The 256,271-nt window shown below is 42.4% G+C and overlaps 11 protein-coding genes, 2 long non-coding RNA genes and 1 pseudogene across 23 annotated transcripts; 9 read left to right on the forward strand and 5 right to left on the reverse strand.

Annotated features, from left to right (window-relative positions):
- Positions 1–4,695: 4,695 nt before the first annotated feature.
- LOC115145897 (cyclin-dependent kinase inhibitor 1C-like) lies at positions 4,696–6,767 on the reverse strand. The gene is made up of 2 exons (XM_029687535.2): positions 6,678–6,767; positions 4,696–5,297 (listed from the first exon to the last, which is right to left on the reverse strand). The coding sequence occupies exons 1-2, from the start codon at positions 6,678–6,680 to the stop codon at positions 4,833–4,835; spliced, it is 468 nt and encodes a 155-aa protein (XP_029543395.2). The 5' UTR covers positions 6,681–6,767; the 3' UTR covers positions 4,696–4,832.
- A 10,868-nt stretch (positions 6,768–17,635) lies between these two features.
- LOC115139502 (serine/arginine-rich splicing factor 3) lies at positions 17,636–22,963 on the reverse strand. Of its 2 annotated transcripts, XM_029676992.2 has the most exons (7): positions 22,856–22,963; positions 21,944–22,009; positions 21,444–21,654; positions 20,853–20,993; positions 19,015–19,053; positions 18,669–18,755; positions 17,636–18,481 (listed from the first exon to the last, which is right to left on the reverse strand). In XM_029676992.2, the coding sequence occupies exons 2-7, from the start codon at positions 21,948–21,950 to the stop codon at positions 18,454–18,456; spliced, it is 513 nt and encodes a 170-aa protein (XP_029532852.1). In that variant the 5' UTR covers positions 21,951–22,009; positions 22,856–22,963; the 3' UTR covers positions 17,636–18,453. The 2 variants fall into 2 exon arrangements, with proteins under 2 accessions (XP_029532852.1, XP_029532859.1); XM_029676999.2 differs by lacking the exon at positions 21,944–22,009 and having other exon boundaries at positions 22,856–22,962.
- An 8,818-nt stretch (positions 22,964–31,781) lies between these two features.
- On the forward strand, positions 31,782–41,266 carry LOC115139518 (nuclear transcription factor Y subunit alpha-like). Of its 6 annotated transcripts, XM_029677046.2 has the most exons (10): positions 31,782–32,029; positions 33,017–33,135; positions 37,069–37,215; positions 37,350–37,481; positions 37,681–37,789; positions 37,991–38,133; positions 38,218–38,394; positions 38,595–38,702; positions 39,523–39,552; positions 40,433–41,266. In XM_029677046.2, the coding sequence occupies exons 2-9, from the start codon at positions 33,055–33,057 to the stop codon at positions 39,532–39,534; spliced, it is 909 nt and encodes a 302-aa protein (XP_029532906.1). In that variant the 5' UTR covers positions 31,782–32,029; positions 33,017–33,054; the 3' UTR covers positions 39,535–39,552; positions 40,433–41,266. The 6 variants fall into 6 exon arrangements, 5 of the variants coding, with proteins under 5 accessions (XP_029532906.1, XP_029532897.1, XP_029532884.1 ...); XM_029677037.2 differs by lacking the exon at positions 40,433–41,266 and having other exon boundaries at positions 39,523–40,062; XR_003865119.2 differs by having other exon boundaries at positions 31,783–32,029; positions 38,595–39,552.
- Positions 41,267–41,442: 176 nt separating this feature from the next.
- Positions 41,443–106,553, forward strand: LOC115139547 (S-adenosylhomocysteine hydrolase-like protein 1). 3 transcript variants are annotated; one of them, XM_029677059.2, is made up of 17 exons: positions 41,444–41,986; positions 74,985–75,096; positions 75,192–75,335; positions 79,128–79,228; positions 85,594–85,696; positions 87,583–87,677; positions 87,811–87,917; positions 88,009–88,125; positions 94,666–94,729; positions 95,501–95,589; positions 95,676–95,746; positions 96,240–96,334; positions 96,536–96,634; positions 96,720–96,788; positions 100,559–100,637; positions 103,143–103,263; positions 103,459–106,553. In XM_029677059.2, exons 1-17 carry the CDS (start codon positions 41,798–41,800, stop codon positions 103,463–103,465), a joined length of 1,662 nt encoding a protein of 553 aa, XP_029532919.1. In that variant the 5' UTR covers positions 41,444–41,797; the 3' UTR covers positions 103,466–106,553. The 3 variants fall into 3 exon arrangements, with proteins under 3 accessions (XP_029532929.1, XP_029532919.1, XP_029532939.1); XM_029677079.2 differs by lacking the exon at positions 41,444–41,986 and adding an exon at positions 58,244–58,510; XM_029677069.2 differs by lacking the exon at positions 103,459–106,553 and having other exon boundaries at positions 41,443–41,986; positions 103,143–103,267.
- A 4,717-nt stretch (positions 106,554–111,270) lies between these two features.
- LOC115139559 (striatin-interacting protein 1 homolog) lies at positions 111,271–120,387 on the forward strand. 2 transcript variants are annotated; one of them, XM_029677091.2, is made up of 21 exons: positions 111,271–111,480; positions 112,165–112,234; positions 112,342–112,416; positions 112,516–112,650; positions 112,799–112,919; positions 113,057–113,125; positions 113,209–113,315; positions 113,407–113,534; positions 113,638–113,820; positions 113,948–114,168; positions 114,320–114,385; positions 115,104–115,167; positions 116,741–116,812; positions 116,932–117,006; positions 117,113–117,210; positions 117,294–117,420; positions 117,600–117,700; positions 117,809–117,875; positions 118,070–118,174; positions 118,292–118,496; positions 118,713–120,387. In XM_029677091.2, exons 1-21 carry the CDS (start codon positions 111,370–111,372, stop codon positions 118,961–118,963), a joined length of 2,451 nt encoding a protein of 816 aa, XP_029532951.1. In that variant the 5' UTR covers positions 111,271–111,369; the 3' UTR covers positions 118,964–120,387. The 2 variants fall into 2 exon arrangements, with proteins under 2 accessions (XP_029532951.1, XP_029532959.1); XM_029677099.2 differs by having other exon boundaries at positions 111,324–111,480; positions 118,716–120,387.
- Positions 120,388–125,176: 4,789 nt separating this feature from the next.
- On the forward strand, positions 125,177–136,003 carry LOC115139571 (tripartite motif-containing protein 16-like protein). Of its 2 annotated transcripts, XM_029677112.2 has the most exons (7): positions 125,177–125,747; positions 125,944–126,039; positions 126,288–126,524; positions 134,226–134,385; positions 134,579–134,629; positions 134,777–134,830; positions 135,023–136,003. In XM_029677112.2, the coding sequence occupies exons 1-7, from the start codon at positions 125,211–125,213 to the stop codon at positions 135,571–135,573; spliced, it is 1,686 nt and encodes a 561-aa protein (XP_029532972.2). In that variant the 5' UTR covers positions 125,177–125,210; the 3' UTR covers positions 135,574–136,003. The 2 variants fall into 2 exon arrangements, with proteins under 2 accessions (XP_029532972.2, XP_029532982.2); XM_029677122.2 differs by lacking the exon at positions 134,579–134,629.
- A 997-nt stretch (positions 136,004–137,000) lies between these two features.
- Positions 137,001–143,144, forward strand: LOC115139582 (potassium voltage-gated channel subfamily C member 2-like). The gene is made up of 3 exons (XM_029677135.2): positions 137,001–137,760; positions 139,706–140,582; positions 140,681–143,144. The coding sequence occupies exons 1-2, from the start codon at positions 137,170–137,172 to the stop codon at positions 140,549–140,551; spliced, it is 1,437 nt and encodes a 478-aa protein (XP_029532995.1). The 5' UTR covers positions 137,001–137,169; the 3' UTR covers positions 140,552–140,582; positions 140,681–143,144.
- LOC115139587 (sodium-dependent neutral amino acid transporter SLC6A17-like) lies at positions 142,788–152,546 on the reverse strand (annotated as a pseudogene).
- On the forward strand, positions 151,515–167,946 carry LOC135560170 (uncharacterized). The gene is made up of 3 exons (XR_010458734.1): positions 151,515–151,824; positions 162,446–162,533; positions 162,776–167,946. It is a non-coding gene; the product is annotated as an uncharacterized LOC135560170 (long non-coding RNA).
- Positions 167,947–186,011: 18,065 nt separating this feature from the next.
- Positions 186,012–193,672, forward strand: LOC115139612 (pepsin A-like). The gene is made up of 9 exons (XM_029677194.2): positions 186,012–188,368; positions 188,629–188,779; positions 188,914–189,034; positions 189,207–189,325; positions 191,943–192,142; positions 192,256–192,372; positions 192,563–192,698; positions 192,869–192,967; positions 193,187–193,672. The coding sequence occupies exons 1-9, from the start codon at positions 188,313–188,315 to the stop codon at positions 193,337–193,339; spliced, it is 1,152 nt and encodes a 383-aa protein (XP_029533054.1). The 5' UTR covers positions 186,012–188,312; the 3' UTR covers positions 193,340–193,672.
- Positions 193,673–194,209: 537 nt separating this feature from the next.
- LOC115139607 (amphoterin-induced protein 1-like) lies at positions 194,210–199,885 on the reverse strand. The gene is made up of 2 exons (XM_029677180.2): positions 199,445–199,885; positions 194,210–198,833 (listed from the first exon to the last, which is right to left on the reverse strand). Exon 2 carries the CDS (start codon positions 198,803–198,805, stop codon positions 197,165–197,167), a length of 1,641 nt encoding a protein of 546 aa, XP_029533040.2. The 5' UTR covers positions 198,806–198,833; positions 199,445–199,885; the 3' UTR covers positions 194,210–197,164.
- A 22,626-nt stretch (positions 199,886–222,511) lies between these two features.
- On the forward strand, positions 222,512–227,779 carry LOC115145905 (G-protein coupled receptor 61-like). Its single transcript, XM_029687548.2, has 2 exons — positions 222,512–222,866; positions 224,414–227,779. Exon 2 carries the CDS (start codon positions 224,615–224,617, stop codon positions 225,992–225,994), a length of 1,380 nt encoding a protein of 459 aa, XP_029543408.1. The 5' UTR covers positions 222,512–222,866; positions 224,414–224,614; the 3' UTR covers positions 225,995–227,779.
- Positions 227,780–233,216: 5,437 nt separating this feature from the next.
- Positions 233,217–239,173, forward strand: LOC115139615 (guanine nucleotide-binding protein G(i) subunit alpha-3-like). The gene is made up of 8 exons (XM_029677208.2): positions 233,217–234,030; positions 234,359–234,401; positions 234,573–234,714; positions 235,061–235,218; positions 236,313–236,441; positions 236,671–236,800; positions 237,640–237,793; positions 238,070–239,173. Exons 1-8 carry the CDS (start codon positions 233,913–233,915, stop codon positions 238,258–238,260), a joined length of 1,065 nt encoding a protein of 354 aa, XP_029533068.1. The 5' UTR covers positions 233,217–233,912; the 3' UTR covers positions 238,261–239,173.
- Positions 239,174–239,263: 90 nt separating this feature from the next.
- On the reverse strand, positions 239,264–245,148 carry LOC135560173 (uncharacterized). Its single transcript, XR_010458737.1, has 2 exons — positions 239,903–245,148; positions 239,264–239,789 (listed from the first exon to the last, which is right to left on the reverse strand). It is a non-coding gene; the product is annotated as an uncharacterized LOC135560173 (long non-coding RNA).
- Positions 245,149–256,271: the final 11,123 nt, after the last annotated feature.

Consider the following 256,271-nt stretch of genomic DNA (forward strand, 5'->3'; position numbering starts at 1 on the left):
TTGGTTTATCACAGTCCATCACACACTTCAACGGTGGTGGCCCGAGCTTGGTTTATCACAGTCCATCACACACTTCAACGGTGGTGGCCCGAGCTTGGTTTGTCACAGTCCATCACACACTTCAACGGTGGTGGCCCGAGCTTGGTTTGTCACAGTCCATCACACACTTCAACGGTGGTGGCCCAAGCTTGGTTTATCACAGTTCATCACACACTTCAACGGTGGTGGCCCAAGCTTGGTTTATCCATCACACACTTCAACGGTGGTGGCCCGAGCTTGGTTCATCACACACTTCAACGGTGGTGGCCCAAGCTTGGTTTGTCACAGTCCATCACACACTTCAACGGTGGTGGCCCGAGCTTGGTTTATTACAGTCCATCACACACTTCAACGATGGTGGCCCAAGCTTGGTTTATCACAGCCATTGACCGCTCTATACGAGCAATTTCTTGAAAATATGATTATTGTGGATGTGATAACCATCCTAAAGCTTTTGAACTTATCACAGAATAGAATTGTTGATGATTGATTTCACCCAATCTAGATACACCTGGGTTCCGTAGAGGTCTTTGTCTACATTGCCATTCCTAGTTGCAAGTTCATCATTGATCAGAAGTGAGGCGCAGAGCAGAGGCATAAGTGCACCTCACACAACAAGAAAATACATTTTGAGACACAACATTAGAACCATGAGCAACACTAAGCAGGAGGTCATTGCTCTTGCAGCTCCTGCAAACACAACGGATGAAAAGAACAGCTGCCCCCCCCCAACATCTGGACTGAACTCCTGGCTGTCAGAGACATGGTAGTGGAGCAACGCTTGGAGCTGAGAAACACAGATGCCAAGTTGAGAGCCACCAAGGGTGTGGTGGAGAAACTCACCATAGTTAATGAAGGTACAGTAAGAGATCAACTCAACTACTGTCTTTGGTTGGTTTTATTTAATAAATATCCTTCAACATTATTTCTGTCATTATAGCCATGGAGGCCAGGCTGAAAGTCAGTGAGGGCTTGGTAGCGGGGCTGAAGAAAGAAATGTCCGGTACTGTAATGCATAAAGCAACATTTTGATAATCATTCCCTTTTGGTACTTTTTGGTAAGGGTCCCTGCCCTGTGTCCACAGAGAGGTCAGCGGTGGTGTTCTCTTCTGCACTGGGGAGCACCATAGGGCCTTATAACAATCACACCACTGTGGTCTTCAAACGAGTCTACACCAACATCGGTGGGGCACATTATGATATTTTCACACCTCATTCCTTTATCTTTGTTTAAAGTTAATCGTTTTTGGGTTATAATAAAGAACCTTTTTGATTGGCCTATACCTGTTGTTCGGGTCCCCTCATTTTTGCCACGAGCCGGCCTGTGACACATCTGACTGCACAATCCAATGTCTCATCAACTAAATCACTAATATCTTAATGCTTATATTTAGGTGTGTTCACTGCAAAGGTTAAAGGAGTCTACCACTTTGCGATTACTGGATTTGGCCGTGGAACACATCCTATGATTTTAAGCATGTACAAGAACTCCCAGAAGGTCATCTCTGCGTTCCACAACTCATCTAATGATTATTACATCAACATGTCCAACTCAGTCTCCCTGCAACAAAAGGTTGGGGAGAATGTGTATGTTCAACTCAGGGGTGGAGCAGTTGCCCTTGATGATCACGATGTTGTCACTACTTTCAGTGGTCATCTTCTGTTTCCAAGGTGAAAAAGGGGCACAGGAGTGGAGGAGTGACCAAGGTGAGGCCTCTGACAACCACAATGGGCTCTGTCAACTATTAATAGCGGTAACATAATTACAAATCCTATTTTTATTTGAGCTCTCGACATGATGATAGTATTCATAATCATTATTCTATAAATACAAAAATACTAGGGATTTAGTTTTTAATCTTCGTTTATGCAAATAATTTATATTTGATGAGCTAACTTTCACAGTTTTCGGAATATGATGAGCATGATTAAAACGAGTTCATGATGTGGTAATGGTGTATAATGTGTAGAGGTACTTAGAAATGTAATCAAACGTACGCTTGGCCCCGTCTTCATCCTTTATGAAGATTTTCCTGAGTTGCAGTTCCTATAAGGAAATCAGTCATTTGAAATAAATTCATTAGGCCCTAATCTATGGCTTTCACATGACTGGGAATGCAGATATGGATCTGTTGGTCACAGATACTTTAAAAAAAGATTACACTTCTCCATTGTGCCAGTGGTCATCGAAGGTGAGCATTTTCCCACTGAAGTCGGTTACGATGCCGAACTGCAGTCAGGTCAAGAGCCTGGTGATGACGATGAGCATGCAGATAAGCTTCCATGAGACGGTTTCTGACAGTTTATGTAGAACTTCTTCGGTTCTGCAAACCCACAGTTTCATCAGCTGTCTGGGTTGCTGGTCTCAGATGATCACAAAAATGAAGAAGCCGGATGTGGAGGTCCTGAGCTAGCATGGTTACTCGTGGTCTGCAGTTTTGAGGCCGGTTGGACGTACTGCCAAACAACGTTGGAGGTGGATTATGGTAGAGAAATGAACATTAAATTCTCTGGCAACAGCTCTGGTGGACTTTCCTGCAGTAGTCAGCATGACAATTGCATGCTCCCTCAAAACTTGAGACATCTGTGGCATTGTGTTGTGTGACAAAACTGCACCTTTTAGAGTGTTCTTTTATTGTCCCCAGCACAAGGCTCACCTGTGTAATGATCATGCTGTTTAATCAGCTTCTTGATATGCCACACCTATCAGGTGGATGGATTATCTTGACAAAGGAGAAATGCTCACTAGCAGGGATCTAAACACATTTGTGCACAAAATCTGAGAGAAATACGGAGATCTTTTATTTCAGCTCATGAAACATGGAACCAGCACTTTTACATGTTGCATTGATATTTTTGTTCAGTATAAATATGGTTCCATAGAACTACGATCTGTATTATTTCAGAATCGTTGCCTGACTGAGGTGGAGAGAAACATTTTTATAAATATTGTTTACTTATCTTCAGGTCAAAAGATTTTCATGACACCCAAAGGTGAAACAATAAATGTACTTCAGGATAATATATACATACTGTATTTATTTAAAAAATCTAATAACCAATTACACATATCTACCTTATTTCACAATAAATAATATTTTAGTTGTAGCTTTGAACATAAACCCTATGTAGGACTTGTGCACCAACATCTATAAACACAAATGCATTTTTTGGTGTAATGCAGAATATCAGGGTCTGTGAAGCTATTAGTTTAGAAGAATTGTCATGACAGATACGTGTCTAACCCCCATTCAAATGACCAATAGCAGAAGGATCAGCCATCATAACAAAAAATAACCGTGGTCCGTGATGGACCTTAGTTTGAGGCAGATAAAAACACTTAATGTGTATTTTACTGCACTTACACTTGGCTGTAGCTTACTCTAAAGTATCTATGTGTTTTTGAGCAATCAATTTCCCTGTTTAGATTAAAATACCATACATGCACTTGACTAATTTGAGTCCCTTGATGCACCTGCTGTGGGCAAAATTAAAAATATTGAGCAATACTGAAAGAAAACATAGATCTCTGATACTATTCAAAGGAAACTTTCATGTCTGGCCTTGTGTTCAGAAAAGCATGAAAGAGCATTGGGGAGGTACCCATCAACAAATTCCCAGGAGTATTATAGCAAAATGCCCCAGTTAGATAGAAGGTGGGGGACATTGGTGACATTTCCTATATAGGAATTTGCATTATAAGCATAACAGTCTTATTCATTACGGTACTCTTCCACTAGTTTCCTATAAGTACATGTTGAGATTTCACAAATTTACACAATATGTACAAAAATACATACTTTGGGCAGGAATTGCTTGCAAAAGACAGACAATAACACAATTCTGGCGCTCTTCACAAGAAATACAGCATAATGAAAAAACATGAAATAAAATAACATCAATCAATACATTTGGACATATGAACCACAAATACTTTGTAAAAAGCTATTGTGTTGTTGGGGTCATTTTTCAATGAGTCCTCTCAATGTGACAGTATATTGTAGTAGATTCAACCTCTACCATAAACAGTATGTTTTCATATTTTCAAGATGTCATCAAGACAAGAGGGGTTAAGGGTAGACCCAGAGGCAGGGCTTTGATTGGTCCATTTCAGTGCTGTGGAATGTCAGACAGGAACTTACCTGTCCAGACAGTGAGCTCTTATAGCAAAAGTCCCCTTTACACCAAAAGGTCATAGGGTTTTAGAGGATGTCCTTACATGACTCACAAATGAACATGGATGCATCATTTGTACCGCTTGAATGTCCCTCCCTTACCACAGGAAGAACACAAGCCCCCTTACATTGAACTCATTAGTACATCGGTTAACCATACATGGAACTAATTTATGTATTTTTACAGTATGCATTGGTAATGGATGCAACAAAAGAGGTTGTTTAATTTCCCCCTGCATTTGTCTAGAGTATTGGTTATGTATTCCTCCAGGTAAGTATCCACTCTATGTGTCCAGTGTCTGTGCAGTGTGTGGGTTCCTGCGAGAAGTAGTGTTTGCTGTGGTTCTGTCCTGACTGTTGGCTCCCTGGCAGCTGTGACTGTATGCCCTGAAATCACTGGCCTGACTTACACTGCGTACCCACCACTCTCTTCTTGGCTTGGTAGAAATCTGCAGAGACAGAAACCAATAGAGGCCTTGTCAGCATTGGACTTCTTATTCAAAATGGAATTTTAAAGTAAACCAGCAGTTCAACCCTACCAACATATAACCCATCCCCAAAAACCAACCCCTACATCCACACACGACACCAACACTCCTGCCTGTAAGGTTGGTCTGTTTAGTCTTCGGTCTGTTTCGTCATCAGTCTGTTTTCGTTGTGGTTCGTGTTCTCCTTCTTGTCTGGTGTTTTCTCCAGATTCTGGTGGTTGGCTACGCACTTCTCAGGGGTGCAAGGGATATTCTCCTTGCCACGGTGCAATGGCCCTGCCCTGACCCTCCCTGTGATGGCCACCAGGCCTCCCTCCCTCTGTGCCTCCCCCTGAGCCAAAAGGCAGGGTTGGTAGAGGAGAGGCAGCTTGGTGCATAGAACCCCCTCCCACTGGAAGTCTCCCCCAGCCAGAGGCTTCTCTGACAGGAAATCAAAGCCCCAGCGGTGGCAGGCGTCCTCCAGGTCTCTGCGCAAGGCATTCTGGTACTCCTGCTGCAGCTGCTCATGGTCCACTGGGCCAAACAGGTTCCGTCTGGCAGGACCTTTCCCCAGGGAGCTCAGAATCCACTTGTCCATGGTTGTTCTGGTTCTACACTGCAGGGGACAAAGGGAGAGAACAGCATGGTTATTTAAGTATACAGATATCTACTTTTATTACCTTTATTTAACTAGGCAAGTCAGTTAAGAACAAATTCTTATTTTTAATGACAGCCTAGGAACAGTGGGTTAACTGCCTGTTCAGGAGCAGAACAACAGCTTTGTACCTTGTCAGCTCGGGGGTTTGAACTTGCAACCTTCCGGTTACTAGTCCAACACTCTAACCACTAGGCTTCCCTGTTACAGAGCACAGCTAGAGCAAACAGTAATGTCATCAATAAGATCATGTAAAAAGATCTCATGTCAAATGTAGACACCTGATCTACACTACATGACCATTATTTACACTATATTTACACTACATGGCCAAAAGCTCGTCCAACATCTCATTCCCCCCTCCCCATCTTTGCTGCTATAACAGCCTCAACTCTTCTGGGAAGGCTTTCCACAAGATGTTGGAGCACTGCTGCAGGGACTTGCTTCCATTCAGCCACAAGAGCATTAGTGAGGTCGGGCACTGATGTTGGGCGATTAGGCCTGGCTCACAGTCAGTGTTCCAATTCATCACAAAGGTGTTCGATGAGGTTGAGGCTCTGTGCTTCAGCACTTGGCGGTCCCGTTCTGTGAGCTTGTTTGGCCTACCACTTTGCGGCTGAGTCTTGTTACTTCCACCTTTCCGTTTCCACTTCACAATAACACTACTAGCAGGGCAGAAATTTTACAAACTGACTTGTTGGAAAGGTGGCATCCTATGACGATGCCACATTGAAGGTCAGGGAGCCCCTACAGTAAGGCCATTCCACTGCCAGTCTTTGTCTATGGAGATTGCATGGCTGTGTGCTCGATTTTATACACCTGTCAGAAACGGGTGTGGCTAAAATAGCCGAATCCACTAATTTGAAGGGGTGTCCATATACTTTTGTAAATATAGTGTACATTGTCTGAGTTGATAGTTTGTTGAAATATCCTTAATATGTGACACAAGTCCATTTCTTGTGTCTTCTACTCTATAGAATAGCTAATCTAATCTAATCTAATCTTAAATTAGATTTTTTTTTTAAATGTTTCACTTCAATCAGATGCCTCTGAACTTGTGAACAAAGGTAAATATGATAGATTATTGCTATGTAAGACCAAGACTGTTTCTCTCAGATTTAAATATCAACAACTAAGGTAGTAACCCAAATAAATGATTTTAAATCGGCCTATCATATCACCAACAATCAAACTGAAACAAATATTAGTAAATGGCATCAATAAATCAGATATTCCAATAACAACCAAATATCACACCATAATCACTGAAACACTACTAGCTAATGCAACAAGATGTAAGAAGTTGTATAGCTAGCCTACCCCAACCAATAAAGAACTTACCATTTATGCACAAGTAAATCTCTCTCAAAATCCCAACTGTACACTTCATCAGTGTAAAGGAGGAACTGGACTGTGTGTTCAGGATGCTGCAGTTCTATTTAACTGCTTGCCATCAGACTATGATTAATAAAGCCCTCCTACTGTCCTGATCTAGTACAGTACATGCCTGGGCAAACCTCTACAGCGACATGTAAAGACAAGTCCTGGACGTCAACTCTTGTGGCTGTAGTACTACATATAACCACTAGGTGCCAGTGTTAACCCATAACTTTCGTTTTTGACAAACAAAATACAGAGATCCACAAGCACTTTTTGAATGTGCAAAATGCACATTCCACAGTTGTAAATGTTTCTGAACATTTGCTTACACATCGTTCTAATACATATACAGATCAAGGTTGAATTAGTGAAATATTTTTACACATTTACAGATCCTATTTTATTTACTAAATATATTCATAGATCATAGTTTCATTTGTGAATCATGTTGAATATACGCACAGATAATGATAGACATTTACAGATTAAAGAAAATAAATCTCACTCCAAACTAGCTTCGTGAAAACTTGTCTGGTGTCAGGCAACAATATAAACAGAGTTAACTACAGTAAATGAATAGAGGCTGAAATTGGGTAAATCTATGTCACGTGTCAAACTCATTCCACAGAGGACCGAGCGTCTTCGGGTTGTCGCTCCTCCCCTGTACTTGACTGATGAATTAAGGTCACTAATTAATAAGGAACTCCCCTCCCCTGGTTGTCTAGGTCGAAAGATCATCGGTTGAGAAGATGGTTGGAAACTGAGGTTTTGTTTGAAACTGCTAGTGAGTCGGGTGAAGCTAATAATACAGAAAGTGAGAATACTGGGTTACAGTGGCGAAGAAAAAGGGAAACAAGTAAAGCAGTATTGGAAAATAGGTAGTATTTAATCGGATTGAGGGTTTTGGATCAATACTATTTAGGAAATCCATGTAACGTCTCCAGGAAAATCTGGAAAGTGTGGAGTCGGTGAGTCACAAGAAGTGATCTTAGATTGTTTCTGTCTGCGGAGGAGAAGAAGCGTATTTTAAGACCCAAAATATATTGTTGCGGAATGTTTCCTGTGTGGATTTTCGTAGCAGGGTGCTATCTAGGGGTGATTTCTAGGGTGGCGCAAGAAATAAAGGCAGGGAATATAACTGAAGACATCGATGGTGTGGTTGGTGCAAATCGACTGACGTGTATGGAGAAAATAAATTCAATTCATCCATGCTACTGTTTTTTGATGAGTCTCTCCCTTCTCATACGAAGTTAGGATTCATGAGTTACCCTGTAAGAGCTTTTGTGCACAAACCCCTTCAAGTGTCATAAATGTAAAATATTTGGTAATGTGTCAAGTGTGTGCAGAAGGGAAGAGTATCTTATGCCAGATGAATGCTGCAACTGTGGAGGTGATCATGCACCTGCATTTCTGGAGTGCCCTGTTAGGGTGGAGGAGAATGAGGTGGCAAGGGTAAGGAGTGTCCAGTGCGTCTCCCATGTGGAGGCGGTGAGAAAATTGGAAGCTATGGAAGGAACGAGTAGCGGGGAAGAAACAACGGCAGTAGAGCCACCAAGACCAGTGAAGGTTTCTCATCAACCGAAGGATAGAGAAATGCTGCATGTTAAAAAGGTGGACTTGGTATTATTTATTGCAATGGTCATAAACTGTACAGCACAAGCGGAGAACAAGTCTAATCAAACTGGTATTGTGAATGCTGCTGGATGTTTTTGGGGTCTATGTGATTTCACAGCCGAGGCCATGCAAGAAATCCTGACGTGAATGTACCGCCATGGCAGGCCCCTGAGCCTGTGTAGGGGTGTATTGTAGAGTGGACTGGGATTGAAGAAGTGGGATGGGTTTTCTTAGTTAACATGTTTTATTTTAATATGATGAAGTTTTCCCCCCTTTTCTGCACTGTTCTTTTAGTTTCTTATTCAATATCCCGTCCAGCTGGTGGTGGTAATGCAACGTTCTCGCTTTGTCGCCAACAGCCGTTAACCCCATCGAAGACGAAGAAAAGATGGCTGTCGGTTTTAATTGAACGGAAAACCCAAAAACTCCAGAGACATCAATAGAGGAACCTGGATGCAGCAAGGACACGTGCAGAGAGAAGTTGCACCGCATTCCTATGAGATCCAAACGGCGCATGGATCACAACTTCGAGGAAACCGAGTGGCTCTAAGACTTCAGACGTTTACTCAAGGGACTGAGGATCATCAGGAGGACACTACTTAAGTGTCAAATGCCTTCAGCATTGGACAAAAGTCAGAACACCCTGACTGACAATGAATGCTGTTCAACTGCTTCAATAAGTGCTTCAGCAGAACCAAAAAGGACTGCCAAAGCCTCAAAGGCTAATTGAGAATGACAACAAAACAAATAACCTGGACTGAATGTTTGTGGAAACAAAGAGCCACAATAGAGTATTGTTGGACAGAGACTGTATTTATTTGGGAAAAACAAATTCACTCAATATGTTTGCCTCCTTAAGTGCTGAGTGAGTCAAGCAGACCACCATAGTCCCTGGGCCCAAGAACACCATGTTAACCTACCTAAATGACTACCGATCTGTAGCACTCACGTCTGTAGCTGGTCATGTATGGCGTGGAGAGGTTGGACCCAGGTGCAGAGAAGAGACCAGATGAGGAATTAGTGGATAAGGATAAACATTAATACTTTACTGAGAAGCAGTAGAAGCAGGATCACAGTACACTAGAAAAATAACAAATACTAAGCCTCAAACTCACTCAGGAAACGAACGCACACGGTAAACAAGTCAAGCTTCTACAAAGGACCACAGAAAACTTACCTTTTTCAACAGGGACACAATCATGAACTAATAAGACACACCTGAGTCCAATAAAAGTCTCTAGGGCGGTTTCTGCCGCCAGGAGGAACCATGACATCATGGCTCATATCAACACTGTCATCCCAGAAAACCTAGACCCTAGACCCATTCCAACCTACGTGAGAATGCTGTTCATTGACTACAGCTCAGCGTTCAACACCATAGTGCCCTCAAAGCTCCTCACTAAGCTAAGGACCCTGGGACTAAACACATCCCTCAGCAACTGGATCCTGGACTTCCTGATGGGCCGCCCCCAGGTGGTGAGAGTAGGTAGCAACACATCTGCCACACTGACCCTCAACAATGGAGCCCCTCAGGGGTGCTCAGTCCCCTCCTGTACTCCCTGTTTACCCACAACTGTGTGACCAGGTACGACTCCAACACCATCATTAAGTTTGCAGACGACACAACAGTGGTAGGCCTGATCACCAACAACAACGAGACAGCCTATAGGGAGGAGGTCAGAGACCTGGCCGGGTGGTTCTAGAAATACAACCTATCCCTCAACGTAACCAAGACTAAGGAGATGATTGTGGACTACAGGAAAAGGAGGACCGAGCAAGCCCCCATTCTCATCGACAGGGCTGTAGTGGAGCAGGTTGAGAGCTTCAAGTTCCTTGGTGTCCACATCACCAACAAACCTGAATGGTCCAAACACACCAAGATAGTCGTGAAGAGGGCACGACAAAGCCTATTCCCCTTCAGGAAACTAAAAAGGTTTGACATGGGTCCTGAGATCCTCAAAAGGTTCTACAGCTGCAGCATCGAGAGCATCCTGACTGGTTGCATCACTGCCTGGTATGGCAACTGCTCGGCCTCCCACCGCAAGGCACTACAGAGGGTAGTGCAAATGGCCCAGTACATCACTGGGGCAAAGCTGCCTGCCATCCAGGACCTCTACACCAGGCGGTATCAGATGAAGGCCCTACAAATTGTCAAAGACCCCACCCACCCCAGTCTTAGACTGTTCTCTCTACTACCGCATGGCAAGTGGTACCGGAGCACCAAGTCTAGGACCAAAAGGCTTCTCACCTGTTCAGGAGTCTGGGGGTAAAAGCTGTTAACTATTTGCATTGTGTGTGTGTGCCCCTCCCCAACCCCTCTTTTACGCTGCTGCTACTCTCTGTTTATCATATATGCAGTCACTTTAACTATACATTCATGTACCAACTACCTCAATTAGCCCAACTAACCGGTGCTCCCGCACATTGGCTACCCGGACTATCTGCATTGTGTCCCGCCTCCCGCCAACCCCTCTTTTACACTACTGCTACTCTCTGTTTATCATATATGCATAGTCACTTTAACCATATCTACATGTACATACTACCTCAATTAGCCCGACTAACCGGTGCCTGTATATAGCCTCGCTACTGTTATTCACAGTTTTTTTTACTGTTGTTTTTTATTTCCTTACTTTATCTATTGTTCACCTAATACCTATTTTTCTACTTAGAAATTGCACTGTTGGTTAGGGCCTGTAAGTAAGCATTTCACTGTAAGGTCTACTACACCTGTTGGTTAGGGCCTGTAAGTAAGCATTTCACTGTAAGGTCTACTACACCTGTTGTATTCAGCATTTCACTGTAAGGTCTACACCTGTTGTATTCAGCATTTCACTGTAAGGTCTACTACACCTGTTGTATTCAGCATTTCACTGTAAGGTCTACACCTGTTGTATTCAGCATTTCACTGTAAGGTCTACACCTGTTGTATTCAGCATTTCACTGTAAGGTCTACACCTGTTGTATTCGACACACGTGACAAACTTTGATTTGATAATGATTCAACCTTTCCTTTGTTCAGTTGTATGAAATAACACATTTCCATAAGCCTATAGCCTGACGAGGCTTTTCTGAGTTACCGTTATTTCAATTTACATAAAAAGTAGCATGCATAGATATTTGAAGATTATACATACATTGAAACTGCAATCCAAACATCAGGAAAAGTTCCCTTTCTCGGTTTCAGGTTACTCTTTGAAAATAAAATGAATGAAATTACCGTTTACTTTAAGTAAACTTTTGCTTTGAATATCAGTTTTCTAAAAACTATGTTTCACTAAATGCCTGAGGCACAACTAAAGCAACTCAAGCTCTCACTGATGTCTTCTCTTTGCTTGATACTTTCTCAAAGTGTACTGTTCTGGCAGAGTGGCGGTTAAGCAGAAGCCGACTTCCATAAACTCTGGGGGGCGTGATGAATTTTCTCTGGTGCAAAGGCTGAGTTAAGCATGTGTATTTCGTCCAGTAAACAACCATGTGTACACACATTCAAACTCTCCCAAGTTTTTCCGGTATGAGTCAATTCCAGACCAATTTCTTCACTTGGCTTAGACTTCTTGTAGGTTGGCCTGATTATTCGAGTGACGTTCCAGGGAGTAGACTTCTCCCACCCACAGTTCACACAGTTGTGCCCTTTCTATTTTGGGCTACATGCCTACATTGTAATATGTCTCTGGATTATGCTATTTCTTTTACTCACATATGGTATTTAGGCCTATGTACAATACTGTAATAGTTGTTTGTATTAGTGACTTCCCTGGACCTTGAATAAAAGTCTGTGTAGGCCTATATATTTTTTATTTTATTTATTTTATTTCACCTTTATTTAACCAGGTAGGCAAGTTGAGAACAAGTTCTCATTTACAATTGCGACCTGGCCAAGATAAAGCAAAGCAGTTCGACAGATACAACGACACAGAGTTACACATGGAGTAAAACAAACATACAGTCAATAATACAGTATAAACAAGTCTATATACGATGTGAACAAATGAGGTGAGATAAGGGAGGTAAAGGCAAAAAAGACCATGGTGGCAAAGTAAATACAATATAGCAAGTAAAACACTGGATTGGTAGTTTTGCAATGGAAGAATGTGCAAAGTAGAAATAAAAATAATGGGGTGCAAAGGAGCAAAATAAATAAATATATTAAATACAGTTGGGAAAGAGGTAGTTGTTTGGGCTAAATTATAGGTGGGCTATGTACAGGTGCAGTAATCTGTGAGCTGCTCTGACAGTTGGTGCTTAAAGCTAGTGAGGGAGATAAGTGTTTCCAGTTTCGGAGATTTTTGTAGTTCGTTCCAGTCATTGGCAGCAGAGAACTGGAAGGAGAGGCGGCCAAAGAAAGAATTGGTTTTGAGGGTGACTAGAGAGATATACCTGCTGGAGCGTGTGCTACAGGTGGGAGATGCTATGGTGACCAGCGAGCTGAGATAAGGGGGGACTTTACCTAGCAGGGTCTTGTAGATGACATGGAGCCAGTGGGTTTGGCGACGAGTATGAAGCGAGGGCCAGCCAACGAGAGCGTACAGGTCGCAATGGTGGGTAGTATATGGGGCTTTGGTGACAAAACGGATTGCACTGTGATAGACTGCATCCAATTTGTTGAGTAGGGTATTGGAGGCTATTTTGTAAATGACATCGCCAAAGTCGAGTATATATTATATAGGATTATAAATCGAGGATTATATATGTCATGAAGTGAGTTGCAGAGGCACTTGAGTCGCTCTGGTGTAAAAACAAAAGAATTACAGAATACCAAACAATAGAATACCAGAAGCACATGTTCAGGGCCGCAGGTCAAAGGCCTATGTCTACTGTAGTGTATTTAAAGGGATAATCCTTAGTTGAAACAACAACAAAGAGGGCACCCTGCTTCAGTTTTGGTAAAAAGCTGAGGGATGGGCCTGAGTTCTTTTCATTTTTATGACCTTTACCTGATGCTTTTATCCAAAGCGACTTACAGCCAATGCGTGTATAAAATGCAACCACTCTGAAATGTATAGACTGTGCTATGCAACGACAAACTGACCATCCAAGATATTACATTTAGTTTTAAGAATGTTTTGAGGCTATACAGTGTTTTGGGGGTTTGACAGTTGAACTAAGCTTATGAGGCATTTATACATTATATACCCATTGATTCTTTTAAGAATATAGCATTAATTTATTTGTCAAAAAATTGATGTAGCAACTACAGATGGACCCTTTTAAGGACCCACAACTCCACATGGTGTGGATCAATCTTGTGCCGAAATTTGAGCTAGCTCCAACTGATCTACCTGTTCTCGAAGTCAGGCTTGCTTGTGTCAGCCAAAACATCAGGCTGCCACACTATCTCCATTCTATTCCACAGATCGCCCCAGCCAACCTCATTCCTGCTGGCATCCTGCCCGGTTTCTTCCCACTGCAGCCGCAAATAAAAGACCCCTGACAGTTGACCTACTCTCATGAAAGAGTGTTAAATGACCAGAAACTCAGCCTCATGGGACAGTAACCCATTTGTTTAGCAATGCAGGAGGTTAACAGGGGCTCTTGGTTCCTTTGCAAGTTATGACATTTTAAAGGAGAAGGTACACTCCCCTTCAGATAAATTTGGACAGTGAATCTGCAATCTAAATTTGCCTCTATACTCCACTATTTTGGATTTGAGATTAAATGTTTTATATGAGAAGACAGTACAGTGTCACCTTTTATTTGAGGGTATTACAGTCAGGTCCCAAATTAGTGCGGCTCCCCTGACAAAGATAAGCAAAAAAGACTGTATAAAACAAATAATGCACATACTGAACTAAATTGTATTCTCACAAAAATGGGAAAATTATATTATTTTATACTAATACAATTGCTCAGAGATAGAGGTTTAGTCAAACAAGTAATTTTAAAAAAACATTAAAAAAGATAGGGATCAAAATGATTAATACTCTAGAAGCCTCCCCTTGAAAGGATAATGACACTGAGCCTTCCTCTAAAATGTTTTATGAGATTAGAGTACACATTGGGAGGAATCTTAGACCATTCCTCCATACAGAATCGTCCCAGGTCCTTGGTAATCCTGCCTCTGCGCTTATGGATTGGCCTCTTCAATTCAAACAGATTTTCAACGAGGTCAATTCCTTTACCAGGCCATGATGCAACTGGTCAGGATGCTCTCGATGGTGCAGCAGTAGTATTTGGAGAGGACCGGGGTGACATGCTGAATTTCTTCAGCCGCCTTAGAAAGTAGAAACGCTGTTGCACCCTCTTGACAAGAGTGGTGGTGTTGTCGGTCTATGTTAGGATGTCCAGGATCCAGTTGCAGAGGGTGGTGTCCAGACGCAGAGATTTCACAGACACCCAGAAAGACTGGAATATACTTTTGTAAAATGGAGGGAATTCAACAGGGAACTTTGACAGTCACCACCCTTTTAAAATGTAAGTTATGTAAAGTTGTCTTGTGACATTACAATTAAATTGAACTTTTTATAGTACTTTCATGAGGACGAGGGGCTCCCGAGTGGCGCAGCGGTCTAAGGCACTGCATTAGGGAGGCAGTGTAGCCTAGTGGTTAGAGCGTTGGACTAGTAACCAAAAGGTTGCAAGTTCAAATCCCTGAGCTGACAAGTTACAAATCTGTCATTCTGCCCCTGAACAGGCACTGTTTCTAGGCCATCATTGAAAATAAGAATTTGTTCTTAACTGACTTGCCTAGTTAAATAAAGGTTTTAAAAAATTGCAGCGCAAGAGGTGTCACTACAGCCCCTGGTTCAAATCCAGGCTGTATCACATCTGGCTGTGATTGGTAGTCCCATAGGGAAGTGCACAATTGGCCCAGCGTGGTCTGGGTTTTGCCGGGGTAGGCCGTCATTGTAACTTACCTAGTTAAACAAAAATTATTTTCAATCACTAATTTACGAATTGGTCAACATCCCTCTTATCCACCAGTTGTAGTCAATTATAGGATTTTGTTTACTATTTTAGAATTGTGATGTCCAGGTTTGACTTTTTAAAACTATTGTCATTGGTACATTTACACCTATGATATGCCATACATTTGATAAATGTAACACCTTACCCTATTATGAGCTGAGGGCATTCAGATGGAGGCCATTCATATGATCATAGGAGATGAGTTTAAGTTTATGAATATGAAGCCGAAGACAAAGCTATTTTGACAGTAAAGTTTGTTTTGTGATATTATTGAAACTAAATTGTCATTCAGTCACAGACTGAAGGGATATTAGATGTGGATCATAGCACCTAATGTATAACTGACCCCGTCTCTCCTTTTTGGAACCTAATGGCAGAACTAACTTACAGTAGCGGTGAGTGAGTAAAATCCCTGGGGAAGCCAGAAAAAATGTACATATTACAACTTATGTGTTGTGATAATTGCATTGTTTGCTCTATAACCTGTTAGTTCATATACCTTGACACCGTGATCTATACGCCTAAGGTCGAGACAATAAGATGTAGTGGCAGAATAAATTCCACCACACCTTTGTTTCATTACTAAACTGGAGAACAACCTCTGTCCGGTGAAGTCCAAAAAGCATATTGCAAGTTGCAAAGAAAACAGGAGCTGCCTCCACTATTCCAGCACCATTTCAACATCGACTAAAAGATACCAAAAACAATCAACGTAAGGTAAATATGTGGCTGTCTGTGGTTCTGATTTGTGTGTGTGTGCGTGCAAGTATAAAAAAACATATTGACTCACCCTACTTGTGGAGAGACGCCAATACCATCCCCCTTTCTTTCATGATGACGAAACAGTCTATGGCTGTCATACAGTACAATCTTTTATTTTAATCTGGCTAAAATTATTGCTTGCTAGTCTAACTTCCTTTTATAGGCAACGTTAGCTAGTTAACATTATTCTTCTACATCTAGCTACATGTTGAACTTCCATCCTCTTGAGTCCAATGTATAAATGTATGGTTGGATCAGAATCGCCATTATAATCATTGGCCAGTACAGAGAATAAAGTAAAACCACAAGTCCAAATCCCTATCTCCATCCATGGCTAATTTAGGAAAGGGACCATTTTAGCGAGCTAGCCAGCCACAAGAGGGCAACAGCACAATGAAATGCAACAATTCAAGTTGTTTCTGTCAATGATGTATTTCTCTTGAGGTAATAGGAATGAAGCCAAATCCAAACAAGCTTTTTTTGGTGCTCCAGGGCAATTCACAGTTCAGCTCACTCAGTTTAGTTCAACGCTCATTGAGGCCAATTGCTCGCTGGCTTCCCTTGCATTCAATGCTATGGGAGGCAACAATGTCATACTCTTTATGACCAGACAGAATCAGATAATGGCCTACAAATACACAGGGGCGCTGTTTCGCTCGCTTGGATGCTTTCTTCGGTGAGATACATTCAGCCTCTTACGAATTGAAGGACAATGATACTGAACAAAAATATAAACACAACATGCAACAATTACAAAAACTTTTCTGTTACAGTTCATATAAGGAAATCAGTCAATTTAAATAAAGTAGGCCTTAATCTATGGATTTCACATGGGCAGGGGTGCAGCCATGGGTTGGTCTTGGAGGGCATAGGCCCACCCACTTGGGAGCCAGGCCCAGCCAATCACAGTGCCAATTGTTTGTAATCAATGGTTGTGCAAATATACTGAACAAAAATATCAACTTAACATGCAACAATTTATTGATTTTACTGACAGTTCATATGAAGAAATCAGTCAATTTAAATTAATGAATTAGGCCCACCCACTTGGGAGCCTGGCCCAGCCAATCAGAATGAGTTTTCCCCCACAAAAGGGTTTCAATACAGACAGAAATACTCCTCAGCAGCATTCCCACTCTAAAATGACATTGGAGGCAGCTTATGGTAAAGGAATGAACATCCAATTATCTGGCAACAGCTCTGATGGACATTCCTGCAGTAAGCATGCCAATTGCACACTCCCTCAAAACTTCACATCTGTGGCATTGTGACAAAACTGCACATTGTAGTGGCATTTTGTCCCCAGCACCAGGTGCATCTGTGTAATGATCATGCCATTTAATCAGCTACATCTTGTGGTGAATCTGAAGACAAACAAAACAGTATCGAGTGCACCAATTTGAAAAATAAAGAGCAAACATGTTCTGACCTATTAAAAGTGTTTGCTCAAATCAAAGCAATACATTTTCCAACCCCTTGTTGGAAATCTGCTGTGTGCCTCAATACCAAAAACAGAAATATATGCATTGTTTGTCATCATGAAGCCAAGCACTTCCCTGTTGATTTATGATGGAAGCATAGTTGGATCGTTTCTAGTTCCATATTGATGATTCTACATCCAAAGCAAGAACATCTGAGGTCTGTAGACAGTTTAATATTTTATATCTCCCCACAAAATGGTAACAGAAGACTTTTCTACAACCAGTTTTTAATTCAGAGAACATTACAAATAGTACAAAGGAAAAGAAAATGGAATATTGTAGAGCCAAAATTGAGATAATTGTATTCAGTACTTTGCATCTTTTTTTCTCAAATCGATTCCAACATTATTCCCATTGACAAATATTTACCAACAGGAAATGGAAGAACAGCGAAAATCCTATTGATCAACTAGACAACAAGATACATATATTAATCAACATAGAATAGATGACCATAGCCTTTTACCACCTCCAGACAAATCTTGCTGACACGGAAACATGATGTGAGCACTAGACTATTTAAAACAGGGCCTTTCCTTGACCTGGTACTTTTAGACATACAGAGACTCAAACACTCAAGTCATGCCGAAATCTTGTACACAAATCTCACAGGTCTGTTTTGGACGATACGGACTATATATGTACCTACTTGCATTTTTATTGTCAATTTTGGCACTGGAATAAATGTTTGACTAACATCGATGTCTTATATGCTATTTTGAATGAGAAGTTGGTTCTCAAGTTCAGCCCTTTCAGTAACGTATTACACCTGCATACCCACTTATTTACAAAATACAGAGGAAATAGATACCTTGAAAGTCACAAAGAAGCAAATACTAAACATTTGATTGTTCAAAATAAAAATTAAAATAGTGACAAAAATGACCAGAGGTCATTTAAAGTCCATCACATGAAACAACTCGCTAGAGGGATGGCTGTATTTGTTCATCCATCGATTGCCGTGAATCTTCTTACTTTCTCTCAGTAGATCTGGAGCGGCTGTGAGAAGGGGAAAAACAGTTAAGCAAGAACGTTAATTAAAACTTTACCCGGAGCATTCATGCACTCTCAGAACAATGTTACAGCCATGGTCTGTTATAAGTTACATACTAACACAAGAGGTTTCATTGTTATATTAAGACGAGATATAAGATCCTTGCTGTCTCATAAAACCTCTCCTGCTTACCTCCTTGATCGAGAGAATGATCTTGAGGGTTTATGGTTTCTGTCCCGGGACAGAGATCTCTCCCTCTTCCTGTCTCTGGAGAGAGACCTGCATACAGAAGGAACCACAGAATTAACCAAAGCAACCTGCATCTTACTGAGGCCTCTGTTGACAAGAGGATGTCATCATTGACAAGTTTGTCAGTTACCCTCTGGAAAGCGGTGTTAAAAAAATAATACATATATATTTTATGATTCAAAATTGAGTCCTTAAGTCCATGCTTCCATGACCAATAATCTGTTTTGATCTCAGTTGCCCACAGTATAGCTGTTCAATTTTACAATAACGCTTATAGTTGTCAACATACCTGCTTCGGCTGCGGCTGAAGCTCCTCCTTCGTGGAGATCTGGTGGTGGGGGGAGGGGGTGACAGGGTGTCAAAAGCAGAGCACAATACATTGGTGACCCATTGATACCAAACCCATCCGACCCACAAATTACCTGTACTCCCTTGAAGTAAACCCTACGGTTCCCACTGAAAACTGACCCTCAGTGGGCACAAAGTTATAGGCTACACCCCTCCTAAGGGATGAGAATGGGTGACCTCTGATAAGGCATTTGTAATCCGAAATTCAGTCATCACCTCCCCTAAAAGGTCATGGTTAGTTAATACTGCCAGCTGAGAGAATGGCAAAAAAGTGCATTTATGCCAAATGGGGAGGGGTAAGAAAATGAAGGGTTGTGACATAACTAATGGTAAAACATTGGGTTTTAACATTGGCCTCTTAAAGCTGCAGTAAAATCAAGGTTACATATTATGCACAACGACAAAGTACACACAAGATAGGGCCACTGCGACCTAAACCAGGGAGGGACCTACACTTTGGAAGGGGAAGCACTGATCAGAATAGCTCCTTTGAACATTTAGAAAGTCACAATTTAATAATTCACATCTCAAAATGTCAGGGTCCTAGCTAGACTCACTGGATGCAGAGCCATGCCCCAACGGATTACAGTAATGAGTGAGAAATACCAACGCTATTTGATTCAAATAAGGAGAACCTTTTTTTAAAAGCAGCTTTCTCTTCACTTTTAAATTTGTAATCAGCAGTGTACTGTATGAAGCAGGAAAAACTTACTAGTCTTTTGGTTTTCAACAAGCTAGAAATGACGAAGGGGAGGCAGACTGTCGGCCGGGTAGGCAGATTTGGCTGAAAAGGACTGGCCAGATGCTGCGAGGTGATTAGTTGGCTGGCGGATGGGGGCTGGCTGTGGATTTTTCCTGCTTTTATTGGTTAGCCGAAGGCTGTTGCTGGTAGGTTGTAGTAGTGTAGACATTTGGGGACGTAAAACGCTGATTGGTCGGGAATGTGAGGTGGGCCGCTGCCGATTTGGTTAAGGTTGGAGGAGGCTGAGAACTGCATGCGCAGGAACCAATGGGCTGGTGCAACCTGACGACTGGCCATGCCTGGGTCATGTGACACGACACCAGCCAAGCTGATTGGTGCACGCTGGTCAGAGGTCACATGCTGCTGAAAGAGGACTAGTTGACTGACTCAGAGGGTGGTGAGAAGAGGCATGGTGATGACTCTGTAACGGGGGTTCATTTTTATTAATATAAATGGTAAATAAAAAGGCAACCTCAATTTGTAACAAAAACAACCAATCTAGCATCATTAGGCTTCCCTCCCACCCCACCGGGATCATAGATAAGTACTGCTTTGTAATACGAATCACCTACTTAAAAAGCTAGCTGCAATTTTTACACTTTGTCAAATCTTAAAATAATCTTGCATGTGCACGCATACGGTATAGAACAGTTCCAAAACACACTCAGTGCTTTAGGCAACAGTGAAAAGCTTGCAATCCAAATTTAGAGAAAATGTGGCAGCAGTAAATGCAAATGTACCTAACTTGGCATAAAAAGCAGCACCCCCTGGATCTAAAGTTCCCTGGAACTCGTTAAATTGATCAATGATAATGATGAAAACAGCACGTTTTCAGCACCACATCACAGTAACCACTGTAGACTACCATGGAAGCAAGGGTTATCAAACAGAGCTGAACTATCAACATGGTGCAGAGAAACAGGAGACGCATTTTGGAAAGACACAGGAACAAACAAAAAAAGTTTAAATAGGAAAAGGAAGGGATGTGTAGTCTGTTGGGCATCGCTATCATAAAGCCCTGTAGGGAGACGGGTTACCTGCGCCTGGCGGGCGGGCTACCACGACGCCCGCGATGTTCATCTCGAGGACGTCTGCTCCATGAGGGAGGAGGACCCCGGTTGCGGGTGCGTTTCTCACCATTGGACAGCTCCACTCGCACACGAGAACCACTTAGTGTCCTGTGTAGATCAATAAGGATGTTACCATGAGTATACTGTTTAACGGTCACCAAAACATTATGGTATACATTGACTTGTTTCGCCACCTGTCGGGTAGTTAAATGGAGGCCAGTGGCAACTGAAATGAATATGTAGTCCTTCCAAATATCAGAGTAAGTGCATTGCTTGGAAACAAGGATCTCCAAGCAAACTAGGCTCTGTCATATAGTTATCTTATAAAGTGAAAAGCACACGGAGAAAATGTGCATTCATATAGCAAAAACAGAAATGCTACTTCAAACAGTTCTGGAATGCCTCTAATTTCTTTGGTCAAACAGTAAATCTGTAAAGTATATTGGCATGCAAGGAACAAAAACTTTAGTGATTGCCTCTCATTTCAACAGTCATCAATTTCCTGATTCTATCATTCAGTTATTTTATTTATACCAGAAACTTGTTCTTAGGCTTTACCTTCCATCAAGCTCCCTCACTGCGTCTGTTGCGTCCCTTGGATCTTCAAATTCCACAAAAGCAAAGCCTGGGGGGTTCCTTGCTACCCAGACACTGCGAAGTGGCCCATAATAGCCAAAGGACCTCTCCAGCTCTGTCTTGTTGCCATTATTTCCCAGGTTTCCCACATAGACCTTGCAGTCAAGAGGGCAATCTCGGTGCATGGCTGGATCTGTAAAAATATTAAGCAAAATGAATAGAATTCATCAGGTTCCACTCACTCTTTGGTATTAGAGTTGATGGTTCACAGTATCTGACTAGTTTTGCTTTCTAGGAATCATGCTTCAAAAGGCATCAGAATGGCCAATGTACAAAGTGAACTATATATATATGAACCAGAAAAGCTACATCAAGCAGTTCTGGAACACACACACAACTCTAATTATTTGAAATTCTTGTGTCAAACAGTCAATCTGTCAAGTGTACACTGGCATGCAAGGAACGAAAACTTTTGTAATTACCTGCCATTTCAACAGGTCTCAATTTTCAAAACAAAAATTGATACTCCCGCAAACGTGAATGAGAAACTGAAAGAAGAATTGTCCATTTAGATTTTCACGTAGTACACATTTTCCACACAATTTATATTCAACTAGGACTGTACTATAGTCTATGTTCATAACACGCAGATTTACAAATTTCCCTACACATACAATTTACAAAGCCACATTCAAACAGCCAGGTGTGTTTATAACACGCAATCAGATGTTTTGCGTCGTTCTGGCTGAATTTGAGGTAGGCAACAAAGTGCCAGAAATTAATACAGGGCATAAAGCAAGTGGTGTGGAAATGCATAGCACATGGAAATGCATTGCGGTAATTCTTCTAATATATAATTGCCGTGAAAGATTAACAGGTTCTGCCATTACAGCAACAAAGTAAGTAATACGTTTGTTAGAACAAGCTTGTTTTCTGATCCAACGTTGGTCAAAATCGCCCACAGCCCCTTTGCATCGTTCACTAAGGTTACTAACTACCTGCCCGTATGTAGTTATGCAAAATGGCAGAAGCCCGGGCTGGGGCCTTGACGAGATAGAACCCTCACGACATTTGCTTGGCTTGCTCCCTCCTAGTTCACTTTTTTGTTTACGTGCCATGGGCTACGTGTGAGGCCAGAGTATAGCTGCAAATTCACTTAAACATTTGTCAATACAATTACATGATGTAGTACCGTTGGTTTAACCATTTCAGTTAACTTCACTAACTAACTGCGAAAATACTGAAAATGGATAACGTTACTAGCTAGCTCTTCGGTGGGCTAACTAACGTTAGCTAGATAGTATAAATGAAAGAGTCAGTAAATATAAAATAAACATGAATTGAAAAATGAAATACATATCACACTTTGCATTATTTAGGTATGTGTTATTTACCGTATTGTAAAACCAACACTAATATTCGATCCGTTTGCAGTCTTCCGTCGAAACGCCTGTCTGTAGCTGCGACATGAGCTGCTAGCTATAATAAAATGGAGACCGGAAATCTTCTTCTGTGGGTTTTATATGGCGGTTGGCAACCAACTTTAAGCTGCATTACCGCCACCAACTGGACTGGAGTGTGGACCAGAGACAGTGAAGGTCGAAATCTTACCCAACATTCTCCTCTCCCTAAGGAAACGAAATACATAATTAAATACTACATCCCCTGAAGATTTCCCCAGCAGTTCACTTAATCCTGGCTGTTCAACCCCATTGCTCCTCAAATCTAATAACAATCACTCCCTTTCCTCCCATATTTCTGGCACTAAAATAGAACATGTCCGAGCTGGTCACGGGTGCACCTCAGCCACGCTCAAGGTACTAAACAGTATCATAACCGCCATCGATAAAAGACAGTACTGTGCAGCCGTCTTCATCGACCTGGCCAAGGCTTTCGACTCTGTCAATCACCGTATTCTTATTGGCAGACTCAATAGCCTTGTTTTCTCAAATTACTGCCTCGCCTGGTTCACCAACTACTTCTCAGATAGAGTTCAGTGTGTCAAATCGGAGGGCCTGTTGTCCGGACATCTGGCGGTCTCTATGGGGGTACCACAGGGTTAAATTCTCGGGCCGACGCTTTTTTCTGTATATATCTATGATGTCGCTCTTGCTGCTGTTGATTCTCTGATCCACCTCTACGCAAACGACACCATTCTGTAGGTCGCAATTGTAAATGAGAACTTGTTCTCAACTTGCCTACCTGGTTAAATAAAGGTGAAATAAATAAATAAAATAAAAATACAGGTGTGCAAAAGGGCAGAAAAGTAAATAAAAACAATATGGGGATGAGGTAGGTAGATTGGGTGGGCTATTTACAGATGGACTATGTACAGCTGCAGCGATCGGTAAGCTACTCAGATAGCTGATGTTTAAAGTTAGTGAGGGAAATATAAGTCTCCAGCTTCAGCAATTTTTGCAATTCGTTCCAGTCACTGGCAGGAGAGAACTGGAAGGAAAGGCGGCCAAAGAGGTGTTGGCTTTGGGGATGACCAGTGAGATATACTGTACCCGCTGGAGCGCGTGCTATGGGTGGGTGTTGTTATCGTGACCAGTGAACTGAGGCGGAGCTTTACATAGCATAGACTTATAGATAACCTGGAGCCAGTGTGTCTGGCGACGAATATGTAGCGAGGGCCAGCCGACTAGAGCATACAGGTCGCAGTGGTGGGTGGTATAAGGGGCTTTGGTAACAAAATGGATGGCACTGTGATAGACTGCATCCAGTTTGCTGAGTAGAGTATTGGAAGCTATTTTGTAGATGACATCGCCGAAGTTGAGCATCGGTAGGATAGTCAGTTTTACGAGGCTATGTTTGGCAGCATGAGTGAAGGAGGCTTTGTTGCGAAATAGGAAGCCAATTCTCGATTTAACTTTGGATTGGAGATGTTTGATGTGAGTCTGGAAGGAGAGTTTACAGTCTAGCCAGACACCTAGGTATTTGTAGTTGTCCACATATTCTAAGTCAGAACCGTCCAGAGTAGTGATGCTGGGCGGGCGGGCAGGTGCAGGCAGTGATCGGTTGAAGAGCATGCATTTAGTTTTACTAGCATTTAAGAGCAGTTGGAGGCCACGGAAGGAGTGTTGTATGACATTGAAGCTCGTTTGGAGGTTTGTTAACACAGTGTCTATTTACTCAATATTTCATGGTTAGCTGTTGTCTTCTTAACGTTAACGGCATTTCTCCCAACTCTACCTGCATCCTGCCACCAGGGAGGTCCTGAGTACTCCACAACATATTTTTAGGGCTTGGGACTGGACTACATCCAGCTTTTTAAAGATGTCTGAGCAGCTGATCTATATGCTACAATTCTATAATCCAATGATGACCTTAACAGCGTTAGATATAGAATGGCATTGAAAATACTATCTGCCACCCACTCCGTTAAAATTTGATTTCTATGTTTTTAATTTTACCTTTATTTAACTAGGCAAGTCATTCCTGACAAGCAATGCATCACATTCAATATATTCTTTTTTTGACAACTACTCTGTTAATATGCGCCGCCAATGTAATTTGAGTGTCAAACCATACTTTTATTTTATATTTTATTTAACCTTCATTTAAACCATACCAGATCCCCAGGAACCTAAACCCTCCTACCCTTTCGAGATTTCTTCCAAACAACTTCAAGTATATTTCCTCACCAACCTTCCTTCTCGAAAAAAACAGCCTGTGTTTTATCAACTGAAAACTTGAAGCCCTACCTGAGGGACCATTGCTCAACTTCACTAATCGCTTCTTGAACTCTTCTGGCTGTATGGGTAATATTTCTCCCTCTCTTCCACAGTACCCCATCATCTGCAAACAATGACCTCCCAGGGAGAATACATTGTCAATCATAATGGAGAAAAACAGAGCTCCCCACCCTCACTTATTGATTGCCCAAAAATAAAATCCTTTATCCAGTTAACACCTTCCCTCCAACCCCCATGTTATCCAGCCTTCCTTCCACATCATAAGCCTTCTCTACATCAAAGAAAAGCGGCTACCACCACCTCCTTATCTGCCTGTGACTTCCGTATGACTGACTCAAGGAAAAATACAGGATCCATTGTTCCCCTGCCTTTGCTGAACCCACTTTGATCTGGTGACATTAGTCCTCTTCTCTCCAGAAAGTAAGTCAGCCTTTCCGTTATCATCCTTTCCATACATGAGATGTCAACGCTATCGGCCTATCGCTTGAAGGACATGTAGGGTCTTTCCCAGGTTCCCGTATCGGCGCCACTACAGCCTGCTTCCAACTTCCAGGCAGTTTCCCTTCCTGCCACACCTTATTGTAAAGACCCAATACTTTCCCCATTGCAGTGTCACTGAGATGAGCCATCATGATGTAACTCATCTCATCATTCCCAGGAGATGTTACTCCAACGTTTGTGTAACAGTATAGCTTCTGTCCCTCTCCTCGCCCCTACCTGGGCTCGAACCAGGGACCCTCTGCATACATCAACAACTGCTTCCCACGAAGCATCGTTACCGATCGCACCACAAAAGCAGAGCAAGGGGAACAACTACAACTACTTCAAGGTCTTAGAGCGAGTGACGTCACCGATTGACATCACCGATTGAAACGCTATTAGCGCGCACCCCGCTAACTAGCTAGCCATTTCACTTCGGTTACATTAGCTAATGCTCTCTTCATCTCAGCCAACATAAAAGGGGCATTACATCTATCCCCACCATCTCTCTCTGATACAGGACCCCGTATGCTCTCAATCCTACAGTACACATGATAGAATAGTGATAGCTACCTCTTGTAGATTTCTCCAAAACCTCCCAACTTCATCTGCCTGCCACTGAACTTGAGATCTAAGTAAGATCCAGAGCAGATTAATTTCCAGTTACTGGGTCAGTCCTGGTTTCCCGGCCATCATTAAGACCCACAAGCCCTTTCTCATCCAGTAGTTACTCCAACACTTGTTCATTTACATCAGTCTATAACCTTCCCCAGAGCATACTATGTGCATGAAAATCCCCACTCATGACCAGTTTCCTATCTTGACCTTCTACATTCCCAAGGGTAATCTCTTTTACATTCCCAACTCTAGTCTCTTACACAGGTTGTAATAGTTCACTAATACGTTAACCCCCCCTCCCAACCACACATCTACCACTACATACTCCTGTTCAACTCCCTCTCCCACACACCTATATGGATCACCCTCTTTATAAAGGTTGCACAACCTCCTCCTCCCCCTGCCACCCTATCACTACAGACTGCAACATAACCTTGTAATACTAAATCTAGAGTAGGTTTAAGCCATGTCTCCTGGAGACATATCACATCAGGTTTGGCTGGTAACTCCTCAATAAACTGTTTGAACTCTTGTCCATTAGCCATCAAACTTCTGGCATTCCATTGAAGGATTAACACCATTATGAAAATTAACCAATACATGATTCCTGGCTGGACTGATTCTCAATCTTATTGAGGTCATCCTGTACATTTACCCATGTCAGTCCTGTGATCCCAAGACACCTCACTGCTCGCTCCACTATGATCTGTATCTTCCTAGTCTTTGATTGTAATTCTTCTGTGAAACTGATTGCTGCTGTCACAAACGTAACAACCTATATCATGTCTACTACCATTCTTGTGCTCTCCCCCATTCTGCTCCATACATCACACTCAACCTGCATCCCAATCTGCCCGGGAATTCTAGGTCATAATCAAATCAAATTTTATTGGTCACATACACATATTTAGCAGATGTTATTGCTTGGTTTTCCTAGCTCCAATCGTGCAGTAGAATCAAACAATTCACAACAATACACACAAATATACAAGTAAAAGAACAGAATTAAGAAATATATAAATAGTAGGATGGGCAATGTCGGAGTGGCATTGATAAAATACAGTATTTACATATGAATTAGCAAAGCAGTATGTAAACATGATTAAAGTGACCAGTGATTCCATGTCTATGTTCATAGGGCAGCAGCCTCTGAGGTGCAGGGTTGAGTAACCGGGTGGTAGCCAGCTAGTGATGGCTATTTAACAGTCTGATGGCCTTGAGATAAAAGCTGTTTTTCAGTCTCTTGGTCCCAGCTTATATGCACCTGTTCTGACCATGCCTTATGGATGATAGCGGGCTGAACAGTCCATGGCTCGGGTGGTTGATGTCCTTGATCTTTTTTGCCTTACTGTGACATCCAGTGCTGTAAGTGTCCTGTGGGACCCTGTGTTGCGGATCAGCATAGTGGAGGTGTTGCTTCCTACCTTCACCAACTGGTGGCGGCCCATCAGAAAGTCCAGGACCCAGTTGCACAGGGCGGGATTAGACCCAGGGCCCCGAGCTTAATGATGAGCTTGGGGGTACTATGATGTTGAAGGCTGAGCTATAATCAATGAACAGCATTCTTACGTAGGTATTCCTCTTGTCCAGATGGGATAGGGCAGTGTGATGGCGATTGCATGGTCTGTGGATCTATTGGGGTGGTATGCAAATTGAAGTGTGTCTCGGGTGTCAGGTGAGGTGGAGCTGATATGATCTTCCACCTGTCTTTTCATAACTGAACAACCCCCACACGCCACACTATGGACCGGAAATCCTTAAGGAGTGTGTGACGTATGTACAGAGAGACGAGAGGAGGGAGGCTTTGTGCTGCGATTAAAAGCAGAAGGAGCCGTTATTAGATCTAGGAAAAAATGGATTGAGGAGGGAGAACAGAATTCATCCTATTTCTTTAGATTTGAGAAATTTCACTCTACAAATAACACTATCCATAAGTTAAACATTGGTGTTATTACAGATGACCAAAAATATATCGCTACATACTGTAGAAATTTTTACAGAAAGCTCTAAGTAATGTCAGGAATCCACAGATATGTTTTTTGACTCACTGAATAATGTTCACTCTATGAGTGATATAGAATCTAAACAGTGAGATGAACCCATCAAAATTGAAGAGATTATAGTCTGTTAAACATCTAAAGAACAATAAATCACCAGTTGTTGATGGAATTACATCAGAGTTGTACAAATTATTTTCTGAACAAGTAGCTCCCTTCCTATTTGAAGTATTTTTTAGAGAGTATTAAAAACAATGTTCTCCCTCCTACAATGAGTCAGGGGTTAATAACACTGATACCTAAGCCTAAAAAATAAGTGCTGCTCATCGATAACCAGCGTCCAATTTGTCTTCTTAATAATGACTATAAGATATTAGCCTTACTACTTGCAAAAATAATTAAAGAAGTCCTGGATGCAATCATTGATGAAACACAGTCGGGCTTTATGAGGAACAGACATATTTCTAACAATATCAGACTAGTATTAGACATGCTTGACTACTCAGACCTAATAACCGAGGATAGCTTCATATTATTTTTAGATTTTTATAAAGCATTTGACACAGTAGAGCATCCGTTCCTCTTCCACTCCCTTGAGAGACTTGGCTTTGGGGATTATTTCTGTAAGGCTATTAAGCTTTTTGTGACTCCTCTCTTTGGCTGGGATAATGGCTGTGTTTTTCTGTGGCTTGGTGGTGACCTAACATAATCGTTTGTGGTGCTTTCGCCGTAAATCCTTTTTGAAATCGGACACTGTGGTGGGATTAACAACAAGGAATTTTAATTATGAGATTTCTGTTGTTTTGAATTTGGCGCCCTGCACTTTCACTGGCTGTTGTCATATCATCCCGTTAACGGGATTGCAGCCCAAAGACGTTTTAAGACTCTCTATACAAATGGTAACAGCTCTATCAAATTGACATATGGCACCTCACCGAGATTTGAGTTAAAGAGAGGAATTAGGCAAGGATGTCCTATCTCTCCATACCTGTTTTTAGTAATCACCCAACTTCTTACAAATTCTTTAAATAATAGTCCTGTACAAGGTATTTCCATAGCTGGTGAAGAAATTATTATTAGCCAGCTGGCTGGCACTTTTTCTGAAAGACGCTAACCAAATTCCCATATCGATCAATGTGATACAATCCTTTTCCAAAGCATCATCTATATCTTAACATTAATAAATTTGAACTCATGGCTGTCAAAGATTTTGTGACACCTTCATATTATGATATTCCAGTAAAAGAAGAACTTACATATTTAGGCATAACCATTACAAAGGATCAGAAGTCTAGAGGCTTACTAAATTTTAACCCTCTTATTAAAAAACCCCAGAAGAAGCTAAATCAATGGCTACAGAGGGACTTATCTTTAAAAGGTAGAGTCCTAATAACCAAGGCTGAAGGTATCTCTAGACTAACATATGGCGCTCTACCTTTATATCGTGACGGTAAAATAAGCAAGGAGATAGACCAGATGCTTTTCAACTTTCTATGGAGAAACTGTACCCATTACATTAGGAAAACTGTTGCAATGAACACTTATGAGAATGGTGGGCTGAATCTTCTGGACTTTACTACCTTAAATAATACTTTTAAGATCAATTGAATAAAATAATTCCTAAGAAGACCCACTTCTATGTGGAATTCTATTCCTCATGTCTTCTCTACTTTTGGTGGCCTTAACTTCATATTGGTTTGCAATTATAATATTGACAAAGTTCCAGTGACACTTTCTGCTTTTCATCGGCAGGTTTTCTTGTCATGGACCTTAATTTATAAGCCTAATTTTTCTCCACACAGATATTGTATATGGAATAATTGGGATATATTGTATAAAAATACTTCTTTGTTTTTAGAATATTGGTTCCGAAATAATATTCTATTGGTGAGCCAACTGGTAAATGCAGAGGGTCTTTTACTTAGTTATAAGGAATTCTTATCACTTTACAAGGTCCCTGTAACACCTAAAGATTTTGCAATTGTTTAAGATGCCATTCCCTCAGGTGTTGCTTTATTATTCAGGAACGTGTCAAGACCTGACCCTCAGAACTTACCTTCCATTGACACTGTTGACTCATCAGTTGGAAAGATTTGTTTCACTTTTGGTCCATTCAACAACAGAGCGATACAAACCTTGTTTCAGCAGGATGTTGTATCTATATATACCTTATGTCATTTCTTATTGGGGTGTATTTATTGATAATATCAGTTGGAAAAGTTTGGATGTTGCCACACACATACCTACTTGTTAACAAAATGAAGGAAGTTTCCTTTAAAATTATTCATAAATATTATCCTGCCAACCACTATATGAAGAAGTTTAAAGAAAACATCAACTCAAATTGTTCCTTTTGTAAGGACCACCCAGAAACAGTGTTGTATCTTGTTTGGCATTGTATTGATGTAAGAAAACTATGTCAAAACATCAGTAGATTTATAATTGAACACATTTATGAAGATCTTACACTATTGTGGAGATGTACTGCTTGGATTCTTTACCTACGATAGAAATAAGCTGAAACATTTTTATGTAATTGATTTAATTATTATTTTGGCCAAATTTCGTATTCACAAAAGTACATTTACAAACAAAACATCACATTTTCTAACCTTAAAAAAGGCTTTGTGCTGCGTTCACCCACATTTTCTAACCTTATAAAAGGCTTTGTGCTGCGTTCATGTACTAGTCGGAACTAGGAAACAAATTTCCGAAATGCTAACTAGTTGAACACGGCACGTGTATAACTACAACCAATTATCAAGTCGGACATTTCGGAGTTGCCTAGTTCCGACTGGTAGACAAACGCGGCAATTGACTCGCGCCAATAGTATTACCAAAGACATGAAGATAGGCTAAAACTGCTTCTCCAATATAAATCCCTGATCACGCTTGTAGGCGATGTCATGGCGACGTTGGTTCGCTAAGCTCATGCGCAGAGACACGTCATCGGGTGTAAGGGTCGTCTTGCGCCGAAATGCGCACGCCGTCAAATCAAAGTAATAACATGTTCAACAACTTAAGAAATCGTCTCGAATCGAAGCCTTTAGATTTCGAGAAAATGAAAAACTCAGGAAGAATGTTTTAAATGGTTCACTTCTCAACCCAAAACCCTGGCCTGGTTTGTCGCGCGCGTTCCCGGAAATCTCGCGATGTTGCGCCTTTTTATTATTTTTTATTATTCATAATACAAAAATCAATTTACATTGCTACATCAAAAATGTCTAGCAAACCAAACACAGGTATTAACAATGCTCAAACATACAAAAAATATAAATAAAATACAAAAAATAAACTATTTAAGTGCAATTATATTCACTCTGAAAATATCTTATTATAATGATTCATGGCGATGTTGCGCCTCCGGGTTTAGAAACGTGTTCTTCGGACGTCATTGAACACGTGATAATGTTACATACGTGCTTTGAATATTGCATCGGAGCTTCAATATCAAACATCCCATCACTAAAAATGTACAGTTGTCCCTCCCTTATGAAAAATCACCAGTGTCCGGATGCGACAACTGTGGTGCTGTAGGCTACTCCATAAAGCCATCAGTTCCCGAAACCTTGGCCAAAACTTTCAGCTTCACCTCCCTCTCGCTTTATACTACACAACGCGCATGTGCATATATCGTGGGTTGGAGAAGAAGACGCTTGTTGTTGGTGGTAGTTTTTCATACAAGTGCCATTTTGTCTACATGTCGAGAGCGCCGTGATTGGATTTTGTGTGTGGGTATTGGAGCCAATCAGAGAAACCGGGCGGCGGACAAACGGTGAGAGGTTGCACGGCTGAGGAGGAATGTGATCCGGTAGCAGGGGATTGGTGTGTCATTGACCAACCAAAATACTAACTCCACTAGTTAAATGCAAGAATTAAAAGCTAGCTACTTAGCTAAAATATAACTAAACCTTAACTCACTAACCACCATGGCTCATTGTTAGCTGCCTGGCTAGCTAGCTCTGTAAGATAACTAACGTTAACTAGTTATGTGTGGTGGCACAGTGACAAATGCCTGGTTGGGTGAGAGACAACAATGACCAATGTCTCATAATATAGCTAGCTAGAATGCCACATGAAAAGATAAAACAATATTCGAGGAGGTGCGTGACTCGTGAGCTAGCTAACGTTACTTAACTGGTCTACTGACTATTGGGCTGCTGCATACTCAGTTGAAAAATTTTACTAAAACCGTCAGTCACTACACTAGCCTGTGATCAAAGTTGACATACCAGTTGTCTAGGACAATATTGTGATTTGGCATATATTTTCGTAATTTGTCTTAAAGTAGCAAGAAGAGTAGCCTATTTCTTGACCACCAAACAAACCATGTCCCTGGGCTCTGTCCAACTTATCTGCACTGATCTGAAAGAGCTGACCAGGTGAAAGCCTGCCTAATGATGAGATGTTTTTCCTGTCAACAAGTATTTCCAGATCAAGGGAAGGAGAGGACAGATTTTTTGACAATTGAAAATGAGTCCAAGAGAGTCATTTTTGAAGGCAGTCATATTCATCATGGTACTTACATGTGATTGTAGTATTTATTGGCACTATGATTATGAGCCTTAGCGAATATACCCTTACAAATTATAATAATTTGATAAGATATGACGTCCTGTTACATTTGTTCCACCACCATACTGTAAATGTGTTAACCTGTTGCTGAAATGCCTCATCATTTCACCTTCTTAAGTAAGAATGTATCTTACTATCTAATCGAGGATAGTCATCTCATGCAGTTATGTGCCCCTCACATCTGTAGCAGTAGACTGAATTGAGGACATTCAGAGTTCATTGACCATGGAGCAGTACACTACCGCCACCACATCTACTGGGGAACAGATAGTGGTTCAGACTGCCGCTGGGCAGATCCAACAACAGGTAAGAAGGAAGAGTTTGTTCATATCTGTTATGTATGGTGTGTTTGTGTATTGGAAGGGGGTTAGGAGAAATGTACCTACGGAAGAATGTTAATGCCATGAGTTTGGGCTAGGTTGTGGCTTTACTCATTGTGTGGTGAAAGTTCCTGGGCATTGGCCACAGTAGCTGTGTGTTAACCCATTCATAGAAGCTAACTACCTTTAGCGCCTATTGTATCAACGTCAACAAAATAAAGGAGATGATTGTGGACTTCAAGAAACAGCAGAGGGAGCACCCCCCTATCCACATCGACGGGACAGTAGTGGAGAGGGTAGTAAGTTTTAAGTTCCTCGGCGTACACATCACGGACAAACTGAATTGGTCCACCCACACAGACAGCGTTGTGAAGAAGGCGCAGCAGCGAGGCTGAAGAAATTCTGCTTGTCACCAAAAGCACTCACAAACTTTTACAGATGCACAATCGAGAGCATCCTGTCGGGCATCCTATCAACGCCTGGTACGGCAACTGCTCCACCCACAACCGGAAGGCTCTCCAGAGGGTAGTGAGGTCTGCACAACGCATCACCGGGGGGCAAACTACCTGCCCTCCAGGACACCCACACCACCCGATGTCACAGGAAGGCCATAAAGATCATCAAGGGCAAGAACCACCCGAGCCACTGCCTGTTCACCCCACTATCATCCAGAAGGCGAGGTCAGTACAGGTGCATCAAAGCAGGGACCGAGAGACTGAAAAACAGCTTCTATCTCAAGGCCATCAGACTGTTAAACAGCCACCACTAACATTGAGTGGCTGCTGCCAACATACTGACTCAACTCCAGCCACTTTAATAATGGAAATTGATGTAAAAAAAAATGTATCACTAGCCACTTTAAACAATGCCACTTAATGTTTACATACTCATCTCATATGTATATACTGTACTCGATACCATCTACTAAATCTTGCCTATGCCGTTCTGTACCATCATTCATTCATATACCTTTATGTACATATTCTTTATCCCTTTACACTTGTGTGTGTATAAGGTAGCAGTTGTGGAATTGTTAGGTTAAATTACTCGTTGGTTACTACTGCATTGTCGGAACTAGAAGCACAAGCATTTCGCTACACTCGCATTAACATCTGCTAACCATGTGTATGTGACAAATAACATTTCATTTGATTTATTGAAGATTGTAATCTTCTGGCCAGGGGAGTTTTGTTAAGAGCCCCGACGACGCTCGTTCTGAATGTTAAAACGCATCGCTTGCAGTATGGTTTTGGAAACATAAGGAACGTTTCTTCCATATCAGCAAGAAGAAAAAAATTGTTAAATTAGTACACACCTTTTATAGGTTTAGTGTTCCCACGTGGCCATATCTACATGTTACAGCTCTTGTTTACGGAATACAGACAGAAGACAGGAGACCTGTTCGTATTAGCTATCGAGCGTGCTCCGAACACCTGTGTGTAAGCGGTTCGTCAATTTGAGGCACACACAGCATATGAATCTGTGTAAAACTGTTACAGTAAGTATATATTTTTTATTTGAAAGAATATTTATTGCTGATATGAAAGATAATGGGCACATCATAATGTTTCGAAAACCGTTTCCCAAGCTATGATTATTGACATTTTTAAACGGTGTCGGAATTGTTGTTCACACGCAGACAACCGTGGGCGAAGCTAACTGCTGAAAACCATACGGAGAACACCGATCTCTGGCACAGTGACTGCGGTTCAGTTGCAAGCTAGGCCCCAGGCAGCCACCGGCTGAGGCCAACATGTTCAGACACTCCTATTAGTGTTGGGACCGCCGAGGTCCTACCATGTCTCTACCCCATTTACCCAGTTTGTCTCCCTGCTGGCAATGCTTTGAGTCATAATCCACAGTCCCCGCGGTTATATCCGCAAGATGAGTGGGTTTAGGGTCAGGTTGAATAAAGAGAAAACACCTTAAATGTATAATTATTGTGCAATGTATTATGTATAGGCTACATTGAGGTTTTTCATTCATTATTTTAGGTTATCTGTTATTAGTGTGTATGCCTAGGCCCTAAAGCGTAACTGTAAGCGAGCCAAATAGCCTATAGGCCAGTTGCCAAATGCTTTTGGGAAAGGGCAGAAAAAGTTAACAACAATCCACAAAGGCATAAATGACACTGAGTTTAATTCAATTAGATAAAAGCTGCAAAATGGTGACTTTAAAATAAAGAGAAGGGAGGGACAGAAAAGTAATGTTTGGGAAAGATTTGGTGAAGTGGTAAAAAAGGATGATAGCAGTGCCATCTATGTTATGTTTGATGATAGGATATACAAATTCGACAGTCACAAGACAGAACTTCAAATAGGCCTATGGCATATCAATGAAACTGTAGCCTACTGTTCGGATGGGTTAAATGAAAACTGAAATCTGGATACTGACTGTAGGTCTATAACTTCTCACAGCCTTACTATTAACTCTAGCATAATTAAGTATTTCTTGCAGTAAAATTATACACCAAATGTAGGCTACATTTCGACATGGGAACATGAGTGGCGAAATATTATTTAATTCTTTCAGCATCTTGAGAGAATGCGATTGTGCAGTTAGATACTGTCTGTGGAGTGCTATCTTTATCAGCATCATAAAAGCTGATATTATTTCAACCACATAAAATATGCATCCAAGCCAAACTGAAATATATTTCCTTACAACAGGTCAAACTGGTGTCATTTGGACATTTTGTACAGAAAATCTTTTCAGTTGAAAAAAAAATAAAAAATCATTTTCTCTCCGGTCCGTCTTTGCTCCACGAAAGAAGCAGATATGACAGAGAACTTTACCGATTGAAGCATACATTCTATCGATTTATGACAGTATTCTGGTGAGCAAGGGTCTTCTAGGGCAACTCATAATGACAGAAGAAAAGCTGCATTATAATTATAAACAAGATGACTAACAAATAGCCTACCAAAATGTCAGAAATTAAAATCAGAAATATATCTAAATCAGGCAACAACAAAAAATCCTGAACCCCCATCAAAAAAATAGTTCTGCAGTTTCTGACTGTAGCCTACAGAGCATTTTTTTTATTCGTGAGTTAAGGTCTGGTGCGAACTGCAGATTTTCACCTTATCACATATAGTTGGGCGAATTGGTTATTCGCCAAATGCGAGCGAGTGTGGGTGAATAAACCGCGTAACACTGCTCCCTACATGTCGCCTCATCATATCCTCTGGGCCTCACTGCTACACTGTTGTGTACAGATGCATGTCAACATTTCTGACACTACAGCCGCCTGTGATCGTAGTGTTGCCATGAGTTGCTGTCAGCCAGGCTGAAGAACTACATGCATGTCCCTCTCCAATATCAATCTTGCTATCTGTATTTTCTTCAGTCTGAGATTGTCAATTGTGTTATTCTCACATTGTCCAACAGGTGGTACAGTTATACCACAATCAAGTCATGAATCTATAGATATATGTGTATTTTGTAACCTACAACAATATTCTGAGTGGCATAAAATGCTCTCCTTGCTGAGTTTAAGATTGACCAGACTCCTACATTGCCTTTTCAAATCTCAAGTAAATATCCCGGTGAATATAGCATACACTGAAATTACAGTACACTCGGACCCTATTATGATTCCCTTCTTGTCATTTGTGTTTTCGTGTGCGCTCATTCAGCATCTTGTGGAGATCAAACTAACTCAAAGAAAAGGTGCATTGACTATCACAGCACCATGTTTATCTGTTTGCTGCCCTCTGGCCTGTTTTGTTCTGTTTTGTCTGTCTGTGGTCAACATGTGCTGCATGGAAGCTCTGCTGTGATGTAGAATGGTTGTTATGCATGGTTGCAGTTCCATTAGAGATATCTTGAATTAACCTCTCTCCTTTCCTTTCCATGTCTCTTTTACAATCTCCCACCTTTTTTCTCTTTCACTCCTTCCTTCCCCTCTCTCTCCTAGGTGCAGGGGCAGCCTCTGATGGTGCAGGTCAGCGGTGGTCAGCTCATCACCTCGTCGGGCCAGCCCATTATGGTCATGGGGGGGCAGGGAGGGCAGGGGCAGACCATCATGCAGGTGCCCATGTCTGGAGCTCAGGGGCTCCAACAGGTGACTGAACTGTTGTACAACTGTACACCACACCTATCTGAAACCTAGCAAACATGTCTCTCTAACAAGATATTAGTGAACGAGATATGATAAAGCAGACTGGCTGATTAAGATTGTCCTGCTCTCTGCTGTAGATCCAGCTGGTGCAGCCAGGTCAGATCCAGCTCCAGGGGGGACAGACTCTACAGGTACAGGGTCAGCAAGGCCAGACCCAGCAGTTCATCATTCAGCAGCCCCAAACTGCTGTGACCGCAGGACAAAACCAGGTATAGACACTCACACACTCTTTATACAATATTTTGGTCTGTAATAGAACACATACTCATAGTTTCCATTGTTCAGAAGAGGCCCACATTTTTATGTAAATAGCTGTAATGCATAAAACATATTATGGACACCATAGAAACCCACCACATTGTGTGGTGTATAACTGGGTGGTAATGATTGTTGATGTTTGTTTCTCAGGGCCAGCAGCAGATTACATTACAGCCGGGGCAGCAAGTGGCTCAGACTGCAGACGGCCAGACCATTGTGTACCAGCCAGTCAATGCTGATGGGTCCATTCTACAGCAAGGTAACACGTTCACACTCATAGCTGGGATCCCTACTGTGTGTTGATGGATGCTTAGTGTGCTGGCTATTGTCCCCTTCTTTTGATTATCAGCTGATTTAGAACTGAATCAGTGGCTGTATGCAAAGTGGTTCACACTCCACACTTCTGGATCACTAATGAATGATAGCTGATATTAACTTAACCCTTTTGCGGTTCCCCCAGGTATGATTACCATCCCTGCCTCTAGTCTGGCTGGTGCTCAGATCGTTCAGGCAGGCAACAGCACCAACACAACAAACAGTAGTCAGGGTACAGTGACCGTCACACTGCCTGGCAACATGGTCAACGCAGGTGGCATGGTCATGGTAAGGTCCTTAATGACATTAATACAGACTTGTTGGCATGTGTGTATGCTATGCATCAGTTTGACCAGTGTGTGTATGTGTTAGATGGTTCCGGGTGGCGGTGGCAGTGTTCCCACCATGCAGCGTATCCCCCTGCCGGGGGCGGAGATGCTGGAGGAGGAGCCTCTGTATGTCAACGCTAAGCAGTACCACCGCATCCTGAAGAGACGGCAGGCCCGCGCCAAGCTGGAGGCAGAGGGAAAGATCCCCAAGGAGAGGAGGGTGAGTGTCTGTGACATGAGCAGATGTATATATGTGTGGTTGTTGTTTTTATGAAGACAGAGAACTGCTGGGAGTGTTTTTAGACACAATATTTGTCTATAAGATTTAATGTGAGTTTGAGAGGGAATATTCCAGGATGACAGTTTTAGGATGAGGAAATTGTGTGGGCAGTAAAGGATGTGGTTTTACTTGTCCCTCAGAAATACCTGCACGAGTCTCGTCACAAGCACGCCATGGCGAGGAAGAGGGGTGATGGCGGACGCTTTTTCTCGCCGAAGGAGAGGGAGGAGATGGCTCTGGCCATGCAGGTGAGGAGGGCTCAGGGTGCCCTCAAACAAGAGGACGTGTTTGGAGGTGTTGAACTCAACTCTAATTGGCAACCTACTTCTGTTGCCTCCCTCAGCTAACCAACAAGTAGCAGCCATTTCCACCCCTCACTCTGTCACATGTCCACCGCAGCCACTCATTTCCCTTGCACTCTTAAAATGGTCATCATTGCTATCTTTGTATGTTTTTATTATATTGGTTACCTTGTAGTTTTGTATCAAAGAATAGTATAGTTTTTTACAAATTATGTTTTTTTGTACTTGCTTGTTTTTTGAGTATATAGACGGGGGTGCTTTTAGATGCGGGCATATTTTTTTGTGTACCTTCTGTTGTTCTTTTGATGTATTCTAGCCACTTGATCCCTAACCATGTCTCTGGCAAACCACACTGAGTTCAAAAGCTCGTTCTTTCACATAGAGCTGTACATACTGACCACAGGAGGCTGCTGAGGGGAGAACACCTCATAATAATGTCCAGAACAGAAACGGAGCAGATGGAATGGCATCAAACACCTGGAAACCATGTGTTTTGATGTATTTGTTACCATTCCAATTATTCTGCTCCGGTCATTATCACGAGCCCATCCGCCCCATTTAATGTGCCACCAACCTCCTTTGATACTGACTCAGTAAAATGTTCTCCAATGTCGTTTGAAATGTGTCTTGGCTTCGTTTGAGCTCTTGTTGCAAGCTGAAGAATGTTGGAATGTTAATGTTGCTTCCTTGCTGTTGTGTTTCCTTGTTAAACTTGTACCATGTTGTAGTGTAAACATCTCTGCTAACACCTGTGTTCATTTAACAGCTGCAGGGCTAGGATGGGAGTGGTGTAAAGGTACTGTATGAATTTAACACAAGATCACTATAAAACAAATGTTTACTTTCCTAACCTTTGTCAATGCTGTTTCATATTATGAATGTCTTGGGTCAGACCCACCCCTCAATGTAGGTTGATTTATCCTAATTTTAAATATTAAACATGGTGCTATACATCCAACCATCCTTGGAGAACGAGCAATAAACACCAATGCTGAACATACAGTAATTATACACACATTAAGCCTGAATTTGCAGCAGTTTTATTTATGCCCACGCAAGGTTTATTGAGAAGTTGGTAATGGTGAACCACATGTAACAGATTAAGAATGAGGCTGTGTGTGTTTTCTGTGTATAATGTTTGTGTATGATTTCTGTTTTCTATTAGTTTTTATGATTGCTGACATTTTTCTGCGACTGCCACCTGTCTCATTGCCCATCATTCACATTTGTGACGTGTGTGTATACAAATAAACATGTCTCTTTCTGTTGGTATTGTTTTTAATATGAATAAAGACTTGGCTTTCAAGCTTTTCTAATTTTTTTTTTACATGATGAAAAATCTGTCCACTAAACTAAAAATACTATTCAAAACAATTATCAATAAAATATTTACCAGTTTCTTGGAACGGCACATAAATGAATTCCTATCTAATACATTCAGCTGTGTAGCTCCTTTTGGTATGATGGAAAAATGCATTTTGACCAATAACATAGTATCACCTCCCAGACCAAATCCTAACAAAAACATTAGTGAGCATTTAGATTAAGGTATAGTCTGATTGAAATCTAACCCCCAGACTTATACTTTCACACTTTAGCTGCGTATACCTGGGAGAGATTCATGTTGTTGTGGCATGGTCATTACGCAGGCTGACCAACCGCTCCTCTTCCTCCAGGTACAGGCGGCCCAACCACATGCTAGAGAAGAGGCAGTCGGGCAGGTGATCTGTGTGTCATAACCTCTAGAAGACCTGTGAGGTGTGTGTGTGCTCATGTGTTTGTCTCTGTGAGAATGGTTGCGGAGGAGTTGAGATCAGATGTCCCAAACATCAATCAACCAGTGCTTTCCAACCAGTCCCAAGCTGCCCAAGTCCCCTGTCTGGTAGAGAGCAGGACAGACTGGGTGAAGAGATTGCTAGCACACAGAGATACTGCACATACAGATATACTGTAACCATGGTAACACTGGAGAACAATTGGGCCTTCAGGAGGGAATGTCTTTTAAGAAACAGCACAAGTTCTACAAGAAAGTTTCTTCCAAAGCAACCTTGACTTGTTTCATGTCAGTTACTTTTATCTCTGGATGTGCCACAAGAACTTGATCAATAAACACACCATCCTATAGGCCACAAGTCCAAAGTGGTTGTTATGATAGCCCTCTTCCTTTCCTGATGCTCTTCAGAAATATGAAATACTTTTTCTTTTGTACAGATAAGTTGTGTCCTCTGGTTCATGATAATATGTAACTATCATCACTTATTTTAAGGCTTTCAGACTTTAAAAAAATGATTTCCTGGTTATTCTATTTGAAAGGAGCAATAATCAAATGCCTAATTACCTGCATCAGTTTTTTATATTGTATTGTAACAGTCTTGTAAGAGTGTAGATACTTTTTAAAAGCGTTTTAGCAATTTATTTATTGCATAAATAAAAGGAAACATTATCAAATGTTCTGTATGTGTTTAGAATGCCTCTGAAAATACAATGAATACATTTTCCAACTTCCAACATATTTTGTTTTGGAATTAATATTGCCAGAACTGTACTGTACACATACTGTATGTACACTGCATGATTTGACCAAATGCCCATGTCGCCTATACCTAAATCCGCCACTGGGGAGTAGGCTGGGAAGCTGATTCTCAATCAATGTTTTTAGAGCAACCTCAACAACGAGATGCTTGAGCAAACGAAGGCAGAGGAGGCTCGCATCCCCCGCCCACAATTTCAGGTGACAGCTAGGCAAAACAGGCCGTTCACAACTTGCTGCACGCCAAGGAACTGCGCAGGCAACGAACCGTTTTATGACAGCAATTACTACACTGTAGTTTGTAAATATAGAATTACCAACTGATACACCAAACGGCTGTTAATTAATTGTTTCTAAATCGTGTGAATTGCAGTCTTCAGCTGCACAAAACAATCCCTCTTCCGCAATATACCGAACAGTGGGGAGAAACTCGAATCCTGTAGCTAACTTAACTAACGTTAGCTATACCACGGGCTAACTAATTTGTTGTACGTTTTAATTATTTATCGAAATGTCGGACATTCCGGGGGACGGAAAGTTGGAGCTGAAACAAGCCAGCAAAGAAGTAAAGGAGAGCGAGAATGTGGCTGAAAAATACTCAGCCATGACCGTGAGCAAGAACAGCGAAATTACCATGGGTGAACTGTCAGTGTCGTCTGCTGCGTTCAGTGCGGTCCCTATTCACAAACCCGTTAAAAAGGTAAGACACATTCATTACGTAGCTAGCTAGTGAACAACTTGCTACTTATGAGTTGATTTGGTTTCTTTTATTGTCTGGGTGGTCATCACATCATGTCCCATTTCAGGATGTCCCTTCTAAGCCTAACGTAATTCACACATGTTCACTTCGTTAGCAGCTTCTGAAGTCCAACCATTCATTTTCAATGCATTTACTATTTATTGTATGTGAACGCTGTTGGTGCAGTACATCATCCACCCCCATATACCCAGAGTAGGGCACCGTGTTAGATTCATTAGATTTGTTGGTCACAGGTTGTCAGCTACAGTTAGGCCTAGTATGCATTTAAAGTGAGGAAACTAAACACAAACAAACACATCTGCACACTTAATTCAACTTCAGGATCCCATTGAGAAGGCAGTGCTTATTAGCAGTCTGGGGGCGATTCATCAAGAAAGTAGAGCAAAAAAGGAACGTGACTTTTTTTGGGATTGTCACAATGTAATTAATAAAATGGTCCTTTGGAGGAATGCGTATTGACATATATTTGACATTTATATTTTAAAGCATATTGAGAAATAATGAATCAAAGTTGGCCTATTTAAGACAATTTGACCCTACCCAGGAGCATTGCAAGACACCATTACTGTTGAACTTAATGTTGTCATTTGAAACATCAATATGTTCTAAAATCAGTAATACATTTCATTATGCAAGATCTAAATGTACATTTTATTATATGGTTTTGAAAATGATGTACATTTATATCACATTTATATTCAATGTAATTGTATTTAGTTGTTTTTTGGGGTACTTTTTACCCCTTTTTCTCCACAATTTTGTGATATTCAATTGGTAGTTAGTAGATGTCGACCGATTTATGATTTTTCAAAGCCGATACCGATTATTGTAGGACCAAAAAAAGCTAATACCAATTAATCGGCCATTTAAAAAATTTAAAAAAGGGTTTGTAATAATGACAATTACAACAATACTGAATTAACACTTGTTTTAACTTAATATAATACATCAATAAAATCCATTTAGTCTCAAATAAATAATGAAACATGTTCAATTTGGTTGAAATAATGCAAAAACAAAGTGTTGGAGAAGAACGTGAAAGTGCAAAATGTGCCATGTAAGAAAGCTAACGTTTAAGTTCCTTGCTCATGACATGAGAACATATGAAAGCTGGTGGTTCCTTTTAACATGAGTCTTCAATATTCCCAGGTAAGAAGTTTTAGGTTGTAGTTATTATATGACTATTTCTCTATACCATTTGTATTTCATTAACCTTAGACTATTGGATGTTTTTATAGGCACTTTAGTATTGTCAGTGTAACAGTATAGCTTCCGTCCCTCTCCTCGCTCCTTGGGCTCGAACCAGGAACACATCGACAACAGCCACCCTCGAAGCAGCGTTACCCATGCAGAGCAAGGGGAACAACTACTCCAAGTCTCAGAGCGAGTGACGTTTGAACCGCTATTAGCGCGCACCCCGCTAACTAGCTAGCCATTTCACATCGGTTACACCAGCCTAATCTCGGGAGTTGATAGGCTTGAAGTCATAAACAGCGCTGTGCTTACGAAGAGCTGCTGGCAAAACGCACGAAAGTGCTGCCGACCACCGCTCAGTCAGACTGCTCCATCAAATCATAGACTTAATTATAACATAATAACACACAGAAATACGAGCCTTAGGTCATTAATATGGTCGAATCCGGAAACTATAATCTCGAAAACAAGACGTTTATTCTTTCACTGAAATATGGAACCGTTCCGTATTTTATCTAACGGGTGGCATCCATAAGTCTAAATATTCCTGTTACATTTCCCAACCTTCAATGTTATGTCATAATTAATTAATTAATTCTGGCAAATTAGGTGGCCCAAACGGTTGAATATACACTGACTCTGCGTGTAATGAACGCAACGGAAGTGACACAATTTCACCTGGTTAATATTGCCTGCTACCTGGATTTCTTTTAGCTAAATATTCAGGTTTAAAAATATATACTTCTGTGTATTGATTTTAAGAAAGGCATTGATGTTTATGGTTAGGTATACATTGGAGCAACGATACGCACCACATCGATTATATGCAACGCAGGACACGCTAGATAAACTAGTAATATCATCAACCATGTGTAGTTAACTAGTGATTATGATTGATTGTTTGTTATAAGTTTAATGCTAGCTAGCAACTTACCTTGGCTTCCACTGCATTCACGTAACAGGCAGGCTCCTCGTGGAGTGCAATGAGAGGCAGGTGGTTAGCGCGTTGGACTAGTTAACTGTAAGGTTGCAAGATTGAATCCCCGAGCTGACAAGGTGAAAATCTGTTGTTCTGCCCCTGAACAAGGCAGTTAACCCACCGCTCCTAGGTCGTTATTGAAAATAAGAATGTGTTCTTAACTGACTTGCCTATCTAAATAAGTGTAAAAAAACACTGACTTCCGATTGTTATGAAAACTTGAAATCGGCCCTAATTAATCGGTCGACCTCTTGTACAGGTGCATCAAAGCGGGGACCGAGAGACTGAAAAACAGCTTCTATCTCAAGGCCAACAGACTGTTAAACAGCCATAACTAACATTGAGAGGCTGCTGCCAACATACTGACTCATCTCTAGCCACTTTATGAATACATTGTGTTGATGAAGCTCTTAATTTGGCTTTGGGGAAAAACACGAGATTAACTGTTACAAAAAAGACCCGCTAAAGCTAAAGAACACTCCGTAATGTTCACAACCACATATACTTTAAAATCGCGAAAAGTGGGAGGTGTCGTCAAACACTGGCATATTTTATCATCGGACCCAGCTTTGCCGGCTGAATTTAAAAATCCACCACTTATTGTGTATAGGAGAGGTCGCAATTTACGCGATAAATTGGTTCATGCCATCTTCCAGCCGCAAAAGAAAATCAATCGGGCTCTTTTACGCCCTCTGCCAAATGGTAGCTATAAATGCAGAGGATGTGCACAGTGCAACAATATGATGAAGTGTGAATATTTCTGCCACCCACACACAGGAAAACGGTTCCAAATCAATTACATTATTACGTGTTCCACTACCCATGTTATTTACATTATTAAATGTCCATGTGGGCTCTGTCAGTAAAACCTCCCGCTCTCTCAAACAGATAATTAGTGAACATAAAAGAAAGAAACGACAGGGATTATCCAGTCGCAGTACATTTTAATGACCTAAAGTATGACATTTCTAACTTTTTAAAAAGATTTTGTGGCACGGAGAAAGTTAAGATATCAGACAGGGGAGGTGATATTAATAAAACTCTTGAGTAAAAGAGAATGTTTTGGGATTTTCACCCTCCAGACATGATTTCCTAAAGGACTTAACCTCCTGGAACTACCCATCCCGGATCCGGGAGAATTGTCATCAACTACACTAATTAGCATAACAGTCAAAAAATATTACTAGAAAATATTAATATTCATGAAATCACAAGTGAAATATAGTGAAACACAGCTTAGCCTTTTGTTAATCACCCTGTCATCTCAGATTTTGAAATTATGCTTTACAGCCAAAGCAAGACAAGCGTTTGTGTAAGTTTATCGATAGCCTAGCATAGCATTATGTCCAGCTAGCAGCAGGAAGCTTGGTCACGAAAATCAGAAAAGCAATCAAATTAACCATTTACCTTTGATGATCTTCGGATGTTTTCACTGACGAGACTCCCAGTTCGACAGCAAATGTTCCTTTTGTTCCATAAAGATTATTTTTATACCCAAAATACCTCCGTTTGATTGTTATGTTGAGAAATCCACCGGAAATAGCGGTCACGACAACGGCGGGAAAAAAAATCCAAATTATATCCATAATATCGACAAACATGGCAAACTTTTTTAATACTCAATCCTCAAGGTGTTTTTCAAATATCTATTAGATAATATATCAACTGGGACAATTGGCTTTTCAGTAGGAGAGAGAGGAAAAATGACTACCTCTGTCTTTTACGCAAGAATCACTCTGAGAGCCCTCAGCTGGCCACTTACGCAATGTAGTCGTTTACGCTCATTCTTCAACATAAAGGCGTAGACACACAGGGAATACGTAGAAAAAGGAATCTGGTTGATATCCCTTTCAATGGCCAACAGGGGTGCATAGAAACAGAACGGTTTCAAAATAAGAGGCACTTCCTGATTGGATTTTCCTCAGGGTTTCGCCTGCAATATCAGTTCTGTTATACTCGCAGACAATATTTTGACAGTTTTAGAAACTTTTTAGAGTGTTTTCTATCATAAGCTGTCAATTATATGCACATTCAAGCATCTGGTCCTGAGAAATAGGCGGATTACTTTGGGAACGTTATTTTTCCAAAAATGAAAATAGTGCCCCCTAGTTTCAAGAGGTTGATGAAATGCTTATTTATGTTATGTTGTGAATTTGAACATGAATTATGTGCCTATTTAAGATTACTCTGTTTTTATACACTTTTGTAATATTTATGAAATGTATATTGTTATACTGTATTTGGCAGCACTTGTTTTTCCTTTGCGTCCAACCCCTTTTGATGTGTGGAACGGATGTGGGTGGGGCTAGGTCAACATAAGGGTGCACATTTGTTTTTAAATTCACAAAAGCTCTGACGAAGGCAGTGAGGCCGATACGTAAGCTTATTAAATATCAGTGATAATATCAAGAGCAGTGTGCGGTTTCCTTTTTCCTTCATCTTGTTCAACTGTTGCCATGCAAAAAAGATTGCTAAGATGTGGGAGTGCCTTTTGAATTTTGCTACACTCGCATTAACATCTGCTGACTATGTGTATGTGACAAATAAAATTTGATTTTATGCTTGGGGTCATAGTCCATTTGGAGGACCCATTTGCGACCAAGCTTTAACTTCCTGACTGATGTCTTGAGATGTTGCTTCAATATATCCACAATTTTCGTTTCTCATGATACCATCTATTTTGTGAAGTGGACCAGTCCCTCCTGCAGCAAAGCACCCCCACAACATGATGCTGTTGTGGGGGTGCTTCACGTTTGGGATGGTGTTTTTTGGCTTGCAAGCCTCCCCCTTTTTCCTCCCAACATAGGGATGGTCATTATGGGCAAACAGTTCTATTTTTGTTTCATCAGACCAGAGAACATTTTTCCAAAAAGTAGTCTGGCTTTTTTATGGAGGTTTTGGAGAAGTGGCTTCTTTCTTGCTGAGCAGACTCGATATCGGACTCGTTTTACTGTGGATATAGATACTTTTGTACCAGTTTCCTCCAGAATCTTCACACGGTCCTTTACTTTTTGGTAAAAACTCAACTTGTCGTGTTTGGAGGACAAAGAATGCTGAGTTGCATCCAAAGAACACCATACCTACTGTGAAGCATGGGGGTGGAAACATCATCATGCTTTGGGGCTGTTTTTCTGAAAAGGGACCAGGACGACTGATCCGTGTAAAGGAAAGAATGAATGGGGCCATGTATCGTGAGATTTTTGATTGAAAACCTTCTTCCATCAGCAAGGGCATTGAAGATGAATCGTGGCTGGGTCTTTCAGCATGACAATGATCCCAAACACACCGCCCGGGCAACGAAGGAGTGGCTTCGTAAGAAGCATTTCAAGGTCCTGGAGTGGCCTAGCCAGTCTCCAGATCTCAACCCCATAGAAAATCTTTGGAGGGAGTTGAAAGTCCGTGTTGACCATGCAACAGCCCCAGAACATCACTGCTCTAGAGATCTGCATGGGGGAATGGGCCAAAATACCAGCAACAGTGTGTGAAAACCTTGTGAAGACTTACAGAAAACGTTTGACCTCTGTCATTGCCAACAAAGGGTATATAACAAAGTATTGAGAGAAACTTTTGTTATTGACCAAATACTTATTTTCCACCATAATTTGCAAATAAATTCATTAAAAATCCTACAATATGATTTTCTGGATTTTTTTTCTTCTCATTTTGTCTGTCATAATTGAAGTGTACCTATGATGAAAATTACAGGCCTCTCTCATCTTTTTAAGTGGGAGAACTTGCACAATTGGTGGCTGACTAAATACTTTTTTGCCCCACTGTATGTGTTTTATACGTTGCCTTTGGAAAGTGTTTAAACCCTTTGACTTTTTCCACATTTGTTACAGCCTTATTCTAAAATGGCCTCAGCAATCTACACACAACACACAATACCCCATAATGACACATTGTTGGAAATGTGTGTATATATATATATTTAAAAACATTCATTATTTACAGAAGTATTCAGACCCTTTCTGCAGCATTGAAGGTCCCCAAGAACACAGTGGCCTCCATTTCTTAAATTGAAGAAGTTTGGAACCAGCAAGACTCTTCCTAGAGCTGGCCGCCCGGCCAAACTGATCAATTGGGGGGAGAAGGGCCTTGGTCAGGGAGGTGATCAAGCTCCAGAGTTCCTCTGTGGAGATGGAAGAACCTTCCAGAAGGACAACCATCTCTGCAGCACTCCACCAATCAGGCCTTTATGGTAGAGTGACCAGACATAAGCCACTCCTCAATAAAAGGCACATAACAGCCCTCTTGGGGTTTGCCAAAAGGTACCTAAAGGCCTCTCAGACCATGAGAAACAAGATTCTCTGGTTTGATGAAAACCAGATTAAACTCTTTGGTCTGAATGCCAAGCATCATGTCTGGAGGAAACCTTGCACTATCGGTTCGGGGAATCATGGTGGTGGCAGCATCATGCTCTGGGGACGTTTTTCAGTGGCAGGGACTGGGAGACGAGTCAGGGTCGTGGGAAAGATGAACAGAGCAAAGTACAGAGAGATCCTTGATGAAAACCTGCTCTGGAGTGCTCATGTCATCAGACTGGGGCGAAGGTTCACCTTCCAACATGACAACGACCCTAAGCACATAGCCAAGACAACGCAGGAGTGGTTTCGGGACAAGTCTCAATGTCCTTGAGTGGCCCGGACTTGAACCCGATTGAACATCTCTGGAGAGACCTGAAAATAGCTGTGCAGCGACACTCCCCATCCGACCTGACAGAGCTTGAGAGAATCTGCAGAGAAGAATGGGAGATACTCCCCAAATACAGGTGTGCCAAGCTTGTAGCATCATACCTAAGAAGACTGGAGGCTGTAATCACTGCCAAAGGTGCTTCCACAAAGTACTGAGTAAAGGGTCTGAATACTTATGTAAATGTGATAATAAAAAATCATATACATTTGCAAACATTTCTTAATCTGTTTTTGCTTTGTCATTGTGAGGTAAAAAATGTGTTAAGTGTTAATCGTTTTTTGATAGTGTACACAATGGAAGAATAAAGGAGTGTTATTCCTGTTGACCTGAATGAGGTGTCATTATAGAAAATTTGTGCTCTTTAAAACCTAAGTTAACTTGTAATTGTCATGTGTGAGAAAATGAGCTTTATCTTGAATTCTCAGTAATCTACAGCAGTGTTCTAGAATTCTATTGGGGTCTAAAGTGTTAACAACCCGTGCTAGTTGTTGCTTTAGATCGTCCCTCTTTTTCTAAATTTCAAAAGCATATTTTCATATCTGTCATGAAAGCGCTCTAATTTTTTGTGTGCTTTGGAGAACAGTGTTTTCCTGCTAATTTCATTTTGGAACATTTGCGCTTATAGCCTGCTGCCGTGTGCGCATTGCTGTGCTTATAATGTGAAGAAATAGCCTAATAGTTTAACATTTTAAGCTAAACGCCTCAATGCTTTACATTTTTTTTTTGATGTTCAGTGGTTGTAATAATTTGGGATCTATCATCCCACAACAGTCTGAAATATTTGTTTCTCGGGCAGAACGACAAGCTGACAAATCGAATAGGTCAACTTCTGTATTACGGGGGATAGTAGATTGACATAGGCTAGTGCTTTTTCTGTTCATTACTCATCTCGTTAGCTGACAAAGTAAATGTGGACAGTTCTTCTAACATCTCCCCTTCTTCCCTAGTAGCCTACTTCGGCGCTGTGAGGCCTGTGAGAAGGACCCGATTGCGTGACAGGCATTGTCTATTAAGAATAGAGATCTGAGAGAGCAATGTGAGTGAGCGGTGCAGGGTGATTGGCAGCCGGGAGAAGGGAATTATGATGACTATATTCAGCCCAAGGGCACAACAGCCACTTTGGCCATCAGGCATGGATTGCAGCCACACAAGGGGGCCATGGCTGTCGATGGCTGACAAGACCGAGTTTTCTCAATGTTCATTGTCTCTCAAACCATCAAGGAAGGAGGATGTTGGCCTTTGGAATTTTGAAAATCAGTCTGCTTCCTTCTTGAAACAGTTGGTTAGAGTTTGTGCATATATTATGATGACATTTTGTCCCTTCTGTAAGGGTTTTTTCGGCTGTTCGGGCACACTCCATTTTTTCCCCGGGGCCAGCCGAAGTTTGGGAGTCGAAGGGGCGTGATTTTCTTGTTTTTCAAGCGAAGGTCTTTTAAGTGAGTATGTGAGCACACTCGTTCGGTTTGCCTATAAGCAAACTATGTCTGCAAGTCTATCAAAAAGGGAACTACATGCACTGCAATTAATCCCAATTCTTAAGAGAGCCTTCACGATCCCTGCAATAAATCTTAGGGGTAGTAATTCACGACTCCGTTGTCTGAGAGGGTTGAGTCTATCCTATGTACTGTGGGGGAGACAAGCTGAGAAACTGGAAATGGTACTCCCTCTCACTGGTCAGGAACTAATAGGATTGTTTTTGGGTTCTCCAACTCATGCCTTGCTGTAACATCTGCTACATTAGTAACACCTGCGCAACATCCCTGTGCAGCTCTATAAACCTCACTGGCTCTGCCAAGAAGCAGGTGACACATCCTGTGTCACCAGTGACTTAACAAAAAGTGCCTTAGTAGCTACTAAAACCTCTTGGCTTATAGGTTTGTTTATGCACGGATATCATAGAAATGATTGGAGGCCGTCAAGGCTTTTTAAAAGTCCTTATTACAAAAATATTGTCGGTTTCAAATGCAAAGATTAAATGCAAAGTTCATAGTGCATAAATATTTTTTTTTAACCTTTTTAATATTTTTTGCATTGACTCAGTTTTCAATTTTTTTTCTCTTTTTCAACAGTGTGTAGGTTTCTCTCTTTCATTTTGCATGGATATCATAGAAATAATCTTCCCGAAAACAGTAATAATTAGCTTGGAACTCATTAGAGAATTTTCTCTGCCCCTGAATAAACATTAGCTTGGAGCTCTCTCCTGCGTTAGCTCCCAGGAGCAGCCTGTCATATTACGCAAGCCGGAGGTGTAATGTTACACTCAAATGCATGTGTACACACATACGCACACTCACAAAAAAACACGCAGACACACACACATTTTGTGGGCGTTATGCAATGCTGGTCCAGCAGGAAATGAAGCCTTCTGGGCTCTTCAGAGAGCGGGCGTAATAGAAATCGACATACAGTTTGAGTGGGCAGCTGACATAATGTGAGAGTTTTTGTTACGTTTACATGTATTGGCCTACTTGAAATGATCATTCCAGTGAAGTATATATATTATTCATGTTTAGGGAACTGAAAGAAAAACAGACCAGGAACTGTGGGTGACCAGTGATGCTGGGACTTGACCTTAGCTGTGTGTGGGTGTGCTTTAGCTCTAGCTCACTCTGTGTTAGTGTTCAGTTGGAAGTAATACAACACAACTGAGCCAATGTTGCATTTGTTTAAAGAGAAAAGAGAATACAGCTACACATTACTCTTAAAAGCCACGCACTACTCCTGTCAGCCCGTCTGTTCCCCCTCCCTGCTCTACCGCACCAAATGTCACTGATCCCCCCCCCCGAAACCCATTTCCTCCCACCTAAATATGGCTAGTCTGTGGTCTTCTCCACTATGAAAGCGTACAGCTGCTGATTCTCCCTTCTGTCGTACGGTTGGGGAAAATACATTTTTGTATTTGTTAGACCTCATCATGCCACCTACCTGTATCTTTTTCCATTCCTCAATCAGGGATTTTTCTGACATTGAAATCGTTAAGGCAGGCCGCTTAAGTGTTTTTCAGGATGCCTAAATCCAAACAGTAACTTTTTTGGGGAAAAAAACTATATGAAGTATGTAGAAAAGATCATGGACACATATACACTGCTCAAAAAATAAAGGGAACACTAAAATAACACATCCTAGATCTGAATGAATGAAATATTCTTATTAAATACTTTTTTCTTTACATAGTTGAATGTGCTGACAACAAAATCACACAAATTATCAATGGAAATCAAATTTATCAACCCATGGAGGTCTGGATATGGAGTCACTCAAAATTAAAGTGGAAAACCACACTACAGGCTGATCCAACTTTGATGTAATGTCCTTTAAACAAGTCAAAATGAGGCTCGGTAGTGTGTGTGGCCTCCACGTGCCTGTATGACCTCCCTACAACGCCTGGGCATGCTCCTGATGAGGCCAACTCCTGGACAGTCTGTGGTGCAACGTGGTGTTGGTGGATGGAGCGAGACATGATGTCCCAGATGCGCTCAATTTGATTCAGGTCTGGGGAACGGGCGGGCCAGTCCATAGCATCAATGCCTTCCTCTTGCAGGAACTGCTGACGCACTCCAGCCACATGAGGTCTAGCATTGTCTTGCATTTGGAGGAACCCAGGGCCAACCGCACCAGCATATGGTCTCACAAGGGGTCTGAGGATCTCACCTCGGTACCTAATGGCAGTCAGGCTAACTCTGGCGAGCACATGGAGGGCTGTGCGGCCCCCCAAAGAAATGCCACCCCACACCATGACTGACCCACCGCCAAACCGGTCATGCTGGAGGATGTTGCAGGCAGCAGAACTTTCTCCACGGCGTCTCCAGACTCTGTCACGTCTGTCACGTGCTCAGTGTGAACATGCTTTCATCTGTGAAAAGCACAGGGCACCAGTGGCGAATTTGCCAATCTTGGTGTTCTCTGGCAAATGCCAAATGTCCTGCATGGTGTTGGGCTGTAAGCACAACCCCCACCTGTGGACGTCGGGCCCTCATACCACCCTCATGGAGTCTGTTTCTGACCGTTTGAGCAGACGCATGCACATTTGTGGCCTGCTGGAGGTCATTTTGCAGGGCTCTGGCAGTGCTCCTCCTTGCACAAAGGCGGAGGTAGCGGTCCTGCTGCTGGGTTGTTGCCCTCCTACAGCCACTTCCACGTCTCCTGATGTACTGGCCTGTCTCCTGGTAGCACCTGCATGCTCTGGACACTACGCTGACAGACACAGCAAACCTTCTTGCCACAGCTCACATTGATGTGCCAATCTGGATGAGCTGCACTACCTGAGCCACTTGTGTGGGTTGTAGACTCCGTCTCATGCTACCACTAGAGTGAAAGCACCACCAGCATTCAAAAGTGACCAAAACATCAGCCAGGAAGCATAGGAACTGAGAAGTAGTCTGTGGTCCCCACCTGCAGAACCACTCCTTTTTTGGGGGTGTCTTGCTAATTGCCTATAATTTCCACCTGTTGTCTATTCCATTTGCACAACAGCATGTGACATTTATTGTCAATCAGTGTTGCTTCCTAAGTGGACAGTTTGATTTCACAGAAGTGTGATTGACTTGGAGTTACATTGTGTTGTTCCCTTTATTTTTTTGAGCAGTGTATTTTAAAATCATAACCTTTGTTAAATCTCAATCACAAATAAAAGTTAGACAGTCGGCGTGAATTGAAAATTCCATAAACAATTAATTTAGCAGTATTGATTTTGTTTTTATGTTTGAGCAAAAGAACGCGGCTTAAGCCATGGCAATGCATTGAATTGCAGGAAGTTAGCTTTAAAACTGTAACATTTTCTCTCAGCTCCATGAAGAAAGGTGTTTTAATTGCAGGAAATTGGCTTAAAAATGTAAAGATTTCTATACACCGCCAAGATGGGGGAGCCTCAAATGTTCTTTTAAATTCAGCCTCGCTGACCAGAGGATGAAAACAGAGTGGAGCGAGGAGGGGATTAAAAAATGTTAGCCTCTGCCTTCTCTCTCGCTCCAATTTCTCTCTGGTACTGCTCAGCTGCAAGCAGTACCAGACAGGTGTATAAAATGGAGCACACAGCCATTGCAATCTCCAAAGACCAAACATTGGCAGTAGAATAGCCTCACTGAAGAGCTCAGTGATTTTCAACGTGGCACCATCATAAAATTCAGAAAAAGAGATGTCCCTTTTTCAGCACCGTCTTACAAAAATAATTGGTAAAAATCCAAATAACTTCAGATCTTCATTGTAAAGGGTTTAAACACGGTTTCCCATGCTTGTTCAATTAACCATAAACAATTAATGAACATGCACCTGTGGAACGGTCGTTAAGACACTAACAGCTTAGACGGTAGGTAATTAAGATCACAGTTATGAAAACATAGTACACTAAAGATGCCTTTCTACTGACTCTGAAAAACACCAAAAGAAAGATGGGATGGACAGCTGATAGTCCTCACAGTGGCAGACCACATGTAACAACACCTGCACAGGATCGGAACATCTGAACATCACACCTGCGGGACAGGTACAGGATGGCAACAACTACTGCCCGACCTACACCAGGACCGCACAATCCCTCCATCAGTGCTCAGACTGTCCGCAGCAGGCTGAGAGAGGCTGGACTGAGGGCTTGTAGGCAACTATGTCGCCTATGGGCACAAACCCATCGCCGCTGGACAGGACTGGCAAAAAGTGTTCTTTAACAACTCGCATTTTTATCTCACCAGGGGGTATGATTGGATTCGCGTTTATCGTCGAAGGAATGAGCGTTACACCGAGGCCTGTACTCTGGAGCGGGATCGATTTGGTTGTGGAAGGTCTGTCATGGTCTAGGGTGGTGTGTCACAGCATCATCAGACTGAGCTTGTTGTCATTGCAGGCGATCTCAACGCTGTGTGTTACAGGGAAGACATCCTCTTCCCTCATGTGGTACCCTTCCTGCAGGCTCATCCTGACATGACCCTCCAGCATGACAATGCCACCACGCACAGAATGAGCAGTATGGCTGATTTCCTGCAAGGCAGGGATGTCAGTTTTCTGCCATGGCCACGTCTGGGACCTGTTGGATCGGAGGGTGAGGGCTAGGGCCAATTCCCCCAGAAATGCAGGTGCCTTCGTGGAAGAGTGGGGTTACCTCACAGCAAGATCTGGGAAATCTGGTGCAGTGCATGAGGAGGAGATGCACTGCAGTACTTAATGCAGCTGGTGGCCACACCAGATACTGTTCATTTTGATTTTGACCCCCCTCCTTTTGTTCAGGGACACATTCAATTTCTGTTAGTCACATGTCTGTGGAACTTGTTCAGTTTGTCTGTTGTTGAATCTTATTATGTTCATACAAATATTTACACACGTTAAGTTTGCTGAAAATAAATGCAGTTGACAGTGAGATGATGTTACTTTTTTTGCTGAGTTTAGAATGACACCTTTCCAACAAGTCAGTTCTTCAAATTTCTGCCCTACTAGAGCTGCCCCGGTCAACGAAGTGCTTTTATTGTGAAGTGGAAACACCTATGACCAACAACGGCTCAGCCGGGAAGTGGTGGGACACACAGGCTCAAACAACCACCGACAAGTGCTAATGCGCGTAGCACGTAAAAATTGTCTGTCCTTGGTTGCAACACTCACTACCGAGTTCCAAACTACCTCTGGATTAACGTCAGCACAATAACTGTTCGTCGGGAGCTTCATGAAATGGGTTTCCATGGCCGAGCAGCCGCACACAACCATAAGATCACCATGCACAATTCCAAGTGTCGGCTGGAGTGGTGTAAAGCTTACCGCCATTGGACTCTGTAACAGTGGAAACGCTTTCTCTGTAGTGATGAATCATGCTTCACCATCTGGCAATCCTACGGACAAATCTGTGCCCGACTGCATAGTGCCAACTGTAAAAATTCTGTGAGGAATAATGGTCTGGGGCTGTTTTTCATGGTTCGGACTAGGCTCCTTAGTTCCAATAAAGAGATCTTAATGCTACAGCATTTCATGACATTCTAGATGATTCTGTGCTTCCAACTTTGTGGCAACAGTTTGGGGAAGGCCCTTTCCTGTTTCAGCATGACAATGCCCCTGTGCACAAAGTCTAGGTCCATACAGAAATGGTTTGTCGAGATCGTTGTGGAAGAACTTGACTGGCCTGCACAGAGCCCTTACCTCAACCCCATCGAACACCATTGGGATTAATTGGAACTTCGACTGCAAGCCAGTCCTAATCGCCAAACATCAGTTCCCAACCTCACTAATGCTCTTGTGGCTGAATGGAAGCAAATCCCTGCAGCAGTGCTCCAACATCTTGTGGAAAACCTTCCCATAAGAGTTGAGGCTGTTATAGCAGCAGAGGGGGGGGCAACTCTATATTAATGACCATGATTTTGGAATGAGATGTTTGATGAGCACGTGTCCACATACTTAGTCATGTGGTGTACCATTTGGATAGGATGCCTAAATTGACTAACAATGGAGAGATTATAAGCAACTGGGATTTCCTTTACTTTATGTGCACAGGTGAAGTCACTATTTCAACATTCTTCTTGATCCAGTGACTTCTTTAGCTTCTCAACTCTTACCCTCTGGTGACTTGTTGGCGACATAGAAACATTATTACTCATCCTTGCCGGAGTTGATACTGACAACTTCATCTGTCTTCTGTTAATTTGGGATTTCCTTCAAGAACCAGAGGTTTTGGTCTTGAGCTCTCGTTTGTTTCTGCCTCTTGGAACGCTGGTCAGTGTTATCCAGTTACAGGTGTGCGCAGTATACCAACTGAGCCGTGTTACTTGCTTTTGGGGGGAGGGTTTTGTTTTGTGTATCGGTGTTGTTCACATACATCGTCAGTCGTGAGTGCAGCATCAGCTTGTTTCCCAGAACACTCTGCAGACGAATTGTCTGGAGATGAATTCAGGCAGGCGTCATGGAATCTATCAAGGAGACGGCAGCGTGACCTCACTACTCGGTGGAAAGGAACACCTGTCCATCAAATGTGACAGGACGTAGTGTGAGCTAAATCCAGAAGGCAACCTTAGAGGATGACCTTGGCTCATCCACAGTGAAGTCCCCTGACTGACCAGGGTTAAATACAGCTCATCACTGACTGATGCTAATTCCCCTTATCTAGCCTACCTAGAAGCTTGTTCTCAGAAGCCTGTTCTTAGAAGCTTTCTTTCAGAATCATCATGTCTGAGTGATATTGATCAAACTTTGTGGTGAAATACTCACGACCTAGCACTTTTGGCATTTTGATACTTGTCTTCAAAAACCTAATTGATGGATATTACCCAGGGAAGCGTGAAGCGTGCTTAAATAAAAGCTCCCTTTGCTGCAGCAGTGTGTTTTAGTATGGATTATAATGTAATGAGGTCACTACTGATCCTCATCGTAGCATAGAGGAGCATGCTGACTTATTGGTCATTGGGTTGGCGGGTATTAGTATTAGCCGTGGGGAATTAAATGTCTAATGACTGACTGCTCATTCTAAAACCCATACTCTGGTGTGTACCACTACATCCTACACCCCATTTTAGTGTGTGGGGGGGGGGGGGGGGGGAGGGTTTGTGTGAGTGTGTAAATAAGGTAAGATAGGTCAGAATAGTATTATTTTTTTAGGCTGGACCAGATCTGTGGGCCTGGTCAGATCTGCTGGAGTGATTTTAGGCTTATGGAAACACGCTTTAATTCCCTTTCCATCATTTTTATTAGCCATCAACCTCAAGCTATCTATTAGCAAGCAGCCACTGCCAGGATTACATTGGATGGAAAGGGTCACGATACTCCCCAAATTATTGTTTTTTTCTGGTTATGGGTGTGGCAAGGGGCGCATCTACATTTTAGAGGATTTTAGAGGCAGTGTAGACTTTTTTTAAACATTTTTAAGCCAATTTCCCTCAATCCTACCTTTTTTCTCCTTGGACCTAAGATACATTTGTGCAGTTTTAAAGCTAATGTCCTTCAATTATACATATTCTGCCATGGAGCTGAGAGAGAATGTTGCAGTTTTAAAGCTAGTTTCCTGCAAGTCTGTGCATTTTGCTATGGCTAATGCTGTGTTCTTTTGCTCAAACATAATAAAATCAATATAACTAAATAGATTTTTGGGGGAATTTTCAATTATCTTTGGTTATAAAAAATATATATATATAGTTCCATTATTGTTTTTACATACTTTATATCTGATTTGAGCCATTTACGTTTACATTGAAAGTCATTCCATTCCCGAAAATGTATTGCAAAAAATATAAGTATACATATTTTTAGACTGTTTGGACTTAGGCGACCCCAAAAAAAAATGCTTAGGCTGCCAGCCCAAGGATTACAATGGCAGAAAAATCCATGGAATAGAACATTAGCAGAGAGACGGTGAGAGGGAAAGACACCGAGACGATACTGCAAACAGCAGAAAACAACTCAAGTAAAGCACAGAAAAAAAGAGGGAAGATAATTTGTCAGGTGGCTGCTGGTGGGGGCTATGGCACGGCCCTCTTTTGCCCTCCTGGTGTGGAGATTTCCATGATAACAGGCGCTGTACGTAACAACCAGGAGAAGAGCTTGAGCACTGGTAAGGGATGAACATGGAACCTGTACGGCAAGTGGGAGGCATGGAGCTGCAAGCGGGAGCCATGGCACAGGCACACAAACACAGGGTGAGTGAGATTGGCCAGAGAGGGTGAGAGGATGGTTGAGAACCGCTCCATAGAAACCCCCTATGACTGCTCTGCAGCCTGACCTTGCTAAGAAAGATTAGTGTCATTTTTTGAGCCTTTTTTTGTTCTTCTTAGTTTATTGTTGGGAGAGATTGGGAGCTTTCAACACCCTTAAAGTGATATAAGTGTTATTGTAGAAAAGTTACAATGCAGCCAGCCATTTAATGAGGACTTTCTCAATTATGGTGGTTAAGGTAGAGAGCGACAATCTCTCCTAAGCATATGCTGTCAAATGTTCTTGTTTGTTTGCAGTTGATAGAGGTCAGCTTTCTGAAAGAGGATTATGGGTGTGTACTGAATTTTTATGTTGTGCTGTCCCAGTTCTTTACACAAATGCAGTGGATAATTGACTGAATGCAATAGAACGTAGTAAGGCTGAGTCCCTCTTGCCTGTAGTCTGGAATGGAAACCCTCATTCTTATTCATAGCATAAAGGGGAATAGAATAAGCCAACTGAAGAATCTAGAGAAACGGTGAAAAAATGTGTGTTAAGAGTCTTGCCATGGACTCAAATTGAGCCTCAGTTAAAGGAAATATAGGGAATGGAGGGAGCATATCCTGTGTATGCCAAGTAGTAGAAGAGACACATGCTTACTGCATCCCACACAATAAAATGCTCTTACACATACTGTATACCTTTACAACAACACATGAACCAAGAAAACAATCTTAATCTCTTTGTACTACTTGTGCTTTGGCAGAGTGCCTCTGGACGAGAGCCCTTGTTCTTTTTAACACGGAGTCTGTTCTGTCTCTGTTGTGGCTGAATTTAAGAAAGGATTGGGCTTGTGCACTTTGCGAGAATGAAAAGAATTGCATTCCAAAGACAGTTTGTGGAGAAACCTCCCAATCCATCCCTCCCTGCCTCGACTTAGGGAGGAGGATAGAGTTACAGCTGCTGATGTACAAGGTATTCATCTCAAATCTCAGGTTTGGTGGATTTAAAGCATGCAGAGATCACTGGCTCTTTCTAAAAAATAATAATATATAATTTTTTAAAGGCTGTTTGTTTGGGAACCAGTGTCCTGCAGGCATACAATGTGATACAAGCACAAAATGCGCTGACAGTGGTAGATACAATCCAAACATAAACATGTCCATTGGTGATTCTCTGTATCCTGTCACTACCCAACCAGGTCCGCACCTGCATGTGGAGGCATGCACATTCAACCAGGACTGTGTGACCCCGACTCAACCTCCAGGGATAGGTTGCTACCCCGGGAATCTCTGGGACTCTGCCAACTTGGCACTTGTCCTGCCTCGACTAGGCAGCAAAAACAAAACCTAAGATATTAATACTCACTATTATACTGTTTGTGTCAGACACACTGAGTAATCTGTGGGCTGCAATCATGAGGATGATCTGAATCTGTGTAGGCATATGTGTGCGTGCGTCTGGGACTCTGTGCATGCCTTGTGGTTCAGTCTCTGGAGTCTACAATGATCTGAGAAAAGGGACCTATGAAATAGGCTGCATTTTAAATTAGTTTCCACCATTGTCAACTCAGTGTTAACCTTGAATAGAGCTTTATTGATTGGATTCACATGATTGCGTTTTGTCATTTTGCTATTGGTGCTTTATCCTTTATACAGACTCAATTGTTTGGGCAATGTTCTGGTGCAAAATGTGAAGTTGGTTAATTTATGGTCCCACTGCCCTCAATCTGTGTAAAGACCCACTGGCATGCTAACACCATATCTGGTGTTCCCCTCTGGCCTCCAGCCCCAGTTTAATATGCTTATGTTCTCACTGGATTCTTCGAATACTGGGGCGATTATCCCACATTCACCTCTGGCTCTGTTTAGACCTCCCCAGTAACCACACGCAGGACATAGTGGGTTAGCAAAGCATGCATTGGCTATGCAAGGGGTTATAGTTGTGTAATACTGTCATAGACCTTATCTGCTTACTACAGACTGCTAATGAGAGATACAAATATTCCACTTGTAGTTTTCAAAACGTTGGTAGTTACCAAAGCATGAAGAAGCTGTAGGACCTTCTTGCTAAGAGAAGAAACCCTGTTCATAATGTCATTGTATAGGATTGTATAATTCTTTTAAAGCACCTTGGTTTGAAAGAGGTGTTTTATCTCAAGCCTGTCTTAGCATTGTTGTGTTGCGTGACTTCATGACACTACCTGTATTTGTATGAAACCTCTCAAACACGTCAGAAGGTGAATCTGTAAGAATGTGGACAGTGGACGTGAGCAGGAAGTAGTTTTGACACATTTCCCTTTAGGGAGCTAGTTCTGAGAGCTGTAAATAGGCTTGGACTTCAGATGTGGTTCTCTGTACATTGGAGAGGTGATTTGTTGTTTTTAAACTGGGCTCCATTGCAACACAACATTGTGACATCGCAAATTAAGACCATAGCCATTTGTACAGTAGTCTACATTTCATGGACAATATCATGTTCCTCGATAACCATAATACTGTCCGACTGGAAATTGCACTTGGAATAGCCTTGCTAGTTCAGTGGAACTCTTAATTCTATGCTGTCCACACTAGAGGTCGACTGATTAATCGGAATGGCCGATTAATCAGGGCCGATTTCAAGTTTTCATAACAATCAGAAATCGGTAAGATTTTGAGCGCCAATTTTTAGATATTTTTTTAATGAATTAAAAATAATATATATATATTTTTTAAATAAAATAAAAATGGTTATACCTTTATTTAACTAGGAAAGTCAGTTAAGAACAAATCCTTATTTTCAATGACGGCCTAGGAACGGTGGGTTACACCTGCTTCTACACCTGCATTGCTTGCTGTTTGGGGTTTTAGGCTGGGTTTCTGTACAGCACTTTGAGATATCAGCTGATGTACGAAGGGCTATATAAATAAATTTGATTTGATTTGGTTAACTGCCTTGTTCAGGGGTAGAACGACAGATTTTCCCCTTGTCAGCTCGGGGGATCCAATCTTGCAACTTTACAGTTAACTAGTCCAACGCAATAACGACCTGCCTCTCTCTCGTTGCACTCCACAAGGAGACTGCCTGTTACGCGAATGCAGTAAGCCAAGGTAAGTTGTTAGCTAGCATTAAACTTATCTTATAAAAAACTATCAATCATAATCACTAGTTAACTACACATGGTTGATGATATTACTAGATATTATCTAGCGTGTCCTGTGTTGCATATCTGACTGAGCATACAAGCATACTTCGATACTTGTATCTGACTGAGCGGTGGTAGGCAGAAGCAGGCACGTAAACATTCATTCAAACAGCACTTTTGTGCGTTTTGACAGCACCTCTTTGTTGTGCGTCAAGCTTTGCGCTGTTTATAACTTCAAGCTTATCAACTCCCGAGATGAGGCTTGTGCAACCGAAGTGAAATGGCTAGCTAGTTAGCGCGCGCTAATTGTCGTTGTGTTGCTGGTTCATGCCCAGGGAGGAGCGAGGAGAAGGACGGAAGCTATAGTGTTACACTGGCAATACTAAAGTGCCTATAAGAACATCCAATAGTCAAATCAAATGTATTTGTCACATACACATGGTTAGCAGATGTTAATGCGAGTGTAGCGAAATGCTTGTGCTTCTAGTTCCGACAATGCAGTAATAACCAACGAGTAATCTAACCTAACTATTCCAAAACTACTATCTTATACACACAAGTGTAAAGGGATAAAGAATATGTACATAAAGATATATGAATGAGTGATGGTACAGAACGGCATAGGCAAGATGCAGTAGATGGTATCGTGTACAGTATATACATATGAGATGAGTAATGTAGGGTATGTAAACAAAGTGGCATAGTTTAAAGTGGCTAGTGATACATGTATTACATAAAGATGCAGTAGATGATATAGGGTACAGTATATACAGTGCCTTGCGAAAGTATTCGGCCCCCTTGAACTTTGCCACCTTTCAGGCTTCAAACATAAAGATATAAAACTGTATTTTTTTGTGAAGAATCAACAACAAGTGGGACACAATCATGAAGTGGAACGACATTTATTGGATATTTCAAACTTTTTTAACAAATCAAAAACTGAAAAATTGGGCGTGCAAAATTATTCAGCCCCTTTACTTTCAGTGCAGCAAACTCTCTCCAGAAGTTCAGTGAGGATCTCTGAATGATCCAATGTTGACCTAAATGACTAATGATGATAAATACAATCCACCTGTGTGTAATCAAGTCTCCGTATAAATGCACCTGCACTGTGATAGTCTCAGAGGTCCGTTAAAAGCGCAGAGAGCATCATGAAGAACAAGGAACACACCAGGCAGGTCCGAGATACTGTTGTGAAGAAGTTTAAAGCCGGATTTGGATACAAAAAGATTCCCCAAGCTTTAAACATCCCAAGGAGCACTGTGCAAGCGATAATATTGAAATGGAAGGCGTATCAGACCACTGCAAATCTACCAAGACCTGGCCGTCCCTCTAAACTTTCAGCTCATACAAGGAGAAGACTGATCAGAGATGCAGCCAAGAGGCCCATGATCACTCTGGATGAACTGCAGAGATCTACAGCTGAGGTGGGAGACTCTGTCCATAGGACAACAATCAGTCGTATATTGCACAAATCTGGCCTTTATGGAAGAGTGGCAAGAAGAAAGCCATTTCTTAAAGATATCCATAAAAAGTGTCGTTTAAAGTTTGCCACAAGCCACCTGGGAGACACACCAAACATGTGGAAGAAGGTGCTCTGGTCAGATGAAACCAACATTTTTTGGCAACAATGCAAAACGTTATGTTTGGCGTAAAAGCAACACAGCTCATCACCCTGAACACACCATCCCCACTGTCAAACATGGTGGTGGCAGCATCATGGTTTGGGCCTGCTTTTCATCAGCAGGGACAGGGAAGATGGTTAAAATTGATGGGAAGATGGATGGAGCCAAATACAGGACCATTCTGGAAGAAAACCTGATGGAGTCTGCAAAAGACCTGAGACTGGGACGGAGATTTGTCTTCCAACAAGACAATGATCCAAAACATAAAGCAAAATCTAAAATGGAATGGTTCAAAAATAAACATATCCAGGTGTTAGAATGGCCAAGTCAAAGTCCAGACCTGAATCCAATCGAGAATCTGTGGAAAGAACTGAAAACTGCTGTTCACAAATGCTCTCCATCCAACCTCACTGAGCTCGAGCTGTTTTGCAAGGAGGAATGGGAAAAATTTTCAGTCTCTCGATGTGCAAAACTGATAGAGACATACCCCAAGCGACTTACAGCTGTAATCGCAGCAAAAGGTGGCGCTACAAAGTATTAACTTAAGGGGGCTGAACAATTTTGCACGCCCAATTTTTCAGTTTTTGATTTGTTAAAAAAGTTGTGCATCTGTAGAAGTTTGAGTGCTTTTGGTGACAATCCAAATTTCCTCTGGCTCCTGAGGTTGAAGAGGCGCTGCTGCGCCTTCTTCACGACTCTGTCTGTGTGGGTGGACCAATTCAGTTTGTCGGTGATGTGTACGCCGAGGAACTTTAAAACTTACTACCCTCTCCACTACTGTTCCGTCGATGTGGATAGGGGGTGCCCCCTCTGCTGTTTCCTGAGTGTGAGGTTATTTTCCTGACACCACACTCCGAGGGCCCTCACCTCCTCCCTGTAGGCCGTCTAGTCGTTGTTGGTAATCAAGCCTACCACTGTAGTGTTGTCCGCAAACTTGATGATTGAGTTGGAGGCGTGCATGGCCACGCAGTCGTGGGTGAACAGGGAGTACAGGAGAGGGCTCAGAACGCACCCTTGTGGCCCCAGTGTTGAGGATCAGCAGGGTGGAGATGTTGTTACCTACCCTCACCACCTGGGGGCGGCCCGTCAGGAAGTCCAGTACTCAGTTGCACAGGGTGGGGTCGAGACCCAGGGTCTCGAGCTTGATGACGAGTTTGGAGGGTACTATGGTGTTAAATGCTGAGCTGTAGTCGATGAACAGCATTCTCACAGGTATTCCTCTTGTCCAGATGGGTTAGGGCAGTGTGGTTGAGATCGCATCGTCTGTGGACCTATTTGGGCGGTAAGCAAATTGGAGTGGGTCTAGGGTGTCAGGTAGGGTGGAGGTGATATGGTCCTTGACTAGTCTCTCAAAGCACTTCATGATGATGGAAGTGAGTGCTGTGGGGCGGTAGTCGTTTAGCTCAGTTACCTTAGCTTTCTTGGGAACAGGGACAATGGTGGCCCTGTTGAAGCATGTGGGAACAGCAGACACGGATAAGGATTGATTGAATATGTCCGTAAACACACCAGCCAGCTGGTCTGCGCATGCTCTGAGGACGCAGCTGGGGATGCACGTCGGCTGCAGTGAAGGAGAGTCCGCAGGTTTTGGTTGCGGGCCCTGTCAGCGGCACTGTATTGTCCTCAAAGCGGGCAAAAGTTATTTAGTCTGCCTGGGAGCAAGACATCCTGGTCCGTGACGGGGCTGGTTTTCTTTTTGTAATCCGTGATTGACTGTAGACCCTGCCACATACCTCTTGTGTCTGAGCTGTTGAATTGTGACTCTACTTTGTCTCTCTACTGACGCTTAGCTTGTTGGATTGCCTTGCGGAGGGAATAGCTACACTGTTTGTATTCGGTCATGTTTCCGGTCACCTTTCCCTGGTTAAAAGCATTGGTTCGCGCTTTCAGTTTCACGCGAATGCTGCCATCAATCCACGGTTTCTGGTTTGGGAATGTTTTAATCGTTGCTATGGGAACGAGATCATCAATGCACTTTCTAAAGAACTTGCTCACCGAATCAGTGTATTAGTCAATGTTGTTGTATGACGCAATGCGGAACATATTCCAGTCCAAGTGACCGAAGCGATCTTGAAGCGTGGAATCAGATTGGTCGGACGAGCGTTTAACAGACCTGAGCGCGGGAGCTTCTTGTTTTAGTTTGTCTGTAGGCAGGGAGCAACAAAATGGAGTCGTGGTCAGCTTTTCCGAAAGGAGAACGGAGGAGGGCCTTATATGCGTCGCGGAAGTTAGAATAGCAATGATACAAGGTTTTACCAGCCCTGGTTGCGCAATCGATATGCTGATACAATTTAGGGAGTCTTGTTTTCAGATTAGCCTTGTTAAAATCCCCAGCTACAATGAATGCAGCCTCAGGATATGTGGTTTCCAGTTTGCAAAGATTAAAATAAGTAAAATAATGTTCGTTCAGGGCCATCGACGTGTCTGCTTGGGGGGGAATATTTACGGCTGTGATTATAATCGAAGAGAATTCCCTTGGTAGATAATGCGGACAACATTTAATTGTGAGAAATTCTAAGTCCGGTGAACAGAAGGACTTAGTCAAAGGTTAATGAAATACAAATGGTATAGAGGGAAATAGTCCTATAATAAATACAACCTAAAACGTCTTATCTGGGAATATTGAAGACTCATGTTAAAAGGAACCACCAGCTTTTATATGTTCTCATGTTCTGAGCAAGGAACTGAAACGTTAGCTTTCTTACATAGCACATATTGCACTTTTACTTTATTATCCAACACTTTGTTTTTGCATTATTTAGACCAAATTGAACATGTTTCATTATTTTACTTGAGGCTAAATGGATTTTATTGATGTATTATATTAAGTTAAAATAAGTGTTCATTCAGTATTGTTGTAATTGTCATTATTACAAATACATTTTAAAAAATTGGCCGATCAATCGGTATCAGCTTTTTGGTCCTCCAATTATCGGTATCGGCGTTGAAAAATCATAATCGATCGACCTCTAGTCCACACCACAGCTCAGTATTTCAAGCCTCAGCAAAAGTGAGTTGTCACTTCACTAAAGATGGCTTTTGACCTCGAGTGACGACACTTCTCAATGAACTGACACATCTCAGTGAACCGACGTCTGTTGGCTAACACACCTAAAACGTATATTTTGGATTCTGCATTAAAAATAAAGCTCAACATTTCAGGATAGTATTATCCTGATGTGTGTAAATGTATTTAGGCTATACTACACACACTCTAGGCCACAATCACATACCTGATTCAACTCCAACACCACAACACAGTAGTTTTTCTGAGAAGGCATTCAAAATTCAAGTGCTCTCTTAGAAGTGAACAGAGTCCTTATGATATCACAAAGCTTAATGTGAATATATCCCCTTGCATACATATCCATTCACAATTTATAAATTTAGACTACTTTTACATGAAAAGTAATATACCAAAACCAATTCTCTCATCAAGTTGCAATACAATGTTTTGTCTTATGCCTCAGTATGTTTGTTTCATCACAGCTCTGATCACACATACTGTAGCTTTGAATTAGTTACAAACCACTATTATAGGTATCGGGTGATTTCAGATCTTTACATTTTTTGATCCAGGTTTCAAGTGAATTGAAGTTAATGGATGTCTAAATTAGGGCAGTCCCCAACTAAAAACAATCTTCGTCGACCAAGAGTCGTCTGTTCTTTCGACCAATTTTAAAAACGTTTATTTTTCCATAAATAGACACACCCTATGTGTTTTAATCAAATCAGCTATATGCACTGAGCTTGTCTGATGCTTTAAGCACACTGTTTAATGGAATAATTAAGACACAAAAATGACTAGAGGGAGTCAGACCGCAATTGATATGATTGTGCCGGGCCTGGCTCAGACTTGCTGCGCTGTGTTAAAAAAAATGACAGTGAATGACTGACTAGCACCTGTTGTCTCCCTCTCCTCCCTGCTGCAGCGACCACCACAGAACATTAACAGTATCTATCGCTCTGTCCATGTTGTTGAAGCTGCAACATAATTACAGCCATTTCTGACAAAGGTTCTGTTACCGAAATCCCTCATTTGTTTTGGAAATACATTCCCTATTCCCTCAACCCTTGTTCTCTTTACGTGACAAGTATACATTGCATGCACATGATCAATAGGGCCTGACCTATAGCATATCATAATCACATCAAACAATTGGTTATATCAAACTTTGAACACCGTAAAAGCCAAATGGATGCAAAACATGACAAATAAACTTGAAATGGGGCAATGTTTGCTGGTTGCACAGGAGGTAAAGAGGTAGTCAGATGTGTGGAAAAAATTAGACTAGTTGTGGAAAATACTGGAGGTCAAGAAAAATAAATTAAGGAGCAAGCGCTGCGTGCATATTTTGTGTGCCAAACAGGTGCTGTTAGATTCCAATATCATTTTCTGACCATTTGGAACAATGTAAACAACACAAAATAAATTATAAACGTATCAGAGTTTTTTAAAAGCCTTTTTTACAGCAAAGACGAAAAAGTCACATTCATTTGTGTATGCAATTTCCGAAATGGAACGGTTAATTTATTGTTTAGGCTAATTATTCTTGCTTTATTTTATTATAAAACTGAAATGCTTGATTGCACTTCAAATCATGATTAAAAAAATTTTCACCTATATTTAAGCAGGTAGGACAGTTGAGAACAAGTTCTTATTTACAACTGCGACCTGACCAAGATAAAGCAAAGCAATGCGACACAACCACACAGAGTTACACATGGAATAAACAAACGTACAGTCTATAGCACAATTAGAGAAGTATATTTACAGTGTGTGCAAATGAGGTAAGATTAGGGAGGTAAGGCAATAAATAGGCCATAGTGGCCGAAATAATTACAATTTCGCAAATAAACACTGGAGTGATAGATGTGCAGAAGATGAATGTGCAAGTAGAGATACTGGGGTGCAAAGGATCAAAAATAAATAACATGGGGATGAGGTAGTTGGGTGGGTTATTTACTTGAGGTCGACCGATTATGATTTTTCAACGCCAATAGCGATTTATTGGAGGACCAAAAAAAGCCGATACCTAATTAATCGGCCTATTTAAAAATGTTTTTTAAAAAAGATGTATTTATTTATTTTATATGTGTTATTTATGTAATAATGACAATTAGAACAATACTGAATGAACACTTATTTTAACTTAATATAATACATCAATAAAATCAATTTAGCCTCAAATAAATAATGACATGTTCAAGTTGGTTTAAATAATACATAAACAAAGGGTTGGAGAAGAAAGTAAAAGTGCAATGTGTGCCATGTAAGAAAGCTAACGTTTCAGTTCCTTGCTCAGAACACATGAAAGCTGGTGGTTCCTTTTATAAACATGAGTCTTCAATATTCCCAGGTAAGAAGTTGTAGTTATTATAGGAATATTTCTCTCTATACCATTTGTATTTCATATACCTTTGACTATTGGATGTTCAAATAGGTACTTTAGTATTGCCAGCCTAATCTCGGGAGTTGATAGGCTTGAAATCATAAACAGTGCAATGCTTGAAGCACAGCGAAGAGCTGCTGGCAAACGCACAAAAGTGCTGTTTGAATGAATGCTTACGAGCCTGCTGCTGCCTACCATCGCTCAGTCAGACTGCTCTATCAAATATCAAACCATAGACTTAATTATAACATAATAACACAAAGAAATACGAGCCTTAGGTCATTAATATGGTCAAATCCGGAAACAATTTTTTCGAAAACAAAACATTTATTCTTTCAGTGAAATATGGAACTGTTCCTTATTTTATCTAACGGGTGGCATCCATAAGTCTAAATATTCCTGTCACATTGCACAACCTTAAATGTTATGTCATAACTACGTACCATTCTGGCAAATTAGTTCGCAACGAGCCAGGCTGCCCAAACTGTTGTATATACCCTGACTCTGCGTGCAATGAACGCAAGAAGTGACACAATTTCCCTAGTTCAATATTGCCTGCTAACCTGGATTTCTTTTAACTAAATATGCAGGTTTAAAAAAATATATACTTCTGTGTATTGATTTTAAGAAAGGCGTTTATGGTTAGGTACATTCGTGCAACGATTGGGCTTTTGTTCTCAAATGCGCTTTTGTTAAAACATCCCTCGTTTGGCGAAGTTGGCTGTCTTTGTTAGGAAGAAATAGTCTTCAGAGTTGGCAACGAGCCAGGCGGCCCAAACTGATGCATATACCCTGACTCTGTTGCACAGAACGCAAGAGAAGTGACACAATGTTAGCAGCCAATATTAACTAAATATGCAGGTTTAAAAATATATACTTGTGTATTGATTTTAAGAAAGGCGTTGATGTTTATGGTTAGGTACACATTGGTGCAACGGCGGTGCTTTTTTCGCGAATGAGCTTGTTGAATCACCAGTTTGGCGAAGTAGGCTGTGATACAATGATAAATTAACAGGCACCGTATTGATTATATGCAACGCAGGACACGCTAGATAAACTAGTAATATCATCGACCATGTGCAGTTAACTAGTGATTATGTTTGATTGTTTTTTATAAGATACGTTTAATGCTAGCTTGCACCTTAACTTGGCTCCTTGCTGCACTCGCAAAACAGGTAGTCGGCCTGTCACGCAGTCTCCTTGTGGAGTGCAATGTAATCGGCCATGATCGGTGTTCAAAAATGGCGATTAATTATTATTATTATGAAAACTTTACAGATAGGCTATGTACAGCTGCAATGATCAGTACGCTGCTCTGACAGCTGATGCTTAAAGTTAGTGAGGGAGATATGAGTCTCCAGCTTCAGCTAATGACTCATATGCTGTGTGATGACATGAACGAATTAATGATTGATACAGTAGCCTATATAAGTATTGAAATACAGGCCTAAGTAAGTTGTGGTATTAAGACTAAACAGGATGTGCTCTTAGGCCTACAGCTCAGTAGTGGTTATACAAGGCTGCTATACTAAGGCTGCTATAATGATGATCATAATAATAATAACAATGATATCAAGAAAATGTATTATAAATATAATTTTTCTGTGAATTTGGAACAGTGTAAATACCAGAGCGGCTGTTCTAACGGAAAAAAGTGTAAAGCCTTTATTACAGCAAAGCAAAGATTTAAAAACAGCAGAATTTGTGAAATTGTTTATCCAACATGTTGTGGTTGCGTGAGGCTTGGTGCTCACGGAATCAGAAGGCAATTAAACAAACACTCAAAACAGGCTATATAAACAGAATCTGTCTTCTCTGTAGATATACACTACCTGTCAAAGGTTTTAGAACACCTACTCGTTCAATCTTAATTTGGACTATTTTCTACATTGTAGAGTAATAGGGAAGACATCAAAACTATGGAATCATGTAGTAACCAAAAAAGTGTTAAACAAATGTTTATTTTTTAGATTCTTCAAATAACCACCCGTTGCCTTTATGACAGCTTTGCACTCTCTTGGCATTCTCTCAACCAGCCTCACTTGGAATGTTTTTCCAATAGTCTTGAAGGAATTCCCACATTTAACATTTTTTAAATGTAACCTTTATTTAACCAGGTAGGCAAGTTGAGAACAAGTTCTCATTTCCAATTGCGACCTGGCCAAGATAAAGCAAAGCAGTTCAACACATACAACAGAGTAAAACAAACATACAGTCAATAATACAGTAGAAAAATAAGTCTATATACGATGTGAGCAAATGAGGTGAGATAAGGGAGGTAAAGGCAAAAATAACACTGCATCCAATTTATTGAGTAGGGTATTGGAGACTATTTTGTAAATGACATCGCCGAAGTCGAGGATCGGTAGGATGGTCAGTTTTACGAGGGTATGTTTGGCAGCATGAGTGAAGGATGCTTTGTTGCGAAATAGGAAGCCAATTCTAGATTTATCTTTGGATTGGAGACTAGTGCAGGCTGCGATCGGTTGAAGAGCATGCATTTAGTTTTACTTGTACTTAAGGGCAGTTGGAGGCCACGGAAGGAGAGTTGTATGGCGTTGAAGCTCGCCTGAAGGGTTGTTAACCATGTCCAAAGAAGTGCCAGAATTATACAGAATGGTGTTGTCTGCGTAGAGGTGGATCAGACACACCAGCAGCAAGGGCGACATCATTGACGTATACAGAGAAGAGAGTCGGCCCAAGATTTGAACCCTGTGGCACCCCCATAGACTGCCAAGACCCGGACAACAGGCCCTCCGATTTGACACACTGAACTCTATCAGAGAAGTAGTTGGTGAACCAGGCGAGGCAATCATTTGAGAAACCAAGGCTATCGACTCTGCCGATGAGGATGTGGTGATTGACAGAGTCGAAAGCCTTGGCCAGGTCAATGAATACGGCTGCACAGTATTGTTTCATATCGATGGCGGTTAAGATATCGTTTAAGACCTTGAGCGGGGCTGAGGGGCACCCATGACCAGCTCTGAAACGGAGAAGGTGCGGTGGGATTCGAAATGGTTGGTAATCTGTTTGTTGACTTGGCTTTCGAAGACCTTAGAAAGACAGGGTAGGATGGATATAGGTTTGTAGCAGTTTGGGTCATGAGTTTCCCCTGCTTTGAAAAGGGGGATGACCGCAGCTGCTTTCCAGTCTTTGGTAATCTCAGACGACACGAAAGAGGTTGAACAGGCAAGTAATAGGGGTTGCAACAATTTCGGCAGATAGTTTTAGAAAGAAATGTTCCAGATTGGCTAGCCCGGCTGATTTGTAGGGGTCCAGATTTTGCAGCTCTTTCAGAACATCAGCTGACTGGATTTGGGAGAAGGAGAAATGTGGAAGGCTTGGGCGAGTTGCTGTGGGGGGTGCAGTGCTGTTGACCGGGGTAGGAGTAGCCAGGTGGAAAGCATGGCCAGCCGTAGAAAAATGCTTATTAAAATTCTCAATTATAGTGGATTTATCGGTGGTGACGGAGTTTCCTGTCCTCGGTGCAGTGGGCAGCTGGGAGGAGATGTTCTTATTCTCCATGGACTTTAGTGTCCCAGAACTTATTTGAGTTTGAATTGCAGGAAGCAAATTTCTGCTTGAAAAAGCTAGCCTTGGCTTTTCTAACTGCCTGTGTATATTTGTTTTTAACTTCCCTGAAAAGTTGCATATCATGGGGGCTGTTCGATGCTAAAGCAGAATGCCATAGGATGTTTTTGTGTTGGTTAAGGGCAGTCTGGTCTGGAGAGAACCGAGGGCTTTATCTGTTCCTGGTTCAAAATTTCTTGAATGGGACATGCTTATTTAAGATGGTGAGGAAGGCATTTAAAAGAAATAACCAGGCATCCTCTACTGACGGGATGAGGTCAAATTCCTTCCAGGATCCTTCCAAGTGTTTCAGGGAGCGTTTGACAGGGATGAGTGAAGGTCGCTTGAAAGCTGACTCATTACGGTTGCAGTTAATGAGGCAGTGTTCACTGAGATCTTAGTTGAAAATGCAGAGGTGTATTTAAAGGGCAAGTTGGTTAGGATGATTTCTATGAGGCTGCCCGTGTTTACTGCTTTGGGGTGGTACCTGGTAGGTTCATTGATAATTTGTGTAAGATTGAGGGCATCAAGCTTAGATTGTAGGATGGCTGGGGTGTTAAGCATGTTTAAGTCACCTAGCAGCACGAGCTCTGAAGATAGATGGGGGCAATCAGTTCACATATAGTGTCCAGAGCACAGCTGGGGGCAGAGGGTGGTCTATGGCAGGTGGCAACGGTGAGAGACTTGTTTTTAGAGAGTTTTTAAAAGTAGAAGTTAAAATTGTTTGGGTACAGACCTGGATAGTAGGACAGAACTCTGCAGGTCATCTCTGCAGTAGATTGCAACACCGCCCCCTTTGGCCGTTCTATCTTGTCTGAAAATGTTGTAGTTTGGGATGGAGATTTCAGAGTGTTTGGTGGTCTTCCTAAGCCAGAATTCAGACACAGCTAGGACATCCGGGTTGGCAGTGTGCTACAGCAGTGAATAAAATAAACTTAGGGAGGAGGCTTCTAATGTTAACATGCATGAAACCAAGGCTATTACGGTTACAGAAGTCATCAAAAGAGAGCGCCTGGGGAATAGGAGTGGAGCTAGACACTGCAGGGCCTGGATTCACCTCTACGCACCTCGTGCGTTTCTGTCGGTAGATTAGTGGGGTTCCGTGTGTGTAGAGGGGACCAATCCAATTGGCAAAATAGATATAGTTGTAGTGACCCAGATAGCAGCCTATAAGACAGCTAACGATTAGCGGGCCGCAGATGGGCGTTCACGACAGAGGGGCCAGTTGGATAACTCCCCCGGGCAGATAACGTCGGTTGTCCAGTCGTGAAGGCCCGGTGGGGCTCCGTGTCGGCAGTAAAACGTGTCCAGATAGTTGATTGTAGCCCAGGAGTGGCTGATGGAACTCTTCAGCTGGCTATATTTGGGCTCCAGACCAAAGGACAAATTTCTACTGGTCTAATGTCCATTTTCTCGTGTTTCTTGGCCCAAACACGTCTTCTTATTATTGGTGACCTTTAGTAGTGGTTTCTTTGTAGTAATTCGACCATAAAGGCCTGATTCACGCAGTCTGCTCTGAACAGTTGATGTTGAGATGTCTGTTACTTGAACTCTGAGACAATTATTTGGGCCGCAATTTCTGAGGCTAGTAACGCTAATGAACTTATCCTCTGCAGCAGAGGTGACTCTGGGTCTTCCTTTCCTGTGGCGGTCGTCATGAGAACCAGTTTCATCATAGCGCTTGATGGTTTTTGCGACTGCACTTGAAGAAACGTTCAAAGTTCTTGAAATGTTCCCGGATTGACCGACCTTCATGTCTTAAAGTAATGACTGGCTGTCGTTTCTCTTTGCTTATTTGAGCTGTTCTTGCCATAATTTGGATTTAGCCCTATTTGGGAAAATACCATCTTCTGTATACCACCCCTACCTTGTCATAACACAACTTTCTGGCTCAAATGCATTAGGGAAAGAAATTCTACAAATGAACTTTAAGAATGCACACCTGTTAATTGAAATGCATTCCAGGTGACTACCTCATGAAGCTGTTTGAGAGAATCCCAAGAGTGTGCAAAGCTGTCATCAAGGCAAAGGGTGGCTATTTGAAGAATCTAAAATATATTTTGATTTCGTTTGACTTTTTTGGTTACTACATGATTACATATGTGTTATTTCAATAACTTCAATAACATTCTACAATGTATAAAATAGTGAAAAATATAGAAAAACCCTTGAATGAGTAGGTGTTCTAAAACTTTTGACAGGTAGTGTATATGGATTATTTATAAAGCCAGGCACATTTAACAGTTCGGCTATTGATTCTAGACCTAATTAAGTTGGTGTTACCTCACTTTTCTTAGGCAATAAGGCAAGGGCTGTTTCTCGTCTCCTTATTCTGCTGCCTCCGCCGCGTTGTTCTCAACACCAATATGCTGTTTTACCTTTGTTATTATGCACATAGCAACATGGTCTAGGAAAAGGTGGCAATTCAACAGCACGCTGATGTGTTTCAGAACCATGGACAGCGACGACTATCCAATGCGGGAGAAAACACATGTTATAAAATAATATTTTTATTAGTGTTGCACTATAGTTCTTACGTCATATAACAAATTAATTGCTGTAGTGCGTGCCATCCCCACGTCCTCCACAATGGATTAGTCTACTTCGACAGGCATGAATCAGACTGGTGTCTTGTACACCATGAATTATAATTATTTGAATTTTTTTGCTACTGCTCGACTAATGATATCTCGGTCAACCAATAATCGACCAGTAGATTAAATGGGGTCGGCCCTATTCTAAATTGTACCCTCTTTTGCACCTTCAGCAAATCCAGTTTGTGGAAGACAAGCAGGAGTTCAGCAGGTTCCCTACCAAGGCTGGCCGACGCTCGCTGTCTCGATCCATCTCTCAGTCATCCACGGACAGCTACAGCTCCGGTACTACACAAACAAACACACATATACATACATAGCTATGTATGGATTGCTTGACCCTTTCTTGCTGACTTTCCCTTCTCTGTCTCCTTTCCCAGCTGCGTCCTACACAGACAGCTCTGACGATGAGACTTCACCACGGGACAAAACACAGCTCAACTCCAAGGGCACCAGTGACTTCTGTGTGAAGAACATCAAACAGGCCGAATTTGGTCGTCGCGAGATTGAGATTGCAGAACAAGGTACAGTAACATGACTCAGTAACCTGTCACCTTCACCTCTCACATACAGAACAACACAAGACGATAAGAAGTGATAAACCTAAAAACGTTCCTAGGGGGCTCCAGGTGTAAGGTACTGGTTGTTGGTTATTTAAAGCATGTTCTCGAATTTTGCTGTTTTATGGCATGAATCAATTAGACTAATCAATGGTTGACAGTCTTTGATCATAGGTAATGTTAGGACATGTTAATAAAAACCACTACTGGCATCAATCAGGATGAAAAGAGCAACAAAAACATTTCTGTGAACAACCGACAGTAAAGTATATCTAAATATTGCTCTTGCCAGGACTTTGGGCCTGTTGCTCAGAAATGTACTAGAGTTCCACCCTCCAAGACCAGGATTGGCCATGTCAGATTAACCAATACACTGATTGAAGGGGAGAATCTGGGATAAGAAAATAACAGCTTCTCTCAGTTCTGTGAATGACTGACATCCTCTATAGCAGCTAGAGTCTAGCTAGTTATCTATATTAAGCTTGTTATCTTTAGTCAGATTGACCTCGACCAATCTGTCTGCAGATATGTCTTTTGCTCTTAAGGGCTTAATAGATGACTGCTGTGTCGTGTTATTAGGCTTTTCTTTGGTTTTGCTGATCAGTCATTTGAAGTGTAACTCACACAAGTCACATCAGAGAGAGAAAAACATTATGCAGAAAAATCTAAGATTCACTGGTTCTAACTATGGTTGTGGCGGTCATGAAATGTTGTCAGCTGGTGATTGTCAAGCAAATAACTGCCGGTCTCACGGTAATTGACCTTTAATTACAATTAACACGTTTAGCCCAGTCAAAACTGTTCGCTGCTCTGGCCCCCCAATGGTGGAACAAACTCCCTCACGACGCCAGGACAGCGGAGTCAATCACCACCTTCCGGAGACACCTGAAACCCCACCTCTTTCAGGAATACCTAGGATAGGATAAAGTAATCCTTCTCACCCCCCTTAAAAGATTTAGATGCACTATTGTAAAGTGGCTGTTCCACTGGATGTCTTAAGGTGAACGCACCAATTTGTAAGTCGCTCTGGATAAGAGCGTCTGCTAAATGACTTAAATGTAAATGTTAAATGTAGCATCTCTTGGCTTCCACGCATAGCCTGCAAGTCACTGATGCAGACCTTTGGTCTAAAGAAACATGATATGAGGAAAATTTAGTCAATTTCAGAAGAACAGAATAGCAAACTTTGAATTGTCCTTATGTTAGGCCCAGATCTGGCTATTCCGTAGCTGTGGGCTACACTAGTTCATTTAGCAAACAACATTTGCTTAGAATTCCGTGGCATTATTTTATAGTATAAAGAATCCAATTGAACATAGCTGAATAAAATAGAAAGGATATTTTCTCCAAGCTATTTCCGAGGGAGTGCGCACATGCGGCTCGTCTGTGTTGAGCGGTTAACAAAGAAACAGGTCATCCTACATGCTTAATTTAGTTAATTATGCAAATGTTGTTGTGATACAAACGTTGGGCTATATGTTTTGATTTTTAATACATTCTAATGCTGCATGATGCGACTCTAATGATGACTTGAAAAAAGTCATGGAAGGCATGAGCTCTGCTTTGTTGATTTTGAAGGATGCACACACTTCATCAGTCTCTCATTCACAATTTGAGAAGCGCTTGATAATATGCTCCCCAGGCCTCGAAATTCCAGCGGCATCCTCCTTGTGTGGCAGTAATGCCCCCTAAAAAAATCCATGCGTTTTGCGGCCAAAGTGGCCGATGTGCCCTTGGGCTGAATATAATATTTATCATTCCCTTCTCCCGGCAGCCACCTCTCACTCACATGGCTCTCTCAGATATCTGGCTCTCACATGGCTCTCTCAGATACCAATGCCCGTCATTTGATCGGGTCCTTCTCACAGCCATCTCAGCACTGAAGTAGGCTTGAAGTGAAGACAGACACATCGGGGACACAACTGTGCGCGTCCCTCTTATTGAATTCCGCGGTGCCTATTGAAGATGTTAGAAGAACTGTCCATATTTACTTTGACAGCCAACAAGATGAGTAGGCCTAACGAAAAGCACTAGCCTATGTCAATCTACTATCCCCCCATAGTACAAAAGTTTATCTATTCTTTTCCTTCTGTGTGAGAAATAAATATTCCAAATATACTCTGTTTGATGCGATAGATCCCAAATGAATACAACCATTCGGATAAAAAAAATGTTTTAAAGAAATGAGGCTGATGCAACAATTCAGAACATTTAGCTTAAAATGTTCATAAAGTATTAGGTTATTTCCTCAGATTATAAGCGTAGCAATGCGCACAATTAGCGGGAAAACACTGTTCTCAAAAGTAACCGCAAATTTGATTATGCATGTAATGCTTTATTATAAAGGTGTATTTCTGTGGTGAAAATGATCTTCCTGAAACTCACGTGCCGCCTTTGTATGCCAGTTAGGCTCAACACCGGTTTTGAAGCAGATTGTGCTTAATTTTTGGAAGTTATTTGCCCATTTTATTTGTGATACAAATCTTATCAACAAATATAGGCCTATGGGCTAGGCTACATGAGAAGTGTGGCTATGATTTTAATACGTTTTACAATTTTTTAATTTATTTTTTTGCCTTACTGCGCACGCTGGGCATCATTCATAAGTTATAATACATTTCAGGTGTGGCTGAAATAACCAAATCCCTTCATTTGAAGGGGTGTCCACATACTTTTGTGTATAGGTGGGAAATTAATTTTGATATAGAATGGACCATTATCATGCACCTGTCTCGGAACAGGGGCAGGGGAAAAACAACAAATGTTATTCATGCACTTAAATATCGAATGGAGGACGCTTTTCCCATGGTTCATTTTCATGCCAGCCAGGTAGGCTGTACTCCTGTGGTAAAGTAAAGCAATGTGCTTAATGTTAGGAAAGTTAAAAATAAATATAGTAGGCCTAGCCTATAGAAAGCTAATTGGATCCGCCTATTTTTAATAGAGGCCATCAAAACTCTGTCTTCTCACGCAATTGCATAGCCTATAGAAATGTTGTGCACCATAAGCTTATGGGCTTTCATGAAGTGTTGGATTTTCGATTACGTTTGTGTTGTCAGAGTGATTAGAGGGACAATAGAGTGCTGAGTACCATGCAGTTAGCAAGCTTAGTAGGCTACTAATGACCAGCAGCATCAGAGCTCGGAGAATCCTAGTTACCGTGACTAAGCGGTCATGTAGAATTTGACTGAGGTCATGACTCCTGACCGCCTGTGTGGTGGTAATACGGTCACCGTAACAGCCCTTGGCCTAACCACTAGTTGACACCTTTGATGAAGCTGACCTTCAGTTTTTGCCATGTAGCAAATTCTTTGTCTAAAGTTCTCATTTTATCATTGCGTTTGATTTCAGACATTACTCCCCAAATAATTTAGATTTGATGTGTTGTCCTTGGCCTAAATGTTTTTTTTATGTGCAGCATGGCAGCTGAATCTACACCCCTAACACTGTCAGCACAACTCCAGAGCTTGATGTGGAGTGATCATCATTGTCCAATATGCATTGGCAGGTTGCAAAGTCATAGCTTATTTGAGGTTATTTGAATTTTACGGCGCTCAGAAGGTTTTGGTGTAGGAAATTCTTTGAGTCCCTTAATTTTGAGAGAGATTTGTGTGGAAGATGGGAGAGTTGGAAGGGCTTTATATTCAGACCACTTTTCTGTTTATCTACTCTCTGAATGTAGCTAACATGTTTGGAATCTCTTTTTCTCCATCTCTTTCACTCTCTTTATCACCCCACTTCTCTCTTTCTCCACAGATATGTCAGCATTAATCTCCCTCAGGAAGAGAGCCCAGGGAGAGAAGCCACTTGCTGGGGCAAAAATTGTTGGCTGCACTCACATCACTGCCCAGACTGCAGTAAGAAAACTCTGTCTTCTTACCTATCTTAATATCTCTGCCAAGGCTACAGGAGGACATTTTCATCCGTATAAAGTAGGATTTGAAGGTCACAGCGTACACAGAGACTTTTGCAGTAACCAAGTTGGCCCTGTTGTTTACACTAACTTACACTGTCTCCAATACCCAAGCTTTGCTGCAATGAGACACCTCTCCCTCTGACATACCCAAATATCAGTGCGAAGACTTCCCCACAGTATCGCTACTACAGAATAAGGTTGTGCGGTATACAGATTTTCATATCTTCATACCGTTCTTCTCTCATCCCGGGATTTACGGTATTACTAGCTTAGTACACAAGGGCGGAAAAATTCTAAATTAACTAACGAGCGCAATCGAGAGAGAAATGAATTGCAAAGACAGGCAATCCAGCTCCTAAAATTATACATGTATAGGTAGGAGCTACCGAATGTCATTTTTGGTGTGTTTTGACATTTTATAAGAGAATTTGAAAGAGAGACATTGTGCAAATGAACAGTACTGGCACTAGAGCAGAATGTGTACACACTGTCTGTGTGGAGTCTGGAGTCGCTAAGGCAATGCTCTGAGAAGATTGGCAAGGAGCAGTTGTGGTAGAAGCAGACGGGCAGAGAATGGAGAGGAGAAAAAACGCATGGAAATCAGAATGGTTTGTTGGAAGGGCTTTGACTTCTCAAACACGGCAGAAAGCCAACACAATCACCATCACCTTATTAATTCAGCCACTTACTTAGATAGCTAGCAATTTAAACTTAGGGGTTGTGTTAATGCAGAATTCATAGTTTTTTCTTTTTTTTTACCCCCATTTTCTCCCCAATTTCGTGGTATCCCCAATTATTAGTAGTTACCGTCTTGTCTCATCGCTACAACTCCCGTACGGGCTTGGGAGAGACGAAGGTCGAGAGACATGCGTCCTCCGAAACACAACCCAACCAAGCCGCACTGCTTCTTAACACAGCGCGCATCCAACCCGGAAGCCAGCCACACCAATGTGTCGGAGGAAACAGCGTACACCTAGCGACCTGGTCAGCGTGTACTGCGCCCGGCCCGCCACAGGAGTCGCTAGTTCGCGATGAGACAAGGATATCCCTACCGGCCAAACCCTCCCTAACCCCGACGACGCTAGGACAATTGTGCTAGCAGATGGACCTCCCGGTCGCGGCCGGCTGCGACAGAACCTGGGCTCGAACCCAGAGTCTCTGGTGGCACAGCTAGCAGTGCCTTAGACCACTGCGCCACCCAGGAGGCCAAATTCTTAGTTTACTACACAGAAAAAATCAAATAAAATGCAAAATAAATATATTGCTGCATTTTGTAAGCACAAATCTAAAATGCTTCTTATTGTAATTTCTGCTTGGCATCAGACAAATCTTGAATGAGAATTCACAAACTGGCGTTCTATCAGCAGACAGCGCGCTGTGACTGACTTTTCTCAGGTACTTTTCTCAGCGTAGACACACTCCTTTTCTCTGGTAAAATGCAAGATGAACCTTAAGGAAAAACATTAAGAAATGTACCTGGCTACATTATTTCTAAGATAAGAAAATACCTTGCTTTTTCATCGTAAGCCCATTTAGCCTACTTGTGTGTGGCTGCCATTCAAATAGCTTTTCACTTCTGTTGTCGTCTGATGAAAATGAAGCTATTTTGCCGAATGTGTTTCACTAATGTATTTTCTGTGAAGGACAACTATAGTTGCATGTCCCTGATCACTCTATTGAAGCAAAGAAACACTGACTTTCCATATAAAACACAACCGCTGTCAATACACAGCTGGACTCATCTGCTTCCACTTTCTCCAGCTGTGCTATTTACAAGCAAAAACGTGACTGGCTCAACTGTTCTGGGGAACTACAGAGAACTTCATTATGTAAATAATGTGACTGGTGAAATGAACACAATCTGCTTATCTTCTAACATATTGCACAAGTTGACTGCAGGTATTTACTTAAAAAGTTACTATACATTTTAATGTATAGATAAACTTCAAAAATAATGTTTAACGGTATTGAAAAACCATCCTGTGGTTATTTCCAAAAACGGAATATGATATACCGCCCAAGCCTACCGCAGAACCCAACCACCACTGCTTTAACTGCAGCATTCTGCTCTGTGGCTAATCATGGTAGCTGGCTCATCTCATGACAGCCCGTAAATAATGTTCAGTGTCTGTATACCCCATTTGCATCTACGATTTAACAAGCAGATCGAGTATATTGATGCTGTGAATAAGCTTATATATATATATACATACAGTGCCTTTAGAAAGTATTCACACCTCTTACAGCCTGAATTTAAAATTGATTAACTTGAGATTTTGCGTCGCTGAACTACAAACATTATACACATTTTATTATTAATATAATAGGAAAAGCTGAAATGTCTTAAATCGGTAAGTATTCAAACCTAAATATTCAGGTGTAAACATTTGCTTACTAGGTCACAAAATAAGATGCATGATTTTTGAATGATAACATTATTTTCTATAAGGTCCCCTAGTCGAAAAGTGCAATTCAAGCACAGGGAGGTTTTCCAATGTCTCGCAAAGAAGGGCACCTGTTGGTAGATAAAAAAATAATTTAAAAAAGACACTGACTATCCCTTTGAGCATGTTGAAGTTCTCAATTACGCTTTGGATAGTGTGTCAATATACCCAGTCACTACAAAGATACCAGTGTCCTTCATAACTCAGTTGCCGGAGAGGAAGGAAACCACGTGGTATTACACCATGAGGCCAATAGTGATTAAAAGCGTTGGAGTTTAATAACTGTGATAGAATACTGAGGATGTAGTTACTCCACAATGCTAACCTAAATGACAGTGAAAAGAAGGAAGCCTGTACAGCAGTGGTCACCAAACTACGGCCCGCGGGCCGGATACGGCCCGTCAGCACATTTGGCCCGGCCCTCTGAACAATACCAGAGACGCTATCGAATTTTTTTCCTATTTGGCCTCCAGAAAAAAAATCCTAGGCCCGGCCCTGTCAAAGAGAGAACAGAATAATGGCGAAAAGGTTAGGTAAGAGAAAAATTGATTCAGAATGCAGGGTATTTAACCTGCAGTGGACAAACGATTTTTTTTTTGTTCAATGCAAAGAAAAGGCTGTTTGTCTCATCTGTCAAGAGACGGTGGCGGTATTCAAAGAATACAATCTTCGCCGACACTATGAATCCCGTCACAAAGACAAGTACGATAGCTTGCAAGGCCAAATACGAGCAGACAAACTCTCAAAGCTAAAAAGTGGACTACTATCTCAGCAGAATACATTTGTACGCCAAGCTCAGCTGAACCAGGCATCCGTTCGGGCCAGCTTTCGGGTTGCTAAACTGATAGCAAGAAGCGGTAAGCCTTTCACTGACGGAGAGTTTGTTAAGAAATGTATGGATGCTGTCGCGGAGGAGGTGTGTCCCGAGAAGAAAGATGCATTTAATGCCGTAAGTCTGTCGGCGAGTACAATCACCAGACGCGTTGAAGAAATCGGGAGTAATGTATATGCCCAGCTGCAGCAGAAGACGAAAGAATTTGACTTTTTTCATTAGCACTGGATGAGAGCACGGACGTGCAAGACACAGCGCAACTGCTCATTTTTATTCGTGGAGTTAGCGCAAACTTTGAGATATGCGAGGAGCTGGCAGCCCTCCAAAGTCTCAAAGGGACTACAACGGGAGAGGATATTTTTGACAAAGTGTGCCAAACCATGGAGAAGTTGGACCTGGACTGGTCAAAGCTAGCTAGCATCACGACTGACGGGGCTCCTAGCATGGTGGGCGAAACTCGCGGTCTAATAGGACGCATGAACCGGGAGTTGGAAAAAAGGGGTCTCACCACCCCGCTACGAGTCCACTGCCTAATTCACCAGCAAGCACTGTGCTGCAAAGTGTTGAAGTGGGATTCTGTAATGAAGGTTGTGGTGTCGTGCATAAACTTCATCAGAGCAAAGGGACTTAAACACAGGCAGTTCAAGAATTCCTGTCTGAACTGGAGTCTACGCACGGAGATGTGCTGTACTACACAGAGGTCCGATGGCTGAGCCGGGGCAGAGTTTTGAGGCGTTTTTACGAGCTGCTACCCGAAATTAACGCATTTCTTCATTTAAAAGACAAAACGGTCCCAGAGCTGATCGACCCAGAATGGAAATGGCACCTCGCATTTTTAACAGACGTGACAAATACTTAACAGCCTTAACTTGCAGCTACAAGGCGAGGGGAAACTCATTTGCGACATGTATTCACACATAAAAGCATTTGAGGTGAAATTAGCGCTGCTTTTGGAACAAGTGAAAAAGCGCAACTTCGTCCATCTTCCTGCTACCCAAAACCTGTCGACAGAGAACCCAGCGGTCCCGTTCCCAGCTGAAAAGTGCGTGGAAGCACTGGAAATGCTGAAGGCGGAGTTCGGTGTGCGATTCAGTGAACTACATGTTCATGCAAAAGAAATCCGTCTTTTTCAGAACCCCTTTGTTGCCGACATTGATGAAGCCCAGCCTTCATATCAGTTTGAGTTGGCTGAGTTACAGAACTGTGATGTTCTGAAAGACTCATTCAAGCCCAACAGTCTCATTGACTTCTATGCCGCCCTCCCAAACGACACATATCCAAACATCAAAAAACACGCAATGAAAATGTCCACAGTTTTTGGCAGCACGTATATCTGCGAGAAAACCTTTTCTCGCATGAAACTGCTGAAAACCCCGATGAGATCAAGATTGACAGATGAACATTTGCATCAGTGCTTGAGACTGGCTGTAACTAGAATGGAACCTGATATTCAACTTCTCACCAGCCAGATGCAGGCCCACAGTTCACACTGATGAACATACATAGGTAAGCTCACTTTTCTGACTTGAATGAGTCATTCTGAGCATAAACAAATATAATCATAATAAAATCTACTGGGATAAAATCCATCTTTACAACCATACTGGTAGTGAAATGTATTTTGCTGTGTAGGTGCTGTATCACTTAGTTCAGTTTCTCAACCTGCTTCTTTTGTGGTTTTCACAGGGAAGTTGATGAGAGAGAGCTGCAAACAGCGGTGTCTACAAGCCTACTGGAACCTACAAAAGGATTATAAGGAAGGAACACAAGAACTTTAAGAGACTGCTCATATGTGTCAGAGAGATTCTGCTCTGACAACTGAGCTGAACTTTTATCTGTTAAGATTGTGCATGGCACGACAGAAAGTTAATGTTCCATGGCTTTTTTTTCTATGAAGAACCCAGAGAGAGTTATTTAGTTATTATTTATTTCCTGTTTTTTCTGTGAAGAACTCAGAGAGGGTTATTTAGTTATTATTTATTTCATTAATAGTGTTATTATTTGTTTCCTGACTTTTTTTCTGTATAGAACCTGGAAAGGGTTATTTGGTTATGTGTGGCTTTCTGGAAAAAATAAAATTTTTAAGCTCCCCTACGATCGTCACACTTTTTCTGTTACAAACTGACACCGGCCCCCCATCAGAGAAGGGAAAAGTTATGTGGCCCTCACAGGAAAAAGTTTGGGGACCCCTGCTGTACAGAAACTAAGTATTCCAAAACATGCATCCTGTTTGCAATATGACAGTTTTTTTTTTTTTTTTTTACTTTTATTTAACTAGGCAAGTCAGTTAAGAATAAATTCTTATTTTCAATGACGGCCTAGGAACAGTGGGTTAACTGCCTTGTTCAGGGGCAGAATTACAGATTTTTACCCTGCCAGCTCGAGGATTCGAACTTGCAACCTTTCGGTTACAAGTTCAACTCTCTAACCACTAGGCTACCTGCCGCTACTTAAGTAATAGTGCAAAAAAATATGGCAAAAAAAATCACTTTTTGTCCTGAATACAAAACATTAAGTTTGGGTCAAATCCAGCACAACAAATCACTGAGTACCACTCTTCATATTTTCAAGCATGGTGGTAACTGCATCATGTTCTAGGTATGCTTGTCTTCGGCAAGGACTAGGGAGTTATTTAGGACAAAAATAAATGTAATCAAGCGAAGCACAGGCAAAATCTTAGAGGAAATCCTGTTTGTCTGCTTTCCAACAGACACAGAGAGACAAATCCACCTTTCAGCAGGACAATAACCTAAAACGAATGAAAAAAATATTGTTTAATTTTTCTTCCACTTTGAAATTAGAGTATTGTGTGTACATCACTGACCAAAATGTACAATTAAATCAATCTTAATCCCACTTTGTGAAACAAGAGCTCAGTGTGAATATTTGCTGAAGACTAAATATATTGAGTTTTACTGCTCTATTTTTGTGTACTGTAAAGCTAAGGCTATGATACAGAGGTGTAAAAGTAATATGTTTTTTTTTTCTTGTTCCTCTCTCATTCAACCCCCTCCTCTCTCTTGCCTTCAGGTGTTGATTGAGACTCTGGTGGCCCTGGGGGCCCAGTGTCGCTGGACAGCCTGTAACATCTACTCAACACAGAATGAGGTGGCAGCTGCCCTCTCAGAGATCGGTAAGTAAAAGCTTTCAACATCAATACTTTACTGCTTTGTTACAGTATGAGCTTCTATATGGAAAAGAATGAGAGGCTGATTGTACTTCATAAGATGTTTTTGAAAGTTGTGGTTCATCACATTCATATGAATTAGTACTATTTCTGCATACTATGCATACTTTAACTTGTATTAATATGTAATGAATTACATGATTGTTAAATGGGTGTTTCTTGTAAGGGTGCTAAGAGTTGAGTGATTTGCTTCCCTGTGCCCTTTGAAACCAAGGAGACGTTTTTCGATATGTTCTCAATAAAGTCTTGGAAAACACAGAGACTAGAGAACATCAGGTTTGCCCTCTAGTTATTGAACTACAGAACCAAGACACGCATATCTCTTGGGTTGCTGGGTGATTGTTAAGTATATGTGTTTCCGTAGTGGGGTCTCTTTGTTCATGGCCTGTTAGACGGAGAGGTTCACTAGAGTCAGACTGCATTAAAGTAGTCACACAGCTCAAGCTGGGAGAGGAACTGGCACACAGGCTGTGGGCTGATTAACTTGTCCTACGCACACAGTATCCTCTGACTGTTTTACAACCCACTCAGCAGTGTTGACATTTTCTACGAGTGAGTTATGCCAGCAATCTTCATACCATACAGCAAGCCTGCCAGAAACCTACTGAGATGGAGACTTGACCAGATGAAAGGAGTAGATAGTAGTACATAGGTGTATACTTACAGACACAGAGACAGGAATGAGGTTGGAGGACTAGATATGAGGTTAACTAAGAAAAGGTCAGTGGAATAGAGATCCTAAGCCCAAGTAGCGTAGCAGAGGAACCATAGAGCCTTCAGTCTAGACCCCTCAAGTCCAATAGCAGGAATCAGAATTGTGTTTTAGTGTACCACTCTTTTTTTAAACTTTATTTTTATTTTTTACATAAGCTCTCCCTTTCCCACATAGTTGTGTAAAGCTCCATCTGTCAGAGTATCTCTTTCTAATAAACAGTTGGTCCAGGTCTTTTATGGAGAGAAATCTCCCGGCTAACAGATGAAAGGGCTGTGTCCTCTGGCAGCTTCTGTTCCTGCCTGCTCTGCTCTGCTCTCTCTGGGGTGGAAATAACCAGGAGGCCTTCTGTCCTGCTGCAGCTTTCACCTGATGTTTGGTCCTCTTCTAGAAATGACAGGATAACAGCTTTTGAGACACGAGACCCATCTTATTATCCCCTCTTGGTTTAAAGAACAGACATACGGAGGGTTTTACTCACACCCTCTGTGTTATGAAGCCTGAATTATGATGTTATTAGCATGTCAGAAAGGAAGTAAAATGTTAGGTCAGTTCACAACAATTGGTCATGAAGACACAACAGTACTACTGTGTAACTAAGCCTAATAAGCTACTGTAGCGATTCTACATGATTGTTCAGTACTGATGTCAATACTGTTACGGCTGCTATTGATACCTGTTTCCTGAATGATTATGAGAGTGTGAAGTTATATTTAATGTTAGAGAGCTGAAGTCTTTAGTGAGCAGGGTTGTGTAAGTGTACTGCCTGCTGGAGGAGCCTACAGCGCTGTTCTAGGCTTTGTGGTGTTGTGGTTGGATTGTTGTGCAGGTCCAGATATCTGGAGTTAAGCTGCAGGCCATTATATTAATATGGCTTTAGAGCAGATTATACGGACGTCGAGCACCATGCGTTCAAACGTGATCAGTTCTGCTCTCTCTGGAATGAAGGGTCTTTGGGTCACAAACCAATGCTTTTGCTTATATTAAAGGTTCAGGACCCTGTGCGGTTGTTTAAAAAGGGATTTTGATTTGTCTCTGTTTTGTAATATCTGTCTGATCTGGAGAAATATAGTAATTTCTAAACCCCTCTATTCTTCCAACTACCTTGTGATTTGTGCAGGTGTGGCGGTTTTTGCCTGGAAGGGGGAATCGGAGGATGACTTCTGGTGGTGTATCGACAAGTGCGTCAACATGGAAGGCTGGCAGCCTAACATGGTACCCATATAAGTCTATAATTTATCCTCCTTTAACAACAAGGCAAATTTCCTTGTAGACCATTTTGTGTTACTGACATGTGTCTGTTGTCACTGTTTGAGAATGTTGTCCCTTCTTGCTGTGTCTGTGGTAGATCCTTGATGATGGAGGGGACTTGACCCACTGGGTGTATAAGAAATACCCCAACGTCTTCAAGAAGATCAGGGGCATTGTGGAGGAGAGTGTGACTGGGGTCCACAGGTAATTTTATTTCTGATTACAGTACAGTCACACACGCAAGACCAGCGGGCAACTCTGAGCTAAGTTACTTAGTCATCTCTTTGTCTTTCAGGTTGTACCAGTTGTCCAAAGCAGGCAAACTGTGTGTGCCAGCCATGAACGTGAATGACTCTGTGACAAAGCAGAAGTTTGACAACCTCTACTGCTGCAGAGAGTCTATCCTGGATGGGTAGGTGTTAAATTAACTTTTAACTTCTTATGGTATAGGGGATGCTTGCGTCCCACTTGGCCAAAAGCCAGGGAAAATGCAGCGCGGCAAATTCAAATCAAATGATATAAAAATCTAACTTTCATTCATCACACATGTAAGATACTAAATTAAAGCTACACTCGTTATGAATCCAGCCAAAATGTCAGATTTTTAAAAGGCTTTTCGGCGAAAGCATAAGAAGCTATTATCTGATAGCACAACAGTAAACAAATAGGGTAGCATATTTGAACCCTGCAGGCGCTACACAAAACGCAGAAATAAAATATAAAACATGCCTTACGTTTGACGAGCTTCTTTTGTTGGCACTCCAATATGTCCCATAAACATCACAATTGGTCCTTTTGTTCGATTAATTCCGTCCATATATATCCAAAATGTCAATTTATTTGGCGCATTTGATCCAGGAAAAAACAGCTTCCAAATTGCGCAACGTCACTACAAAATATTTCAAAAGTTGCCTGTAAACTTTACCAAAACATTTCAAACTACTTTTGTAATACAACTTTTGGTATTTTTAAATGTTAATAATCAATCAAATTGAAGACTGGTCTATCTGTGTTCAATACAAGAAGACAACAAACCAAGCTACTTTTCAAGTCTTGTGCAACTCTCAACAGTGTTACGCAATTTTTTTTTTTTACCTTTATTTAACTAGGCAAGTCAGTTAAGAACAAATTCTTATTTTTAATGACGGCCTAGAAACAGTGGGTTTAACTGCCTGTTCAGGGGCAGAACGACAGCTCGGGGGTTTGAACTTGCAACCTTCCGGTTACTAGTCCAACACTCTAACCACTAGGCTACGCTGCCGCCCCGGCATTGCACAAAGGAATAACCTCAACCAAAGTCCAAAGACTGGTGACATCCAGTGGAAGCGGTAGGAACTGAGATCTCACTGAACAGACAGAGACTTCAAAAAATAACAATTCTGAACGGTTAGTCCTCTGGGTTTTGCCTGCTACATAAGTTCTGTTATACTCAGACATGATTCAAACAGTGTTTTCTATCCAAATCTACTAATAATATGCATATCTTATATTCTTGGCATGAGTAGCAGGAAGTTGAAATTGGGCACGCTATTTATCCAAAAGTGAAAATGCTGTTCCCTATACCTTAAGAAGTTAAGCTAATCTTCACTACAACAGTGTTCTTTGCACTACATAACAATGTATCGATTCAATTTATTTTGTAGATACTGTACATACTGTAGATATACTGTACATAATCGGGGCAAGGCGCAAGGCGGGCGACCGGAAACATGACCGAATACAAACATTGTAGCTATTCCCTCCGCAAGGCAATCAAACAAGCTAAGCGTCAGTATAGAGAGAAAGTAGAGTCGCAATTCAACAGCTCAGACACGAGAGGTATGTGGCAGGGTCTAAAGTCAATCACGAACTACAAAAAGTTAACCAGCCCCGTCGCGGACCACGATGTCTTGCTCCCAGACAAATGAAACAACTTCTTTGCTCGCTTTGAGGACAATACAGTGCCACGGACACGGCCCGCTACCAAAACCTGCGGGCTCTCCTTCACTGCAGCCAACGGGAGTACAACATTTAAACATGTTAACCCTCGCAAGGCTGCCGTCATTAAGCTCGAGACCCTGGGTCTCGACCCCGCCCTGTGCAACTGGGTCCTGGACTTCCTGACGGGCCGCCCCCAGGTGGTGAGGGTAGGAAGCATCTCCACCTCGCTGATCCTCAACACTAGGCCCCACAAGGGTGTGTTCTCAGCCCTCTCCTTTACTCCCTGTTCACCCATGACTGTGTGGCCATGCACGCCTCCAACTCAATCATCAAGTTTGCAGATGACACTACAGTGGTAGGCTTGATTACCAACAACGACGAGACGGCCTACAGGGAGGAGGTGAGGGCCCTCGGAGTGTGGTGTCAGGAAAATAAACTCTCATTCAACGTCAACAAACAGAAGAGGGAGCAGCCCCCTATCGACGAGACAGTAGTGGAGAAGGTGAAAAGTTGTAAGTTCCTTGGCGTACACATCACGGACAAACTGAAATGGTCCACCCACACAGACAGCGTGGTGAAGAGGGCCTCAGGAGGCTGAAGATATTTGTCTTGTCACCAAAACACTCGCAAACTTTCACAGATGCACAATCGAGAGCATCCTGTCGGGCTGTATCACAGCCTGGTACGGCAACTGCTCCGCCCACAACCGCAAGGCTCTCCAGAGGGTAGTGAGGTCTGCACAACGCATCATCGGGGGCAAACTACCTGCCCTCCAAGACACCTACACCACCCGATGTCACAGGAAGGCCAAAAAGATCATCAAGGACAACAACCACCCGAGCCACTGCCTGTTCACCCCGCTATCATCCAGAAGGCGAGGTCAGTACAGGTGCATCAAAGTGGGGACCGAGAGACCTGAAAAACAGCTTCTAGCCCAATTTAATAATAAAAAATTGGATGTAATAAATGTATCACTTGCCACTTTAAACAATGCCACTTTATATAATGTTTACAAACCCTACATTACTCTTCGTATATGTATATACTGTACTCTATACCATCTACTGCATCTTGCCTATGCCGTTCGGCCATCGCTTATCCATATTTTTAGTTACATATTCTTATTCATTCCTTTACACTGTTAGATATTGTTAGATATTACTGCGTGATCGGAACTAGAAGCACAAGCATTTCGCTACACTCGCATTAACATCTGTTAACCATGTGTATGTGACAAATCAAATTAATTTGATATACTGTACATACATAAAATCATATACACTAAACAATATAATGGCGCCGGAGGGGATGGCTTATGACCGGACATCAGAACAGCGATTTCTCACCTCGAACTGGACGAGGTTCATGAGTCCGACTAGAAGTTTATTGAGTCCGTTGCGAAGGATATACTGCTTTCTGGAGAGCAGGCCCAAATCCCCGTCATTCACCTAAAGAGAAGATACAGATGGAGAAGGTCGGGGTGCCTTGTGTGGATTCAGAGACGAGTGAGTAAATCGTCACTACCATCGGTTCTATTGGCCAACTTGTAATCACTGGAAAACAAACTTGATGATCTACGGTCGACTACCCTACCAACGGGACATCAAAAACGGTAATATTTTATGTTTCACTGAGTCGTGGCTGAACGACGACACGGATAATAATGAGCTGGCTGGGTTTTCCATTCATTGGCAGGACAGAGAAGCTACGTCTGATAAGACGAGGGGCGGTGGTGTGTCTGTTTTTCAGTAACACCTGGTGCGCAATGTCTAATCTTAAAGTCGTCTCGAGGTATTGCTGTAGACCACACTATCTACCAAGAGAGTTATCATCTATATTATTCGTAGCCATCTATTTACCACCACAAACCGATGCTGGCACTAAAAACGCACTCAACGAGCTGTATAAGGCCATAAGCAACCAAGAAAATGCTCATCCAGAAGCGACACCCCTAGTGGCAGGGGACTTTAATGCTGGCAAAATTAAATCAGTTTTACCTAATTTCTACCAGCATGTCACATCTGCAACCAAAGGAGAAAAAATTCTAGACCACCTTTACTCCACACACAGAAACGCATACAAAGCACTCCCTCACTCTCCATTTGGCAAATCTGACCATAATTCTATCCTCCTGATTGCTGTTTACAAGCAAAAACTTAAGCAGGAAGTACCAGTGACTCGCTCAATACTGAAGTGGTAAGATGACACGGATGCTACGCTACAGGACTGTTTTGCTAGCATAGACTGGAATATATTCTGTGATTCAACTAATGGCATTGAGAAGTATACCACCTCAGTCACCGGCTTCATCAGTAAGTTCATCGACGACGTCGTCCCCACAGTGACCGTACGTACATATCCCAACCAGAAGCCATGGATTACAGGCAACATCCGCATCGAGCTAAAGACTAAACCTGCCGCTTTCAAGGAGCGGGACACTAATCCGGAGGAAATCTCGCAATGCCCTCAGACGAACCATCAAACAGGCAATGCGTCAATACAGGACTAAGATTGAATCTGAATACACGGGCTCTGACGCGTGTCAGATTTACATTTACATTTAAGTCATTTAGCAGACGCTCTTATCCAGAGCGACTTACAAATTGGTGCATTCACCTTATGACATCCAGTGGAACAGCCACTTTACAATAGTGCATCTAAATCTTTTAGGGGGGTGAGAAGGATTACTTTATCCTATCCTAGGTATTCCTTAAAGAGGTGGGGTTTCAGGTGTCTCCGGAAGGTGGTGATTGACTCCGCTGTCCTGGCGTCGTGAGGGAGTTTGTTCCACCATTGGGGGGCCAGAGCAGCGAACAGTTTTGACTGGGCTGAGCGGGAACTGTACTTCCTCAGTGGTAGGGAGGCGAGCAGGCCAGAGGTGGATGAATGTGGCAGGGCTGGCAAACTATTACGGACTACAAAGGGAAACCTAGCCGCGAGCTGTCCAATGACGCGAGCCTACCAGACGAGCAACATGCCTTCTTTATGCTCGCTTTGAGGCAAGCAACACTGAAGCTTGCATGAGAGCACTCTGGAAGGACTGTGTGATCACGCTCTCCATAGCCGATGTGAGCAAGACCTTTAAAAAGGTCAACATTCACAATGTCGCGGGCCAGACTGATTACCAGGGCATGTACTCGGCGCATGTGCAGACCAACTGGCAAGTGTCTTCACTGACATTTTCATCCTCTCCTTTTCCAAGTCTGTAATACCTACATGTTTCAAACAGACAACAATAGTCCCTTGTGCCCAAGAATGCAAAGGTAACCTGCTTAAATGACTACCACCCCGTAGTACTCGCGTCAGTAGCCATGAAGTGCTTTGAAAGGCAGGTCTCATGGCTCACATCAACACCATCCTCCCGGAAACCCTAGACCCACTCGCAATTCGCATAAACAAATCCTCAGATGACGCAGTCTCAATCACACTCCACATCGCCTTCACCCACCTGGAAAAAAAGGAACACCAATGTGAGAATGCTGTTCATTGATTACAGCTCAGCGTTCAACACCATAGTGCCCACAAAGCTCATCACTAAGCTAAGGACTCTGGGACTAAATACATCTCTCTGTAATTGGATCCTGGACTTCCTGATGGGCCGCCTCCAGGCTGTAAGGGTAGGCAACAACACATCTGCCATGCTGATCCTCAACACCAGGGCCCCTCAGGGGTGCGTGCTTAGTCCCCTCCGGTACTCCCTGTTCACCCACGACTGCGTGGCCAAGCACGACTCCAACACCATCATTAAGTTTGCTGATGACACAACAGTGGTAGGCCTGATCACCGACAACAATGAGACAGCCTACAGAGAGGAGGTATGAGCAAGACAAAGGAGATGATTGTGGACTACAGAAAAAGGAGGGCCAAACATTTAACATCATCGGGGTTGCGGTGGAGCGGGTCGAGTTTCATGTACCTTAGTTAATTGGTAATGTGGGGACCATCATGGTCAAAACACACCAAGACAGTTGTGACGAGGGCACGACAACACCTTTTCCTCAATGTTCTACAGCTACACCATTGAGAGCATCCTGACCGGTTGCATCACCGCCTGGTATGGCAACTGCTCTGCATCCGACCATAGGGTGCTACAAAGGGTAGTATGTACGCCCCAATACATCACTGAGGCCAAGCTTCCTGCAATCCAGGACCTATATACTAGGCGGTGTCAAGAGGAAGCCCCCATCAATTGTCAAAGATTCTAGCCACCCTAGTCATAGACTGTGTTCTCTGCTACCGCCTGGCAAGTGGTACCGGAGCATCAAGCCTAGGTCCAAAAGGCTCCATAACAGCTTCTACGCCCAAGCTATAAGACTGCTGAAATGGCCACCCGGACAATTTACATTGACGACCCCCCCCCCCCCCCCTTTTTTTAAAAAGTTTCTACACTGCTGCTACTCGCAGTTTATTATCTATGCATAGTCACTTTACCACTACATACATGTACAAATGACCTTGACTAACCTGTACCCCCGCACATTGACTCTGTACCGGTACCCCCAGTGATTTTGATTTGATTACCGGTACCCCCTGTATATAGCCTCGTTATTATGTAATTGTATTGTTACTTTTTATTATGTTTTTTACTTTAGTAAATGTTGGATTTAGTCATATTTTCTTAACTCTATTTCTTGATCTATTGTTGGTTAAGGGCTTGTAAGTAAGCATTTCAAGATAAGGTTTAAAACAAGCACCTTATAAACTGCACCAGCACCAAAAATGCTGTTTTGACAAGTAGCAATAAATCACTGATACCTGTTGTATTCTGCTGTTCTGTCCTGTTCTGCTGAATTTTTCTCCAAGGCAAAATATGATGCATTTTCTGTGTCCCAGCCAAAGCATCTCTGGCCTGTGTAAACCAATAAATCAGGCTAACAACATGGCCTGTGTGGCCTCCAGTGGTCTGGGAAATTGCTTTTATAGACGACTACTGCCCATTTAACTCAACCTGTGGTTTTAACACACCACAGAAAGGCTGACTTCCTGAATCCTATTGTTTCCCTTGTCTCTGTCTCCATGTTTCTGTCTGCAGCCTGAAGAGGACCACAGATGTGATGTTTGGAGGAAAGCAGGTTGTTGTATGTGGGTATGGAGAGGTAAGGCGGTTTCATACTGTACATGTAGTTCTGTTTAAATAGTCAGTCTGTTCCGGCTATGCTAAACCTGCTATAATGAGAATATGTGCACTCAGTGTAATGATTATCACATGTACAGTACATGTTAGTATTTTATTTATTTTTTTATTTCACCTTTATTTAACCAGGTAGGCTAGTTGAGAACAAGTTCTCATTTGCAACTGCGACCTGGCCAAGATAAAGCATAGCAGTGTGAACAGACAACACAGAGTTACACATGGAGTAAACAATTAACAAGTCAATAACACAGTAGAAAAAAAAAATGGGCAGTCTATATACAATGTGTGCAAAAGGCATGAGGAGGTAGGCGAATAATAATACAATTTTGCAGATTAACACTGGGGTGATAAATGATCAGATGGTCATGTACAGGTAGAGATATTGGTGTGCAAAAGAGCAGAAAAGTAAATAAATAAATAAAAAAAACAGTATAAAAACAGTATGGGAATGAGGTAGGTGAAAATGGGTGGGCTATTTACCAATAGACTATGTACAGCTGCAGCGATCGGTTAGCTGCTCGTACATCAATATACTGAAGAGTTCAATGTCATCTCATGCTAAGTCATTGTGTATTTAGTCTAATGTAATCCGCCTCTAAAGAGTCTAATGTGGACGTCAAGGTTTTCCAGTATGCATGTTCTGTAGTGGGTAATTTGTAGCCTTTTCTGTTTATCAAGGTCAATGTGGTGTGGTCATATTATGTAATGCTAATGCAATGTGCTCTCCCTGCAGGTTGGGAAAGGTTGCACTGCCGCACTGAAAGCCATGGGATCCATCGTCTACGTCACAGAGATTGATCCCATCTGCGCCCTGCAGGCCTGGTGAGGGACAGCAAGTAGGAAACAGAGCACTTGTCTCTCCCCCTCGGTTCTGACTAACCGCTCTTTCCCCATGTGTGTCTTAACAGCATGGACGGCTTCAGGGTGGTCAAGCTGAACGAGGTCATCCGCCAGGTGGACGTCATCATCACATGCACTGGTAAACAACATCAAACTACTGTGTTTATGTAATCAATAGTGATATTATTTTGGACAATTATATATGATTTGTAAAAAATATATATATATATATATATATATGTGTATTTAGTTATTTTATATATTTTATTATTATATATATATATATATACACACACATATAATATATATAAATATACACACACATATAAAATAAATATATCAATAAATAAAATATATTTATATATATTATATATATATATTTATTTGATATAAATATATATATCAAATAAATATATATATATATACACAAATAAAATAAATAAATAAGTAGACAATTAATTTCTATTTTATTTATTTATATATTTAAATATATATATATATATATATTTTTTTTTTTTTTAAATATATACACACTCTTCATGGCCCTTTGCATCACCTAATCACCCTGAGGGTTTGTGCTAAGCCCTATACGGAGATAGGTTTTAGACTGGGGTTTTTCTCTGGTCTCCTAGGGAATAAGAACGTGGTAACTAGGGACCAGCTGGACCGCATGAAGAACGGCTCCATCGTGTGCAACATGGGACACTCCAACACTGAGATTGACGTGGTGAGGGACTTTGATAAACCAATTTGTTGCTACAGTAAAACGTAAAAATCAAGGGAGGGAATATTTTAAGTTTTCCTAGGAATATGAAGTTCATGATGATGATTTCAAATGATTTGCATATTTAGACTTTTAATAGAGTGTGAGTGAGAGTGCGTAGTGTATTTTCATGACCCTTGTGTGTGTGTGTGACCTGCTAACCAGGCAAGCCTGCGGACCCCAGAACTGACCTGGGAGAGAGTGCGCTCTCAGGTGGACCACGTCATCTGGCCTGACGGCAAGAGGGTCATCCTGCTGGCCGAGGTGGGAAGTTACACACACACACACACACACACACATGCACATATACTCCCACATAGCAAATTACACGTTTGTGTGTCTCCCTCAGGGTCGTCTTCTGAACCTCAGCTGCTCCACAGTTCCCACCTTCGTCCTGTCAATCACAGCCACGACCCAGGTAAAAGACACTCCCCACAGTAGCTAACAACCAGACAGAGTAGTCTTGATTTTAAATCAAGATCTGGTTTTGGTATTTTTCATTTAAATGTACGCAGCCTGGATTTGGGCTAAATCAACTGATGCTGATGTAATTGTGTTTTCTGAAACCTGGCTCAGCAACTCTGTTTTTGATAAGGATATTTGTATAAGTGGTTACAATGTTTATCACACTGATCGAGTTAAGAAAGGTGGGCGTGTGGCTAAAAATGTAAAAACTAAATTCCCTTTAAGGGTGGCAAAGTCTGAAACTATTTGTAAACAGTTGGAATTTCTTGCTTTGAATATTGAGGTTTCAAAGGGTCTCTCTATAACTGTGATCGGCTGTTATAGACCCCCCTCTGCTCTCTATAACTGTGATTGGCTGTTATAGACCCCCCTCTGCTGTCTATAACAGTGATTGGCTGTTATAGACCCCCCCTCTGCTCTCTGTGATGCATTTTCCTATTCGACGCACCTTATGTCTTAACTTCTTTACAGTGAAATGATCTTGATTGATGATGTCGGTTAAAGCCGGTGTCTGATGATTTTAAAATGTTTTGTAATTCTATGAATCTTACCCAGTTGATTAACTCATCCACTCACCCAAATCTTAAATGCCCAGATAAATCTACCCTGATTGATTTGATATTGACAAATGTTCCACATAAATATTCTGCGGTTGGTGTTTTTTGTAATGATTTAAGTGACCATTGTGTTGTTGTTGCTGTTAGAAATACTAAGATTCCTAATACAAACCCACGTTTTATTCGTAAGAGAAATTTGAAGTGTTTTAATGAGCAGGCTTTCTTTCATGATTTGTTTTATTTTGACTGGAGTAAGATTGAGCTTATCCCTGATGTGGAAACTGCCTGGAAATTCTTTCATTATGTTTTTTTCCAAATAGTAAACAAACATGCCCCATTCCGCAGGATCAGGGTTAAAGGGCGGGATAATCCATGGTTTTCTTCTGAGCTGTCTTGTATTATTCACAACTGTAATCTAGCCTGGGCTAAAGCAAGGAAATCACGTTCTGATGCTGATTGGCTTATTTTTAGGCAGTTACGAAACAAGTGTTATTTTCTTCTCAGGAAGACCAAGTCTGAATATTTTATGTCTGTTACCACTGATAACCTGAATGACCCTAGAAAGTTTTGGAAGGCTATTAAGTCGATGTCTGGTAACAGTAATGTTAATGTAATGTTAATGAATTACCGTCATGTGTTTTGAAGGACTCTGTTGCTGTATATGACAACTGAAATGCTGAATTATTTCAATGAGCACTTTGTATCATCTGGTAGGCTGTTTGATTCAGTGTCCTTTGTCTCTGTACAACCCTGTGTGGATGAACCAGTGAGAGCTGGTCAAACCTTTAGCTTTCTGCCATTCTCAGTGCAGGTGGTACATAAAGCCCTGAAATCCTTAGATCAGAGAAAGCCTGCAGGTCCTGATCTTTTGGATCCCTGCTTTTTAAATCTTGCAGCTGATTTCATAGCTGAACCACTTACACCTCTGTTCAATCTAACCCTGGAATGTAATGAAATTCTGAAAATCTAGAAATCAGCATTTGTCCTACCACTTTTAAAAGGGGGGGATCCAACTCTTTTAAATAATTATAGGCCAATCTCAAAGCTGTCACCCCTGGTGAAAATACCCTTGTGAGTGAACAGCTAAAATTGTTTTTATTTACTAACTCTATTTTATCAATGTACCAATCGGGTTTCAGGAAGCAGCATAGCACAATTACAGCAGCCATGAAGATTTTAAATGATATCACTGAAGCCCTTGACAAAAAACAGCACTGTCTCACTTTTTATTGATCTCTCTAAGGCTTTTGATACAGTTGATCATGCTATACTAAGGCAGAGATTGTCAAGTGTAGGTCTTTCAGAGCATGCAGTTGCATGGTTTGCCAACTATCTGTCTGATAGAACTCAGTGCACTCAATTTGATGGGCTTATGTCAAATTGTCTGTCTTTAATGGCTCTTGGTCCTCTCTTATTCACTATTTATATAAATGATTTAGACAAAAATGTCAAATGCGCAACTTCATTTTTATGCTGATGATACTGTTATTTACTGTTGTGCCTCGTCTCTTACAAAAGCTTTCCAGAACTTGCAAACCGCTTTTTATACTGTTCAACATACCTTGTGTCAATTGAAGCTTATCCTCAATACTGACAAAACTAAACTAATGGTGTTTTCTAATGCAAGAAATAGACCTCTGAACCTTTCACCTATTACTACCTTTCAGGGCAAGATTGAGGTTGTAACCTCATATAAATATCTTGGAATTTTAATTGATGACGGCTTCTCTTTTTAAATTGCATATTCAACAACTTACAAAACAATTAAAGCTGAAATTTGAATTTTATTTTAGGAATAAGGCCGGTTTTTCTTTTGAAGCCAGAAGGAGGCTAGTATCAGCTACATTTATGCCTTTACTAGACTATGGGGATATTTTATATATGAATGCTTCCACTTAGTGTTTGAGAATAATTTACACCCTTTACCATGGCACTTTGAGATTTATTTTAAACTGCAAAACCCTTACGCACCACTGCACTTTGTATACCAGGGTTGGCTGGACTTCTCTAGTCACTCGTATTCTCAGGCACTGGTATACTTTTATTTACAAAGCCATTTTGGGTTTACTTCCTTTTTATTTGGGCATTTTTATTATTCAGAAATGTGGTGGGTACTCTCTTTGTTCGCTGGACTTTATCCTGCTAACTGTTCCAAATGTCCGAAATGAATTTGGTAAAAGGGCTTTTATGTACTCTGCGCCATCGTCTTGGAACGCCTTACAAAATACTTTTAAACTGGAAGAACTTGTCCAGATTGGTATTTTTAAATCACTGATGAATGATTTTGAGACTGATTGCCTGACCTATCAATGTTTTTAATTTGCTGTTTTTGATTTTGTTATACTCTTGTGAATTCTATGATGGGTTTTTTTCTTGTAGTTTTTCATGTTGTTTGTCTGTAATTTTTGTAATGACTTGGTGCTGCCTATCTTGGCCAGGACGCTCTTGAAAAACAGATTTTAAATCTCAATGAGCCCTTCCTGGTTATATAAAGGTTAAAAAAAAAGTAGTGCTGCAGATAGCAGCAGGTAATACAGACCCTCACTGCCTCTTTCAACCCAACACTAGCTACCAGATAGGAGTCTGTGGGTTATTATGTGGTCTATTCCCTCCCATAATTAGGCCACCGTGGTAGATGATAAGAGTGTGCCTTGACCTCAGTGTCATCTCTAATAATAAACCTACCGGGAATGGCTAAGGAGGGCTTATCTGAACTGAGCATGTCTCATGTAGATTAGATAGAGCTAGGACAGGGGAAGCAATGGCATAGTGTAGCCATCTCCCCTAGTGCATATTTCATTCAGTGACAATTTGTGCATCGAATAACACCTTTCATTTGGCACATTAAGAAAAGTATATTTACATACACAGCTGTATATTTAGACTGCTGTCATGGCATTTCTAAAAAGGTTCAGGGGTTATTCGACGGTTCCAGGAACAGTGTGGGTATTTATAAAATGTTGTTTGAATGCAAGTCGAATAAGGTCCAGTTGCAAATGAGAACTTGTTCTCAACTAGCCTACCTGGTTAAATAAAGGTGAAATAAAAGTAACGGGGCTCTGTGTGTTCACACGAGTACATTGTATAATGTGATTATTGATATGTCTATTTCTGAGATTGTGTGTGTAGACAGATGATTGTGTATGGTGCTTAATTTCTCCAACAGGCTCTGGCCCTTATTGAGCTGTACAATGCTCCAGAGGGCCGCTACAAACAGGATGTCTACTTGCTGCCCAAGAAGATGGGTGAGTCCTTATTATATCCTCATGTGTTTGGAGCGTTACATGAGAATACAGAGAAATAGTGGTTGTAGTGGTAGTTATAATTATTATGTTATGGTCTAGCTAGCTACTCAATTCCACGCTTCAAAATTTCTTCGATCACGTGGACTGGGATATGTTCCGGATAGCGTCGAACAACAACATTGATGTATATGCTGATTCGGTGAGCGAGTTTATTAGCAAGTGCATCGGTGGTGATGTACACATAGCGACTGTTAACCTTCCCCAACCAGAAACCGTGGATTGATGGCAGCATTCACGCAAAACTGAAAGCTCGAACCACTGCTTTTAATCAGGGCAAGGCAACCGGAAACATGACCGAATACAATCAAATAAGCTAAGCATCAGTATAGAGACAAAGTAGAGTCATAGCGGCTCAGACACGAGAGGTATGTGGCAGGGTCTACAGTCAATCACGGACTACAAAAAGAAAACCGCCCGTGCCACCGACATGGCCCGCTACCAAAACCTGCGGACTCTCCTTCACCGCAGCCAACGTAAAACATTTAAACGTGTTAACCCTCGCAAGGCTGCCGACCCAGACGACATCCCTAGCCGTGTCCTCAGAGCATGCGCAGACCACCTGGTTGGTGTGTTTACAGACATATTCAATCAATCCTTATCCCAGTCTGCTGTTCCCACATGTTTCTAGAGGGCCACCATTGTTCCGGTTTCCAAGAAAGCTAAGGTAACTAAGCTAAACATCGCCCCGTAGCACTCACTTCCTTCATCATAAAGTGCTTTGAGAGACAAGTCTAGGATCATATCACCTCCACCCTACCTGACACCCTAGACCCACTACAATTTGCTTACCGCCCTAATAGGTCCACAGACGACGCAATCGTGATCACACTGCCCTAACCCACCTGGACAAGAGGAATACCTATGTAAGAATGCTGTTCATCGACGACAGCTCAGCATTTAACACCATAGTACCCTCAACTCATCATTAAGCTTGAGACCCTGGGTCTCGACCCCGCCCTGTGCAACTGGGTCCTGGACTTTGACTGGCCGCCCCCAGGTGGTGAGGGTAGGAAACCTCTCCACCCCGCTGATCCTCAACACTGGGGCCCCATAAAGGTGCGTTCTCAGCCCTCCCGTACTCCCTGTTCACCCATGACTTCGTGGCCATGCACGCCTCCAGCTCAATCATCAAGTTTGCAGGCGACACCACAGTGGTAGACACAGTGGTAGACTACCAACAACGACGAGACAGCCTACAGGGAGGAGGTGAGGGCCCTCGGAGTGTGGTCTCAGGAAAACAACCTCACACTCAATGTCAACAAAACCAAGGAGATGATCGTGGACTTCAGGAAACAGCAGAGGGAGCAGCCCCCTATCCACATTGACGAGACAGTAGTGGAGAAGGTTGAAAGTTTTAAGATCCTCGAGGTACACATCACGGACAATCTGAAATGGTCCACCCACACAGACAGCGTGGTGAAGAAGGCGCAGCAGCACCTCTTCAACCTCAGGAGGCTGAAGAAAATTGTCTTGTCACCAAAAACACTCACAAACTTTCACAGATACACAATCGAGAGCATCCTGTCTGGCTGTATCACCGCCTGGTACGGCAACTGCTCCGCCAACAACCGCAAGGCTCTCCAGAGGGTAGTGAGGTCTGCACAACGCATCATCGGGGGCAAGCTACCTGCCCTCCAAGACACCTACATCACCCGATGTCACAGGAAGACCAAAAAGATCATCAAGGACAACAACCACCCGAGCCACTGCCTGTTCACCCCACTATCATCCAGAAGGCGAGGTCAGTGCAGGTGCATCAAAGCAGGGACCGAGAGACTGAAAAGCAGCTTTTATCTCAAGGTCATCAGACTGTAAACAGCCATCACTAACATTGAATGGCTGCTGCCAACATACTGACTCAAATCTCTAGCTACTTTAATAATAAAAAAATGGATGTAATAAATGTATCACTAGCCACTTAAACAATGCCACTTTATATAATGTTTACATACCCTACATTACTCTATACCATCTACTGCATCTTGCCTATGCCGTTCGGCCATCGCTTATCCATATATTTTGATTTACATATTCTTATTTATTCCTTTACACTTGTGTGTATAAGGTAGTTGTTATGAAATTGTTTGATTAGTTGTTAGATATTACTTCATGGTCAGAACTAGAAGCACAAGCATTTCGCTACACTCGCATTAACATCTGCTAACCATGTGTATGTGACCAATAGAATTTGATTTGACAACATGCAGCAATTCCTGCTCTAGCTGTTTAATCACTCCCTCTGATTGTGGACGTAATGATACTGTTTCACAAGTGCTTGTTTTGGACAAGCTGTTCAAACCACATCCACTGGTTTCTGAGGCCCTACTTATTTCCTCTGATGACATGAATGTGGCATTCCGTTACATTGACACGAATCGTTACATTGAATAAAATAAAACATTGTTTATCATTTCTATAATTGTATGTGTGTTGTGATTGTCTCAGATGAGTATGTTGCCAGCCTGCACCTGCCCACCTTTGATGCCCACCTGACTGAGCTTTCAGATGAGCAGGCCAAGTACCTGGGTCTCAACAAGAATGGCCCATTCAAACCCAACTACTACAGGTAAAATCATCCATCTAAGATCCCTTTAAATGACACCCAAATATCAGATTTATGTATGATTTATCTGCAATGGATCCCCACAGCCACAACATACATGTTCTCATTGGTCCAATCGAGTTAAGGTAAAGTAAATGTTTGTATGTTGTACAGTACAAACATTTGACTGCTAGGTTTGTTAATTTTTGGGTTTCACAGGTATTAGCTTGCATGACTGGACCACAACTCTGCACTCCTTGACTTGGACAAGGCCTGGATGACCAGAAGATAATGAAATCTATATTTAATTTTTTAAAGACACTGTTTCTGTTTTCAAATCGAGCTCTATTCCGTCATCTTAAGTAAATGTTACCCTGTTTCATTTGCTGTTTTGTGTGTTTAGTTTCACCATCAGTTCTGTAAATACACACCTCCTCTAAGAAACCAGCACGCAGGATCCCACTGGCCATGAATGACTAATTAATTGAAAGTACAGCACTTAAACTCTGCTCTCTGCTAGAGATGTATTTTTTTCTACAGAAGTCTGATTTCATACCCACTCTCCACTAGAATAGACATTTTTTTTGGTGGTTTATCAGTAGTTTGTTTAATGTTTATATTATTGTGCCAAATGATTGTGTAGGGAAGGGGATCGTTGTGATTGAGATTTTATTTGTTTTCTGCATTGATGTCGCTACACGCTTCTCAAATAATTACATTCCAGCCAGGGGAACAGGGAGAAATGGCCTCTACACTAGAAAGTCCCAATCGCATTTAAAGGTCCAATGCAGCCGTTTGTATCTTAATATCTAATCATTTCTGGGTCACAATTAAGTACCTTACTGCGATTGTTTCTTTTTTTAAAACTATTTTAATTGAAAACAGCTTCTTAGCAAAGAGCAATTTCTCAAGCAAGAATTTTGCTAGGACTGTCAGGGAGTGGTCTGAGTGGGTTGGGGAAAACTGAAAACTAGCTGTTATTGTCAGAAAGGTTTGGAACTCTCTTATTGGTCTATTGACTAATTTACCGTCTGGTGATGTCATCAGGCCGGCCAAACTCCATCCCACCAAAACAGGCTGAAACTTCAGGCAGTCTTTCAAACAGCTCTTACTCTAAAAGGGCATTATTGTAATTTTAACAATTCCACAGCCTTATTCCAACCTCAGTCTAGAAATATATATAAAACAAAGGAAATTAAGTGTTTGACTGCACTGGGCCTTAAACACATTGTCACGTTTCCTACTGGAAACATGATACCCACATAGATGTTTATTACCAGCTGTTAATTTTACTGCTCTATCCTCTCTCCCTTTGAAACAGAGCTGAAATGTGATTGAATTGAAAATATGATTACTTTTACTGACTGAATCTCCTAAGGCGTACATGTATGCATGCATGTACAGTACAGAAATGTAGTTATCTTCACCAACATGTAGATACAGAAAGGTATGTGTAACCAGAAGAGCGATTATCCAATGTGGCACTGGTTTTGATTGGTTCTCACATGGTTATAGGGTAATAAGACTGAAATGTTTTGCATTAAAGGACTCTTATCAGACTCAAATGACAATAATGGAGTTGACATTTCTCCATGTCTGGTCCTAATTATGTGGAAATGCGTTTATTGAAAATATTTTTGAAATATTGTAGATGGCTGATAGTTTATTGTTACTGGTATCATTTTTTGTGTCGTGAATCCTGTTTTTTCTTAATGTTCCTAATCACCATGTTGTCCTTCTCTGTTCTCTACATCCATACCTGCGTGTTTTCATGTCACCATCACATGGTCACTATTGTCAGTTTTTAGCAGAAAGAATAACCTTACACAGCCAACCAACTCTCCATAAGGGAGAGTTGTTTTTCAGTGGAGTAATGATGATCATCAGACTGCAAACTGCATGTTTTATGGTGTTTAGTTTTTTTCACCCGCCGATAGTATTACAGAGGGTAAATAATATGTATGTATTACCTGTGCATTTAACAGACCACTGTCATCCTGGTCTGTTAACATGGGACACCGAGTCCATTGAATACAGACCACATCTGTGCATACAATTTTAGTTTTTGCTGAAGTTTTCAGGCTTTTCTGTCCTTCCATTTTAGCTGTGTGAAACAGATTTGTGTATATGTTCGCTGATGCAACTGTGAGATAAAGCACTTTCATCTTTGCACTACCTAAAGCTGTTGGGCATTACAAGCAAGGACTTATGCGTGAGAAGAACATTGTTGGCGGGACATTGGCGTCGTAACGTTGGTTACTGGTCAAGTGACAGTGCCTTGTGACTCATCTGCTACTGTACATATTCATCACTTGTAGGATTATGTCCGTCTGCTCTCTTCCTCTTTGGAAGCTGTCCAACAGTGTTCTGATTCTGCAATATAATCGCTGTGCACAAATCTAGTGGACTCTTATAAAGATTTGTACTTACTGCTTGATGTGTCAATATTTTAAAGTTACTTCCATTGTGAGTTAACAAAGTAGTTTTAATTCACTTGTTTTGTACATACCATTGTTTTTGAAAGTACAGTACATTTTTCCATTTCTTCCCTTGGGTATGGTCTGTATAGCACTACCAAAAGCAAAATGACTCGATCGCCCAGAATTCCTTTACATGCACTGCATTGATTACAATGCCTCTCAAGTTCAGTTTTAGTTAAATGAATCTTCCATATTTTTAATTCATTCATATTGTCATAACGATAAGGACTAGCCAGATGTCCTAATAACTGACAAATATAGTCAGTTTATGAAACATTGTCTAACAGGAGAGAGTTCTTATCTCACCAGCTCTCAAGTCCAGGGTCATTTGGCTGTTGTATGCAACAGTGCTCTGCAATTTCACTTCAACCGACGTAAATAGTGAAGAACTCTAGTGACATATAATTATTATGCTTATGTGATTGATTTGTAACCATTTTTAATAATTTCATCTCGAAAATACCATATACCTAGTGACAAGTTTCACTTATTGACAACAGTATTCAAAACCAAGTGATGCGTGAGGAGCTGAAATGTTGACCCTTTATTATTTGAAGCAAGGATCACTGAGACGTACATGATGCGAGAATCGCTTATGTATCTCTGGTTTCGACAAAACTAACTTTTTAGCTGATTATTTGAGCTTTGCAAATGAAATCATAATGTTAGATTATACAGTACTATGTATTATTTTTCTGTGTATTATTTGGTGTAGTCTGGCTGAGTCTCAATTCAAATTGATTTACTTGAATGCTCTCCGATGCTGTTGTTTCTGCTTTCTGTTGGTTGATGTATATCTATCCCTTTAATAAACTTTTATGTGTTTGAATTAAACTGCTCGTGCAAAAATGTTGTCCCATTTCTGTAACTGACTGTATGGGGGTTTTCCACTTAGCATAATATTTTCTAACACTGTTAGAAATTGTATTAATGTAAACAATGCTTTAAATGACAAAATATAGATTAAAGTATAACAAATATTTGATGTGGCTGCTTCAAATAATGTAAGACTGGGCCAACAATGACTGTGTATTTCAGTCCTAGCTCCTGATACGTCTACAGCAGCCATAGGTTAACTCGCTTCACTGCCCTCCAAACACAGCAGAGGAAATCTCCCTCCTTGGGTGATTTATGATCACTAGCTTTTTGGAGCTTTGACTAACTCATCTTAGATAACAACCCAAAGCTGCAGTGCCAAGCAGAAGTGCTTCCACACATCTTCACCCAGCACTGGCATGGCAGGGTCAATTGGAAAGATGTACACAAGTGTGTCAATAATGTGTAGAAAGAGGTAATCATCATTAACCTTTAACTAGGCAAGTCAGTTAAGAACAGATTCTTATTTACAATGACGGCCAAACTCTAACGCGGACGATGCTGGACCAATTGTGTGCCACCCTTGTGTGCCATTGGGACTCCCAATCACAGCCAGTTGTGATAGCCTGGAATCGAACCAGGGTCTGTAGTGATGCCTCTAGCACTGACATGCAGTGCCTTAGATCGCTGCTCCACATTATGGTCCAGTAGTTATGTTCCAGTTTTGTGCTCATCTTCTCTGCAGTGCTCTCCACAGTCACCAGGTCTCACAGGGTATCTTCCAGAGTAACCACTGGGATGGCGCTTCATCATGGCTCTCACAATCAGACAGGTGATAGCTCTTTCAACTTCTGGTTTCAAGTATAAGTTGACCTCTTCTCCACTGGCCACTGACATTCCAAGGATGTCAGACAGGTGCTTCTCCAGATCATCCAGTAAGGGCCAGTCCCTCAGGATGAGTGTGGAATCCTCAGGTGCACCACATTAGATTCAGAAGTTTGGTCACAATGGTGTATATGGTTGGAAAACCAATCCCAAGAAGTTCTCCATGGACAAGAGGGGACTCCGATAAAGCAGAAGTTTATACCGGAGGAGGGTCCAGTCTTGCAGTCAAATGTGATCGGCTGACGGACACTTCGAGTGACCGCTGTCATGACAGTCCCAGAAGCCTCACCATATCCAGCAGCCAGGGCTTTTTTCAGGGCAGCCACACTCAGCAGGTCATCAAGTATGGAGTGCACATTCCTGACCCCACAGGCCTGAAGAATAGGACCTGCATCTGCTTTGTATCATTTAAAACATCTGTGTTGTGCAGAGTACCCAGCCTGGGTTGGGTTTCCCAAAAGCATCTTAGCACTAAGATCATCTTATATCATTTAATTGGAATTAAGACGACCTTAATGCTACGATGCTTTTGGGAAACCCAGCCCTGGTCTCATAGACTATACATAACATAGTAAACATACATCTGGGACACTTAAATTAGTATGATATGTTAAGTTTGGTATGGTTACATAGAATCTGGGACACTTAAATTAGTGGGCCATAACTAAAGTTGGGTGATTGGTCGGGGTGGGCGTATAACGCAAACATCTAGCAACCCAAAGGTTGCATTTTAGCTAATTAGTAACTTTGCTACTACTTACTACTTTTTAGCTACTTTTCATGTTAACTAACTCTAACCTTAACCCTTCAACCTAACTCATAACCCTAACCCCTAGCCTAGCTAATGTTAGCCACCTAGCTAACATTAGCATTAGCCACCTAACTAATGTTAGCCACAATATCATATCATTTTTTAAATTTGTAACATATTGTATGATTTGCAGTTCGTAACATATCTTACAAATTGGAATTTGTAACATACAAAATGGATGATGGACATCCACAAAATAACTACATAGCATACGAAACTTAACATATCATACTAATTTGGGTATACGGGATTTACATTTACTATGTTTCGTCTACCCCTGAGTCCAGGTTGGAGTACCATCAAGGTCCTGCAGAACAGATATCGCCACCCACATCATCAGGTCGACAAGTGCCATCCATGCTGGTGATCCCTCTCCCTCAGGGGAGTCTGCAAGGTTGGCTCCAACTCTGAGAATCACTGGTGACAATTTCCACCACCTTCCAAGATGCACTCTGTAGATGGGAGGCTGGGAAGTAGGTTAAGTCACTGTTGTTGTCCTCAGTGGCCTTGGAGTAAGCTTCTGGATGAAAAACCAATTGGTTTGCTTTGAGTCACAGTCTGCGCTCTGCTTGTAGTATTTATGCTACAGCAAGACAGAAAATGAAGGCCACAAGTTCAGAGACCATGAATACTACAGGAAATAATGGAACTGATAGCTAATACACATCTGTTTCAAGTGAAGTGACATACTCACAGGTTAAGAGAGGAAAGGGAGAAACACTGACCCTTCAAGGCTATTAGACTGGGAGTTCCTCAGTGAGTAGGCCCGAAGAGAGAGATCCAGATAGGATGAGTTTTAGATTTCTTGTGCTTATTGCTATGATTACCAACTGTACTGCACTGATTGGGTGTAAGAGATTTTAGTGCAGAAGATCTACAGGGAGTTTTGAGAGGAGTGGTTCCATCCTTCCAGGCCTGGAGTAGGATATTTTTTGGGGGGGTGTACTGAATATGTGTAGCACAGGCGGCCGATGGTACCTTAATTGGGGAGGATGGGCTCTTAGTAATGGCTGGAACGGAATTACTGAAATAGTATTGAACACAAACACATGGTTTCCATGTGTTTGATACCATTCCATTTACTCCATGCCAGACATTATTATGAGCCATCCTCCACTCAGCAGCCTCCTGTAATGTGTAGGCGTTTCTTTTCTTCCCCTTTTCCATTTTGTTTTGGACAAAAATGTTCAATTCACACTCCGACCTGTAAAAGGCAGCAATACGTAAGTAAGTCTGCGTCGGGGAAGAGATTGCTGAGGGTGTGAATGAGAGTGCGAGTCATGAACCAGAGGCGGAAGAAAGGCTCCAGGCTCAAACCTGTCTTCTGAATAAATACCTAATGGTGTTAAAGAGTACAAAACAACTACTGAGTGTGAGTTCCTGTCTCCTGTTACAGGTGACCATGGAGGGAGTGACATCCCACTGGGCACACACTGTTTGAATCAACGTTGTTTCCACATAATTTTAATGAAATTACATTGAACCAATGTGGAATAGACTCTGAATTGACATCTATGCCCAGTGGGTTGGAGTTTTGAAGTGAGCTTGACCAGGGTGAAGTAGAGACTTCCAATATTTTCCCTGAGGAGCCTGAGATGATTTTGGACTGGTAGGAGTGACATTTTTTTTTTTAAATGTGGATTCCTGCTTTTTGGCCGACCCATACATTGTTTCAAACTGGGTAAAGGACAAACTGGGAACGGTTACATCTGTGAAAGTTTTTGTATAAAGGTGTTCCGCGTCATGCATCTCAGGGCTCAACCTGTGTCGTTCTTTGTTTTCCGGAGCAGGGCACCGCTCAAAGGAGTGATCAGTGGGGTGGCATTGAGTGTAAAGGTGGTTAAGATGAGAAATAATATTCCTGGTGTTTGTGATGCTTGCAGTTTGGTGAGACACAGACCCAGTGGAAATAGTGAGACAGAGAATACGCTGTCTGTCTTTTTAAGCTTTGATATGGACTTTCTACCTGATAAGGTCAGGCTAGGGTATATTAGCTATTCGGTGATGGTGTTTGTTCCGAACCCACTACGATGCTCTAAGTGCCAAGGATTTGGACATGTGGCAGCAGTATGTAGAAGGGAGATTCCACAATGTGAAAAGTGTGCAGGAGGGCATAGTCAGAGGGAGTGTGAAGTATAGGTCTTCTCGGGTCAAAACAATTGGATCCGGACCCGAGGACAATCAGACCAGAACTCAATATTTTTTTAAAAAGGGGGACCCAGACTCGAACGGACCAGAGAACATTCAGACCCAAACCCTAATGGACCCGACGACAACCAGACCTAGGCCAAAACCGTACCCTAACGGGTCTAGACAAGAACCGAGTGACAAAAAAAACTATGTCTATCATCCTAGTTGCTCTTCTGGTTAACGAATGTCTTTATTTGTTGGTTAGGTCTTCTATAAGTCAATAAATTCACCTTATTCACATAAAATAAATATGCTATAGACTATGCAGAGCTGTGGTCGGGTCCATTTGTGTCCACTCAGGACTATCAGCTAGTTTACATAGACCCGAGACCTGATGACAATCAGACAGGACCCGACCCGGACCCAAGGAAAAGGTTAGAGTTTTCGGGTCTTGGCATTCGGGTTTGGTTTGACCTTTAGTGTGAAGTTGGGGTTGAGAAATCACTGTGTGTAAACTGTGGGGGTGCCCATACAACTGAGGATCCGAAATGCCCTGTATGAGAGAGACACATTGAGATTGCCAGAGTTTGAGTGGGGAAGAAGAATATTTCATATGCTGAGGCAGTAAGGAGAGTCGAGGATAGCCCAAGGATGAGGGATTCGACTAGGACCCCCCCAGTGAGTAGGCCTGAAGAGAAAGATCCAGATAAGATGGGGTTTTATTAAGGTTGGATTTCTTGTGTTTATAGCCATGGTGATCAACTGCACTGCACTCATGGAGCGGAAATTGATGTGGTAGTTGCAGCAGCATAAAAATATTGGTGTGTGAGAGATTTTAGTGCACAAGATCTACATGGAGTTTTGAAAGAAGGGGTTCCAACCTGCAAAAGGCAGCAGTACTCAACACAGTGTCTAGTCGGCCTGAAATTCACACGAAGAAGAAGAAAGTATGCGTCTCGTCATCCGGAGAGCCACACAAAAAAGGAAAACTTTGTTGGTCAATCAAACATGGACGTTGGTGGTAATGGTGGTGGATTGATTGTTAACAATAAACAGAGGGCTATGTTACCCAACAAAAGTAGGGGTGAATTTGTCCGTAATCAAAGAAAAGACTCGGAGGTAAGGACAAAAAAAAATACTGGTTTACTGTATTACGTTCTGCATCATAAATGCATGTTTTGTGCTAGCAACAAGCCGAACGGTAGCTAGCAACTAGCGTGTTAGCCGATACATGCTAACTAGATATTTATTTATCCCGTGGTCCGTTTTCACCCATTACAACTGTTCTGATGACCAACAGTAAGCTAGTCAAGAATTGTGGCTCGCTTTCAGAATTGTTAACCCTGAACACGGAACTGCCACTTGTCCAACGCTACCTGTTAGCTAGCTAGGTAACGTTTGCTACAGTAGTTTGCTACTTGCTATAGCTATCCAGCTTCTGTTTAAATATAGCTCAAGCCTTCTGCTATTCAGAACTCGTTACTATAGTAGATATATTACACTATTATATAGTACACTATTAGGGCACTTCGGATCCCTAATACCCCCCCAGGGGGTGTCTAAAGCGTTACAACAGGGATACTTGACATTTCAAACACCCTTGATCCTACAGCCTACTATGAGTTCACTGTATTGAATACTGTCAAATCCAAATGCAATGGACTTGCTCCATCTGGCTGCAAACTTAAAACAATATTTCCTTAAATAAAAAGACTAGGACATTGGAATGTGCCCACATTTTTCGTCTCTTTGTGGTCTGAAATAGCAATACAGTAGTGTATTTTTGTCTGTGTTCCGACATAGGGCTTCTCTGAGTCTCCAGACCTCGAGTTTGAGTATGCAGATACAGACAAGTGGTCTGCTGAACTGTCAGGTGAGGTATTTCTGGACAACCTCCTTTATTATTTTTTTTAAATAGTGACCTCTATGACATATGCTCTTGTGAATTTGGTACCAACTTTGCCTACTTATCTTCTCCAGAGCTATACAGTTACACTGAAGGACCAGAATTTCTTCTCAACAGAAAATGCTTTGAGGAGGAATTCCGAATTCATGGTACATACCTTATCGACTTGCATGCGTTGTCTTCCTCCAGTGTGCTTATATAGATATAGTACCTCTGACTGAGTGTGTTTTGTTCCTGCCCTGTCTCAGTGTCTGATGATAAATGGACTGAGCTGGACGTGTCTCAACAAAGAGCTCACGCCATGCGTCTACTGGACGGCCTGGAGGTGATCACCAGGGAGAAGAGGCTGAAGGTGGCCAGGGCCATCCTTTACATGGCTCAGGGTAGGTCATCAGCTCTCAAGGCTTTAGCAGCATAAGTTGACTAAGGAAGCCTGTGAAGATGTAGCTGTTGCCATATGTTTTTATAGTGAGGCAGCCAGCAAACAATGTTTCAGCACTTAAGTCATGTTTCCTATCTGTGGCTCTACAGGGACATTTGCAGAGTGCAGCTCTGAGGCAGAAGTGCAGCACTGGATGAGGTACAACATCTTCCTGCTGCTGGATGTTGGCACCTTCACTGCTCTGGTGGAGCTGCTCAACATGGAGGTTGAGTAAGTTGGAACTACAAATCAGTGAGATTGTTTTTGGGATGAAATTATTTGCTATACAAAATGTTGTCAAAATCAGGTAGCTGATTCTTCTTTCTCTCCTCTTCTCCCCTCTCTCTCCTCTGCTTCTTCGCTCTCAGTAACAGTGCTGCCTGTAGCAGTGCAGTCAGAAAGCCAGCAATCTCCTTGGCTGACAGCACAGACCTCAGGTAAGATTACACACAGACTTTCCTGCAGCTCTATATAGTTATACACAAGTGTATTGGAGTCCTCTGATGCTAGTGTTCCTCAGGGTGCTGCTCAACATCATGTATCTGATGGTGGAGACCATCCAGCAGGAGGACCCAGCTGACTCACCTGAGTGGAGGGCCACCAGGGAGACCTTTAAAACAGAGCTGGGTAAGAGTGTGTGTGTTTTTATTAGATAGAAGGGTTTTGTAGAGGAGTAATTTTGGACTATAGTCTTTGCTCTTTCCCCTCTCTCTCCCAGGCTCTCCTCTGTACAACAACGAGCCCATCTCTGTCATGCTTTTTGGCATGGTGACCAAGTTCTGCAGTGGCCATGCACCCCACTTCCCCATGAAGAAGGTTCTTCTGCTGCTGTGGAAGAGCATACTGGTGAGAGAGGGATTTTATCTTATTTAGCTGATTTTGGCTATTGTGTTAGCCAGGTACTTTTGGCTGGCATATATATTAGTCTCTTACAACACATCTTCTCCAGTTCACCCTCGGGGGGTTTGAACAGCTCCAGAACATTAAGGTGCGTAAGCGAGAGCAGCTGCGCTTGCCCCCCCTCCCAGAGGACAGCATCCGGGTCATCAGGAGCATGAGGGCAGCATCGCCTCCAGCTTCTGCCTCTGACCTCATCGAACAGCAGCAGAAACGGGCACGTCGTGAACACAAGGTAACCTCTACCGTGCCTGAATTAAATCTCAATGCAAGGCAACAAAGTGAAGGCAGCCCCCTGTTTGACACCTGCTCAATGTAACATTGTCAGGCTCATATGAAAAGTACCCTTTCCTCTCCATTAGTCCCTGACAAAACAGGACAACCTGGATGCCTTCAATGAGAAGGACCCCTACAAGTCAGATGACCCTCGTGAAGATGAGGATGACAACGATGACAATGACAACTCCATGGAGGTGGAGCCTTTTCCCATGGAGCGGGATGAGGTCATGCCCCCGCCCATCCCACACCCCCCCTCAGAGAGGGTGAACTTCCCCAAGGGTCTGCCCTGGGCACCCAAAGTCAGGTACGGTGCGGGGTACTTCTGAGGGAGACCTCAAGAAGACCATTTGCTACAGATTAATGCTGTGTCTTTAGATGTACTTTGTGGTTTTATGTGTCTTGTATAATATGCCTAATAGTGTATGACTATTTTTTTGTTTTGTTTGCTTTTACAGGGAAAAGGACATAGAACATTTCCTGGAATCAAGTAGAAGCAAATTTATTGGCTATACGCTTGGAAAGTAAGTTCAATTGGTGTTTTAAAAAAAATTTTTTATTTAAAGATGCACTATGCAGAAATCGCTCTGCCATTTCCAGATTGCTAAAATTCTAATGGTTAACCTAATTTTTTTGTGACAAAACAAGCAAGTACAGTAGAATATTAATGTTCCCTCTAAAGCGCTGTGAAATATCTTTTCCATAACCAAAAATATATTATTTTCAGCTGTTTGAAGCTGGTGTACAAAACCGAAAGTAAAAGACGCAAAACAAAACTTGAGAACGGGAAGTATAGAAATAGCTCACATAGAACAGATCGACCGCTCCTTAGACTTGCTTTCAATGCGAATAACAGATCTATAACACACTTTTCTATGTGAATTTGGTTGGGTCGCCCAAGAGGATACTACGGGATTTTGGCAACGAGGCCCTTTATCTACTTACCCACGGTCAGATGAACTTGTGCATACCATTTTTATGTTTCTGTGTTTGAAGGAAGTTGCTAACTGGCGCTAGCGCAAACCATAGTCTTCCAGTCATTGCACTAATGCTAGTTAGCATTGGCTCGTGAAACTACCTCTTAACTTCCTACATACTGGACGCAGATAAATAAAAATGATATCCACAAGCTCATTGCCCAAATCTTGAAGAATTCCTTTAACAGAGATTTACTATTCTTCTTGAAAAGTAGTTTCCTGTCGAGGATCCTTGACCTAGATTTCGTGGTTATTTGTATTGCAGTGACACAGATACAGTTGTCGGCCTACCCAGACCCATCCATGAAAGCATCAGAACATTGAAGCAGGTATTATGCAGTTCTCAACATGTCTCAAGCATTGTTAAACATGGATAGATGTTCTAGTTCTTGCGTAATAATCCTGCATTGTGCCTGAAAGAGAGCGGCTCAAGTTGGGCTGGTCTGTGACTCACTGACACGTTATTATTCAGAAGAATAGGGCAACCTCAGTGTCACACAATTGAGAACTTAATTTCCAGAGGATATGAGTTGGATGTGGTTCTGTACAAAGAGATGATATGAATGAATATATACAGATAGCAATACAATGAATGGGTAATTGGATACAGTAGCACAAGCAATATTATTGTTATCCCGCTAAAGTCTATGCATTTGGTTGGGGGGGTTCTACTAAGCTAATGTGAAATTGTTTTAATATGTCATACCAATGATCATTTTGCTATTTGATTTAACTGATTTGATATCATGTTGAGTTTTGCCTTACTGCGTTTAGCCCATAGAAACACGTTGAATAACATTCATACATGGAAAAATAGTCAAAAAAGGAAGTATATTGTAAAGTGGGACCCATATTTAACCCCATTTTCTTGCTCAACACTACTTCCATTCATTAAAAATAATAATAACAGTTCCGGGTTACGTTTTGATGAGTCTTGTGACTTGCCAAGCATGCCAATTGCCCACTCCCTCAACTTGATGTAACCTTTATTTAACTAGGCGTTGTGTGACACAACTCCACATTTTAGTGGCTTTTATTGTCCCCGGCACAAGGTGCACCTGTGTAATGATCATGCTGTTTAATCAGCTTCTTGAGATTCATCCACCTGACAGGTGTGACATAATCTTGGCAAATGAGAAATACTCACTAATAGGGATGTGAACCAAATTTGAGAACGTTTTTGTGTGTATGGAGCATTTCTGGAATCTTTTATTTCAGCTCAAGAAACATGGGTCCAACACTTTACATGTTGCTTTTGTATTTTTGTTCAGTATAGTTAGTAGCCCAAACCGTTCGGATGCTACAGACGTTTTTGTGAGAAGACTGATTTTTTGTGTAATGTGCCCTGGTCTAAGAAACACCACTGTTGCTCTGCCACCTTCCACAGCAGATGCGGAAGGCCTACATTGGCGGATTGAGACGCAGCCCATGCAGAAAACCATATCTATAACTTAAATAGACAGTTTTTTATGGAAGATTTTTTATTATGGTAATTTGAGTTCTGCGTGGACATCGATTCTAGGGGGATAGGAATGTACGAAAAGGACTGTATAACACCTAGCACAACTACTATGAACAACTAACAATACAGATTGGAACCGTAAACAGCAAACACAAGTTACTATAGTTACACCAACTCAACTTTGTCCACTCACTCCATTACACATGTCCACTTGGAGAGAAACTGAGGAGTCTGACCTTTGAAGGGTTGTCAGGTGTCTGGCCCTCTAGCAACCTGACCCTAGCACCCTATCAATGGCCTGGTCACTGGGATTTTGAGGGGCATGTTTATCATCCCCCAGTCTCTCTGGCACTGTTGCGGGATGGGTGGCGTGAGGTGATGAGAGGGACCTCACCACTGGTAGTGGGAAGACCGTGACAGTGTTCTCCATTTCCTTGCAGCATAAGTACATCTCTATAGCTGAGATTCAGATTGCCAAGGAGGATGAGTTTCAGAAAACTCCATTGTCAGGGGTGAGTGCCAATGCATATCACTGACCTATCACTGGGATATATACAGGAATATTACTGTCCAAGAGAAAGGGCAACAAGTGTTTATTTAAAAAAAAAAAAAGTATTGTGTTTGTTTATAGGGGGAAGAGGATGTGGAGATGTGCTCCACTGAGCTGTTATACCAGGGCATTCTTCCCAGCTTGCCTCAGTACATGGTGAGTGTTCTGCTCCCCTTGTATGCTGATGAACATAGATCTCCAGTCCATTTCTATGACCTCTAAACCCTTGGTAAAATTGACCTGTGACTCTTGTCCCTATCAGATTGCCCTGCTGAAGATCCTGCTGGCTGCAGCCCCCACCTCCAAGGCCAAGACAGACTCCATCAACATCCTGGCAGATGTGCTGCCTGAGGAGATGCCGTGAGTCAACTGTTCGTTTTGAAAGGGAGCTGTATTCAGTTGAGCTCCAATTGAAAGGGTTTGATTTGATACTGTATCTGCAGGACCACGGTGCTCCAGAGCATGAAGCTCGGTGTAGATGTTAACCGCCACAAGGAGATCATTGTTAAGGCCATCTCTGCCATCCTGCTGCTGCTTCTCAAACACTTCAAACTCAATCACATCTACCAGGTACTGGCAACCCACACTCAACCACTGCCACCAAATACAGTCAAACTCTGACTTAGCCTCATCTACCAAGTATTGACAACCACTTAATAGGAGTGGTCATTTCTCACAAGCACCTCAAACTTGTGAATGGTTTTACCTTGCCTTACCCTTCAGTTTCTTGTGGGATTTTTTTTCAACAGTTTGAGTACATGGCTCAGCACCTGGTGTTTGCCAACTGTATTCCTCTCATTCTCAAGTTCTTCAACCAGAACATCATGTCTTACATCACAGCCAAAAACAGGTACGTTGGTGGATTTGAGCCATTTCAAGACTCAGATGATCAAGAAGTTCTGTGACCTTTTTTTAGTAATCATCTCTCTCACCACCTTACTCATTCTATCTCCTGCAGTATTTCTGTGCTGGACTTCCCTTACTGTGTGGTGCATGACCTTCCGGAACTTACTGCAGAGAGTTTGGTAAGTTGCACACTCCATCCCTCACATAATTGAAATACTTATTGTAATATGAGCTGCTGAACTTAAACAAACACCTAGGAAATGTTGTAGAAGAGGTGAGGAAAACACCAGGGTACCTAATGGAAGTGTTACAGTAGTCGAACATTGGAGGTGAGGTGTTGGTACCAATTGGTTGGTTTGTCTGTGTTCTTCAGGAGGCTGGAGACATTAACCAGTTCTGCTGGAGGAACCTGTTCTCCTGTATCAACCTGTTGAGGATTCTGAACAAGCTGACCAAGTGGAAGCACTCCAGAACCATGGTGAGGGAGAGACCCACCCACCCAAAACAATGCAGAGTTATTCTTATTCACTAGGAGAGACATCAGTCTGCGATTCTTTTAGATCATAATTTCATACCTTGCACTTCTCTCTGTCAGATGCTGGTGGTGTTCAAGTCTGCACCTATCCTGAAGAGGGCGCTGAAGGTCAAACAGGCCATGATGCAGCTGTATGTCCTCAAGCTGCTCAAAGTGCAAACCAAGTACTTGGGCCGCCAGTGGAGGAAGAGCAACATGAAGACCATGTCTGCCATCTACCAGAAGGTCCGCCATCGCCTCAATGACGATTGGGCCTACGGTAACGGTGAGTCGCTGTCAACACAAATCGACCCAGAAAAAGCCCATTGAGTTTTTCAGTCAGTGATTGACATGATATGATTGGGAGCCTCATAGCTGCTATCATAGATGTAACCGTGAAACATTTCCTCACAATGACTGTGAACTGCTAAATGTAAGCACCCCTACGTTTGTCAAGTTACCCCATTACCCCAAGTAATGAGCTTCCATGTTTCTTTGACAGCAGACCTGGATGCGCGGCCCTGGGACTTCCAGGCAGAGGAGTGTGCTCTGCGCGCCAACATTGAGCGCTTCAACAGCCGCCGCTACGACAACAACCAGAGCAACCCTGACTTCCTGCCCGTGGACAACTGCCTGCAGAGCGTTCTGGGACAGCGTGTCGACCTGCCGGAGGACTTCCAGATGAACTATGACCTCTGGCTGGAGCGAGAGGTCTTCTCCAAGCCAATATCCTGGGAAGAGCTACTGCAATGAGAACAGGGCTGGGGTTGAGTGGTGGTGCTATAAGGAGGTTTTCATTACACCTCCCCAAGGTGGTAACAATGGTCTATATCCCCACCTCTTTAAGTGTACCTCCTATAAGTGCAAATGTTGCTGAACAAGCATATCTGTTACTTAAAGACAGCATTCATAGAGCACTGCATTTGTTTGTGAAAACGATGCAGACATGAGTCCCAATAACAAACCTTATCCTTGCATTGTTGTCACCTCATGCAGAGAGGAGTAACAAGTCAGTAAGTTATATTTAGGAGGTAAAGGGTCAACAGCAAAGCCACCTAAATGTGGACCTTCTGCATTTCCCCTACACAGTTGGACCAATCATTTATAATCCCTGAATCCAGGCACTAAACCAGGGTTTCCCAAACTTGGTCCTGGGCACCCCCCTGGGTACATGTTTTTGCCCTAGCACTACACAGCTGATTCAAATAATCAAAGCTTGATGAGTTGGTTAGTTTAATCAGCTGTGTAGTAATAGGGCAATAACCAAAACGTCCAGGATCAAGTTTGGGGAAACCTTGGGGTAAATTTATCCCATGTAGAACCCTTTTTTGTTTTGAACTGGACCTTTTTACAGAGTGCTATAGGTCTTATCAGCCTTGTCAAACCTCCCAGGGTGGGGATGTTAACCCTTTGTATTCTGGACTTCTTACACACTTAACCCCACTTCTGGGTGGCGGCCCAGTACTTTGCCCTTCAAGCACTACAGTATAGTATGATAACCCTTAGGAACAAGTGCAAAATAAAAAGTGTTCTGTTTGTAAGGGAGGAGTTGCTTGAGTGTGTACAGTATGTGTCTGACTTATGGTTACTGCTTTAACCTCCTGTTGATCAGGCTTTTGAGTCCTTTTTGATGTTCCACTGTTACTCTACGCACTGAGTGTCCATTGGCTTGTATGAATCACACACCTGTATGCAACCCAGGCGGAGACCGTTTGGTATTAAGACATTTTAATTCAATTTACAGACCAACGTTTTATCCTAAAGCAACAGGAAAACGTGCTGGCGCACTCCACAACCTCGTTGAATAAGAACTTGGAAAATGTACTTTATTGTGTGTGTGTATACAGTATTTTTGAGAGAGTGAGGAAAGAAACTAAATGAGCCCTATGTTATTATTTGTGGTTCTCACTTAACAAGCTATCAGATGTTTGTTTTTTTTACTCAAGGGAACAATTTTGCCCACCTGATAACTCCTCAGATTTAAGATAGTTTTATAGTTGCATTGTGCTTATACTTATTTGCTGTTTCTATTGTTTATTTTGGTCTTATAATGGTTATTAAATCTAAGATGGAGAAATGAAAACAGATGTTGGGAAAAAAAATGTCTTTTGTCAATCTGTTTTACATTGTATGACTAAAAATACTGGATAAAAAGAATGCTCCCTCTTGCTCTGTCATTCTTGTTTTTGCTTTATTTATATAATGGAATAAGACAGATTTCTGTCAAACATCTTGATTTTTCCCCCTTATAAACTCCACAAACAAAGAAATGTCCATTTTCCAGGATCCTGTCTTTCAAAGGTAATTTGTAAAAATCCAAATAACTTCAGATATTCTTTGTAAATGGTTTAAACTGTTTCCCATGCTTGTTCAATGAACCATAAATAATTAATGAACGGTCCCTAAGACACTAACAGCTTACTGACGGGAGGCAATAAGGTCACAGTTATGAAAACTTAGGACACTAAAGAGGACTTTCTATTGACTGAAAAACACCAAAAGAAAGATGCCCAGGGTCCCTGCTCATCTGTGTGAACGAGCCTTAGGCATGCTGCAAGGAGGCATGAGGACTGCAGATGTGGCCATGGCAATAAATGGCAATGTCTGTACTGTGAGACGCCTAAGACAGCGCTACAGGGAGACAGGACAGACAGTTGATCGTCCTCGCAGTGGCAGACCATGTGTAACAACACCTGCACAGGATCGGTACATCCAAACATCACACCTGCGGGACAGGTACAGGATGGCAACAACTGCCCGAGTTACACCAGGGACGCACAATCCCTCATCAGTGCTCAGACTATTCGCAATAGGCTGAGAGAGGCTGGACTGAGGGCTTGTAGGCCTGTTGTAAGGCAGGTCCTCACCAGACATCACCGGCAAGTACGTCACCTATGGGCACAAACCCACCGTCGCTGGACCAGACAGGACTGGCAAAAAGTGCTCTTCACTGATGAGTCGCGGTTTTGTCTCACCAGAGGTGATGGTAGGATTTGTGCTTTTCGTCGAAGGAATGAGCGTTACACCTGTACTCTGGAGCGGGATCGATTTGGAGGTGGAGAGTCCGTCATTGTCTGGGGCGGTGTGTCACAGCATCATCGGACTGAGCTTGTCATTGCAGGCAATCTCAACGCTGTGCGTTACAGGGAAGACATCCTCCTCCCTCATGTGGTACCCTTCCTGCAGGCTCATCCTGACATGACCCTCCAACATGACAATGCCACCAGCCATACTGCTCGTTCTGTGCGTGATTTCCTGCAAGACAGGAATGTCAGTGTTCTGCCATGGCCAGCGAAGAGCCCGGATCTCAATCCCATTGAGCACGTCTGGGACCTGTTGGATCGGAGAGTGAGGGCTAGGGCCATTCCCCCCCAGAAATGTCTGGGAACTAGCAGGTGCCTTGGTGGAAGTGTGGTGACATCTCACAGCAAGAACTGGCAAATCTGGTGCAGTCCATGAGGAGGAGATGCACTGCAGCACTTAATGCAGCTGGTGGCCACACCAGATACTGACTGTTACTTTTGATTTTGAACCTCCCCCCCCTTTGTTCAGGGACACATTATTCCATTTATTTTAGTCACATGTCTGTGGAACTTGTTCAGTTTATGTCTCAGTTGTTGAATCTTGTTTATGTTCATACAAATATTTACACATGTAAAGTTTGCAGGAAAATAAACGCAGTTGACAGTGAGAGGTCGTTTCTTTTTTTTTTAAAAACTGAGTTTAGTGATCTTTTGCTAACAACTACTGCTTTTGTAACGGATGTGAAACGGCTAGCTTAGTTAGCGGTGGTGTGCGCTAAATAGCGTTTCAATCGGTGACGTCACTTGCTCTGAGACCTTGAAGTAGCAGTTCCCCTTGCTCTGCAAGGGCCGCGGCTTTTGTGGAGCGATGGGTAACGATGCTTCGTGGGTGACTGTTGTTGATGTGTGCAGAGGGTCCCTGGTTCGCGCCCGGGTATGGGCGAGGGGACGGTCTAAAGTTACACTTTCGCAGACTCAATGCTCATCCATAGGTCTCTAACCCCTCAACCTATGCTGCTGCTAAAATTATTATTGATTTGATTTATTACTCCGTTATGCTGCTATCCATTGATTGCCATTAGTATTTATCTACTTATCCTACTACTGGTCACTATTACTCCTGTTTACATGTATACATTACCATAAGTATCTATATATTCCTACTACCAGTCACTTTTCAGCTCTGTTTACATGTACAGTACCATTCAATAGTTTGGACACACCTACTCATTCCAGGGTTTTTTCTTTTTTTCACTATTTTCTACATTGTAGAATAATTGTGAAGATATGAAAACTATGAAAGAACAATCATGTAGTAACCAAAAAATGTTAAACAAATCAAAATATATTTTAAAGTCTTTGAAGTAGCCAGCCTTTACCTTGATGACAGCTTTGCACACTCTTGGCATTCTCTCAACCAGCTTCATGAGGTAGTCACCTGGAATGCATTTCAATTAACAGGCGTGCCTTGTTAAAAGTTAATTTGTGGAATTTCTTACCTTTATGTGTTTGAGCCAATCACTTGTGTTGTGACAAGGTAGGGGTGGTATACAGAAGATAGCCCTATTTGGTAAAAGACCCAAGTCCATATTATGGCAAGAACAGCTCAAATAAGCAAAGAGAAACGACAGTCCATCATTACTTGTAAGACATGAAGGTCAGTCAATCTGGAAAATTTCAAGAACTTTTAAGTTTCTTCAAGTGCATCAAGCGCTATGATGAAACTGGCTCTCATGAGGACCGCCACAGGAAAGGAAGACCCAGAGTTAACTCTGCTGCAGAGGATTAGTTCATTAGAGTTAACTGCACCTCAGATTCGAGCCCAAATAAATGCTTCACAGAGTTCAAGTAACAGACACATCTCAACATCAAGTGTTCAGAGGAGACTATGTGAATCAGGCCTTTTTTAGCTTAACATCCCCACCTGCCCTGAATAATGGGTCGCCACTCGTGCACATGTAACCTATAGCCTGTTTTAGAGAAATGTAATCATTAAATATTGTAAGAGCTTTCATTGGCTGCTTATGCCCCCTTTATTTATACTATGGTTCTGACTTGGTGTACAGGGAGAATACTGTAAGAACGGCCCATGTTCTGAATTCTGTCACTGTGCATTTCAAAAGTGCTGAACAAATAGTTATATTCACTACGTCCATCCTAGCTCGCTCATTAATGTCTTTATCGAAATTATAGATTGCCTCTTATCCGCTTGTCGTCCCGTTATGCCATAGTTTGTACATCTGAATTATCAGTAGAAACCACATTTGTTTAAGGAAGTCAGCCATATCAGATATGTATTTTTAAAAGGCAGTAAATTAGTCTGAATGAACTGTTTCGCTGCCAGACAAGGTTCCGCTGATTGCCAGATGTAGCAGTGGTAAGGATTCATGGTGCTGAAAAGAAAGCTCTGATGTTGGGACAGCTTTATGTAGGCCCCAGTGGTGTGAAGTACTTAAGTAAAATACTTTAAAGTACTACTTAAGTAGTTTTGGGGGGGTATTTGTACATTACTTTACTATTTATATTTTTGACAAAACATTTTTTTTACTTCTCTACATTCCTAAAGACAATGATGCACTTTTTACTCCATACATTTTCCCTGACACCCAAAAGTACTTGTTACATTTTGAATACTTAGTAGGAGAGAAATTGTCTAATTCACCAATTATCAAGAGAACATGCCTAGTCATCTCTACTTCCTCTGATCTGGCAGACTCACTAAACACAAATGCTTTATTTCTGAACGATGTCTGAGTGTTGGTGTGCCCCTAGCTATCCGTAAATTAATGTTAAAAAACAGATTGTGCCATCTGGTTTGTTTAATATAAGGAATTTGAAATGATTTATACTTTTACTTTTGATACTTAAGTGCATTTTAACAATTACATTTACTTTTGATACTTAAGTATATTTAAACCAAAAACTTTAAGATTTTTACTCAAGTAGTATTTTACTGGGTGACTTTCACTTTTACTGGAGTCATTTCCTTTTAAGATATCTTTACTTTCACTCAAGTATGACAGTTGGGTGCTTTTCCAACAGGCCCTAACAGTTTGTGGACACCGTTTGTCACCGTTATAGTGCAATTAATTCATTGTTAAGTGTTGTGTAGGGGCTTTGCTGGCATGCATATAACATTTTGGGGGGGAGTTTGCCCCACAAAGATGTACATGCTATAATCGCCACAACTGGAGAGACCTGAAAATAACTGTGTAGCGATGCTCCCCATCCAACCTGACAGAGCTTGAGAGGATCTGCAGAGAAGAATGGGAGAAACTCCCCAAATACAGATGTGCCAAGCTTGTAGCATCATAACCAATAAGACTCCAGGCTGTAATCGCTGCCAAAGGTGCTTCCACAAAGTACTGAGTAAAAGGTCTGAATACTTATGTAATGCACTGTACTTGCATACTCGTGTTTCTTTAACTCAATTCGTAGTTATGTGTTTTTTTGTATATTGTTTTTATTATACTATATATATTATTATCACTGCATTGTTGGGAATGAGCTCTTAAGTAAAGAACAGCTGATTGAACATTTGTCCGTAAAGTTACACTGGGTACATCGGCCACCTCTGTAATTACCGTCTGGCACAATTTCATGACACCGGTGGAAGATCAGCGTTTGACTGATGTTGGAGGCGTGTCTTAAGACCACCCGCAGTGTTTATTTAAATATTGTTTTTATTCTATTAACTATATTATTATTATTATTATTATTATCACTGCATTGCTCTGGATAAGAGCGTCTGCTAAATGACTTAAATGTAAATGTAAATGAAAGAGCTCTCAATGTCAGAACTATTTTCTACATGTTGTATCCCTCAGCATCTCTCTGATTCAACCACTTCCCCTCAGCTCTCACTAACATACCAAGAAATGACAAGGAGTGCCACCTCACTTTACAGAATCGAAACTCTTGTCTTTCTGGCGGAAATGAAACTTGTTCCAGTCAGTGGTATCAGTTTGTTCTCAGATATGGCAGTGTCTGGTGTATCAGTCAGGATGGACCACCTCAGCTGTCCACTCTGTCAGGAGGTGCTCAGGACTCCTGCTGCTATTCCATGTGGGCACACATTCTGCAGTCTCTGCATCCAGGACTTCTGGGACAATGAAGAAAAGCATGATCGTTTCTGCAGCTGCCCTGAATGCCAATATACCTTTCACCCGAGGCCTAACCTGATCAAGAACATTGCTCTGGCTGAAATGGTGGAAGCCATGGAGAAGTCCAGGTGTAGAAATAATGCGGGTTCCGTAGGTAAGCACAGACTTGCTGCAGCCTGCCACCAGGCAGTGCCATTATCCAGTCAGACTCAGGAAAAGGCCAGACCCATGAAGAGTCCCCAAACCCCTACAGTCTCAGAGGCACTGAAGAGCAGAGTATGTCCCACACATGACAGACTGCTGGAGGTTTACTGCTGCGATGATGATCAATGCATCTGCCTTCTGTGCGCCCTGGTTGAGCACAAAGCACACTCCACTTTGTTCGTGAATGAGGGATGGAGCAGGAAACAGGTACTGACCTATAAACTTAAATCTGTTGCTGCAAGTATCCCAAGGGTTTTGTGTATAATGTTCATTTGATCACTTATTGATTCAATTCAAATGAGTAAATATCACTTAATTCCCTTGTGCGTTCCAGGATTTATGAGATCATTTTTGGTTTTAACCTTTTAAATATTTAATCTGTAGATGTATTTTCCTTCCACAGAAACAGCTCCAGGACCTTAAGAAGGAATCAAAAAGAAGGATCAAAAAGAGAGAAAAGGAGCAGAAGGACCTGACAGAGAGCATACATAGGATTAAGGTGGGTATATAGTAGGTCAGAGAAGGAAGTGAAAATAGTTATTTACGATGCTCTTAGGACTAAACCAACTAATGGCAATGTCTATGTCTCCTTCCTACCTTATGGGTGTACATTTCCCCAGCTGCCCAGGAGGCCCCCACTGAAATGTGTTAAAATCAGCTTTATATGGCCTATATCTTTAAAAATGAAAAAGTCAAAGGTTCTGAAAAAAAACGAACATGAATTGCCTCTAACTGTATGTGTAACAGGAAGGTAGTAGGGCTGCTGAAGAGCACTGCGAGGGCGTCCTCGCTGGGCTGATTGACTCCCTCCAGAGGCACTACTCCACCACAGTCAGAGAGCTGATCAAGGCCCAGGAGACAGCTGTAGTGGCTCAGGCTGAGAGCTCCCTGTGCAACCTGGAGACAGACATTGCTGAGCTGAAGAAGAAAGACACTGAGCTGGAGGAGCTGTCACAGACAGATGATGATATTCACTTCCTCCAGGTATGGTTAGTGTCATCACAGGCTGTACCCACTGTACACACACTGGTTGAATCAATGTTTCCACTTAATTTCAATGAAATTATATTAAACCAACGGTTGATTTGGTTGAGACGTTGATCAATGAGATTTCAACCTTTATTCACCCACTCAAAAAGACAGCGAGAAGTTTGTTTAATTACCAATGTGTTATCACTATGCTTTCAACCATCTAAAAGCACAATCAAATTCCAATGGAAAAAACATTTCTGATTTATGGTTTAGTTGCCATCTAAATGTGTTATCACTGCGCTTTCAACCATTTAAATGTGTTATCACTGCGCTTTCAACCATTTAAAGCACAACAAAATTCAAATGGGATACAATGTCAGATATTTTGTATTTACACAACAACTTAATGTGTCATCACTCTGCATAATCAAATAACACAACCAAATTACCTGGATTGCAGTTGAGATTGCATTAAAAGTACATAGTTAAAGTGTCCAATGGTGTTCGAGATTCTGCACAGATTATTCTAGCATGCTTTCTATGATTACGTAAGAAAATATTGATAGTTACAGTACCCTGACCTCAAAATGTGGCCATGGATGTGTTACTCATTTTAAGGTTAAATAAATCCTGTTACATTAGTTTGTAAGATAGCCTTAACATTAGGCTATTTACTGTATTAAAAAAGTCATATTGAATTGTGTTTGGTTGACAACAACCACATATCAACATTTAAAGGATATCTAATGCTTGGACAGTTTCATCTTAGCCACTGGCTTAATTCTTTTAGATTTTATTTTATTTCACCTTTATTTAACCAGGTAGGCTAGTTGAGAACAAGTTCTCATTTACAACTGCGACCTGGACAAGATAAAGCAAAGCAGTGCGTCACAAACAACAACACAGAGTTACACATGGAATAAACAAACATACAGTCAATAATACAATAGAAAAAGTCTATATACAGTGTGCAAATGAGGTAGGATAAGGCAATAAATAGGCCATAGTGGCAAAATGATTACAATATAACAATTAAACACTGGAGTGATAGATATGCAGAAGACACATGTGCAAGTAGAGATACTGGGGTGCAAAGGAGAAAAATAAATAACAGTATGGGGATGAGGTAGTTGGATGGGCTATTTAAGGATGGGCTATGTACAGGTGAAGTGGATGTCATAAGGTGAACGCACCAATTTGTAAGTCGCTCTGGATAAGAGCGTCTACTAAATGACTTAAATGTAAATGTAAATGTAAGTGATCTGTGAGCTGCTCTGACAGCTGGTGCTTAAAGTTAGTGAGGGAGATATGAGTCTCCAGCTTCAGTGATATTTCTGCAGTTCGTTTCAGTCATTGGCAGCAGAAAACTGTAAGGAAAGGCGGCCAAAGTAGGAATTGGCTTTGGGGGTGACCAGTGAAATATACCTGCTGGAGCGCGTGCTATGGGTGGGTGCTGCTATGGTGACCAGTGAGCTGAGATAAGGCGGGGCTTTACCTAGCAAAGACTTATAGATGACCTGGAGCCAGTGGGATTGGCAACGAATATGAAGCGAGGGCCAGCCAACGAGAGCATACAGGTCGCTATGGTGGGTAGTATATGGAGCTTTGGTGACAAAACGGATGGCAGTGTGATAGACTGCATCCAATTTGCTGAGTAGAGTATTGGAGTCTATTTTGTAAATGACATCGCCAAAGTCAAGGATCGGTAGGATAGTCAGTTTTACGAAGGTATGTTTGGCAGCATGAGTGATGGATGCTTTGTTGCGAAATAGGAAGCCGATTCTAGATTTAATTTTGGATTGAAGATGCTTAATGTGAGTCTGGAAGGAGAGTTTACAGTCTAACCAGACACGTAGGTATTTGTAGTTGTCCACATATTGTAAGTCAGAACTGTCCAAAGTAGTGTTGCTGGATGGGCGGGCAGGTGTGGGCAGCGATCGGTTGAAGAGCATACATTTAGTTTTACTTGCATTTAAGAGCAGTTGGAGGCCAGGGAAGGAGAGTTGTATGACATTGAAGCTCGTCCGGAGGTTAGTGTCCAACGAAGGGGCAGAAATATACAGAATGGTGTCGTCTGCGTCGAGGTGGATCAGAGAATCACCAGCAGCAAGAGCGACATCATTGATTTATACTAATAAAAGAGTCGGTTCGAGAATTCAACCCTGTGGCACCCCCATAGAGACTGTCAGAGGTCCGGACAACAGGCCCTCCGATTTGACACACTGAACTCTATCAGAGAAGTAGTTGATGAACCAGGCAAGGCAGTCATTTCAGAAACCAAGGCTGTTGAGTCTGCCGATAAGAATGTGGTGATTGACACAGTCGAAAGCCTTGGCCAGGTCGATGAATAAAGCTGCACAGTGTTGTCTCTTATCGATGGAGGTTATGATAACGTTTAGGGCCTTGAGCGTGGCTGAGGTGCACCCATGACCAGCTCGGAAACCAGATTGCATAGCGAAGAAGGTACAGTAGGATTCGAAACGGTCAGTGATCTGTTTGTTAACTTGGCTTTCGAAGACCTTAGAAAGGCAGGGTAGGATAGATATAGGTCTGTAGCAGTTTGGGTCTAGAGTGTCTCCTCCTTTGAAGTGGAGGATGACTGTGGCAGCTTTCCAATCTTTGGGGATCTCAGACGATACGAAAGAGAGGTTGAACAGGCTAGTAATAGGGCAGATTTTGGCGGATAATTTTAGAAAGAGAGGGTCTAGCCCGGCTGATTTGTAGGGGTCCAGATTTTGCAGCTCTTTCAGAACATCAGCTATCTGGATTTGGCTGAAGGAGAAATGGGGTAGGCTTGGGCAAGTTGATCCTATTCTTTACATTTTATTTTTGGTTTAGTTGGAGACGTGACTCCAACATATCATTTGTTAACTTGTCATCAAGTTAATAGGCTATTTATGTATTGCAAAAGTCATATTGAATTGGGGTTGGTTGTCCAAATATCAACCAAATATCAACATTTGAAGGAGATGTATCTTTTGTGCCACCGATTCAGTCCGACTTTAATTCTAGTTTGTCTACACATGAATAATTTATATTTTTATTTATTTATTTAATCTTTATTTAACTAGGTTAATCAGTAAAGAACAAATTCTTATTTACAATGACTTCCTACCAAAAGGCAAAGGCCTCCTGTGGGGACAGAAGCTGTGGTTAAATAAAAAAAATTGGACAAAACACACATAATGACAAGAGAGACACCATAACACTACATAAAGAGAGACCTAAGACAACAACATAGCATGGCAGCAACACATGACAACACAGCATGGTAGCAACACAACATGGCAGCAGCACAACATGGTAGCAGCACAAAACATGGTACAAATATTATTGGGCACAGACAACAGCACAAAGGGCAAGAAGGTAGAGACAACAATAAATTGTGCGAAGCAGCCACAACTGTCAGTAAGAGTGTCCATGATTGAGTCTTTGAATGAAGAGATGGAGATAAAACTGTCCAGTTTGCGTGTTTTTTGCAGCTCGTTCAAGGCGCTAGCTGCAGCGAACTAAAAAGAGGAGCGACGCAGGGATGTGTGTGCTTTGGGGACATTTAACAGAATGTGACTGGCAGAACGGGTGTTGTGGAGGATGAGGGCGGATGAGGGCTGCAGTAGGTATCTCAGATAGGGGGGAGTGAGGCCTAAGATGGTTTTATAAATGAGCATCAACCAGTGGGTCTTGCAACAGGTATACAGTGATGGACAGTTTACAGAGGAGTATCAAGTGCATTGATGTGTCCTTTAAGGAGCATTAGTGGCAAATCTGATGGCTGAATGGGAAAGAACATCTTGCCGCTCGAAAGCACCCTTATCTTCCAATCTATAAATTACGTCTCCGTAATCTAGCATGGGTAGGATGGTCATCTGAAGCAGGGTTAGTTTGTCAGCTGGGGTGAAAGGAGAGTGATTATGATAGAGGAACCCAAGTCTAGATTTAACCTTAGCCTGCAGCTTTGATATGTGCTGAGAGAAGGACAGTGTACCGTCTATCCATACTCCCAAATACTTATATGAGGTGACTACCTCAAGCTCTAAACCCTCAGCGGTAGTAATCACACCGGTGGGGAGAGGGGCATTCTTCTTACCAAACCACATGACCTTTGTTTTGGAGGTGTTCAGAACAAGGTTAAGGGCAGAGAAAGCTTGTTGAACACTAAGAAAGCTTTGTTGTAGAGCGTTTAACACAAAATCTGGGGAGGGGCCAGTTGAGTTTTTTGACCGTATCATCTGCATATAAATGGATGAGAGAGCTTCCTACTGCCTGAGCTATGTTGTAGATGTAAATTGAGAAGAGTGTGGGGACTAGGATCGAGCCTTGGGGTACTCCCTTGGTGACAGGCAGTGGCTGAGACAGCAAATGTTCTGACTTTATACATTGCAATCTTTGAGAGGGGTAGTTAGCAAACCAGGCTAAAGACCCCTCAGAGACACCAATACTCATTAGCCGGCCCACAAGAATGGAATGGTCTACCATATCCAAGGCTTTGGCCAAGTCAATGAAAATAGCAGCACAACATTCCTTAGAATCAAGGGCAATGGTGACATAATTTAGCACCTTTAAGTTTGCGGTGACATAGACATCAAGAAAGCCAGTCAGTTGATTATTGACAAGTTTTTCCAACACTTTTGATAAACAGGGCAAAATAGAAATTGGCCTATAACAGTTAGGATCAGCTTGATCTTCCCCTTTAAATAAAGGACACGAAGTGCCTGCCTTCCAAGCAATGAGAACCTCCCCAGAGAGGAGAGACAGGTTAAAAGGGTCAGAGACAGGCTTGGCGATGATCGGGCTGCAACCTTAAAGAATAAAGGATCTAAACCATCTGACCCAGATGTTTATTGGGGTCAAGTTTAAGGAGCTCCTTTAGCACCTCAGACTCAGTGACTGCCTGAGGGAGTAACTTTGTAGCGGGGCAGGGGACAAAGAAGGAGGAGCATCAGTGCTAGTCGCATTAGAAGGGGTGGGAAATGAGGAAATGTTGGATGGGCAAGAAGGCATGGAAGAGTCAAATAGGAATCCTGACTTAATGAAGTGGTGATTAAAGAGCTCAGCCATGTGCTCCTTGTCAGTAACAACCACATCATCAACATTAAGGGACATGGACAGCTGTGAGGAGGAGGGTTTATTCTCCAGGTATTTAAACGTTTTCCAGAACTTCTTGGGGTTAGACCCACAGAGAGAGAACTGCTCCTTAACTCCTTAAAGTAACTAACTTTGGCCTTCCGGATAGCCTGAGTGCACTTATTTCTCATTTGCCTGAACGAGAACCAGTCAGCCTGAGTATGCATGTGCCGAGTGCGTGTGCCAATATGTTGGATTCACGTCTCCATCTCAACCAAGAATCAAAGTTAAAGAATAGAACTGAATCAAATAAACTTTATTTACAGAGCATTTAAAGTTTGATTAGATTAGATTTATTCCTATTCTTTAAATTACATTTTTGCTTGAGATGGAGATTTGAATGCAACATCAATTATTTGTAGATCAACTGGAATAAATGCCAGACTAAGTCAGTGGCACAGATGGAACACATCTCCTTCAAATGTTGATATTTGTTTTTGTTGACAATATCCAGTTTGTCTACAAATTAATAATTGACTAAATCTAATCTAATCAAACTTTAAATGCACTTGAAATCAAATTAGATTCAAAACCATTCTTTAACATAGATTTTAGGTTGAGATGGAGACGTGAATCCAACATATTAATGATTAACTTGAAGACTACATTTCAAATCAACCAAAGCTTGAATCCCCATGCCTATATGTATTGTCTATTTTTAGTTGAATCCTGGGTTGAATTGAAACAATAGTTGTTGATGCTTTATAGGCCTAAACCAGTGGATGCTGCTGAGGGGAGGACGGCTCATAATAATGGCTTGAACGGCGCTAATGGAATGTCATCAAACACATTGAAACCATGTGTTTGATACCACTCCACTGATTCCGCTCCAGCCATTAACACGAGCCTGTCCTCCCCAATTAACTGCCACCAACCTCCGGGGGCCTAAATAGCATCAGTGATGATACATGATTGATAAAGTATGGTTACTTTTCATTTGCTCTGTTGAACCTACCCTTTGGAATGACTTCACTGGCAACAGTGAATATATTTAGTTATAAACAGATATATCAATAATCATTCTTATGATAGCACATTGGTAGTAGTCAGTTACACAGCTAAGCAGGACTGGGCTTGTTTAAAACCCTGGATGGGAGACCAAATTAATAGCTGTAAATACAACACATTCAGAAAGTATTCAGACCCCTTGACTTCTTTTCAAATTTTGTTACGTTAAAACCTTATTTTAAAATTGAATATTTTTTTTTTCCCCTCATCAATCTACAGATTAATCCATAATCCATAATGAAAATGCAAAAACAGGTTTTTAAAGTAATAAAATTGAAATATAACATTTTCATAAGTATTCAGACACTTTACTCAGTACTTTGCTGAAGCACCTTGGGCAGCAATTACAGCCTTCAGTCTTCTTGGTGACCTGTATTTGGGGAGTTTATCCCATCCTTCTCTGTAGATCTTCTCAAGCTCTGCCAGGTTGGATGGGGAGTGTTGCTGCACAGCTATTTTCAGGTCTCGCCAGAGATGTTCGATCGTGTTCAAGTCCAGGCTCTGGCTGGGCCACTCAAGGACATTCCGAGACTTGTCCCAAAACCACTCCTGTGTTGTCTTGGCTGTGTGCTTAGGGTTATTGTCCTGTTGGAAGGTGAACCTTCATTCCAGTCTGAGGTCCTGAGTGCTCTGGAGCAGGTTTTCATCAAGGATATCTCTGTACTCTCTGTACTTTATCTTTCCCTCAATCCTGACTATCCTCCCAGTCCCTGCCACTTAAAAACATCCCCACAGCATGATGCTGCCACCATCATGCTTCATCATAGGTATGGTGCCAGGGTTCCTATAGATGTGACGCTTGACACGCTTGGTATTTAGGCCAAAGAGTTGAATCTTGGTTTCATCAGACCATCAGACTACGTTTCTCATGGTCTGAGAATCCTTTAGCTGCCTTCTGGCAAACTCCAAGCGGGCTGTTATGTGCCTTTTACTGAGGAGTGACTTCCGTCTGGCCAAGCTACCATAAAGGCCTGATTGGTGGAGTGCTGCAGAGATGGTTGTCCTACTGGAAGGTTCTCCCATCTCCACAGAGGAGAGCTCTGTCAAAGTGATCATCAGGTTCTTGGTCATCTCCCTGCCCTGGTGGTTCCAAACTCAAGTCTCATAGCAAAGGGTCTGAATACCTATGTAAATAAGGTATTTCTGTTATATTTTTAATACATTTGCAAAATTTTCCCCAAAATGTGGAAAAGGGGAAGAGGTCTGAATACTTTCCATTAGGATGTGCTGCCCAGCCTTTAGTTTTTTTTCTGAATGTGGATATAAAGTTGAAGATCTGACTTTGTTTCAAGGTACAAATTCATCACATCTTATACAAGGTTTGTCTATGTTGAAAATGGCTTAAAAACATATCAAATCGAATGTATTTTCCACATACATTCCATGTCACAATAAATTGACAAATGACATTGAAATTACGTTGATTCAACCAGTTTGTGCCCAGTGGGTAGTAGATAGATGTAGGGTCTGGTTCTGAAGGTTTGCAACTGTGTGCATGATGATATGGTGAATTGTCACGATTAATAACAATAACTCTTTCAGTTTCATGTCTCTCTATCTCCCTCTCTCTTATTACCAAAGAGTTGGCCCTCTCTTTCAACCCTCTCAGAGCTCCAAAACTTGTACAGTGTCTCGACAGATCCACACCTCCCCTTTGAGGCCATAAGAACTGCCGTTTCAGAGTTTGGGGATCGGCTGGAGTCATTCTGTGAGGAAGAAATCAATACAGTGTCTCAAATTGGTCAGTTGAAGAGAGGAATGCAGACAGACAGACAGACAGACAGACAGACAGACAGACAGACAGACAGACAGACAGACAGACAGACAGACAGACAGACAGACAGACAGACAGACAGACAGACAGACAGACAGACAGACAGACAGAGACCAATATACAATACATTTATAAAGGATTTTATGATCTGTCTCAACAGTGGCTGGTAATGGAGGTTCCCAATCTCCAGTCAGACCTGAGCAGCTTCCAGGTGACTGTTATCCTGAGTGTTTTAGAAAATCAGTCACAGTTTACTTGACCTTAAGTAATGAGAGTTAGTTAGTAACTACAACCTTAACCACAACTGAACATGATCAATGACATATTACGCCTGTTCTGCCTTTCTCCTGACTGACAGTTATCAGCGCTGCACAGACCCTAGAGCCTACGACCAGACCTGAGTTTCTACAGTGTGAGTCCTAAGTCTTTTAGTCACACACACAGACATGCAACACATCTAAAATCCCCTCAACCTGTACAACACCAACTGTAAAGAAACATAATAATGAAGAGATTTTAGTTTTAAATGGGTCTGAACCAACCTCATGAGAATGCTGTTTGAACATGACTATGAACATCATTTTACGATCCTCTGATCCTTCAGATGCCTGTGATCTCACTCTGGACCCCAACACTGCCCACAAGGACCTCTCCATCTCAATGGAGGACAGAATGGTGAGGTGGGACCCTAAAAAGCAGAAGGTCCCAGTCCAACCTCACCCTGAGAGGTTTACAAACCGTCACCAGGTGATGTGCAGGGAGGGGCTTGAGGCTGAGCGCTGCTACTGGGAGGTGGAGATGGTGGGGAACAAGGCTGAGATTGCCCTGGTCTACTGGGGCATAAACAGAAAATCACGCTCTAAGACATCCGCTTTTGGGGGCAGTGACCAATCCTGGAGCCTCGACTGTTCAAAAGGATATTCTGTGTCCCACAACAATAAAAGTATTCTACTCAGTGCAACCCCCAGCCAGCACAAAATAGGGGTTTACCTGAAATTCAAGGAGGGCACCATAGCATTTTATGAAGTCTCAGATAGGATGAAGTTTCTCTACAGAACCCAGAAATACACATTCACTGAACCCCTCTACCCAGGGTTCTGGCTTGGGGACGAGAGTCCCATCACACTATGTAATCTGAGGCATAAGAGATTCTAACCATGAGATAGAGAACAAAACACCCAGGAAGAGTAGGCTGTGGATAGAAGTTTAAAATAAAGCTATGCATTCGGAAAATTAATGCATGAAAATTCAAAACTGTTTTTGTTTTGTCATTATGGGGTATTGTGTGTAGATTGATGAGGAAAAAAACATTTCATCCACTATAGAATAAGGCTGTAACGTAACAAAACGTTGAAATAGTGAAGGGGTCTGAATACATCCCGGATGCACTGTACATCCCGGAGAACATTTGAAAGGTTTTAGATTGCTGTTAGGTTTTGGGGAATCTTATTGTCTAAATAGATTGTAAACCTCTAAATGTTTTCATGGTTACCCTCTTTACATTTGTAATATCTTTTTTTTTATAAACAGTTTTATAAATATACATATAAAAGCAGCGAATAAAGAGCAAAAGTGTTGGTTATTATACAGCTTTTATGTCATTCTTTCTCTGACTATTTCTCTTGGAAACACACTAGAGGGCAGTGTCATGTCCCTTACACAGCAGGAGGACACGAGACGAGGTCATTAGCCCAATAGATACTGCTTTACGCTTTTAGTCAATGTTGAGATTCAAAGAATGTGAAGAGTTTGTGAACCATTTGCACTTCAATGAATTACTTATTAGTTCATCCTTATAGTAAAGGTGACAGTGAACACAGTTGTTCACTGATGGAGAAACTGTCTTAAAACTGTCTCACATATTGTGAGGTTGTTCTTTTCCAGAGATTTATGTTTGGATGTTTTACCTATTTTGACATATATTGATATAAACTTTAAGATGTAAAGAAATGAAGCCGTACCCCTAACCAGCCTGGTCTTATAGACTAGACATAACATACTAAATGTAAATCCGATGCACTCAAGATAGTATGATATGTTACGTTTGGTATGGCTACATAAGACAGATGGTTACTTAAAGCAAAAACAAAAGCAGGGTGGTTGGTCAGGGTGGGGGTATAACACGAACGTCTAGCAACTCAAAGGTTGTGAGTTCAAATCTCATAACGGATCTCTTCTCCTGACCGTAACCCTCTAACCTAACTCCTAAACATAACCCTAGCCAGCTAGTTAACTCTAGCCACCTAGTTGGAATTTGCAACATATCATGTTTTGCAAATTCGGGAACATATTGTACGTTTTACCAATTTGTAACATAATACACCTTTTTAATTTGTAATATATCATATGAAATGGGTGTTGGACATCCACAAATTAATATATACCATACAAAATGTAACATAACATACTAAATGGAGTATCTCAGATTTACTTAAGGAATAATACGAAATGCTTAGAGACCAGGTTTCCCTAACTAACAGAAGTGGACAAAAACGTTGGAATGCAGAAAGGGGGCTGCCTACAGGGCGGGACTACACTGTGATAGGCTCTGAAGAAATAAATAGGAAGGAAAGATCATTATTTCTTCCCAAACTTAACTACCAAAGGAGAGAGATGATAGCCTGCCGTAATGCTGTTTTTCTTTACCCCTGGGCCTGAGAAACCTTTTAAATCTCTTCAAAAATGTTGGCGCAGACGAGGACCGTAGGCTAAACAACATTCCTGGACGTGCAATTCTCTCCCCTCCAGGTCATGATCAGCTCAATGTATTTGTCCTCTCAGGGCCATACTTCAGCCCATGGCCTCGACAGGACTTCATTGAAAACATATCTAAGGGAAGACTGGGACACAAAGGGGGATGTCATGAAAAAGGTTGTGATCAACGTTGGTGGCATGCGTCATGAAACTTACATGAGCACTCTGAAGAGCTTGCCTGGTACACGTTTGGCTAAACTGATGGATCACGACCCAAGTGGTGACCTTGAATTCTTCTTCGACAGACATCCAGGTGTTTTCTCCAATGTTCTGAATTATTACAGAACCGGTAAGCTTCACTGTCCAACAGATGTCTGCGGTCCCCTTTTTGAAGAGGAGTTGGCTTTTTGGGAGGTCGACAAGGCGGACGTGGAACCTTGTTGCTGGATAACATTCTGCCAACATAGGGATGCCGAAGTGGCCCTTGCAGCGTTCGGTCCATCTGACTCAAAAGAGCACCACAATGAAGAGTTTCCAGAGTCATTTGATGTTGAGGACAACCCAGCTAATTCTCAGAGCTGCTGCAAAAGGTGGAAAGCAAAAATATGGGCTTTATTTGACGACCCGTTCTCGTCTAAGGCTGCCAAGGTTTGTATTCTTTATTCTCTCCCAATTAAAAAAAAATGTAGTTTTGATAGGGACTGAATCAGAGTAGTCAGTGTGAGGCTGGGTAATTCCCTCTGGACATTCCTACCAAGCTGTGGATAAGGTGGTGTGGTAGCAGGCAGGCTCTGTTTACTGCAGTTATAAACCATATGGCTTTTCCATAAACCAAACAGCTCTAATGACTGTGCAGAGCAGGCAGCAGGCATAGATACGGATCACAGCAGTGAAACAGAGTCACTCATTTTGAAGAACAATAAACACTTGCACTGGCTTGGAGATGCACGTGGAAGCAGCTCTGAAAGCCTCAAGCACATCTGATGAACCACACCTCTTTAAAGGCTGTGGTTATGAATACTGCGTTTGTGCCCCTGCTCTGCCCCTCTGGAAACCTGATTCTCAAACCTATACATCCAGATCACCTTCTGTGCATGTGTTAATTTGCGTACACATTTTTTTCTTTGTTAATGTGGTCTATATCACTACCTCATATTCTGAGCAGCTGAAATAAGAATCCCGCGGTGATTTGAACGAACATTCAAGGCCTTTATGAAGGCTACAACCTTCTCTGTCTGCTGTAATGGATATTGCAGTTGCCCAAGCAGGACACAGTCCATACATGTTGCATTGGAGTAAAAACAATCTGTGTTTTGTGGGATGCTGTAGGCCAATCTTCGTAGTTGCTGCCATTTCGTTGCCACTTGCCAGAGTTGCTGAAATAGAACACTACTACTTTGGCTGCCTGTCCGCCTCCTGTTTAGCCAATGTTTACAACTATGATTTTTAAAAATAACACTAAATTGCTAATTAGACTATATGTCTGTGTCCTGCTTGTGTTTGATATGCTGCCTAAATAGCTGCATGTAACTCCCCACTTGAGTTATGCCTTGGGGCAAAAAAACTATCTGCAAGTTTGTATGAACATGTTGATCATCTTTTGTGTACAACATGTAAATAGCTGCATGTAGCCTAATTCCCCTCCTGAAAAAATAACATGCAATTGTGCATATGCTTAATAGCCTACTGAGGCATGGAATCCAATAAATAGTTGGAACATGTCAACCATGCCCTTTGTGTACAACATAACATTTGTGGGCTACACCTGGGGTGTAATCATTTGCCAAACAATAGTTTTTATTTAACAAATTCAGGGAGATCACGCCCCGTTTTGTTTGCCTCTGTTTAGGAAAAGTTTTGCAACAGAATCAGCCATATCCATATCTTTAAGCCATGCACTTCACAAATACAATTTAAAACAAAAAATAATAAGATATAAATAAAAGTAATCACAGACAAAAAGGGCAAAAAAACAACTACTACAAAAGGTAGTAGCATAAACCAAATGTAAAAAATAAGTAAAGGCACACCTGGGGTGTGCAAAAATAAAACAAAAAATCCACTGTTTCTATTACACTCAGATTCTCTTGTCGGCTGTTCCATAGGCTAGGACTGTAATAATAAAAGCAGCTTCACCAGAATTGAAGCTTCAGGGTGAATCTCAATTCTATGTTCTTCTTACATATGTTTTCCTTTCCTCCTTCTTAAAACAGAGAATATTAGTGTGCAGGAACCTCAGATCTTCTGCTCCAATGTGCTTTGAGAAGGAGATGGGGAGAGAAGATGTGAGGAATTAAAAAATGCAATTGAGATTCACCCTCAGAGTCCCTTGAATGGTTCAGTAATGTAACTCTCATCAGCTCATGTCACTCAAATGAAGGTACTGTGGCTCCATATGAACAGCAACCATGGGATTGAGTCAGTTCAGGAGACAACAGCCTCATCTCACCAACCAATAGCCTTTTTGATACAATGTATGTCCAACACGCCAATCAAACCTAGAAGACAAATAAATCAGTGTGTTGTTTGTGTCTTTAATCATTATGAGATGATCCACTCAGAGTCATATGATAACCCTTCTTGTCATTTGCAGGTCATTGCGTTTGTTTCCCTCTTCTTCGTCCTCCTTTCCATCACAGCTTTCTGTCTGGAGACACATGAGAGCTTCCACACGTTAGAGCAACGCACAGAGCTGGTCAATAATGGGAACCACACAGAAGAGGTGACGTACTATGAGATAGTGACCGAACCTACTCTGACTGTGGTGGAGGGCGTCTGTGTGGTGTGGTTCATATTTGAGTTCCTGGTCCGTTTCACCTGCTGCTCCAACATACTGGTGTTTGTGAAGAACATACTAAACATCATTGACTTTGTGGCCATCCTGCCCTTCTTCCTGGATGTGGGGCTGGGTGGGAATGCCCTGGGCTTCCTGCGTGTGCTGAACTTTGTGAGGATCCTGAGGATCTTTAAGCTGATGCGCCACATGGTGGGAGTGCGTGTGTTAGTCTACACGCTAAAGGCCAGCGTTCAAGAGTTCTGCCTCCTTGCTGTCTTCTTTGGAATTGGAATGCTAATTTTCAGCACCCTGGAATTCTACGCAGAGCGAGTACATGGTGACCCTGAAGACCCAACTTTGTCTGTACACACCAATTTTAAGAACATCCCCATAGGCTTCTGGTGGGCGGTGGTTACCATGACAACCCTGGGCTATGGGGACATGTACCCGGAGACCTGTTCCGGCATGGTAATTGGAGCCCTGTGTGCTCTGGCAGGTATTCTGACCATCGCCATGCCTGTCCCAGTCATAGTCAATAACTTCCGCCTGTACTACTCCCTGGCCATGGCCCAACAAAAGCTCCCAAAGAAGAAGAAGAGGCAACACCTGCCCCTGTCTGGAACGCTTAGCCAGCCATCCCCAAGTGGGGAGCAGGTAGAATGATGCCTGTTATCAGGGGAGCGCTCTTGTTCAGGTATTTTATAATATTTGTATATTCATATTTGATTATATTAATATCCCTATTTTTGTTGCTCAGAAAACAAGATCAACTTTTCTCTCTTTCCCTCTTAGAGTGAATCCCGGCGTTAGTCTGGCTATGAGACCCTGGATGTAGAGACTGGATCCTGATTGTACCATTACACCGGATTGGGACATTATAGCTATGTTATACCATCAATAACATTATAACATTTGACATTTTAATATCTTTATAGACCATTGCATGGGTCAAGGACAAACAATATTTGTTTGTGTGCATTCAAGGTAGTATGTATTATTGGTTTATTCGGATCACCATTAGCTTTTGCAGAAGCAGCAGCTATTTTTCCTGGGGTCCACACAAAAACATAAAACACAGCAAGTAACAAAACACTGATGTACTTACTGGTAGACAAGAACAGTCACACAAATGTAAAATGATACAATATACAGTTAGTATTCCAAACATCAAGAACACCTTCCTAACATTGAGTTGCACCCCCTTTTGCCCTCAGAACAGCCTCAATTCGTCGAGGCGTGGACTTTGTCGGGGAAAGGTGTCGGAAGTGTTCCACAGGGAAGCTGGCCCATGTTAACTTCAATGCTTCCCACAGTTGTGTCAAGTTGGCTGGATGGCCATTGGGTGGTGGATCATTCTTGATACACACGGGAAACTGTTAATTCACAGTTGAGAAACTGAGTGTAAAAAACCCAGCAGCGTTGCAGTTCTTGACACAAACCGCTGCCCCTGGCACCTACTACCATACCCATTCAAAGGCACTTACATTTTTTGTCTTGCCCATTCACCCTCTGAATGGCACACATACACAATCCATGTCTCAATTATCTCAAGGCTTAAAAATCCTTCTCTAATCTTATATACACTGATTAAAGTGGATTTAACAAATTACATCAATAAGTGATCATAGCTTTCACCTGTATTCACCTGGTCATGGAAAGACCAGGGGTTCTTATATGTTCTCTACACTCATTGTACAAACAACACAATTAAAGAATAATGTGTGTGTAGATTGTTTGTGTTAGAGTGTGATAGAGTGTGTGGGCATGTGTTTGTATGTGTGTCATTTCACAGTCCCTATTGTGCCATGAGATGTTGTTTTATCCATTTGTTTTATGTAATTTTGCTGTTTGCTTGAGTAATTGGAGATGGACGGGAGTTCCATGCGATCATGGCTCTGTATAATACTGTGCATTTCCGTGAATTGTTTTGGACATGGGGACTGTGAAGAGACCCCTGGTGGCATGTCTTGTGGGGTATGTATGGGTGTCTGAGCTGTATCTTATCTGATTATGCAACTTTTATACCAGACATAACCCTCCCCATCTTCACAACTTTGTCAAAATGACTTGACCATGATAATTGACCATTGAATGTTACCTAGGAGTTCAGCTTCCTCAACTTGCTCAATGGTCACACCCTTTATGCACAACTCCATTTGAGGTTTAGGTCTTAGAGAATGTTTTGAACCAAATACAATACTTTTGCTGACATGTAGAGTTTTTAATCATATTCAAGTTTCAGTTAAGTAATTTAAACTGAACAAAAATATAAACACAACATATGAAGTGCTGGTCCCATGTTTCATGAGCTGAAATGAAAGAGCCCAGACATTTTCCATGAACAAATTTGTTCACAGTTCGTCCGTGTAGTGAGCATTTCTCCTTTGCCAAGATAATCCATTCACCTGACAGGTGTGGCATATCAAGAAACTGATTAAACAGCATGATCATTACATGGGTTGGGGACAATAATTGGCCACTCTAAAATGTGCAGTTTTGTCACACAACACAATGCCACAGATGTTTTGAGGGAGCGTTAAATTGGCGTGCTGACTGCCGGAATGTCCACTGCAGGAATAACCATGCCAGCCCAGGACCTCAACATTGGCTTCTTCACCTGCGGGATCGTCTGAGACGATATTCTGAGACTAAAAAATATTCTGATTGGCTGGACCTGGTTGCCAAATGGGTGGGTCTATGCCCTCCCAGGCCCACCCATGGCTTTGCCCCTGCCCAGTCATGTGAAATCCATAGATTAGGGCCTAATTTATTTATTTCAAGTGACTGATTTACTGTTGAAATTGTTGCATGTGTTAATATTTTGGTTTAGTATAGCTATACTAATTCATTTTACATTAATTGAGCATTGATTTAGACATGTACTTTTCTATATGTGAAACAATGAGTTGAAACAATGCTATTTCTGTAATTTGATCAATACTTGCCTGGTTAATTCTTATTCATGATTTGTTTAGGTGAGAGTGTGAAATCACATTGATATTTGAAACAAAATGGATAATTTATCAGGGGAAATTGAAACACAGATTAAATGCATTATCTTTGATATAAAAACATTACAACTTCTAACAATATTAACACTACAAATTAAAACATTGCAATTATAGTTACTGTATATTCTATAGTTTCTACGTTTCTGTTAAGTAATTTTCTAATTATATGTCACAGTTGGGTGAGAGCGTAACATCACCACAATATCTGTCTGTAATAATCATCCGAAATAAAAATGTCTACTGCCTGTGTTCTGATGGGTTAAGCCTGTGTTCACAGCTGTGTCCTCTTGTTGAAGGGTTGTACATTGGCTTCTGAGAAGCCCTTTAGTTCTCTGCCAAAACATCCATTATGAGGGAGGACAGCACCATTTCCTCTTCCAGAATAACAACAGCTGTGTACAGATATTTGTCATCTGTTGGCCTCCAAGGGATTGCTTCACAAATATGTACAAAGGGCGTATTTACATTGCATTGAAATGTGAATTAATTATGATCCTTGTGAACCATGACAATACTTTCCTCTGTGTACAGTATATATTACTTAATGAGAGTGAGGACGTGTGATTGTGTTCTGCTGAGAACATGGTTATGTCCCAATATGGGATATGTTGAGTGCCAAATGATTAAGTTTGCGCAATGCTAGGGGACCTTATGTTCCAATTGTAAAGAGAACAGCAGTGTTTCAGGCCATCCAAACTATAAGTATCTTATCTACACATCTAGCTTGTCCTAAAAGTTCAATACAAATCACTTGACAGGTTCTTTATGGTTTATTGATATTTTTGGTGATATCCCCAAAAACATTGTTACTCTTTTCACGTGTAGTTTCAATAACGTACAATCGTCATGATGGAAGAGAGAGTTGGTTTTGGTTGGGCCTCCGATTCAATGTTCAACTTGTGCTTGGTAAGTCCCTGCACCCACTTATTATAAGAAGGAAACTACAAACTCACTAACACATATTCATAGACACAAATACACATACCCACTCTCACACACTCATATTATGTTGAGAGTCACTGTAACACTTTAGCTACAAAGGGGCAGTTCCTAACACAAGTCATTTTCCCTACAGAGGTTTTAGCCTCCAATCCCGTTGCTGTTACTGCAGCAGATAATATAATAGTACAATGCTTTAACAAAGACTGTACCCACGCTAGGGCAAACACTGAGCATACCAACATGCAGAAAACAAAAACATAACAATACTCTTTTGAGATTCAAGTGAAAAAGTGCATTCATATTCACCACATCCAATAGTCATTTCCTCCACATTAACTCTCATCAAAACAGTTCTTCAGTGTTAAGACATTTATATACTTCACAAGTTTTGCTCTATCTTTAGAATAATTGGATTATTATCGGGTGTAGAATCTTACAGACGTAAGAATATTTACAGACGTTTAAAGTGAGGGATTTTGACTCAAATAAAGCTTGACTCGAACTTCAAGCAAAGACTGGTTGTATATTAACCTACTGCATAGAGATGCTTATCCATGTGTTCTTGTCTGGAGGGCCACGCCTCTCTACAAGCAGCTGAGAGAGGAACACATGAGAACCAGAGTGCTGCACATGTAGCTTGTCAGAGTTCGACAATACACGTTCTCAAAACGAGGCTACATTAGGATCACACAAGGTTAACATACTGTACCCACCCCCTCGTCGCACTCCTTTTACACTCCCATAGTCATAGATAAGGTATACCAACTACAAAATAGAGAAACTTAAAATATACAATGAAATATATACAGGATGAAAAAGTACACCCGGTCACGTTTACAGATAAAATCTTAATTAGTATTAAATATTATGCGCACCAACATACACAGATAGAATATTATGCAGTAATATAAATGTAGTCCATTTAATCATCAACACCATTGCTTTGAATATTGTGATAAAAATACAAATAAAGCAATCCTCTTCATAAAAGAAAGCTAGCTAAAATGGAACCATTTTGACTTCACAGCTATTTGTAATTCAAACGACGATAAGAGTGACAGGCCAAGTGGGCATTTTACTTTATGAAAGTGGGTCACAGGGTTTTTTTTTGGGGGGGGGGGCATTTCCTTCCTTCCCTGCCATTTCAGATTGTCAAATGTACTTTTTTTGTTTGTTATGGCAACAACGGATGGTAAAAGCATTGCAATCTGTGTGATGAAACTGTGTAAATACTTGTGGGAAAAGGTCTTGGCAGATATTAAACTAGCACTGTGTGCTTGTGTGAGTTTTCTATCTGGTTTTAATACTGCACTTCTGTAAGAGGGTTGAAATTGTCCAACGGAGAACTGTGCTCTTGGTTTAAATTAAGACACACTTACATACTAAGCATGAAGCACTGCCATGCTGCTCATGAGTATCAGTAAATAGAGATTTGAGGATCAACCATTGGAAGGTTTATATTCCTCAGTAAAATGGAGATTGCTTTACAATCAGACTTCGATCAGATTTGGTCAAAGCTCCTTAAATCATCACATCTGCTGTAATACATTCCAATTTGTGCCTATAAATACTACAGTCTTTCTTGTGCCGATGAATTATTTGTAAGAAGGTTATGTCAATACATTTTTATATGCTTGGTAGTAATTTATTGCAAAGATTTCTCATAATATGAGATCATCAAAAAGGTTTTGTGCCTGGGAGGGACTCCTTTTGTACTCTTCATCTGTGCTATTTGTAGTGACTGGACAAGTCCTCTTTCACCATCTACATCAATAGCAGCACATTATACAATGCGTTTCTTCCTGGATTTCTGCTCTGAAAGTGATTGTGATCTGTTCATTCTTCTCCATGGTGTATGTACAGGACGTAGGCAACAGGCAGACTCTTTGGTGGAGGTACTGACGTTTCTAAGACACTAGCTACCCTATGCTTGGCCTGGAGTATCACAATATATAACTCCTACATGATGAACATGGAGAGTATTGGCTTGAAGTAGACAAGATACAGTAGGACACTGACACTAGATGAGACAGTGGTGCTTATGTGAAGAGCCTAGCAAATAGACAATGAAGACAGTGTCTTTACAGCAGCCTTGCACATAGTCTTTCAAAATATACAGATCCCTCTGGACTGTTGGCATTGTAACCAATGCCAATCAATATTCTTCCTGCCGCTAAACACTTAGCTGAAGCAGGTGGAGCATTGAAACGAAAGAAACAGAAATACCACATTTACATAAGTATTCAGACTCTTTACTCAGTACTTTGTTGAAGCACCTTTGGCAGCGATTACAGCCTTGAGTCTTCTTGGGTATGACGCTACAAGCTTGGCACACCTGTATTTGTGGAGTTTCTCCTATTCTTCTCTGCAGATTCTCTCAAACTCTGTCAGGTTGAATGGGGAGCGTTGCTGCACAGCTATTTTCAGGTCTCTACAGAGATGTTCGCTCGGGGTCAAGTCTGGGCTCTGGCTGGGTCACTCAAGGACATTCAGAGACTTGTCCCGAAACCACTCTTGCGTTGTCTTGGCTGGGAGCTTAGGGTCATTGTCCTGTTGGAAGGTGAACCTTCGCCCCAGCCTGAGGTTTCATCAAGGATCTCTCTGTACTTTGCTCCTTTCATCTTTCCCTCGATCATGACTAGTCTCCCAGTCCCTGCCACTGAAAAACATTCCACAGCATGATGCTGCCACCATCTTGCTTCATACATTTTTTGGTACCCTTCCCCAGATCTGTGCCTCGACACAATCCTGTCTCGGAGCTCTACGGACAATTCCTTTGACTTCATGGCTTGGTATATTCTCTGACATGTACTGTCAACTGTGTGACCTTATATAGACAGGTATGAGCCTTTCCAAATCATGTCCAATCAATTTAATTTACCACATGTGGACTCCAATCCAGTTGTAGAAACATCTCAAGGATGACCAATGAAAACAGGATGCACCGGAGCTCAATTTTGAGTCTCATAGCAAAGGGTCTGTTTTTTAAAATGTTTAATACATTTGCAGACATTTATAAAAAACAGTTTTCGCTTTGCCATTATGGGGTATTCTGCATAGAGTGATGAGGACAATAATAAGTTACAGCCTTATTCAAAGGCTGTAACTTAAAATGTGGAAAAAGTCTGAATTCTTTCCGAATGCACTGTATAGATACTCACATTCAGTTTCACTTAATGCCAACGTAAATATGATTTTCTCTACATTCCCCTAAACTGTCTGCAATAAGCAGAGCAGAGCAGAGCATAATAAGAATACTGCTGCCTGGCCTCTAGACCAGAACATACTGCGTGTCCAGCACTGAATACACTCCATTAGGGATAGATACACACCACTGTAATATCTCAGACACCTGACCATGTGGTTCCTTGTCAAAGCAGCCCCTGCTGCGGTAAACTCTAACATCTGGGTCTGTTGGAGAGGGGGAGAGGGGTGTCCTGTGACTAGGGTCACTCATAGCGTGAGGGTGGAGGTGTTTTGGGCAGTGCTGCAGGTCCCTCTGGTGGTGAGACTCTGTAGGGTTAAATGTGAGTTGGCCTGTAGGAGGGTGATCGTTAGGGGTTTAGGGGCAGGCTAGGGGCAGGAACATGAAGAGGATAGACAGTGATCATGAGTCGGACTCAGGGACAGTGGGGGTGACGGGGGTGGTGGGGGTTATGGGGCCACCGTCCGGTAGCAGCTGTTGGCGGACGAGGAGTTGGAGTTCCCCAGGGGTTTGGTGCCTGGGGGACTAGGTTGGCTTGGGACGGGGGCTTGGGCAAAGGTGTCTCTCTTGGGTTCTTGTCCAGGATGAAGTGCGTCTCGTCCACCTCCTCCAGGTTGGAGATGTCCTTCATCATACTCTTGCGGTAGGAGACGGACAACTTGTTGGAGCCAGCAGACATCAGGTTGAAGTGGCGGGCGATGAAGACGATGGGGAGAGGAAGCATGGCCATCACGATGAGGGAGAAGCACATGGCCAATGCCCAGGGAGGGTAGCTCTGGAAACGCTCCTGAGCCTATAGAGAGAGAAACAAGGGAAATAAGGGGGAAAAGAAATACTCCTGGTGCTGACTTCAATTCTGTAACAAGGCTAGTACACAAAATGTCAAGTGTCTATATGAAACTTTTCACTGTTTTCCAACAGGTTGACTGACCAGTTCCTTCACCCATGCATTGTACCCTGGCGGGCTGATGGCCATCTCAATGACAGTAGCCATAATGAGTACAATGAGACAACAAGGGGAGACGTACTTCCACATGTAGAAATAGAAGGCATGGGGCCGGAAACCCAACATCTCCTCCAGGTCCTGCATAAACCTGATACACACACATACAGGTGGGTTTAAAATAGGTCAAATCCTTCAGTTTACACTATTCACATGTTCTTTGACTCTTTCTCTTCACCCTCTTATCAAACTTTCCTCTTAAATCATATGAAAACACACATTGCAATATCAGTGATGATCAGTGTGTCTCTCACACTATGCGGCTCTCTGGGGAGACGCCATCCTGTACCTCTTGGTGCCGTAGATCCAGGCCACTGACACATTCTCTAGGATGACCACGACAGTGAGTGGCAGACCAGCAGAATAGTCATCAAACATGATGACAAAGTAGTTCCCAGAGCGCTGGACAAAGAGCAGGCCACAGATAAAGGCTATGATACAGCAGCACACTGAAAACAGATAAACAGATAAAACTACACTTTATGGAACAACGCAGACTATGAAAAGACACACACACACACGCTAACATGCACGCTACACACACGTACATTGTAATGTTGTAATATTGTTGTATTGTGGTATTATACACAGTGGTATAAAGTACTTACTGGAAGTAAAAATACATTAAAGTACTACTTAAGTCATTTTTTTGGGGTATCTGTACTTTACTTTACTATTTATACTTATTTTACTTCACTACACTCCTAAAGAAAATAATGTATTTTTTACTCCATACATTTTCCCTGACACCCAAAAGTACTCCATACATTTTGAATGCTTATCAAGAGAACATCCCTGGTCATCCCTACTGCCTCTGATCTGGTGGACTCACTAAACACACATGTTCCGTTTGTAAATTATTTTTCAGTGTGGCCCTGGCTATCCGTAACTTTAAAAAACAAGAAAATGGTGCCGTCTGGCTTGCTTAATATAAGGAATTTGAAATGATTTATACTTTTGATACTTAAGTATATTTGAGCAATTACATGTACTTTTGATACTTAAGAATATTTAAAACCAAATACTTTTAGACTTTTACTCAAGTAGTATGCACTTTTACTTGAGTCATTTTCTATTAACTAAAGTATCTTTACTTTTACTCAAGTATGACAATTGGGTACTTTTTTCACCACTGATGATACATTTTGTATTGTAGATATGTAGTGGTCATGTAGTGTTGTAATAATGTGTTGTACAATGTACTGTTTTATCATTTAATTGTTTTGTGTAACTGCCTTAATCTTGTTTGGATCCAAGGAAGGGTAGCTGCTGCCTTGGCAGGAATTGATGGGGATCCTTAATAAATACAAATACAGATACAGAGAAATAGACAGAGGGAATTGGAGCAAGATGAGGTAGCTAAAAGCATTAGTCTGAAAGTGTGCAGTGTCTGCAGCTTTTATATAGCGTCTTCCTCACAGGTGAATTGGTAGTGGAGTTGAATAACCTTCACATTATGTAAAACCTTTTGTCTCCTTGGATGACAATCTTTACTGTATGTATGCAACATTGTTGTTATTGCTATTACTTTGTAATCAGCCCTGAAAGGACTACAACAATAGAACAAAAAATGAGTCATCCTTAATAATCTCAGAATTTGTGAGTCTAACCTAGTTCCCCACTCTGTCTTGGTGAAAAGTGCTGAATTTGTGTATGAAACTATGAGAGAGGAGAATGGGAGAGCCATAGTTGGTTTTAGGGCTGACCTGTGAAGAGCTCCTTCTAGATCTTGTAGGTGTCGAGGACGGGCGTGGTGATGCCTGTCATGGTGCCGATCATACTGCCCAGGCCCAGGTTGATGAGCATGAAGAAGAACATGACGGACCAGAAGGGAGAGGCCGGGAAATGAGTCATGGCCTCTGTGAAGGCAATGAAGGCCAAGCTTGTACCCTGCACTGACTGCAGAGAGAGGGATGGATATAGAGAGAAAGAAACGAGTGGAGGAGAGAGGGAGCAAAAGAGGACCAAGAGATTGTGATAGAGAGAGGGAGAGGGGACAGGAGAGACAAAAATGAGTTTAATAAATCCAGCATAAGGATGACTAGAAAAAGCCTAGTTGGTATGGTGTTGTGAAGATCATATTCAGACCCAGTTGATGTAGAGCTCACAGCCCAGACAAACAGACCCACTGCACCTTGTTGAGCTCATCCTCCAGAACACAAGGGTCCAGGCCCAGCTTGGCGAAGCTGCCTTCCTTCACCGTCTTGATGACACCGTAAATCTCAGTGTAGTCTACGGTGGACAGCTGAGAGAAGTTCACGTGTGGCAGAATGAGGTCATGACTCAGCACGTTAGAGTTCAGGCAGCCAATGATCTTCTCTGCATTTCTGAAGGGACCACCGCGAATCATGTTAGTGCACAAGATGAAACGTACTGCAAAAGTCCTGACTCTGATCACAGAGAGGGCACGATAATAAATGTATGGTGTGAGCAAAGAGTGGTTTCATTCTGGATTAGACATCATACATTTCCTCCACTATCACTAGGGGAGAAGAGGGTAAGTTGAGCCATTTTTTACATTCAGCATCACTCCGTCAAGGGAAATATAGTTTTCTTTCTAACAAAGATACCTATATATATTTTAGAATGTTGTGAATATTGTTTGGATGTGCCAATTCGTAGGTAAGTTCTGTGCATTTCAGGCTACTAAGCCCATGAAACTGGTCTGCGAGATTCTTGATATGTTTAGCAAGCTCAAACTCCATGTCATCAGATAAGACCTTGTGTGCCTCTGCTACTCTGTCACAGCCTCTCTTTTGCACAGGTACAGGTATCGTTTTTTGTTGTTGTCAATGAACCTCTTCAATGTCATTCAGTCAATTTTTTCATCCCTTGCCTCCTGCTCGAATGGACTTCTTCCTTTCTCTCACTTCCTTGGCTGCTCTCTCAAGAACCTCAAGGGGGGGCGATACCCCTGCCCTTTATATGTCTGTATGCACAGGATATGATGATGTCTTCTCTGTAACAATAAAATGCACTTGAGTTCATACGCATGACACATTGCAAAAATACTATCAGTTTTATGCATAAAACTGACCAAATGTAATCATCGTTTGTATGGGGTATGGTGGCCATTGGCTCAACTTACCCCAAGGCAAACATTTTGACTATATTAACCCACACAGCTACAGGGATGCACTTTCATGCTAGGTTTAGGACCTCATATGGTAGCTTATAAAGACCCCAACTGATGTATTAAACAATCTTAAAAATATATACTTTGATTTAGATACAAGCATCATGACACAATAACTTATAACACAATACACTCATTTGACTTTGTGAAAACCAGTTTTCAGTTTTTTGGACCTAACTTGCATACCACTTTTTCGACGTGGTTTCTTCATTCATACTCTATGAAATTATGACCTCGTCCTAAATATTTGGCCACATGATTCATTTTGTGTATGGTTTCCTAGAAACAAGGGTGGCTCAACTTATCCCTTTGACTCAACTTACCCTACGTCCGATAGGGCAGTTGATTTGAACTCACACTATGACACACTTCTCATTCATAAGGTTTGCCTTGAAGCCCAGCACAGCGAACACCACCAGAGTAGCCAGGATGGAGGTGACAAAGTTTATAAAGGAGACGAGCATGGCGTCAAAGTGTCAGTTGTTGTCTATCTTGTTGTAGCTGGAGAAGGAGATGACTCCACCGAAGCAGGCCAAGGGCAGAAAACACCTGTGTGGCTGCCTCTCTCCACACCTGGGGCTTCCAGCATCTTCTCCAGCTTGAACACACTATAACACACCGATGGACTGGTTGGGGCCTGTAAGTAAGCATTTCACTGTAAGGTTGTATTCAGCGCACATGACAAATAAACTTACATTTGATTTGGTTTTAATTATTAGAAATGTTTATAAATTATATAGGGGTAGTGTTAGAGAATTTCCAGTCATCTGGTGATTTTCAGTACCTGTACTGTTCTCTTTGAAGTAGAAATCGATATAAGGTTAAATATTAGACATGTGTAAGCAGAATGAAGGCTGAGCCTATGTGAATGTACAAAGCTGGATCAACATCAAGTTAACCATTAGACATGTAAAAAACAGAACGTAAGCAGAGTAGACGAGGCAAGGTAGACCAACACAAGATGTGACTGGTCTGGGCCATATCTGATCTTGTGAAGGCTACTGGACATGCACATGGGTTAATCATATATAGACAACATCGGCCTGAACTTGTGAAGACCTTTGGACAGGAACAATAGATAATCAGTTATAGGCACCATTAGGCAGTTCATTAGGCAGTTCAGTAGGACACCAGTTCGATAGGACTCCAGTTTGGTAGGACTCCAGTTCGGTAGGACTCCAGTTCAGTAGGACTCCAGTTCAGTAGGCTAATATTCCAGAGCAATTTTTTGTCATGTCATGTTCTTTAAAAGTACGGCCTGTCATATATCTTCCCTACACTCTTTTGACTCTCACTCATGCCCCCAGCCCCTCTCCCCACGCACCCTGCCCCTCTCCCCATTGTCCCCTGCCACTCTTCCCGACTCCCCCTGCCCCTCTTCCCACACCCAGTGCCCTTCTCCCCCACACCCCCTGCCCCTCTCCCCCATCCCACCTGCCCCTCTCCCCCACAAATCCTCCACTTCTCCTCACAGCGTTTCCTACCTTCCCGGAGGATGCGATACCTCTGATGACAGCCAGGCAGACGATGATCCAGGCCACCAGCAGAGACAGGGTCATCTTGACGTTCAGGCCGCCTCTGTCTGCGATGGTGCTGGTAGTGTTCAGGGTCTGGCGGTACCAGAAGTAGGTGGTGGCCGAGCTTCTCTCACACTCAGGATCCATGACTGCAGAGGGGTGAGGGGAAGGGTCAGTGAGGGGGAGGGAGAGAGAGGGGGAGAGTAAAGGGATAGAGGGTGTAGAAGGGTGAAGGATAGAGAGCAGAGAGAAATATAATAAGGAAGAGAATATTTACACAGGGACCAAATCCCCTCTGCCCTCTGGATTGGCTCTCCCAGACTGACATTAGTAAGGTAAACCAACCTGGAGTTAGGGGTAGACGTAACAGGGGTAGAAGTAAATGAAAATGATGGGACACTGAAATTAGTATGATATGTTACGTTTGGTATGGTATGTATTCATTTGTGGATGTCCATCATCCATTTCGTATGATATGTTACAAATTACAGTTAGTATGATATGTTACGAATTGAGATTTGTACAATATGTTCCCGAATTTGCAATACATATGGTATGTTATGAATTTCAATTTGTTGTAACGTTAGCTAGATGGCTAGGTGCTAATGCTAATGTTAGCTAGGTGGCTAACATTAGCTAGGCTAGGGGTTGGGGCGGCAGGGTAGCCTAGTGGTTAGAGCATTGGACTAGTAACCGCAAGGTTGCAAGTTCAAACCCCCGAGCTGACAAGGTACAAATCTGTCGTTCTGCCCCTGAACAGGCAGTTAACCCACTGTTCCTAGGCTGTCATTGAAAATAAGAATTTGTTCTTTTTTTTTTTATTTCACCTTTATTTAACCAGGTAGGCTAGTTGAGAACAAGTTCTCATTTGCAACTGCGACATTGAAAATAAGAATTTGTTCTTTTTTTTTTTATTTCACCTTTATTTAACCAGGTAGGCTAGTTGGCCAAGATAAAGCATAGCAGTGTGAACAGACAACACAGAGTTACACATGGAGTAAACAATTAACAAGTCAATAACACAGTAGAAAAAAAAAATGGGCAGTCTATATACAATGTGTGCAAAAGGCATGAGGAGGTAGGCGAATAATACAATTTTGCAGATTAACACTAGGGTGATAAATGATCAGATGGTCATGTACAGGTAGAGATATTGGTGTGCAAAAGAGCAGAAAAGTAAATAAATAAATTTAAAAAACAGTATAAAAACAGTATGGGAATGAGGTAGGTGAAAATGGGTGGGCTATTTACCAATAGACTATGTACAGCTGCAGCGATCGGTTAGCTGCTCGGATAGCTGATGTTTGAAGTTGGTGAGGGAGATAAAAGTCTCCAACTTCAGCGATTTTTGCAGTTCGTTCCAGTCACAGGCAGCAGAGTACTGGAGCGAAGGCGGCCAAATGAGGTGTTGGCTTTAGGGATGATCAGTGAGATACACCTGCTGGAGCGTGTGCTACGGATGGGTGTTGCCCGTGACCAGTGAACTGAGATAAGGCGGAGCTTTACCTAGCATGGACTTGTAGATGACCTGGAGCCAGTGGGTCTGGCGACGAATATGTAGCGAGGGCCAGCCGACTAGAGCATACAAGTCGCAGTGGTGGGTGGTATAAGGTGCTTTGGTGACAAAACGGATGGCACTATGATAGACTGCATCCAGTTTGCTGAGTAGAGTGTTGGAAGCCATTTTGTAGATGACATCGCCGAAATCGAGGATCGGTAGGATAGTTAGTTTTACTAGGGTAAGCTTGGCGGCGTGAGTGAAGGAGGCTTTGTTGCGGAATAGAAAGCCGACTCTTGATTTGATTTTCGATTGGAGATGTTTGATGTGAGTCTGGAAGGAGAGTTTGCAGTCTGCCAGACACCTAGGTACTTATAGATGTCCACATATTCAAGGTCGGAACCATCCAGGGTGGTGATGCTAGTCGGGCATGCGGGTGCAGGCAGCGATCGGTTGAAAAGCATACATTTGGTTTTACTCGCGTTTAAGAGCAGTTGGAGGCCACGGAAGGAGTGCTGTATGGCATTGAAGCTCGTTTGGAGGTTAGATAGCACAGTGTCCAATGACGGGCCGAAAGTATATAGAATGGTGTTGTCTGCGTAGAGGTGGATCAGGGAATCGCCCGCAGCAAGAGCAACATCATTGATATATACAGAGAAAAGAGTCGGCCGAGAATTGAACCCTGTGGCACCCCCATAGAGACTGCCAGAGGACCGGACAGCATGCCCTCCGATTTGACACACTGAACTCTGTCTGCAAAGTAATTGGTGAACCAGGCAAGGCAGTCATCCGAGAAACCGAGGCTATTGAGTCTGCCGATAAGAATATGGTGATTGACAGAGTCGAAAGCCTTGGCGAGGTCGATGAAGACGGCTGCACAGTACTGTCTTTTATCGATGGCGGTTATGATATCGTTTAGTACCTTGAGCGTGGCTGAGGTGCACCCGTGACCGGCTCGGAAACCAGATTGCACAGCGGAGAAGGTACTGTGGGATTCGAGATGGTCAGTGACCTGTTTGTTGACTTGGCTTTCGAAGACCTTAGATAGGCAGGGCAGGATGGATATAGGTCTATAGCAGTTTGGGTCCAGGGTGTCTCCCCCTTTGAAGAGGGGGGATGACTGCGGCAGCTTTCAATCCTTGGGGATCTCAGACGATATGAAAGAGAGGTTGAACAGGCTGGTAATAGGGGTTGCGACAATGGCGGCAGATAGTTTCAGAAATAGAGGTTCCAGATTGTCAAGCCCAGCTGATTTGTACGGGTCTAGGTTTTGCAGCTCTTTCAGAACATCTGCTATCTGGATTTGGGTAAAGGAGAACCTGGAGAGGCTTGGGCGAGGAGCTGCGGGGGGCGGAGCTGTTGGCCGAGGTTGGAGTAGCCAGGCGGAAGGCATGGCCAGCCGTTGAGAAGTGCTTATTGAAGCTTTCGATAATCGTGGATTTATCGGTGGAGACCGTGTTACTTAGCCTCAGTGCAGTGGGCAGCTGGGAGGAGGTGCTCTTGTTCTCCATGGACTTCACAGTGTCCCAGAACTTTTTGGAGTTGGAGCTACAGGATTCAAACTTCTGCCTGAAGAAGCTGGCCTTAGCTTTCCTGACTGACTGCGTGTATTGGTTCCTGACTTCCCTGAACAGTTGCATATCACGGGGGGCTATTCGATGCTATTGCAGTCCGCCACAGGATGTTTTTGTGCTGGTCGAGGGCAGTCAGGTCTGGAGTGAACCAAGGGCTGTATCTGTTCTTGGTTCTGCATTTTTTGAACGGAGCATGCTTATCTAAAATGGTGAGGAAGTTACTTTTAAAGAATTACCAGGCATCCTCAACTGACGGGATGAGGTCAATGTCCTTCCAGGATACCCGGGCCAGGTCGATTAGAAAGGCCTGCTCACAGAAGTGTTTTAGGGAGCGTTTGACAGTGATGAGGGGGTGGTCGTTTGACTGCGGCTCCGTGGCGGATACAGGCAATGAGGCAGTGATCGCTGAGATCCTGGTTGAAGACAGCGGAGGTGTATTTGGAGGGCCAGTTGGTCAGGATGACGTCTATGAGGGTGCCCTTGTTTACAGAGTTAGGGTTGTACCTGGTGGGTTCCTTGATGATTTGAGTGAGATTGAGGGCATCTAGCTTACATTGTAGGACTGCCGGGGTGTTAAGCATATCCCAGTTTAGGTCACCTAACAGAACAAACTCTGAAGCTAGATGGGGGGCGATCAACTCACAAATGGTGTCCAGGGCACAGCTGGGAGCTGAGGGTGGCCGGTAGCAGGCGGCAACAGTGAGAGACTTATTTCTGGAGAGGGTAATTTTCAAAATTAGTCTTTCGAACTGTTTGGGTATGGACCTGGAAAGTATGACATTACTTTGCAGGCTATCTCTGCAGTAGACTGCAACTCCGCCCCCTTTGGTAGTTCTATCTTGACGGAAGATGTTATAGTTGGGTATGGAAATCTCTGAATTTTTGGTGGCCTTCCTGAGCCAGGATTCAGACACGCCAGGATTAACTGACTTGCCTAGTTAAATAAAGGTAAAATTTAAAAAAAAAAAAAAAAAAAAAAAGGGGTTAAGGTTAGGGTTAAGGCTAAGAGTTAGGTTAAAGGGTTAGGGTTAGCTAACATAATAAGCAGTTGCAAAGTAGCTAAAAAGTAGTTAGTAGTTGCAGACCTCATTTCATTTTCGCCTTAAGTAACCTTCTGTCTTGTTTGGGTTTCCATTTACTATGTTTAGTCTATGAGACCAGCCTGGGTAAACAAGGTCATTCTTTTACTTGGTATGCACAGTGTGAGCACTCATTCAGGACTCTTTAAATGTATCTGTGCTCATATTTTCACCTTTTATAGTTAAACCTTGGGGAAATGATACATGGATTTAAGTCTGGAAAGAGCAGTCTTGCAGATGTACTGCACAAATACACACACATGGACACACATGCATGCACGCACAGAAATGGCATGCTCAACTAAGTGTACCAGTCTCTATTTATGTCAGGTAGATGGCAATGTTCTGCAGAGGAAATAAAGATAGCCTCCTCCATAATTATATTTTTATCCTCTCTTACTTCCTCTCTCTATGAATGATGGCATTCAATGTTATATTCAGTAACTCTGTCGATATGTGCCCCTCTCTCTCTCCCTCCCTTATCTCGTGCATCTCCCTCCTTTCCTACATGTCGCTCCAGAAGCACCAAACTGTATTAATAGTGAAAGCTACAGTAGGTCTGAATGACCTTGGTCTGTGTTCTTTAGGTGATTTGACCCTGTCGGTGCCAATGTGAACCACAGTCTATCTGATGTGGTTAGTGCAGACATGTAACCCCGGGACCAGGCCAGAGTGGGTGCAAAGCAGTGTGGTCCTGGGGTCTCACACACCTGCATGAATGATGGGGTCTACCATTCACTACGACCATGGCGAGAGGTCACTTTTTAACACAGGATTAAAGACAATGCTACAGACAACCTTTAATGCCACTAGGAAAAAATAATATACCACTATACTTTAGTGTCAGAGGTTACCTGGCATGGTGTAGTAAACCACCATTAGTTAACAGTGATGTACAATTAAACCTATGGGGAATCACATACAATACTAGCATTTGTATGAAGTATTGTATGATTACACAATACCATGATGACTTGCTAAACCATGCCTTATGCCTCTGTCTCAGCGTAAGAACCATGCTCACTGGTGGCTGACTGTCTCATACTGCTGAGACAGGTAAGGGGCAGAGGAGAGGAGAGGAAAGGAGAGGAGAAGTGAGGAAAGGAGATCAGAAGAGAGGAAAGGAAAAGAGGAGGAGACGAAAAGAGAAGAGAGAAGAGGGGAGGAAAGAGAAGAGAGGAAAAGAGAAGAGAAGAGAGGAGAGGAAAAGAGAGGAGAGGAAAAGAGAAGAGAGGCGCTGAGTGATTTTATTATCACCACTTCTAATCTAATAGAACCTTAGAGGACTTAAATCTGTGTCACGTTCTGACCTTAGTTCCTTTGTTTTGTCTTTGTTTTAGTATGATCAGGGCGTGAGTTGGGGTGGGCAGTCTGTTTGTTTTTCTATGTTGGTTTTTGTGTTCGGCCTGGTACGGCAAGGGACCATGGGCACAGGCTGGAGAATATCGCTGCCCCAAGGCTGAGCTGGAGGCAGCGAAAGCCGAGAGGCTCTGGTATGAGGAAGCAGCACGGCAGCGCGGCTGGAAGCCCGAGAGGCAGCCCCAAAAGTTATTGGGGGGGGGGGCACACGGGGAGTGTGGCGAAGGCAGGTAGGAGACCTGCGCCAACTTCCCGTGCTTACCGGAGAGAGAGAGGGACCAGGCAGGCACCGTGTTATGCTGTGAGGCATACGGTGTCCCCGGTGTGTGTGCATAGCCCGGTGCAGTACATCCCAGCTCCTCTACCAGCTCCTCGTATCGGCCGGGCTAGAGTGGGCATCGAGCCAGGTGCCATGAAGCTGGCTCAGCGCATCTGGCACTAGCCTTACGCATGGTGTCCCTGGTTCACCAGCACAGCCAAGTGCGGGTTATTCCACCTCACCGCACTGGCCTGGCTACGGGGAGCATTCAACCAGGTAAGGTTGGCCAGGCTCGGTGCTCGAGACCTCCTGTGTGCCTTACCTCCACGTACCAGCCCTCCGGTGGCAGCCCCCCGCACCAGGCCGTCTCTCCGTCTTCTCCCTACAGGTGCTCCCTTCTCTCTACAGGTGCTCCCATCTGTCCTGAGCTGCCAGAGTCTCCAGTCTGTCCTGAGCTGCCAGAGTCTCCCGTCTGTCCTGAGCTGCCAGAGTCTCCCGTCTGTCCTGAGCTGCCAGAGTCTCCCGTCTGTCCTGAGCTGCCAGAGTCTCCCGTCTGTCCTGAGCTGCCAGAGTCTCCCGTCTGTCCTGAGCTGCCAGAGTCTCCTGCCTGTTGGAACTGAGGGGCTCCTCACCACCAGTCCATCTCACTGCTAGTTGATGCCACACTTTCAGTGTAATGGCATAGTGTGTGTGAATGTTAATACATACAGTATACAGTACTGAGGCAATTTCAATATCTTTTTCATTCAGATGGTCTATATAGGCAGGAGGAGTTATTGTCTCATGTTCCTGACAATCTTCTGAGCCTCCATGTCAACGAGGACAGGCAGAAGCTAAATAAAACAAGGTCAGGAAATCCATAAATTATTCAAGTGCACTCTTTCATACATTTTCACTGTGATCTCTTAAGAGGTAAAAGAGCCATCCCTTGCCTCTCCCACGGCACTCTCAGCCACATGGAACTCCAACACACAGTCTCCGCCTCTCTTTCACAATCTAGTACATTATCCAGTTTACTCATCTTTATAGTCCTATTTTTTAATCTGTTACTTACTCATACAAATGTTTGTCACATTCTATGGAATGAAAAATGTGAGATTGTGAGAAATATGAGCTTTCTCCATCATAGTAACACAGAGAATCAGAATATTTGTTTTAAGTTGTGTGAGGTGATGCAGACAAGGGGAACAATGTTTAAACAGGCTTTGCTCAATTACAATTCAAGGCATATCTATTGTGTCCCCTGAAAGAGAGTTTGCCTCATTAGCAATTGCAAAATCCAGATCAACAGATTCACACAAAGTTTGTTTCCATTCCATAAAGCAACTGAGGGAAAACACAATTTCTACTGTGTGTACTACTTCAATGAAGAAGAAAAATTCAATTTTTGACAACTCAGTAAAGCATCAACTCCGTCATATTTCTGTTTAACGTCAACTCTGTCAGAGAGCTGAAAGTTGTAATAGAATGGTTGTTTTACTTGGCGTTTTCAAATTAATAATTTTACAGAGTTTAGAATTGTTTATATTGAACTTTTATTTTTAGGGGGGAAAATATGTTTGTTTTGAGAATACAGTGCATTCGAAAGTATTCAGACCCCTTGTGTTACCTATAAGCCTTATTCTAAAATTGATTAAATTGTTTTATTTAACCTGGGAAAGTCAGTTAAGAACAAATTCTTATTTACAATGACGGCCTACCCCGGCCAAACCCGGATGACGTTGGGCCAATTGTGCGCTGCCCTATGGGACTCCCAATCACGGCCGAATGTGATACAGCCTGGATTCAAACCAGGGACTGTAGTGATGCCTTAGACCGCTGTGCCACTCGGGAGCCTCTCCTACGCAATACCCCATGATGACAAAGCAAAAACAGGGTTTTAGAAATGTAGATATCACATGTACATACTTTTTTGGACCATTTACTCAATACTTGGTTGAAGCACCTTGGGCAGTGATTACAGCCTCAAGTCTTCTTGGGTATGATGCTACAAGCTTGGCATACCTGTATTTGGGGAGTTTCTACCATTCTTCTCTGCAGATCTTCTCAACCTCTGTCAGGTTTGATGGGGAGCATCGCTGCACAGCTATTTTCAGGTTTCTCCATAGATGTTTTATCGGTTTCAAGTCCGGGCTCTGGCTGGGCCACTCAAGAACATTCAGAGACTTGTCCCAAAACTACTCCTGCGTTGTCTTGGCTGTGTGCTTAGGGTCGTTGTCCTGTTGGAAGTTGAACCTTCGCAACAGTCGGAGGTCCTGAGCACTCTGGAGCAGGTTTTCATCAAGGATCTCTCTGTACATTGCTCCGTTCATCTTTCCCTCGATCCTGACTAGTCTCCCAGTCCCTGCCGCTGAAAAACATCCCCAACGCCATACCACCACCATGCTTCACCTTAGGGATGGTGCCGGGTTCCCTCTAGACGTGATGCTTGGCTTTCAGGTCAACGAGTTCAATCTTTGTTTCATCAGATCAGAGAATTTAGTTTCTCATGGTCTGAGATTCCTTTAGGGGCCTGTTGGCCAACTTCAAGCAGAATGTAATGTGCCTTTTACTGAGGAGAGGTTTCCGTCTGGCCACTCTACCATAAAGGCTGATTGATGGAGTGCTGCAGAGACGGTTGTCCTTCTGGAAGGTTCTCCTATCTCCACAGGGGAACTCTGGAGCTCAGTCAGAGTGATCATCAGGTTCTTGGTCACCTCCCTGCCCAAGGCCCTTCTCTCCCGATTGCTCAGTTTGGTCGGGCGGCCAGCACTAGGAAGAGTCTTTGTGGTTCCAAACTTCTTCCATTTAATAATGATGGAGTCCATTGTGTTCTTGGGGACCTTCAATGCTGCAGACATTTTTTGGTACCCTTCCCCAGATCTGTGCCTCGACACAATCCTGTCTTGGAGCTCTACGGATAATTCCTTCGATCTCATGGCTTGGCTTTTTCTCTGACATGCACTGTCAACTGTGGGACCTTATATAGACAGGTGTGTGCCTTTCCAAATCATGTCCAATCACTTGAATTTGCCACAGGTGTACTCCAGTCAAGTTGCAGAAATATCTCAAGGATGATCAATGGAAACAGAATGAACCTGAGCTCAATTTTGAGTCTCATAGCAAAGGGTCTAAATACTTAAGTATTTTTTTACATTTTTTAAATTTGCAAACATTTCTAAAAACCTGTTTTCACTTTGTCATTATGGAGTATTGTGTGTAGATTAATGAGGAAAAACATTTATTTAATCCATTTTAGAATAAGGCTTTAACGTAACAAAATGTGGAAAAAGTCAAGGGGTCTGAATGTTGTCAAATCTGTCAGTGGCTTGTCAACTCCGTCACTGGTGGCTAACCCCCTTAAGATCAATTTTCTTGTCAATATTCTGAAAAAATGATTGAATTACTGTTCTGCAACATATGCGTAATCTATTGAAGGATTTTCTGTGCTCAGCTTGAGGGATAATGTTTTCTTTAAATAAATAAATAAATGTTGTTTTATGTTTTAAATCTAGAAAAACATGCCAGAATGCTAACATAATTAGCCATGGAGCATTTAATAGTGCTATTAAAGAAAACACAAAGAAGTTTGGACATGTGTATTACATATTGAATAATCTAATGTTAGAATTAAACAATCAAGGCCTTTAAACACTTGGACAATAATTATAAAAAATAAATGCTTTTTATGGTGTCTGACGGAGTTGACATAAGTCCGTTTTAAGGTATTGTTTTTTCGCTTTATTCAACCCACCCTCCCTTCAACCACACAATATTTAATGACCCTAAACCCATCCGCGGACTGCAGGTTATGAGTCAACCTCACTAGCATGTAATTCAATCTTGTAGTGTATTTGAGGTTTAAAAAGGCTTCTAAAGTTTGTAATTTCCACTTTAAAATGTCAAACTTGATTTGCCCTAATGAAAAATGTATCAACCCCTACAAATGTATTAAATTATAATCCACATAGTAATTCACATTTCTGTTGCTGCAGGATTATTTTCCTGCTGTAGCAAACTGCTCAAATGAAGACCCTACATCTGTAGAAACATACGTGTTTCACTGCACCTGTGAAAACATCTGTAAGTATGTTTACCGGACCAATAAACGTTGATTTGATCAAAATATATATTTCAAATATTGTTCACATTAAGGAAAATATTTCTGAAAAAAAGTTGAGATTGTCCAGTCTTTCAAGATTCTCCGAGCTGATGATTGGAAGGGGATCACTTAACAAACTGATTTCCAGCCTCCACATCAACCAAGAGATGATATAATAGGCAACCTAACCAAAGACACCCTCCTCACTGTCCCTCACCATTAGACTGGACACCCCTATCCCGCCCAGGCGGGGGCACACATAGTTCCACACCTCAATGCTCCCACGTCGGATCTTCTGGCCCACAGCCAGCTCCAGGAAGAAGAGCGAGATGCCGATGAGGATGAGGAGGATGAAGTATGGGACGAGGTAGGCACCTGAAAGTGGTCAAAGTGTTCCTGCTATATTCCTTATAATCGACTATTAGGTACATGAGTAGTATTACAGTAATAAGAATTGTGGAAAATGTGGAAAACCTTCCCTTTGAACCTCCCCTGTTGAATCAATGAGAGACTTAATATTTACTGTTCTCTGAGCTGTTTCTAGAACACTAATTGCACTTAATTGTGTCTCATTACAAAGGCTGTGGGGAAGGGGAGAGGTAGACAGACTGGGTGACAGACAGACAAACCCTATAGTTGGTGGTCATGAAATATCAGGCCCACTCAGTGGGAGAGGCCAGAGTTCTGTGCCTCAGGAAACGATGGTGTCTGTCTGTTTGTACTTGACAGTTCTGCATCACTTCAATATGCAATAGCTTTTTGTTTGCCGACAGCTTCGAAAATGTTATATATTACTCTCTCACCCCGGGGGGGGGGGGTCGTCTAAATTTGGTTCTTCCCAGCTTAATCCAGGAGAGGCTTAATCAGGATGCTACTGTGTTTGATGTGCAGTGGGTGAGTCATCAACAGTAAGATGCAAAGGCTTACGCTGGAGCACTATCACTAATACTCATCCTTCAGGAATGCCAGTTACATAGCCCAGATCTCATAATGGATTGAATATTACAGCACACAAAAAACAAGGTCCTAGAATGAAGGAAGACAGAAAGAAGTACAATCAATCATGTACATAGAATGTAGTTCAGGAAAGGAAATGTAAATCCTGCATGCTGCTCTTGGCCCCGAGCCAAAGTGTCCTCAGATCAGTTGACACACACTGTCCTCATTTAGCCAGATCCAATCAATCACAGGCTATCTGAACTTGGGTCAACTCACAGCCCTGATATACTGTATAGCATGCTCACTGAGGTAAAGATGTGTGCAATCCGAGAGAGAGGTAAATAAGGAGAGAGAGGAAAAGGGCAGGAGGCCCAGGCGTTAACCACTCAACACCATTTAATGTGGCTGTAAATGGCTGTCAGGAGGCAAATTAGGGGTTGAAAGATGGCTGTCCTTCTGGGCACACGACCAGGCTGCTTGGTTATAGGAGTCTTTAAATCCTGCCTATTAGCAATATATCGGAAGAGAGGGCATGTGAAAGACAACCCAGTGAGCACTATCCATGCCCATGTCCATGGATGTTTCTTTTGGACCAGACTAGATTTAGCCCAGACATAGACGTCTATGATGGTTCAGATTTGGTCCGGACCGGAAGTGATTTGGCTGAAATATTATTGGGCACAGACAACAGCACAAAGCTCAAAGAAGGTAGAAACAACAATACATCACACATTAGCAGCCACAACTGTCAGTAAAAGTGTCCATGATTGAGTCTTTGAATTAAGAAATTGAGTTAAAACTGTCCAGTTTGAGTGTTTGTTGCAGCTCGTTCCAGTCGGTAACTGCAACAAACTGAAAAGAGGAGCGACCCAGGGATGTGCGTGCTTTGGGGACCTTTAACAGAATGTGACTGGCAGAACGGGTGTAGTATGTGGAGGATGAGGGCTGCAGTTGATATCTCAGATAGGGCGGAGTGAGGCCTAAGAGGGTTTTATAAATAAGCATCAACCAGTGGGTCTTGCGACGGGTATACAGAGATGACCAGTTTACAGAAGAATATAGAGTGCAGTGATGTGTCTTATAAGGAGAAACTTTGTGACGGGGCAGGGGAAACGACTCACGGCTGGGATGGTGTTCTTCGGCTTGCAAGCCTCCCCTTTTTTTCTACAAACACAACGATGGTCATTATGGTCAAACAGTTCTATTTTTGTTTCCTCAGACCAGAGGACATTGCTCCAAAAAGTACAATCTTTGTCCCCATGTGCAGTTGCAAACCGTAGTATGGCTTTTTTATGGCGGTTTTGGAGCAGTGACTTCTTCCTTGCTGTGCGGCCTTTCAGGTTATGTCGATATAGGACTCGTTTTACTATGGCTATAGATACTTTTGTACTTGTTTCCTCCAGCATCTTCATAAGGTCATTTGCTGTTGTTCTGGGATTGATTTGCACTTTTCACACCAAAGTACATTCATCTCCAGGAGATGTTTGTACAGATGAACATAGTTCCTTCAGACGTTTGGAAATTGCTCCCAAGGATGAACCAGACTTGTGGAGGTCTACCATTTTTCCTGAGGTCTTGGCTGATTTATTTTGATTTTCCCATGATGTCAAGCAAAGAGGCACTGAGTTTGAAGGTAGGCCTTGAAATACACCCACAGGTACATCTCCAATTGACTCAAATTATGTCAATTAGCCTATCAGAAGCTTCTAAATCCATGACATCATTATCTGGAATTTTCCAAGCAGTTTTAAAGGCACAGACAACTAAGTGTATGTAAACTTCTGACCCACTCGAATTGTGATTCAGTGAAATAATAAGTGAAATAATCTGTTTGTAAACAATTGTTAGAAAAATTACCTTTGTCATGCACACAGTAGAAGTCCTAACCGACTTGTCAAAACTGTAGTTCATTAACAAGAAATTTGTGGACCAGTTGCAAAACGAGTTTTAATGACTCCAACCTAAGTGTCTGAATATTTATGAAAATGTGATATTTCAGTTTTTTTTATTTTAAAAACCCGCTATTGCTATTGTGTGTAGATTGAGGAGAAAAAAACATAATTGAATCCATTTTAGAATAAGGCTGTAACGTAACAAAATGTGTAAAAAGTCAAGGGGTCTGAATACTTTCCGAATGCACTGTATATTTAGAGTGGTGTTTGTGGAGCTGTGCTCCCCTCTTGGCAGCCCAGTCTGACTGTGATGGCTGGCCAGTGTAGCTGTCATGTTGTTCTTTCAGTCTGGGTCACTGAGTAGCCAGGTGAGTAAACACTGAGCACAGGTAAAATCCTAGAGGAAAACTTGGCTCAGTCTGCTTTCCACCAGACACTGAGAGATGATTTCACCTTTCAGCAGGCCAATAACCGAAAATATGATTTATATTTGTTCTTCTACAGTTCTACTTAGAAACACTTCATGTACTTCTTTTAAAAAATGTCAGCGTAGAGCCCTGAACTATAATAACAAGTAAGCCATATCACTCAGCATTTTGTGGCAGGGCACGCACTTTGTTGATTCTTGATGTTCAGTTGTAGAACTGTTCATCTGTTTTTACTATTGGATATACATAGTTTTGTCATGACTTTGCCCTGTTGGGTGAAGTTCATTAAAAAAAACTTTCCCTCTTTCCCCCCACAGGTTTATGATGCCCCCACCCCCCATAAATACCTTTCCCCCTTCTCTCTCCACTCTACAAAAATTGACTTATGAAAATCTATTGTTACCAGAGAGAGACTTTGCAATACAGTAACATCAAAAGTTTGGGTATGGAACAATATTTCTGTAATCCAACCAGTTGAAAGTATCCGTTGGTACTTAAAACATTAATATTAAAGAATATTTGTCACGTTCTGACCTTTATTTCCTTTGTTTTGTCTTTATTTAGTATGGTCAGGGCGTGAGTTGGGGTGGGCACTCTATGTTCGTGTTTATATGTTTTTTCTATTTCTGTGTTTGGCCTGATACGGTTCTCAATCAGAGGCAGCTGTTTATCGTTGTCCCTGATTGAGAACCATATTTAGGTAGCCTGGGTTTCACTGTTGGTTTGTGGGTGTTTGTTTCCTGTGTCAGTGCCACACTGGACTGTTTCGGTTTGGTTTAGTTCATGTGATCGTTTATTGTTTTGTATTTCATAGTGTTCAGGCTTTTCTTATTAAAATCGTCATGGACACTTACCACGCTGCGTATTGGTCCGATCCTTGCTACACCTCTTCAGGCAAGGAGGAGGAAATCTGCCGTTACAATATTAACTAAGACAAAATCATTTATAACTGAATTTTCCCAGTATAATATAGGTTCAGCAAATCCCCTTCATGTTTGGGATACCTTTAAATGTACCTTCAGGGGTCATTCAATTCAATATTCATAAATCATTTTAAAAAAGCAGTTTCTGCCTAAAGAAACAAGGGAAATCCATGAACTAAAAGTACAGGTAGCTAGCAATAAAAACGATACTACAAAATAAGTTAGAGGAAAAACAACAAACTTGAGGAACTTATTCAAGAACGATCTAATGTAATCTACTACAAAAACCAAGCAAAATGGATGGAATATGGAGAAAAATGCACAAAATTCTTCCTGAATCGTCAATACAAGAACACTAACAAAAATAATTTGCAGAAACTTGTTACTGAAGACAGAGTCATCTATGATTCTCTGAATGATATTTTAAAAGAGGAAGCTAATTATTTTAGGCAGATGTTCTCTTTTCCGTCTCATCTCCCACTGAATGAAGATTACGGTAAGGAATTCTTTCCAAATAATATACAAAATTTAAAATTAACAAATATACAGAAAGATCAGTACGAAGGCCAAATTAGAGGGAGAACTTTTTGAGGCTATTAAATCCTTTCAGTCTGGAAAAACCCCAGGGCTTGATGGCATACCGGTAGAGGTATATTAAGTATGTTTTTATATACTAAAAGCTCCATTGTTAGATTGTTTTAACTACTCCTATAGAAATGGTAGTCTGTCAGGTACTCAGCAGGAAGATCTGATTTCTCTATTATTAAAACAAGACCCAGATGGCAAATATAAAGACCCGGTCGATCTAAAAAACTGGAGGCCCCTTACACATCAATGTTGTGATGCAAAAATACTAGCGAAATGCATAGCACTCAGAATTAAAAGGGTTTCACCAGGTATTGTTCATCCTAATCAGACAGGTTTTTTATATGGATGATACATTGGAGATAAAATATAAAACATCAAGACACATATAAAAAGCCAGGAACGGTATTTATAGCGGATTTTGAAAAGGCATTTGATAAAGTAATACATGTAATAGTGCCAGACATAGTGCACACAAACATAAAGTAGGCATTGCTGTTATGATTTCAGTTGTTCTTCATGTCCTTTGTTTTAAATGTATTATTTTGTAGTATATATTTTTTTCATTGTTGTTTGCTGTTTTCTTCTGTCTTTTCCTTTTTTCTCTGTAGTTCATTCTCTTGTTATTGGTGCGTTGGGGGTTCTTGGGGGTGGGGAATGGAATTAATTGTATTTTTTATTATTTTTCTTCGGGGGGGACTGTGGGAGGGCTCTCGAATGGTTGAGGGGCAGCTATTGGGGAACTGTGGGGGATCTTGGAGGGTTCGGGTTTCACAAGATTGTGATCATGAAAAAGGAAACTATGACATATATTTTATGTCACTATCATGCACACGCACCCTCACACATAAGGATGGCAGGTCCTAATCCAGGCACTTGTCATCTCCCGTCTGGATTACTGCAACTCGCTGTTGGCTGGGCTCCCTGCCTGTGCCATTAAACCCCTACAACTCATCCAGAACGCCGCAGCCCGTCTGGTGTTCAACCTTCCCAAGTTCTCTCACGTCACCCCGCTCCTCCGCTCTCTCCACTGGCTTCCAGTTGAAGCTCGCATCCGCTACAAGACCATGGTGCTTGCCTACGGAGCTGTGAGGGGAACGGCACCTCAGTACCTCCAGGCTCTGAATCAGGCCCTACACCCAAACAAGGGCACTGCGTTCATCCACCTCTGGCCTGCTTGCCTCCCTACCACTGAGGAAGTACAGTTCCCGCTCAGCCCAGTCAAAACTGTTCGCTGCTCTGGCCCCCCAATGGTGGAACAAACTCCCTCACGACGCCAGGACAGGGGAGTCAATCACCACCTTCCGGAGATACCTGAAACAACCACCTCTTTAAGGAATACCTAGGATAGGATGAAGTAATCCCTCTCACCCCCTTAAAAGATTTAGATGCACTACTGTTCCACTGGATGTCATAAGGTGAATGCACCAATTTGTAAGTCGCTCTGGATAAGAGCGTCTGCTAAATGACTTAAATGTAAATGTAAATGCTCTGTTGCGGAAAGACTGATACATGTTTGATAGTGTCATGATGCTGTATTGTTTGTCCTTCATGTTCTAATACTTTAATGTTACCCCTTCCTTGTGTTTTTTAAATAAATAATTATAAAAAATAAATAATCTATATATATTTTTTAAAGAATATGATGTCAGATCAGTTGTCTCAGACATTATTACTGATGACAGGACAACATAAATTGTATATTGGAAAGTCTACACATTCTAGTTATCAGATTCACATGGAATTGTTGTGCAATTTAAATGTTTAAATATGAAACTATTTGTGAAAAGATTCAATTTAATTTTAGCCTTCTAAATGAGAGAATTGTTTTCATAAGTAAACTATGCTCACTCAGTGGCCACGCCCAAGTGAGCAGACATTGGTTGGAGAGGGATGAAACAAGCCCTTCTCTTCTCCAGTATTGTAACGATTGTCTTCCTCTTCTGATGAGGAATACGATGGACGGGACCAATGCACAGCGTGGTAAATGTTCATGTTACTTTATTAGAACAAAAACAAAATAACAAAGAGAGTGAAACGAAAACGAAACAGTCCTGTAAGGTGCAGCAACACAAAACAGGAAACAACTACCCACAACCCATAGTGGGAAAACAGGCTGCCTAAGTACAGTGGGACAAAAAAGTATTTAGTCAGCCACCAATTGTGCAAGTTCTCCCACTTAACAAGATGAGAGGCCTGTAATGTTCATCAAAGGTACACTTCAACTATGGCAGACAAAATGAGAAAAAAAATCCAGAAAATCACATTGTAGGATTTTTAATGAATTTATTTGCAAATTATGGTGGAAAATAAGTATTTGTTCACCTAAAAACAAGCAAGATTTCTGGCTCTCACAGACCTGTAACTTCTTCTTTAAGAGGCTCCTCTGTCCTCCACTCGTTACCTGTATTAATGGCACCTGCTTGAACTAGTTATCAGTATAAAAGACACCTGTCCACAACCTCAAACAGTCACACTCCAAACTCCACTATGACCAAGACCAAAGAGCTGTCAAAGGACACCAGAAACAAAATTGTAGACCTGCACCAGGCTGGGAAGACTGAATCTGCAATAGGTAAGCAGCTTGGTTTGAAGAAATCAACTGTGGGAGCAATTATTAGGAAATGGAAGACATACAAGACCACTGATACTCTCCCTCGATCTGGGGCTCCACGCAAGATCTCACCCCGTGGGGTCAAAATTATCACAAGAACGGTGAGCAAAAATCCCAGAACAACACGGGGGGACCTAGTGAATGACCTGCAGAGAGCTGGGACCAAAGTAACAAAGCCTACCATCAGTAACACACTACGCCGCCAGGGACTCAAATCCTGCAGTGCCAGACATGTCCTCCTGCTTAAGCCAGTACATGTCCAGGCCCGTCTGAAGTTTGCTAGAGAGCATTTGGATGATCCAGAAGAAGATTGGGAGAATGTCATATGGTCAGATGAAACCAAAATAAAACTTTTTGGTAAAAACTCAACTCGTTGTGTTTGGAGGACAAAGAATGATGAGTTGCATCCAAAGAACACCATACCTACTGTGAAGCATGGGGGTGGAAACATCATGCTTTGGGGCTGTTTTTCTGCAAAGGGACCAGGACGACTGATCCGTGTAAAGGAAAGGATGAATGGGGCAATGTATCGTGAGATTTTGAGTGAAAACCTCCTTCCATCAGCAAGGGCATTGAAGATGAAACGTGGCTGGGTCATTCAGCATGACAATAATCCCAAACACACTGCCCGGGCAACGAAGGAGTGGCTTCGTAAGAAGCATTTAAAGGTCCTGGAGTGGCCTAGCCAGTCTCCAGATCTCAACCCCATAGAACATCTTTGGAGGGAGTTGAAAGTCCGTGTTGCCTAGCAACAGCCCCAAAACATCACTGCTCTAGAGGAGATCTGCATGGAGGAATGGGCCAAAATACCAGCAACAGTGTGTGAAAACCATGTGAAGACTTACAGAAAACGTTTGACCTCTGTCATTGCCAACAAAGGGTATATAACAAAGTATTGAGATAAACTTTTGTTATTGACCAAATACTTTCCACCATAATTTGAAAATAAATTCATTAAAAATCCTACAATGTGATTTTTTTGATATTTTTTTCTAATTTTGTCTGTCATAGTTGAAGTGTACCTATGATGAAAATTATAGGCCTCTCTCATCTTTTTAAGTGGGAGAACTTGCACAATTGGTGGCTGACTAAATACTTTTTTACCCCACTGTATGGTTCTCAATCAGAGACAACGATCGACAGCTGCCTCTGATTTCGAACCATACCAGGCCAAACACAGAAATACAAAACCTCGAATACACAACATAGAATACCCACCCGAACTCACACCCTGACCAAACTAAAACAGAGACATAAAAAAGGAACTAAGGTCAGGACGTGACAAGTATAAAAGCCCCCGTAACCCAAGTCACGTCAGACTAAGCAAACCCCAGCGTGAGCTGTGGTTGCGAATGGATGAATATCCACTCTACATAACAAGATTTACATAAGACCAGATCATGTGGAGGTGATGATCACCATGCTGGAAGGATGAATTTCTACTAGACCAGCTAGAATGAGGCGCAAGCTGATTATGGCAAAATGGTATAAACTTTGAACTCTTATTCACTAAAGAAGAAGTGATACATCCTAGAAGTTGAGTTCTAAGCTATGCTACCATAAGATTTTGTATTTATGATAGCATAGCTTCTCAAGGTCCGATAGAGACGAAATCCCCTTTGTCCCTCAGTCTTCCCGCTCTTTCATTCAAACCCAACCCCCTTCTTTTGTGTAAGCAGTTGTCATATCTGTTTCGTCCGCTAGGGACGTTTTCTTTTATTACATGATTAGTTATCAATGTATGATCCATCCTGTGTATATGTACTTCTGTGTGATTATTTAGGTATTTAGTAAATCAATAATTAAGCCAATTTTTGTATTGCTGATTCAACTTGTTATCCAGGGTTCATGAATATAACCAATAATTTTACGGCGTTCAGATGAGACTGAATAAGGTGACGATTAATAATTGACTACTATTGATATAAAAGATCTTCAGATCTTTAAGAGTTTATTTGGAAAACAGCAGCTCTATAAACACTCTTCCATGGTGCCCCAGGTTATTAACGAGTTAGTTGTTGCATGGCTTAATTTAATCATGTAATCAATCAAGCATTAGGTGATCGGTTTGATAAAATAGCCTGTCATATAATTTAATCAGTCAGAGACACAACATTATTGACACCACGTACGAGGAATCTAAAATAGAATGACGCTTTCATTTTGATTCAGCGTATATCAAATTGAAAAGCAGATTACATAATACAACCAGTTTATTAAATACATTATTGGAGTGGTAGACAGGAAGTGGTGAGCCGTGTGTGTGTTCTGGAGGCTGCCTCCGTGTTGTTCTCTTTTCAGGTTCTTCCAAGTAAATTAGACATTTTGAACATTCCCATGTTAACCTAGACGAACCAACTTCTCAGGTTAATTAAAGTTTAATTCCCAGATAGCCTATCCAGGTATGATTAATCATTATCATTAATTAATCAATTTGCTTTTGCAAAATTCATTCATGTCCAACTCCCACATTACTGATACAGTACTGATAGTTCATTAACGTCTATAAATCGATTAAAATCGTCTTTGCAGCTTCCAACGAATTACAAAACCAAATATTGAAAAAAATATAATTAATTTTTTCTCTACATTTTTCAAATAATGTGCAAGCTATCAGAGGTGGTCACCATCTAATTAGTGAACCTCCTGTCACGCCCTGACCTTAGTTATCTTTGTTTTCTTTATTATTTTGGTTAGGTCAGGGTGTGATGAGGGTGGTATGTGTGTTTCATCTTGTCTAGGGTTTTCTGTATATCTATGGGGTTTTGGTATTGTCTAGGTAAATGTAGGTCTATGGTGGCCTGAATTGGTTCCCAATCAGAGACAGCTGTTTATCCTTGTCTCTGATTGGGGATCCTATTTAGGTTGTCATTTTCCATTTTGTTTTTGTGGGTTATTTTCTATGTGTAGTTGCATGTCAACACTCGTTAGCATTAGCGGCACGTTCGTTTTGTTTAGTGTTCTTCGTGTTCTTCGTAATTAAAGAGGAATGTATTCAAATCATGCTGCGCCTTGGTCTCATCGTTACGATGAACGTGACACCTCCACCCATAAAAGGATTGATCTCAGCAGCGATTCCAAACATGCCATTAGCGGAAAAACTGCAGAAATTGCGAACAATGCTCTCCAAAATCAACCATCAAACGCAGGCTTTGTAACGGTTCTCTCTACTTTAGCCCTTATGTATCGCCATCAAAGATTGGCATGGGTCCAATACTGCAGTGCACAGCTGAAGCACGTGTAAGACATGGCTGACATGAGGGGATAGGTGGAGAGAACCGAGCAACTATTGACAAAAGCAGGAAATGAAAACATTCTGCTAGCCGAGGAACTGCGTTTGAAATCTGAACAATTAAAAGTAATTGCAAATAATTATGATGATGAACGAGCACAAACTCTTCAACAAAATGGTTGTCTCCAGGAACAAATCGATTTAGCCAAAACTAAATAGGATGTAGTCCACTCCGAACTAGAGAAATCTGTCGAGTTATCTTGATAACATGCAGGCAGTTTTGTTGAACATTACTCAAAGAAACAATGTTCTACTCTAAATACTGCAGACCAAAGACGATCAGTTAATGAACACAATGACTAAGTTGGATGACAAATCAGTAGAAGACATTGAAGTCTCTGACCAAATTAATGATGAGAGAACTCAGGTGATGAAGATGTAAATATTGATTTCTAAGCAAACGGTGGAAATCTCATCACTGAATCTCTCGCTCCGTACTCAAGACCTCTATTTGCAAACAATGACAGATAAGTTTGAGACCGAAAGGAGCAAGTGCGACACTCACGTGTCCAAAATCAGTACTCTAAGCGCTCAAGTGGACTCTGCAATGCAGCAGAATACCACCTTTAGGTATAATATGGTGGAATTCCAGAATGGTCACGTGCTACAGCGTGACTACCCAAACAAGCAACCGGAGTCCGGTCCTCAAAGAAGTGAAGACGATAGAAGGTTTCAGACTTCCCTCATGTGTCCCTCAGTCTTCTCCTTTTGGCCATTCGGCACTGAGTAATATGGCACCTCTTCGCCAACAAAGCCAAAGCTTGACTTCTCCTCTTGGCCTTTCGGCCCAAATATCCCCACAGGATGAAGCCAACCCTCTCTACCCGCTTGGTGCGGAATGCCTCTGACAAACCTATCAAGAATGTCCCCACCTTTGACACTGTTCTAGGTCAGCCAAACGATACAGAGACGTTCCTAGCTGACATAGAGGACACATTGGATGGCTACCCGAACTCTAAGGGTTACATTTACATTACATTTAAGTCATTTAGCAGACGCTCTTATCCAGAGCGACTTACAAATTGGTGCATTCACCTTATGACATCCAGTGGAGCAGCCACTTTACAATAGTGCATCTAAATCTTTTAAGGGGGGTGAGAAGGATTACTTTATCCTATCCTAGGTATTCCTTAAACAGGTGGGGTTTCAGGTGTCTCCGGAAGGTGGTGATTGACTCCGCTGTCCTGGCGTCGTGAGGGAGTTTGTTCCACCATTGGGGGCCAGAGCAGCGAACAGTTTTGACTGGGCTGAGCGGGAACTGTACTTCCTCAGTGGTAGGGAGGCGAGCAGGCCAGAGGTGGATGAACGCAGTGCCCTTGTTTGGGTGTAGGGCCTGATCAGAGCCTGGAGGTACTGAGGTGCCGTTCCCCTCACAGCTCCGTAGGCAAGCACCATGGTCTTGTAGCGGATGCGAGCTTCAACTGGAAGCCAGTGGAGAGAGCGGAGGAGCGGGGTGACGTGAGAGAACTTGGGAAGGTTGAACACCAGACGGGCTGCGGCGTTCTGGATGAGTTGTAGGGGTTTAATGGCACAGGCAGGGAGCCCAGCCAACAGCGAGTTGCAGTAATCCAGACGGGAGATGACAAGTGCCTGGATTAGGACCTGCGCCGCTTCCTGTGTGAGGCAGGGTCGTACTCTGCGGATGTTGTAGAGCATGAACCTACAGGAACGGGCCACCGCCTTGATGTTAGTTGAGAACGACAGGGTGTTGTCCAGGATCACGCCAAGGTTCTTAGCGCTCTGGGAGGAGGACACAGTGGAGTTGTCAACCGTGATGGCGAGATCATGGAACGGGCAGTCCTTCCCGGGAGGAAGAGCAGCTCCGTCTTGCCGAGGTTCAGCTTGAGGTGGTGATCCGTCATCCACACTGATATGTCTGCCAGACATGCAGAGATGCGATTCGCCACCTGGTCATCAGAAGGGGAAAGGAGAAGATTAATTGTGTGTCGTCTGCATAGCACTGATAGGAGAGACCATGTGAGGTTATGACAGAGCCAAGTGACTTGGTGTATAGCGAGAATAGGAGAGGGCCTAGAACAGAGCCCTGGGGACACCAGTGGTGAGAGCACGTGGTGAGGAGACGGATTCTCGCCACGCCACCTGGTAGGAGCGACCTGTCAGGTAGGACGCAATCAAGCGTGGGCCGCGCCGGAGATGCCCAACTCGGAGAGGGTGGAGAGGAGGATCTGATGGTTCACAGTATCGAAGGCAGCCGATAGGTCTAGAAGGATGAGAGCAGAGGAGAGAGAGTTAGCTTTAGCAGTGCGGAGCGCCTCCGTGATACAGAGAAGAGCAGTCTCAGTTGAATGACTAGTCTTGAAACCTGACTGATTTGGATCAAGAAGGTCATTCTGAGAGAGATAGCGGGAGAGCTGGCCAAGGATGGCACGTTCAAGAGTTTTGGAGAGAAAAGAAAGAAGGGATACTGGTCTGTAGTTGTTGACATCGGAGGGATCGAGTGTAGGTTTTTTCAGAAGGGGTGCAACTCTCGCTCTCTTGAAGACGGAAGGGACGTAGCCAGCGGTCAGGGATGAGTTGATGAGCGAGGTGAGGTAAGGGAGAAGGTCTCCGGAAATGGTCTGGAGAAGAGAGGAGGGGATAGGGTCAAGCGGGCAGGTTGTTGGGTGGCCGGCCGTCACAAGACGCGAGATTTCATCTGGAGAGAGAGGGGAGAAAGAGGTCAGAGCACAGGGTAGGGCAGTGTGAGCAGAACCAGCGGTGTCGTTTGACTTAGCAAACGAGGATCGGATGTCGTCGACCTTCTTTTCAAAATGGTTGACAAAGTCATCTGCAGAGAGGGAGGAGGGGGGGGGGAGGAGGATTCAGGAGGGAGGAGAAGGTGGCAAAGAGCTTCCTAGGGTTAGAGGCAGATGCTTGGAATTTAGAGTGGTAGAAAGTGGCTTTAGCAGCAGCGACAGAAGAGGAAAATGTAGAGAGGAGGGAGTGAAAGGATGCCAGGTCCGCAGGGAGGCGAGTTTTCCTCCATTTCCGCTCGGCTGCCCGGAGCCCTGTTCTGTGAACTCGCAATGAGTCGTCGAGCCACGGAGCGGGAGGGGAGGACCGAGCCGGCCTGGAGGATAGGGGACATAGAGAGTCAAAGGATGCAGAAAGGGAGGAGAGGAGGGTTGAGGAGGCAGAATCAGGAGATAGGTTGGAGAAGGTTTGAGCAGAGGGAAGAGATGATAGGATGGAAGAGGAGAGAGTAGCGGGGAGAGAGAGCGAAGGTTGGGACGGCGCGATACCATCCGAGTAGGGGCAGTGTGGGAAGTGTTGGATGAGAGCGAGAGGGAAAAGGATACAAGGTAGTGGTCGGAGACTTGGAGGGGAGTTGCAATGAGGTTAGTGGAAGAACAGCATCTAGTAAAGATGAGGTCGAGCGTATTGCCTGCCTTGTGAGTAGGGGGAAGGTGAGAGGGAGAGGTCAAAAGAGGAGAGGAGTGGAAAGAAGGAGGCAGAGAGGAATGAGTCAAAGGTAGACGTGGGGAGGTTAAAGTCGCCCAGAACTGTGAGAGGTGAGCCGTCCTCAGGAAAGGAGCTTATCAAGGCATCAAGCTCATTGATGAACTCTCCGAGGGAACCTGGAGGGCGATAAATGATAAGGATGTTAAGCTTGAAAGGGCTGGTAACTGTGACAGCATGGAATTCAAAGGAGGCGATAGACAGATAGGTAAGGGGAGAAAGAGAGAATGACCACTTGGGAGAGATGAGGATCCCGGTGCCACCACCCCGCTGACCAGAAGCTCTCGGGGTGTGCGAGAACACGTGGGCGGACGAAGAGAGAGCAGTAGGAGTAGCAGTGTTATCTGTGGTGATCCATGTTTCCGTCAGTGCCAAGAAGTCGAGGGACTGGAGGGAGGCATAGGCTGAGATGAACTCTGCCTTGTTGGCCGCAGATCGGCAGTTCCAGAGGCTACCGGAGACCTGGAACTCCACGTGGGTCGTGCGCGCTGGGACCACCAGATTAGGGTGGCCGCGGCCACGCGGTGTGGAGCGTTTGTATGGTCTGTGCAGAGAGGAGAGAACAGGGATAGACAGACACATAGTTGACAGGCTACAGAAGAGGCTACGCTAATGCAAAGGAGATTGGAATGACAAGTGGACTACACGTCTCGAATGTTCAGAAAGTTGAGCTTACGTAACAAGAATCTTATTGACTAAAATGATTAAAAATGATACAGCTGAAGTAGGCTAGCTGGCAGTGGCTGCGTTGTTGACTTTGTAGGCTAGCTGGCAGTGGCTGCGTTGTTGATTCGGGGGCTAGCTGGCTAGCTAGCAGTGTTGATTACGTTACGTTGCGTTAAAAGAACGACAATAGCTGGCTAGGTAACCTAGAAAATCGCTCTAGACTACACAATTATCTTTGATACAGAGACGGCTATGTAGCTAGCTACGATCAAACAAATCAAACCGTTGTACTGTAATGAAATGAAATGAAAATGTGATACTACCTGTGGAGCGAGGCGGAATGCGACCGGGTTGTTAAGTTCTATTCGGTAGACGTTGGCTAGCTGTTGGCTAGCTAGCAGTGTCTCCTACGTTAAGGACGACAAATAGCTGGCTAGCTAACCTCGGTAAATTAAGATAATCACTCTAAAACTACACACTCTAAACTACACAATTATCTTGGATACGAAGACAGCAAAGACAACTATGTAGCTAGCTAACACTACACTAATCAAGTCGTTCAGTTGAGGGTAATAGTTACTACAGTGCTGCTATACGGTAGACGGTGGACGTTAGCTAGCTGGCTAGCTGCTGGGCAGATAGCAGTGTAGGCTACGTTAGGACGACGAAATACGATAATTACGCAATTATCTTTGATACAAAGACGGCTATGTAGCTAGCTAAGAAGAAATTGCTAAGATTAGACAAATCAAACCGTTGTACTATAATGAAATGTAATGAAATGTAATGAAAAGTTATACTACCTGCAGACCGAAGTGCGTATGCGACTGCTCGCTCCAACCCGGAAGGATGTTCTGACAGGGTTTACCTGTTGAAGCGAACGTTGAATAGACATATGACGAGGTTCATTCGTCTATAACAGCAACACGTGCTAAACGACTACGCTCAACTAGACACAGTTTTGAAATTAGAATTCAGTGGTTCTGCAACTCGCAAACACGATAGCTCACTGGCTAACACTGTCAAACAAGCTCAGAATGAACACCCACAAGCTAACTATCATAGGCTTCGTTCAGCTTGCTTTGGCCAACTCACTGAAACAGGAATGGAAGAGCTGTTACCATTCAAACAAATGTTTCTGTCGAACATGTTTCAAGGTTTTACTGCTAACCTACAAAGCATTACATGGGCTTGCTCCTACCTATCTCTCTGATTTGGTCCTTCCGTACATACCTACACGTACGCTACGGTCACAAGACGCAGGCCTCCTAATTGTCCCTAGAATTTCTAAGCAAACAGCTGGAGGCAAGGCTTTCTCCTACAGAGTTCCATTTTTAAGGAATGGTCTGCCTACCCATGTGAGAGACGCAAACTCGGTCTCAACCTTTAAGTCTTTACTGAAGACTCATCTCTTCAGTGGGTCATATGATTGAGTGTAGTCTGGCCCAGGAGTGTAATGGTGAACGGAAAGGCTCTGGAGCAACGAACCGCCCTTGCTGTCTCTGCCTGGCCGGTTCCCCTCTTTCCACTGGGATTCTCTGCCTCTAACCCTATTACAGGGTCTGAGTCACTGGCTTACTGGTGCTCTTTCATACCGTCCCTAGGAGGGGTGCGTCACTTGAGTGGGTTGAGTCACTGATGTGATCTTCCTGTCTGGGTTGGCGCCCCCCTTGGGTAGTGCCGTGGCGGAGAACTTTGTGGGCTATACTCAGCCATGTCTCAGGATGGTAAGTTGGTGGTTGAAGATATCCATCTAGTGGTGTGGGGGCTGTGCTTTGTCAAAGTGGGTGGGGTTGTATCCTTCCTGTTTGGCCCTGTCCGGGGGTATCATCGGATGGGGCCACAGTGTCTCCTGACCCCTCCTGTCTCAGCCTCCAGTATTTATGCTGCAGTAGTTTATGTGTCGGGGGGCTAGGGTCAGTTTGTTATATCTGGAGTACTTCTCCTGTCTTATCCGGTGTCCTGTGTGAATTTAAGTATGCTCTCTCTAATTCTCTCTTTCTCTCTTTCTTTCTCTCTCTCGGAGGACCTGAGCCCTAGGACCATGCCTCAGGACTACCTGGCATGATGACTCCTTGCTGTCTCCAGTCCACCTGGCCGTGCTGCTGCTCCAGTTTCAACTGTTCTGCCTGTGATTATTATTATTTGACCATGCTGGGGGGCGCCTCTGGACTGAGGGGTGCCTCTGGACTGAGGGGCTGCGGCTCTGGACTGAGGGGCTGCGGCTCTGGACTCAGGGGCTGTGGCTCTGGCAGCTCCGGACAGGAGGTGCGTGGGGCTGCCACCGGAGGCCTGGTGCATAGTGGAGGCACCGGATACACAGGGCCGTGGAGGCGCACTGGCGGTCTAGAGCGCAGAGCTGGCCCCACCCATTCTGGCTGGATGCCAGCTTCCCCCCGGCAAATGCGGGACGCTGGCACCGAGCATACCGGCCTGTGAATACTCCGCCTCCGTACCGTGCCCAACACCCCATAGCACGGGGCCTAACCAGTCCCATGCTCGCCACGGTAAGCACGGGGAGTTTCCTGACTCTGCCACACTCCCCGTGTTCCCCCCCCTAAAAAAAATTGAGGGCTGCCTCTCGGGCTTCCTTGCCAGCCGTGTTCCCACATACCGCTGGTTCCTCTCTCCGGCTGCCTCTGCTCTCCTAGCTGCCTCCACCTGTTCCCATGGAAGGCGATCCCTTCCCGCCAGGATCTCCTCTCCTGTGTAGACTCCCTTGCCATCCAGAACGTCCTCCCATGTCCAGGGGTCCACCTTACCATGCTGCTTGGTCCGTTGGTGGTGGGAAGTTCTGTCACGGCTGGCTGAAGGACTGGACCAAGGTGCAGCATGGTAAGCGTACATTTTCTTGATTTAAACATTATGCCGACAAAACAAAGAATAAAACCAAACCGTGAAGCTTTGGGCTATGTGCCCTGAACAAAGCCAAAATTAACTTCCCACAAAACAGGTGGGGAAAAAGGACATAGAATGCCCACCCTAACCAGAATAGCCCACCCTAACCAGGTGGGGAAAAAGGACATAGAATGCCCACCCTAACCAAAATAGAGAATAAAAAGCCTCTCTATGGCCAGGGCGTGACAGTCATGCTTTTTGGAGAAATGTCCTCTGGTCTGATGAAACAAAAATAGGACTGTTTGGCCATAATGACCATCGTTATGTTTGGAGGAAAAAAGGGGAGGCTTGCAAGCCGAAGAACACCATTCCAACCGTGTGTGTGTGTGTGTGTGTGTGTGTGTGTGTGTAAATGTGTGTGTAAATGGGCAAACATTTCTAATAACCTGTTCGCTTTGTCATTATGGGGCATTGTGTGTAGATTTGAGGGGGGGGGGGGAACTATTTAATCAATTTTAGAATAAGGCTGTAACACAACAAAATGTTGAAAAAGTGAAGGGGTCTGAATACTTTCTGAATACACCGTATATGTTGCACATAAACAGTTATAGGAATCTCCTTACAGCAATGCCTCGGTATGCCTTGGCACGTTCACATCGGAGCTGTCTTTGTTGCAAGTGCATGATAACAAATGAATCACGTGAGAGAAAAGAGAGACCCACATGCTACTCTTGCTACTGTCACTGTTCTTGATGAAGACCTTGAGGCTGATACGTAAAACTTAAAAATGACATTGAAAATAGCAAGAGCAGCATGGGGGTTTCTGCCTCGGTATAAAAACACTGGTTACAATTTACAGTGTAGTATATTACTTCATGATCATTTTGTTAAATTTTTAAAAAGGTCCTTAGATGTGTTTCTAAAAATCATCAACAGTGTACCCACTGTCCTTATTTATCCCTGCTAACTGTTTTTTCACAGGCAAATTTAGATTAGAAATATTGCTTATCCGAAAGAAGTTAGAGACTGGTTTTAAGTCCCTCTGATGTGAATGTTGCATACCGGTAAGTGAAATGTAATATTACATTTTACTCAGTCAAGTGTAACTGGGGAGGGATCGATAAATAGCTATGATATCCTCCTTAAAGACTATATTGTCTAAAAAAAATGTAAAGATTCAGACAGTGGCTATTTAAAAGCATTTATGGAGAACATTTGGTTTTGAACAAATGTTCATGAGTTAAAATGATAACTCCATATTATCAGGGGTAACAGGACCCATCCATCTTGAATGTTTAATGATACTCATGGGTGGGGTAGAGTGTTTTCACTGCTTATGAGTGGGGGAGAGACGAGCTCTTAAAAACAATGATTTTCAGCCTTTTATGTCTGCAGCATGAGCTTATAATTCAGTTTAACAGAACTCTGACAGAAATACCAGATAACAGGTGCCTGATGTCCTGGTAGGGTTTCTGATATGCTTCTTGTATAACTGCATAAAATGGCAGGGAAACCCTTAATAATCTCCAAGTTTCATTTGATAGATTTGACACAGATAAAAGAACAGCAGTGGACTCATGTTCCCCCCTTCTGAAGATGAAATGTTGAACGAAGAGTAGCAGAAAGGATAGACATATTAATATGTCAAGCGTATTGATCATCAGCAGTCATGTTATGTTGTCAGATCATGCAGGGCCCTTCACTGATAATATTACATGGATTTTGATTAATTAATATTTTAACAGTAGGTAATGTTGACTTTGCATTATGAAGAGGTAAGTAGTGACTTTTCCTTAGCCATCACTTGTCCCAGGTGGCGTTGTGAGCAGTACATGCTGTCGTTTCACCATTCACAAAAAGATTCTAGAATGTTCTAAAGCTAAGATTATAACGCTTAGTTATTTTATTTGATACTGAAAGCTTTGGATAATCTATTTTTTTCTTATTATTATTTTACCAGGGAAATTGACTGAGAACACATTCTCATTTACAGCAATGACTTGGGGAATAGTTTAGGAGGATGAATGAGCCTAAAATTGTCACCAGTACTATTTCAGGAGATCGGATGTTTGTATGAAATGTGCATTTTTACTGTGCTGCATGTGTTTATTGTTTCTCTGGCCAGTCCTGTCTTTGTGTTAAGGATGTGGCCCGGTCTCGTCAGTCGTCAGCTTATTGATTAATCCTCCAGGAAGCATTTTTCAGGGGATCGAATGTTTCTATGAAATGTGCATTTTTACTGTGCTGCATGTGTTTATTGTTTCTCTGGCCAGTCCTGTCTTTGTGTTAAGGATGTGGCCCGGTCTCGTCAGTCGTCAGCTTATTGATTAATCCTCCAGGAAGCATTTTTCAGGGGATCGAATGTTTCTATGAAATGTGCATTTTTACTGTGCTGCATGTGTTTGTTGTTTCTCTGGCCAGTCTTGTCTTTGTGTTAAGGATGTGTCCCGTTCTCGTCAGTCATCAGCTTTTTGATGAATCCTCCAGGAAGCATTTTGCAGCAGGTTGTACCCTATCATGCACTGTAGTAAATGCACATTAACACCCCATACTAGTGTATTATGACCTCCCTTTGTGTTCCACATGAAAGGAGTGAAAAGGGATTATTCACATGTTTGAGTGTCACAGGGGCTTGGGAAAGAACAACACTTCATGCTGGAAAAGGAGGAAAGAAGGATAGGCTTGCGCCATTGAAAAAGTGGAAGAGTCAGAACTGTAAAACTGTACAATGTGCAGAGTTTTACCTGAAGATGTTTTATGTCATTAACAAACATCTGGTTGATACCGTATTAAACAAGGAATTCATCTGACAAGGGATAGACACCTTGGCGAGTACATTTTCTCATGCTCTCAGTGGTTACCATTTAAAAAAAATCTTTATTGCATTTTAGCCAGAGTCACTATTTACTATGTGAACTAATTGTAATTTGTACATACCATATTAGATTTCAATCATAACAATTGCTATAATGTTATTTTTTAATAGAGTTGTATTTAAACATGTCGTTTTTTAGTGTGTTCTCTTTTATTCATTTGTAGTCTATTTGCAAATTAAGTTGAATGTTGTAGTCATTAGTTTTGCAGGGTTCAAACCAGTGATTTATATTCACTTAGATGACTGACAGGGTGCGCTGTTTACAAGCCACCAGACCTCCATCTTGGCACTCAACTACCATTGTTAAAATATATTTTGGAAGTTATAGAAATGCTTTTATTATTAATGTCTACATGCTTCTTCTGAGGAGTGCCAATAGGCGGAGTAGTGGCTTCAAAGCCTCTCATTGGCCAATACATAGCATCAGCAATTCAGGGTTTAGGGTTCAAACCTGACGGCATTAATTACAATTTTACCAAATGATAAGACACGTTCATTCAGCAGTAAATTATGTTGTCTGACTTTGTCCTCTAGAGGGCAGAGTTGCCTAAAGAAGTTGGATGATAACGTCATTTAGATCTTTGCAGAGGCATATGAAATATCAGCTAATATGTTATTACTGATGTTATCTTATTTGAAAACACTAATCAAATGGTTATCTAATCAAATTCGTGTAGTGCAAACAATTGAAAAAATTCCCATCAGGCTGAGGTATTTGGAAAGTACTTTCAGACCTTTATTTGCAGTCATTAGTCACTCTGTCTATATTCCTTGTTTCAAAAGGCCATTAATCTGGGTCTTTGAAGCCACTAATCTAAAAATTAACCAAGGGTACAGACTAGGGCTGTTACAGTGACCATATTACCACCACACCGCGGGTCACGAGTAATGACGACAGTCAAATTCCATGTGACCATTTAGTCACGGTAATTAGGCTTCTCCAAGCTCTAATTCTGCTGATGGTCATTAGTAGCCTACCAAACTTGCTAACTGCCTGGTACTCCGCACTCTATTGTCCATCTAATCACTCTGAAATCAATGCAAATGTTATCGAAAATCTAATCAAACACTTCATGAGAGCCCAGGAGCTCAAGTTGTGCAACATTTCTATAGGCTCTGCAATTGCGTGACAAAACAGGGGGATGGCCTTGATTAAAAAGAGGAGGATCCCATCAGCTTTATATAGGCTAGGCCTTCTATATTTATTTCTCAACTTTCCTAATATTAAGCACATTGCTTATCTTTACAACAAGAGTATAGCCTACCTGCCTGGCATGAAAATTAACCACAGGAAAAGCATCCTCCATTCGCTATTTAAGTGCATTGATTACATGTGCATAGAGTGCATGTATTTTTTTCCCCCGTTTCGAGGCCAGTGCATGATAATGGTCCGTTCTAAATCAAAACAAATTTCACACATTATTTAGTATACAGTACCAGTCAAACGTTTACACACCTACTCATTCCAGGGTTTTTCTTTATTTTTACCTTTTTCTACATTGTAGAATAATAGTGAAGACATCCAAACTATGAAAAAACACATATGGAATCATGTAGCAACCAAAAAAGTGTTAAACAAATCCAAATATGTTTTTTTGAGATTCTTCAAAGTAGCCACCCTTTGCCTTGATGACAGCTTTGCACACTCTTGACATTCTCTCAACCAGCTTCATGAGGTAGTCACCCAGATAGCATTTCAATTAACAGGTGTGCCTTATAAATTTGTTGAATTTCTTTCCTTAATTTGTTTGAGCCAATCAGTTGTGTTGTGACAAGGTATACAAAAGATAGCCCTATTTTGTAAAAGACCAAGTCCATATTGGCAAGAACAGCTCAAATAAGCAAAGAGAAACGACAGTCCATCCTTACTTTAAGACATGAAGGTCAGTCAATCCGGAACATTTCAAGAACTTTGAAAGTTTCTTCGAGTGCAGTCGCAAAAATCATCAAGCGCTATGATGAAACTGGCTCTCATGAGGACAGCCACAGGAAAGGAAGACCCAGAGTTAACTCTGCTGCAGAGGATAAATTCATTAGAGTTAACTGCACCTCAGATTGCAGCCGAAATAAATGCTTCACAGAGTTCAAAGAACAGACACATCTCAACATCAACTGTTCAGAGGGGACTGTGTGAAATCAGGCCTTCATGGTTGAATTGCTGCAAAGGACTGCAAAGGACACCAATAAGAGACTTGCTTGGGCCAAAAAACACGTGGAAATCAGTCCTTTGTTCTGATGAGTCCAGATTTGAGATTTTTTGTTCCAACCGCCGTGTCTTTGTGAGACGCAGAGTAGGTGAACAGATGACCACCTCCACGTGTGGTTCCCACCGTGAAACATGGAAGTGTGATGATGTGGGGGTGCTTTGCTGGTGACACTATCAGTGATTTATTTAGAATTCAAGGCACACTTAACCAGCATGGCTACCACAGCATTCTGCAGCGATATGCCATCCCATCTGGTTTGTGCTTAGTGGGACTATAATTCGTTTTTCAACAGGACAATGACCCAAAACACACCTCCAGGCTGTGTAAGGGCTATTTGACCAAGTAGGAGAGTGATGTAGTGCTGCATCAGATGACCTGGCCTCTACAATCACCCGACCTCAACCCAATTGAGATGGCTTAGGATGAGTTGGACCGCAGAGTGAAGGAAAAGCAGCCAACAAGTGCTCAGCATATGTGGGAACTCATTCAAGACTGTTGGAAAAGCATTCCTCATGAAGCTGGTTGAGAGAATGCCAAGAGTGTGCAAGCTGTCATCAAGGCAAAGGGTGGCTACTTTGAAAAATCTCAAATATATCTTTGTTTTGGTTACTACATTATTCTATATGTGTTATTTCATGTTTTGATGTCTTCACTATTATTATACAATGTAGAAATAGTACAAATAATGAAAAACCCTTGAATGAGTAGGTGTGTCCAAACTTGACTGGTACGGTGTGTAAAGACATGTTTAAATCAAGAATAGTATGATGGGTGAGAATATTAGCCTATAACTTGTGAATTATATATTCTAACCTGTGAATGATTGACAGCTTGTGCTGTAAGGCAAGAAACAGCGCATGCTTTTTTTGGGTGACTTTTTGAAATGATAGTTGCACAACTCATGTAACCTAGCCCATACGCCTATAAGGTTTGTATCACAACTAATGTGGCCAAATAACTTCTTAAAATTAAGCACAATAGTCCGCTTTACAACGGGGGTAGAGCCTAACTGGCATACATACGCAGCACGTGTGTTTCAAGTTTGAGGAAGATCATTTTCACCATAAAAATGCACCTTTATAATAAAAGCATTACATGCATAATCACATTTGTGGTCAGTCAACTTTGAGAATGGAACATTCGCGCTTATAGCCAACTGCCATGTATGCATTACTGCGCTTAAAATGTGAAGAAATAGCCTAATAGTTTATCAACATTTCTTACGTTAGCCTCATTGCTTAACTTCTTTAGCATACTGGTTATTGTTTGGAATTTCGCGCTCTTGGATGTTGTGGTAGGCTAGCGGTTCATGCGCCCTAACAGTTCAAATAGTTTTGTTGATTCTAGTGGTTGTATTCATTTGGAATCTTTTGCATCCCACAACTGTCCCAGACTATGTTTGGAATATGTATTTCTTGCACAGAATAGGTCAACTTTTGTACTATGGGGGATAGTAGATTGACATAGGCTCGTGCTTTTGCTGTTTGTTAGGCCTACTCATCTCGTTTGGCTGATGAAAAGTAAATGTGGACATTTCTTACAATATCTTCAATATGCGCCTCGTAATTGGACAAGGATTGCGTGCAGTTGCATCCCCGATGTCTGTCTTCACTTGTAGCCTGTGAGTAAGAAGTGTGTACAGCCTGCGCAAAAAAACAACTAATTAGAGCTCATGCCTTTCATGCTACTTTTAAAAAAATCATCACTAGTCGGCCTTGGAATGTATTAAAAATCAAAAAATATAGCCCAACGTTTGTATCACAACTAAAGTTACATACATAACTCTAAATTAAGCATATAGGAGTACCTGTTTCTTTATTAACGCTCAACACAGAATAGCTGCATGTGCGAACTCCCTCAAATTGTTTGGAGAAAATATCCTTTCAATTTTATTCAGCTTTGTTCAATTGTATTCTTCATACTACAAACTAATATAAAATAATGCCACGGAATGCTAAGCAAATCTTGTCTGCCAAATTAACTAGTGTAGCCCACAGCCATATGGCATAGCCAGATCATTGCCTAACATAAGGACAACTCAGTGTGCTATTCTGTTCTTCTGAAATAGACTACATTTTCTTCATATCATGTTTCTTTAGACCTGTCTAAAATAAATAATGGATTTATTGTGTTGGTATAGACTATATTACATGGATTTATTAGACTTTTTCAAATGTAGGTGTTCCAAAGGTCTGTATTAGTGGCTTGTAGGCTGTGCCTGGAAGCCAGGAGATGCTAAATGTGTTTATGTTAATTAACTGTCAATTACCATGAGACTGGCTGTTATTGCTGATGTAATTTCATGACTGTCACAGCATTAGTACAGACGTTACAATATGTTACATGCTATTATTCTAAAAAGTCAACATAACGCCATAGCTTTTACAGAAATCTTTGTGAGAAAGGCTGAGTCAGACAAACTGATACAGTACGTCATATGTGGGCTAGTTAATAACCTGTAACAAGACCTAGGCTACATGTATACGCACTAAGAACTGATATGCCTCTGGCAGAAAGCATTGAAGTGGGCACGCACTGCTTCTACCTTTGTTTGCCCTGTCTAAAGGCAGGATCATAAATCAATACTTATTCTATTTCAAAAAAGATACTATTGAAATGATATAATTGATACTGTTTTTCAACCCTTTTATTTCAAATTGTTTTGTCATTTGAGGAATGGATACAATATCAATTTCTTTTCAATCTCGAGGACAAACACTGATGAAATGTTTTCTTATCGAATGATTGATAATGAACAATAAATATAAAATGATTGTATATGTTGTGTTTTTGTTTGAAAGGTTTCGGGTGAACTTGTGTCAATTCTTTTTTGTTCCCCTTATCGGATTTATTTACCTATTTAAGTCTGTTCTTATAGCCATTAAGTGGTTTCTTATCACTGCATTGTACAGTATATGGCAGAAGTATACGAGCGGTAAATGCTGGGAATAATGAACACTGTCCAAACACACTACATTATATAAAAAGGCCAGGGTATAGCCAGTCCAATGTACTGTACTCCCAGGTAACTGATCTGACAAGATGAAGTTGGCTGTTGTGCTGTTTGCCTTAGTGACCCTTTCTGAGTGCCTTCTCAAGTAAGTACCATCATTCCTTAAATAAAAATGTATAATGTATTTCATTTCTTGCACCTTATATCATCGTAGATTTCTGTAGGGTATTGTGTTGAGAGAAACATGAGGGTAGCTTTTAAAAATGCTGAAACAAAAGTGAAAGGAAATCAGTTTTCTAACTGCAGCATCAGACCGTTTTGAGGCTCTGTTCCTCTGAGCCACAGAGATTTCAGTAGTGTTATATTATCTGATGTTAAACTAGAGATGTCCATTCTGTGGCCCAGGATTCCTCTGATAAAGGGGAAGTCAGCCAGGCAGACTCTGGAGGAGAAGGGTCTGTATGAAGAGTACAAGAGGAAGTATCGCTACAACCCCAGAGCCAAGTTTAACAGCAGGGCGGGTGGTGCCATGGTGCCCATGATCTACTATCCAGAGGTGAGTGCACCTAGCTATAGCCCAGACTGTCTCCATTGGTGACTGCTTAGGCTTACTCAAGTGTCTGGCTGAAACATTCATCATATCATCTCATGAATCTCTCTCTGTCGTTCTCTCTTGACTGTCTCACACAGTCGACATACTACGGAGTCATCGCCATCGGTACTCCCCCTCAGTCGTTCAAGGTTCTCTTTGACACAGGATCTGCTGACCTGTGGGTGCCCTCTGTCCATTGCAGCAGCAGCCAGGCCTGCAGTGAGTATGGACACACATTGATGACAGGGATGCTAAGATACACAACCGTGAAACAATGAAATAATAACTAATTGTGGAACTGTATCTAAACATGACATTTTATTCTTTGATTCTTTGTTGAAAATGTTAATTTAAATCATGTCTACTCCTCTCTCCCTCCCACCCTCACCAGACAACCATGCCAGGTTCAACACTACAGCATCCTCCACATTCCAGCCCAGCTCAGAGACTTTCTCCATCCAATATGTCACTGGTTACATGACAGGGGATGTGGGATATGACACCGTAACAGTGAGAAACATAAATATCTATTTACTTTCTCCCACATTGGTAATGTAACACTATATGTACTCTCAGTATGGCACTCACATTTCTGGACTAAATTAAATATTACCACTACCTTTTTAAAACCAAGTTTAACTTTATTTCCCAAACACAATTCAACACAATCACAATCGCTTTTTTGACTTTTTATTATTTTAAGCATATTTTAACACTGTCTTAAGACCTAACAAACTTTGTAGTTTTTTAACACTGAGAAGAAAATACTTCAATTTGCTGAACTTGCCATTGGCTCAACCATTGGCTCAACATACTCCATGGCCATTGGCTCAACCATTGGCTCAACATACTCCATGGCCATTGGCTCAACTTACCCTAAGGCAAACATTTAGACTATATTAGTCCACACAGCTACACTGCACTTTCATGCTAAGTTTAGGACCTCACATTGAAGCTTATAGAAAATATCTACTTTGGTTTAGTTACAAGCATCATGAAACCTCTAACACAATAAATTAATTTGACTTGGATGAAAATCTGTTTTTTGGACCTAACTTCTTAAATATTTGGTCAAATTAAACATTTTGTGTATGGTTTCCTAGAAACAAGGGTTGCTCAACTTTGGCTCAACTTACCCCACTCTCCCCTACAACTTCTCATTCCTAATGGTCCAATGCAGCCATTTTCATCTCAATATCAAATCATTTCTGGGTAACAATTAAGTACCTTACTGTGATTGTTTTCAATTAAAATTGTCAAAAAGAAGCAAAAATAGCTTCTTAACAAAGAGCAATTTCTCAAGCAAGACTTTTGCTAGGACCTTCTGATATTGGTCTGAGTAGGGAGGGGAAAACTGAAAACTAGCTGTTATTTGGGACTCTTTCTTATTGGTGGTGACATCACCAGGCAGGCCATAACTCCATCCCAACAAAACAGACAGAAATGTATTTTCAAACAGCTCTTACACTAAAAGGGCATTATCATAATTTTGATCAGTATTATTCCAACCTCAAAGTATGTATAAAACATTAAGAAACCCCGCCCCCCCCCTCAGAACAGCCTCAATTCATCGGGGCATGGACTCTACAAGGTGTCGAAAGCATTCCACAGGGATGGCAGGGATCCTGGCCCATGTTGATTTCAATGCTTTCCACAGTTGTGTCAAGTTGGCTAGATGTCCTTTGGGTGGTGGACCATTCTTGATATACACGGAAAACTGTTGAGCGTGAAAAACCCAGCAGCGTTGCAGTTCTTGACACAAACCGGTGCGCTTGGCACCTACTACCATACCCAATTCAAAAGCACTTAAATATTTTGTCTTGCCCATTAACCGTCTGAATTGCACACATACACAATCCATGTCTCAATATTGTCTTTAACCTCTTGAAGCTAGTTCCCAAAGTAAACGGCCTATTTCTCAGGAACAGATGCTAGAATATGCATATAATTGACAGATTAGGATAGAAAACACTCTAAAGTTTCCAAAACTGTCAAAATATTGTCTGTGAGTATAACAGAACTGATATTGCAGGCGAAACCCTGAGGAAAATCAAAACAGGAAGTGGCTTCTATTCTGAAAACTCCATATTCCATAGCCTGCCTTTGCTCCATTTAAAGGGATATCAACCAGATTCCTTTTCCTATCGCTTCCTCAAGGTGTCAGTCTTTAGACATAGTTTCTGGCTTTTATTTTGAAAAATGAGTGAGAAAGATAACATTGCGTCATTGTATGGCCGGGTGCCAGCAGTGTTTTGCTTGGCGCAACAGAGTTTGGGCAGCCATTGCCTTTCCCTTTCCTACTGAAAAAGACAGTTGCGGTTGATATACTATCGATTATATATTTTAAAAACAACCTGAGGATTGATTATAAAAAACATTTGACATGTTTCTGTGGACATTATGGATACTATTTGGAATTTGTCTGCGTTGTCGTGACCGCTCTTTCCTGTGGATTTCTGAACATAATGCGCCAAACAAACTGAGATATTATGGATATAAAAATAATCTTTATAGAACAAAAGGAACATTTATTGTGTAACGGGGAGTCTCGTGAGTGAAAACATCCGAAGATCATCAAAGGTAAACAATTAATTTGATTGCTTTTCTGATTTTCGTGACCAAGCTACTTGATGCTAGGTGTTCATTATGTTTTGTCGAGCGATCGATAAACTTACACAAACGCTTGGATTACTTTCGCTGTAAAGCATATTTTCAAAATCTGACACCACAGGTGGATTAGCAAAAGGCTAAGCTGTGTTTTGCTATATTACACTTGTGATTTCATGAATATAAATATTTTTAGTAATATTATTTGAATGTTGCAATTCAGCGGTTGTTGATGACAATTATCCCGCTAAAGGGATGGGTAGCGTCAAGAAGTTAACCTGTCTCCTCCCTTCATCTACACTAATTGAAGTGGATTTATCAACGGACATCAGTACAATAAGGGATCATAACCTTCACCTGGTCAGTCTATGTCATGGAAAGAGCAGGTGTTCTTAATGTTTATACACTCAGTGTATATAAAACATAGGGACATAACGTATTTTACTTCACTAGGCCTTTGAAATGTGTCACCACCAGCATTTTGAGAGGATGTGTGTGTGTGACTGTTTTTTCCCCTCAGTTCGGTGACTTGTATGTGACACACCAGATCTTTGGCCTGAGTCTGATGGAGGATGCTTTCCTGGATAACTTACCATGGGATGGGATTCTGGGCCTGGCCTTCCCCGTTCAGCAGTCAATTAACGGAGGTACTCCTGTATTTGACAACATTTGGAAACAAGGAAAGATCCCTCAAGACCTGTTCTCCATCTATCTGACCAGGTGAGATTTCATTGGAGGAATAAGTAGACAGGGTTGGGAGGAGGAGGCGGGGACGATCTGCTGATGTTTACTAAGTCCTTCTATGTGATGAACATGTAAATTATTCTTCCCAGCTCTGTAGATGGCAGTATGTTAATCCTGGGAGGAACTGACCCCTCCTACTTCACAGGAAGCATCCAATGGATTCCCATCTCTCAACCTACTGGCTACTGGCAGATTAATGTAGACAGGTAATATTATGGACGGCTAGTGTTTGTGAGTGTATGTGTAACAGAATTGAAGGTGATAATTTTCCCACACAAGACACCAGCCAAGTTCAAACTCATTAAGGATGATAAGTCACTGGTGTTATGCCAACTTTTGTTGTTGATGACTCTGCAGAATAGTGATGCTCTGCTGAATGTGCTCTGCTTGTTGCAGTATTACTATCAATGGGAATACTGTGGCGTGTGCAGCGGGCTGCCAAGCTGTAGTAGACTCTGGCACCACTGAGATCCTAGGGCCTACCAGGGACATCAATAACATCAATGGCTGGGTGGGAGCCTACAGCGAAGAGGTGGGTTTCACTGGATCTCAGTCTTATGAACACAGTTTTGTAATGGATATTTGTTCAGTTTTTCAGATTTCTAATAACTGAGGTGGAAATGATTTATGTTACTAATAGATGTGGCTCTGTAACAGTTTTCAGGATAAAATAAAAAATAAACATTCCTCACTTCTTTACAGGGTCTTGTGAGTTGCAGTAACATAAAGCGCATGCCTGAGATTATCTTCAACATCAATGGATTCGGCTTCCCTCTCCCAGCATCAACCTATGTTTTCCCAGTAAGTATCTCTAAAATGTAGTCTAATGTTCCATTTGAGCATGTATTTGAGTGCAAAATCATACTATTTTAGTGATATTTAAAGAATCATGCCAGTTAAAATAACCACAGATGTGCCAATGCTATTACGGTAATTTAATAATTGTTGCAATGTAAGGAAATCAACAATGTTGAGAAACTTTTCCACCTGGAAGTCATACTCCCTCTCTTCTCCCTCCAGTCTGGCTCCAGCTGTACTACTGGTTTTGGCACCTGGGACAATGATCAGTGGATTCTGGGTGAGGTCTTCATGAGGCAGTTCTACACTGTCTTCAACAGAGAACAGAACTCTGTGGGCTTGGCCCAGGCTAAAAAGAGTCCAGAGTCAGACTGACACTGACAACCCTGCTGGTGCCCTGACACCATACCCGTCTGCATCTCAGACTGAGAGAGATTCGCCAGCCCAACCATCTTCACTCCACTTATGTTTACATCTGAAGTGAACAATAGACATGGGTAATGGAAAATGAAAAAATCTCCACTACTATGCAATTGTTCCAATTATGCAAATAAAACAAAGTTAACCTGTATCCGATTAATGATTGATTAAGTCTATTATGCTGTTTTTCAAATGTGTTGTCTGTTTGACACTTGAAATGGATTTTCATTCAGATTAACCAGATTGTTTATTGTCCCATCCTCCATATAAACTTGTGTTCTCCTCTGGTGTCAGACTGTATGTTCAGCTCAATAATTCACAATGCTGCCCACTAGATGGCATAATAACCCCTAGAGACTCAAATAGACACTATATATTTTGCTATTCATTTAATTGAGTCAGGAGGGGGCTTACAGAGAAAGGATGAGTCATCCTCTTTGAATTCAGTCCACACACACACACACACACACACACACACACACACACACACACACACACACACACACACACACACCACATGCCAATCATTCATCATCAGCAGCCACTGACTGGCATTAACCACGTCATCCTAGATGGATTCAGGTCGTTTTTACATTTCCTCTGCAGATCAAACGGTTCTAATTATAAACTATGCTTGAATATCTACAAGATGGAAATGTATAATTTTTACCACTATATGTGACGATAATACATATTGTACAGTATGTTACAGCAAGGCCATAGACCTCTTGCAGTGAAAAGATCATGCATTCATTAATGTGCAGTAATCTCAGCATCTATCCACTATAAACCCTGTATGATCCAGTCCTTTTTACAGAGAGGGGGATACCAATCTATTGTTGTTCATTCAGAACATCTGCTGCTTTAAATCACCCAGTTTAATCGTACTTGTCACTTCATTACAAAAACCTGGATGGTTTTGCTGCTGGTGAGGGTCAATATAGTAATATAAGACATCTGAGGTGACTGAATCAGGGATTGCATCCCAATGGCACCCTATTCCCTGGCCAGAGCCCTATGGACCCTGGTCCAAAGTAGTGTACTGTATAAGGAATAGGGTGCCATTTGGGACGCACAGGGTTTTTGATCATCCCTCTCCAGTCCTCTTGATCAATCTAGTAGAAGTCATTTACACTTTCTTCTGCAGAGATTGACACTTCATTCATAATGACATTATGCATTGTTTGCTGTTTGGGGTTTTAGGCTGGGTTTCTGTACAGCACTTTGAGATATCAGCTGATGTACGAAGGGCTATATAAATAAATTTGATTTGATTTGATTTTGAATACAGTAGTTCAGATTGGTGATAAACACAAATGCACACAGAAACACACTGTCCTTCCTTAAGTCTACCCATTATTGAGTTACCTGTAAATGACATATGGGACGTGATGGTGTGCACATAGGAAGAATAAAGAGCTTGCATCAAACAGTGCCTGAAGAAAGTAAATGGACAGATGAGTGCAATACACACTGCTTCCCGATCAAGCTGAGTTTCCACCTCAGTGATCTGTGAGCTCTAGCATTTCATCCCCCAGTGACCACAGTGCATGTCATTAGGGTATTATAGAAACAGAAGACAGTGGAGTGGCATGCCATTTGGCTCAGCAAAGCCTGATATTCAGGCTCACATCACAGAGGAACAGAAAAGACAAAATCGCAAGGAGGGCCGTTATAAAGCATCAATTCAGATATGGAGATGTTTCAACTTCCTGTTATGTGTGTCTTGAGTGCCCCTTTCCTAGAAAACACAGCATCATCACACTTCTTGTCTTGGATCTTTATAAGGTTGTGAATACAGTTGACAGCTACAGGTACAGTGGATGAACAGGAAGACATTTGAGAGCATAGGAGAGAGATTCTGACAAAAGACTGTTATTACAGATTAATGCATTTGTACTTGACCCATCAATATGCAGTGAGTTGAGACATTGAAGTATTCTTAATATAGTAAGTAACACAGACGTACAGTAGGTAAACACAGAACATCACGAGAAATGACTATAACAAAGACAATACTTTTACATATAGATACAAATAACAATTACTCAGCTGATTCCCTTTTTGAGTATCATAGGAGACTACACACGTTACTCTTTGCATATTTGAAGTAATTCATTGCTTGGTCCAAAATGATAAATTGTCTTCACCTGGAAAAAATGATAAGTCTTTAAACAGAAGAGCCAGAGGTCCAATAGCCTCTACCAGAAATGAGAATTGTCCAATTTAAGGGTCTTCAAAGCATGACAAGAGAATAGGTTAAGATAATATTCTCATATAACATTCTGGCTAGAATGCAAAAACTCACCCACAGTATCTTGCAGCATCTTTACATAATTATTAATACTGTAGAGATACATAATATTATACATCTGATTAATATATAGTATGTGATAGTTGGATAATGTGTAGTACGCATACATATGAAACTACATGACCCTGAGTAGGCTGAATGGATAGCATAAGAAAGTCTTCTCTGAAAATGTTAGTGGCACATATTTTGTTATTTGTGTTCTGTAACTGCTTTACTGTGAGTTAATAAAGTGCCTTTCAGCTTATACTATAGGTTTGAGTACATGGTCACAAGAGGTGGGAGTCTGTCTTCAAAGAGGTCCCTCTAAAACAGCACCGCAGTTAGTGCCTCCATCAAGGTACTTCAATTACAATGGCACCTGATTTCAAGTTAAGAGGGACAGAGATACTCAGGTTGAAAAGCTGTCAGTCAAGGTTAGGTAATATCTAATGAAGCACATTAAGAAACCCCCATAGCCTACAACTGGGTGACTGAGCAGAGCTACATCATAAGGTTCAGCTTCAAAACAAGAGCTCAAACCACCTTGATAAACAGATGGGTAAAATTAACATCTGACTGTTTGTTGACCATTTTTCCAGAGCTCATCTTGCTGGCATAATATCAATGACCTTTGTATTATACCACCTACATCCGTCCTTAATCTTCTAGATGCAGTTGTGTCTGTTTAGCAATACAAGTAAATGACAGGATGACACAGTATCTGTTGTTCCAGTGCTAGAGTTGTGTTTACATCCAATGCTCAGCTGTGGCAGGGGCGCTAAGTGGACTAGCATATTAGCTGTACTACTGGCTGCTATTTCTGACCGTGTTTTTGAGACGATCGCCCAGTAGGCATTTGTCCGTTTGGTTAGGGACTTGAACCCATAACCAGAAGTACTCAGTGGATTGTCACAACAACTCCCTTTGGTAGGACTGGGCTTGGCTGCTAACAAATATCCTTTCTGTCCCAGGCACACACTGTCCCACCAGCATTCCCCACCTTATAGTGATTAAGTGACAGAAACTATTCTTAGCCTGGTGATCCAGGCTTCACAGCAGCACAGATGTATTGGAGCAATGTTGTGTCTATTGCATTAAATAGATTTTAATGCTGCTTCTATTGGTTATATGAATTCAGCTACAACTTGTAATGTTTTTGTGCCCCCTATCACTGGAAAGCATTAACAATATTGGTATTTTAAAACATAGAGATTGAAGCATTTGATGAACACAGATTGCTACAGAATAAATTAGTGAGAATGAATCCTCATTTGGTTGAAAGTTCTTGTCTTATAAAAAAGACAAGATAGTGTAATACCACTATGTAAAGCTATTTGCCCTACTGAACTGATGCATATGGGAAGTGGATAGCCTCTTTCTGCTTAATAATCAAGTCACAGTCCTACTGAGGCAGCTGAGTCGCCCATCCTCCCCCTCCCCCAAATGTTTTGATGTGAAAGATCTCCTAGTTGAAGCGAAACACCCTCTCACACCACAATAGGGGTGTCCGAGCACACAGAGCTCAGAGACTCCACATCTGACTTTCTTCTCTGTCCCTGCTTTCCTCTGTCCTCCTCCTGCCACTCCTCCTCCTCCTCCCCACATGGGCTCAGTCGCCCATTCTGCTCGATCAGGCCCTTTGGGTCCGGGAAGGCCACATGCCTGTTGAAGGGAGGCTTATCGAAGGCCCCCCCTCCTCCTCCACCTCCCTCTGGGCCTGTGTCCTCATGGGTGGGAGAAACACTGACAGTGGAGGAGTGGAGGCTGTCCCCTAGAGCCCTCTTGTCCAGGCCCTGGCTTGAGCAGCAGAAGCAGCGGCAGGGTGTGAGGTAGAGGTAGATGAGCACCATCACCGCACTGGCCAGACAGCCCACCAGCGTGGTGTAAGCAGTCTTCATGCCCTCATGCCCTCCAGCCTGAGTGGTGTTGTGCACCTCCACAGTCACATACAGAGTCTCGTTGAGGGAGTCCCCCACTGCGTAACAGGTGTAGACCCCAGAGTCCTCTAGCGTGAGGGGGCCGATCTGCAGACTGCCGTCGTTGAGGACCCTAGCACTTTGGTTCCCAGAGGACACCTGCACATTGCCGGGCAAGACCCAGCTCTTCAGCACGTCCCTCTGCCTGGTGTCACAGCCCAGGTTTAAAATCTGCTCTAGATAGGCCTCCTCGCCTATGATGGTCACAGCGCTGCAATTTAGATGGACCTTGTTAAGCTCCAAGGTAAGCACCTTCTCCTTCTGCGTGCCTGGGAGTAGACATGTGTGGTCGTCCCTGAAGTCAGTGGCGGAGCTGAGCTCCTGGAGGTGCCAGCGGGCCAGCATGCTGTACAGCTCACAACTGCAGGGCAGCGGGTTGTTGTGGAAGTAGAGACCGTTCTTGATCCAGGCAGGCAGGACCTGGAGCTCCTGTATGGGCAGGAGTTTAACCCGGTTGGTGGACACATCCAGTAGTGTGAGCTTCTCAAGCCGGTTCCTCTCCTTAACCAGCTCCAAGGGGAAGCGTTTCACCTGGTTCTGGCTGAGGTAGAGCTGCTGCAGGCTATTGAGGCCCGAGAAGGCGGTGCGGTCGATCTGGGAGATGTGGTTGTTGTAAAGCAGCAGCACCTCCAGGTGCTCCAGGGGCTCGAAAATGAACTCTTCCAGGATTTTCAGGCTGTTTGAGGACAGATCCAGGTAACGCAGCCATGTGACGTACAGAAAAGCCTCAGAGGAGAGAAAGGTGAGGCCGTTGTGGCTGAGCAGGAGACTGTGCAGCTTGCTGAGCTTGACCGGGGTCCATTCAGCTTTCAGTTTACTGATTTGGTTGAAGCTAAGGTCCAGCACAGCGGTGTAGCGAGGCAGAGCCATGGGGATTCCGGTCAGGTTCATCTTGGAGCAGCTGACGATGTTGCTAGCACACAAACAGGTTTTGTGGCAGGTGATAGGTTTGGAGCTGGTCATTGCTCCTGGAGGCAGTAGGAGAGTCAGGACCAGAAGGGCAAAGAGCCCCTTAATAGACACTCCTGCTATGGCACAATGGGAACCAGAGAGTAGCCCATCCACCATGTCTGGTGCAAGCATGGTGGAGGATGTTGGATGTATTTTTTGATAGGGAATCTTTGTTTTCAAAATGCAGCATTTAGGCTGCATATGACATACACCGCCAAACGACCATGTGCTGAAATAAAGTATTGTAATGTTATTCATCACATCTTTTATGGGAGGTCAGCAGCACATTGTTTACACTCACCTTGATATTTGTAGTGTCCCCTGGCAAAAATTATGCCAACACCTAGCTATAACATTAACAACCATATGACTTGATCATAACTCACACATGTGGGCTGTCAAGCAGAGTAGATGCACTACAAACAGTAATGTAATTTACCCATACACACTTGGTACACTTACCTGGGTGCATTGCACCACAGGACATCTACAATTATTCCCATCATGAGTTGAACTTCATGCATCTCTGTACAAATCCGTCCTTCATCTCCATGCTTGTTTCATTCACTAACACATGTTAAACATTGGACACGCTGCCTACAGCCTACACCTCTCGCCACGTCAGTCACAGAAAGCACTGCATAATGTACAATAGTCTATGGCTACATAAAAAAAGCTGAGTACTTTTTTATCTGCTGATGACACAATCTGACTCAATAAGATACATTTACAAACTTGCATATTTAAGATAATAAATTAAACATTGTTTCATTTTCAAAAACCTATAGAAACCTTCACAACATCCAGAAGAACACTGCGTATACACAAGCTTTATTTTACCTTGTGCTCCCTCTCAAGGCGTAAACTGAAGAAGATCAAAGGCGATATTGAGAAATGTCGCAGGTTGAACAGCAAATGGATCCACGACGTCGATGCAAAATAGTAGCCTATCAATAGGCTATAATTCATATAAACCAAGCGAATTCGGAAGTGCTTCTAGCAGAGTAGACCACAGCCGAATGATGTCAAGCTTTCTATGCCGTAACAAAGAGAGAGACGCAACAGCCTTCTGATTGATTACTGGGAGGGCGCTCACGAGATGCGCTATAACAAACACAGCACCGACCTCGAGCCAAGTCCATTAGTTTTCAACCCAGTATCCCAATGCAACAGTTTTACGGATTATTATCATGGAAGGTAGAAAAAAAACGATTAAATAGGGAATACAGATTAGGAGAAAGGGGTTTTAAGGGGTAGCCTATTTATTTTAGTTACTAGGTTATTTTCTTTTCTTCTGTAGGTCTAATTACAGGTGAAAACTTTACACAGGTGTATGTTAATGTGGCCCATTGTATAATTCAGCCTATTTTTTTGGTTTCTTCATTTCGAAAATAGGTCATACAATATGATGTGAAAAAAGGAAAATGCCACCTGAATCAAAGTGTTGAGTTACCCGGAGCTACCCTCTAGTCTAGACTAAACACAGCCACCACATTTCATATTTCACATTTTCTCCCTCCTTTTTTATGTCTGGTTGCTGTATGGATGTGAGAATCTTATATTTCCATGAATTAATGTCATTATAGTGTTGTTCTATTGCTAACAGTGGAGGCTTCTGTGTTCAACCGTGGTAGATGAGTTGTCTTCATTATAACTGAGGAGGAGCGTTAATAAGAGGATTGTGCTGTTCAGTTCAAAGCCTGAAGGACAATTACTGTCATATCTGTCCACAGACCAGTGCTAATTTGATCATCAAATGGGGCCTTTTCACATTCTGTGCAGTTTCTAGACAGAAGGGGTCCTTGGAGGAGGTTTATCTTATCCCCGTTGTGCAGTGGAGGACATGACATTTTGTCCTTCTCAGTGAAGAACACCTCAAATAGAGTCACATGTGCTTCCATTGAGAGATGAGACCTCACTGTCTGTATAGGAGCTGGCAAGAAGCATCATGATCCATTTGAACTGTAGATGCTCCTTATCAGAGTGTGTGATGTGCATATTAATATGTGTTGGTGGATCAATATGTTGACTTAGGATTGTAAGGAGTGGAATGTTGCATACAGAGGAATTACGAGATTCTTCATTGATTAGCAGATGCAGAAATGTGTGACCTTACTGAACAGCCCTGGTTTAGATTGCATGCAGGTGGCACACTAAGTAGCATTATCCTTTACATTGCCCTGACTTTGATCATTTATACCGTAGTGGGGATTTTTCTTTTCCATCTTGCTGGTGAGAAAGGTCTCAGTTGAGATGAGTTGACCCCACCTCTCTGTTAACTCTCAGATCACATGGCACAAAAGATGTCACTTGAGCTTTCAGAGTGAAGAATGATGGGAACCATCTACAGGGCTGGTTGCCATGGAAGCCAAGGTCAGTGACAGGTTTCTGCTGCAGAGGCATTGAGGAGGGAGAGCAGAAAAGTGTGTGTCACAGGGTGACAGATTCTAGAGTCTGGGTTGAGCAGGCAGACGGAAGCAGAGGCATTTATTTTCACAAGGCATGGTTTTCAATAGTCACTGTTTCAGTAATCAAGTTTCAACACATTCTCAATTTGTTTTCACAATACAGTTAAAATGCTTCATTCTTCATTTCCATTTGAATTAACTCCATCTTTTAATTAACTCCATCTTTTATCAGACTTAGTCATACAGTACAGCATAAAGTCGATTTGCCATGTCCACTCATCAATCATTTCAGCCTTAAAGGTCCAGTGTAGTAAAAAATGTGATATTCCTGTGATTTATATTTATTTCCACACTATGAGGCTGGAATTGTGAAAACGATGATAATGTGCTTCTAGTGTAAGAGCTGTTTGAAAAGACCACCTGTTTTGGTGGGATGGAGTTTAGGCGTGTCTGGTGACATCACCAGGTGGTAAATAAGTTAATAGACCAATAAGAAAGAAAGTTAAAAGCCTAACTGCCAATAGCAGCTAGTTTTCAGTTTTCCCATCTCCACTCAGACCATTCCCAGACAGTCCTAGCAAAATTATTGGTTGAGAAATGTCTCTTTGCTAAGAAGTTATTTTTGTTTTTGTTTTTGTTTCTTTTTGACCGTATTAATTGAAAACAATCACAGTAAGGTACTTCATTGTTACCCAGAAATGATCTGACATTGAGATAAAAATGCCTGCATTGGACCTTTAAGCTCTGTTGCAACAACGCTCCACCATGCCTTTGGACTACATTGCTTCCTGTGGCCGGCAGTCTGGAGCACAAAAACAGGGGGGTTTAAATACGCAATTCAAAATCACATGATACATTAATCCTCCAATAGGAATACTTGATTGTTACATATGCAAAATAGTCACACCAATGACGTGGGTGTGTGTGTGTGTGTGTTATTGATTGTTAAGGGGGAGTATAATGACAATAATCATGAGGAAATTAAAACTGTCAGGCAGCTGCATAACTCCATGGCCTTTAATCAAAATCTTCCCCATTTCCACTCACACACTCCATGCAGATGGTTGAGATTAAATTACATGGACAGTATTGACAAAACATGATGAAACCTGAAGTAAATACATGAAGGATACATGAAAGGTTTGACATGTTTAATATCTAGCATACCTCTCAGTTCTGTTTGAAACAACGGCGTGACAAAGAACCAGGGTGAGGTCAGGATCAGGGATCAGGTCATTTGATGAAGTCATCCCTACAGTATGTGTTGTGAAACAAAAGGAATGCTAAGCTCTCGCGTTCCATTCTCAGTCCACTAGCAACTGTTGGATAAGAACAGAGCACCCTCCCACTCCCAGTCGCATACCTTTTTTGGGGTGTAGGGGTGGGCTGGGGTGGGGAGGTATCCTAAAATAGACCATGGTGCTTCTTCTTCCGCCTTCCTCTGGGTTCGAAACACATGTACATTTGTGTACGTGTGTGAATGCATGACACAGATGGAAAGAGAGCAACCCTGGTGCTTACTCCCTCCCTCTACAGGAAGTTTGGTTCCTTATCTCCTTTCAAACATTACAGTTTGCACCACATTACATCCATATATGACTCATGTATTCTGAGATGCGTTCTTAATGAGGAGTGTATTTCAGTCATAATGGAAGTAGAGTAGTTGTCCTTGTATATCCCACTGACATAGCTATGGTCACTATGGACCACCTCAGTTAGGGTGTCTGTCTCTGCTCTTGAGTGAAGATTGTGGGTAGGTTAGTGTGTTACGACAGACATACTCTGCAAGGCCAGTGGTTCCCTCTGCTCTCACTGAACCCTCAGAGTGGAGTGAGGTAAGACAGAGGAGGTAGTGACCCATTTCACTTCCTCTCTGCCAAGCACCTGTGCTTACACAAATCCTGACCTTGGTAATATAAGGTTCTATCTGTGCAAAGCATAGTTCTGAGATATTGAGCATCAATATTTTCACATCCCAGATCTCAGAGCTATTTTGTAGTGAATTCTTCTTTCATAACACATTAGGGTGCTCACCTTAAATGTACCAAAAATGAAGAGTAACAAAATCCTGAGACATTTGTAAATCAGTTTTTTTAGGGGTGGTGCAGTCACAGATAGAACCGCATGGCTCTGAAATAGATGCTTTAAAGGAGTCAATGGAATGCAGAGAGTTCCATTGCCCAGATTGGGGAACATTAAACAAATCTGTCCTACAAAGTGGATATTCGTCAATTTGTCATGATTTATGTGTTGTAACAGGCCCACGATGTGATTACTTAAGATATATTTGGCTGTTTTGCTGCATAACATTTAGAAGTTGTCCCCTTTCAGGTTTAGAAGAAGTAACTGCTATACGCTAGATCCCATTCACATAAACTGGATAGCATAGCTAGCATAAAGAAAATAGTGGTGGTAGTCAAAGTCGTTTTTAACTGTAATGCAGTTGATTAGTGATGATGACATAGACATTGGGGTTGACATCAATACAAGCATTACTCCAATGTTTACTTCAACATAGTGTGAAACACACATATAAACAATAGTTTAATGTAGGCAATTTTTTTCTGGGGGAAAACGAGGAGATTCAGAATCTTTCCCCAAGGCCCTTTCCCCCATGTGTTTCCATGGCAATTCAATTGTTTTGGTCAAGTTCGATTGACCACTTTACCGCATCTACATGTATGTCAATCTGGCTTCAGCACAAGAGGTTCTACCTGACACTTCTGAATTAGACATGTTCAGTTTTTAAGAAAACTGTAGCTATTTGAATAAATGATAGAATAACACTATTTAACGAGATAGAGTCATAGTACATCATCAACTACATTAACTAGAGTCTGCAGCTCGGCGGAATTCTAATTAGCATAATACAAAAAATCCCCATAAAAGTCTGTCTGTGTAAGATAGAGATTTCTTATATTTTTGCATTCCACCCTTCCACATTTGCAGTGAAAGGTTCTCAGCGGTTCTCACAAAAACGTCTGTAGCAATTTGGCCTACAAAACATGACACCTCTATGGAAAAAAGAGACTCGCACGATGGTGTTCTCCGTTTTGTTCTATGACCGCCACAAGGGTCACGGTACTCATCTGAAGTTGGCACTGCAGATCTGCCAACTTCTGTCTGTAGCGTTCGATCAGTTTGGGCTACATACAAATATGACCCCTCTATAGAAAGGTGAGTCTCTCACGAATACGTACATGTTGGCCTCACAAGACTTGTCTGAAGGTACCTCAGTACAAGTTGAAAAAAAAGAATGGAAGTACATACAGTTGAAGTTGGAAGTTTACATATACTTAGGTTGGAGTCATTAAATCTAATTTTTCAACCACTCCACAAATGTCTTGTTAACAGACTATAGTTTTGGCAAGTCGGGTAGGACATCTGATATGTGCATGACACATGTCATTTTTCCAACAATTGTTTACAGACACATTATTTCACTTATCATTCACTGTATCACAATTCCAGTGGGTCAGAAGTTTACATACACTAAGTTGACTGTGCCTTTAAACAGCTTGGAAAATTACAGAAAATGATGTCATGGCTTTAGAAGCTTCTGATAGGCTAATTGACACAATTTGAGTCAATTGGAGGTGTACCTGTGGATGTATTTCAAGGCCTACCTTCAAACTCAGTGCCTCTTTGCTTGACGTCATGGGAAAATCAAAAGAAATCAGCTAAGACCTCAGAAAATAAATTGTAGAGCTCCACAAGTATTGGAGAGGCCATCACAAAGCCCTTACCTCAATCCCATAGAAGATTTGTGGGCAGAACTGAAAAAGCATGTGCGAGCAAGGAGGCCTACAAACCTGACTCAGTTGCACCAGCTCTGTCAGGAGGAATGGGCCAACATTCACCCAACTTTATGTGGGAAGCTGGTGGAAGGCTACCCAAAAATGTTGACCCATGTTAAACAATTTAAAGGCAATGCTGCCAAATACTAATTGAGTGTATGTAAACTTCTCACCCACTGGGAATGTGTTGAAAGAAATAAAAGCTGAAATAAATCATTCTCTCTACTATTATTCTGACATTTCACATTCTTGAAATAAAGTGGTGATCCTAACTGACCTAAGACAGGGAATCTTTACCAGGATTAAATGTCAGGAATTGTGAAAAACTGAGTTTAAATGTATTTGGCTAAGGTGTATGTAAACTTCCGACTTAAACTGCATGAAAGTAGTTTAGTGCCTAAAATAAGGTGTTAAATAGGTTAGACAGGGCTTAGACTCTAGAGGGGAAATGTATTATGATCATCAGACAAATTACTGTCATCCCTGAACAACGATGTGACAACATAATTTATTAAAACATTTCTGACAGTGTTGTTTTTTTGCTTGCGTGCCAATATTGCTGGCTAGACTAGCCTAGACCATACTTAGAGGGAGATGGCAAAGACTGGTTCTGATTGGTCGGTCTGTATTTGTTCAGGCTTGTGATTGGATTGCAGATAGAACCTTTTAGCGCCAAGTTTAAACGGATTTATGGAGATAGAACTTTCTAGTAATTTCTTTTTTCAAATGTCTAACTCACAGACATATGAAGAACCACCTAAAATAAAGATACACTATGACTAACTAATTTATTTTATAAATATTTCAGATAGAACCATATAGTCCCAAGGTCTCGAAATATAGAATATATTGCAACTGAATCTGCAACTAGAATTTTGCTAGAGATATTCCCCCTGGAATAATGTTGTTGTTTTTTGTTTGATGAATATTGTTTTTTCTCTGTTGTTTAATTTTGCTTTGCATGTGTTTGAATGCCCACATTGTGTATACCCAGTGGGCAAAAACATATTGAATCGATATTGTTTCCACATCATTTCAACAACAAAAATGTAATGTGATGACATTGAAAACTGCTTGGATTTTTCTTTAAAGTCATCACCGTAAAGGAATTTAGTCTTTTTTTCACCCAGCTTTTAACCTATTCCAATCACATGGTGAAATGTTTTGTTGATTTCAGGTTGAATTCACGTTAGTTGACAACCCAACCAAATGTAAATAAAAACTAGATGTTGATGTGACATCTGTGCCCAGTGGGTACTTTGTGAGTCTTCACATGTGGGAGGTACAGTGGGGCAAAAAAGTATTTAGTCAGCCACCAATTGTGCAAGTTCTCCCACTTAAAAAGATGAGAGAGGCCTGTAATTTTCATCATAGGTACACTTCAATTATGACAGACAAAATGAGGGAAAAGAAATCCAGAAAATCACATTGTAGGATTTTTTATGAATTTATTAGCAAATTATGGTGGAAAATAATTATTTGGTCACCTACAAACAAGCAAGATTTCTGGCTCTCACAGACCTGTAACTTCTTCTTTAAGAGGCTCCTCTGTCCTCCACTCGTTACCTGCATTAATGGCACCTGTTTGAACTTGTTATCAGTATAAAATACACCTGTCCACAACCGCAAACAGTCACACTCCAAACTCCACTATGGCCAAGACCAAAGAACTGTCAAAGGACACCAGAAACAAAATTGTAGACCTGCACCAGGCTGGGAAGACTGAAGCTGCAATAGGTAAGCAGCTTGGTTTGAAGAAATCGACTGTGGGAGCAATTATTAGGAAATGGAAGACATACAAGACCACTGATAATCTCCCTCGATCTGGGGCTCCACGCAAGATCTCACCCCGTGGGGTCAAAATGATCACAAGAACGGTGAGCAAAAATCCCAGAACCACACGGGGGGACCTAGTGAATGACCTGCAGAGAGCTGGGACCAAAGTAACAAAGCCTACCATCAGTAACACACTACGCCGCCAGGGACTCAAATCCTGCAGTGCCAGACGTGTCCCCCTGCTTAAGCCAGTACATGTCCAGGCCCGTCTGAAGTTTGCTAGAGAGCATTTGGATGATCCAGAAGAAGATTAGGAGAATGTCATATGGTCAGATGAAACCAAAATATAACTTTTTGGTAAAAACTCAACTCGTCATGTTTGGAGGACAAAGAATGCTGAGTTGCATCCAAAGAACACCATACCTACTGTGAAGCATGGGGGTGGAAACATCATGCTTTGGGGCTGTTTTTCTGCAAAGGGACCAGGACGACTGATCCGTGTAAAGGAAAGAATAAATGGGGCCATGTATCGTGAGATTTTGAGTGAAAACCTCCTTCCATCAGCAAGGGCATTGAAGATGAAACGTGGCTGGGTCTTTCAGCATGACAATGATCCCAAACACACCGCCCGGGCAACGAAGGAGTGGCTTCGTAAGAAGCATTTCAAGGTCCTGGAGTGGCCTAGCCAGTCTCCAGATCTCAACCCCATAGAACATCTTTGGAGGGAGTTGAAAGTCCGTGTTGCCCAGCAACAGCCCCAAAACATCACTGCTCTAGAGGAGATCTGCATAGAGGAATGGGCCAAAATACCAGCAACAGTGTGTGAAAACCTTGTGAAGACTTACAGAAAACGTTTGACCTCTGTCATTGCCAACAAAGGGTATATAAGAAAGTATTGAGATAAACTTTTCTTATTGACCAAATACTTATTTTCCACCATAATTTGAAAATTAATTAATTAAAAATCCTACAATGTGATTTTCTGGATATTTTTTTTTCAATTTGTCTGTCATAGTTGAAGTGTACCTATGATGAAAATTACAGGCCTCTGTCATCTTTTTAAGTGGGAGAACTTGCACAATTGGTGGCTAACTAAATACTTTTTTGCCCCAATGTATATGTGTGTTTATTACACACTGTTCTGAGCTCAAGGAGGAATGATTGGTCACCCTCACTCACATTACACAAGGACCGCATTGCATTGTGGGAAGGAGGAGTGCCACATTGATTGTTCAGTAAATTTAAAAGGAAGGGTTAGGTCACTCTGGTTTTACAAGTCTATGCAGTAGCCTCTCTTCTCACACAGCTTTATGAGAGCACACATCTGATTATGGCAGATACTGTAAAAGGTTTACAGCCTACTCCTCTCCCATTGCTGTCTAATACGTGCAGTGTATCAATTTTACATGAAACCCTGACCTTGCCCATCCCATTACTGCGATACAACCCGGGTGCAGCTGCAGCTCCCTGGATGAAACTGTAAGATGTATGGCTCCTCTAATAGCAGTAATTAACTCTGACTGACTGTCAGAGTAATAGTAGGACCAGAGACCGGGACACAAAATGACCTTCTCTCTTTCCGTCTCACCGTCACATGGCAGTCACAATACATTGAGTTATTGTACTGATAACAGTCATTAACTGGATGACAAGGGAAAGGTAAATCTATCAATAACCTCTGGGACCCCTAGGAACCTCTACGCTGCGAATGACATATTCTTAACCGGTTAATTAAACACAATACATTTGAATAAAACCACATTAAAGTTATGTAGAAAGAATGCGATTGGGCGTCAGATTGAACATCAGTCCGCTAGTTAAGAATTCTGTGACCAAGGCTGTTGTTTGGAGCCACAGCATTACCCTGGTAATGAAACACACCTCTTACTGTACCACCTCTTACTGTCTCCTGACCCCTCCTGTCTCAGCCTCCAGTATTTATGCTGCAGTAGTTTGTGTGTCCGGGGGCTAGGGTCAGTTAGGGTTATATCTGGAGTACTTCTCCTGTCCTATCCGGTGTCCTGTGTGAATTTAAGTATGCTCTCTCTAATTCTCTCTTTCTTTCTCTCTCTCGGAGGACCTGAGCCCTAGGACCATGCCTCAGGACTAACTGGCATGATCACTCCTTGCTGTCCCCAGTCCACCTGGCCGTGCTGCTGCGCCAGTTTCAACTGTTCTGCCTGTGATTATTATTATTTGACCATGTTGGTCATTTATGAACATTTGAACATCTTGGCCATGTTCTGTTATAATCTCCACCCGGCACAGCCAGAAGAGGACTGGCCACCCCATATAGCCTGGTTCCTCTCTAGGTTTCTTCCTAGGTTTTGGCCTTTCAAGGGGGTTTTTCCTAGCCACCGTGCTTCTACACCTGCATTGCTTGACAACAGTCAGTCACCCAATGGGACATGGGGGTGCGTTATTTTGGAGGGATATAAGGTGTGTCAGGTAGGGGTGTCAGAGTGTTGACCCTGTCCTGTGGTTTGTATTGGCAGCAGCATGGCGGAGGGAGGGGCACACAAGTCACACGAGTCCTGGAGTCCTGATGAATGAGGCTGGCTGGGTTGGTGGCGGTGATGGAGGGCAGGTGAGCAGGGAAATGCATCTCCCTGCCCAGTACTCCCATCAGCCAAATGAGAAGTCTGAGAACACTGCTCTGCTGCTAACACTCATCATTGTTCAAGGGTATCAAGGTGTTTTAGCAGGTTTTAGGTACTATTTTAGATTTACAGTGCCATGTGAAAGTTTTCACCACCTTGGCATTTTTCCTATTTTGTTTTCTTACAACCTGGAATTAAAATAGATTTTTGGGGGGTTTGTATCATTTGATTTACACAACATGCCTACCCCTTTGAAGATGCAAAATATTTTTTATTGTGAAACAAACAAGAAATAAGACAAAAAACAGAAAACTTGAGTGTGCATAACTAATCCCCCCCCAAAGTCAATACTTTGTAGAGCCACCTTTTGCAGCAATCACAGCTGCAAGTCTCTTGGGGTATGTCTCTATAAGCTTGGCACATCTAGCCACTGGGATTTTTGCCCATTCTTCAAGGCAAAACTGCTCCAGCTCCTTCAAGTTGGATGGGTTCTACTGGTGTACAGCAATCTTTAAGTCATACCACAGATTCTCAATTGGACTGAGGTCTGGGCTTTGACTAGGCCATTGTAAAGGCAGATTTCCTCCTCCTCGTCTGAAGAGGAGTAAGGATCGGACCAAGATGCAGCGTGGTAAGTGTTCATGACGATTTTAATAAGAAAAGCACTGAAATACAAAACAATAAACGATAACGTGAAATAAACCACACCGAAACAGTACCGTGTGGCGAAAAACACTCACACGGAAACAAACACCCACAAACCAACAGTGATACCCAGGCTACCTAAATATGGTTCTCAATCAGGGACAACGATAAACAGCTGCATCTGATTGAGAACCATATCAGGCCAAACACAGAAATAGAAAAAACATAGAAACACAAACATAGACTGCCCACCCCAACTCACGCCCTGACCATACTAAATAAAGACAAAACAAAGGAAATAAAGGTCAGAATGTGACAGTACCCCCCCCCCCCCCAAGGTGTGGGGGCGGTTCTGGCGCGGGACGTGGACCCCACTTCACCATAGTTCTAGTGCGCCTCTTCGCCCGCCTCCGTGGCCTCTTTAAAGCGGCGACCCTCGCCACGACCTTGGACTGGGGACCCTAGAAATGGGTCCCGAATAGGCGGGAGACTCCGGCAGCACCGGAACGGCGGGAGACTCCGGCAGCACTGGAGTGAAGGACGCCTCCGGCAGCGCCGGACAGGCAGGGGACTCCGGCAGCTCCGGAGTGAAGGTCGATTCTGGCATCGCCTGGCTGACTGACGGCTCTGGCAGCTCCTGGCTGGCTGGCGGCTCTGGCAGCTCCTGGTTGGCTGACGGCTCTGGCAGCTCCTGGCTGGCTGGCGGCTCTGGCAGCTCCTGGCTGGCTGACGGCTCTGGCAGCTCCTGGCTGGCTGGCGGCTCTGGCAGCTCCTGGCTGGCTGACGGCTCTGGCAGCTCCTGGCTGGCTGGCGGCTCTGGCAGCTCCTGGCTGGCTTGAGGCTCTGGCAGCTCCTGGCTGGCTTGCGGCTCTGGCAGCTCCTGGCTGGCTGGCGGCTCTGGCAGCTCCTGGCTGACTGACGGCTCTGGCAGCTCCTGGACAGACGGGAGACTCTAGCAGCTCAGGACAGACGGGAGACTCTGGCAGCTCAGGACAGACGGGAGACTCTAGCAGCTCTGGACAGACGGGAGGCTCTGGCAGCACTGGAGAGGAGAAAGGCTCTAGCAGCGCTGGACAGGCGGGAGACCCTATAGGCAGAAAACGGAGAGACAACCTGGTGCGGGGGGCTGCCACCAGAGGGCTGGTGCATGGAGGTGGCACTGGATAGACCGGACCGTGCAGGCGCACTGGAGCTCTTGAGCACCGAGCCTGCCCAACCTTACCTGGTTGCATATATATATATATACGCACGCACCTCTTTTCTGTGTTTAAAAAAATAATAATAATTTGAAAACAAGTTGTTTAAAAAAAAATTAACTTCACCAATTTGGACTCCTTTATATATGTTCATTACATGATATCCAAACAAAAATACATTTAAATTACAGATTGCAATGCAACAAAATAGGAAAAACGCCAAAGGGGATGAGTGCTTTTGCAAGGCACTGTATGTACTATTTCTACAGTACCCCTTCCGTTATGAAATATATATATATGATTATATAATTGTATTATATCCAATTTGATCATATTTTTATATCCAGGTAACTACTGCATTACGAGCTTGATTTAATTGAGTCCTAAGAAGGGTCCTCAGTTTATTATCTAGTTTAGGGGTCCTCAAACTTTTTCAGGCCGGGGACCCCTTTTGTGATAGCAAATTCATCAGGGACCCCCTCAATCAGAACACAACTCAAATGTGATAAAAAAATAGAATATAAAGAGTTCTACTATGACTTTAGCATTGCATGGCTCGACGAACCAAGTCCTGAGCCCTGGCAAATAACATTTTAAAGGCCTATCTCTTGGCATCAGAGAGAACATTTTGCAGTTTTCAAGCAAGTTGCCTGCAATTATACACATTTTGTCATGAGGCAGAGAGATGTTTATGTTTTTTTTAAATGTGTGAGGCGAATACAAGAAGTATTGAGTTGAAAAATACTGTATATAACTGGTGGAGTACTCTTGATACCAAACTCCCTGTGAGCCTCCCAATGAAGAAAAGTACAGAGAGATCCTTGATGAAAACTCAGGTCTTCAGACTGGGGCGAAGGTTCACCTTCCAACAGGACAACAACGCTAAGCACACAGCCAAGACAACACAGGAGTGGCTTCAGGACAAGTCTCTGAGTGTCCTTGAGTGGCCCAGCCAGAGCCCGGACTTGAACCCGATCGAACATTTCTGGAGAGACCTGAAAATAGCTGTGCAGCGACGCTCCCTGTCCAACCTGACAGAGCTTGAGATAATCTGCAGAGAAGAATGAGAGGAACTCCCCAAATACAGGCGTTTCAAGCTTGTATCGCCATACCCAAGAAGACTCTACGCTGTAATCGCTGCCAAAGGTGCTTCAACAAAGTACTGAGTAAAGTGTTACATCTACGCCTGCCACACTCTCTACTGCTCATCCTGTGTCTCGCTAACCTGCCGCTACTCCCACAGTGCTCTCTCCCTCTTTCGCTCGTGTGTGTGTGTGTGTGTGTGTGTGTGTGTGTGTGTGTGTGTGTGTGTGATTGTGTGGGCGGATACATGTGTGCTGGAGGCAGAGCAGATCCCCACCAGCTGCAACCTGTTCCATAATCAAGACATCTACAAATACTCAGCCCTGATAGTTTGTGACCTCTGCTCAGTCAATCTGCGTTTTTAGCTGTTTGTTCCTGCATAGATCGTGTTTTCGTGTTGTGCCTGTTTTCCCTTGCCTGACACTGTTTTCCTCTCCGCTACAGTTCTGTCCACTCTGGTCCCTATCACCAGTCCCACGCTGCTACCCTTTCCTGGACCCATTCTCTACTGCTTCCTTTGATTCCTCTCCGGACCTGCTTAGCCAGCCCCAACTCCCCTCGCTCCAGCACCTACCACATCACCTTCTTTGTTAAGAAAAATATGGGTTGCTGAGGCCGTGCATAGACTTCCGTGGGCTGAATAACATCACTGTGAAGAACAAGTATCCCTTGCCACTCATCAGTTCTGCTTTTGCCTCCTCCATGGTGCCACGATGTTCACCATACTCAACCTCCAGAATGCCTACCACCTTGTCTGCATCAGAGAGGGGGATGAGTGGAAAACAGCATTCAACACACCACTTGGACACTTTCAGTATTTGGTCATGCCTTTTGGTCTCACTAATGCCCCTGCTGTTTTCAAGAGCCTAGTCAATGATGTATTGAGGGATGTGATTGGACGCTTTGTTTTTGTCTATGTGGATGACATTCAGATTTTTTCTAAGGACTCGGAGGCTCACCAGCAACACATTCGCCAAGTTCTCCAATGGCTTTTGGAGAATGAGCTTTTTGTTAAAGCTGAAAAATATGAGTTCCAATTACAGCCATCTGGCAGCACCTCTCACCACTCTCACCTCCACCTCCACTCCATTCCACTAGACCCCTGAGTCAGAGGCAGCTTCCTGGAACTCAAGCATCACTTCACTTCAGCTCCGATCCTCACCCAGCCAGACCCAGAACTCCAGTTCATCGTGGAGGTGGAAACACCCGACACCGGGGTAGGTGCTGTTCTGTCTCAACGTCCCTCCTCTGATCAGAAACTCCACCCATGTGCATTCTTTTCCCGTAAGCTTTCACCTGCAGAGAAATTTTGACATCGGTAACCGGGAACTCGTGGCAGTGAAGCTAGCTCTTGAGGAATGGCGTCACTGGCTGGAGGGTTCTATTCTCCCCTTCATCGTGTGGACGGACCACAAAAACCTGTGCTACATCCAGACTGCCAAGCGACTGAATTCCCAGCAAGCCAGGTGGGCATTGTTCTTCAGAAGATTCAACTTCACACTCACTTATCGCCCTGGTTCTAGGAATACCAAGCCTGACGCCCTCTCCCGCCAGTTCACCACCAACAACACTGGTTCTGAGCCAGATACCATTGTGCCATCCATCTACATCATTGCCACCGACTCCTGGGAGATCGAGTCCCGTATTTGCCAGGCTCAGCACAACCAGCCCGACCCAGGTTTGTTCCAGATTCAGTTCGCTCTGATGTTCTTCAGTAGGCCCATTCTACTCATCTCACCTGTCACCCGGGTATGAACAGACCCTCGCCTTCCTGCATCAGCGCTTTTGGTGGTCCACCATGGAGAAAAATATCCGGGAGTTTGTCTCAGCCTGCTCAGTCTGTGCCCAGAATAAGACCTCCACTTAACCTGTTTCTGGCCTGCTTCACCCTCTTCTCATACCCAGTCGCCTCTGGTCACACATAGCTCTGGACTTTGTCACAAGCCTTCCCCTATCTAACGGTAACTCAGTCATCCTCACCATAATTGACAGATTTTCCAAAGCAGCTCACTTCATTCCCCTCTCCAAGCTTCCGTCCTCCAGGGAGACTGCGGATCTGCTGGTGTCCCATGTGTTTCATCTGCATGGCATTCCTACTGACATCGTTTCTGACAGAGGACCCACGTTTACATCCCAGGTATGGAGATCCTTTTGTTCAGCACTGGGTATCAATGTCAGTCTTTCATCTGGATATCACCCCCAACCAAGAGATGGAGACTGCCCTACGCTGCGTGACTTCGGCTAACCCTCCTACTGGAGTGCTCAGCTACCCTGGGTGGAATATACCCACAAAACCCTCACCAACGCCTCGGAAGTTATGTCACCCTTCGAGTGTGCTCTGGGTTATCAACCCCCCTTGTTCCCCACCCAAGAGGTCGAGGTGGCGGTTCCCTCAGACTATGACCATATGCACCATTGTCATCGCACCTGGAGGAAGGCAAGCTGCTCTTCTTTGTGCCTCCGCCAGGACACAGTCCTAAGCCAACCATCGCCGTGCCTCAGCTCCAGGCTCCACACTCCAGGCTTCTCATCAAAGGACCTGCCATTAAAGGTGGCTTCTAAAAAACTTTCCCCCCGATTCATTGGTCCCTTTGAAATTGATTGTGTCATTAACCCCTCTGCTGTGCACCTGAAACTCCCAGCCTCTCTCAAGATCCACCCTACCTTCCCTGATCAAACTTGTCAGTTCCAGTCCCGTCTCTTACTGCAGCAGCTCCTCCCCCCCGTCGGCTTATCAATGACCATCCTGCCTATACTGTCCGGCAGCTTCTGGACGTGCGCCGTCAGGGTTGCGGCTGGCAATACCTGGTGGACTGGGAGGGATACGGGCCTGAGGGGTGGGGGGGGAACTGTTACATCTGTGCCTGCCACGCCCTCTACTGCTCATCCTGTGTCTCCATAACCTGTCGCCGCTCCCCCAGTGCTCTCTCCCTCTGTGTGTGTGTGTGTGTGTGTGTGTGTGTGTGTGTGTGTGTGTGTGTGTGTGTGTGTGTGTGTGTGTGTGTGTGTGTGTGTTTGTGTGTGTGTGTGCTGGAGGCAGACCAGATCCCCACCAGCTGCAATTTGTTCCATAATCAAGCCCTCTTAAAATACTCAGCCCTGCCACTTCCACGCTGCCAGATCATAACCTCTGCTCAGTCAGTCTGCGTTTTTAGCCGTTTGTTCCTGAATAGATCCTGTTTTTGTGTTGTGCATGTTGTCCCTTGCCTGATGCTGTTTTCCTCTCCGCTACAGTTCTGTCCGTTCTGACTCTGGTCCCTGTCTCCAGTCCCACGTTTCATCAGTCTTGCTACCCTTTCCTGGACCCCCCCACTCTTACTGCTTCATTGGATTCCTCTCCGGACCTGCTTACCCAGCCCCAACTCCCGTCGCTCCAGCTCCAGCACCTGGCTCCCTGCAACCTGCCCAAGCTTTCCATGGCCTGCACCCCAACTGCACCCCTGTTTTTCAATAAATACCTTGGTTACCTTATCCCAGTCTCCTCGTCTGAGTCTGCTCTTGGGTTCACCTGCTCCGCTCCGCGTAACAAAAGGGTCTGAATACCTGTGAAAATGGGATTTCCGTTTTGTATTTGTAATAAATTAGCAAAAAATTGTTTTTGCTTTGTCATTATGGGGTATTGTGTGTTGATTGATGAGATAAAAAAAAAAAATTAGAACAAGGTTGTAACATAACAAAATGTGGAAAAAGTCAACTGTATTTCCTTTAGCCTCTTCTCACAGTGCTCTTGAGTCTTGTGTCCAGAGATTCTTTATTGTCTGAAGAAAGAGCATCTGTTATTTCCAATTTCAAGTTACTTACTTCATGGTATGGTTTATCAGTTTGTAACTTTAGATGTTTTGAAGTACATGTAAATATAAAATTTTTATAAGAAAAATATCTGAGGAGAGTAAAAAGCAGCCTCTCTCTCTCTCTCTCTCTCACACACTCCCTCTGCACGTTTCTAAGTCACGTCTCTCTCCTTGTTCTCTGAAGAAAGGTTCCCTGTCACTCCGAGGTGCTTATTACTGTGCAGCCTTTCAAGGCTGGGCTGGCTGAGTGGTATGCTCCCTAAACCCATACAAATCAAATAGTAATCACTATGCGGGGGTACAGGTTAGTCGAGGTAATACGTACATGTAGGTAGGGGTAAATTGACTAAGCATAGATAATAGATAATAAACAGCGAGTAGCAGCAGCGTAAAAAAAAGGGGGGGGGGGGGTCAATGCAAAATAGTCCAGGTAGCCATTGGATTAGCTGTTCAGGAGTCTTATGGCTTGGGGGTAGAAGCTGTTCAGAAGCCTTTTGGACCTAGACTTGGCGCTCCGGTACCACTTAATGTTGCGGAAGCAGAGGGAACAGTCTATGACTAGGATGGCTGGAGTCTTTGGCAATTTTTAGGGCCTTCCTCTGCCACCACCTAGTATAGAGGTCCAGGATGACATGAAGCTTAGCCCCAGTGATGTACTGGGCCGTAAGCACTACCCTCTGTAGCACCTTTGCAGTCGGAGGCTGAGTAGTTGCTATACCAGGAGGTGATGCAACCAGTCAGATGCTCTAATCGTGCCCTCTTTGCGACACTTGGTGTGTTTGGACCATGATAGTTTGTTAGTGATATGGACACCAAGGAATTTGAAGCTCTCAACCTGCTCCACTACAGCCCAGTCATTGAGAATGGGGCGTGCTTGGTCCTCCTTTTCCGGTAGTCCACGATCATCTCCTTTGTCTTGATCACGTTGAGAGAGAGCTTGTTGTCTCGGCACCACATTGGCAGGTCTCTGACCTCCTCCCTATAGGCTGTCTCATCGTTGTCTGTGATCAGGCCTACCACCGTTGTAGTGTCTGCAAACTTGATGGTGTTGGAGTCGTGCTTGGCCATGCAGTATTGGGGTGGACAGGGAATACAGGAGGGGACTAACCACCCACCCCTGAGGGGGCCCCCGTGTTGAGGATCAGCGTGGCAGAGTGAATCACTGGGTTGGTAAGAGTGCTCTTCTACAAACGCCAAGATGAATTTTCCCTCTTAAATGGCATCACAATATGCTAAAAAAACAAACCAAAAACAAAATGAAAATCTTTGTAATACGAAGGGAATACAACACCAAACATCACACAGCATCCTGTATCACAATTGGTGTCATAGAATCCACTTTAATTGTTTCGTGGTTTGTTATCACTCATAAAACATATCTTACCAACAATCCAGGAAGCTGTCTTTCTTTAAAGGTTTAATGCATTTATTAATACGGTCCGCTGGCCCCTCTGTGTGTGTGTTGTTCACAGAATCCCGCTAATGTTATTGGAAAAGACAAAATAATTTATGGCAGATGAGACAGAAATGAAATTACTCATCGAGTGCTTTTTGATCATTTGTAAGGTTATGTTCAGTGCAATGATTGGTTTTCCTGACTGATAACATTCCCAGCTATATATTATATATATATACACACACACACACACACACACACACACACACACACATAGTATGAAATAACTGACTGTTTGGGTCATATGAGTGTCAAAAATGTGTAAATATCTGCATTATCGGACCTTTGGATCTTCTAAAAGACTGTCATAACATTCTCCTGTAATAAGTGAACAGCTTCTGTAGAGTTATAAGACACTGCCACCACCTGGTCATTCACATAAAGACTTGAAATGTACATTATACTCTACATCTAGACTATTTTAATGAATAAGGATTCTATAAGTAAATTATTGTTGTGTTTCCAAAAACCAGGATTTCAGTAGGACACAAAGGCCAGAAATCTTCTGTTAGCAGAGCACATGCAGTGCAATTGAACACAAAGTTCAAGGTGCCTCAACCCGATATTCTAGCATCCATCCGTTTAAGCATGCAATCTTTATGTTAATCAGTGATTGTTGCTCAATAGCAAAAACAGGATGCTCACCCTAACACACACGCTCAACTTACTAGACCAGGCTACAATGTGTATTACCATGAACTTCTAATAGGCCTACCGGTAGCCAGTGATGTAGTGGTAAAAAAAGAAAAAAGGTGGGTAAATTCTGATTTATCGGTCGCATTTTTCTTAAAAAGGTGGGTAAACGGCATTTACCCTCCACTAGGCGGCATACACTCTTGATCCAAACTGCTACAGACCTATATCTATCCTACCCTGCCTTTCTAAGATCTTCGAAAGCCAAGTCAACAAAGAGATTACTGACCATTTCGAATCCCACCATACCTTCTCCGTTATGCAATCTGGTTTCAGAGCCTGTTATGGGTGCACCTCAGCTACGCTCAAGGTCCTAAACTATATCATAACCGCCATCAATAAAAAACAATACTGTGCAGCTGTATTCATTGACCTGGCCAAGGCTTTCGACTCTGTCAATCACCACATCCTCATCAGGCAGACTCGACAGCCTTGGTTTCTCAAATGATTGCCTCGCCTGGTTCACCAATTACTTCTCTGATAGAGTTCAGTGTGTCAAATCGGAGGGTCTGTTGTCCGGGCCTCTGGCAGTCTCTATGGGGGTGCCACAGGGTTCAATTCTTGGACCGACTCTCTTCTCTGTATACATCAATGATGTCGCTCTTGCTGCTGGTGAGTCTCTGATCCACCTCTAAGCAGACGACACCATTCTGTATACTTCTGAACCTTCTTTGGACACTGTGTTAACAACCCTCCAGGCGAGCTTCAATGCCATACAACTCTCCTTCCGTGGCCTCCAATTGCTCTTAAATACAAGTAAAACTAAATGCTTGCTCTTCAACCGATCGCTGCCTGCACCTGCCCGTCTGTCCAACATCACTACTGTAGACGGTTCTGACTTAGAATATGTGGACAACTACAAATACCTAGGTGTCTGGTTAGACTGTAAACTCTCCTTCCAGATTCACATCAAACATCTCCAATCCAAAGTTACATCTAGAATTGGCTTCCTATTTCGTAACAAAGCATCCTTCACTCATGCTGCCAAACATACCCTTGTAAAACTGACCATCCTATCAATCCTCGACATCGGCGATGTAATTTACAAAATAGCCTCCAATACCCTACTTAATAAATTGGATGCAGTCTATCACAGTGCCATCCGTTTTGTCACCAAAGCCCCATATACTACCCACCACTGCGACCTGTACTCTCTCGTTGGCTGGCCCTCGCTTCATACTTGTCGCCAAACCCACTGGCTCCAGGTCATCAACAAGACCCTGTTAGGTAAAGTCCCCCCTTATCTCAGCTCGCTGGTCACCATAGCAGCAACCACCTGTAGCACGTGCTCCAGCAGGTATATCTCTCTGGTCACCCCCAAAACCAATTCTTCCTTTGGCCGCCTCTGCTGTTCTCTGCTGCCAATGACTGGAACGAACTACAAAAATCTCTGAAACTGGAAACACTTATCTCCCTCACTAGCTTTAAGCACCAGCTGTCAGAGCAGCTCACAGATTACTGCACCTGTACATAGTCCATCTATAATTTAGCCCAAACAACTACCTATTTACCTACTGTATTTTATTATTGATTTATTTCGCTCCTTTGCACCCCATTATTTTTATTTCTACTTTGCACATTCTTCCACTGCAAATCAACCATTCCAGTGTTTGACTTGCTATATTGTATTTATTTCGCCACCATGGCCTTTTTTGCCTTTACCCCCCTTATCTCACTTGCTCACATTGTATATAGACTTGTTTATACTGTATTATTGACTGTATGTTTGTTTTACTCCATGTGTAACTCTGTGTTGTTGTATGTGTCGAACTGCTTTGCTTTGGCCAGGTCGCAATTGTAAATGAGAACTTGTTCTCAACTTGCCAACCTGGTTAAATAAATAGTCTCGCTGTTGTTATTTTACTGGTGCTCTTTAATTACTTGTTACTTTTATTTCTTATTCTTATCCATATTTATTTTAAACTGCATTGTTGGTTAGGGGCTTGTAAGTAAGCATTTCACTGTAAGGTTGTATTTGGCACATGGGACTAATAAAGTTTGATTTGATTTGAAAGTGCATTGTTGTAGCTGTGTGGGCCAATATAGTCTAAATGTTTGCATTGGAATAAGTTGAACCAATGGCCATGGAGTATGTTGAGCCAATGGTTGAGCCAATGGCATGTTGAGCAAATTGAAGTGTTTTCTTCCCAGGTGTAATGCAAGGCATTATCTCTGGGATATGAAGTAACAACAGGGCCTTGCTTATTTTAGAAGCGTTAAAAAAGGTGTTTGTTAGGTGTTAAGCCTGTGTTAAAAGGTACTTAAAATGATTAAAAGACAAAAAAGTGATTGAGATTGTGTTGAATTGTGTTTGGGAAATAAAGATAGACATGGTTTTAAAAAGTTTGGTTTTTTCAAAGTTATGTTTTCAAAACTTTAACGTTTACACAATTCTGATTATGTCCAGGGATGCACAACATCTTGAAATATATCTAGATATTTTTGTTAGAAATAATACTATATTTCCCTTGATGGAGTGATGCTGAATGAAAATTACATGGCTTAACGTACCCCACTCTCCCCTAATTGTGTTTTGGTAAATATGATTGCAAGATTGTATTTACTGTATGAGCGCAGTTGATATTTGTATGGGTGTATTTATGGATGGTTATTATTGTCTGTGGGCGCTGTGGGGTTAGCGCGCTGCCCATTGCTACTTCTGAGTGGGAATGTGGAGTCTATTTTCAAGGTTGCCGTGGAAACCATTGTATTTTCAGTGGCAGTGATTGGTGCTCCCAGGCTGGCAATAATCAGTTATTTCTGTCATGAGTCAACACCTGACACACGCACAAAACAAACACACACAAGAATGCACAAAGGTACACACACATGCATGTAAACGTGCACACACATGCACAAAGGCACACTCATGTACACACCGCACACACGCATGCACTCAAGCAGGCACGCAAACACACACACATACACATATGCACACTTTCTCTTCTTCACACACTTTTCTAGCACAGCCTTATTTTGAAATCTCTCTTCATCGTCTGACACAGCATATGGGCCTTTTCAAGTAGGCCCATACGAAATGCAGCTAAACTCTGAACCCAGCAGCACATAATCTTTACACAAGCGCAATCATAAGTAATATCAATGTATTTCATTATGATCTAACCAATGGACTGGCCATGATTATACCAGTCAAATTCAATTAGCAAATTCAAATTAAGGGGAGTTGAAAACTGGGATGTGACTTCCATACAATGCAAATGTATGCGAATAATTCTCTGCATCCTTTTTTTTAAACACAAATAAAAAGCACTTAGAACCCAACAGCAGCAGCAGCTGTAGACTCACAGCATTGAGAAGCATTGCCTTCCATGGTTTCCATGTCATTGTCTCCCATAGACACTGGAGTGGAGATGATTTGGTAGTGCAATTGAGAAGCATTGCCTTCCATGGTTTCCATGTCATTGTCTCCCATAGACACTGGAGTGGAGATGATTTGGTAGTGCAATGAGAAGCATTGCCTTCCATGGTTTCCATGTCATCGTCTCCCATAGACACTGGAGTGGAGATGATTTGGTAGTGCAATGAGAAGCATTGCCTTCCATGGTTTCCATGTCATTGTCTCCCATAGACACTGGAGTGGAGATGATTTGGTAGTGCAATGAGAAGCATTGCCTTCCATGGTTTCCATGTCATTGTCTCCCATAGACACTGGAGTGGAGATGATTTGGTAGTGCAATGAGAAGCATTGCCTTCCATGGTTTGTCATTGTCTCCCATGACACTGGAGTGGAGATGATTTGGTAGTGCATGAGAAGCATTGCCTTCCATCCATGTCATTGTCTCCCATAGACACTGGAGTGGAGATGATTTGGTAGTGCAATGAGAAGCATTGCCTTCCATGGTTTCCATGTCATTGTCTCCCATAGACACTGGAGTGGAGATGATTTGGTAGTGCAATGAGAAGCATTGCCTTCCATGGTTTCCATGTCATTGTCTCCCATAGACACTGGAGTGGAGATGATTTGGTAGTGCAATGAGAAGGAGTGCATATGAAAACATTCATCAGCCACTTTTCCTCATTTCAGTGAAGATCACTGTGGCAACAGGAGACAAATGCTGCTGTGTTATACCAGTATGATGGTCTGGATGGAATGGCTGCTGATGCCTTAAGCTTGAGGACCTAAGCTAATCAATGTCTCTTTGTCTCAGTTGAAACCACCATGTGAAAGGACACAGCAGCCTCCACACAGAATCCCTTTCCCTTTGTAAATATTGAACAAATATTTCACAAGACAGGTTGATTAAATATCTATGGTGCGTGTGGGTTTGTGCTATAATGATGTGTTTGAATGGAATCAATAAACCAAGAGAGAGGTAACACAACAAAAGCCAAGACAACCGGGGCACTAAGACACAGCAGAGAGAGTGGCTCTGGTCCTATGCCTCTGCCTCACTCTCCAGCTCTGCAGTCACTGTGTGTGAGTGTTGAAGACAGAGGGAGAGAGTGAGCCTGTGTGTGTGTGTATGTGTGCATGCGCGGTTTACATCAGCAAGAGGAGGGAGACACCATTTACTCTGTCTCTTTTTTTCTCTTTCATCTCCATAAATCTATCACTCTGAAAACAGATACAGCCATCCAGAAAATAACAGAAGGAAGAGGCAAAGGCAGAGGAGGGGAAGTGGAGCATTCTGATAAAGAAGGGGAGTGCCTCAACAGCAGTCAGCATCATACACAATACATGCTGCTGACTGATGTCTACCATGCAACCCAGAACTGGGAACTAACCAGCCAGCTTTATATTCTCAAAAGCAGGACAGACAGCAGGCTACAGCATCACAAAACCTGCCCAAAACCAGGTACATTATGCATCTCTGTATGTCTCTTTCGGTCTCTATGTCTCTCTCTGACTCTCTGTCTCCCTCCGTGTCTCTTTCTGTCTCTGTCAGTCTCCCTCTTTGTCTCTCTCCCTATAAATATATATCACTATGTCTCTCTGTCTCCCTCTCTGTCTTTGTCTGTCTCTCTCTATGTCTTTCTTTGTCTCTCTCCCTATAAATATAGATCTCTATGTCTCTGTCTCTGTCTCTGTCTCTGTCTGTCTCTCTGTCTCTTCCTGTCTTTTTACTTGTAGTTCTCTCTAATCCTCCTTGCATGTAGAATACATGATGTGATCAAGTCTTGTAACATGGTGTTGTTACATGGGGTTATTAACATGGGGTTGTTATGTAATGTTGGGCATGGGGTTGGTCCCTGTAGACTGTGAATGTAATTGATTTGTTCTGATTGATGAGTGAAAGACTGGGTGCTGAGACGGGAGATAGGGACAGTCACAGTGACCTGTGGATAGCTTTCAATTTGGATGAAAGAAGCAGGAGGGGCAGGGTGGAATGGAAGTATGTGTTTTGTGTGTTAAGGGGCTGCATGGGGGCATAAGTGCAGTCAGAGAAGAGTTGGTGTGGGAGACTAATGAGGCTAGAATTGGTGTCTAATAGGTTAGCATAGTGGCTAACCCGGTACAGGCAGAGGAAAATCCACAATGACTAGGCCATGCAGGTCTAATGGCATTATCTTACACCCCTTTTCTTTTCAATGAGGTGTTGGCGTTTGCTGTGGCTCACGAGCAGACATACAGGCTTATACTGAATGTGATATTGTTGACAAAAGAGAATCACAGAGTCTGGAAGAAAAGCAATGCTAACATACTGCTCATTGTATTGGAGCGGGGGGTGAGGAAGATGGGAAGGAAGAGGATGAAGAGGAAAAAGGAAAAAGGGCAGGAATACATAGGATAGAGTGTAATTCTAAAGACATTTATTCAGTGTTGTGTACTCTTAAAATGCATAATGTGCATAGTGGGACAACTAAGAAACAGCATCACAAATGGAGACACATGAGCTCCTGTGCCAGCTCCTGTGCCCTGGTTTCGGGGTAGGTCCCCCCCCTAAACTTGTCCAATGGAAACTCTAGTTTTTGTTGCAAAACAGAACATTTTGCAGCTGTTTGGATTAAAGATAACACCCCAGGTTTTAGTAGCAGGTTTCACAGCTGAGGGCTGTGTTTGTGGCTAAGGTTGACTGAGAGTGTGCTCGAGTTGAGTCTGAGAGGATTCATGTGTTTTCACATGCAAAAGTGACTGCTTTTGATAAAAACCCTTTACCTGCCTTCCAAATGAAAATTGAAAATATATTTAATGGGAAAGAGATGTTGTATGTTTCCGAACGATGCATCCTGCTGCTTTTTGACAACATGACGAGTAGCGCGGATTACTGTTCGGTTTGAAAACGCCGCTCCTTCGTCAGTGCTTTGCCCATTCACGTCACGGGCCATAGCCTGGTGCACCGCGGTTCAGCTTAATCAAACTGCAATAGCTAATGTCCTTCATCCTGCTTTTCTCTGTTCCTAGGAAAAGGCCTGCATTGCTGAGGAGGTTGAGGGGAGTTGACTTTTCGTAGGGTGACGCAGGATCTCACCCCCTGTCTATAGAGCTGCTGCTGTCTGACCTCCTCCCAGACTGGGCCTCTGGTTCCTGGCCCCGCCCCAGGCTGTGAAGGATGGGTGATGGGCCTGTGATTGACACCCCCCGCCCGCCTTGTCCCGCCATTCGATGGAGCCATTGTGGAACTCCTCCCTCCCCTTCCCACTGCCCATGCCCAACACCTCGTCCTCTGAGTCACCCGAGAGCGGAGCTCTGTCCCAGTCAATAGCGCTACTCGCCATGCTGCTCATGGACCTGCTGGCCGTGGTGGGCAACGGGGCCATAATGGCTGTCATCGCCAAGGCCCCACAGCTACGTAAGTTTGCCTTTGTCTTCCACCTGTGCCTGGTGGACCTGCTGGCGGCCCTGGTTCTGATGCCCCTGGGCATGCTCTCAGGCCGGGCCTTCTTTGGCGAGGCCCTGTGTCGGAGCTACCTCTTCCTCAGCGTGTGCCTGGTCAGCGCCGCCATCCTCTCCATCTCAGCCATCAACGTGGAGCGCTACTACTACATCATCCACCCCATGCGCTACGAGGTGAAGATGACCCTGGGCCTCGTGGCCTCAGTGCTGGTGGGGATATGGGTCAAAGCTTTGTCCATGTCCGTCCTGCCGCTGCTGGCCTGGGCCTTACAGGGCGAAAGGACTCCTCTTCTGGAGGGTGCTGGAGTTGGGGGAGGGGGTGGAGGTGTACCCTCACCCTCTGCTGCTCAGGGTCACAGGCGATGCTCCTTGCACTGGACAGGGGGCGGGTCAAACCGTGTTGCCTTCATGGTCCTGTTCACGCTGGTGTACTTCCTGTGTCCACTGATGGTCATCCTGGTAGTGTACTGCAGCATGTTCAAGGTGGCGCGAGTGGCGGCCATGCACCATGGGCCCCTGCCGACCTGGATGGACACGCCACGCCGCCATCGCTCTGAGTCGCTCAGCAGCCGTTCCACCATGGTGACCAGCTCGGGGACAGGGGCGGGGCGCGACACTCCTCACCGCGCCTTCGGAGGGGGTAAGGCGGCAGCGGTGTTAGCAGCAGTGGGAGGACAGTTCCTGTGCTGTTGGCTGCCCTACTTCTCCTTTCACCTGTACTCAGCTCTGGCCTCAAGCCCTCCAGCCACGCTGGTCCCCCTGGAGGAGGTCGTCACCTGGATCGGCTACTTTTGCTTCACTTCCAACCCCTTCTTCTACGGCTGTCTGAACCGGCAGATCCGCGAGGAGCTGGGCAAGCATGTGCCTTGCCTGTTTCGCCAGGCAACGGGAGAGGAGGACCGACTGCCCAGCCGTGAGGGATCCATAGAGGAGAATTTCCTGCAGTTCCTCCAGGGCACTGGCTGCAACCTGGATCCCCAGGACTCCCACAGCACCTCTAGCCCCAAGGGAGAGGCCTGCCGGCCCCGGGCCCAGCCCCCACAGCCTATACCCATTGACTTCCGCATCCCAGGACAGATTGCAGAGGAGACCTCAGAGTTCCTTGAACATCACCAGATTAAAAACAACCATATCATATCGGACAGTTAGGTTATGGATTTATTTTATGTAAAAAATCAACACAAAAAGTTACCAGGATAACAATTACAACAGTAACATAACCACACTGGTATACAGTACGTCACGGAGTATTAACATAAAGCATTTTATTCTTAACAATCAAAAGCTGTTCAATGGGAATCGCATTTTGCAGCTTCACTTTCCATTCTGTAAAGGCTGCAATGCTATGGAATTTATATTATTTGTATCATGTTCCTATTAGAGTATACAACAAATCATTTGCTGTGGATTGTGGCATTTTGGGGAGAAAGACAAATGGCACAACTGTAGCTGCAGTGTATCTGACAGGTTAATATGGTCAGTGAGTGATGCCGATATTGGGGTTGTTTGTTAGGGAATTTGTTTTAGAGATTTAATTCTTTACTTTTTTTACTTCACAATGCATTGATAGTGTCAGTATGCTATTAATACAGATGTATTATATATTCTGAGATTTTCTTTTTGGGATTTCAAACCAAACAAGCAAAGGGGATGTTAGAGTCTGTCAGCCGTCTTTCTTTCGTTCAGCCTACTTTAAACTATATCAGGTTTTATGACTTTCAGAAGTCATCATTGAGCCAAACACTTGTCCAATATCTGATACTGGTAGATCAATTACTTTTGAAGAATTGATGTATGACAGCTTATTTACATAAGCTGTTGAATATAGAAACCAATATTGGAGTGCAGGAAGACATGCCTGAAAATATGTAAGTATTCCTGACCCCTTCACCTCTGTAAAATATAATTAAACAGATGTATAGTAGACAGTGAGTGAATGGTCACTATATAACTACTGAAAGTTGGGACTTTTAGAGATGATGAATGAGCTACAGTACTTTAATTGTGCCCTGGTTGTGAGGTTGAGGCACGGAGGAAGTAAGAAGGACTATGGGGCAGCCCTCTGTTGTTGATAGGTAAACCTCTGGGCAGATACACCCTCTCTCTGGTGCTTTTCCTGAACACATCATCTGTGTTTTCCCATAAGCAGGCCAGGTTTATTGTGACCACAGTTAGGATGTAGGCAATATTTTCCTTACTAATCCTGATCTACTTCTGGCCTGTCAGAAAAGTACATTTATTTTCATCTATCTACCGTTTAGATAGTACAGTGCCCCTCAAATTGACACGGGCAGATGTTCAGTTAATTAAGGCAGGAGTATTTTTGTTAATTGATGCACTAAATTACATTTCTATACAATTAGATTTTTACATTTGCTGTTTTACAAACGTAGCTGTGTTTTATGTTTGATACAACCTGACAGATTATTAGGTATTATTGATTACTGTATCTTTTGCGATTAATTAACTAAATACAATGGTGTATTCAAATGGAATACAGTAACTGTCTTTTCAATGTGTGTTGATTAGCTGTGGAGCAGCGGGTTGGAGAATGTAATAAATCAATTATATTTTACAGTGCAGCTCCTCAGAGTTCTCTACCTCAGATACAATATTGACTTCATTTTCAGGTCCAGCACACAATGTACACATAGAAAAGATATGGTGTAAGTCATGCCACATATTTTTAACTCTATGCTCCCTGGGTTGCTTTCCTTCTGCAGCTAGACAAGGACAGACTGACAAAAGCTGTCCTCGTGGCTTTGTCTGAGAGACTTGATACAACGCCTTCACGTCTGCTATCTCTGGTGTCACATTGTGAGTGGATTTAGAATGGTTTGAGCTGTCCAAAACAGTACTGGCCAATTTGAGGTATCAGCCTTGTTAAAACATATATGGTTTATGCAAGAGTACAGAATAAAAGTTATTTATTTAGTTTCTGGCTTCTTAATCGTTTATTGATTGGTTTAACAAATATGAATGAATGAATGAAATGTTATTTTTGTGTGAAATTTGCCAATTGGCAAGCCATCCCTTATGGAATTAATTGACACATGAACAAACATTACAATAATTCACTATGATAATTAAATGATAATTCTTCTTCCGATGTTCTCTGCAATGTGCATCGCATGAAGTGTGAAAGAAATGTAAGCTAAAAATCAATACACAATAGTAAATAAGGTTATCCAAACAATTGCCATTCAAAGGTTTGGGGTCACTTAGAAATGTCCTTGTTTTTGAAAGAAAAACACATTTGTTGTCCATTAAAATAACATTGAATTGATCAGAAATATAGCGTAGACATTCTTAATGTTGTAAATGACTATTGTAGCTGGAAACGGCAGATTTTGAATGGAATATCTACATAGGTGTACAGAGGCCCATTATCAGCAACCATCACTCCTGTGTTCCAATGGCACTTTGTGTCAGCTAATCCAAGTTTATCATTTTAAAAGGCTAATAGATCATTATAAAAACCTTTTGCAATTATGTTAGCACAGCTGAAAACTGTTGTGCTGATTAAAGAAGCAATTAAACTGCTCTTCTTTAGACTAGTTGAGTACATGGAGCATCGACATGTGTGGGTTCGATTACAGGCTAAAAATTGCCAGAAACAAAGAACTTTCTTCTGAAATTCGTCAGTCTATTTTTGTTCTGAGAAATTAAAGCTATTCCATGCGAGAAATTGCAAAGAAACTGAAGATCTCGTACAATGCTCTGTACTACTCCCTTCACAGAACCGCGCAAACTGGCTCTAACCAGAATAGAAAGAGGAGTGGGAGACCCCACTGCACAACTGAGCAAGAGGACAAGTACATTAGAATGTCTAGTTTGAGAAACAGATGCCTCACAAGTCCTCAACTGGCAGCTTCATTAAATAGTACCCGCAATACACCCGTCTCAATGTCAACAGTGAAGAGGCAACTCTGAGATGCTGGCCTTCAAGGCAGAGTTTCAATGAAAAAAACACAACTCTGTCCAGTGTCTGTGTTATTTTGCCCATCTTAATCTTTTCTTTTTATTGGCCAGTCTGGGATACACCTTCAATCTCACCTCACAGGGTTCCCAGGCCATGCCCCCAGTTATTGAATCAGTGCAAACTTGTGGACTCCTAAAAAGTAACGTACTGCTCTATTATGGACAGGTTCATTTTTAAAATACCTCTTAGCGCCACACACTACTGCTGAATAGTCCAGAACAGGACACACATGTCTGATACAGTTTGGAATACGTAGCATAACCAGTATTTTTGAGTGTTTTAGTTTTTCCTGACTCCCCCAAGAGCTCTACTTGCTGAGTTTGCCAGGGCAGATGTTCCGTATAGAAAGGTAGTATGTTAATCAATAAAAATAGCCAAATATTTATAATTGCTAGTAAGCTCAAGAATGTCTTCACAAAAACAAAACTGAAAAACACTTATCTTAGTACCTGGTTTTCTAAAATGCATTATCTGTGTATTTGTCTGGTTGATCATGAGTCTCCATCTTTTACACCAATTGTGTGCACATAATAACATGTTCTGCAGGTCTTGTTCATTTTCTGCCATCAAAATAATATCATCAGTGTTTCATCATAATATCTTACTTTAATATTTAACTGTTTAATTTATTTTGCCAAATAATTTATAAACATAGCAAACAAAGTCGGTGATATGCCGTCTTCTTGTTTTACACCCAAGGGTGTGGGAAATCAATCTGTACCATATTCATTAACACGCACACAAACAAATGATACTTTGTAAAGAGACTGGATTGCGTGATAAAATTTCCCTTCAACCCCTGTCTTTAACAAACTATATGCTAAAAGATCCCTATTTACAAAATCAAAAGCTTTCTGGAAATCAATGAAACATGCAAAAGTAGGCTTCTCTTCGTGTGATCAATTTCCAATTATTGTACAGACCGAAAATATATGATCTACAGTATGTAGGCTCTGGATTTATGAAAACCATTTTGTTCTTCCACCAGAATGTTTTGATCCTCCAAAAAGGTAATTAGCATATTGTTGAGGATTGATGAATATAATTTATAAATAAATATATTCTGTAAAACTGCTCTACTTTATGTTTGTTTGTGTGCAGGATTGATGTTAACTTTCTTAATGGAGGTTATTTGGGTGGCTCATCTCTATTTCCATTAGCTGCTGGGTGGAGCAGTATTGTAGTTCACTGTATGCGGTCGGTGCCCCTCATTGCTTTGATATAGCATTGAAAGAGGGGGAAAGATGCAGTTCAAATACTCTAACCTCGGGGTGACATTTTAACTTCAAAGTCGGAGTCGGGGATCTGAACTTCAGGTAAAAGAAAAGAGAAAAACAGTCACAACAAAGGGCACGATGGACACTTTCACATTTCACTCATTATATTATGAGAGTAGTGGATAGACAGAAAGAGAAGAGAGTGTAGGTGTAGGACAGGGTTTACCAGCTTAGGACAAATAGATACTGTTGAAATAATCAGCAGTGACACAATTTACAGTGTAGGACAATAATATGTTATTTTTCAGTTGGAATTCACTGGAGTAAATGCATAAGCAAACTCCTACCCCTAAATTCAAACAAATAATTCTGACTCTGTTCAATAAGTGTAATACTATGCATGAAATGCCCTGTCGTTTTTTTTTGACCACGATCTTGTTGCTGACCTAGTACAGTTACATTTATGTTGAAACTCAACAGGCCTCCCTTCACACCTCCTCCTCAGCAAAGACCCCTCAGTAAACCAGCCCCCAGCTTCTCCAGGCTCTGCTATTCCCATGGCAACATATAACCACTGACATTTTGTATGATATGTTACGTATTCCTATTTGTTGTGGCTAGCATTAGCTGGGCTAGGGTTTAGGAGTTAAGGTTAGGATTAAGGTTAGGGTTAAGTTTTGGAGTTATGTTAAAGGGTTAAGGTGTGTGGAAGGGTTAGCTAACATGTTAAGGGTTAGCTAAGTAGTTGCAAAGTACCTAAAAAGTAGTAAATAGTTGCAAAGTTGCTAAAATGCTAAAGTTGTTCGTGATGCGATTCAAACACGTAACCTGACAGAAATTTTCCATGAGCACAGAACGCTTATTTCTCTCAAATTTTGTAAACAATTTTGTTTACATCCCTGTTAGTGAGCATTTCTCATTTGCAAAGATAATCCATCCACCTGACAGGTGTGGCATATCAAGAAGCTGATTAAACAGCATACTCATTACACGGGTGAGCCTTGTGCTGGGGACAATAAAAGGTTTTGTCACACAACACAATGCCACAGATGTCTCAAGGTTTGGGGGAGCATGTAATTATCATGCGGACTGCAGGAATGCTCATCAGAGCTGTTGCCAGAGATTTTCATGTTGATTTCTGTACCATAAACTGCCTCCAACCTCATTTTAGAGAATTTGGCGGTACGTCCAACCGGCCTCACAACCGTAGACCATATGTAACTAGCCCAGGGATCGTCTGAGACCAGCCACCCAGACAGCTGATGCAACTGTGGGTTTTCACCACTGAAGAATTTCTGTACAAACTGTCAGAAACCATCTCAGGGAAGCTCATCTGGGTGCTTGTCATCCTCACCATGGTCTTGACCTAACTGCAGTTTGGCATCGTAACTGACTTCAGTGGGCAAATGCTCACCTTCGATGGCGATTGGCACGCTGGAGAAGTGTGCTCTTCACGGATGAATCCCAGTTTCAACTGTACTGGGCAGATGGCAGACCACGTGTATGGCATTGTGTGGGCGAGTGGTTTGCTGATGTCAACGTTGTGAACAGAGAGCCCTGTGGTGGTTGTGGGGTTATGGTATGGGCAGGCATATGCTATGGACAACAAACACAATTGCATTTTATCAATGGCAATTTGAATGCACAGAGATACCATGACGAGATCCGGAGGCCCATTTTCGTTCCATTCATCTGCCGCAATTACCTCATATTTCAGCAAGATAATGCACGGCCCCATTGCAAGGATTTGCAAGGATCTGTACACAATTCCTGGAAACTGAAAATGTCCCAGTTCTTCCGTGGCCTGCATACTCACCAGACATGTCACCCATTGAGCATGTTTGGGATGCTATGGATCTACGTGTACGACAGTGTGTTCCAGTTCCCGCCAATATCCAGCAACATCGCACAGCCATTGAAGAGGAGTGGGACAACATTCCACAGGCCACAATCAACAACCTAATAAACTCAATGCTGCATCAAACAAACGGTGGTCACATCAGAAACTGATCCACGCCCTTGCCTTTTTTTTAATCAACAGATGCATATCTACAATATATTCCCAGTCATGCCTCCAACTGCTCTTAGATGCAAGTAAAACGAAATGCATGCTTTTCAACCGATCACTGCCTGCACCTGCTCGCCAGTCCAGCATTACTACTCTGGACGGCTCTGACTTAGAATACGTGGACAACTACAAATACCTAGGTGTCTGGTTAGACTGTAAACTCACTCACATTAAGCATCTCCAATCCAAAATTAAATCTAGAATCAGCTTCCTATATCTTAACAAAGCATCCTTCACTCATGCTGCCACACATACCCTTGTAAAACTGACCTTCCTACCGATCCTCGACTTCGGTGATGTCATCTATAAAATAGCCTCCAACACTCTACTCAACAAACTGGATGCAGTCTATCACAGTGCCATCCGTTTTGTCACCAAAGCCCCATACACTACCCACCATTGCGACCTGTACCCTCTCGTTGGTTGGCGCTCGCTTCATACTCATACTTTATTTATCTTGCTCCTTTGCACCCCAGTATCTCTACTTGCACGTTCATCTTCTGCACATCTACAATTCCAGTGTTTAATTTCTATATTGTAATTACTTCGCCACCATGGCCTATTTATTGCCTTGACTCCCTTATCTTACCTCATGTGCACTCACTGTATATAGACCTTTTGTTTTATTTTGTTCTACTGTATTATTGACTATGTTTTGTTTATTCCATGTGTAACTCTGTGTTGTTGTATGTGTCAAATTACTATGCTTTATCTTGGCCAGGTCGCAGTTGCAAATGAGAACTTGTTCTCAACTAGCCTACCTGGTTAAATAAAGGTGAAACAAAATAAAATAAAATACAAATGTGAAATTCATAAATTAGGGCCTAATTCTTTTTTTAAAATTGACCGATTTCCTTATATGAACCGTAACTCAGTAAAATCTTTGAAACGCTCTCAAACAATCTGGGGACCACCTTTTAGTCTAGCTGCTGTAATTTTCGATGTGTTCGTTTTATGCTTTTTCAGGCACCCTGAAAGCTCCTGGTCCTCTTATGCCCCGTGGTTGAGAATCACTGTAATCAATTACTGATAGATTTAGACTTCATTTCCCATCAGACCCAGCAATTATTTTGCTTGATTTCTGCGTCACATGACGATGAGAGTCAACATTTGTTTGCTCAACTCATCTGCAAGCTTGCATAATTGTAGGGCCAGACAATTTCAATTGTTAACAAAAGAGCAGTCAACAGCCAGTAGTATTTAGACGTGTGTGAGTATTTTGAATCAGTTTAGGGTGTTGAGATTTTTTTTCGTGTGTAAACTTTTAACTCACGATATTCAGCAAAAAAAAAAAAAACTTTTCAAGCCAACCCGGAAAGAACTTAAAGCTACAGTTAGCTACTAACTTTGTTTAGCCAAACGGACAATTTCTATCTACCTAACATTAAGTTAATTTGGTAACTAGCTACTTCATTTGTTTCTTCGAATGAATGTTGAATTTTCATGCTCTTCTATTAAACCGTTAAGTATTCGGCTTCCTAGCATGTTACATGACATATGCATAGTAAAAGCTAACATGTACTAGCTAGCTTGCTGGCCAACGCCTTTTTTTCCCCCTTTTTTGCCCCCATTATGCTCGTCGTCGCACAAATGTGGTTTGGAAACGTGTCGTAGTTAACATGGACCAGAATTCTGCGGCAAGCGTTTGACAGACACAACAGTACAACTTTGTGGTTAGAATTAGAATGTCATTCCGTCTTTTTTACTGAACGTTTTTTCCATTTGGATAACTTGTCAAACGCCAGGTAGTTTCCAGCTTTACATTATCATAGTATTTAGGATTTACCTGCTGGGATCAAAATGGGTTGCACACTAAGTGCCGAAGATAAAGCTGCCATGGAGAGGAGTAAAATCATTGATCGGAATCTGAGAGAATCTGGCGAAAAGGCTTCAAGTGAAGTCAAATTGTTGCTTCTAGGTGAGTGTTCCTATGTGACTGACATTGGCAGGGTCTGAAGAGTGTGTTTGTCTAATTGATTACTTTTATGTAGGGCTCATGACTGAATGATCATGACAACTTTCATTTGAGCTTTCATGCTCATGGTGTAGCCTATTTGTTTCCGCTAGATTCTCAGACCAGGTGTACAGGCCCCAAAGCAGTGGGGTGGGGGGTGTAGAACTTAAACAGATGGATTCTGCTGGTTCTGATTGTTTTTATATCTTTACACGTTTAGTGGAGCTAAGAGTTTAAACTTTCTACCTGATCTTATGGCTTCTCTCTTTACCACTAAACTTTTCACTTCAAGGTGCTGGGGAGTCTGGGAAGAGCACTGTTGTAAAGCAGATGAAGTGAGTACATATTTCAACAGTTTTGTGCACACCCCAAAAACAGCTTTTTACTGATTAGGAACACTTATGAAGGGATTAATCATTTAGGAGCCTTTGAGATGTTATCTAGATTAGATGTTGACCACAAGCACCAGTAAGATGTGCATGATAACCTTCTCTTCCTGCACCCAGAATCATCCATGAGGATGGCTACACACAGGAGGAGTGTAGCCAGTACAGGGTTGTGGTTTACAGCAACACCATCCAGTCCATCATCGCCATCATCAGAGCCATGGGCAGGCTCGCCATTGACTTTGGGGACACAGCAAGATCAGTGAGTCAGCTTGAAGATTCTCTTACATTCCAGTGGTTTTAGAACAGTGTATGTAGTTTACTACTGCTTTTTCCCCATTTGTAAAATACCACAGTAAGTGTTGTTTCTCTTTGTTATGACTACAAGGAAGTATGAACTTTACAAGAACAGTGTACAGAATGATCCACCGGCTGCAGAGACATTCCATTCCAACATGGATGGTCAGCATGTGAAGGAAATCACTTGAAAGCTGATTCTGTACCTTACATGTTGATTTGAGTGACATTTTTCTGTTGTCATACTGTTCCCAAAAGAATGAGAGCTGTCAGAAGTAGTTTATTTTTGGTAACTGTTTGCTTGGCTCCAGGATGATGCCCGCCAGCTCTTTACCTTGGCCAGCTCAGCAGAGGAAGGGGTCATGACCCCTGAACTGGCTGGGGTCATCAAGAGGTTATGGCAGGATGGAGGGGTCCAGATCTGCTTTGGCAGGTCCAGAGAGTACCAGCTCAACGACTCCGCCTCATAGTAAGAGCATTACAAATATCTGCTGTAAAACTGCGTGAATCAAGTATTATAATGACCAGAGAACCATAGTGAATGATAGGAGGGATATCGTCTTGCACACTTGGCCATCCTCTTTGAAGAGGTAGTTTCAAATGTTTTCGGAAGATGTGCAGGGACTGTCTGAACTTCAGGGGGAAGCCGTTGCCAGGACAGAAGCGCTTGGACTGGGCTGAACTGGAGCTGACCCCTGTAGCGGTTGGAGGGCCAAGAGACCAGAGGTGGCAGAATGGAAGTGCTCAGGTTGAGGTGTAGGGTTTGCGCATAGCCTGAAGGAGGGAGGGGGAGTTAGTCATGGACCAGGAAAAAGTCCCCTGTTGCTAGATAAGTTGGCTAGGTACGAATGATTTCCCTGAAACTGACTCCTAGTTTGAGACATGTCTGACTCCTCTGATACCAGTAAGGACATGAAAGGAGGAACCCTGTGATAGACTGCTGCTGTTGCACCACACTGCTGAAACAATAGAAACGGGAAGTTCCGGCCCTAAAGGCAGAAACAGGTTGCCGTTAGTGCCGGGACAATACCGTTATCGCAATATTCTTTCCATGGCAAAAATGAAAACCGGAAGCAGACAACTCTTTGGTCCTTTAAAAACCTACTGTATACTAAATATTTTGTGCTATTGCTTGGAAAATAAATAAATAAATGTGACTCTGGATGACAACATGTTTGTTTCCAACATAAATCCGCGTAGTGTTTTGTTTCCTTGCCATGATACTAACGAGTATCACAATACTGGTATGGTCCTGGCCCTAGTTGCCGTCACTTAGTTTATTTAGGAAAAACGGGAGATTTCAGGACTTGAGGCAAACGAGACAGACTATATGATTACAAGCTCTCTGAGTTGTTTTAGGAATCATTTCTTTGTTTATTTTATATTCCTCCATATTGGCTTTTTGTTCACTTGCATTGTTGTTCGAATCCATAGTTGATTCAAAATCAGAACTTCCATTTGCATGTCTTGGCTCACCAATTTGAAACTGTATTATCCAACAATTGGCAAGTAGTAGTGTTTTTAAGTAACTTTTTACATTAAGTCAGTCTGCTTTCTCCTCAGTTACCTGAATGACTTGGACAGGATATCCCAGCAGAACTATGTGCCCACGCAGCAGGATGTTCTGCGGACAAGAGTCAAGACCACCGGCATCGTGGAGACACACTTCACATTCAAGGACCTCTACTTCAAGTCAGTAACCTGTTAACACAGCACTCTGTGCACTGACACTAATAATCACTGAGGCACTTTGTCCCTACAGATAATGATTCACTAATGTAGAAAAGCCCACAGCTATTTATAAATCACTGTAGTGACCACATCATACTGTATGAATGTTTCACTGCCTTTCATACCCATTTTTTTAATGTCCTATTTTTCTCACTTCCTCATGTCTCTGTCTGACTCGTCCTGGCTGCAGGATGTTTGATGTGGGGGGTCAGAGGTCAGAGAGGAAGAAGTGGATCCACTGCTTTGAGGGAGTCACAGCCATCATCTTCTGTGTGGCGCTCAGTGACTATGACCTGGTGCTGGCTGAGGATGAGGAGATGGTGAGTGGGACAGGGCATCAACTCTTAGATCTATAGTCCTGTGGTATTTACAAGGTTGTGCAGTATCAGTCAAAAGTTTGAACACCTAATTCCAGGATTTTTCTTTTATTTTTACTATTTTCTACATTCTAGAACAAGTGAAGACATCATCAAAACTATGAAATAACACATGGAATCATGTAGTAACCGAAAGTGTTTAGAAAATATTTTATATTTGAGATTCTTCAAAGTAGCCACCCTTTGCTTTGCAAGGAAGACCCAGAGTTATCTCTGCTGCAGAGGATAAGTTCACTACAGTTAACTGCACCTCAGATTGCAGCCCAAATAAGTTCTTCACAGAGTTCAAGTAACAGACACATTTCAACATCAACTGTTCAGAGGAGACTGTGAATCAGGCCTTAGTGGTTGAATTGCTGCAAAGAAACACAACTAAAGGACACCAATAAGAAGAAGACTTGCTTGGGCCAAGAAACACGAGCAATGGACATTAGACAGGTGGAAATCTGTCCTTTGGTCTGATGAGTCCAAATTTGAGATTTTTGGTTCCAACCGCCGTGCCTTTGTAAGATGCAGAGTAGGTAAATGGATGATCTTCGCATGTGTGGCTACCACGTGAAGCATGGAGGAGGAGGTGTGAAGATGTGGGGTTGCTTTGCTGGTGACACTGTGATTTATTTAGAATTCAAGGCACACTTAACCTGTTATTCTACAATGTAGAAAATCCTTGAATGAGTAGGTGTCCAAACTTTTGACTGGTACTGTATATCAAGTCTTATCAAAAGAGATTGCATAACAGTTTCACCCACACACAGACCCTGACACTGCTCATCTCTCCATAGAACCGTATGCATGAGAGCATGAAGCTATTTGACTCCATCTGTAACAACAAGTGGTTCACGGGCACCTCCGTCATCCTCTTTCTCAACAAGAAGGATCTGTTTGAGGACAAGATCCAGAAGAGCCCGCTCACTATCTGCTACCCAGAGTACTCAGGTACATCAGTGGAGAGCAGCTGTACATAGTGGGTTCTTGTTTGAGATGTCTGAGTAATGAGTAATACCTCTCTTTTGAAATATTAGCTTGTGCAATATGGGAGGAGCCTCAGGGACACACTTTGGCAAAGCAGGAAATTAAAGTTTAGCAAGTGTTTGTCCATAATAGGAAATTACTAGTTTGCCCAAAGCAGTGTATTAAGTTATACCTATTTTGCATGTCCTTTGAGAATAAGTGCATAAATGAGATTGAATACATTCTCTTCCACTACTCTAGGTCCAAACACATACAAAGAGGCGTCAACCTACATTCAGTGTCAGTTTGAAGACTTGAACAAGCGGAAGGATACAAAGGAGATCTACACCCATTTCACTTGTGCTACTGACACTAAGAACGTGCAGTTTGTCTTTGACGCTGTCACTGATGTCATTATCAAAGCCAGCCTGAAGGAGGTTGGCTTGTACTGAGACTCCTGCAACATCTGCCTGTCATCATAGGGGCGGGAGTGTGTTGGAATCCTCTCGCGCATTTACAAGTGGGAATTGCTCATTGCCATTGACAGTCCACATCTATGATTGGCTATTGGAAAGGTTCAGTGTTTGAACTGCAGAAGTAGGCTGCCGAGTACAGAGGGGTTGTTAGACCATATACTGTTGCCATAATGTATGATGAATCCTTGGATATTTCAAGACAAGATTACATAGGCCACTTATGTGCTTTTGCTTTTCTATACTTTTTTTGTGGATTCATGGCTATGGACTTTTTAAGTTGTGAGTGTTGGATTTCTCATTTTTGAATGTTATTGCCAAATTTCTGTCAAACCTTTCAAACATCTGCACTTAGGCTTTCAGTGTTCACTTTAAAGGGTTAAAAGGTATTAATTACGTTGTAAATGTTGAATAGGATATCAACTATTATGCATTTTCTGAGTTTTGATAACTCTTTATAACTGTCTTTATAACTAAGTCTTTCTTACAGTATAAATGGTCATGGCCTTGTCCACTAGTGTTAAGTATTTTTAATTATCTCTTGGTAATGTTAATATGCTGAATTCTTGTTTTAATTCAGATCGTTACATAACACTTAAGTAGTTTACTGGCTGTAAACTAAGAGATTAATTTTCAGATGATATCACTTGATGTTTTAAACCACTTTTAAAGAATAAGCTTTTGTAATGGTTGCCTTGACTTGGATTATGTTGCCTATTTTCTTTGGATTATCTTTGTATATAACTATTTGTATAAAGATTATGGCCTTTCACTTAGTGGCCTTATTAGAAACTAAGTATTTGCCATTGAAATGCTCCTTTTTATGTTAATCACATTGCCAGTTGGACATTTAACATGAATGTTCCTTTGATTAAATTGAATGTGGGCCAAACTTGTCTGATTACTCAATCGTAATTATAAGATTGTAAAACAGTTATACTGTTGATTCTCATACAGTGGGTTCAGAAACTATTCAGACCCCTTGACTTTTCAACATTTTATTACGTTATAGCCTTATTCTAAAATTGAGTTCTTCCCCCTCAATCTACACACAATACACCACAATGACAAAGCAAAACAGGTTCTTAGATTTTTTTGTGCAAATTTATACAAAAATGTAAATTTAAAGTATTCAGACCCTCAGTGCTTTGTTGAAGCACCTTTGGCAACGATTACTGCTTAAGTCTTCTTTGGTATGACGCTACAAGCTTGACACTTGTATTTGGGCAGTTTCTCTCTGCAGATCCTCTCAATCTCTCAGGTTGGGTGGGGAACATTGCTGCACAGCTATTTTCAGTGCTCTCCAGAGATGTTCAAGTCCGGACTCTGGCTGAGCCACTCAAGGACATTCAGAGACTTGTCCCGAAGCCACTCCCGTTTTGTCTTGGCTGTGTGCTTAGGGTCATTGTCCTGTTGGAAGGTAAAACTTTGCCCCAGTCTGGTCCTGAGTACTATGGAGCAGGTTTTCATCAAGGATCTCTCTGTACTTTGCTCTGTTCATCAAGGATCTTTTAAATGAACATAAAGAGACCTATAAGCAGTTGTTACAACAAGAAAATAGTTTCAAGTGTTTTGTTCAAATACTTGTGGATTCTACTAATAAAAGAATGGATGACCTGACCAGAGAGGTCCAGGACCTGAAGAACAGTGCAGTTCTCCCAGTGTCAGCTCGACAAGTTGAAACAGAACGGCAAGATGACATCAGTCCAGAAGCCTGGAAGGGATGAGAGAGCCAAGCCTATGGGTTCATAGCCTCAACTCCGCAGCACGCACACACACACATACATACACACACACAACAATTGATTAATGGACTGCTGAATGTATTTTTTTCTCTTGCTTAGTCTGCTCTTTTCAATATTATGTCTATCTCTGATAAGCTACCCAGGAAAGGGCTGAAAGTAGCCCATATTAATATATGTAGCCTTAGAAATAAGGTTCATGAAATCAGTAACTTGCTAACATAACATTCATATATTAGCCATTTCTGAGACTCACTTAGATAATTAATTTGATGATACATCAGTAGCAATACAAGGATATAACATTTATAGAAGAGACATAAATGCTTATGGGGGAGGATTTGCTGTATTGTCAAGAGAATTTTCAATCCCAATGATAATAACTGACCATCAATAGCTCTGACCAATCCCAGAGATCTATAAAACCATGGGTTTAATAATAATTAATAATTCCCTTATCAATCCACCCTTAATGACTAAATAATACACACTGATACATCAAACACTATATGGAAACATAAATGTTATACAAGAATAAACCAAACCAATACATGTATTTACATTCGATTACTCATCAATGACTGTTCCAAGCCTATATCCAATCATAACTCTTTTGAAAGAGTTTTATTATAATCTTCATTAATTGAACAGTCTTGTCTAAACATTGAAAATAGTCTCATCTAACATTGGCTCCTCGTAGTTAAAAGAAACGGGCCATCTCCTAGGCCTGGAAGCCTGTATTCGTCATCCCACTGGTCGGAGCTCGGAATCGGCCCATATCTCACCATCTGTTGCGTCATCGATCACTCTAGAGTTCTGGTGATTAAACCTCTCACACATGGGACCAAACAACATCCACACAGAACCAAAACACGCATACAGGTGAAAGTTGCGCACAACACATTGATTATGGCATTTTTCCATTTCCCAAACATACTGTCAAACCACCCTGTCAGGGAAATATCCACCCCAGAGTTCTCTGCTAACTCATGAGCTAATGCAGTGTCATGATGTTGGCCTGGGGGGTAGGTTTATGACAGTCATAAATACCTCTTCCCCCCTTTTTCCTCTCTCTACCCTATTGAGGTTACATTTGCAAAACCCTTGGTTAACAAAGAGATTCTGGGAACGTCAGAATGTGGGGGGAAATGAACTATATTCTGGTAATCTGAACAATTGAACATATGCGGTGGTACTTAATGAATATGATGTCAGTTCGGTTGTCATCTGAGACATTCTCATCAATGATAAGATGACAAACTCTACAGTGGAAAGTCTACACATCAGAGTTATCGGATTCACATGGAATTGTTGTTCAATTTAAATGTTTGAATATGAAATTATTTGTGATTGGATGAAATGTGGTTTTAGCTTCTAAAATGTGAGATGTGGTTTTTCATAAGATATTGCTGCTCACTCAGTGGCCCGCCCACGTGAAGAGACAGAGGTTGTAAACTATGAACCACACCCCTTTTCTGCCTTCCTATATAAAGCCTTGACGACAATTGAACTTCCTGTTCTGATGAGGCAGGATGACGATCCTATGTCAGAATGGTTCAGATAAAACTACAGAACGTAGCCAACATCAGCATGAACTTTGGTTGCAAATGGTATGAACTTTGAACACTTATTCACGACAGAAGTGATACCTCCTAGCCGTTGAGTTAGCGACCGCAGCTACAAACGCAGGTTAGGAAGGAACAGACAGAGTATCCCATCTACCACACATCGACGTTACTACAACTTATCCAAGTGACCACCAGAGACATTCTTTAAAGGACAGAGGACTCGGTTTGGCAACACAGTCTTCCATCTACCACCAACCTACTGAAGCACAGCTCAGAGTAAAAATGTATTGCATTTTCCTTTTCCAAATGGGCAGTAATTTAGAATGCATAAGATACTGTAATTACGATAGCACAGCTTCGCCTTTGTTCCTGTCTTCCCGCTCTTTCACTCAACCCAGCCCCTTTTCCTTTGTGTAACAAGCTGTCATATCTGTTCCGCCCACTAGGGATGTTTTCCTATGACGTAAAGAATTATCCAGGCATAATTCATTCTTTGTGTATGTGAATTCTGTGTGATTAGTTAGGTATTTAGTATATAAATAATTAAACCCAATTTTGTATTGCTGATTCAACTTGTTAGCCAGGGTTCTTGCAGATAACCAAGAATTTTCAACTTTCAGATTATGAGACTGAAGTAAGATGACGATAGATATTGACTGCTATTGATGTAAAATATTACAAGATCTTTAAGAGTTTATTCGGAAGATAACAGCTCTATAAATATTATTTTGTGGTGCCTGACTCTCTAGTTAATTACATTTACATGATTAGCTCAATAAGGTGATATTATTTTATAGAATTGTATGTTTTAGGAATTAATCCGGCATAGCCAAAGACACGACAATGGTAAAACCTGCCAGTGCCTTGGTCACTGATCCATCTGGAGCTGTGTTATTAAAAAATAAACGTACAGCAATGAACCCCAATCATTCTACATACCCGCCCTTTTCTGCCAATAACATATCGAGAGTCAGTCTATTTTACCAGGTCATGAGGGAGGTGGCGGATAATTGGTCAGAGAACCCCTTTACTGCATCCCCAGTATCATTCACAAATCTCTGTTGATTATAATAGATGTAATTAATCCAATCCACATTTGTATTTATTGTCAACCACCAAAATAAGGTAGTGGTAAAGCCTTCACCTATTTGATTCATCTGGAACTTCCCTGAGGATGCCAATAGTATCCATCTAGACTCCTCCTGTGCCTACTTTAGCCTCCTTTAACTGGCCTCTGATGACTAACTCAAACTAGTTGGACCAATAACCCCGGGGCGCAAGTTCCTAACCACCCTTTTTGGTCGTTTCTGTCGTATGCGTCCTTTGTTGGTCCGTGCCCACCCTACATCAGTTATAGGTGCTGTGAGGTTAAGAATTTCCTCCTGTACTTCTTAACTTAAGTCAGTCACATTAACGATTACCTTTCAGCCATTAAAATCATCTGAGTTCTTGGTGCCATTCTTGTATCTATAACACTGGTACTCATCAGGAGTTAAAGTGAACCGAGGTGGGTTGGCCAAGAACTTCTGTCCAACCGAATCCCTGTAAAGTTATTTGTTTTCCTAGGGAATTGTTTAATGTTTACCTTAAATCATACACCTTGATCTTCTTTGAATCCTTACTCTGTAAGTCACTCATCAGTGTATTATATAGTTTATCTATTACTTCTTATTGTGACGACCCTCCCACTCTGTCTGCCGTATTCTGTCTTTGTTCTTGTTTCCTTATTAGGATGCCGGTGGGCGGAGTTGAGAGGGTCGTCAGCTACATGGGAAACACCTGGGCCAGGTGTCTCCCAGGATAAATAGACCTCTTCCACATTCATGGAAGAGACTCTCTCCATGCAGACACCTTTGTAGATTGTGTTGTGGTTCTTGGTGGCCTTTTATTTGTTTGCTTTGGCACCTTTCATCACCCTGCATTATCACATTCATGCATGCAAAACACTCACTTACACTACTGATTACTGATTACACACACCATTGTATATTATACTTAGTTACTTATTTAATAAATATATATTTTGCTACGCCTTATCTCCACGTTGTCTCCCTTTGTTACGGGCTTTGAGCCGGTTCGTGACAAGATCAATGACAACGGTGTCATATAATTAGTACAGGAAGGTGGTGGATCTGGATGTATCAGAAAGGTTACCAAGACTGATGCAGCTCAGAGCCCCTACTCTTCCCAAAAACCACCAACTCTCTCCTGTCCTTAGTCTGTCTGCTAGGTACCACCGCATACTCACACTTCTAGGATCACCCACAGTGATGAACGGTCGGGATAGGAAATCTTCGGACCCTGTTGGTACTCGGTTCTTCTCCTAACTCTGTGTGTGATCAGCAGTGCTCATATGTGTACATACCTCGTTGCAGTGGGTAACATGACTCTCTCAGCTAGTCTGTTTAACAGAACCTGGTATGGGTCTTCCCAACGGGGCTGCTTCCCATATATTCTCCTCAGGGACTGGATCCACACCCAGTCTTCTGGTTGGATTGAGTGAATCACCTTCTCCTGTAATTCACCTGTTTGACACAAAATCTTGGACATACAGGTTTGGTTAACAAACAGTCATGTGTTCTGCTAGTATATCTTCAACTTCTATGTCTACCTGTTCTGGTCCCTAATTCTGGCATTCTATTTGTTTTACCTGATTAGCTAGAATGTCATCCATTATTTAAAGAAATAGATCCTAGTAAACCAACTCTCGGGATAATATCTTGACCTAATATTTTAACTAACATAATCATGTCCATCAAGTAAGTTGGGGATGCTTCTACCCCTTTAATATACGTATATATTATTGTTAAACACCCCTTCTTTCCCTCACTTCGGAATAGTTCAATGAAGTCCATTTCCAAATGTTGGAGTGGATATTCTATTTTTTTTTTAAAGTAGTTATCCTCTAGGCCACTAAGTCTTTCCTAACCTGCAGTGTTTCCTAACCTGCAGTGTTTCCTAACCTGCAGTGTTTCCTAACCTGCAGTCTTTCCTAACCTGCAGTGTTTCCTAACCTGCAGTGTTTCCTAACCTGCAGTCTTTCCTAACCTGCTCTACCACCTGGTGTTTCCTAACCTGCAGTGTTTCCTAACCTGCACTACCACATGGTGTTTCCTAACCTGCAGTGTTTCCTAACCTGCAGTGTTTCCTAACCTGCAGTGTTTCCTAACCTGCAGTCTTTCCTAACCTGCAGTGTTTCCTAACCTGCAGTGTTTCCTAACCTGCAGTCTTTCCTAACCTGCAGTGTTTCCTAACCTGCAGTGTTTCCTAACCTGCAGTGTTTCCTAACCTGCTCTACCACATGGTGTTTCCTAACCTGCAGTGTTTCCTAACCTGCTCTACCACCTGGTGTTTCCTAACCTGCAGTGTTTCCTAACCTGCACTACCACCTGGTGTTTCCTAACCTGCAGTGTTTCCTAACCTGCTCTACCACCTGGTGTTTCCTAACCTGCAGTGTTTCCTAACCTGCTCTACCACCTGGTGTTTCCTAACCTGCAGTGTTTCCTAACCTGCACTACCACATGGTGTTTCCTAACCTGCAGTGTTTCCTAACCTGCTCTACCACCTGGTGTTTCCTAACCTGCAGTGTTTCCTAACCTGCTCTACCACCTGGTGTTTCCTAACCTGCAGTGTTTCTAACCTGCTCTACCACCTGGTGTTTCCTAACCTGCAGTGTTTCCTAACCTGCTCTACCACCTGGTGTTTCCTAACCTGCAGTGTTTCCTAACCTGCACTCCCACCTGGTGTTTCCTAACCTGCAGTGTTTCCTAACCTGCACTCCCACCTGGTGTTTCCTAACCTGCAGTGTTTCCTAACCTGCTCTACCACCTGGTGTTTCCTAACCTGCAGTGTTTCCTAACCTGCTCTACCACCTGGTGTTTCCTAACCTGCAGTGTTTCCTAACCTGCTCTACCACCTGGTGTTTCCTAACCTGCAGTGTTTCCTAACCTGCTCTACCACCTGGTGTTTCCTAACCTGCAGTGTTTCCTAACCTGCTCTACCACCTGGTGTTTCCTAACCTGCAGTGTTTCCTAACCTGCTCTACCACCTGGTGTTTCCTAACCTGCAGTGTTTCCTAACCTGCTCTACCACCTGGTGTTTCCTAACCTGCAGTGTTTCCTAACCTGCTCTACCACCTGGTGTTTCCTAACCTGCTCTACCACCTGGTGTTTCCTAACCTGCTCTACCACCTGGTGTTTCCTAACCTGCTCTACCACCTGGTGTTTCCTAACCTGCAGTGTTTCCTAACCTGCTCTACCACCTGGTGTTTCCTAACCTGCAGTGTTTCCTAACCTGCTCTACCACCTGGTGTTTCCTAACCTGCAGTGTTTCCTAACCTGCTCTACCACCTGGTGTTTCCTAACCTGCAGTGTTTCCTAACCTGCTCTACCACCTGGTGTTTCCTAACCTGCAGTGTTTCTAACCTGCTCTACCACCTGGTGTTTCCTAACCTGCAGTGTTTCCTAACCTGCTCTACCACCTGGTGTTTCCTAACCTGCAGTGTTTCCTAACCTGCTCTACCACCTGGTGTTTCCTAACCTGCAGTGTTTCCTAACCTGCTCTACCACCTGGTGTTTCCTAACCTGCAGTGTTTCCTAACCTGCTCTACCACCTGGTGTTTCCTAACCTGCAGTGTTTCCTAACCTGCTCTACCACCTGGTGTTTCCTAACCTGCTCTACCACCTGGTGTTTCCTAACCTGCTCTACCACCTGGTGTTTCCTAACCTGCTCTACCACCTGGTGTTTCCTAACCTGCAGTGTTTCCTAACCTGCTCTACCACCTGGTGTTTCCTAACCTGCAGTGTTTCCTAACCTGCTCTACCACCTGGTGTTTCCTAACCTGCAGTGTTTCCTAACCTGCTCTACCACCTGGTGTTTCCTAACCTGCAGTGTTTCCTAACCTGCTCTACCACCTGGTGTTTCCTAACCTGCAGTGTTTCCTAACCTGCTCTACCACCTGGTGTTTCCTAACCTGCAGTGTTTCCTAACCTGCTCTACCACCTGGTGTTTCCTAACCTGCAGTGTTTCCTAACCTGCTCTACCACCTGGTGTTTCCTAACCTGCAGTGTTTCCTAACCTGCTCTACCACCTGGTGTTTCCTAACCTGCAGTGTTTCCTAACCTGCTCTACCACCTGGTGTTTCCTAACCTGCAGTGTTTCCTAACCTGCTCTACCACCTGGTGTTTCCTAACCTGCTCTACCACCTGGTGTTTCCTAACCTGCTCTACCACCTGGTGTTCCTAACCTGCTCTACCACCTGGTGTTTCCTAACCTGCAGTGTTTCCTAACCTGCTCTACCACCTGGTGTTTCCTAACCTGCAGTGTTTCCTAACCTGCTCTACCACCTGGTGTTTCCTAACCTGCAGTGTTTCCTAACCTGCTCTACCACCTGGTGTTTCCTAACCTGCAGTGTTTCCTAACCTGCTCTACCACCTGGTGTTTCCTAACCTGCAGTGTTTCCTAACCTGCTCTACCACCTGGTGTTTCCTAACCTGCAGTGTTTCCTAACCTGCTCTACCACCTGGTGTTTCCTAACCTGCAGTGTTTCCTAACCTGCTCTACCACCTGGTGTTTCCTAACCTGCAGTGTTTCCTAACCTGCTCTACCACCTGGTGTTTCCTAACCTGCAGTGTTTCCTAACCTGCTCTACCACCTGGTGTTTCCTAACCTGCAGTGTTTCCTAACCTGCTCTACCACCTGGTGTTTCCTAACCTGCAGTGTTTCCTAACCTGCTCTACCACCTGGTGTTTCCTAACCTGCAGTGTTTCCTAACCTGCTCTACCACCTGGTGTTTCCTAACCTGCTCTACCACCTGGTGTTTCCTAACCTGCAGTGTTTCCTAACCTGCTCTACCACCTGGTGTTTCCTAACCTGCAGTGTTTCCTAACCTGCTCTACCACCTGGTGTTTCCTAACCTGCAGTGTTTCCTAACCTGCTCTACCACCTGGTGTTTCCTAACCTGCAGTGTTTCCTAACCTGCTCTACCACCTGGTGTTTCCTAACCTGCAGTGTTTCCTAACCTGCTCTACCACCTGGTGTTTCCTAACCTGCAGTGTTTCCTAACCTGCTCTACCACCTGGTGTTTCCTAACCTGCAGTGTTTCCTAACCTGCTCTACCACCTGGTGTTTCCTAACCTGCAGTGTTTCCTAACCTGCTCTACCACCTGGTGTTTCCTAACCTGCAGTGTTTCCTAACCTGCTCTACCACCTGGTGTTTCCTAACCTGCAGTGTTTCCTAACCTGCTCTACCACCTGGTGTTTCCTAACCTGCAGTGTTTCCTAACCTGCTCTACCACCTGGTGTTTCCTAACCTGCAGTGTTTCCTAACCTGCTCTACCACCTGGTGTTTCCTAACCTGCAGTGTTTCCTAACCTGCTCTACCACCTGGTGTTTCCTAACCTGCAGTGTTTCCTAACCTGCTCTACCACCTGGTGTTTCCTAACCTGCAGTGTTTCCTAACCTGCTCTACCACCTGGTGTTTCCTAACCTGCTCTACCACCTGGTGTTTCCTAACCTGCTCTACCACCTGGTGTTTCCTAACCTGCTCTACCACCTGGTGTTTCCTAACCTGCTCTACCACCTGGTGTTTCCTAACCTGTTCTACCACCTGGTGTTTCCTAACCTGCTCTACCACCTGGTGTTTCCTAACCTGCTCTACCACCTGGTGTTTCCTAACCTGCTCTACCACCTGGTGTTTCCTAACCTGCTCTACCACCTGGTGTTTCCTAACCTGCTCTACCACCTGGTGTTTCCTAACCTGCTCTACCACCTGGTGTTTCCTAACCTGCTCTACCACCTGGTGTTTCCTAACCTGCTCTACCACCTGGTGTTTCCTAACCTGCTCTACCACCTGGTGTTTCCTAACCTGCTCTACCACCTGGTGTTTCCTAACCTGCTCTACCACCTGGTGTTTCCTAACCTGCTCTACCACCTGGTGTTTCCTAACCTGCTCTACCACCTGGTGTTTCCTAACCTGCTCTACCACCTGGTGTTTCCTAACCTGCACTCCCACCTGGTGTTTCATAACCTGCTCTACCACCTGGTGTTTCCTAACCTGCTCTACCACCTGGTGTTTCCTAACCTGCTCTACCACCTGGTGTTTCATAACCTGCTCTACCATCCTTCCTCCCTGTTGGCACATGGCTCTGCCCATCTAAACAATGACTTAGGTAAGATTAGTAAATTCTCCTTATGTCTGACATTATCTTGTAGGATCGCCCCTTTCATTTTCCACATGTCTAATTCTCCCTGGGGCGTTCGTTCTTGGCTATCCTGTAACAATTCTCTGTCAAGTGTCTTATCTACTTTTAAGATTTATCTGTGCTGCTTCGTATGGTTTTAAATGCATATGTGCTGTCTATGTAAATAGTAACCTTTCTCTCCTTTCTTATTTCGCAGGCTCTAGTCAATGCTACTATTTTGGCCTGCTGTGCCAAATAATTTCTGGGCAATGGTTCAGTGTCTAACACCTTAGTTCCTGAAACCAACTAAGCTTTCATTCCACTTTTAGTTAGGATAACAACTACTTCCAACAAAATCATTATATCTCTTCCTAGCGAATTTAATAACCCTACCCTTAAAATATAAACTAAAATACCTGCCTCCTCACCTAACTTTTCATATTTTAAAAACCAATGGAGCTGACAGTCTCTCCATGAATTAATATCCTAAAGCTAAGCGAACCAAAATCTCTTCTGAATCCCTCTATTCCTGTCTTAGGATGTGCAACTTCTTCTAATGCCCTCGCTACATCCCTCTGTGTCCATGCCCTATAGACTTCTATCGTGTCTGGTTATGTTCTGTCCCCAGCTCTGGGGTTGAGTAAGGTTATGAGTGGGAATTGGGGTATCTTCTCATCGTCATCGAACTATTCTGTGTCACTTCTATCTTCTCTCAATCCTGGCTTATTATGAGATTCTAACCTTCGTAACGCTCCAGGTCTCCTGCTCCTCACTCCCAGTCTCTCCCTCTCATTCTCCTCAAATCCCCCCCCCCACACTCCTCCTCCTAATACGCCCAAACCATCAAGGTCACCTTAGAGCCCAGTATAGTGCGGGGGAGCCCTTCTCCGTCTGCCCTTCCTTCTATCTGTCTGTCGCTCTTTCTTATAACAGTCAGTATTAAATATGGGTTGTTTCCAAATATTGACTAAATGTCTCACTGTCTCCCCGTCTGCACTCATGGATTTTTAGAAAAATTCACATGTCTATGGTAGTAATCTCTAAGATTATTACCTAGTTGATAAAGTTTACCACGATTACTCTCAATGATCCTGAATCATCACAGCATGTACCTGTCCTGATGGCTCAGAATATGTCCTACTTAATACTTAACATCAGAACATTCCCTTCTCTAATGAATTCACGTGTTTAATTAAAACTCAGAAAATTAAACTTCTACAATTCCATGTGTGTGTGTGTACCCCTTCAAGATATCGTGGCTCTAGGAAAAATTGAAATCTCCTCAAACCCCTAGGTTAAAAACAAACAAAACATTTCCAGGCCTTTTCAATTTGGTAGAAATATGCCTCTATATCACTCGCTCCCTTCAAGATTACAGCCCCAGAAAACATTCCAAAGAAAGACAGTGAAGCACTCCTTTTCCCAGAAAAAAAACCCACACCCACTTGGTCAGCATGTCATTATACTACACCGATTCAGAAACCCAACCGTTGACTACAAACAAAACCTAATAATAATGATAATTCCATTGTACTCCCTCCAATCATTAGTTTTAAACTTCCTCAATGGTTATATGTACTTGATTGAACATACGCTTGGATACAATACCGTACTTCAAATCTATGAAATTCCCCTACTTAATATACTACTTGACTAGTTTGGCACAAGCTTGCATTGCAACATTAAAACCCATTCAGTCTGTCTACAAACAGTCCCTCAAAGTGCTTGATAGGAATACCCTGCCATTAGACACACGACTGTGATTAATGTGCACTGTCCCTGTAAAATAAAATGAACTCAACCTGCAATCCACTTTACTGACCTGTCATTGTTCCACGTAATGGAAACAGATTATAACGTTAGAATACATCAACTTCCTGTTCAAATTCACTGGTGTTACCTAAACAATCAAACCAAGAATCAAATACAGAAACTATCACAAAACTTTTACGATTCAACTATTCAGACCTGAATCCCTTACAGCCAAATATAGCCTAGCGCCCACAACCAACTCTCCTCTTCTTACCAGTAGGCAAAAATATAACCCCTACTCAAACAACGGTCTGCCTTACCTCTAGATCTAGTCACGCCTCATCTTCTTCTTCTTCCTCTTCTGAATCGGGCTGTGGGTGCCTATTGTTCTTCTCTCCCTTATGTCTGCAGTTTCGGTAATGGTGTCCTACTTATTACTTATTACTTGTTACTGTATTTGCAGGGTGTTTTCAGTCCCTGGCGAAATGTCCTGTTTTATCGCAATTAAAACACCACTTCTCTCCGTCTCTGTCATCGCGTTTCTCTGTTTTTCCCCTTCTGTATAAAATCTTTCCTGCTCTTTCCCCAAGAGTGGTGATCAAATATTCTGTTCCTGTCTGTTCTTTCTTACTTTTCTTTTCCTTGAAGCCTCCTTTATTAAGCTTATCTACAATTACCCCGATAGTTACTATTAGGTACTGATCTCCTTTCTTTTCTATTCCTCCTCTGAGTCTGTCTGTAGGCGCCTGATCTTTTTCTCTCTGTTCTTGCCTTTGACTCTCTTTTTCTTTCTACAGTCTCGGTGATTGTGGCCCACCTTATCGCAGTGCATGCATGGTTCCTCACACTCCTTAGCCAAATGTGCTGGCTTGCTACAGTTGTAACATTTAGGTCCCTCTCTGTCTTCTCACCTCCACCCTTCTCTACCTCTATCCACTTTCTCAATAAGGTAGCTAAACCCTGTGATGTCTCTGTGGGAGCCGTGGGAGTCCTCCCTGTCTGCTCCTGGCTACCTAATCCTCCTCCTTAGTAGCTCCCTTTTTCTTGGCCCCCTTCACTCTTTTTCTAGCTTCGGCCAGCCAAACATGAGCGGTGTCGAGCCCTTCTGTCCGTTGCTTCTCTGCCTATTATTGTTGTTATGCTTCTTCTCACAATCTATGTGTCTGTGTTATTTACCTTCTATGTGTGTGTGCTTTCTACCGTTATTATCCTTAACCTATGTTGATAAATACCTCCCGTTAATCTTTCCTAGATTTTTAGAATAATTATTTGTAGCTCTTATGTGGATGATGTTAAAAATATTTGTTGGTCTGATGTGATTAATGAGGAGCATCCAGACGCTGCACTTGATGAATTTATGAAATTGCTCCTTCCGATTATTGATAAACATGCACCTGTTAAGAAACTGACTGTTAGATTGATGAGGAATTGAAAAACACATGCTTGAAAGAGATGGGGCAAAAAGAGTGGCTAATAAGTCTGGTTGTACATCTGACTGGCTTACTGCAAATTGAGAAATTATGTGACTAAACTCAACGAAAAGAAAAAGAAACTTAATTATGAAGCCAAGATCAATGATACAAAGAATGATTGAAAAAAACTTTGGAGTACTTTAAATGAAATTATGGGCAGGAAGACAAATCAACTCCATCTTTCATCGAATCCGATGGCTTATTCATCACAAAACCATTTGATGTTGCCAATTATTTTAATAATTATTTAATTGACAAAGTGGGCAAACTTAGGCAGGAAATGCCCATGACAAATAGTGAGCAATTATATTTATGTATAAAAAAACAAATAATGAAAGAAAAGCAGTGCAAGTTTGAATTTTGTAAAGTTAGTGTGGGAGAGGTGGAAAAATATTGTTAAGGATCAATAATGACAAACCTCCTGGTATTGACAAGTTAGATAGAAAGCTATTGAGGATGGTAGCTGACTCTATAGCCACTCCTATCTGTCATATTTTTAATCTGAGACTAGAGGAAAGTCTTTGTCCTCAGGCCTGGAGGGAAGCCAAAGTAATTCCGCTACCAAAGAGTGGTAAAGTGGCCTTTACTGGTTCTAACAGCAGACCTATAAGCTTGCTGCCAGCTCTTAGCAAACTGTTGGAAAAAATTGTGTTTGACCTAATACAATGCTATTTCTCTGTAAACAAATGAACAACAGACATTCAGCATGCTTATAGAGAAGGGCACTCAACGTGTACTGCACTGACACTAATTACTAATGATTGCTTGAAAGAAATTGATAATAAGAAGATTGTGGGAGCTGTACTGTTAGATTTCAGTGCAGCCTTTGATATTATTGACCATAACCTGTTGTTGAAAAAACTTAAGTGCTATGGCTTTTCAACATCTGCCATATCTTGGATTCAGAGCTATCTATCTAATAGAACTCAAAGGATTTTCTTTAACGGAGGCGTCTCTAATGTCGAACATGTAAAGCGTGGTGTACCGCAGGACAGCTCTCTAGGCTCTATACTCTTTTCTATTTTTAACAATGACCTGCCACTGGCATTAAACAAAGCATGTGTGTCCATGTATGCTGATGATTCAACCATATACGTATCAGCAACCACAGCTAATGAGGTCACTGAAACCCTTAACAAAGAGTTGCAGTCTGTTTTAGAATGGGTGGGCAGTAATAAACTGGTCCTGAACATCTCTAAAACTAAGAACATTGTATTTGATACAAATCCTTCCTTAAATGATTTCAGCTGAATCTGGTGTGGCTGTTGAACAAGTTGAGGAGACTAAATTACTTGGCATTACCTTAGATTGTAAGCTGTTGTGGTCTAAACATATAGATTCAATGGTTGCAAAGATGGGGAGATGTCTAGCTGTAAAAAAAGAGATGCTCTGCTTTTTTGACACCACACTCCAAAAAGCAGGCTCTAGTTTAGTCTAATCTTGATTATTGTCCAGTCGTGTGGTCCAGTGCTGCAAGGAAAGACCTAGTTAAGCTGCAGCTGGCCCAGAACAGAGCAGCACATTTTGCTCTTCATTGTAATCAGAGGGCTAATATTAATACTATGCATGCCAGTCTCTATTGGCTAAGAGTTGAGGAGAGACTGTCAGCATCACTTCTTCTTTTTGTAAGAAACATTCATGTGTTGAAAATCCCAAATTGTTTGCATAGTCAACATACACACAGCTCTGACACACACACTTATCCCACCAGACATGCCACCAGGGGTCTTTTCATAGTCCCCAAATCCAGAACAAATTCAAGAAAACATACAGTATTATATAGAGTCCTTATTGCATGGAACTTCCTTCAATCTCATATTGCTCAAATACACAGCAAACCTGGTTTAAAAAAAACAGATAAAGCCACACCCCGTGGCACAACGTCTCCCTATTTGACCTAGATAGTTTGTGTGTATGTAGGCTACGTGTGCCTTTTTAAAAATGTATGTAAACTCAGCAAAAAATAAACATCCTCTCACTGTCAACTGTGTTTATTTTCTACAAACTTAACATGTGTAAATATTTGTATGAACATAAAAAGATTCAACAACTGAGATATAAACTGAACAAGTTCCACAGACATGTGATTAACAGAAATTTAATAATGTGTCCCTGAACAAAGGCGGGGTCAAAATTAAAAGTAACAGTCAGTGTCTGGTGTGGCCACCAGCTGCATCAAGTACTTGTCGTAGCAGAATCAGAATTAGTTGGGTAACATAGTTTTATTTTCATAAATATGCTTGTGAGATACTTGTCATTTAGAATGTATTTTGTTGTACTATAGTGTTGGCTGTTTTCAGTTATCTGTTCTCTGTCAGGGTTCAGTTACTTGGGCCAAAGAAAGGGGAGAGGTCAAGCTTGTCTTCATATGTAAACGTATATTTTAAACCATGTGAAGGGATGATTGAGGGGGAACCAATTATCTCCTGGCTTGACAATGTCTGTGTGCCAGTCACTCCCTACCTTTCCCATCGGGGAGAGGAGGGTGGCAGTGTCTTGAACCATTCTATGTTCCCTCTGAGGTTGCCCTTATCTTGACCTAGAGAGTCACTCTCCTCTCTGTGATCTTGTCCAGGAGGGGGTGTATTTGATATATGCCATTGGGTGAGGTAATGGTGTTGGTCCTGAGTGGTACCAAGAGCGAGATAAGAACATAGTTTAGGAGACAAAGCTGAACAATAATTTATAGCCAATGCTGTCTGGCTATGTGTGTCTTTGCTATAAAGGATCTCAGTTGCAATGTGTAAGCACTCTCAGAGAATTCATTTATAGACACTGAATTGATCTGAGAGTCACAGGGTTGTGATGGAGCTCATATAATTAAAGATGGACTTTATGATAACTCTGACTTGTGTGTGGTTTGCTCTCATGATTTGGTAATACAGGAAATGTCCACTACATACTGAAGTGCATCTCCTCCTCATGGACTGCACCAGATTTGTCAGTTCTTGCCGTGAGATGTTACCCCACTCTTCCCCCAGGGCACCTGCAAGTTCCCGGACATTTCTGGGGGGAATGGCCCTGGCCCTCACCCTCCAATCCAACAGGTCCCAGACGTGCTCAATGGGATTGAGATCCAGGCTCTTCGCTGGCCATGGCAGAACACTGACATTCCTGTCACGCACAGAACGAGCAGTATGGCTGGTGGCATTTCCATGCTGGAGGGTCATGTCAGGATGAGCCTGCAGGAAGGGTACCACATGAGGGAGGAGGATGTCTTCCCTGTAACGCACAGCGTTGAGATTGCCTGCAATGACAACAAGTTCAGTCTGATGATGCTGTGACACACCGCCCCAGACCGTGACGGACCCTCCACCTCCAAATCGCTCCAGAGTACAGACCTCGGTGTAACGCTCATTCCTTTGACGATAGACGCAAATCCGACCATCCCCCCTGGTGAGACAAAACCGCGACTCATCAGTGAAGAGCACTTTTTGCCAGTCCTGTCTGGCCCAGCGACGGTGGGTTTGTAACCCACAGGTGAAGTTGTTGCCAGTGATGTCTGGTGAGGACCTGCCTTACAACAGGCCTACAAGCCCTCAGTCCAGCCTCTCTCAGCCTATTGCGGACAATCTGAGTAAGCACTGATGGAGGGATTGTGCGTTCCTGGTGTAACTCGGGCAGTTGTTGCTATCCTGAACCTGTCCCGCAGGTGTCATGTTCGGATGTACCGATCCTGTGCAGGTGTTCTTGTCTAATGATGTTCTGTATTATGTCATTCTGTATTATGTTGCATGTTTTGTGTGGACCACAGGAAGAGTAGCTGCTGCTTTTGCAACAGCTAATAGGGATCCTACTAAAATTAAAATACAGTTTGGCCAGGCGGCCAGCTCTATAAAGAGTCTTGGTGGTTCCAAACTTCTTCTGTTTAAGAATTATGGAGGCGACTGTGTTGCTGGGAACTTTCAATGCTGCAGAAATTTGTTGATACCCTTCCCAAGATCTGTGCCTCGACACAATCCAGTCTTGGAGCTCTAGGGACAATTCCTTTGACCTCATGGCTTGGCTTTTGCTCTGACATGGACTGTCAACTGTGGGACCTTATGTAGACAGGTGTGTGCCTTTTCAAATCATGTCCAATCAATTGAATTTACCACAGGTGGACTCTAATCAAGTTGTAGAAACATCTCAGGGATGATCAATGGGTCTGAATACTTATGTAAATAAAGTATTTCTGTTTTTTTAATATATTCTTTTTACAGATGTACAACAATCTAAATTCACTAAAAAAGTACATAAAAAGTCTGTTTTCACTTTGTTATTATGGGATATTGT

Source organism: Oncorhynchus nerka, linkage group LG2 (genome assembly GCF_034236695.1).
Source record: "Oncorhynchus nerka isolate Pitt River linkage group LG2, Oner_Uvic_2.0, whole genome shotgun sequence".
Taxonomy (NCBI): domain Eukaryota; kingdom Metazoa; phylum Chordata; class Actinopteri; order Salmoniformes; family Salmonidae; genus Oncorhynchus; species Oncorhynchus nerka.

Excerpts from the sequence above, each read along its gene's own strand:
- LOC115139502 (XM_029676992.2), bottom strand. Across the intron at positions 19,054-20,852 it reads AGCCCGCCCGCCAGGCGCAG|ATCTCCACGAAGGAGGAGCT; the intron begins GTAACCCGTCTC and ends CCCCACCACCAG. Across the intron at positions 18,756-19,014 it reads TTCAGCCGCAGCCGAAGCAG|GTCTCTCTCCAGAGACAGGA; the intron begins GTATGTTGACAA and ends TTCTGTATGCAG.
- LOC115139518 (XM_029677024.2), top strand. The coding sequence starts at position 33,055 with ATGGAGCAGTACACTACCGCCACCACATCTACTGGGGAACAGATAGTG. Across the intron at positions 37,216-37,349 it reads GAGCTCAGGGGCTCCAACAG|ATCCAGCTGGTGCAGCCAGG; the intron begins GTGACTGAACTG and ends TCTCTGCTGTAG. Across the intron at positions 38,395-38,594 it reads AGATCCCCAAGGAGAGGAGG|AAATACCTGCACGAGTCTCG; the intron begins GTGAGTGTCTGT and ends CTTGTCCCTCAG.
- LOC115139547 (XM_029677059.2), top strand. The coding sequence starts at position 41,798 with ATGTCGGACATTCCGGGGGACGGAAAGTTGGAGCTGAAACAAGCCAGC. Across the intron at positions 75,336-79,127 it reads GATTGAGATTGCAGAACAAG|ATATGTCAGCATTAATCTCC; the intron begins GTACAGTAACAT and ends CTTTCTCCACAG. Across the intron at positions 85,697-87,582 it reads AGCTGCCCTCTCAGAGATCG|GTGTGGCGGTTTTTGCCTGG; the intron begins GTAAGTAAAAGC and ends TGATTTGTGCAG.
- LOC115139559 (XM_029677091.2), top strand. The coding sequence starts at position 111,370 with ATGGACGTTGGTGGTAATGGTGGTGGATTGATTGTTAACAATAAACAG. Across the intron at positions 112,235-112,341 it reads GTGGTCTGCTGAACTGTCAG|AGCTATACAGTTACACTGAA; the intron begins GTGAGGTATTTC and ends TATCTTCTCCAG. Across the intron at positions 118,175-118,291 it reads GGAAGCACTCCAGAACCATG|ATGCTGGTGGTGTTCAAGTC; the intron begins GTGAGGGAGAGA and ends TCTCTCTGTCAG.
- LOC115139571 (XM_029677112.2), top strand. The coding sequence starts at position 125,211 with ATGGCAGTGTCTGGTGTATCAGTCAGGATGGACCACCTCAGCTGTCCA. Across the intron at positions 125,748-125,943 it reads AGGGATGGAGCAGGAAACAG|AAACAGCTCCAGGACCTTAA; the intron begins GTACTGACCTAT and ends TTCCTTCCACAG. Across the intron at positions 126,525-134,225 it reads ATGATATTCACTTCCTCCAG|AGTTGGCCCTCTCTTTCAAC; the intron begins GTATGGTTAGTG and ends TTATTACCAAAG.
- LOC115139582 (XM_029677135.2), top strand. The coding sequence starts at position 137,170 with ATGATCAGCTCAATGTATTTGTCCTCTCAGGGCCATACTTCAGCCCAT. Across the intron at positions 137,761-139,705 it reads TCTCGTCTAAGGCTGCCAAG|GTCATTGCGTTTGTTTCCCT; the intron begins GTTTGTATTCTT and ends TGTCATTTGCAG.
- LOC115139612 (XM_029677194.2), top strand. The coding sequence starts at position 188,313 with ATGAAGTTGGCTGTTGTGCTGTTTGCCTTAGTGACCCTTTCTGAGTGC. Across the intron at positions 188,780-188,913 it reads CCATGATCTACTATCCAGAG|TCGACATACTACGGAGTCAT; the intron begins GTGAGTGCACCT and ends TGTCTCACACAG. Across the intron at positions 192,699-192,868 it reads TGGGAGCCTACAGCGAAGAG|GGTCTTGTGAGTTGCAGTAA; the intron begins GTGGGTTTCACT and ends ACTTCTTTACAG.
- LOC115139607 (XM_029677180.2), bottom strand. The coding sequence starts at position 198,805 with ATGCAGCCTAAATGCTGCATTTTGAAAACAAAGATTCCCTATCAAAAA.
- LOC115145905 (XM_029687548.2), top strand. The coding sequence starts at position 224,615 with ATGGAGCCATTGTGGAACTCCTCCCTCCCCTTCCCACTGCCCATGCCC.
- LOC115139615 (XM_029677208.2), top strand. The coding sequence starts at position 233,913 with ATGGGTTGCACACTAAGTGCCGAAGATAAAGCTGCCATGGAGAGGAGT. Across the intron at positions 235,219-236,312 it reads CTCAACGACTCCGCCTCATA|TTACCTGAATGACTTGGACA; the intron begins GTAAGAGCATTA and ends CTTTCTCCTCAG. Across the intron at positions 236,801-237,639 it reads TGGCTGAGGATGAGGAGATG|AACCGTATGCATGAGAGCAT; the intron begins GTGAGTGGGACA and ends ATCTCTCCATAG.